This window comes from Sus scrofa, chromosome 8 (genome assembly GCF_000003025.6).
Source record: "Sus scrofa isolate TJ Tabasco breed Duroc chromosome 8, Sscrofa11.1, whole genome shotgun sequence".
NCBI classification, from domain to species: domain Eukaryota; kingdom Metazoa; phylum Chordata; class Mammalia; order Artiodactyla; family Suidae; genus Sus; species Sus scrofa.
The window spans coordinates 1,574,288-1,809,448 of NC_010450.4; the positions used below are offsets into that span (position 1 = coordinate 1,574,288).

Below are 235,161 nucleotides of genomic sequence, written 5' to 3' on the forward strand. Positions count from 1 at the left end.
TGGACATTTGGCAGAACTTGCAGCTGAATGCGTATTGAGAAATAAGCAACATAAAAAAGATGACAGGAACTCCGGGGGAAACAAGAGGTTGAGCAAGAAAGGAAAAGTCATCAGGATACATTAGGTGGTTCAGACACGAACAGCGTTTGCGGGGATCGGTCAGGGTGACGTCAGCCGTGAGCGGACGGAAACAAGGCGAAGGTGTGATCAGCCCGCAGGTCAGCAAGTCGCAATCGCAGCGTGCGGTTTGGGGGAGACCGAGGTGAAACAAACAGAGTGAGTTGCAAGTTGCCATGGAAAATGCTGGAAAACGAGGGACGGGGAACCACTGTGTTTTGTAAGAAGGCCTGTAAAACGAACTCCTTAAATCATAAGCATACCGGGCTCTGAGGGAAGGAGAAACTAAATGCAAAACACAAAGGAGTTACATCCCCAGTGTTACTTGGTTGGCAAATCAGCAGGATGTGAACCCGTGCCTCAGGGTCAACTCAGCTTTCTGCAGCCCTGGAAAGAGTGAGTGGCCCTCCTTCCAAGAGGAACAAAGCGCTGCTTCTTCCTGCTGTTGGATATTGATGTGCCATGTGAGAGTTTTAGCTTCAAAAAGCAAAAAAATGCCGTATCATTGTTCCGATTGGTATTTATTTAATTACTGTGAGGTAGAACATGTGTAAACTTGTCTGATGGGTCACAGAGAGTTCTTAGGAATTGCTATTGGTGCCTTTTTTTTTTTTTTTTTTTTTTTTTGCTTTTTAGGGCCCCGCCAGCGGCATATAGAGGTTCAGGCCAGGGGTCCAATTGGAGCTACAGCTGCTGGCCTACACCACAGCCACAGCCACGCCAGATCCAAGCCCACGTCTGTGACCTACACCTTCGCTCACAGTAACACTGGATCCTTAATCCACCGAGCAAGGCCAGGGATCAAACCCACAACCTCATGGTTCCTCGTCAGATTTGTTTCCGCTGAGCCATGGCAGGAACTCCTGTGCCTATTTTCAAATAAAGGTAGAAACTTGTGACTAGCCTGTGAAGTTGCTGTTTGTATCTAGCACTGGTTAAGGCGTGCACTTTGCAGGGTCTTCCTTCCCAGTTTGTAGTCTCCTTTCTGTTTTGCTTACAGTGGTTTTGACATGCGCCTTTTAGGAGTGACTTTTATGTTACTGTATCTACTGGCTCTTTCCTTTATATACTCAGAAAACCCTGGTCATTTTCCCTTCAGTATTGTACCTGGAAATCCTGCCCCATCTCCATAGTATCTAAACTAATCATCTAAACTTTTTTTTTTTTTTTTTAAAGAGCCGCATTTGCAGCATATGGAAGTTCCCATCTAGGGGTTGAACAAGAGCTGCGGCTGCCGGCCTGCACCCCAGCTCACATCAACACCAGAACCTTAACCCACTGAGTGAGGCCAGGGATCGACCCTATAACCTCATGGATCCTAGTCGGATTCATTAACTGCTTAGCTACAAAGAGAACTCCCATCTAAACTTTCTTTTATTTATTTACGTATTTATTTTTTAATTTATATAATGATTTTTATTTTTTTCCATTATAGCTGGTTGACAGTCTTCTGTCAATTTTCTCCTGTACAGCATGGTGACCCAGTTACATATACATGCATAGATTCTTTTTTCTCACATTATCATGCTCCATCATAAGTGACTAGACATAGTTCCCAGTGCTACACAGCAGGATAAACTTTAATTTTTTTTTTTTTTTAATGGCTGCAATGACAGCATATGGAAGTTCCCAGGCTAGGAGTCGAATTAGAGCTGGAGCTGCCGCCCTACACCACAGCCACAGCAATGCTAGATCGAGCCACATCTGCAGTCTACACTGCAACTTGTGGCAACACCGGACCCTTAACCCACCGAACAAGGCCAGGGATCAAACCCACATCCTCAGGGACATGAAGCCAAGTTCTTAACCTGCTGAGTCACAACGGGAACTCCCGGGTTTTTTTTTAATTTTTGTTTTTTTCATATTTTAAGCCTTTGATCTGGCTGAAACTTCTGTGGACCAAAGACATGAGGTAGGGTCTCTTTCTCCATTTAATGATCACCCAGGCATTCCAACACTATTTCCAAATGAGTCGAGACAAACAAACAACACCTCGCCCTTAATTTTTTGCAGTATGAAACAGGAAAAAAAAAAAAAAAAAGAAGGCAACCTCGTCTCTCTGGTTCCATGGGCGCCCAAGGCAGGCTCTGCGGCCAGCCTTCCTGGGCTTGGAGCCCAGCCCCCACTGGGGGCGTCCCTTCGGAGTCCAGGGAAGGGTAGGGCTTCGCCCCTCCGATTGGGCCCAGTTCCGCTTCCCAGGAGCCCCCGGCCCCGCTCCTCCCCCTCCGGAGCTGATTCCGGCTTCCTGGTGGGGCCGAAACCTGTCTGCTCTTGGAGTCCTCGTCAGGCTGCCCCTGCCCCCGCCCCGCACACACCCACGTGCCGTGTCTGCCCCTGTCCTCCAGGCCCGCAGTGCCCGGAAGTTCTCTGTGGGCGGACCCGTTCGTCTTTCCCAGCCCCGCCCACTGTCAGAGGAGGGGCGGAAGGGCAGTGCCGCAGGGCGCAGAAGCAGGGCACCCTGGACCCGAGCCATCCCGAGTTACTGCGGGGGGCGCCCATCTGGGATCCGAGCCTGGGTGGAGATGGGAGCTCAGGAGGCCACATGGTGTCAGCGTTCGGACCAGATGGTGGCACATGCCATGGGGAAGTGACCCAGGACAGCAGCTGGGGACCTTCCAGCAGCCCTCCCTGGTTTGGAAACCCACAGGAGTGGGGCTCAAAGCCAAAATCCACTCTTGAGGGTGGACGTGGAGGTGGGAATAGAGTGTCCCCTGGGACTCTGGGCTGGGCAGGTGGCCGACTGTCTGGCAAGACCCACCCAGGACCTGAGAGAGGCCCAGCCAGGGGTAGAGTTCTGGGAGTTCTGGCAACTCCGTCATTCGCTCCTGCCTAGAGGGCAGGCTTGGGGGAGCCGAGTGCCTCCTGGGGTCCCCCCCCCCCCCCGGCGCCCCCCAGGCTTACCCTCCTTCCTCCCACCTCTAGTCCAGGAGCACCTGGCAGCCACACAGCCCACCGCAGCCCCCTCATCTCAGGCACCTCATCCTGTGTCCAGTGCTGGTCAGGGTAGGGCTGGCTGCCCCCAACCCCGGGCTGCGGTGGCAGTTGGGTGCTGCTGGCGGTGACATGAGGCCACCAAGTCCTGAGGGCCTCAGCTTTCCCTTCCCGAACCCAGCGCCTTCCTGGAGGTCACGTGGCCTGCAGGGTGGGGGGGCACCTAGGGGCGGGAGCCCACTCTGTGTGTACAAACACCCCCCTCCTCGCCACCAGAAGGGCGGAAGCGGGACCCAGAATAGAATGGTTGCTTTCAAGTTCCAAATCGGTCCGGGGGCTGAGAGCAAGGGTGTTTGGGTGTAAAAATAGAAACACGAGTGTGTGCGTGGGCCCTGCATCCTCCACCCACGCGGTTGGTGTTTCAAAATAGAACTTACTAGTGGGGCCTGCCTGACACTGTTGGGTAGAAAATTCACCCAAACAGACCTCTCAGAGGGCAGAAGCAGCAACTGATCCCGGCTTGGGGTGCCGACCGGGGCCCCCAGTCAGGGCGCAGCCCATGGGGAAGAGGGGACCAGGGGTGGGGGGCGCTGCTGGCCCTGGTGTTGGCCTCACAGCCCCATGACTCTTTCCCTCCTCCCCCAGGGCTTTGTACAGGCTGTGCCCCTGCTGGGAGAGCCCTCCCCGGTCATGGGGGGGGGAGTGTCCCATCATCCCCAGAAAGGCTCCTCTGACTTGTCAGCCTGCACCCTCTCAAGCTGGCCGGGAGGGGACTGTGTGGCCAGAGCCCCTGGAGGAGCTGGAGTGCGATGGGAACCTGTTCCTGGCTGTCCAGGCAAGCTGCCAGGGGGTACAGTGGTGTAGCCCGCAGCCACGGCCCTGCCCAGGAGCAGCTGCCGCAGTGTTCCGAGCCCCCCCCCCCTGCCCAGGTGGCCTGATGAGGAGGTGCTTGGTACAGCCAGGGGGCAACTCGGGGGGTGGGGATGGGTGAGGAGGCTGAAGCTTCCAAGGTCCTTGGACAGGGATCCCAGCTGGGCAGCGCTGCCTAAACCCTTTCCGTCAGGCTGCCCCTTGAGGCCTTCATGTATTCATTCATCAAACACTTGTTGCATACCTCCTCTGTGCCAGGAGGGCACTGAGGCCCTGGAGACGCAGCACGGTCCTGACCTTGGGAGATGACACTCCAGACAGTGCCAACCATAACAACACAAAACACGGGGGCTCGAGGTGGGGAGGGAACAGGAGGGCCGCGGACAGCTTTGAAAAGGAATTGAGGAGAGAAGCGTCCCGTAGGTGACACCCAGGCAGAGACAGCGAAGTGAGGCAGCGGCCCCGCAGGAATCTGGAGCAAGGGTGACCCCGGAGGAGGGACAGCAGGCACGAAGGTCCTGAGGTGGGCTGTCCCTGGCGTGGGAACCAGAGCGAGAGGAGCCAGAGAGGGAACAGCAGGTCTGCACAGGCGTGTGCTGCAGGGAGGACTCAGGGTACAGAGTGGGGAAGTGACACAATCAGATATTGTGATTAGACCCCTCTGTGTGACAAGGACACCTCCAGGCAGGGACAGGAGCTGGAGAGCAGACGAGGCCAGGCAGGGCGGGGAGGGGCGGGATTCCGGGTACTTTACAGACAGAGCCTCTGGGACCTCAGGCTGTGGTTCGAGGGGAGGCGGCGGCGGCGGCGGCAGGAGAGGCTCCCAGAGAAGGCTGGAAAAATGAGGTGCTGACTTCCAGATGTGTTAAGCTATGATGTTTTGTTAGTTTTTTGTAGGGTTTTGTTTTTTCGTTTTTTGTCTTTTTCAGGCTGCCCCTGTGACATACGGAGGTTCCCAGGCTAGGGGTTGAGCTGCAGCTGCCGGCCTACGCCACAGGCACAGCAATGCCAGATCCTTTAGCCCAGAGCGAGGCCAGGATCCTAGGTCCTCATGGATCCTAGTCAGGTTTGCTTCCGCTAAGTCACGCTGGGAACTCCGAGCTATGATGTTTCCTCCCTTCCTCCCTCCCTTCCCTCCTCTCTCCCTTCCTTTCCTTTCTTTCTTGCTTGCTTGCTTGCTTGCTTTCAGGGCTGTACCCATGGCATGTGGAAGTTCCCGGGCTAGTGGGCAATTCAGAGCTGCTGCTGCCAGCCTATGCCACAGCCAAGCCTGTGATGTTTATTTTTTTCTCACTGTGCCTGTGGTGCATGTAAGTTCCTGGGCCAGGGATTGAACCGGAGACACCATAGCTGTAACCAAGGCCACAGGAGTGACAGTACCAGCTCCACCAGGGAGCTCCAAGCCTGTGATGTTTGAAGACATCCGGGGAGAGCCCCTGAGTGGGCCTTGAGTCATCAGCCTGACACAGTCACCACAGTGGCTGGCGGTGACTTTGGGCACAGTCAGGGCTCACGCAGGTGCTGCTTAAAGCCGGAGGCAATGCCCTGAGTTGGCAGCAGATCTTGCCCTCCCCATCCTGATCTTAGCAGGGCCCTGCCCCCACCCACAGACTGCAGCTGCCTCTGAATGCTCTGGGCCCTGGCACAATCCATCAAATCTGCAGCCACGGCTATCCCAGCAGAGTGCATGGCAGCGGGGACAGGTCCTGCTCTCTGGTTATTGTCCCAAGAATATAGTTCAGGTGTCACCTGTGTGCTTTTTTTTTTTTTTTTTTTAGGGTCTCACCTGCAGCATATGGAAGTTCCCAGGCTAGGGGTCACCACAGCCACAGCACCAGGCTGGCCTACACCACAGCCACAGCACCATCAAATCTGAGCCACGTCTGCGACCTACACCACAGCTCATAGCAATGCTGGATCCTTGACCCACTGAGTGAGACCAGGGACTGAACCCCCATACTCATGGATACTAGTCAGGTTCATTACCACTGAGCCACAAGGGGAACTCCCCACCTGTGTACTTAAAACATGGACATGCGCTTCGGAGGTCCTCCACACCTCCCCCTGCCCAGCCAGGGGGCCTCCCCCCAACCCAGCCCCGCTCCGCTGCAGCACTGGCCTGCCACCCTCCCTGAGGCAAGATCCTCCTCACCCACACGGGTCCTACCAGCTCCACTGGCCTCTGCCTCCTGTAGTTCCTGGCTGGGCAGGCTGCTCCAAGCTGCCCTGAGGTCCTCCAGGGTCCCCTCCCCCTGGCCGGCTGGGGCTGGACGGGGAGGAAGGACAGGGACAATGTACGTGGGTGGTCGGAATCTGTCCACAGTAGAGGCTGTCTGGAGGTGGATTTGTACTCCTGGGGGACAATTCTCTGGGCCACCTTGTCTGTCCAAACTGTCTGCAGTGACCCTGACGGTGAGGCCTCTCCTGGCTTCTGTCACCTCGAGTTTGGCATCTAAAGCCAGCCCCTGCCCGCCCTGCCCTTCCACGAGCCACAGGATGCGGATTTCCCCGCATCGGCTCAGGGTGCCCAGGGTCCCAGTGCGGGGGCTGCTGAGCCAGGCCTCGGGGAGCACGCGTGTCCAGCCTGGAGGTAATGAGCCTGTCAGGGGCTCCAGCCGGTGGAGCCAGCACTGAGCTCCTCCACGTGGAGTCCTGTTTCAGGAGTAGGGTGACCAGGGGGTGCCGATGGTGGCTGAGTCTGCTCACCTCCATGATGGCCTCTTGGGGCCGGGAGAGGGAGATTTCAGGACCTCTGGGGTCCAAGTTGAGCCCTGAGAGGGGGCTGTGCTGTGGGTGGGTGCAGTTACAGGGCAAGGGGTGGCCCTGGGCCCGGCAGGGTGAGCATCTTAGGGCTGAAGGGCTGGGGTGCTGGGCACTCTGCTTGTTCCCATCCTCCATCAAATTCTCCTGCCACCCTAGCAGATGGCCCCCCTAGTTTCATAGTTGAGGAAACTGGGGCCCTGTTGTCTGAATACTCTCCCATAGCCTCGCCTGCCTCTGGGTGCCCCTCTCTGGTTTGGCTCTCTCTCGACTGTGGTCCCGCCTTGGTCCCGGTCTCCTTCCAGGGGGCGCAGGCATCTCCCCCAGGCCTGCGCTCATGGCCTGGTCCCCTGGCTCTGGCCTTTCCCACTTGCCCCCACGCTCAATGTCTCTGACTCCATGTGTGCTGCTGCGCCCAGGCCTCCTCTTTCTGGGGCCTGGGACCCACACCTGGGCAGCTCTGGACAGGTGGACATGGCCCATGTTCAGCTACAACTCTGGGCACCCCCACAGCCTGGGACTCTCGGACTCAGCCTAACCCAGTTCTAGCCCCTGGCTGCTCCCCATCCTGCCTGTTCAGAGCGGCTGGTCCAGCGCCTGCTGTGGCTGCCCTGCTGGACTTCCGCCCTTCATGCCCAGTGCCACACAGAGGGGCAGACCTTGGCCTCCCACCTGGACAATCCAGCCTCGGTGCGCTGGCCTTCTGCCCTCCCCATAGCCTCTTCAGCCGCCAGCCAGATCCTATCCTTCCCCTGTTTACTGCTTCCTGGGCTCTGGGACCAAGGATCCCAGCCCCCTCCTCAGGCCTTTCTCTGGAAGCTCCAGTCCCCTACAAACGTGCCCGCCGTACTGCTTCTCCCTGGGACACCTCCTCCCTATCTCCACCACTCACACCGCCCTTTAGGACGCCCCTCCAGGAAGCCAGTTCCTCCCAGGAAGCCCTTTCTGCAAGATCTGACAAGCTCCCTTTCCCCCAGGGCCCTGCCCCTTAAACAGAGTGATCTGCGTCTAAAGCTGGACTCATGTTCCCCATCCCCCCACAACTTCTGGGAAGGACCTTGGTTGGGAGCCTCCCAGGAGGCAAAATTAATTTATTTACTTGTTTATTTTTGGTCTTTTTAGGGCCACACCTGGGGCATATGGCAATTCCTAAACTAGGGGTCTAACTGGAGCTACAGCTGCAGGCCTACATCACAGCGACAGCAACGCCAGACTTGAGCTGTATCTTCGATCTACGCTACAGCTCAATGCAATGCCAGATCCTTAACCCACTGAGCGAGGCCAGGGAACAAACCTGCAACCTCATGGTTCCTAGTCGGATTAGTTTCCCCTGCACCACAAAGGGAACTCCCAGAGGCAAAATTTAAAGTACCCTGTTTTCTGGGCCTCCCAGTGTTGGAATCAGACCCCTGGGCCAAGAGAGTCCAGACCTGGTACAAGGACTGTGTCCTGGCTTCAAAGTGGCGGAAAAATGCCCTAGAGACTCTTCTGAAATAAGGGCCAGGTTCCGAAGTTTGGGTTCCCAGCAAGACTTCTTCCTGGGGCAGGGGAGGGGTCATCCCATGCCCCTGTCCCTCCCTTCCAGACCTGAGACCAAGGAGGCAGGGATGGGGTCCGCGAGGGACATGGCCTCCTCCTACAGGATCAGGATCAGCGGGTTGGAGGACGACACCCCCTCCGGTGGGGCCACCGGCTGTCATTGAGCAGGACACGCACTTGCATTTACTGAACCCTAGAGGGTGCCTGTGCAGGGATGGTGGGTCCACACGTGCAGCCAACTCCTGCCTTCTCCTCCTGGGGAGCAGGAGTGTGGAAAGGTGGGAGACCCCCAGACTCTGAGGTCCTGATCCCCACCCTGCGCCCAAACCTCGAACCCCGAGGACTGCGGGCTGCATCGCGTCCTTCAGATCGCAAAAGGAGTCGGCGAGGTGGGCCCCGGGGGCCAGAGGACTCGGGCCGGGTGCGTGGGGGTGGGGGAGGGGAGGAGACTAAAGGGGCAGGGTCGTTTCGAAGGGGCGGGGCCCGGAGCCGGGCAACGCGGCGCCGGGCGGGAGTGGGCGGGACCAGGTCGAAGGGGCGGGCCGGGAGGGTGGGGGCGAGGCGCGGAGGCGGGGGTGGGCGGGGCCCGACGCGCTGGGGGACTGAGGGAGCCGGGCCGGGGGGGCGGGGCGGGGCAGGAGCCTGTGGGGGGCGGGGCCAGCCAGGAGGGGCGGGCCCAGCTCCGGGAGGGATCCAGCTCCTGGCTACCTCCCGGCGGGCGCGAACGCCGGGCCGCCGAGGCGGGATCCGCTGCCGGACGCAGGGCCCTGACGCGGGCTGGGAGCAGAGCCTCGGCAGGTAAGGCTGGGCGGCGGGCATGGACGGGAGGGGCGCGATCGCGTCCGGAATCCCAGGGGCCAGGGTCCTCGCTGTAGGACGCGCGGGGCGGTCAGTTCTAGCGCCCGCCCAGACTCGGAGCACCACTGCCTGAAATGAGCGGGTTCGAGGTGTGCCTGGGGTGCACCCTGGAGGCCTAGGGGCGGGGGGCGGTGGCGTTGTATCTGTTCCGCACCCCCACCCCGTCCCTCTAGCCCCCACTTCCCTAGCCCCCTGGGGCTGGCCGACGGCCGCAGGCCCCATTACACGTACGCGACCGGCCTCTGAAGGCCCAGGCCCGGAATTTGCCTCCACCTCCTCCCGGTAATGCAAACTTTCCTTCCCTCAGCCTGTGTGCCGCGGAGGGTGGAGAAAAGCCGCCTGTTGGAGAATTCACACCGAAGTGTGAGTGACTGATAGCCCCATGGCCTAGGGGTGTCTGCGACTCTTATTCTGGGGAACAGTGAGTGTCTGGGGGTTGGGGACAGCCTTCCTTCCACATGTACCCGGCCCTCCCAGCAGCCCAGCTCTTTCCCTGCTGCTCCTGGCCTCTGCTTCCCCTGGTGAAGTGTTGATAGTCGCTGTGGCTGGGGTTCTGAGCTGGCCTGTTGGAGCAGCGTTCAGCCAGAGCCCGCTCCCTTTGCCACCCTGCGGGACCCTGACTGCCTCACATCTTCCCTGAGTGCCTCACTTTGCCCGTATGTCAGCTTTGGTGACTTCTATACTTGCTGGTCAGGTGGCCATGCTGAGTAAAGTGCCCCTTATAAATGCCCTTGGCCTGGGTTGGGGGGTCTGTGTGGGACCTCTGGGATTGCATGTTATCTGACGATGACACGTGAAACGAGGCTCCAGCACCGAAGGGGCTCAGGAAATGTTGCTTTGCCATAATGATGAGAAAATGTGAGAATATTTTGAGCACAGTCTGATGACCAGGGGGCACGGCAAGTCCTGGAGTAGGGGTAGGTTTCCAGGTTTAAGTCTAGCCCAGCACTGATGCAGTGTGGCCCTGGGGCAGCCCCCTGGCCCCGGCTCTGTGGGACCAGAGGAGGGGACTGGGCTCTGTTACCCGCTGGCCCTCCTCCACTGTGACTTGTACCCAGGACACCCCTGCAGAGGGCCCTCCAGGAGCCAGGGCTCCACTCTGGGTGGGCCAGGGGGCCAGGATGGAGGCGCCAAGGGGTAGGGACCCCGTCAAATTCCACTTCCTTGCACCCCGACTCTGCCACTTGGCTGTGTGTGGGGCACACCCTAGCCAGGGGGACAGGCAGAACAGATGGGTAGATGGCCGAGTCTAGTCCCCTTTGGCTGTTTGGAGAGAGGGGTGCTGATACAGCCTAGCCTTTTTGGGGGGCGTCCCCCAGGCCTACAGGCTCAGGGAGGAACCCGACGAGGAGGCCAGCCTGGGAAAAGTAGGAGGATGGGTGACTCCAGGCTGCCCTTGGCCCTTCTTGTTCACGTGGACAGAGGAAAGTGAGGTGCTGAGTCAGCCCCCATCGCCCCCCCAACATGGATGCACACAAGCTTGCAGGCCTCCATGTGGGAAGGCTGAAGGGGTGCAGAGAGACAGTGGCCCAGCCTTTGTCACAGAGGGGCTGGGTTCTGACTTTGAATCTGGCAGCCACCATTTACCAGCCGGGTGATCTTAGATGGCTGTGACTGTCCAGGGGCTGGTGGTGGCACATGGTTAGTGTTCAGTGACAGTGAGCTGCTGCTGGGGGTGATTTTCCTGGCCCCGAGGGCTTGAGGACAGGGATGGTTGGGCCTCCTGGGCTTGGGAGTGGGGGTGGGGCTGGGCCTGGAGAGGCCTGGGGCAAAGGTAGGCTCCCAGGTCCCTGCCTGCTTGGGTCTCACGGCAAAGGCCCAAGCCTCTCAGGAGTGGCCAGGCCCAGGGAGGTACCTGGGTCCTCCTGGCTTCTGTCCTTGACGCCCTATTATGGGACACCTGCCCTCTTCTCACTGGCTGGCTAGAAGGTGGCCTCAGGAGTTCCTGTTGTGGCTGAGCGGGTAATGAATCTGACTCGTGTCCGTGAAGATGCCAGTTTGATTCCTGGCTTCGTTCAGTGGGTTGGGGATCCCGTGTTGTCATGAGCTGCGGTGTAGGTCACAGACGCAGCTTGGGTCCCATGTTGCTGTGGCTGTGGCATAGGCTGGCAGCTGTAGGTCCGATTTGACCCCTAGCCTGGGAACTTCCATAGGCCACAGGTACGGCCCTAAAAAGCCAAAAAAAAAAAAAAAAAAGTAGGTGGCCCCAGTAAGAACCACTCAGTATGTGGTTCTTTAATTACCCCAGGGAACATGGCCAGCACTAGGTCACCTGACCAAGGGAGGTGGGCTACGGGTGGCCAGTGCATGAGGGCTTGCAGTCCGGAGGAGAGCTGTCTGAGCCGTGTGGACGGCCGCGAAGGCGGGAACAGACTGAACCAAAGGCTGGCAGGGGGAGGGTAGCAGACCAGTTTGACCAGAGTGACCTGGTGTGCACAGGATGTGGTGAGGGGGTGGACGGGCCAGTGGATGAAAGTGCAGAGGGGCCTGGGAGGCAGGGCGAGGGGGGCTGTCAGGAGGCTGAAACCCTCCCCCACATAGGTGACCTGTCTCTGAAAGGCCTCTAGTGGCCCTGCAGTCATCCAAGGGCTGGGGATGGTCACACATGTGGGGACCTAAGTCCCAGAAGTGGGGGGCACGGAAGCATTCTGGGCTCTGTAGCCTCAGGCACGCAGGTCCAACAGCACCTGCCACTTGGTCACCCTCTTTACTGTCCCTGGGCCTGGGCACTGGAAAGCGGCCAGGGCGATGCCCGGAGACATGGCGCTGCCTCTCAGGGAGACCTGAGCCTCCTCAGCGAATTGCCCTTCCCGACTATCAGGCGATGAAAGCCTGCGGCCCTGGGCCATGGGGCAGATGTGGGCTCGGGAGCCTGTCTCCTGAGCTGCACCTGAACTCCAGGAGCCATCTAAGTGAAGTGCAAGCCCAGGCTGGGCCCTGGTGAGGAAGGGGGTCTCACGGTGCTTGAAGTGGCGCGGGCTCCCAGGCGATGCCTAGGTCCGCCCACCTCCCTCTCCTGAAGCAGCAGGACTTCTGAGAGTCCCGCCTGCAGGTGAGCCCCTGCCCCACTGGTCATGATCCGCACTGGAACCTGCTGGCAGGACTGGAGCTTCTGTCACCCATGACCCCAAGGTCCAGAGATGACTGACCCTCGGCCCACGTGGCTAGCTAGCCATGGCCTTGCCAGCTGGCCTCCTGGAAGGGTGTGGTCTCAGTCGCCTGAGGCAATGCCCTGGGGAGGTCAGCGGGGCCTGGGGGGATGGCAGGCCACCCTGGTGGTATCCGTACCCTGTTCCCTGCAGCTGTGCTCTGATTCCGAGAAGTGCCCTCTGCTTCCTTGTGAATCAGATGTTTATTGTGTGCTGGCTGAGCCCAGGGTTGGGGCGGCCTACTGCCAAGCTTGCTCGTTCCAGGCCACTGGGTAGGGTGTGGGGCGTCTGCCTGCTGGAGCCTGCAGAGAGGGGAGGTCCCTACGCCCAGGGTGCGCCAAGATGACGGGTGACAGCCCTGAGGTGGCGCCACACATGCTGGGACAAGGGTGGGCTCCTGGTGGCTGACAGCTGAGCCAGCCTGGGGAAGGCTTCCAGGGGCTTCTGGGCGCCAGCACAGAGGCCCTCCCAGGAAACAGAGGGAGCCGCGTTTCCTCGCTGGAGCAGCCTGGACCCCTTCATGTCCAGCGACTCTCCGGACGTCAGGTCCCTCCCGTGAAATGAGGTAAAAGCTGTTCTAACTCACAGTATCCTCGGGAGAGCTAAGTGAGATGCGGAAAAACCCGCACTGTGGATTCTCCAGCCCTGTGGGGGCCCCGTCAAGGCCACACCCTCAGACCCAAGCTGGGGCCTCCTTGCACTTGACCCTGCACTTAACCCTGCACAGACCCCGCACAGACCCCTCACAGACCCCGGCACTTAACCCCGCACAGAGCCCAAAGCTCCATTTGGCAGGTTTCCTATAGCCTTGCCCGAGGGCGTGTTGTAACCCCAGAGCCTGTTCCATGGCCTTAGAGAGCTGGGTGTCCTCACCCCCTGGGCTGCCTCTGTGGCCCCACCCACAGCCCTGGGCCCGGAGCAGCCCGCCTGGCCCCCACCCTGCACTGCTGGCTGCCCCTGGCAAGATGAGGAGAGGTCTGGGATCAACATAGGGCCTGGAATGGCAGAGGAAGCCGTGGCTTGGCGCCAGAGACTTGGGGGCCAGGGGCGATATCCACAGCCCACTTAGGGCCCCGGCTCGGGCCCTGGCCTTTGCCCCTCCACCCGACCCTTGCCCCTGGGGCGGTGGTGGATCCCCTTCCAGAAGCTGCTGCCCCCCAGGCCTCCGCTCCTCTCGTCATGCTGGGTGCCCTTTGTACCAGACCCTGGGCCAGGCATGGATAGGTGGCAGCTCAGCTCTCTGCCTCAGAGACAGTTTAATAAAAGGCATGGGTGTCTGTCCTGCTCGGTGCTCAGGGACCTCGCTGGGCCCTGTCCCCGGCCTCCCAGAGCTAAGTGCTCCCTTTAAGCCCCCAACCTGTGCCCTGTCACCATGTTCCTCTGTCTGCTTCTCCCTGCCCAACTGGGGGCTCATGAAAGACAGGGCCGCCCCTGAGCACCTGTGCCCAAAGTGCCCATGGGCACCTGGCCCCCAGGAGGGAGGGCCCCCTGCTGAGCATCCCAAGAGCTCCTGGAACCCAGAAGCCCTGCCAGCTGCAGGCGGGCGCGTTCAACTCCCGCTCAGCATCAGAGACGGAGGTGCCATTGGGCAGGCCTCTGCTGCCCGCCTGGTGGGCGAAATTTCTGATCAGATCCCAGTGGGTGGTTGTGCTGCGGCCTCACTCGAACCTCTGCAGGTTGCCATCAGGCTGCCCCTTTCCCTGGTCCTGGGGTCCAGCTGCTGCCACCCTCAGCAGTCCCCACTCCAACCATGTGGTCTCAGGGGCCCCTGAATGGTTCAGACAGGGAGACGGAGGTAGGGAGTCTGCGGCGCCCCACTCTCGGGCCCATTCCTTTCTCGGTGGCTGTTCCTTCCTAGAGACCCATGCTGGGGCCTCGACTGGGGTCATCCTGGGCTCCCCCTGAGCCACTGGCCACAGTGGGGACCTCGTCTTTGGGTCCCAGAGAGCCAGTTCTGGAGGCGGGGCCTGTGAGGTTAGAGGTGCAGCCAGCAGGAGAGCAGTGGGAAGGATGCTGACGAGTGGGGCTGGGAGCCCTGTGTGGACAAGTGGGAGGAGCAGCCCCCGGGCTGGAGCAGGGCAAGACTCTCAGGACGCAGCCCTTGCCTTGTCCCTCGAGGACTGCCCGCCCCAGCCCCAGCCGCTTCCCTTCTACCTGAGGCCAGAGAAGGAAGGCCCTTCCCCAGCAGGCCCTGAACCACGGGGTGCCCTCTGGCTGGTCATGAGCTGGGTTTGAGGATGGAGTGGCTGACTCTCTGCCCCTCAGTGTAAGATGAGTGGTGGCTTCCCACATGGCCCTAAACCTCTAGGAGTGCAGCGTGGCCAGCAGGGGCTGGGGGTGGGGGCAGGATCCCCGAGAGCAACTCGGCTGTGAGCTGGATGTGGCAGAGGGCTCCAGCCCTTGAGGTCAGTGCCAGGCCACTGCGGCCCCCTGCTCACCTCCAAGAGCTGATGGTGCTTGGGGATGGAGCTGTCACCCCACTCTGTCTTAGGACCTTACTGGTACTGTGCTGCACCCACCCAGCCACCCTAACCCCACAAGGCCCTCCCCCCACCTCCCGACTTCTCTGGAATCCCACCCAGGAAAAGGACATGCCGCTCTAGGGGACCCCGCCCCCCCCACTCTGCTGCCTGGCATGGACCAGGGCCGAGGCGCCCAGGGCTGGCTCCTTGCCACCCAGGGTAGCTGCTCAGGAGAGGCCATAGGGCAGGAGACTCTGGAATAACGTCCCTTTGGGGCCTTGCCAGGACCGGCCTGACAGAGGAGAGTGTCAGGAGAGCCCCACACTGGGCACAGGCCTGGGTTCTGGCCCGGTTCAGTGTCCCTGGTGTCCACTTGCTATAAAATGGAGCAAGGGTGGACTCTCTCTGACCACCGCCATCCCGGGGTCCCTGGGCCCCAGCCTGGGTTTGCCACCTGGGATGGGAGCTCTCTCAGATCAGCCTTCCCCCTGAGGTGACCAGGAGGATGAAGTACTGTGGTCAGTGGTGGCTGTGCCAGCTCCGGGGGCAGGAAGTCTCTGGGGAAGGAAGAGGGTTGAGGAAGTTACCCCGCTGCCACCACCTCCGCGGATCTAGGAGGCCCTGCCTCCAGCCCAAGATTCCTGCCAGCCGAGTGCCCAGGGCCAGCTGTTCCAGGGTTGAGGCCATGGAAGCAGGAAGGGGCAGCCCACCCCAGGGGCCTCCCTGTCGACTCCCCCACCACCTGCAGGACCTGCAGCCCCCCACCCCACCCTGGGACTGGGCCAGGGCTGGGTGTGGGGACGGGTGCAGGCAGTGAGGCAGCAGGCGCCGTGCTAGCCCTTCCAGCGGCCAGAGTAGTGTAGGAGGTGCTGTTTGGGACACCCAAGGTGGGCCTTTTTGGGGTGGGAACAGGGAGGGGCCAGGTTGAGGGGTTTGGCTGGGTGCTGGCCTGGAGGCTCTGAAAGGGTGGCCGCGAGAAGGCAGAGGGGCCCTAGGAGAGGTGGGGCCTGAGGACATGGAGGGGTTTCTGAGCAGGGTCTAGTTTGTGCTTTCAAAGCTCACTCTGGGGTGTTGAGATCACCTCCCAAATACCCCTGCACCAGCGGCTGTGAAGCGGCTAGGGTGAAAGCAGGGGTCTGGGACCTGCCGGAGGGCCGGGTGTGGTGGGGGCGGGGGTTTAGCGGGCCCGGTGGAGTCGAAGGCAGGCCTGCTGAAGCTGGGGTCTGGCTCTGGCACTGACTCTGCCCGCCGACACCCCACCCCACCCCATCCTCTTGCTGGCTTTTCTGGCTGACGGTGGTGTGACCCTGTGTCTGGCTTCCTGAGCAGGGGAGGGTGTCTTTGCGGTACCGCCGAGCCTAGGGTCTCCCCACCCCACTCCCTGCCTCGGTACTGGCGGCCGCAGCCAGTCAGCAGGTCCCCAGCCGGGAGAAGGCCTTAGGACTGGCACTCGGGAACTTGGTCCCCGGCTCTGCTGACCATCAGAAGCCACCTTGCCTCGGGGAGCCTGTTTGGCCGAGGTTAGATGAGTGTTTGCTTCGTCCTACGGGGCAGATGGCAGGGTCAGACAGGCACTCTCCGGTGGGGATCCGGTGAGGCTTGCTGAGGCTGCTGTGGTTGGCGGGGTAAGAGCTCAGGCTCTGGTGGCAGGGGGCCCTGACTGGAGCCGTCCACCCTCGAAGGGCCGGGCCTGGAGTCCCCAGGGCCCTCCTGCCCTGACTGTGGCATCAGTGTGTCTCCAGGTGACCCGAGCTTGCCGAATGGGGACAGTGGGAGGCGGTCAGGGAGGGGGTGAGGTGGTCGAACGCCAGGGGGTGAGGCCTTGAACCTGAAGCTAAGCGCAGTTGCGTTTGAGGGTCACCTTAGCTGTGGCTGGAACAGCGGCTCTGTGGGGGGTGGGGTGCAGGGTCCCCCAGGGCCACTGACCTTGGGCAGGGGACAGTGTGCAGGATGGCAGGGGGGCTGGAGGGAGACCCCTCCTGCCCCCTGTCCTGTCGGTCAAGGTTGCCCAGGAGGGCAGGGGAGCCCGGCGCTGGGCCCACCGCCAGCCCCTTCTCCCCACTGGGCCTCCGAACAATAGGGCAGTGTGAGGGCGTCTGGGAATGGTGAAGCCAGCCAGGCCCCCCGAGGCCCATGCTGGGGGGCTCGGACAGGAGCCAGCGGCCATGAGTCATCGGTCCAGCCTGGACCCGGGCTTCCCAGGCCAAGGAGGAACAGCCACTCTCAGTTCCCCAGCCCTGGGGCCTGGTCTGCTCCTCCTTCTCTTGGCCCTCTGTCCATGCCTCCTCCTGCCGCCTCTCTCTGGCCTCCTCCCTTCTGGGCCTGTCTCTAACTCCCGGCCTCTGCCCAGGCACAGACCCAGGCCCCAGCCACGGGAGCTGGGCAGAGGGGCTGACCTGTCACGTGGTGCCCCCCTCTCCCAGCCTGTGGGGGACCCCAGGACATAGCCAGCGAGTGGGCAAGACCAGGCCCAAACATGAGCTCTCCTGAGGTCTCAACTTTATCAAGGAATAAAAGGTGACCAAAAGCAGAAAACTACACAATAGAATTAAAAACTCGGAGAGTGAAAATTAATTGACAGCATCAAAAAAAATGTTGGAAAACTGCTTAAAAATATTAATGTTAGGGATAAAAGGATAAAAACAAATGGGTTAAAACTGACGAGAGACTGGAGTTCCCGTCGTGGCTCAGTGCAGACAAATCTGACAAACATCCATGAGGACGCAGGTTCAATCCCTGGCCTCGCTCCATGGGTTAAGGCTCTAGCATTGCTGTGAGCTGTGGTGTAGGTCGCAGATGTGGCTCTGATCCTGCATTGCTGTGGCTGTGGTGTCGGCCAGAGGCTGCAGCTCCGATTTGACCCCTAGCCTGGGAACCTCCATATGCCACGGGTGTGGCCCTAAAAAAAAAAGAACTGACAAGAGACCAAACCCTAAAATACTGAAGTGAAAAGAAGGCGGGAAGGGCCTTGTGGTATAGACTTGGCCTTGACAGGTTCTGGCCTGTGGCAGGGTGGGCAGATGGTAAGCCAGGTTCCTGGACAAATGATAGTCCAGGGACCCCCCCCCCAGAGGTATATTCTATAAGGAGCCCAGCTTGGGGGCACACCTCATGCCCCTGGGCTCTGGTGCCCTTTGGCCTAACCCCAGAGCCCTGACCTGGTGAATGCTGTAAGGGACCCAAAGGCTTTATGGTTCCTGTGGTCTGAGGGAGGCCACCATGGCACGAAAGGTCCTAAAGAGATGAGTAATGGAACAGATGCTACTGCGGTCAAGGCCAGGGTCCCTGGTGGCCCACCCTGGGGTGTTCTGGCAGGTGGTTGTCTGTGCGCAGGGCTCATACAGCTGTCCTGACCTGACCCTGGCAGACAGCAAGTGTCCCTGCAGTGTGCCTGTCAGGGTCACCCTCTGGTCTCCACTCTGGCTCCTTCAAGGAGCCGTGGGGGCTGGATCTCCCTGGCTGCCTCCTCTATTCTGACGCCAGTGTGATTTTGAATCCCCACTGTGTTCCCCTGTTGTCATCTTGCCCTGGTGTTGGGATCTGGGCTGGGTGCCCTCCACCCACAGAGGCCCTGAGACCCAGTGCTGGGGCGGCTGTCTGTGGTGGGGTTCCTGGGACCTGCCTTCTTTGGGCCTCAGGGTGCTCTGACCAATGAGCCCAATGAGGGATGTGTGAAGTGCGGTTTTTTTTGCCTTTTCTAGGGCCGCACCCATGGCACATGGAGGTTCCCAGGCTAGGGGTTGAATCAGAACTGTAGCCGCCGGCCTACACCACAGCCACAGCAACTCAGGATCCAAGCCGCATCTGCAACCTACACCACAGCTCACGTCATCGCCGGATCCTTAAACCACTGAGCGAGGCCGGGGATCAAACCTGCATCCTCATGGATCCTAGTTGGGTTCGTTAACCGCTGAGCCACGAAGGGAACTCCCGAGTGAAGTGATTGGTACCCGGTCCCCAATGCAAAGATGCGAAGCTGGGACTGAAGTCCAGGCCTGACTGATGCCGTCCACGCCCAGCTGGGCGCGTGGCCCTGACAAGTGGTTCTGGACCAGACCTGCCTCTGTCGCTTCTGTCTGGAAGTGTGTGCCTCCTCTCGGCCCAGCCCCAGGCCCTTTGCACAGACTCTTTCCTGTCCAGGACACTTCCCATATGGTCTTGCTTGGCTCCGGCATGTGGTGCAGGCTGATGTGTCACCATGTCTGGGTGGAAGTGTTGTCACGGGGATGTGAGTCACAGGTGGCTGCCTCCCCAGCACGTTGGGAGCCCCGGATGGAGGGCAAGGCCAGCTTGGGTCGGTGGTAAAGGGTACAGTGTTTGCCGGCAGGACTGCCCCCCGCCCCATGCCCCAATACTGGGGAACTGGCAGCGGTGAGCAGGGCTCTGGATGGGGCTTGCGGCTGGGAGAGTCTCCTGACCCAACTTCCCCTGGGCTCTGGATACAAATCAAAGCAGACCGAGTTCACAAGCACAGGCTGGCCAGTTCCTGCGTCCCCCACGTGGTGTGACCCGCCCTGGGGCCCTGGCCTTCTGCCCAGAGCCCAGGGCCCTCCTTCAGCTACCTGCTGGGCTGGTGGCTTCTCCACCAGGTGGGAGCCAGCATCTTCCCCAAGGGCGGGTCCTGAGGCTTCTTCCCCGTAAGGGCCTCCCTCAGAGCAGGCGTGGGAATGCCGGGGTTCCTGCTGTGGGTGCAGTGGCCCCACTCTGGGCCACACAGGCGGTGCTGGCTGGGTGGCTGCTGCTGCAGCCCACTCAGCCTCACTTCCTCATTGGGAGAGCAGGGGCCATGGAGCTGACGCCTTGGCACTGCGTAGGCATTCCTGGAGGGGGCTCTCTGCCCCTGACCTGGCCTGTTGCCTTGGCCCTCCTGTCACAAGGGGTTGACTGTAGGCAGGAGAGTGGCCCCCCAGCCTCGACGACCCCCTGGCTTAGTTTCAGCAAGTGGGGAGTCGGTCCCATATGCAGTGCAGGAAGGGCCGGGCAGCAGAAGCCTGTGCTCTGAGGAAGCCATGGTGACGTGACCCAAGGGGCCTGTAGCAGCCGCTGGGAAGGGGTGGAGCAGGCTGGATTCGGGGAAGTCCTGCCCTCTGTGGGTTCATCGTCTGCCGGGAGTCAGCCTGACTCTGACCTCAGAGGAGACGGTCTCTGTCCTTCTGGGCAGCCTGACCAAGGGGCTCGGCGGATTCCCGCCCAGCCACACCCCTTGGCGTGGAGGGTGGGCAGCAGTGTGGAGCAGCCTGGTCTGCCTGGGGATGCGCCCCCCTGGGCGCACAGGATATGAGATGGCATTTTCCGCGCCCCACACCTGCTCCGCCGATGGTGGTTGCTGGCCTTGTTTGTGGACAAGGACACTGAGGCCGGGAGAGGTCAAGTGGCTGGCTGAGGTCACTCCGGGAATGCCCAGGCCTTGCTCAGTGGGTGCTGGAGCCCCCGCACTAGGCATCCATCTCTGCAGCCGGAGGCCCCGAGGGACGGAGACGTGGGGCTGATGGGGCAAGAGGAGAGGTTTAATTCAGCAAGTGAGCTCCATTGGTTGGTCCCATGCAGAGCAGGGGGTGTCTAGCTAATAGGGTGGGATCTGTTCTTGCTGCAGGAGGTACCCAGTGCCAGTTTCATGCTTGGCCTACTGCAGGGACAGAGACCTGGATGGCTGTCCCCGGGAGCTATGTGGCGTGGAGGGGCAGTCAGCAAACTGAAAATGCGGTACCAGTCAGCATGCAGGAGGGGCATGAGCGGGTGGAGCCAGCCTCTCTGTGGAGCTGGGGGGGGGGGTCCCCGCATGTGGGCGGAGCCTGTGTTGGCAAAGGGCAGGGCTGCGGGCGGCGGTGGGTCTGGGGGGGCCGGAGGGGCAGGAGGGGGAGATGTTGCTCCAGGCCGCACACACTGCCAGGGAAAGACGTCGGTCGCCTGGGCGTGGAATTTCCAACCCCGGGGATGCGGCTTGGAATAGGGCCAGCGGTGGGCAGGGAGGCCGGGAAGCTCGGGGTCCAGACCCGCAGGGGCAGGGTGGGCAAGTGTGGCCTGGCTTTGAGCAGGGGCGGTTTAGGAGGTGGTCCCCTTGACATGACCTGGATGGCCGTGGCCGCCAGGACCCCACGGGAGCTGGGAGTCCGGAGTTCACGTGAGGAAACAGGCTCAGCGTGGACCAGGACCGAGTCTGTCCTGTCCCCACGGAAGCCTGTACTGGAAGCACTGCTGTACTGTCACTGCGCCGTGTTGCCCGCCAAGGTCAGGTGGGCAGGAGCATCTGAAGGGGAGCCGGGGTTGGGGGGGCAGCGCCCTGTGCCCCGTGCAGGGCCCGCGGCCTCGGGGTGCCCATGCTGGCGGCCGTGAGCCTCTCCGGGCCAGGCGGGGTGGGGCTGGCAGAAGGGCAGGCTGCCTTGGTGGGCAAGGGACCAGGAACATGGGGGTGGACGTGCCCACACGTCACACTCTGGAGCGTTTTTTCTCGAGCAGTTAAAAGGTGGAAACTTGTCAGTGTCATGATGAACTGAAGTGTGAATCCTGAAACGCCTCTGCTGGCTTGTGGTTGAAGACGAGAGTGGTGATGCCAACCTGTGCTTCCCCCAGACCCGCCCACCCCTCACCAGGGCCCATCACGGACCCTGCCCCCCAGGACGCTGGCCCCGGGCCTGGAGTCCCCCACCCAGCTATCCTCCCAGGAGCCCTGCCCTCTCCAGGGCTGCGTGCCTGACGCCTGGCGCCTGGCGCAGGCCCCTGGGTGGCCTTTCTGAGCCCCGCCGTGCTCCGCATGCTGATCCAGCCCCCAGCCCCGGCCCCTGAGAGATGCTGCCCAAATTGGGAAGGTCTGCTGGAGGCCGATGCCAGGCCTGGGGAAGAAGGCCCTGCGGTGCTGTGGGGCTGGGGGCCTCCAGGGATGTGTGTGCTTTGTGAGTTCCCCACGGGGACCCAGTGTTCCAGATGGAACCCGCACCTCTGCCCCTTGGCCGTCCCCTCAGATGGCCCCGCGTGTGCCCCTTTCTGCACCTCCTCTCACGCCCTCACGCCTCCACCCCAGGCAGCCCTGAGAAGCACCTGGTGCTCTCTCCTGGGCCCCAGCACACTGCCGTCTTCTGGGGACGCTGGTCTGGCCTGTTTCGCAATGAGCAGACCCCAGTGCTTACCCAGAGCCGCCAGCACTGGTGGACCGTGCCAGGCAGGGGTCCTGGGGCGACAGGACGTTGCCGCAGCTGCTGGACATCAGTTCTTGTTGGGGGTCGGACTAGCTCCGCATCACAGTCCTTCACGCTGGCTCTGCGGGACGTCCAGGCGTGGGCTGGTACAGCCGTGTCAGGGTACAGCCTTGGGTGTAGATGTGATGCTGAACCCACCTGTCTCTGGGCCCCTCCTGTGGGCCGGGCACTGACATGGGCTCTGGGGATTCATGGGGCCCAGGCCCAGGGGGTGCTGGGGGGACACAGGTGACAGGCTCGAGGGCAAGGCTGTGCCACTGACTTGGAGATTTCAGAGAAGGGGTGAGGTTCTGGGGGTTCTGTTCTCCAAGGATGAGGGGGCCCTTCTCGGAGAGGGTACAGGTGGAGGTGGAGGAGGCTGGCAGCTCCTGGGAAGGGGGCACGGTGGGGCGGGGGCACAGGCCCAGAGTCGAGGGCCCAGGGCAGTGAGCAGGGGCCACACCCCACGCCCTCAGCCAGGGAACCAACCTGGCCTCTGCTTCCTGATGGAAAGGGCTTGCCAGGGGCCAGGAGTGGACCCAGCAAGTCTGGCGGGTATGGGCCAGGTATGGCCTCTGCCCTGCCCACCCTAGGGGGCGGGTGGTGAGCCAGGCCCGCGGGAGGCCGTGGATGGTCAGGGAGGCCAGCTCAGATCCAGCCTGTCCGGCCAGATGCACACCAGGGCCTCACACAGAGCCAGCCTCACCCTGCAGGACTTGACACGGAGGGCAGCGGTCTGGGGAAGGATCCCGGCCCTCCACGGAAAGGTTCCCGTGGCTGCCCTGACGAAGTACCATGCTGGGGACTGAAAAATCAGAGATGTAGTCTCCCAGTCCTGGGGGCCAGACTCCAGAATCGAGGCGGCCCAGAGGCTCTGCGGGAGGCTCCTTTCTGCTTCCTTGCCTCATCTAGCTTCCGGTCAATGCCAGCAGCCCCAGGCTTCCTGGTTTATGGCCACCCCACTCCAATCTCTGTCTTCACCCGTCCTCTCTCTCTCTTTCAATTTTTAAGTTTAAAGCATATGGCACGACGGCTTGATGTGCGTGCATCGTGAAATGATTGACAGAATGGGATCAGCTCTCGCCGTCTTTCACGCAGATACGATAAAAAGAAAAGAGGTGCTCCCGTCGTGGCTCAGGGGAGACGAATCTGACCGGTGTCCATGAGGACGCAGACTCGATCCCTGGCCTCACTCAGTGGGTGAAGGATCCGGTGTTGCCGTGAGCTGGGGTGTAGGTCGCAGACGAGGCTTGGATCTGGTGTGGCTGTGGCTGTGGCGCAGGCTGGCGGCTACAGCTCTGATTCCATCCCTGGCCTGGGAACCTCCATATGCCATGGGTGTGGCCCTCAAAATATTAAAAAAAAAAGACAAGGAGGAAAATGTTGCTTCTGATTCCTCTCTTTACAGCCTCCCTGTGGCCACACAGCAGGTTACCTGTCACCACGTTGTGGGTCCTATCCCTAGGACGTTACCTCCTAACTGGAAGTGTGGGCCTTTGATCCCTTCCTCCAATTCCCCCGCCTTCCACCCTCTGCCTCTAGCAACCATAAGTCTGACCTCTTTTTCTGCGAGTTTTTCCTTCTCTTTTGCCTCTTACAAGGAGGCTTGTGGAATTCCCGTCCTGGCTCAGCAATAATGAACCCCACTAGCATCAGGAGGATGCAGGTTCCATCCCTGGCTTCGCTCGGTGGCTTAAGGATCTGGCGTTGCCGTGAGCTGTGGTGTAGGTGGCAGAGCAGCTCAGATCCCACGTGGCTGTGGCTGTGGTGTAGGCCGGCAGCTGCAGCTCTGATTCGACCCCTCGTCTGGGAACCTCCATATGCCATGGTGGGGCCCTAAGAAGACAAAACAGAACAAGTCAGAAAACAAACAAAAAGGACGCTTGTTGGATTCAGGGCCCATGTTGTGGTCCTTCACTCCACAGGCAAAGCCCCCTTTCCCAGTGAGGCCGTGACCGTAGTTCCCGGGGACTAGGACTCAGACATCCGTCTCTGGGGCCCCCATTCAGCCCACTGCCCTGGGCGGGACCCTGCCTCTGTGCCACCCGCTCCCTTGGCCCAGCTGGATGGTGCCCAGGACTCAGCTCCCAGACTCCTCACAGCCCTGTGCAGGAAGAAGGCAGGGAGAGAGGCTCAAAGAGGGGAGGGGCTGGGGCCTGGGAGGGTGGGGACTGAGTAGGTGGGTCCGGGCTGCCTGGTGGCCCTAGCCCTTTGTGAGGGACTGATGCAAAGTGCCTTATTTTGAGACCTTGAGGTTTTCACCAGTGGAGGTGCCAGTCACCCTTCCTTGGGCCCAGGGCCCTCCCTGAGCCTGGCAGGCCCTCCTTGGCACCGAGGCGCCAGGCAGGAACCAGGCTGGACCCTGGAGCCCTGGGTGACTGTGGAGGGACCAGGTCTGGGTTCCTGGGAGTGTGCTTCCAGCCCCCACACCTCTGTTCCTTGGTCACCAGCCTGGTCAGTTCCCTCTTTGAACCCTGGTGTCTCTGTGGCCGCTGCACACGTGGCATCTGCCTCACTCCAGAGCAGGCTGAGGACCCCAGGAACCCAGAAGTCTCTCCCTCCCTCTTTTTCAGGAGGACTTTCGGCCCCTGCCCCGCCCTGCTGGCTCGCTCCACCCACCCTGGTAAGTGTCCTGTATCTGGCATGATGGGTGGACCCTAGGCCTGGAATTTGAGGCAGCCACCCTGGGAGCTAGGGGTGAGTGGGGTGGAAGACCCCAGCCCCAGCCCCGCCTACTGCTGGGACGCTGGTGTGGGGTCCCCTCTGCAGTTGTTCCCATCCCAGCGAGAAGTTCGGGGAGCTTTGGAGGAGAGAGGAGGGCCTAGACGTCCTCTTTCTGGAACAGCGTTCTTTGCTGCACAGATGAAATGTGGCCTTGGGAGATGGGAGGGCGCGGAGTGCAGGGACCCAGGGCTCGCCAAGCAGCCCAGGAAGCCGGACCTCAGTCTCCAGAGGGAAACGAGGGGCAGAGGTCAACGCGGGTCTGACTACCACGTAGTCCCCGTTCCTCTGCTTGGGGCCCTGACTCCGCCGTGGCATTGCCGTGCTGTGCCAGGGCTCCAGCGCCTGTGGCCCTCTGCCTGCTCCTGCCTCTACTGGGGTTACGTGCTCAGGGCTCTTTGGGGGCAGAGGCAGGGGCAGGGGAGGCGCAGACTTCGGCCTCTACCCCAGGCCTCCTCATCCATCCTTCCATCTGTCCCTCAAGTGGGGGACATCCCAGGGAGAGCTGGACGCTCCCGGTTCCTGGCAATCTCTTCATCTCCATGCCTGCAGCCCCCCCACCCCGCCGCCACTGCCCAGCCTCCCTGGGCTGGTGCCTTGCTGCTCTGCCTTGACTTCCTCATCCCACCCCCGTCCCAGTCAAACATGGCCCCCTCCTCTGATTTAGAGCCTGTTGGGCACCCCCTCTGGTCCCTCAGCCACTTGAAGCCCCAACCCCAGATCTGCTCTGCTGACCTGTCCCGGCTGGTCCCTGTCCCGGGGGCTCCTAACCTGCTGTTTTATCTCAACCGTCATCATCCATTTCCAGGTGAGATAACTAAGGCTCAGAGAGGCTCAGTCAGTATCCTGAGGCCCACAGCTGGCAAAGGGCAGAGGTGGGCTGGGTGCCAGGCTGGGTCTGACTAGTGGGTCTGCCCGTTCTGGGCAGCTGTGAAGGAGAAGGGGACAAGCCCCCACGTGACCTCCCCTTTGTCCATCTCCTTGGTCAGCTTTCAGCCACGGGGTTGGGGGGCACTGAGGTTGTCGCGGGCTGGGGAGGCCAGGGTCACTGGACCCACCTTGAGGAGAGCTTGGGCACAAAAGCCTGAACTCCCCGGGTTCCAGGGCACAGCGGGTGGCCTGAGACCCGGGCTGCCCCCAGGTGGCGTGGGGGCCTTGGCAGAAGCCTGGAGCTGTGTACTCTCTGGGAGATGGAGCCCCAGCCCCAGAATGCCTCCCTCAGTGCCCCGACACGCGTACGTGCGATGGCCAGGTGCTGGCACAGCTGGCTGTGGGGCTGTGCCCTGGGAAACCTGGTGGGCAGGGTGAGGCCTTTGCAACTCCCAAAGACCCTGTGGTCCACGGCCTCTGTCACCCTCACATCCTGCCGTGGCCCCAGAGCACTGCTTCCATCTTGGAGTGTTGTGACCTGGAGACCCAGGCTTGGGGAGAGGCAGGGGACCTGGGGCCTCAGCGCCAGAGCCTGGGCTTGAATCCCTGCTCCCTGCTTCCCGGCTGTGGAGCTGGGCAGGGGAGGAAGTGGGGCTTGGCGGGGCAGGGTAGGCCCAGGAGAGGGGCTGCATCCTGAGTGGAATGGGCCAGGGAGCAGGGAGTGATGGGGGCTGCTTTGCTACTCAGGCCAAAAGTGCTTTCTAGCAAGCCAGGTGTTTGCAGAGGCAGCAGACAGCCAGGTGTTTGCAGAGGCAGCAGAAAGTGGCGATCACCGGAGGCGTGTAAGCCCAGCCCGGTCACAGAGGCTGCGCCTGGCATGGGAGGCTGGTGGGGGGAGAGGGAGGGAAGGTGATGGGGAAATGCCTGGCGCAGGCTCGGAACTGGCCCCTTGGTCCCTTGGTATCAAGGGCTACCTTGAAACGCCAAAAGCTCCTGATGCAAGAGGCACAGCCCCTCTCTGTGGCCTCAGAAGGCGGAGTGGGTGGCTGTGTCCACGTTGGTGGCAGGAGCACGCCAGGGAGGTAGTGAGCTCCCTGTGTGGGGCACAAGCACTAGCTTCTTGTGGAGGTATCTCAGGGGCTGGGAAGCTGGGCTTCTGGGCCATCAGGTATTTGCTGGGAAGAAGCCAAGTACGCGGAGCTGGCCCTGGAGGGACTGCAGGGGCGCTTCCTCCCAGGGGACATGGCTGGCCTTGCCCCTGGGCCTGGAGAGCTGTGGTCTCTGGCCACAGTGGGCACGGCTAAAACCCAGCAGGCTAAACAGTGCTGACAGGGCACTGTACTGGGCCCCAACGGGCCTCAGGCCCTTGAAGGGTGGAAGGCAGGAAGTGCTGGCTACCGGGGGCTGCCCAGCAATCCAGCAACAGGAAGTCCTGGGCGGGGAGGAAGCCCTGGAGGCCGCAGGCCCCAGATGCAGCAGGCAGCTGCCAGCAGGAGGGATCGGCGGACGCAGCCAGCAGGCGGCATTCCGGGCAGTGCGGGGCATCGGGCCTCACCCGCCTGGAGGATGCGGGCTGAAGCCCCGCCCCATGGCCCCTGAGCCACATGGCCTTCCCGGGCCCCAGGACACCTGCCTCCAATCCAGTGCCAGGCAGGAAGAGAGCCATGTGCTGGGTCAGTGCCACCAGGTCAGTGGGCAGCCCTGGGGCTGGGGGTTCGGGAGGTGGTGTCAGCCCAGCACCCGTAGAACCGCTGAGGGAGGCTCCGCGTGGGAGCCAGGGCCCTCCTTGGGGCCGCGGTGGGCACCCGCAGGACGCTGGCCCCGGGCCCTTGAGAGGAGAGCCCTCAGGGATGGCCGGGGCAAACGGCGCCCAGAGAGACACCACTGCTGCCCCTGGGTCACGCGCCACTCAGCCAGCAGCTGGCAGGAGGGTGGGGCCTGGGTCGGGCGAGCCTTCCCACGGTACACCATGCCAGGGCAGCTTGGCCTTTGGGTTCTGTGTGCCTACATACTGCGTGATTGTGTGTGTGGTGTGAGTACGAGCATGTCCTGTGCCTGCAGGAGGGCAGAGCGAGCTGTGTGAGCCCCCCGGGAGTGCTGAGCTTGGGGGCCTGGTGGGGTGTCCAAGAGCCCCGGGGTCTCAGGGGCCCAGGTCGAGCCTCCCTCCCCTGGCACCGCTGGTCACGGGCCTTTGTAGGGATGTTTTGGTTTTCATTCTTTTATGGAGAAAGATTCTGGGAAGAGGAAGAAGGAGGAGAAACTGAAAGGGGAGCGAGAAGGAGCTGGGTGTCAGGCGCTGGGGCCCCGCGCCGCCTAGCGCCCGCTCTGGGCCAGGCGTGGGGGGCGCTCCATCATTGACTGGCTGTGTGACTTGACTTCTGAGTTCCTCAGCTTCTCTGACCCGTGGTGTCTTCATCAGTGACGTGGGGACGGTGCTGGCTCACTCTCAGGGGTGTTGTGGTGATGACGTGGGGTGACCTCTGAGAAGCACAGAGCCCGGCTCAGCCTCCTGGGCCGTGCGATGGGAGGGAAGCCTGGGGTGTGGCCAGCTGTCCGGTCAGACCTGGCGCTGGACCAGCGCGGGGCTGCGAGGCAGGGATGACGACCCGGACCTGGGCCCTGGCTGCCCGCCCAGGGCCCTGAGCCCGCCTGAGGGTCCTGTTAGCCCCTAGAGGTTGTGTGCGGGTGTGGATGTATGAGTGTGCGGGTGAGTACACATGCATGTTAGTGTGCGAGTGCACGTGTGGTTTACACAGGTGGGTGGGTGTGAACGTGTGCACTGGGGGACCTGGCCTCTTCTCCACTGGGGCTGGGACTCCCAGCCCCACCTCCCCTGCGGCTCTCACGAACAGGCCGGCCTGGTCACCACTGACAGGAACCCCCTGACACTGTGGTCACCCGAGGCGTCAGCTCCCTCACCACAGCTGGGGCTGAACCTGCAGGTGTCGTCCGCTCCCGGGCACAGGCTCACACGGGCACACAGGTGTGCGCACACACTGACGTGCACACACAGAGCCTTCTGCATTCAAGCTGTGCAGCTCATGCACATGTCCTATTTGGGGCGCCGTCAGTGACAATGACCGAGGGTGCAGACTACAGCTGCAGTGTGGCCCTGGGCTCACAGCCAGGCCGGAGGGGAGCTCAGCGGGGCTGTGGCTGTGTGACAGCGGTTTTCACCCTCCAGCTCTGTCCCCACCCGACAGCCTTAGGCCTTGGGTCCCACAGACCAGTCTCAACTCTGAGGGGAGGTGGGGGTGGGCACAGGAGCACAGCCGAGGCTCAGAGGTGCCTGCCTTCCCTAGTGGGTGTGCTGCTCACACGCAGGTACACACAATCGCATACCTCCTGGAAGGGCTCGCGCGGCCCGTCAGCCACCCTGACGCTGCCCTGTGCCTCCTGAGCCCTGCCCCCGGCGGCCCAAGCCTGGAACGTGAGTGCTGACCTGCTGCCGGCCCACTGGGTGGCCTCAGTCCCCTCCTGTGAGGGACAGATGTCCCCAGGGGAGGCCCCGTCACTGCTGCCGGACTGTGCCGGGCTGTGAGGATTGGGCTCTCCCAGGCCCCTTTTAACTGGAGGGAGGACAGGCCTGGCAGGACTGGAGCCCAGGGCTCTGGCACACTCCCTGCCAGCTCCCACCAGGGCTGCCCGGTGGGCACTGCCAGCAGCACAGGGAGGAGTCACCGTGGGGGTGTCTGCCCTGTGGCGGAGGGACGGAGGCTTCCTGCTGGTGAGGGGCCCCTGGGCCCTGAGGGAGAGAGCAGGGAGGCCAAGCTGGCCAGGAGCATGGGTGCCCCTTGGGGACTCCCCTGGACTTTCCTGGGCACCAGTGGCGTTGGAGCTGCGAACTGGGTGGAAATTCCCCCAGAGCTGTGTGGTCCGCATCAGCACGGCCCAGCGTCACCCTCGCCCTCAGCCACCACTTCCCCGTCCTGCTCCAGCTCGGCCTGGTTCTGGGCTCCGGGGAGGGTGCCAACCCAGCTCACCCAGAGGTGCAAGGCAAGGCTGGGGGGTTGCAGAGTGTTTGGGTATCAAGATGAGCTCCCACTTCGATGGCCCCTCTTCTGAGGCAGGGACATTCCCAGGGGAGGTGAGGGGGGAGCTCCAACCTGCCTTCCTCCGGCCACAGAGCACCTGCCTGGCCACTGAGCTGACCAGGTTTGGGGCCAGGAGGAGGCACCGGCGCCATGAGTCCTCTGTTCTGCCACCCCCCCTCCAGCACACCTGCCTGGAAAGGATGTGATATATGGGGGGCTGTTTCAGCTCCCTGTGCCTTCCAGGCAACTTGAGGTCCCTAACACCTAGCAGGGTCAACCTTCTGCATCCCCTTTGGAACTGCCTGGGCCCCCCCTCTGCTGGGCCTGAGCTGGTGATGGTAAAGAGAGTGACGCAGGACCAGCCAGAGGTCAGGGAGGACCACCTGAAAGAGGGGATCCTTGAGCGAACCCTTTCTTCATGTTGGGGTTGTTCGTTGCTGGCACAGAGAAATAGGATGGCTTTTTCTGTACTGATCTGGTGTCCTGCCACCTTGCCGAGCTCGTTTATTAGATCTGACCCTTATTTAGTGGATCCCTTAGAATTTTCTCCTATATAATCATCGGTGTAAGTAGTTTTACTTTTTCCTTTCCAATCTGAATAGCCTTTATTTCTTCTTGCCTCATTGTCCTGGCTAGAACCCCTAGTACAAAGTTGACTAGAAGCGGCAACAGGAGTTCCCGTGTGACTCAGCAGGTTAAGGATCCAGCGTTGTCACTGCTGTGGCTCAGGTTACATCTGTGGCTTGGGTTCGATCCCTGGCCTGGGAATGTTCATGTGCCTCAGGCTTGGCAAAAAAAAAAAAAAAAAAAAAAAAGTGGCAAGAGCAGATGTCCCTGCCTTGTCCTTGATTTTACGGGAAAGTGTTCAGTCACTCCCCATGGACTGGGATGCGGAGCGCTGGTTTTCCATAGATATCCTGTCCCAGGCTGAGGAAGGTTCCTCCGAGGCCTAGTTTGTTGATTGTTGTTCTTGTCAAATGCTTTTTCTGCATCTTATTGAGATAGTCATGTGGCTTCTCTTTATTCAATTGATGTGACGTATTGCATACTTTGACTTTTGCATAGCAAATCAACCTTGCATTCCTGGAATAAATTCCACTTGCACACGGTGTAGAAGCGGCACTCAGTTTGTTAGTGTTTGGTTGAGGAACTGCAGGTCTATGCTCATAAGGGATATTGGTGTGTGTCGTCTTCTTGGGAGCTCTTTGGTTTTGGTGATGTTGGGGACATGGCTCAGATCGCCAGTGTCAGAAAATGAGACACACGAACACGGGGAGATCTCGACAAGGCTCTTTCCTTCCGCAGAAGGGCGCGGGTCCGCAAGCACAAAGAAGAAGAGACCCTCCCTATTTATCCCTCGCGCTGGTGATGTGCCCGTCCCCTTCCCATGGGTCAGGTCAGGGTGCACATTCCTCTCCGTTGGCTAATTCGAAACAAATTGTTACTGGGAGAAGAGGGAAAGGGGAGGGTGGGGGTGGCAGGAAGGCGAAACCGGAGCAAAATGGAGTCACCAAGGTTTCCTTTGATAGAAAAGATGTTATGTTACTTTGTAGCATATCAAGGAAACGCTGCCCACTTAGAATGAGTGCCTTCCTCTTCTGTGTTTGGAAGAGTTTGTGAAGGACCCGTGTTCATTTGAACCAATGCTAGAGGGTTGAGTTAGCTCTGCTACCATCTCAGGCAGTGGAGACGGTGTGGACAGAGGCCTGGAAATAGGAGCTTGGGGGGTTTGAGTAACAGGAGCCCCAGGGCCCGGCTGGCACAGGCGCACAGGAGGTGGAGGGCAGGCGAGCTGGTGAGAAAGGTCCACAGGGGCTGGACCCAGAAGGGCCAGCTGGACAGGAGCAGGTCCTGGGATCTAGCACAAAGCAGTGCCGGGGGAATGGCATGTGTGTTGAGAATGTGTGGAGTGGGGGCTGGGGAGGGAGCTGAGGTGAGGAAGTGGTGGGGGGCTGCCCAGAGGTGGCGGCAGGGGGACAGGCAGGGGGGCCGGGAGGAGGGCCTAAAGGACCCGGATGGCTGGGTATGCTGCCGTGGAGGGTCTGGTAAGAGCACTGGAACAGAGGCACAGAGGCAGGGGAGGCTGCAGTGAGAGGCCAGGGTTGGCTGCAGAGGGAAGGGGCCAGAGAGCTGCCCCGAGGTTGGGGGCCAGGAAACCAGGGAGGGCACCCAGTACAGACAGCTGGACAGGAGCAGGGAGGAGGCTGTTAGAGGGACCCTCTGCCACACGGTCTTGGCGCAGGCAGCAGGCATGCAGGTGGGAGGCAGAAGAGGCAGAACGCTTGGGAAGCCTCCAGACCTCGCCAGTCTTCGCCAGCCTTTAGCCAGCCCAGGGCTGTCCTGGGAGAGGTGCCCACATATCTCCAGGCAGGCAGAGGGGCCAAGGACCAGCTCCCACGCCTGCAGGGGGCCCAGGGTCAGCTCAGCTGGTCAGAGACGCCAGGCGGCCCTGCCGGGAGGGGGCACGGGAAACAGCTGCCCCGCCTGGGAGTGCTTGAGTGCTTTCGGCCTGGTGGGGGCTCGCCAGCCAGACCCGGTTTAACCCCACCGCCCGGCAGGGCGGCCTCACCCCATGTACAGACGTGCGGACTGAGGCTCAGGAGGGAGAAGCCACTTTCTCAGGGGCCCGCCAGCCGGCAGCGGGGTGGGACCAGGTGGGACCCCAGCGCGCGCTGAGGCAGCGATGGGGCGGTGAAGCCGAGCCGCCGCGTTCGCGTCGTCGGCCTCCAGACTCGGGGCTGCGCCTCAGACGTCGCCCGCCCCACCCTCGGGGAAACCGAGGCCCCGCGGGCGCGACGGGCGGGCGGCGGCTCCTCACCTGCCCGGGGCCGCCCCGCCCGCGAGGGGCGGAGCCTGCGGGCCGGGGCGGGCCGGGGGCGGGGGGCGGCCTCCGGGCGCGGGGCCGGGGGCGCGGCGACGGCATGGCGGGCGCGGGGCTGCGGCCGCGGGGCTGGGGCCGGCGAGAGGTGGGCGCCGGGGGCGAGGCGGCGGCGGGGGCGCGCGGCCCGGAGCCCTGTCTGTGCGCGCAGGGGAGGAGGGCGCGGGCCGCCCCCCGGAACCCGGCCGTGCCCGCCGCGTGGACGCCGTGAGTACCCAGCCGGACTGAGCCGGCGCTTCCGGCGAGAACAAAGGCGGGCGTGGGCGGGCCCGGAGGGTCTGGGGGCTCCCGGGCCGGTGCAGGCCTGGCTCGGGGCTGCCACCTCCCGTGGGTGGGCGTGGCGCAGCCCTCTCCTCTCTGCGCCCCGCGGGGCTCTGTCCGTTGCTGGCCGGCGGAGGTGGCGCGTCTTTGTTGGAACCGCTGCTATTGGTGGGGGGCGCAGGCCGGAGGGGTTGGCTTTGTGTGCAGGTGGAGCTGGAGGGGGCAGCCCGAGCGACCGAGGCAGAGGCCAAGGCGGAGGAGCAGTCGTCCCGGGGACGGGGGAGGTGAACATTGGATGGCGAATGCCGATGTTCTCTGTGCGGGTTTGGGAAGGAGGCTTGTGACGGCGGGAGTTCTAGGAAAACTGGGCTTCTGGCTCCGACGCTAACTACTCCTCCAACTCTGCTGTGGCCCCAGAAGGGATCAGGCGCTGGATAAAGCAATGCAGGGTTGGGGGTGCTGTTCAGAAGAACCAGGGATATGGAAGAGCTTGAAGGTGATTGGGCATTGAGGTGCCTCACAGAAGAGAGGACTCTGAGTCTGGGTCTTGACGGATGAGTAGGAGTTCTCTATGTGAGGAAGGGGAGCAGTCATTCCAGGCAGGGGCGGGAAGCGGGAAACTGAAACCGCCTGGGAGGTTTCAGGGAGAGCAGCTGGAACAGGGCAGGCGGCCCAGAAGGGGCGGGGCCTGGAATGTAGGGTCCTGTGGGCCTGGGGTAACCTGGAGGCAGGCAGCCTGTCCCTGGTGACTGTGCTGTGTGGTCCTCGCCTGAGTGATGCCCCAGGCCGATGGGGAGACAGTGGATCCCAGTCAAGCCAAGAAACGGTTGTCATGGCCGCTGTTGACCAGGGTGCACTCCCGTTTTACAGCTTCAGCAGCTGAGGCCTAGGGATCCCCCAGAAAGTAAGTCAGGACGGGAACTGGGCCCACTTGGCTACCTGCTTTCCTGCTTCCTGGTCTCAGGGCCTTAAGAAAGGGATGGGGAGTTCCCGTCGTGGCGCAGTGGTTGGCGAATCCGACGAGGAACCATGAGGTTGCGGGTTCGGTCCCTGCCCTTGCTCAGTGGGTTAACGATCCAGCGTTGCCGGAGCTGTGGTGTAGGTTGCAGACGCGGCTCGGATCCCGCGTTGCTGTGGCTCTGGCGTAGGCCGGTGGCTACAGCTCCGATTGGACCCCTAGCCTGGGAACCTCCATATGCCACGGGAGTGGCCCAAGAAATGGCAAAAAAAAAAAAAAAAGAAAGAAAGGGGTGGACAGAAGTTGGCCAAGGGCAGGTGGGAGTGTAAGGCGGGACATCCGGAGCCATGAGTTAGATGTGCGCAGAATGAGCCGGTGACAATGAAGGAACACACTTAGCTCCCAGGGTCCTTGAAAGCCAAGTGTGCAGCAGAATGGACTGGGGGCTGACCAAGTGGACCAGTGGCTTTGTCCCTCCCTGGGGTCCCACCTAGACGCCCAGGGCCTTCAGAAAAGGGGTTGCATCGCCCTTTGCTGCCTTGAACCTTCCTGCTGTCTCCAGGAACTTGCAGTGTCCGGGCATGCTGCCGGCTAAGCCGTCTTCTGCCCCCAACCCCCGGCTGAGACACATCCCCTTCCCTTTTCACTGCAGCTTCATGGCGGCCGAGGAGATGCACTGGCCTGTCCCCATGAAGGCCATTGGTGCCCAGAACTTGCTAACCATGCCTGGGGGTGTGGCCAAGGCTGGCTACCTGCACAAGAAAGGTGGTACCCAACTGCAGCTGCTCAGATGTAAGTCCCCTGAGTGGTGGGAGCGCAGTGGGAGGATGTGGGTACGGGGCTGAGCCCTGGCCCTGTGCCCCCACTTCTCCACTGGACCTCTTTGGATGACTCTCAACTTCCTTCTTTACCTGGTGGGCCCCCTGGAGTTGCCCTTCTCTCCCTGGTGCTGGCATCCCCTAGCGAACCAGGGGTTGACCTCCCAGCCCCCAGGCCTGTGGGAGGTCTGGGGGTGGCACAGCTGAGTGGAGGTAGGATGGGCATTTGGTGCACAGTGCTGACCCATTGACCAAGGGGGCTTCAGCCTGCAGCCCCGGGCCGGGGCTCTTGTTGGCCTAGTTGGTCTGGCCCCTGGGTGGTGCCCTTGCCTTATCACATACTTGTTCAGTGAGTTGGGGGTCAGTCTTTCCATTATAACCCAAGTGCCAGGCTGAGACCCATCTGGGTCCTGGTCCTTCAGACCTTCGGGAGATGGGGGCTCTGGTCCCTGGAAAACAGACTGGGAGAGGGAGGGAGCCTCTAGGCCTGGGAGATGCCTAGCTTTTGGGACACCGAACACCCAAGAGTATCAGGGCCTTGCCTGTCCCTCTGACCAGCCACGAGCGCCCCATGCCTTTGCGCCAGCAGTGCCCTCCGCGGGGGCTCCCTGGCCCTGGTGCTGCCTGGTTGAAGTGCCCCAGGCTGATTGGTTTGGTTTCTGTGCAGGCTCTTTTTTTTTTTTTTTTTTTTTTTTTTTCCCCTCTTTCTTTCTTTCTTGGCCACCCAGTGGCATATGGAGTTCCTGGGCCAGGGATCAGACCCAGCCACAGCAGTGATCTATGCTGCAGCTGCAGCAATACCAGAACCTTTAACCCACTGTGCCCAGCCGGAATTGAACGTGTATCCTGGTGCAGATGTGCTGATCCATTGTGCTGCAGAGGGAACTCCTCTGTGCAGGCTCTGATTGATCCATTCTCTTAACCGGAGCCTTCTAGGAGGGGCTGTAGCTGAGATGCCCCCAGGTCTGGGAGGGGCTCTCACCATAACTGCCTGGGGTCAGCTCCTCACCAGTGGCTCTTGTTGGCAAGCTCTCTAGGCTTCTTTGCCCCTACCCTTGCCCGCCAGCCAGGGGTGGAGGGACCCCTGCAAGGCGGCTCTGGCCTCCGGGGCCTCTGGCCCTGGCTCTGCCCTCCCCTGAGCCAGCTTCAGTCCCTGTCCCTGGGGCCCCTGGTAGCTGCACACAGCCCCGTGAGTCTGCCCCTCCCCGGAGTGGCCAGTGCACTTCTTTGCTTGTCCACATCTGTTCCCACAGCAGGCGCTTGGGGAGAGGGCAGGAGGCCTGGCGAGTGGGGCCCCCTCAGTGGGGGTGCCCACCTCACCCCTGCCTCGCCGCACTGCCCACAGGGCCCCTGCGCTTTGTCATCATCCACAAGCGATGCATCTACTACTTCAAGAGCAGCACGTCTGCCTCCCCGCAGGGCGCCTTCTCCCTGAGTGGCTACAACCGGTGAGTGCCCCCTGCTTCTAGTCCAGGCCCCAGGGCCAGGGCTGCCACCCAGGGCAAGTCCAGGCTTTCCTGAGATGGCTCCCATCCCCTCCCCTTTGGACCGTGTCCAGCCTCTGCTGCCAGCCTCTGCCGCGCTGTCCTAGCTGCATCTCCTTGTGGTCTTCCCTCGGCTCTTTGCCAAGGGCCTGGGGGTGAGGCTGGGGCTCCAGGGGTGGAATAAGCTGTCTTCATTCAGTTACTTCCCAGTGACTGCTCTGTCCCTCCTTCGTCCCCACCTTGCCCCCATTCCCTGGCCCATAGCCTAGCCCACTACTCCAGCCCTGCCCCAGGCTCCCCAGCTCCAAGGGCCTCCCCGACTGGGGCCAGCTCCCGGCTTCATACGTGCTGTGAGCTGGTCCAGCCGTGGGGCCACGAGCCTGCCCTGGAGAGGCTCTCAGACTGATGGACAGGTGGGCAGTGGGCCAGACCCCCATGTAGGGTGGGACATGCTGGCATGCGAGGGCCCACTCAGGGCCTTGGGGGCCTGCACAGCAGGGGTCACGTGTGATTCCTGGCTCTAGGTCTTGGTGTCACATTGCCCAGCCCCGCACCCGAGGGCATTAGTCTGTGCCTTCTGCCCCACCCCTCCTGTGGGAACCTGAGGGTCTCCTGATATATCTAGCTAGACTGAGGCCCTGGGGAGCGACTCTAGGCTTTGGCTCACCCTGGCCCCGAGCTCAGTGGGGGAACCTCGCCCAAGCGCCAGAGCCAGACCCGCAGGGCGCTAGTGGGTCGGAGCTCCAGGGGGCGGTGGGGAGGGTCGTTTCCTTTCTCCAACACACCACTCGGCCTGAGGGGGTGCAGCCTTGATGGCCCAGATGGGCACACCCGCCCCAGTTGTCCAGCCCAGCAGTGCCCCTGCACAGTAGACTTGGGGATCTTAATGAGAGCCCCATGCTTGCTGTGAGTCACTTCCTTGCCAGGGCAGCCAGGGCAGCCAGGGCAGGGCCGAGGCTGACACGGAGCCCCACGAACACCCCCAGCAGGCAGGCCAGGGACCCAAGGCGTCACACAGAGTGGCATTGGTGGGCAGTGAGGGTGGCATGTCCTCGTCTCAGGGCCTTGCACGTGCTGCTCCCTGGCAGCCCCCTGGACCCGCACGCTCTGCTCGCTGTGCCCCCTTTGCCCACACGCCTTCCTTGGCCTGAGGCACCAGGCGCTCAGCCCTCAGCAGCAGATCTCCCCGTGTCCCTCGGGGCACTGCGCTGGGTGCCAAGAGCGGTGCAGAGGCAGGGGCTGTGCTTAGGCCGTCCCTGTGGGTGGGGACCGGAGGGTGACCGCCGGTCCCCTGCCCTCAGGGTGATGCGGGCGGCGGAGGAGACGACGTCCAGCAACGTCTTTCCCTTCAAGATCGTCCACATCAGCAAGAAGCACCGCACGTGGTTCTTCTCGGCCTCCTCCGAGGAGGAGCGCAAGGTGATGGGGGGCCCGGGTTGCTCCGGGTCCCGGTCCTCGTGCCCAGAGCCTGGGGGCAGTGCCCTCGGAACCCGCTGGCTCAGGAGGACCCGTCTTCCCCGACCTTGGTGCAGGGGGGGGGCGAGGTTGGGGTCCTGCCGGGGGGCCTCCTGTCCACTGAGGCCCTGACCCACCCACAGAGCTGGATGGCCATGCTGCGCAGGGAGATCGGCCACTTCCACGAGAAGAAGGAGCTGCCACTGGATGCCAGGTGGGCCTGGGGTGAGATGGTGGGCGGGGTGTCCCCTTGACAGCTGTGCTCACCTCCCTGTCCAGGGGGCTTGGCCCAGAATCTCCGCCTTGAGGGCTTTTGTGGAGGTGCCAACTGGGTGTGTGTGTGTGTGTAGAAACAGAGCATGCAAGCACGTATCCCGTCGGTAGTTCCTGTTTGGGGGTACACCGCTTTCACCTGCCCACCCAGGAAGCCAGGCATTTGCAGAAGCTGAGACCTCTGGGTTCCTAGCCCCCTGACGCCCACCCCAGCTCCCTGGGGAGTGAGGCCAGATTGGGTCCCCAGGGTGGTAGCTCAGCCTGTCCCAGCCTCGTGGTGAAGTGGCTCTGCAGGTAGCAGGGGCTCTCTGGGCGGGAAGAGCATCCATCCTGTCCTTTCAGAGATGCGGGAGCGGGGCCTGGGTAGGGCTGGCATGCTGAGCCTGCCTCACGTCCCTGGCCTCAGCCCTCTGGGCTGGGGCCAGTGGGGATGGCACCATCTGGGCAGTCAGAGGGCACACTTGTGGCAGGAACCTCAGTGGGGAGGCAGGCACCCCAGCCTCCAGCCCTCTTGTTTGTCCTTGTGTGTTTTCCTGCGTCTCGATCTTCACACGTCCACACATCTCCATGTGTTCTCGTGATTATCCGTGCGTTTGTTCACGTCGTGTGTCCAGTTGTCTGCGTGCTCGTGCCTGTGTCTGTCTGCGTCTGTGTGTCTGTGTGTCCGAGTGCTTGTGTCGTACGGGTGAGTGCTCGACGCCCCCCGCCCGGGGTTCACCGCGCCCCTCCCGCCCTCAGCGACTCCAGCTCCGACACAGACAGCTTCTACGGTGCGATCGAGCGGCCCGTGGACATCAGCCTCTCTCCACACCCCACGGACACGGAAGGTGGGCCCAGCGCACAGCCTCTGCCTCACGTCCCTCTGCACCTGGCCCTGGCGGGGGCCGGCCGGGTCCTCCCTGGGCACGACCGGCTGTCCTCCCTGCTCTGTCCCTTGGGCTTCCCCAGGCAGCCTGGGTCCTGGGGGCCCATCCTGCCCACCTCATCCTTGCCCCCTGCCTCCCGCGGGCCCTGAGTCCGGCCTCCGTCTGTCCCACAGACTACGAGCACGACGACGAGGACGACTCGTACCTGGAGCCCGACTCCCCCGAGCCCGTGCAGCCTGAGGGTAGGCAGGGGTAGGCGGGGCCAGCCACAGGCTTGGGGTAGAAGGTGGGAACCGGGGCCTGGGGCAGAGCCCCCCAGGCTGGGAGTGTCACCTGGGTGCTGCGCAGGGGGCCTCAGGTATCACCGACCCAGTTTTCCTCCTGTGGCCCGAGTCTTGGGAGGAGCAGAGCAGAAGAGGCTTAAGGCTGTGGCTCTGCTCACCTGCTCCTCTGACCTCCAGTTAGCCCAGCAGTAGCCCAGGGCGGGGGAGGGTTGCTGAGCTGGGGAGGGAGGATAGCTCTGAGTGCCTCTGGGCCGGACTGTCGCTTGGCACCCCGCCCCACCCCCACCTCCCAAAGCACTTGGCCTGGCGGGGGCCAGGCGTTGAGCGGGCATCTCATACTAATATTGGCGTGCCCTCTGTCTCGTCGCTCCCTACTCCTGCCATCCCCTCACGGTCCTGTCCCTTCCACCTCCCTGGTCCTCCTCCCCCAGCCCAGCCTCTCCTCCCTCGCCCCAGCTCCTCTCCTCCCCTCCAACCTCATATTTCCAGGGATTTCTGAATGTCCCTCCACCCTCGGCCTCCTCTCCAGTGACCTTGTCCTCCGCCCACCTCGACCCCCTCGTGGCCTCCTCTTAGCTCTGCCTCCCCTCTCGAGTCCACCCGGGGCCTCAGCTCCCACAGGCCTTCAGCCCGCCAGCCCAGCCCAGAGCCCACGCGGTGCCCTCGTCCTGGGGTCTCTGTGCCCTCACGCCCCGCTCCACCCCTTCATCTCTCTGGCCTGTGACCCCAGCCCTGGTGAAGCCCCATCTCCATCTGCCCCACCCCTCGCTGGAGGGAGCACACAGGGGCTGTCTTATCTCCGCCCTGAACCTTAGGGGCCTGGCGCTCCTGCCTGCCAGCCTGCCTGCTCCAGGCATTCGGGCTCCCCACCCAGAGTGGCTTGTTGGCGTTCCCACCTTGGTGCTCAGTGCCCGTGGGCGGCACTTGACCAGGTGCCCTCTCTCTGCCACCACCTGCCTCACCAGCACCAGGCACTGTGTGCTTCAGGTCCCCTCCCGCCTCCTGCCCAGGCCTGTGCCGCCCACGTGCCCACACACACGACCGAAGGTCCCCCTGGCTCAGGACCACAGCTAGTGTGGATGGGCTGTTGGCCCTGCTGACATTGCCAGCCGGGACCTCTCTGAGCCCTGGGCCTGGGCTTCTCCAGTCTACGCTTCCTCCCCTGGCTGGGAGGAACTTGTCACGAGCAAACCCAACTCCCATCCTCCCCGCAGCCTGCTCCGCCCCTCCTCCTCCCTCTGAGGGGACATCCAGCCTCCCCAGCGGAGGCCTGATCCTGGGGGAGCTCCTTGCCTCTTTGCTCCCTGCCTCCCGCTCCTCCCACTTGGGAGCCTGATGGCTTCGGGAAGTTCGCACAGGCTGCCGTGTGGAGGGATGGACGGGGTGGGCCAGGAAGAGGGGAAGCCGCATCCAGAGCACGGGGTATTGGGCTGTAGGGTGGCCAGGTTGCATACCCACCTGGCTCTGGCCTTCCATGGTGGGCGGAGGTGGTGCTGGCCCAGCCTCCAGCAGGTGGTGCTTGCTCACCGCATGGGTCTCTTTGCTCTCCAGATGCCCTGATCCACCCGCCGGCCTACCCCCCGCCTCCTGTGCCCACACCCAGGAAGCCAGTTTTCTCCGATGTGCCCCGTGCCCACTCCTTCACCTCCAAGGGTCCGAGCCCTCTGCTGCCACCCCCACCCCCTAAGCGCGGTCTCCCAGATGCTTGCCCGCCCCCTGAGGACTCCAAGAGGGACCTGCTGGGCCTGAGGCGGGCCGAGCCTGGCCCTAGGGTGCCCCCTGCCTCCCGGAGGATGAGTGACCCCCCGCCAGGCGCTCTGCCCATCATGCCCGGCCTACGGAAAACACCTTGCTTCCACGAGAATGCCAGCCTCAGCCCGGAGCCCCGGATCCCCAGCCACGGGGCCAGCCCTGCTTCCAGCTCTGCCAGCACAGTTTCCGCCGCTTCCAGGAACTGTGACAAGCTCAAGTCCTTCCACCTGTCCCCTCGGGGGCCACCCACGCCCGAGCCCCCTCCCGTGCCGGCCAACAAGCCCAAGTTCCTGAAGGTGGTTGAAGAGGTCCCCCTCAGGGAGGCAGCCAAGCCTGGACTTTATGTACCCCCGGTGGCCCCCAGGCCTCCTGTGCTGAAGCTGCCCACGCCCGAGACCACAGCCCGGCCCACGATCCTGCCCAAGCCAGAGAAGCCACACCTCCCCCACCTCCAGTGAGTCAGTGTGGCAGTGGTGCCACTGGAGCCCCTCCCCAACCTCCCTGCCCCCGGCACTCGACCCACAAAGGGTACTGGCGGCTCTGGCACGTGGAGGGAGGCCTGTTATGCCCACCTGTGGCCTCCCCTTCACCTGAGCCAGGGGCACAGGGGCCACCTTGCCCTTGACATCCAGCCCAGTGCGTGGTGAGCTGGGGTCTGTTGCTGCCTTGGGAGCAGGGAGCAAGGAGGGGCTTTGGGGACACAGGCCTCCCGGATTGACTGCTGTGCAGCCTGAGGGCCCTGCAGGGTCAGGGGAGGGGCCTGCGGGGCTGCTGTCCGGGCCTGGGACAGGTGGCCTGGGGCGATGTGTGACCGCGAGCCACTCTGAGCCCACGGGCCTCTGCAGGCCCTCCTGATCCAGAATTACCCTCCCAGCCCTGTCTGGGGCTCTGGATGTGTCCCTGGCTGTGAAGCTCCCAAGGCTGCCTTTGTGCCCTTCCTGACTGGGAACCCCCTCGACCCCCCGGGATGTCGACTGTCCCTGACTCGCCGCGAGGCCTGCTCAGAAGCCTTCTGCTTTAGTGCTGGGCGGCGCCAGGAGACCGGGCTCGTTCACGCCCAGTGCGTGGGGCCTCAGCAGGGGCGCCTCTGGGAGCCCCGGGGGCAAGCCTTGGGTGCACACGTGCCAACACAGTTCTCTCTGAGCACCCTTGACCATGGCGCCTTCTCCCCAGGGCTCTGTTAGCGCCGCTACCCCTGGGGAAGTGGCTGGGAGAACCGCTTGCCACACTTGTGTTGTTTTGCAAGGGGCTGTAGAGCTGCAGCCTGGGTCATGTTGTCAAGCACTGGGTTTGGACCCGAGGGTCACAGGCCTGCGCTGGCCCCCTGGCCCCGGGTGGCCTCCTTCCATCCTCCCGAGGCCCTGGAGGCTTAGGGCTTCCTGCCACGTGTGGGGGTGTGTCCCGCTGCTTGGCCTGGTTCCATCCGTCCGTCCTCTAGTCTGGGAGGAGCGTGACTTGGCTGAGGTTACAGAGCTCGTCGCTGGCGGAGCTGGGGCCGGGACTGCCCTCAGCCTGGGGCCTTTCCCGCAGCATCCGGAGCTATCGTCTGCCATGCGACAACGCTAGAGCCAGGACTTCCCTTGCCAGTGACCCTGGCTCAGGCTTCCAGGTCTCAGGCGACCTGCGCCACCCCACGGCGGTCAGCCTGAAGCCCTCCAGAGCTCTGGGGTCGTGAACCTTTGACCACCCCCAGGCCCAAGGCACCAGACCTCGTGGGTTCCAAGGCTTGGTGTGGCCACTCCAAGGTCCTGTGGGGTGAGCAGCATCCCGTTCCGTCCGTGACATGACCTTCCTCTCCTTGTCCCCTCTAGGCGCTCACCCCCCGATGGGCAGAGTTTCAGGAGCTTCTCCTTTGAAAAGCCCCGGCAGCCCTTGCCGGCCGACAGCTCCCTGGCGGACGCCGGCAGGGAGGACTCTGACGAGGACTATGAGAAGGCAAGGCCCCGCGGAGCACCCGGAGCTGCAGGCCAGGGTGGCCTCTCCCTGGTCCTCTCGAGCCAGGGGCCCCAGCCCTCTGCAGCTGAGGGGGTGGGACATGCGCAAAGCCGGGGACGGGCACAGGCTGGCATCCAGTGGCAGGGCGGGGGGTCCTGGGCACAGCCCCCTCCGGCCCGGACACTGACTGCCGTGGGCCTCCTTCCAGGTGCCGCTGCCCAGCTCGGTCTTTATCAACACCACGGAGTCCTGCGAGGTGGAAAGGTCAGCGCGAGGCTCCTTCTCCGAGGCCTTGTTTTGCAGACACGAGGTTCCCTGCCTGCCCCCCTCCCTAACCTGTCCTGCTGTTCCCCGCTTTTCTGTCCCCCTTGCGAGCCTTGGTGCCGGGCAGTTGCTGGCACAAGAACACGGCCGAGAGACCTGGCAAAAGAGCAGATCCCACCAGCTCCGTGCCTGCTGGCCGTCACCCTGGCTCTGCTCCGGCTGGCCCACGTGGCACCCAGTGCTCTTGGTGCCAGGGCAGCAGTACCGGGAGGACAGAGCCCCTGGGGGAGTGGGGCTGTGGGAGATGGGTCACCTGTTGTCACAACTGTCTTACTGCAGGCTGTTCAAAGCCACGAGCCCCCGGGGGGAGCCCCAGGATGGACTCTACTGCATCCGGAACTCCTCCACCAAGTCAGGGAAGGTAGGCAGCCAGGGACGGTGCCCTGGTGGTCACCCTGTCTGCAAAGACCCCCCCACCTCCGACCCCAGGACAGCTGCATTGGGGTGGGGTCTTCTGGCTCTCCACATACCCAAGCTGACAGGCGGGTACAGGACTCTACAGTTTGTTTGTAGGATACTTCCCTATACAGCCTCTTACTTGGCATTTCAGCTCAGTTCCATCCTCGAGGTCTCTGCCTGGCAGCCCCCCTCTCCATCTGTCTTTGGGGACTAAACACCAACTGCAGTGGTGCCCCCCTCCCCAGCGTGGGCACGAGGCAGGAAGGAAGGGTGGGGGGGCCCAGGATTCTGTGGGGGTGGGCTTCCTGTTCTTGCACTTTGAAGGGGAGGCTGCTTGGGGGCAGTGGGAATGCTGGGGGTCTGCTGGCCCTGCCTGTGCCCCTCCAAGGGCGAATCGTGTAACCTCACTGAGCCTCAGTTTCCCCACGTGGGTCAGAGATGCTCTTTGTGTGGGCCAGCACTTGCCACTGTCTTTCGAGTCTCGTCAGACTGTCCAAGGGTGGGAAGCCCCGTGGTCAGGGGCCGCCTGTCTCCACCTGGCTGTCCGCGTGCAGAGTGACCCTTCGCTAGGGACCCAGGCTCAGTGCTCTGTCTGCCCCTCGCCCTCGGAGGGCCACGTCTTCCCCAAGGTGAGCCGCTCTCAGTGAGCCCACCCTGCCCGCCTCTCCCTGCAGGTTCTGGTCGTGTGGGACGAAACCTCCAGCAAAGTGAGGAACTACCGCATCTTTGAGAAGGTGAGCAGCCGCCCTACCCCAGGGCCCCAGGCAGGAGCCTGCCTGGGACCGGGACACAGTCTCCCTGGTGGAGCAGCGGGCGGGCGGAGACCAGCACCTCCACACGCCACCTCACCCCTCCCCGCCTCAGTGCCCCCGCCACTGCCTCCCCAGCCTGGCTGTGTCCTCCACTGACCCTAGAGGAGATGGGGCGATCAGCCCTCCACCCCAGGCTTATTTGCAGCCCCCGCCTGCATCCCCTGGGCAGAGCCGGCCGCCCGCTGACCCGCCACCCTCCCCACCCAGGACTCGAAGTTCTACCTGGAGGGCGAGGTCCTGTTTGTGAGTGTGGGCAGCCTGGTGGAACACTACCACACCCACGTGCTGCCCGGCCACCAGAGCCTGCTGCTGCGCCACCCCTACGGCTACGCCAGGCCCAGGTGACACCGCCCCACCGGCTCCCGGCCACACAGGAGGAGACTGGCTTGCACGGGAGGATGAGCAGGAGCCAGCATGGTGCTTTGGCGTGGGGTCTCCCCGACGGACACTGCAGGGAAACTGCCAGGCCGGGCTCCACCCAGCAGGCTGGGTCCCCGGGGCCAGGCCAGACCCTGGGCTCCAGAGAATTGAGTGGGGCTCTCTGATCTCACCCCGCCCACCTTGCAGGAGCCCAGGAGCCCAGGACTGAGTCCAGCCAGGACGTCCCGGACAGGAATTCTGGCACAGCCACCCTGCACTGGGCTGGGAGCTGGGCAGGGCTGGGACATTTGGGGTGGGGACAGGGGCTGGCCCCAGGTTCCCCCAGGAACGCTACAATGCAGGCTCCAGAGGGGCCCTTGCTGCACAATAAAGCACAGATGACCTTTGCCCAGGCGGCCAGGGTGTCACTGGGAAGAGGGGGTGGCCGGCCTTACTGAGTTCCCGCACCACAGTGACTGCAGCAGTGGGTCCACTAAGAGGTGGACAGGTCCCTGGGCCACAGGTCACTAAACACTGTGTGCAGCTGGTAACAGACCAGGACCCAGAGTTGGGTAGTCCGCTCTCAGCCCAAATCCAGAGCGCCAGCTTCTGCTGCCACAAGTCAGGTCCAGGGCAGTGAGGCTGCAGAACTAAAAGGCCTAAGAGTTCCCTTGTGGCTCAGCGAATTAAGGATCCAGTGTTGTCACTGTAGTGGCTTGAATTGCTGCTGTTGTGCGGGTTTTACCCCTGGCCTGGGAACTTCCACATGCTGTAGATGTGGCAAAAAAAAAATCCTTCAAATATATAATTGGGGAGTTCCCATTGTGGCTCAGCAGGTTAAGAAGCTGACTAGTATCCATGAGGATGCAGGTTCTGATCCCTGACCCGGCTTATGGGCTAAGACCTGGCATTGCTGTGGCTGTGGCTTAGGGTGGTGGCTGCAGCTCCAACTTGACCCCCTAGCCTGGGAACCTCCATATGCCACAGGTGTGGCCCTAAATTGTGTGTGTGTGTGTGTGTGTGTATAACGTGTATGTATTGGGGTCATTTGCTGGATTAACCAATGTTTACTGGAAGACAGCTGGGCAGGAAGGGCTCCCAGCACCCACTGTCCGTGGCGGTTGCTGTGCAGGGGCTGGGAGCTTGGAACCCAGTGGGGGGCTCCAGGAAGACTTCCTAGAGGAAGCGCTGGCTGCCGTGCCACAGGAAGAGTAGGCCCTCAGTAGGCCGGGGATGGGTGGGGACCGTGGCCCCGGATGCCCACGTCCTCTGGTCGATACCCGGCCCAGGCCCAGCTGTGATTAACCCCTTGTTTCTCGCCGTGGAATTCCAGCCCCCTGCTTGCCCTGGCACAGCCGCTCAGGCTGAGAATTTATTTTCCCCTTAAAAACAGACTTAGCTGGGGGTCAGGGTGGCAGAGAACTTAGGGTCCTCGGTCCTCGCTGGACTTTTCCTCCGGGGAAGAGGAATTTGCTCTGTAAAACCCAAGCCATGAGATCCTTCGTGTCCACTTACTGTTGATGAACAGTCTCAGGAGAAGACCCCTTGTTTGGCGGTCCCCCCCCTGCCTGGGGCGTGTCCGGGTGGGGTGGTGGGTGGAAGCTGAAAGAGGATGTGGGTCGGGGGCATGGGGGGCTCCTTGCGGTGCGGCAGGGAAGACAGTGGCCACCTCTTCCAGGAGCCAAGTGTCCGGCACCGTCTCTGCAGGTGTTTCTGGCCGGGGTGGGGGGCGGCCAGTGCTGCTGGGCTTTTCCTGCCCCCAACGAGGCTGCAATTCTCTGCTCTCTCTCTTCCCGAATTCGCTGGGGAACCCGGTGAGGCACGCCGTTCCCCGCTGGCTACAGCTTCCCTTCCTCTGAAGAGTTTAAGCAGGGGCTTGGGGCAGAGACACAGTTTCCACCAGGGCCCAGGGTCTGCGGTGCCAGTGACGGCTGTAGGACGCCAGGTGTTGCTGCTTTTCGCTGGCATGCAGCCACTTTGGAGCCAGCTCATGGCAAGACCCCTGAGCTGGAAGGTTTTGGGGGTTCTAGGGTCCAGAGCCACGTGACAGGTCCTGCGGACTGCTTGGACAGGTGAGGCCTGTGGCTGCCAGAGGCCCACCCCAGACCCTGGCCGAGCCGCCCCCAGGCCCAGGGGCTCAGTTGTTAGTCTGAGGGTCAGGGGTAGTGGGCAGGGCCCCAGGCGTGGTCGTCCAGTGTGAAGGAGGGGCTGGAAGAGGCCCCATTCCCTCCCGAGACCTGCCGTGGGTGTTGTGTTACTCACATGGGGTAGGAGGGTGGTGCCACTTGCTGAGCGTTTCCTGTAGTCTAGGTGCTAAGCTCTGCGCGTAGTTTGTCTGGAGGGCAGCTGCTCTTGGACGTGGTTTACAGGTGACAGGCCTAGGTTCAAGTCTCAGGCATGTGATCTGCTTTCACTGCTCTGAGCCTCGACCCTGGCCCCTGCCTGGCGTCCTGCCACCCCTCTCGATCTCTGGTAGTCATTGTGGGGGTGTCTAGTTAGCCTGCCTCCCGAGGTTCTGGATGTACTTTCACCCAGCCAAGGGGGCAAGGCTGACCTGCCCCACTCTGCTCTCCTTGCCCCAGACTGTGGGGGGAAACCAACGGGAGGCTGGCCCAAGGTGCTACTGCTGCCTCATCTACAGATGGGGAAACTGAGGCTCAGAGAGGCCTCCCTGACCTGCCAGCCCGATGGTGAGTTCAGAGACGGGTTTGATTCCTGGGCTCAGGAAAAGGGCCCCAAACACTTTGGGAAGCCTCTCAAGCTGAGCAGTGAGCACAGGCTTACTTTTCCCGCTGTTGATCAGAAAGCGTGCATTTAGATTAAAAAGGATGCATTTAGAACCAGAAGAGACCCCACTAGACAAGCTGGAGTTGTCCCCCCAGCCCAACTCTAGGTCACGTTGCGTGGATGCCCCCTGCTGGTCCAAGGGGGAGCTTCCTGCACCCCAGAGGGCACCAAGGAAGACCAGGGGGCGGGCCTGGGGGCCAGGGGCTTCTTGTCCAGCACCAACTTGGCTGGCCTCTGAGGCAGCAAGGCCACCCAGGGGATATCGAACCAGATCCTGTGTCCCTAGAGGAGGGGCAGTGAGGGAAGGTCTCTGGCTGTGACCCAGCTGCATGGTGCCCCTCGCTGGGCAACCCAGTCACATCTCTGTGACTCCACCCAGGAAAGACTGCCCCCTGTCCTGGGGGGCAGTGACCCCGCCGAGGGTTGGCTGGCTGGGGCCGTCCCCTGTCAAACCACCTCCAGAAGGCCCCAGGGAGAGTCCGGGGACACAGCAGACCTGACCCCACCTGCCTCCTTCCGAACTTCCTTTGCTCCTCAGAAGCCTTAGAGGCTGCCTGACAGCTGCCCTTGCGTCGCCCTCTGGTGTATCCCTGCTCCTGCCCTGAGCTACTCAGACCTGAAGGACATCCTTTTTCCTTTCACTTCCTGTGGAAAAGTGAACAAAACACAAGCTTACTGTGCAACAAGTGCACAGTAAGCTTGTTAGGAAGTGAATGCCGAGAAGCAGCCTTTTGAGTTCCTGTTGTGGCACGGTGGAAATGAAACTGACTAGTATTCATGAGGTTCGATCCTTGGCCTTGCTCAGTGGGTTAAGGATCCGGCGTTGCTATGAGCTGTGGTATAGGTTGCAGACGTGGCTTGGATCTGGAGTTGCTGTGGCTGTGGTGTAGGCTGGCAGTTGCAGCTCCAATTGGACCCCTAGCCTGGGCACCTCCATATGCCGCAGGTGTGGCCCTAGAAAGAAAAAAAAGGAAGTAACCTTAGAGTTCCCGCTCTGGTGCAGTGGGTTAAGAATCTGACCGCAGCAGCTTGGGTTGCTGAGGGGTGCAGGTTCGATCACCAGCCAGGCGAGGTGGGTTGACGCACTGCTTTTCTTCCCCCCCCCCTTTTTTGGTCTTTTTGTCTCTTTAGGGTTGCACCCGCGGCATATGGAGGTTCTCAGGCTAAGGGTCCAATCAGAGCTACAGCTTCCGGCCTACACCACAGCCACAGCAACTTGGGATCTGAGCCGCATCTGTGACCCACAGCTCACAGCCATGCTAGATCCTTAACCCACTGAGCGAGGCCAGGGATCAAACCTGCAACCTCATGGTTCCTAGTCGGATTTGATAACCACTGAGCCATGACGGGAACTCCTGCTTTTCTAATTTTTAGTTGAATTTTTTTTTTTTTTTTTTTTGGGGTATTGAGTAGTGAAGAGTATTTCCTTTTTTTGGCTACCCTTGTGGCATATGCAAGTTCCAGGGCCAGGGATTGAATCTGAGCCACAGCTGCAACCTGTGCTACAGCTGTGGCAGTGTTAGATGCTTGACACACTGCATCACAGAAACTCCTATAGAGAGTATTTCTTATATACAGTTTTCTTAGATTGGGTTCTTTCGAAGCAAAACCTTGCAGTTCCCTAGTGGATTGGCCGGTTAAGGATCTGGCGTTGTTGCTACTGTGGCTCAGGTCACTGATGTGTGGGTTTGATCCCACTGCTTCTTCATGCTGTGGGCATGGCCAAAAAAAAAAAACAAAAACAAAAAAACAAAAACACAGTAGGATAACCTGGAGCAGGGCTCTTGGGCGAGTGATTTATGTTTATGGAGGGCACGTCCTCAGGGAAGCAGGAGGGCGCAAAGGAAAACAAAGGGCAGAAGTGGGCCCAGCCAGAGGCCAGCGTGGGCCTGATCCCACGGGGACTCTGGTGTGCCACTGGTCCCTAGAGTTGGTTTTGCTTTGCGGGGACCAGTCTTATGTGCCTCAGATCAGCCAGGGCACCAACGGCCACTCTGAGGTCCCCTCCCTGATGTGCTCAGATCCACTTGTTTCTCACATTACGTTCAGTCCATTCAGACCCAGACTCTTCAGGCTTCTGACTGGTCAGGAATCTGGAGGAACTTCCAAATGAGTAGAGGGGTGAACTCAGTGGCCCCCGCTGCTGCAGGTGGCTACAAAGCCACAACCAATACCCACCACCCATTCTAGATTTCTCTTCCTCATGGCTCGCCCTTTGGCTCTTCTGGATGGTTCACTCCTGAAGTCTGAGAACCCGGGAGCCTGCCCTTAGCAGGCCATGTGGCCATGCTTGTCTGCTTATGCCTGCTGGGTATGGGTGTATCCAGAGCTCACTGCTGCTCTGAATGCCTGAGTGCCAAACACACTCCTGCCTGCCCCCATCATGTGACTGGTAGCCCTGCATCCAGTAATGGGGGTTGGGATTTCTCATTGTGGCTCAGTGGGTTACAAATCCAACTAATATCCATGAGGATTCGGGTTTGATCCCTGGCGTCGCTCAGTGGGTTAAGGATCTGGTGTTGCCTTGAGCTGTGGTGTAGACTGGCAGCTGCAGCTCCAATTCGACCCCTACCCTGGGAACTTCCATATGCCCTGGATGCAGCCCTAAAAAGACAAAAAAAAAAAGAGGGGGGTCAATTACCCCTGAAAATGTGGGCATTCCTTTCTGTGCCAACAGATCTACTGACATAAGTTGTCCCAAATAACCAGGTGGCAGCTGTAGCTTCAACTTCGTTATGTCCTCTGGTGGGAGTGTGCTCTTTGGTAACCCACCCTCTGGACTCCCAGTACTTAATGGCTCACAAGGTAGTGCACCTGTTAGGGACAGTGCCTCGTGAGATGGTTACTTATTGGAATAGAGTATTTACCACTCCCTGGAGGGCAACACTCCGTCCTCCTAGCATGCCACCTCCAAGCTGGAGCCTCATTTGAGTCTTCATGTGGCTAGTCCATCTCGGCTAGAACAGCACCTTTCTGGAGGGCGCAGTGTGTGGTGGGAATGGTGGGTCCCTGGTCATGTGCCGCTGCCATATCTCCTTTGTCCTAAAGAAGGTCCTTCAGTCCTAGGCAGTTATGTGGGCTTTCATGTCCACAAACCAGACACCTTGTGAGCTCTTGACAGTGGTTCCGGCTTAAGTGTTGCAGGCAGAAAAGGCAAACCCACAGTCAGATACATGGTGGTCCATCTTGCTGAGCATGACTCATTCCTTTCTCCAGGACAGAAGGGATCCAGTGTAATCGACTTGCTGCCAAGAAGCTGGTTGGCTCCTTCAGGGGCCTTGGTTTCCAATGGTGATAGGTTAGATGCTGGCAAGGGCAATAGCTGGGTCTGCTTGGTTATAAGGAGCCCGTGCTGTTGGGCTCATGGATGGCCTCTGCCATGGCTACTTCATTGATGAGATGATTGCAGTGGCAGAGGACGGATCCTGTTGGCGGAGTCATTCCCTCTGCTTGGTTGTTTAGAGCCTCTGTTGTGGATGCCCACCAGTGGACATTAAGATGCAATGCAAAGATCTTCACCTTGTGCCGGTTCTCAGAGGTCCATCCACGTGTCTCTTCCTCACACCTCTTGGTCACTGAACCTCCAGACTTTGCCTTCCAGGCTCCTGACCAACTGTTTAAATTACTTCTCACTGCCCGTGGGTCCAGGCTACATCTTCCCCCACACAGTGAGTGGTCAAGTTCACCATCTGAAGCTTCGCCTTCTTTCAGGGTGACTGCTGAGTGGGATGTGATGCAGCAGTGGGCCATTTTCAGCTATTCCAACATATTGAGACAAACTTGCTGTGAGCCGGACATGTGGTTTTTCCTCCTCAGTGTCACAGGGAGTCCCCTGAGACCCCAGTGTGCGCCGAGGGAGCGGTATCAAAGCTACAGTAGCAGGGGTCTGGACCAGTGATGGATAGTGCTAGCCTCAGGTGTCCCTTAGAAACACTGCATTGCTGCCAGAGCTCAGAAGCAAGCCAGAAGTTACTTTTTGAGCTGCTTGGGTCTGTGCATTTGTAGTTTTCATGAAAATTTAAACACTCAGCCATTGTACATTCAAGTAGTATTTCTATTCTCCCAACCCCCACCATCTATTTTCAGGGACTCTTGATTACATATATACTAGGCTTCTCTTAGTTGCCCTGCAGCTCACTGGTGCTCTGTTCATTCTTTTCCAGGCTCCTTTTTTTTTTTTTTTTAAACATTTTTATTTTGTCTATTATAGTTGATTTATCCAGGCTCTTTTCTGTTTTATTTAATTTCTTCCTCCCTCCCTCCCTCCCTTCCTTTCTTTTTGTCATGGTGTGCAGTGGCTTGATGTGGGATCTCAGTCCTCAGACCAGGGATTGAACCTGGGCACCAGTGATGGAAGTGCCAAATCCTAGCTACTAGGCCACCAGGGAACTCCCTCATTTAGCTTTTCTTTTTTCATGTTTTCAAGTTCACTAATACTTTCTTCCACTGGATCTGATCTGCTGTTGATCTCACCCAATGTATTTTTCACAGAAGTTTGATTTGGGTCTTTTTTGTATCTTCTGTGTCCCTACTTAACATGCTCTGTCCTCTTCTACTTCTTCTTCCCTTCAGCAAGCCCCTGCTGACACCTCCTATGGCCAGCCCTTGTGGCCCGGTGCAAAGGAAATGGAAGTGAGTGATGTGTAATTGTGGAGTCTTGTCAGAAGTCTTCTGACAGAAGCCAACATCCAGGAGATCAGAGGTCACTGTCTCCTATCCATCTGCAGGGTCCCCCACCCTTTCCTGGACTAGACTAAAGAAGACTCTGCTGGGAGGGAAGGCCTGGATTCCACACTATTCTTTCACTTCCCAGCTCTGAGCCTCAACTCTTTATGGGTTAAAGGGAGCGAGAAGCTCTGCGCATGTCTCCCGGGGTTTTTTGGGGACTCAGATGAGACAACAGGAGGGGCAGTTCAGGGCAGGTGCTGATGTAGTCTCCAGAGTAGTCTTCAGGTCTACAGGTAGCCTGTTCTCACCAAGGCCCTAGCTGTGTGGAGGTGACTGGTGCTCATTCCTCCAGCATCAGCCCGCCAAGCTCTAGGCAGCAGGCCGCGGCCTTATCAGAATCCACAGGCCCAGGCAGTCCCGGCCCCACCCTGGCTGCCCGCCCAGCCCCAAACTCCGCCTGTGATTCCGGCCCCGCCCCTGCAGGAGCTTCTGCTCCCAGACCAGCAGAGGGCGGGGCACAGGGCAGGGTCCAGCTGAAGAAGTGGGAGAGGCGGACAGGGAGAAGCACGCCCTCCAGAGCATCCGGTGAACCAGGCCCGCAGGAGGCCTCCACGGACCAGACCGGCGACAATGCACGAGTGACCAGGCGGCTCCGGGTGAGCGGACGCCGTTGGCACATCCAGACCGGCCTGCTTCGATGAGGAGGCTGGCGGGGCTGCGACCCACCGACCCCACGCGCTAAAGCCTGTTTTGTCCGCAGCGGGAGGGCGGGGCCGGTGGGCGGAGCCGGCCGCAGGCCGACTTAAGCCGAAGGCGGCAACTGAGAGCGGCAACCCCGCCCGCCCAAGCCCCGCCCCTCACCGCCCCGGTCACGCCCCGCCGCGTCCACCAGCTTCAGGTAGCCAGCCAATCGTAGGACGTGTTGCTGGACGGTGCGGCAACAGCTGGACCTATGGGGTGGTGCGTTGTTGGGCTGCGGCGCCGCAGGCCGCACCCAGCTCCGGCAGCTGGGGCTGCGCTGAGGGCTGAGGGCTGAGGGGGCGGGAGGCCGGGCGGGCCGGGGCAGCGGGCTGGGGTTGCGCGCGGCGGACAGGGGGCGGAGCCCGAGCCGGAGCCGGAGCCGGAGCCGGAGCTGGAGCGGACGGGCGGCGGCCGCACTCGGACCTGGGAGCCCGCGCGCTGCTCGCGATTCGCCCCTGAGGTGAGGCCCGTGCGCAGGGCGGCGGCGGGCCCCGAGCGCGGCGGGGCGGCCCAGGGGCTCCAGCCTGGCGGCGGGGCCTGAGGAGGCGGTGGCGGCGCGGAGGGCGGGGGCCACGCCGGGAAGGGGCGCCTGGCCGTCCCGGGGGCGTCGCCGCCGTTCGGCCGTTGGCTTTGACGCGGCGCGGAGGGGCCGGCGCCCTGCTCGCCCTTCGCCCTCCGGGCTCGCCTGTGGGAGCGCCTGGGCAGTGGGTCTGCGGGCTGGTGGCGGGCTTCGCGCGTCCGTGCGCCGAAGGAGGGTCCGGGCCGGACGCTGGGTCCGCCTGCTGCTCGCCGAGGCCCGGCCGGTGGCTCGCAGCGCCGACGGCTCCGGGATTCGCGCACAGAAGCAGGCGGACACCGGTGTCCGAATGCTGCCCGTCTGCTCCCGTGTTTTAAAAAACGACAGCTTCTGCCGAGAGAGAAAGGCCGATCTGCCCCCGGATGGTGATCGGGTTGTCCTGCAACTTTATTAGGGGAGGCGCGGGTGGTCTTTTCCCTCCCTTCCTCCCTCCCTGCCTGCCTTTTTTGTTTATTTTGGGGGATGTCAGAGGGTCTTTGCCTTAAACGGTTGCTTTTATTTTCGCTCTTGCAGTTCATGGCTCAAGATATTTTGTAGGGTTTTGTGCTCACTTCATGCGTACCTACCTTGAAATAAATATTTTGGTTAACCTAAAACTGCTGGTGGTGTGACCATGTGATTTTATGCCTAAATGACATAAGCAATGTGTCATGTCCCCGGGAACCAAAAACATAGCTGATAGCTGTATCCAGTGCTATTACAATAAGACTTTTTGGGGGTGTGAAAAATTAATTAAATCCTGATGGGGATGGGAAACAGGCTGCTGAAAGGTCTACTCTGTCTTCGCAGAACACATCAGTAGAGGCGCCCAGTGAAAGCGAGTCTGAGTGGATGAGCAGGCGGTCCGCAGGCGCTAAAGGGGGAGGGCATCCCGGGCCGAGAGGCTGAATGGTCCCAGGGTGGGACTGACCTAACTGGAATCTTTAATTGAGGAGCAAATGCCAGCCCGTATGTAAATTGCTTTTAAAAATCCATAGTCTTAACACACCCTGTTGATTCTGACTGGCGGGGGAAACTAGAATAGTAAAGTTGTTTTTTGAGGAAGTTGATGGTTTTGGCAGCAGAGCTGCTTTTCAGAGTTTTGATGTGGTTTACGGCAGGACAAATGATTTGTTTTTACTGCTTGTGTGGTTTTAGTTACAGAGACTCACTGAATGACATGAATTTCAATTCTACCCGATCTCCAAAAGATGGGATAGTTTCCTCTCTCTATATAATTTATACAGCAAACCTTTTTCTCTTTTTTCCTTTCTTTTTTTTTAGTGAGTGAATTTTATTGCATTTATAGCTGTGCAGCAATCACCACAACCCAATTTTATAGCATTTCCATCCTCAACCCCCAGCCCATCCCCCATCCCCAGCCTGTCTCCTTTGGAAACCTTAAGTTTTTCAAAATCCAGCTCACCTTTTTAACTCTTTGATGTTATCTGATATGGTGAGGTTTTGCTTGGTGTTAAGTTTTGCGTTACTGATTTTACCATAAAAGCTGTTTTTGTAGGTGATTATTAGTTTTCAGTTCTTTCAAGTACTTGTTGCATTAAATCATAAAACACTGCTAGGCTTTAAAAGATTCATAAAAATGCCCCAAATTAAATATCCAACTAGTGTTAAAATTTTCTTGTCATAATTTTTTATTTTACTATTCAATTAAGGTTTATTGCAGAATATGAATGTAGTTCCCTGTGCTGTACAGTAGGACCTTGTTTATTCCTTTTACATGTAATTGTTTGCGTTGTCATAATTTTTTAACAGTTTGACAAGTTAATATAAAAAGACGTTTTTATTATGTGAAACTTAGTGTTTAATTGGACTTATTTATTTTTATGTGTTTAATTCTTCCCACATGTGTAGAGGCTAGTATAATAAGCCCTTCTTTACCCTCATCCAGCTTCAGCAATTATTAACTCATGGCCAGTTTAGCTTTATCTGTATCCCAAACTCAGAGGTCATATCATTTTATTTTATTTTATTTTATTTTATTTTTTTTTATTTTCCCACTGTACAGCAAGGGGGTCAGGTTATCCTTACATGTATACATTACAATTACATTTTTTCCCCTGTCATATCATTTTAAATATTTCAGTATGTATATCTTTATACATTTTTTTAAAAAGGTAAATAGAGGAGTTCCCATTGTGGCTCAGTGGGTTAAGAACCTGACATAGTGTCCGTGAGGATGTGGTTTCAATCCCTGGTCTTGCTTGGTGGGTTAAGTATCCCATGTTGCCACAAGTTGCGGCATAGTTTTGCAGATGCAGCTCGGATCTGGTGTTACTATGGCTGTGGCATAGGCTGGCAGTTAACAGCTCGGATTTTATCCCTAGCCTGGGAGCTTCCATATGCCACAGGTGCGGCCCTAAAAAGAAAAAAAAAAAAGTAAATACAAATACCGCTGTCACACAATTTCCTGTTACCTTCAAATATCCAACCAGTGTTAAAATTTTCTTGATTACTCGTAATTTTTTGGAATCAGGATCTCAATGCTATATTATACTGTGACTTGTTTTAAACTATAGGCTTCTCCATCTTTTGTTCTCTCTCTCTCTCTCTTTTTTTTTTTTGTCTTTTTGCCATTTCCTTGGGCCGCTCCCACGGCATATGGAGGTTCCAGGCTAGGGGTCGAATTGGAGCTGTAGCCACCGGCCTACGCCAGAGCCACAGCAACGCGGGATCCGAGCCACGTCTGCAACCTACACCACAGCTCACGGCAACGCCGGATCGTTAACCCACTGAGCAAGGGCAGGGACCAAACCCGCAACCTTGGGGTTCCTAGTCGGATTCATTAACCACTGCGCCACGACGGGAACTCCTGTTCTCTCTTCTAATTGTTGCTGAAATTGATGTTTTATCTTGTGGAATTACATAGTCTGCATTTTATTCTGTTTTGTAGCTTAACTACAAAGAATTTGCTGTAAATTTAATCTAATATAGCTAGAGCTAAAGACATAATCAGATTTAGGTTTTGTGTGTGTGTGTGGTTTTTTTTTTTTTTTTTTGCTTTTTAGGGCCATACCTGCAGCATATGGAAGTTCCCAGGCTAGGGGTCAAATTGAGGCTGCAGCTGCAGCTGCCACAGCCACAACCACAGCAAAGCCAGTTCTGAGCTGCATCTGTGAGCTACACCACAGCTCAAGGCAGCGCCAGATCCTTAACCCACTGAACAAGGCGAGGGATAACCCACTGAGCAAGGCCAGGGATTGAACCTGCGTCCTCATGGATACTAGTCAGCGTGTTTCCGCTGAACCACGACGGGAACTCCCTTTTCTTTTTTTAATTGAAGTGTAGTTGATTTAAGGTATTGAAGATGTACATCAAAGTGATTCTGTTTTACATATATGTGTACGTATAGGTACCTTTAGGCTTCTTTTCTATTATAGGTGTTATAAGATACTAAATTTAGTTTTCTGTGGTATACAGTAGGTCCTTGTTGTTTATCTGTTTTATATATATTAGTGTGTTTCTGTTAATCCTGAGTTCCCAATTTATCCTTCCCCCTTTCCCCTGTGGTAACCATAAGTTGTTTTCTATGTCTGTGAGACTGTTTCTGTTTTGTAAATAAGTTCATTTGTATCTTTTTTATAATTTCACTTATAAATGGTATCATATGGTATTTGTCTTCCTCTATCTGACTTCCCGTAGTGTGATAATCTCGGGGTCAGTCCCTGTTGTTGCAAGTAGCCTGTCTTGTTAGGAGCCCTTGATGCTCAATGTTTAGAGTCATGGTTTCCTTACGCATTAAAACATATTGATATTTTAAGTATATAGCTCCATCATTTATTAGCTGGGATAATTCCATAAAGATTAATTTCCCCTTCTTCGTAATTTTAATTATCTGAAAAATAGAGGAAAGAATAAAGAATAAAATAATTTGGAGTTCCCGTCGTGGCGCAGTGGTTAACGAATCCGACTAGGAACCATGAGGTTGCGGGTTCGGTCCCTGCCCTTGCTCAGTGGGTTAAGGATCTGGCGTTGCCGTGAGCTGTGGTGTAGGTTGCAGACGCAGCTCGGATCCTGCCTTGCTGTGGCTCTGGCGTAGGCCAGTGGCTACAGCTCCGATTCGACCCCTAGCCTGGGAACCTCCGTATACCGCGGGAGCGGCCCAAAGAAATAGCAAAAAAGACAAAAAGAAAAAAAAAAAAAAGGAATAAAAGAATTTAACTGCTCTCTTAAAGTACTTTTTCCCTGTTATTCACTAAATCAGACATTTCTCATGTCCTTTAATTATTTATCTCTACTTTTTTCTCTTCCATAAGAATCTTACTTCCTTAAGGCAGTGATTGTATTTATCTACCTTTTAAGCTGGCCTCTCTGTTCCTGCTGGAATGAGTTCTGTGTCATAGATTAGACCATGACACTTTCTGGTTTAGCATTTTCAGTGATTCTCTGTGGCCCCAAAATTCCAAGTTTTAGGACCAGGCTTTCAAGGTTTCTTGTCTTCCCATGTCTCCAGTCTTATCTGTTATAACACCTTGGTTTTGCTTCCTGCAATGTCTTTTTGTTTGTTTGTTTGTTTGGTCACAGAGGTGGTATGTGGAAGTTCCTTGGCCAGGGATTAAACCTGTGCCACACCAGTGACCTGAGCTGCTGCAGTGACAATCCTTTAACTTCTTTGCCACAAGGGAACTCCCTTCTACTGTGTTTTGAGCACTTAAGGAGATTCACAATCGGCACCCAATAAATAAATATTTGTGAAACGAATGAATGATTTAAGATCTCTTTAAGTCTGTGTAATTGACACACTTGAGAAAATGATAGTTAAAAAAGTAAAGTCATGGAGTTCCCATTGTGGTTCAGTGGTGACAAACCTGACTAGTATCAGTGAGGATGTGGGTTTGATCCCTGGGCTTGCTCAGTGGGTTAAAGGAGCAAGCTGTGGTGTAGATTCCAGATGTGGCTTGGATCTGACATTGCTGTGTCTGGGTAAAGAAAAAAAGTTGGCATTTTGAGAAGGAGAAATTTTTTTAGATTAAATTTTTTGTAGCCATATTTTATGGCAGTGGCGTAAGTAAACACACAGGGGTCCTACCTAGACCTGCTGGAATCCCAACCTTGGGCCAGGTGATTCAGATGCATTCCCTGAGTAACAGCCACTGCTTTATGGCCTTACTTTTGTCGCCTCTTTAACCAGTGTTGGCAGTGGACTCAGGATTACCGTGTTCATGACAGATTATTAAAACAGAGTACTCAAAACACAGTAGGAAGGAGTTCCCTTGTGGCAAAGCAGTTTAAGGATCTGATGTTGTCACTGCAGCAGCTCAGGTCACTGCCCATCTGTTCTCTTAAAGCAGAAGTAGACAAACTTTCTGTAAAGGGCCAGATAATACATGTTTTAGATTTGATATTATTTTATTTTTATTATTTTTTGGCCAAGCCCTCAACATGCAGAAGTTCCTAGGCCAGGGGTTGAACCAGAGCCATAGCAGCCGTAGATGATAATAAATAAATAACCTTATTCAAATAAATTTGAATTGATTTTCATGTCTATCATAAATTAAAATTTATGTTTCATATGTATTTTTTTTCAGCCTTTAGAAGTCGAGTTTAGATTGTGGCCTTTATAAAAACAGACATCAGGCTGGATTTAGCTTGGGGCAGGGCATCATTTACTATTTACTCCCAGAGTTTAAATTTTTTTTTTTTTTTTTTTTTTTTTGTCTTTTGTCTTTTTGTTGTTGTTGTTGTTGTTGTTGCTATTTCTTGGGCCGCTCCCGCGGCATATGGAGGTTCCCAGGCCAGGGGTCTAATCGGAGCTGTAGCTGCCGGCCTACACCAGAGCCACAGCAACAGGGTATCCGAGCAGAGTCTGCAACCTACACCACAGCTCACGGTAAGGCCGGATCGTTAACCCACTGAGCAAGGGCAGGGACCGAACCCGCAACCTCATGGTTCCTAGTCGGATTCGTTAACCACTGCGCCATGGCGGGAACTCCAGAGTTTAAATTTTATCATTAGATTAATCTAGGCATCAGCCTCCTGGACTTGTTTTTGTCTGCTGGTGGGCTTTCTTTGGTTGCATCCTGCTTTGGTCTGTAATAAGGAACTGTGTAGGAGAAATCCTGTCCTGAGATGCCACATGATGTTGGTTGCAGGGTGTTCACTGGGGGCTTGGCCATTAGAATAAATGGAATAATAACTATTCCTTCTTTTTCGTGTGTGTGTGTGTGTGTGTGTGTGTGTGTGTGTGTGTGTGTGTGTGTTTTGTCTTTTTAGGTCCGCACCTGAGGCACATGGAGGTTCCCAGGCTAGGGGTCGAATTGGAGTTACAGCCATAGCAACTTGGGATCCGAGCCATGTCTGTGACCTGTACCACAGCCCACGGCAATGCTGGATCCTTAACCCACTGAGTGAGGCCAGGGATCAAACTTATGTCCTCATGGATGCTAGGCAGGTTCGTTAACCACTGAGCTTCGACGGGAACGCCTTTATTTTCAAGAAGGCTGCTTTACTTCTCTTTGAGTAGAATTTTCAACTTCATTATTCTAGTGCTATCCCAGAATGAAATTTTATATCTTGTTTGTCCTTTAGTTTAATATATTTTAGTTGTGGTTTAATAGAAAGAGGTACTTGAAGTTAGAAAGACCTGGTTACACCAGGTTGTGTAATTTTCTTTGCCATTTTTTTTTTTTTTTCCCCTTTGCTACCCCTGTGGCATGTGAAAGTTCCTAGGCCAAGGCTTGAATCCAAAGTGCAGCAGTGATCTTGCCATACTGCAACAACACTGGATCTTAACCCATTTGCACCAGGCTGGGGACCAGACCCATGCCACCTCGGAGGCAATGCTGGATCCTTAGCCTTCTGCTTCATGGTGGGAACTCCTGCCAAATTAACCTTAAGCTAACATTATACCTGGCCCAGAGGAAGAATCTAAAAAATGGCAAGCTGGAGTTCCTGTTGTGGCTCAGCAGTAACAAACTTGACCATGAAGACGTGGGTTCGATCTCTGGCTTTGTTCAGTAAGTCAGAGGATCCAGTGTTGCCGTGAGCTGTGGTGTAGGCTGCAGATGCGGCTTGGGTCTGGCATTGCTGTGGCTGTGATCCAGCAGCTGCAGCTCCACTTCCACTCTTAGCCTGGGACCCTCCATATGCTGTGGGTGCAGCCCTAAAAGCAAAAATCAAAAAAAAAAAAAAGAAAGAAAAGAAATGGCAAGATATTTCCTCCCCTCACCTTTATCACTCCCTCCACCTCACATCCTTGGATAAATCACTTCCCTTTTTCTGAACTTCTGTTGCCCCATTTATGCAGTGGGTATGATAATACTTTCCTTAACTACTTCAGAGAATATGACAGTTGAAAAAGTACTTTGTACGCAATAGATGCTGCCCAAGGGTGTGATTGTTATCACATATTTAGAATATACTTGGGGAGTTCCCGTCGTGGCGCAGTGGTTAACGAATCCGACTAGGAACCATGAGGTTGCGGGTTCGGTCCCTGCCCTTGCTCAGTGGGTTAATGATCCGGCGTTGCCATGAGCTGTGGTGTAGGTTGCAGACACGGCTCGGATCCCGCATTGCTGTGGCTCTGGTGTAGGGCAGTGGCTACAGCTCCGATTCAACCCCTGGCCTGGAAACCTCCATATGCCTCGGGAGCGGCCCAAGAAATAGCAACAACGACAAAAAGAAAAAAAAAAAAAAAAAAAGAATATACTTGGGGGCAAAAATAAGAGAGGAACCAGTACTACTGGCATATTAACTTCTCTTAAATGCACCCCCAACAGTTATTTACCTTATGCCTTTTGGGTCTAACACATTGAAAAAGCAGATGCTGTATGTATGAGAGCTCATCTCGCCAAATGAGATGAGAGTTGAGAAAATGTAATGCTTGCAATTCAGAGGTACCATTGTTACAGAAGCTTGCTATACAAAATTACAGATTTAAACCAAAAGACTTGGAACTTAAAACCTTGGGGCTAAAATCTCTCAGTGTTTCCTTTAAAGATGTTGCTTCACTGTCTTCTTGCTTGTATCGCCTCCTACAGGGAGTCTGCTGTCATCCTTATCTTTATTCTTCTATATAACATGTCCTTTTTCTTTGGCTGCTTTTAGGATTTTTCCTCTCACTGATTTTGAGCAATTTTATTTTGGTGTGCTTTTATGTTCAGTAGTTTTTTTCATATTTCTTATGCTTGGGGTTCATTGAGCTCCTTTCTTGGATCTGTGGGTTTAAAGAGTTCATCAAACTTGAGAAAATTTTGGCCATTTAAAAAAAATTGCTCTGTCTTCATGTTCAGTACTTCTGTGTTTAATTTAACACTAATCTTGTTCAGGGTAGGTTTTCATTTTACGTGTTGTAGCTTTCGTCTTTAGAAGTTTAATTTGTATTGTTTTTGTATCTTCCATATCGTGAGGTGTTTTTTTTTTTTTTTTTTTTTTTTTTTTTTGCTGCACCTGCACACTTGGCAGCACGTGGAAGTTTCTGGGCCAGGGATCATTGCCATGCTGCAGTTGTGACCTGTGCCACAGCTGCAGCAATGCCGGATCCTTAATCCACTGAGCAAGGCCAGGGAGTGAACCTGCGTCCTCACCGGATACTAGTCAGGTTCCTTACGGCTGGACCAGACTGGGAATTCCTACGTGAGATTTTTAACAAGTGTAACACAGTTGTACTAACATTTTAGTGACCTTGTGCACTAATTTTAAACTTCTCTTTCAGTTCTGGTTGTTTTTTATTGATTTATCTCCCACATATGGGTCATCCTGCTTCTTTGCTGGGTAATTTTTTTTTTTAATTGGATTCCAGACATTGTAAATTTTACATTGTTTGGTTTTGAATCATTATTTCTTCCTATAAACATTCTTTTTTCTTTCAAATTTTATTTTATGGCTGCAGCCATGGCATATGAAGTTCCTGGGCCAGTGACTGAATCTGAGTTGCAGCTGTGACCTGTGTTAAATGTTGGATCCTTTAACCCACTCCGCTGGGCTGGGGATCCAGCCTGTACCTCTGCAGTGACCTAAGCCACTGTAGTCAGATTCTCTCTCTCTCTCTCTCTTTTTTTTTTTTTTTTTTTTGCTTTTTAGGGCAGCACCCGTGGCATGTGAAGGTTCCCAGGCTAGGGTTCAAATTGGAGCTATAGCTGCTGGCCTACGCCACAGCCACAGCAACGCGGGATCCAAGCTGCATCTTGTGACCTAAACCCCAGCTCACGGCAACACTGAATCCTTGACCTGCTGAACGAGGATCGAACCCGCAACCTCATGGTTCCTTGTCGGATTCATTAACCACTGAGCCACGACGGAAACTCCCTCAGTTGGATTCTTAACTCACTGTGCTGCAGTGGAAACTCCCCTGTAAATGTTCTTAAGCTTTGTTGTGTTATGTTAACAGTGGGACTTTAAGTCTTCCCAGTATTGGAGATGGTAAACGGCACCTTTTTCTGTTTCTTTTTCATAAATTAAATTTCTAGGCTCCTTGGGATCTGAAGTCACTAAAATAATGACAATAACACTTTATCTGTGAATCCTGTAAATTATTTTGTTTTTATTTTCCACTGTGCTTTGGGAGGTTATTCTGGCAAGTAAGAGGGATGTCCTTTCTTAAATTTCCTGTCTTCTAAGATTTTAAAAACTGAATCTAAGATTTGGTTAAGTAAGGCAGTAGACATGCTAATATCTGCTTAGTTTATTCAGTGCTTACTAGCTATCATGTGGCTCCTTAAAATATTTAGGAATCTTAACATAGCATAACATTAAACTTTAACAAAACTGTTTAATAGTTAACCCTTGTTCTGACCTTCTCCACGCAGAAGACTTGAGTTGGAAGGAATGAAGGGAAGCAAGTTTAATTCAGGTCGACCTTTGAGTTCTGTTTATTCCAGAGGTGCCTGTTAAAACAATGGTCATGACTAACGTATGGCATGTTTTTGATACCTGTTAGGTTAAAAGTGTTGAGCATATTTTGATGTGGTTTTATATGAATTTAAGCAATGTGGGGAAAAAAAGACATTTTTAGATAGAATAGGACTGGACTCTGTAGGACATTGAACATTTAACTGAACACTGTATTGAGAACCTGCTCTGCAGGATAAAATATCAACGGTAATTTAAAAATCTTACTTTGTAAATCGACTATAATAAAAAATTATTAAAAAAAAAATGGAGTTCCCGTCATGGCTCAGTGGTTAACAAATCCGACTAGGAACCACGAGGTTGCGGGTTCCATCCCTGGCCTTGCTCAGTGGGTTAAGGATCTGGCGTTGCCATGAGCTGTGGTGTAGGTCGAAGACGCGGCTCGGATCCTGTGTTGCTGTGGCTGTGGTATAGGCTGGTGGCTACAGCTCCGATTGGACCCTGACCTGGGATCCTCCACATGCCACGGGAGTGGCCCTAGAAAAGGCAAAAAGACAAAAGTACCACAAAAAAAAATTACTTTGTGAGAAAGTTTTCCATTCTGTAGCTATCTCTGCACACGTAGTTATTGAGCACCTACTATGCGTTGGGTACTACTCTAGGCGCAGTGGACAGAGCAGGGAACCAGACACAGTCATTCCCCTCTCTTGGATCCTATGTTCTAGAATGAGAGATTAGCTAAGAAATACTGTGGGAGTTCCTCTGTGGCTCAGCCTGTTAAGAATCTGACTAGTTGGAGTTCCCAGTGTGGCACAGTGGAAATGAATCTGACTAGTATCCATGAGGGTGCAGGTTGCAGGTTGGATCCTTGCCCTCACTCCGTTGGTCAGGGATCTGACATTGCCGTGAGTTGCAGTCTCAGATCCTGCGTTGCTGTGGCTGTGGTGTAGGCCGGCAGCCGTAGTTCCGATTCAACCCCTAGCCTGGGAACCTCCATATGCCGCAGGTTTGGCCCTAAAAAGCAAAAAAAAAGAATTGTTACATATAATGATATGATTTTGTTCCTCCTTGATACATCTTGGCAGATGCTCCATAGCAGCACACTAAATCTATTTCATCCTTTTTAATGGCCTATAGGTATGTTATCATTTAATCACTGCTACACTGATAGATATTTGTTTCCAGATTTTTACTGTTCAGACTTTTTTTCCCCCTATTCCTGCCGCATGTGGAAGTTCCTGGGCCAGGAATCAAACCCACATCAGCAGTAACCTGAACCAATGCAGTGACTATGCCAGATTCTTAACCCACTGTACCACAAGGGAACTCCCTGTTACAAACTTTTCCAGTTAATATTCTTGCATATTTGTCTTTGGGTCTTGTGAAATATATCTGTAGGCATATTCTCAGAAAAAAAATTTCCTTATCTGAGTATATATGTAGTTTTAGTTCCCATAGCTGTTTCCAAATGACCCTCCATAAGAAGTTATGCCAGTTTAGGAGTTCCCATTGTGGCGCAGCGCAAATGAATCCAACTAGGAACCATGAGGTTGTGGGTTTGATCCCTGGCCTTGCTCAGTGGGTTAAGGATCTGGTGTTGCCATGAGCTGTGGTGTAGGTTGCAGATGTGGCTCAGATCTGGCGTGGCTGTGGCTGTGGTGTAGACCAGCAGGTATAGCTCTGATTAGATCCCTAGCCTGGGAACTTCCATATCCACATGCTTCGGGTGCGGCCCTGAAAAGACAAAAGCCAAAAAAAAAAAAAAAAAAAAGACCAGTTTATACTCCCACCAACTGCATATTTTCCCCACATTCGAAAGTGTTTACATCAACATGAAGGCAGGCGTAGTACCTGTCTTACGCAGCTGGTGTGAGGATGAAATGAATTGAACGCATGAAAATACCTAGCAAGTGGCTGTTATATATTACAATATATGTTATTAGCCATATTTCTGAACTTTATTACCCAAAATATAAGCCTAGGAACTGTTTCAGGAGGTTGGAAAAGCGAGTTTATACAATTGACCATAGCAGTATATGCCCCCAAAGTATTGTCACCTATATTAAAACAGATTAGCTCTTCATCGAGGCATTGGGAGCTCCTGGGGCCTGGGAGCTTCAGGCTGATGCTGGGGATGGAGCCTGCAGGAATATGCGGACTAGGGCCAACCTGCCCTCAGAGACAGGGCGAGGTGGATGCTGACTCCAGCTGTGCCTCCTCAACACCCTGGAATAATAGCAGCTTTCAGTGTTTCATGGGGAGACGGGGCCATCACTTGGGAGGGATCTTTAGAATGTCCTGTCTGCAACACTTTGTTCCCCCCTCTCTTAATCTGATATGGCATAATTAATTAATTTTGGGGAGCTTTTTTTAGGGCTGCACCTGCGGCATATGGAAGTTCTAGGCTAGGGGTCAAATTGGAGCTGTAGCTGCCAGCTTATACCACAACCACAGCAGCTCTGGATCCGAGGTGCATTTTCAGCCTACACCACAGCTCACAGCAATGCTGGATCCTTAACTCAGTGAACAAGGCCAGGGATCGAACTCACAACCTCATGGTTCCTAGTTGGATTCGTTAACCATTGAGCCGCAATGGGAACTCCTCATTTTTTTCTTCTGTTGAAACAGAAGTAGTAATAATAATAGTCTTGTCTAAATGTTAGTGTTGTGGGGTCAGTGAGACAGCTTTGGAGCTTATGTAGCACATGTGTGCTGTCAGGGTGCATTTCCTCGCCTTTCTTCCTTTTCTAAGTTAGTGGGGGCAGCAGATGGTGGAGGAAAAGGCACAGAAAAGCAGTCAAGAGCCCTGTTTACCAGCTCCTCCCACTTTTAAAAAAAGTCTCTGTGCAGAGATATTTTTGTTTGTTACAGCTGTATTTGCATCTTAGCAGGAACTTTGTGGTTAAACCATGCTTTCCAAGATTTAAGAATATTTTGGTTAACAGGCCAGCCTCGTCCCAGGTGATACCCTTAATCAGGTTATTATTGCATAGAGCTTCAGGCAAGAAGGGAGGGCGGACATGGTGCTTGAGTCTCACGGGATGAACTCCCTTTGGACTGAGTGTCTGCTTCCGTAGGAGAGTTGTGGGGTTAGTCCACTCATCTTTAGGGGAACTAGATTTCTCCACCATTCCGATACTTTCTCTCTCAGTTTTTTCTGAGCATAGTCCCAATAACGGAGGCATGATGTACTGTGACAGTGCAGCCGCTGGAAATGTCACTGAGCTAGGATGTCTGGAATATTGAATGTGCTCTGTTTTCTGTATAGGTTGTTTGACTGTTTTGGAGAGCAGGTAATTTCTTCAGGGAAACATTTCTTTTGCAGCTTTTTTTGGTTGGGGGGGGTCTTTTTAGGGCTGAACCTGTGGCATACGGAGGTTCCCAGGCTAGGGGCTGAATTGGAGTTGGAGCTGCTTGCCTACAGCCACAGCCACAGCCACGCCAGATCTGAGCCTCATCTGCAACCTATACCACAGCTCACGGCAACGCTGGATCCTTAACCCACCGAGTGAGGCCAGGGATCGAACCCACGTCCTCATGGATACTAGTCAGATTCGTTTCTGCTGAGCCACAACGGGAACTCCTCTTTTCCAGCTTTTAGTCAAGTGATGATGGTATGAATTTTCTTTGTTTCTAGTTCATAAATGACAGTAGTCACATTTAGGCGACTTATTAATTCATTGAACTTTTAAAAAGACCTTCAGTGTGCCAAGGTCTTTTTTGCCCAGGACGTTGCACTGGGCATTGGGAATCAAACATAACAGGAATAGAGGTCGCACTTGGAGGGCTTGTGGCACTTCAGGTCAGGTAGAGAGGAAGCCTGTGACGATGACTACACAGGAACTGCTGCTAGGGCCTTCGCTGTAGGGACATAAGGGGATCCCTGTTAGAGCTGCCGAGATCACTAAGATGTTTCCTTCACTCACTCACAGTTATTTTCATCATTTCTGTTTTATAAAAATCGAGTTAGTAGTTCTAAAGTATGTTTTACTTTTTCTTGGTGGATGATTTCTATTTTGATTACTTCATAATGCACTTGGGGAAGTAGAATCCCTATGAAAATAGTGCAAATTTTTGCTGACTACAACTATGGAAAGTTGCCACTACCTTTTTCATAAAATGAGTTATTGCTATGTTATTTTGGCTCTTGACCCCAGATTTCATTGTGCTGTGAAAAGAGCCATGACATCACCTTTCTTCTCAGTAACATTCAAGGCTGAATGATAGTTGCAAGAATGGATACATGAGTTACATTTTATGTGAAGTACCTTTCTTTCCCCTGAAGGGGAATGTGTGTGCTTTTAAACAAATCAGGACATCTGTAGCTATATAATCTAACCTTCAGAGTATTTCAAGGATTAGAAATTATGTCTGTAAAGCATAGTGTGATTGCTCAGTGGCTTGGAGTTTATTCCATTATTTTTCTAACTTCTCATGAGTTAGACTTTTTTTTTTTTTGCTTTTTAGGGCCACACCCGAAACATATGGAGGTTCCCAGGCTAGGGGTCCAATCGGAGCTATAGCTGTTAGCTGTTAGCCTCCACCACAGCCACAGTAACGCCACATCTGAGCCATGTCTGCTACCTGCACCATAGCTCACAGCAACGCTGTATCCTTAACCCACTGAGCAAGACCAGGGATTGAACCCACAACCTTATGGTTCCTACTTGGATTTGTTTCCACTGCGCCACAACGGGAACTCCAGAATATGGATTTTTAAAGATTCATTTTGGAAAGCAGGGAAGTGCAAGGTTCTATACACATCTAATGATCTAACTTGATTACATTTTTTTTCTATTTACTGTTTACTTATTTTTGATTGCTTTGCCTATTAATAATTAAGCAATGTTTTGGTGTTATCTGCCTATTATGGGTTAATCTACTCATGATGGCAGATTTGTCAATTTCTTCCTTGCATTTTTGCTTCATGTGAGTTAATACCATCTTATTAGGCATATGTATATATATATTTCTTTTCCTCTTTCTGTTGAATTGAAATTTTTTTATCATTAATTTAGGATAGTTCTTCCATTCTAAAGAAATGATTTTATTTCCCATGGTCTTTTTTGTCACAAATTAATATAGATACTCCAGCTTTCTTTTGGTTGAAGAGAAACAACCGAAAAACACAAACACGTTGGCGTTTGCTTGGTATACCTATTTTGATCCATTTACTTTTTTTTTTTTTTTTGCTTTTTAGGGACACACCTGTGGCATATGGAGGCTCCCAGGCTAGGGGTCAAATTGAAGCTGTAGCCGCTGGTCTACACCACAGCCACAGCAATGCTGGGGGATCTGAGTCTCATCTGTGACCTACATCACAGCTCATGGCAACGCCAGATCTTTAACCCGCTGAGCTAGGCTAGGGATGGAACCCGCGTCTTCATGGATCCTAGTCGGGTTCCTTAACTGCTGAGCCACGAAGGGAACTCCGAGATGCAGATTTTTGGCATTTATCCTCTGGTAATGCCACTTTTTGTGAATGATTCCATTTCAGAGTTCTAGTTTCATTCTTAAGGTTTCAGCTGTTGTTGTTTAGCCTTTGGAGGTTTTATGTATTTCTTTTTTTTTTTTTTTTTTTTTTTTTTGTCTTTTTGTCTTTTTTTTTTGTTGTTGTTGTTGCTATTTCTTGGGCCGCTCCCGCGGCATATGGAGGTTCCCAGGCTAGGGGTTGAATCCGAGCTGTAGCCACCAGCCTACGCCAGAGCCACAGCAACACGGGATCCGAGCCGCGTCTGCAACCTACACCACAGCTCACGGCAACGCCGGATCGTTAACCCACTGAGCAAGAGCAGGGACCGAACCCGCCACCTCATGGTTCCTAGTCGGATTCGTTAACCACTGCGCCACGACGGGAACTCCGGTTTTATGTATTTCTTACATGCAAATAACATTTGTTTTTATGGAAAATCTTATTTGAGAGGTTCTCTAAAATACTTCCCTCACTTGAGATCTCCAGGTGGTATTTGTTAGTAAGGGAAGTAGTGGTTGTGTGTTGGTTGAAAACTTAAGAAAAGCATACCTAGTATGAGGTGATCCTGCAATGCACAGTTTGAGAGTCAGCGCAGTGAACAGGGTGTGTCGATGTTCTCGGTACAGGAAGGAGCCAGCTACGGCTTGGCCGGCATGTGAGACTTGCTTGGCTCAAGTTGTTGGCTGTTTTATCATCTGTAAAATGATGAGATGGCTTCCCAGACTCCTTCTGATGCTAAACATGTAAACTTCTAAAGTTTTGTCTCATTGCCCTTTATTTCTATTATGTTAATTTAGTAAGCATCAGTTTAGATCTGTGTTGAGAGCTTGTGTTGGGAATTTTGGAAGGTAAAGCATTGTAATAGCTCCTGCCTCAGTAAGCTTGCCGTCTAGCTGTTGTATTGAAAACTAACGGTACAGAGCTGCAATACAGTCTGTAGGAGGTGCTCTCAAAAGTGCTGCTGCCGTGTGTCCCTGTGCAGGTGTCACGAAAGACAGTCTGTCCGTGCCATCATGGACTGTTCTCCAGTGCTCTTTTTAAAGGGATTCAGTCAGTCTTTAAAGATACTGCTGCTTGTAATAATAATAGCTACCATTTATCCTGTTGGCTTACTGTGTGCCAGGCACTGTGTAAAACATTTGGCATAAATTAATGCATTTAATCTAAACCAAGGAAGTAGATATTAATGTCATTCCCATTGACAGGTGAAGAAACTGAGGCATAGAGAGAGATGAAGAAATGTGCCTAAGCTTATATAGTTGGTAAATGCTAAACTAGGATCACAACCCAGGTGGCTTGGCCCTAGGGTCTAAACGCCACAGACAATTGAGCACAGTTGTCAGTTGTTTAGCATTGAGAGGCTAATGGAGTTTCAGGGAAGACCCAAGCCAGTTTCTTTCTGTACCATTGTTATCTGACAGATAAATATTTGGAAATATCAACAGGATAAGGGTGCATTAAAGTTCACTTAAATTTTTTCGGTTAAACAGATGGTTGGCTTATCATTAGTGGCCTCACCCAGAGTGTGTTCAGAACCACACCCAAGTCTGTTTCGGTAAGCTCCGCTGCAGTGTTGGTTTAGGGATTGAGTTAGACTGAGAAACTTCACTTACTGATTTGTGCTACTTGTGTTACTAGTTAGAACACAATAATTTTATAGGATGTTATTTTTCATAAAATAATGTATTTTAAGTTTTGGTTGGTTAAACTTAATGTTCTAGAAGTTTTTGAAAGGAGCTTTTTAGCTATTACTTTTATCAGATGTTAGATAATTAAAATATTTCCTGTTTATGGGGTATCCACTAGTGCCAGACATTGTGCCAGGTATTTTACACTTATTATTTTTAATTGCCCCAACAACCTTGGAACATGATTTATATTTTATTGCAAATGAGACTGAGGTGGAAAAGACAGCATTGTAGATGATGAGGCAGTAGTGGGGTGCTGCTGGTGCAGAGTTGAAACATTCGTCAGTGAGGTCGGGCGGGGAGTGAAGAAGCACACGAAGCACACGCTGTATCTCCAGGGAGGAGGGGTGACTGGGAATGCAATAACTAGAAAACATTTATCAAAATAAATTCCAGATGGATTCAGGAGAAATGTTTAAAATATAGAGACCGTGGAGAAAAAGCAAAATAGTGTTTATCAGAGATAATGCCTAAAACTTTCTTGGAACATTTTTTTAGACATGTGCCTATGAAGGAATGATAACTTTCTCTTTAAAAGCAGAAGGATTCAGGAGTTCCCATCGTGGTTCAGCGATAACGAACCTGACTAGTGTCCATGAGGATGCGGGTTTGATCCCTGGCTTTGCTCAGTGGGTTAAGGATCCGGTGTTGCTGTGGCTGTGGCTTAGGCCGGCAGCTGCAGCTCCGATTTGACCCTTAGCCTGAGAGCCTCCATATGTTGCAGGCGAGGCCCTAAAATGTAAAAAAAACCAGCAACAACAACAACAACAAAAAAAAAAAAAAAAAAAGAAAAAAAAAAAGGCAGAAGAGTTCAAAAGAAGTTTTCCAGGTCTAAATATGTCAAATGTTAACATATTTGCTCATTGAAAACTAAAATTAAAGAATAGCCTGGGAATGTCAAATATGACAAAAAGGTCAGTGTAGGTATACTGTTTTTTCAAATTTGTAGGAATAAACACATCTAGACTTCAGTAGAGAAATTAATAGGTGGACAGACAAATTAATTGACCCTAATGGTGTCAATGAAAAATTAATCAGTCGATCTAAGAAAGAATTGGAAGATTTTATCTGTGCCAGATTTGAGGATAATATCTGGAAAGAGTGTCTCAGAAAGCTCTGAGAACTGTTCTGCCTGCTAGAAGTCAAGACAGTTTATATGAGTTTTTTGCGAAGAGGACTGTATATCAGATGATGTGTCATTACAGAGAGTTTGGCACAATCCAGATCTAAGCATTATCCTAGTGGGCCATGTGATCCCTTACAAAGTCAAGGCGGAATGTTACCTTTTTTTTTTTTTTTTTGTCTTTTTGCCTTTTCTAGGGCCGCACCCACAGCATATGGAGGTTCCCAGGCTAGGGGTCTAATCGGAGCTGTAGACGCCAGCCTGCGCCACAGCCACAGCAACGCGGGATCTGAGAGCCGCGTCTGCGACCTACACCACAGCTCACGGCAACGCTGGATCCTTAACCCACTGAGCAAGGCCAGGGATCGAACCCACAACCTCATGGTTCCTAGTCAGATTAACCACTGAGCCATCATGGGAACTCCAGGAATGTTATCTTTTAAGGACTAGTTTTGTTGGTGCTGACAGGATGTTGCTGTTTATGGTTGAGCAGGTTCTCCTGCTGATGGGGAAGTCTGGTCTGTGGGTAATGCAGATACACGGTGCACAGTGGGGGAAAGAGGAGGCCAAAGGGCAGAGAAGAATTTTTATGTTTAAATTTTTCTTGTCTTGCCATAAAATATGAATTTTATTTTTTAAATTTTTTAATTTTGTTTTTTAATTGAATTTTATTTCACAATGGAAATTTCAGATGTAAATAAACATGAAAAACATTCGTCCTTTCCTACTAATCAGAGAAATGTCAAATAAAGCAGCCATTTCCCATCCGTCAAAGAAGGGAAAATTTTTCTGATACCTCTGCTTCCTTTTAAGAGTATGTGAGCCAAAAGGAAGTGAAACTTCTTTTTTTCTCTTTTGGTCTTTTTGCCTTTTCTAGGTCTGCACCCTCGGTATGTGGAGGTTCCCAAGCTAGGGGTCCAATCGGAGCTACACCTGTCCTGTCAGCATCTTGGGATCCAAGCCACATCCTCCATACGTCCTCGACACCACAGCTCATGGCAACGCTGGATCCTTAAGCCACTGAGTGAGGCCAGGAATCGAACCTACAACCTCATGGTTGGATTCATTCATTAATGAATCCAACCTCATAGTTGGATTCATTAAACCACTGAGCCATGACGGGAACTCCAGGAGGTGAAACTTTATATGTAATCCCGTTCGAAGGGTTTCTTATACTGTTTACTTTCCTTGCCAGTGTTCTGCTGTTTCATTTAGCACCTGTTCTTTGAGCTCCTACTCTGGCAAGGTCCTGCAACTAGAATTTTCTAAAAGGGTCCCATTTGGGGGAAATGCTTATTTGTGCTGTTACAGGTATTTGAAAGTACTCTCCATTTTTATTGACTTGTTAAAATATGCTCTAGTTTTTCAGAAATGTTCTGAGCTCTTGTGCATAAATCATTTTGCAGTATGTCATGCTTTTGGGACTCGAGCAGCTTCGACTCCCTTAAGGAAACAGAGCATTACTGTTCATTTACGGCTTGGGAATGAACACTTGACTAGACCGTTCCTATCTATTTCTAGCCAGAACGTCAGGCTGCGAGGCCAAGGTACCAGGGTTTTCCTAGACACACAGTATAACATACTTGGGAAAGAATGAATTATTGGTTCATTTTATTTATTTTGTTTTATTTATTTTTTAAAATTTTTTGTCTTTTTGCCATTTCTTGGGCCGCTCCTGCGGCATATGGCAGTTCCCAGGCTAGGGGTCCAATCGGAGCTATAGCCGCCGGCCTACACCACAGCCACCGCAACGCCAGCTCCGAGCGAGTCTGCAACCTACACCACAGCTCACGGCAACGCCGGATCCTTAACCCACTGAGCAACGCCAGGAATCGAACTCACAACCTCATGGTTCCTAGTCAGATTTGTTAACCACTGAGCCACGACGGGAACTCCTATTGGTTCATTTTAAAACTGGGTTAAATTCTGTTTAAAAGTGATAGTATTACTTGGCTAAGTATTAATTTGAGGTAAAAACAGGCTAGTGTTGATAGACAGTCCTTCCTAATGTATTTAACTGGGTTGCAGAGTTTTTTTATTATCAAATCTACATATTCTAAGCTCACATGTCTTTGGTGAGACCTGATACCTCCACCCCCTGATTGGTGTGGGTAAGGACAGAGGACCCTTGCTTTGACTGGCAGCCTTCAGAGGTTTCACTTGTTCAGGGTCGTTAGTGATTTTCTCAGGACATTCTGGAATGATTTTTCCAGCCTCCATTTAAAAGAGTCAACCCGTGCCTCCTGACTTGCTCAGCCGGCTCCTCCTGCGGTCTTTCCGGTCCTCACGCTCAGGCCACAGGTCTCGTGTTCTCCTTTCTCACTTCCCCACCTTTGGGAGTGACGCTTGCTCGAGTCTCCAGAACCAGAGGGCTGGAGACATCCAGCTTTGGCTTTGTGTATCAACTTCGGGAATTGACGCAATTCTTAGACACATAATACTCAGGTAACTAGAAACACAAAACCCAATTTGATACACCGATTGTTCATTAGCAGTCTGGAACTTCCTTGTGAGGGGCGGACTGCGATTTGTGGAGTCTTATCTAGTTAGCTGCTTGTATCCCCAGAGTCTCCTTAGTCATACATCTGTTGTGATTAAATGAAGCAAAGTGATGGCTTTTCTTACAGTCAGATGCCTCTGGAATCCAGACCTAGATTCATTGCCAGTCCAAAATGTGAGACCTGGAAAAATAATATGAAAATTAAAATGTGAGCCCTGAATGTGTATTTGCTCCTCCGTATATATTCATCGAGGGCCTATTAGGTGTGATAGTCCTGTGAAAACAGTAGTGAGTGAGACAGATGAGTCTCCTGCCTTCTTGTGGGGGGGTTACATTCTAGTAGGACAGTCATTGAATTTCTGACAGTAGTGCTAATAATTAACACTTGTTAATTACTGTGTCAGACACTTGTTCTAAGTATTTTACATGCGTTAACTATATAAGGGGGTACGTTTGTTAACCTCACTATTTCGGATGTGGAAACTGACACCAGGGAACTTAAGAAAATTTCCCAAACCTACAGAGCCAATAAATGGCTGAGCTGCAGTTTGAACTCAGGCAGTCTGGCTCCAGAGTCTGTGTCTTTTGTCCTTTTTTTTTAGGGCCCCACCAGTGGCATATGGAGGTTCCCAGGCTAGGGGTCTAATCAGAGCTACAGCTGCCGGCCTACAGCACAGCTACAGCCACACCAGATCCAAGCTGCGTCTGCGACCTACACCACAGCTCACAGCAACGCTGGATCCTTAACCCACGGAGCGAGGCTAGGGACCGAACCCGAAACCTCATGGTTCCTAGTTGGATTTGTTTCTGCTGCACCTCGACAGGAACTCCCCAGAGTCTGTGCTTTGAAAGTGAGGGTAAGTGCCTGGAAGGGAAAGAAAACTCAGGGTGATTTGAGAGAATTGGGAATGAGGGTTACTCTACGGCGGTAAGGGGAACTAATTTCAAAAGTTGAATGTGTCTCAAAGTTTGGAACTGAAATTTGACCTGAAACCTGACTGATAAGGCGCTCAGAGTAGCTGGAGTGAGTTTGTTCTGGGCAGGGAGAGCGGTCTAAAGGCTCTGAGGCTGGAAGGAGCTGGGCGTGCTTGCAGACAGGAGGGAGCCTAGTGCATGTGGGACAGCATGGCAGAAAGATGGCTGGGGTCCAAACTGGGGTCCTGCTGGCTGTGAGAGAGGGTTCGCATATTATTCCAGGGACTGTGGGAAGCCATTGACGGAATTGAGCAGAGGCAGGAGCTCGTTTGATTATATTTTGTGGAGAATGAACTATAAGAGTCTAAGCAGGGGGACTAGGCTGGGGGAAGGGTTAAGCATTCTGTTTTGGGGAGTTCCTTTTGTGCTTCAGCAGGTTAAGAAACCGACTAGTATCAGTGAGGATGCAGGTTCGATCCCTGCCCCTGCTCAGTGGGTTAAAGGATCGGCATTGCTGGGAGCTGCGGTAAGTCACAGACATGGCTCAGATCCTGAGTGGCTGTGGCTATGGCGCAGGCTGGCAGCTGCAGCTCCAATTCAACCCCTAGGCTGGGAACTTTCATACGCTGCAGGTGCGGCCCTAAAAGGAAGGAAAAAAAAAAAAAAAAACCCATGAAAGAGTTCTGTTTTGGACATTAGGTATGAGTGGCATTCCTTGTATCTTTGTTTGCTTACTTACCAAAATACAGCTGAACTATTTCAGTGCCTAAAGAAGATGATAATAAGCACCTTCAGTTTTATCCCCTCTTCCAGTCCCAAACAAAAACCAGTCCTCCCTCCTGGCCTTGGCTCTAGCTGTCTGCTGCCTGGAGTGCCTGATGCCCTTCCTACCTGTGATGTCACCTCTGGGAACCCTTCCTAGTTCATGTTGCCACTGATCTCCCCACCCCTGTTCCCCAGTTCCCTACCCATGGCACCGTGTCTTGTAACCTACTGTGTGATTTACTTTTTTATCAGGCTTATTGCCTGGCCCCCTCTACTAGCATATGTATTTCGTGAAGGCAGAAATCTTTGTTTTGTGTGTGGAATCTCCAGGCCTCCCAGTTGAAGAGCGGTGCCTGGCCTGTATTAGCTTCCTTGTAGGAGCTCAGTAGGCTCTTTTTTTTTTTTTTTTTTTTTTTTGCTATTTCTTGGGCCACTCCCACGGCATATGGAGATTCCCAGGCTAGGGGTCTAATTGGAGCTGTAGCCACCGGCCTACACCAGAGCCACAGCAACGCGGGATCCGAGCTGCGTCTGCAACCTACACCACAGCTCACGGCAACGCCGGATCGCTAACCCACTGAGCAAGGGCAGGGACCGAACCCGCAACCTCATGGTTCCTAGTCGGATTCGTTAACCACTGCGCCACGACGGGAACTCCTCAGTAGGCTCTTGATGAGGTTATCCTTGCCTTCTACTTCAGTTGTATTTGGAAAGTTATAGGTCTGTTGCTTCTGTCCGTGCCCCAAGTGCAGGCAGAGCCTTTTAGAGTTTGAATTCTCCCCTCTACCTCAGTAGTGTCATGTCTGTTGAAATGGTACCGTTAAAAATTTTTTTATTAATTAAGCACCATAAGTAAAAAGTAATAAATAGATGTAATTTGAGACATAATTTTCCTTTGTCTTTTTATTTTTGGCTATTTTTTCATATGGTTTAAGACTTTTGCGATTTTTTTTTTAAACATCATTTGTTTTGTTTTGTTTTGTTTTTTTTTGTCTTTTTCTCCTTTTCTAGGGTCGCTCCCGCAGCATATGGAGGTTCCCAGGCTAGGGATCCAATCAGAGCTCTAGGCGCCGGCCTACGCCAGAGCCACAGCCACGTGGGATCCGAGCCGCGTCTGCGACCTACACCACCGTTTGTGGGAACGCCGGATCCTTAACCCACTGAGTAAGGCCAGGGATCGAACCCTCAACCTCATAGATCCTAGTCGGATTCGTTAACCACTGAGCCACGACGGAAACTCCTCATTTGGAATTTTTAAAGACTTAAGGAGTTTTTGGATATTAACAAAGGAAATTCCTCTGGTGCTAGTGATGATGGGGAATAAAATATATATACTAGGGAGTTCCTGTCGTGGTGCAGTGGAAATGAATCCAACTAGGAACCATGAGGTTGTGGGTTCGATCCCTGGCCTCCCTCAGTGGGTTAAGGATCTGGTGTTGCTGTGAGCTGTGGTGTAGGCCACAGATGTGGCTCGGTTCCCTCGGCTGTGGTGTAGGCTGGCAGCGGTAGCTCTGATTTGACCCCTACCCTGGAAACCTCCATATGCCATGGGGGTGGCCCTAAAAAGCGAAAAAAGTATATATACCAGAAAGTATTTTTAATGTGTTTTTGAAACCAGTTATAGTTGTGACAGAGATCAGAAATTTTCTGTTATTTGCCGTCAACAATTTGAGCAAGAAGCAGTTTGGTGCTGTGGAATGTCCATAGGCGTGGCCAGGACACTTTGGCTCTAGACTTGTCCAGTGATCACAGCCACCCTTTAATGTGTGTCCACTCTCTGCCAAACACTCTGTTAAATGTTCTCCAAGCAGCACTTCTGATCCTTACACTGTCTCTCAAGATGGCCATTACAAGCTCTGTTTATAGATGAGGGAGGTGAGCCCCAGGGGAAGCTAAGCATCTTGTCCAGGGTCACACAACAGTCAGCAGTACGTGGACCTCAGACTTGCCCTCAGCCTGACTCCAGACACACCAGGCCCCTGACTCCCTGCCTGCCCACGGCCATCTTCTCCTTTGTCTGAGCCTCAGTTTTCCTACATGTGTGTATGTATGTATGTGTCTTTTTAGGGCCACACCCATTGCATATGGAAGTTGCTAGGTTAGGGATCCAGTCAGAGACACAGCCACCAGCCTACACTGCAGCCGTAGCAACACCAGATCCAAGATGCATCTGCAACCTACGCCGCAGCTTGCAGCAACACTGGATCCATAAGGCACTAAGTGAGGCCAGGGATCGAACCTGCGTCCTCATGGATACTAGTCAGGGTCTTAACCCACTGAGCCACAATGGGAACTCCTCACTTTTCCTACTTTTAAAATGAAGGGGTTAGACTGTCATGGAGACCTTTATAGCACTGAGTCAGAAAGGCTCTAAAGGTCCTCAGGCTTGCTCACCGCCTGCAGCTCTTGGGTTCACCACACTTTTATTGAGCACCTCCTGTGTACCAGACAGCAGCGTAAGGCGCTTAGACTACGGAAGGGCATAAAACCTGGTCTGTCTTTCGGAGGGAGCAAGGTGAGTGGTTTCCCCCGATAAATAGCTTCAGACTTTAAGACCAGTGTGATAAGCGCCCTGCTCTTCAGCAGTAAACTTTGCCTGTCATTCCCTGGCATGAGGGGGGAGGCACATCCGAGGTCCTTGATTCCTTACGTGGTGAAATGCCCTGTTGTGCTTAGAGGCCAGGAGCTGCTTTTGGTAGGCTGGAAGTAGGTAGCGGCTACAAAATGGAGCTAAGTATTGATTTAAAGAAATACTTTTTTAATTAGCCAGTATTAATTTAAAGAAATATTCAGTCATAAATGACTCTAATGTGAACAGAATCATTTTGGAGGACCAGCTACGAGGGGCTCATTAACCCTATACCTTTGCAACTCAGTTCTCAGCTTGAGAGTTTGGTTATCTTGTTATCCCTAGCTTAGGGTAAGACAGTCTTTTAGAACCTACATTTTATCACCTATAAAATCAAGGTTGGGGCACTCTACTAACATTCTCAACAGAGTTCCTGTTGTGGCTCAGCAGGTTAAGAACCGAACTAGATCTATGAGGATGTGGGTTCCATCCCGGGCTTCGCTCAGTGGGTTAATGATCTGGCATTGCTGTGGCCATGAGGTAGGCCTGCAGCTGTGGCTCCCATTCAGTCCCTAGCTCAGGAACTTCCATATGCCACAAGTGCCAACCATTTAAAAACCTTAAAAAAAAAAATATATATATATAATAATAATATTTCATAGATATGCACCCAGAACCACTGGGGGGCTTGCCTGTGGACACCTCGGAGATTACAGTATGGATATACATGGCTCCAGACACTTGGTGGAAACAAGGGGAGAAAAACAATAAAAGCTATACAACTTTAAATATTCGATGTCATCACGCTGCTGGAATTATAAGCTGCTGTGTTCTCTGGTCATGTACACGTTCAGGAATGCTTGTGATTTTCCCGATGTTCATCATGTTTTTCATGCCGCACCTGCAGCATGTGGAACTTCCCAGGCCAGGGGTCAGATCAGAGCTGCAGCTGCCGGCCTGCACCGCAGCCACAGCAAGGCAGGATCTGGGCTGCTTCTCTGACCCACGCTGCAGCTTATGACAATGCCGGACACTTAACCCACTGAGCAAGGCCACGTATGGAGCCCGAATCCTCAGAGACAGTGCCGGACACTTAACCCACTGAACCACAGTGGCAGGTCTCTTGGTGGTTATTTTCACGTTTGTCTTTTTATAAATTGAAGTTAGTATATGTGTGAACAGTAAAGACTTTCCTGACTGTCTCTATCCTCTGTCCACCCAGATCCCTCTCGTAACTTACAAATATAAACCCCTTTTTAAATCGTGTTGTATATTCTTCCTACTTTTAAAAAATGTAAATATGAGTATTTTTCTTATCCCTTCTTTTTCCCCCGAGAGGTACTATAAATATATTATTCTCTGGGAGTTCTCATCGTGGTGCAGCGGAAACGAATCCAACTAGGAACCATGAGGTTGTGGGTTCGATCCCTGGCCTTGCTCAGTGGGTTAAGGATCTTCGGTTGTCGTGAGCTGTGGTGTAGGTCACAGACGCGGCTCGGATCCTGCCTTGGCTGTGGCTGTGGTGTAGGCTGGCAGCTGTAGCTCTGATTCGACCCCTAGCCTGGGAACCTGCATATGCTATGGGTGTGGCCCTAAAAAGCAAAAAAAAACAAAAAACAAAAAAAGTTCTGTGTCTTGCTTTTTTTAACTTGATAGTAGATCCTTATTTTTGTGAGAGAGACCACTAAAAACTTGTGTGCTCGTAGTTATTTCATAGCTAAAGGGTTTCCAGTCTCCATCAGTTGACATGCTTTTCAGAGACTATACCTTTGGCAGATTTTTACTTAGACTAATTGTTATGATTTTAAATACTTCCTGCCTAGCTCTAAAGAGGAAAACTTGGCACTGTTTCCAGAAGTCTCAGAGGTGGTAACGTAGCTCATGTTTCAGCCTTTGTGTGTATAGAATGTGTCTCTTCGCAAACTCAACGGTTTTGTTGTTCTCAGTTTATTAGCCCTGGCTGACTAATATCTTCGCAGCTTCCTTTTATCATTTGTCTTCCACAGAACCAATTACTTCACACATAGGAACATTTAGTTACTGACCATTAAGTTCTGAAAAAAACTGCTTGTTTGTTTTTGCAGTATTTTAATCTTCCTTATTTACAGCCCTGGCAAGCTTTCTCACCTTCTTCCTTCTTCCCAGAAAAATAAACAAAAATCCAACTCAGACCCTTCCATTAGCAAGCCACTCTCATGGAATGAAATTCAGGAAACGTTCTGTTTTAGTGAGACCGTAGCTTTTGAAAATCTTCATTACTTAAGCAAAAATGTAGTGAAAAAAGTAAAAATAGAGAGTTCCCTGGTGACCTAGTGCTTAATTAAGGATTTAGTGTGGTCACTGCTGTGGCTCGGGTTCGGTCCCTGGCCCAGGGAGTCCTGCATGCCATGGTCAAACAAAACAAAACAAAACAAAACAAAACAAAACAAAAATCTCCTAGATTCCTCACCTGAAATTCTTGTGTGGAATTTCTTCTTGAGAGCACTTGTTAAAGAGTATACTGATTGGGAAGTCCCATCGTGGCCCAGTGGAAACGAATCTGAGTAGCATCCATGAGGATGCAGGTTTGATCCCTGGCCACTCTCAGTGGGTTAAGGATCCAGCATTGCCGTGGGCTGTGGTGCAGTTCGCAGATGCGACTTGGATCCTGTGTTGCCGTGGCTGTGGTGTAGGCTGGTGGCTACAGCTCCGATTAGACCCCTAGCCTGGGAACCTCCATATGTCATGGGTACAGCCCTCAAAAGACCAAAAAAAAAAAAAAGTATACAGATTAATATTTACTCCCATGCTATCTGAAAGTAGTGGATGTCACTTCAAATATATTTTTTTGGATGAAAGCAGAATTTTGAGAAGTTGGTAATGGAGAATGACTTTGCACTTCTTTTCGCCACTCACCCATTTAGCAGATGAGTATCGAGGCCTCTCTGCGCTGACGGGTGAGGAGACGGTGCTGACTTAGAAGATCCCAGTGTGCCTGCCTGCTCTTGGCCAATATCCACATTTTGACTTCCTGCGTGGCTGTGGAAGACTGATCTTGGCATTTGGGGAATGGTGCTGGGCGCAGGCCCTGATTTGGCCGTTTATTTATTTTGCGGTCTGAGCAACTTGAACTCAGAGTTAGTTCTTCCTCTGTGTGGAAACATGGTGACCTGCTGTGGCCTGTGGCCCTGCCTTATGCAGTTCCTGCACTGGCCACTCTTCTGAGTCTCTGGCATTTTCTTTTCTTTTTTTTTTCCTTTTTAGGGCCGCACTCAAGGCATGTGGAGGTTCCCAGGCTAGGGTCTTGAATCGGAGCTACAGCTGCCGGCCTCCACCACAGCCACAGCAACACTGGATCCGAGCTGGTCTTGACCTACACCACAGCTCATGCAACACCAGATCTTTAACCCACTGAGCGAGGCCAGGGATCGATCCCGCAACCTCATGGTTTCTGGTCAGACTTGTTTCCACTGCACCGCAAGGGGAGCTCCTCCCTCGAATTTTCTGGTTGTGTTTTCCTCAGCTGGCTTTGGGGAGAGTTGGTGTGAGTTTGGGCGTCGTGGAGACGGTGACCGTCTCTCTCATTTTCTCTCTGAGCTGCTCTCAGATACACTGTCTCATTTGATCATTAGCTTAGGGAGATACTTTACAGATGAGGACTTCCTAAGTGTTGACGTTATACAGTGGAAGCAGTGGAACTATCCACAGATTTCTGGCCCTGTATTAGTGGCCTGTCCACTGTCCTCTACTGACCCTTGGGTTGGAGAACTCTTTTATCAGCACAAGAAGACCATTTAGTGAGAAGCAATTAAAAGTACAGTCTCTAGGCCTTGCTCAGTGATTGCCGTGAGCTGTGGTGTAGGTTGCAGACGAGGCTTGGATCATGTGTGGCTGTGGTGTAGACCAGCAGCTACAGCTCTGATTCTACCCCTAGTCTGGGAACTTCCATATGCCATGGGTGTGGCCTTAAAAAGAAAAAGAAAAAAAGGAAAAAAAAAAGGCACAGTCTAGGACTTCTCTCGTACAGTGTGTTAAGAATCTGGTGTTGTCACTGTACTGGCTTGGATCGCCTCTGTGGTGTGGGTTTGATCCTGGCCCAGGAACTTCCACTTATCACTGGAGAGGCCAAAAAAAAAAAAGGGCACTGTCTCTAAACCATAATCTTCATTTGAAATTCTTGCTTCTCTTCTTATCGCTATGTAACCTTAAGCCAAATAACAAGAGTCTCTTCCTACACCAGAAGATTGATTAAATGTTATAGTTAAAAGAAAAACGGCAGGTATATAACCATGTGAAAACTTAATAAAATGTGGAAGATTTAAGCTGGGAACCTGTGAACAAGCCATTCATCCTAAAGGCCAGAGGAAGCAGGAGGGCCTCCCAGGTGATTCCTCTTTGAAAGGAGCGGAAGCGCAGGCAGCAAGGCCAGGAAGCACTGCTTTGATTCCGTTTTACCTTTTTTCCTTTCTTTTCTAATTTGAGCTTGCAGGGATGCATGATGGTGAGAGGTAGAGTGTGGTAAATACTTAAGAGCAGGTGCTCTGGAGCAGGCAGCCTGGGTTCAGACCTTAGCAGCCCCACTGCAGGCTACCTAACTGCTTTGTCCCTCAGTTTCTTTGTCTGTAGGAAAGAGGAGTTGATGTGTGTAAAAATGAATTTTAAATCAGTAATTACCGCTTAGCAAGCAGCGCCTGTTCTAAAGGGAACTGTCGATTGGTTTCATCTGCAAGAGAACGTCTGGAGAGCAGGAATAGAAATGATCCGATCAGGAGTAATTAAAGGCTTTCCCTGAGCCTTGGGGTCCCGAGCAGGGCACATTCAGCCTGCAGCTGCCAAGAGGAATCCTAAACTCAAGGTGGGTGTTGCTGTGTCCTTCAGAGGGAATGGCGAGCTAGGCTTGTCTGTCGGCAGTAAGGAGTTGTGTTCTTATTTGGAGGAGGGCTCTGGGGTCGGGCTCCGTCCTGCCAGTAGGTATGGGAGCGTCCTCACCGACTGGCTCAGAACTCCTTCCAGAGCCACAGGGTTCTGAGAGTTTGTCTGGAATTTCTGGCTGGCCTCCCTGTCTCTTCTGTCTTCCCACCCAAGCTGCCTGATAGGGTCCGGACTGTCTCTGCAGCCGCGTTCCCAGCCCTTCACCTGAGCTTAGCCATCGGCCTGTTGAGAATATAGTCACTCACTCTTTGTAGCAAAGACTCCACTTTTTCTTTTAAGCTTTTTTTCTAGGAGTTCCTGTTGTAGCTCAGTAGTAACAAATCCAGTCAGTATGCATGAGGACGTGGGTTCATCTCTGGCCTCACTCAGTGGGCCCAGGATCTGGTGTTGCTGTGGCTGTGGTGCAGGCTGGCAGCTGCAGCTCAGATCTGACCCCTAGCCTGGGAGCTTCCCTATGTTGCATGTGTGGCCCTAAAAAGCGCAAAAAAAAAAAAAAAAAAAAAAAGCTTTATGGAGGTTTAGTTGACAAAATTGTAATTTTTTAGAGGGTACGAGATGATTCAGGACGCGTATACATTGTGAGGTGATTCCCACAATCCTGTTACTTAGCATATCCGTCACCTCACAGGAGCTGCCCCCCTCCTGTTTTGGTGAGATAACCTCCTGTGGAATCGAGTGTGTCCCAGTGACGCCATTTCATTCTGGGTGCAAACCCTGTGGAGCCTTCCCAGAGATGTTCCTTCGCCAGGTTACTGCCACCTGCCTCTGGCCAACCTGGAAGCGCCTGCTTAGCTCTAAGAGCATAGCGTCTCTTCTGTGGAGCTTTCCCGACAGCCCTCTCTGTGAGTGCCACGGGGCTGCTGTGACACAGGACCACAGACTGGGCAGCTTAAGCAGAAGTTTATTGTCTCAGTTCTGGAGACCAGAAGTGCAAGGTCAGGGTATTGACAGGCTGGTTTCTTCTTCTTTCTTTTTTTCTGCCTTTTTAGGGCTGCACCTGCGGCATATGGAGGTTCCCAGGAGGGGTCCAAACAGAGCTGTAGCTGCTGGCCACAGCCACAGCAATGCAGGATCCGAGCTGCGTCTGTGACCTACACCATAGCCCACGGCAACACCAGATCCTTAACCCACTGAGCGAGGCCAGGGATCGAACCTGTATCCTCATGGATACTGCTCAGATTCCTTTCCGCTGAGCCACGATGGGAACTCCCAGGGCTGGTTCCTTCTGAGGCTGGAAGAGCCTGTCCCCTGGCTGCTGATTTGCTGGCAGTCTTGCGGTTCCTTGGCTTGTGGAGGTGTCCCCTTGGCCGATCTCTGCCTTCACGCTGACGTGGTGTTCTCCCTGTGTTTGCGTCTGTGTCCAGGTCTCCCCTTTTTGTAGTCAGGTTACATTAGGGACTCACCCTGCTCCATTATGACATCATGTTAACTGATTACATCAGCGATGAGTGACCCCAGTTCTAAAGAAGGTGACATTCTGGGGTCCTGGGAGTTGAGGCTTTGCCATGAGTTTAGGGGCACAGAGTTGAACCCATAATACCCTCTCTGTGCTTCTCCTATCCGCCCCTTGGACACTGTCCGTCTACTGATATGTAAGATTTCCGTCGTGGTATCAAGCATATTTCATTACACTTGTCTGTCATCTCCCACTTATTTTGTAACTTCTTATGTTTGGTGTCTTTTTTTTTTTTTTTTTTTTTTTTTGTCTTTTTGCCATTTCTTGGGCCACTTCTGCGGCATATGGAGGTTCCCAGGCCAGGGGTCGAATTGGAGTGTAGCTGCCAGTCTACGCCAGAGCCACAGCAACACAGGATCCAAGCCACGTCTTCGACCTACACCACAACTCACTGAGCAAGGCCAGGGATAGAACCTGCAACCTCATGGTTCCTAGTGTCAGATTCGTTAACCACTGCGCCACGACGGGAACTCCCTCTTTGGTGTCTTGTATGTAATGTGGAGAGTAGCTCTGGGGGAGATAGATTAAGCATCAGGAGTAGGTAGGAACTAGGGAAGATGTGCAGAGGTCATCTCTTTTCTTGTTTTCCTCTGAGAGTCCCAAAGGCTGTCTGGAGTTGGGTGTGAGGTGGCCACGGACGCCAGCAGAGGCCTCCACTTGAGTAGCACGTGAGCGTTTTGACAGCTCCTGGTTTATCTTCCATGGAGTGATGTAATTCATTATCCCCTGTGCTTTCTGAGACATGTTTTAAGAACGTTTAGAAATTGACAAGATCAGAGTTCCCGTCGTGGCGCAGTGGTTAAGGAATCCGACTAGGAACCACGAGGTTGCGGGTTCGATCCCGGGCCTTACTCAGTGGGTTAAGGATCCGGCATTGCTGTGAGCTGTGGTGTAGGTTGCAGATGCGGCTCGGATCCCGAGTTGCTATGGCTCTGGCGTAGGCCGGTGGCTGCAGCTCCGATTTGACCCCTAGCCTGGGAACTTCCACATGCCGCTGCTGCGGCCCAAGAAATGATGGAAGGACAAAGAAAAAAAAAATAAATTGACAAGAGATCCTCTGGGTCTCCCAGAATATGCTTTACTCAGAGAACGCACTCTTGTTTCAGCCTTTGGTTTGAGTGTTCTGGTTTTAGGGATTCAAAAGTAAATTATGTGAGTGGTTGGAGTTAGCAAAATGTCTGTGCTAGAAGGGAGCTGCCAAGAAATAATTGAATCTGCCCCAGAGCTTTAAAACTAGTTCCTTTGGAATTCCCGTTGTGGCACAGTGGAAACGAATCCAACTGGGAACCATGAGGTTGCGGGTTTGATCCCTGGCCTCGCTCAGTGGGTTAAGGATCCAGTGTTGCCTTGAGCTGTGGTGTAGGTCGCAGACGCAGCTCGGATCTGGCATTGCTGTAGCTCTGGCGCAGGCTAGCAGCTGCAGCTCTGATCTGATCCCTAGCCTGGGAACCTCCACATAGTGTGGATACGGCCCTAAAAAGACCCCCCCCCAAAAAAAAATTCCAGGTGTCCTATTATCTCGTCCACAAATATTTCTGTATGTGTCTAATATAACCATAATAATATTACGCCTAAAAATTTTAGCAGTAATGCCCTAATGATATCCAAGTCCAGTTAGTGTTCAAATTTCTAATTGTCCTGAATGTCATTTTCAGGTTTTTAATTTTACAATTTATTTGGGTCAGGGTCTGGCTAAGGTCCTCCTGTTACCTGTCAGATTTTAAGCTGGGGAATGAATGACGTCTGATTTATATTTTATTTTATTTATTTATTTATTTGTCCTTCTAGGGCCATACTTGAGTCGTATGGGGGTTCCCAGGCTAGGGGCCTAATCAGAGCTGTTGCTGCCGGCCCACACCACAGGCACAGCAACGCCAGATCTGAGCCACGTCTGCAACCTACACCACAGCTCATGGCAATGCCGAACCTTTAACCCACTCAGTGAGGCCAGGTATTGAACCCACAACCTCATGGTTCCTCGTCAGATTCCTATCTGCTGCGCCACGATGGGAACTCCCTGATTTATATTTTCAAACTCTTGGACCTCCTGTGGGATGGATTGATGTGGAGGTTGTTAGGAGACTGGGGTAGAGACGCTTGTGAAGAGGCCGTTGTGTGTCCAGGTGAGTTGTGATCATCTGGATCAGAGAGACACGGTAGGGATGGGGAAGAGCGCGTGAATGCGCGATGTCACGCGGGCAGGCCGGGCTCTTTATCATGGTTCATCCAGACTTTTGGGTTCTGTTGGATGTGTGTGTTTATTTGAAAGTATTCTCAGGAGTTCCCGTCGTGGCGCAGTGGTTAACGAATCTGAGTAGGAACCATGAGGTTGCGGGTTCGGTCCCTGCCCTCGTTCAGTGGGTTGAGGGTCCGGCGTTGTCGAGAGCTGTGGTGTGGTTGCAGACGCGGCTCGGATCCTGCGTTGCTCTGGCTCTGGCGTAGGCCAGTGGCTACAGCTCCGATTCGACCCCTAGCCTGGGAACCTCCATATGCCGCGGGAGCGGCCCAAAGAAATAGCAAAAAGACAAAAAAAAAAAAAAAAAAAAGAAAGTATTCTCAGATTTCATTGATATCAACATCCTAAGATTGGTGGAATCTTAAATTTTTTTTTTACATTTTTTGTTTTTTCTTTTTTGTAATTAATGAATTTTGTTACATTTATAGGTGTAATTTTATTACAATTACAGGTATAACAATCATCACAACCAAATTTTACAATATTTCCAACTCACAACCTCATTGTATCCCCCATCCCCCAACCTGTCTCCTTTAGAAACCATAAATTTTTCCAAGTCTGTGAGTCAGTATCTGTTCTGTAAAGAAGTTCATTGTGTCCTTTTTTTAGATTCCACATGTCAGTGAAAGCATTTGATATTGCTGTTTCACTTAGCATGATAATTTCTGTGTCCATCCACGTTGCTGCAAATGCCGTTCTTTCTTTCCTTTTATTGGTTGAGTAATATTCCATTGTGTGTATGTACTACAGCTTCTTTATCCAGTCCTCTCTTGATGAACATTTAGGTTGTTTTCATGTCTTGGCTATTGCAAATAGTACTGCAATGAACACTGAAGTACATGTGTCTTTGCAAGTCATGGTTTTCTCTGGATAGATGCCCAGGAGCGGGACTGCTGGATCAAATGGTAGTTTTTTCTATGTTTAGTTTTCTGAGGAATCTCCATCCTGTTTTCCACAGTGCTTGCACCAAATTACATTCCCACCAACTGTGTAAGAGGGTTCCCTTTTTCTCCACACCCTGTCCAGCCCTTAACTGTTTATAGACTTTTTTTTTTTGTCTTTTTTTTTTTGCCATTTCTTGGGCTGCTGCCGTGGCATATGGGAGGTTCCCAGGCTAGGGGTCTAATTGGAGCTGTAGCCACTGGCCAGAGCCACAGCAACTCGGGATCTGAGCCGAGTCTGTGACGTACACCACAGCTCACGGCAACGCCGGATCGTTAACCCACTGAGCAAGGGCAGGGATCGAACCCGCCACCTCATGGTTCCTAGTCGGATTTGTTAACCACTGCGCCACAACAGGAACTCCCCTTTATAGACTTTTTGATGATAGCCATTCTGGCTGGTGTAAGATGGTACCTCATAGTGGTTTTGATGTGCATTTCTCTAATCATGAGTGATGTTGAACATCTTTTCATGAGTTTTTTGGCCATTTGTATGTCTTCTTTGGAGAAGTGTCTGTTTGGATCTTCTGCCCCCCCCCCTTTTTTTTGTCTTTTTGCCTTTTCTAGGGCTGCTCCTGCAGCATATGGAGGTTCCCAGGCTTGGGGTCGAATTGGAGCTATAGCCGCTGGCCTACGCCAGTGCCACAGCAATGCAGGATCCAAACCGTGTCTGCAACCTACACCACAGCTCACGGCAACGCCGGATCCTTAACCCACTGAGCAAGGGCAGGAATCGAACCCGCAACCTCATGGTTCCTAGTCGGATTCGTTAACCACTGCGCCACGATGGGAACTCCTTCTGCCCATTTTTTGATAGGGTTGTTTCTTTCTTTGGTATTGAGCTGTAGGAGGTGTTTATAAATTTTGAAGATTAATCCCTTGTCAGTCGATCCATTTGCAAATATTTTCTCCCATTCTGTGGGTTGTCTTTTCTTTTTGTTTAGGGTTTCCTTTGCAGAACCTTCAAAGTTTTGTTAAGTCCCATTTGTTTATTTTTGCTTTTATTGTCAGTACTCTAGGAGGTGGATCTGAGAAGATGTTGCTGTGGTTTATGTCGGAGAGTGTCTGGCCTATGTTTTCCTCTAAGAGTTTTATAGTGTCTGGTCTTATATCTAGATTTTGAATCCATTTCGAGTTTATTTTTGGGTATGGTGTTAGGGAGTGTTCTAATTTCATTCTTTTCCATGTGGCTGTCTAGTTTTCCCAGCACCACCTATTGAACAGGCTGTCTTTTCTCCATTGTATGTTCTCGTCTCCATTGTCATGGATCAGTTGACGGTAGGAATCTTGGCTAAATTTTAGCCACCTTATGGATATTGAGATAGAGGAACATTATCCCATACTTTCCTTTAATCAATTTACTCAACTTTGGTACAGCTTCTTTGCCATTATGTCATCGTGTCTTTGTGTGATTATAATATTGATGACTTTATATAATAAAATAGGAAATTAATAGTTTTTCGCTTAAACATGTTATAATCTCTTATACATTACGCTAAAGAGTCTTCATAGTTTTATAATATTGTATTGAGCAGATTATGTTACAACCATGTATTGTTGGATGTTGATCTTACTTTTTTTTTTGGTCTTTTTTTGTCTTTTCTAGGGTTGCATCAGCCACATATGGAGGTTCCCAGGCTAGGGGTCTAATCGGAGCTGCAGCTGCCAGCCTGTGCCAGAGCCACAGCAATGCTGGATCTGAGCCATGTCTGCGACCTACACCACAGCTCACAGCAACGCTGGATCCTTAACCCACTGAGCAAGGCCACGGATTGAACCCACAACCCCCATGCTTCCCAGTCGGATTCGTTAACCACTGCGCCATGACGGGAACTCCGATCTTACTTTTTTTTTTTTTTTTTTTTGTCTTTTTGTCTTTTTTGTTGTTGTTGTTGCTATTTCTTGGGCCGCTCCCGTGGCATATGGAGGTTCCCAGGCTAGGGGTCGAATCGGAGCTGTAGCTGCCAGCCTACACCACAGCCACAGCAACGCAGGATCCGAGCCGCGTCTGCAACCTACACCACAGCTCACGGCAACGCTGGATCGTTAACCCACTGAGCAAGGGCAGGGACCGAACCCGCAACCTCATGGTTCCTAGTCGGATTCGTTAACCACTGCGCCACGACGGGAACTCCCCGATCTTACTTTTTAAAGCCATTTTATTTTTAAATTACTTTATAATATTGCAGGATATTTTTTCTGTATTTTTCCATTTCTTTTTAAAAAGTTTAGATTAAGTAATAATTTCTTTGTAGAGATCCTACTAAAAAAAATTTGCTGTCTTAACACACACTTAAAAACTGCACATTAGGAGTGTCTGTTGTGGCGCAGAGGAAGGGAATCTGACTGGGAACCATGAGGTTGCAGGTTCGATCCCTGGCCTCACTCAGCAGGTTGAGGATCTGGTGTTGCCGTGAGCTGTGGTGTAGGTTGCAGATGCGGCTCGGATCTGGCGTTGCTGTGGCTCTGGTGTAGGCTGGCAGCTACAGCTCCGATTCGACCCCTCGGCTGGGAACCTCCATATGCTGCAGGTGCGGCCCTAAAAAGGCAAAAGAACAAAAGCAAACAAAACAAAACAAAAAAACTGCACATCAATGAACCCTGAAGCTGCAATTGACAAAAAACACGTACAGGTTTTGTACTTTAAAAGTAGAATTATGTTTATTTTTGGTTATTGGGCTCAGAATATGTATCCTTTTTTTTTTTTTTTGTCTTTTTTTTTTTTGTCTTTTTGCCTTTTCTAGGACTGCTCCCTCGGCATATGGCGATTCCTAGGCTAGGGGTCCAATTGGAGCTGTGGCCGCAGGCCTACGCCACAGCCACAGCAATGCGGGATCCAAGCTGCGTCTGCGACCTACACCACAGCTCACGGCAACACCAGATCCTCAACCCGCTGAGCGAGGCCAGGGATGGAACCTGAAACCTCATGGTTCCTAGTCGGATTCGTTTCCGCTGCGCCACGACCAGAACTCCTGTGTTGCCTTTTAGTCCCCGATTGTTTTCATACTTTGCCTTTAAGTCCTTGAAATAGTATCCCTTCAAACATGCTGTCCTTTCTATCATATCTTTAGATTTTAGAAAAGCAGTATCCAAATTGACCTTTTTCTTTAAAAGTTTTCTTCAACTGATTCTTTGGCTGTTGGTATCACAAAGTACATATTTTTAGTAAACAAACTATTCTTTAAAGGTTTGCTATTCAAATTGTGGTCCAAGTCCAGTGGCATGCTTAGCACTTGGGTGCTCAGGAGATGTGCACTGTGGGATCTCAGGTCCATCCCAGACCTGCTGGATATGAATTTGTATATTGTGTGGTTTTGGGTCTTTTGTTTTTTTTTTTTTTTTTTGCATTTTAGGGCCACACTCGTGGCATATGAGGTTCCCAGGCTAGGGGTCGGAGCTACAGCTGCTGAGCTACAGCTGCTGGCCTACACGGCAGTCACAGCAACATCAGATCCGAGCCACGTCTTTGACCTACACCACAGCCCACGGCAACGCCGGATCCTTAACCCACTGGGCGAGGCCAGGGATTGAACCCGCAACCTTACGGTTCCTAGTTGGATTTGTTTCCACTGTGCCACCACGGGAATTCCTGGATTTGTATACTAACAAGGTTGATTCACACACATTAAAAAGGTAATAGGGCTGGCCTGATTCCCAAGGTTGGGTCCTCCTGTTGCAGGCGTCTTTGCTCCTCTGCCCTCGTTTTGTCCTTCCCATCTCTTTGGGGACCTTGTTTCCCTCCCTGCCATTGTCATTGTCATCACTTGCAGTATAGCTGGGTGATGAAGAGCAAAACTCTGCAGTCAGAAGGCCTGCTTTGAAACCTCAGCCCTGTTAACTCCCTGGCTGCATGGCTCGAGCGCCTCCTCTGTGGAGAGGGGGAAACAGCAACAGTGTGTTGACAAGCAGGAGGTGAGGGGACAGAATGTGGTGGAGAGCAGTGTCTGCCCACTCTCCTGGCTGCCGTCCTTCGCCTTCCCTTATCACAGGTTTGGTTATCGCTGTGGTGTAACAAACCGCCCTGGGACTTGCAGCCTAGAAGAATTGTTTCATTATTCATATTTGAGGATTCTGTGCGTCAGGAATTTAGGCAGAGCTCAGCTGTGCAGTTTTGTTTCTGTGGCATCCACTGAGGTTGCTTGATGACTTTCAAGTTTTTAAATTGTTATCTTAATTTAATTAAAATGCATATTCTGGATGTAGATCTCTTCTCAGATATATGATCTGTAAATATTTTATTCTGTTTTATGTATTATCACTTTATCATGTATCCTTTTTTTTTTTGGTGTTTTTTAGGGCTGCACCCATGGCATATGGAAGTTCCCAGGCTAAGGGTCGAATCAGAGCTGTAGTTGCAGCACCAGATCCCTGACCCACTGAATCAGGCCAGGGATCTAATTTGCATCCTCATGGTTACTAGTTGGACTCGTTTCTGCTGCGCCACAATGGGAACTCTTAAAATTTTAATGTCTAATTCTTTTTCAGTTTGTCAGAGGGCATGCTAGGTCTGTCTGTTGAAGAACAGTGGCGAGGATAAAAAGTGCCCTCCCTGGGGGGAAGGGTGGGAGATGACGGATTAGCCACGTGCCTCAGAAGCCACAGAAGAGCGTCACATGTCATGGTTCTGACCCTTCAGTCAGCCTGGGTGTCCTCATGCTGCAGATTGTATTTATCGGGCTGGTGTGCTCATTATGAAATGGTACTGAGCACTGATGCAAAACAATACTTTCTTTTGATTCTGTAGGGACCAAGAAAGATTGTGCAATGAATGGTGATACTCGAGCTGCAGTGGTGACCTCACCACCCCCAACCACAGCCCCTCACAAAGAGAGGTATTTCGACAGGGTGGATGAGAACAATCCCGAGTACTTGCGGGAGAGGAACATGGCACCAGACCTTCGCCAGGACTTCAATATGATGGAACAGAAGAAGAGAGTGTCCATGATTCTGCAAAGTCCCGTAAGATGCTTTTTCTCTGACCAAGTGTCGTCCTCTTTCTTCCGCTGCGTCAGCTCCCGTGCTCTGCTGTACGTGTCGTAGTCAGCTGACCGCAGCACAGGAAGTCAGCACCTTGTGCATATGTGTGTGTGGCTGTTAAGAGAGTTCACTTTATCCTGGACAGCACTGAGAACTGTGGGCACTTATGCTGGAGCATGATGGAGGATAATGTGAGAAAAAGAATGTGTGGTGTAAGTGTGACTGGGTCACCTCGCTGTACGAGAGATAATTGACAGAACACTATAAACCAACTATATGGGGAAAAAAATAAAAATCATTTAAAAAAAAGAATTCAATTTAGTTCATTATCAGACCCAATCTTTATTTTATTTTATTTTTTGTCTTTTTGTCTTTTCAGGGCTGCGCTCGCAGCATACGGAGGTTCCCAGGTTAGGGGTCTAAATCGGAGCTGTAGGCGCTGGCCGATACCACAGCCACAGCAACACCAGATCTGAGCCTCATCTGCGACCTGCACCACAACTTATGGCAATGCCAGATACTTAACCCACTGAGCAAGGCCAGGGATCGAAGCCACAACCTCACGGTTCCTAGTCGGATTTGTTTCTGCTGTGCCATCATGGGAACTCCCAGACACAGTCATTGAAACTCTTCAGTATCATAAGGGGTAGGAGATGTAGGAGATGTTTATTTCTCCTTTTTACTACTCACTGCTGCTCTGGAGAGTTTTGGGGTTTTTTTTTTTTTTTGTTTTGTTTTGCCTTTTTTTTTTCAGGCCACACCTGGGGCATATGGAAGTTTCCAGGCTAGGCTTGAATCAGAGTTACACCACAGCCACAGCAGTGTGGGATCCGAGCCATTCCTGCGACCTACACCACAGTTCACAGCAGTCCGGATCCTTAACCCATTTAGCGAGGCCAGGGATTGAACCCACATCCTCATGGATACTAGTTGGGCTTGTTACCACTGAGCCACAATGGGAACTTCCTCTGGAGAGTGTTTATAAATTGGGACCATTTCAAAACTACTCTTTCCTCCAGTACCACCTAGCTTGCTGCTAGACACTTAGGAGATCTTAACAGTACCTGATTGTTGATTGATTTTACCTTTAAGTTATGGTTGGCATTTGAACCACAATCACACCCAACTAAGTGTCCTCTGTCTGCATCTTCAGGTAAAGCACTGCTGTTTTCATAGTTTACTCATGTTGATGCTGCTGCCTTTGTGCGTGCTTCATTCTTTTTATCCTTTTAATCTGTTTTTGTTTTATTTTGTTAACATTTTGGGGTGTCACTTGGCAGATAGCACATTGAATTAAAAAAAAATGTTGGTCATCTCCATTTTCAAGGAACTGGGCATTTAGCAGTAAACAAAGCATGTGAAGCTTATTTGTTTGGTTGTGAATGGTATTCATATGTTATTCCTCAATAATAGAACTTACCGTGAAGTACTCAAGTCTTAAGTACACAGCTTGATGAATTTTGATAAATACATGACAACTGTGTAAACACCCAGATGAGTCTCAGGCTGTGCAGTCTAGTTGAAGGAGATAACCAGTAAAGGACAAACAGCGCAGTCGGAGTGCAGCTGGATGATGAGATTGAGTACGACTGTGCTCAGACCAGGCCTCTCTGAATGAGGACGATTTAATCCGAGTGCCGAACGACAGTAGGGAGCCAGCCTTGCAGGCATCAGGGGGAGAGACATTCCGGATTGAGGGAGCAGCAGATGCGAAATTCCTGAGATAGGAATGAGCTTGAAAGAGTCAAAGGACAGCCAGTGTGGTCTGAGCACTCGCACAAGGAGGGGGGTGCAGTGGGTTGGAGGAGGGAGCAGGCGTGGAGGCTGGCGAGCTCAGCTTGGGAGTCTGTTTTGCACTGAGTACAATTGAGAGTCGTTGGAGAGCTGCAGTTGGGACCAGCACAGTTCTGTCTTTGAACAACTCACACTGGCTTTGGTAGAGAGAGAGCGTCACATGGGGCGAGAGAGAAAGCCGTCTTCCAAACAAGAGGTAATGGTAGCTTGGGACACTGGTGGTGGTGGATGTGGAGAGAGGTGGACTCGTTTAAGTTTCATTTTGAAGGTAGGATAAATAGCATTTGCTGATGGATGGGGAAGAAAGCGGTGAGAGGAAAAATCAGGTTAACATTGGCTTGAGCGGTTTTCGTGTGCAAAAGCAACAAGAAACCAAGTAAAAATCACAAAGGACAGAGTGAAGAAACTAAACCCAGCACACCTACTATGTGCCAGGCACTGGGCGTGCAGAGATCCAGGGAAGTCGCTCCCCTGTTGTTTAGAACACAGCGCCAGCATGTTGCTGACCTCAGTCGCTGTGGGAGCTTGGACAGAGAAAGGTCATTCGTGAAAAGACGATTAGAGTCTGGGGTTTACTTAATAGAACGTCCTGGTGTTGGTTTCTCGGTTTTAGGAGTGAGGCCCGTCCAACCACAGTTTGGAGTGGGGAGGCCCACTGTGTGGGCATGGACGCTGATGGGTGGGTGGGTGTCAGAGGGAGCCTGTGGAAGTTTCCTTCAGATCGATTCTCTGTTCTCAGCGGAACAGCAAGTGCGGTGGTCTGCCGACAGTGAGCCCGGGGAGCCGTGCAGAGACTGCGTGGGGCGTGGGCGAGGGGCTGGTCCCTGGTTTCATGCAAAGGGTGCGCTCAGCGCAGTGGTCATGCATTTACAGCGAGGCCGTGCAGCATGGCCCGGGTTTTCCCTCCAGCCCCTTTCAGCATCAGCAGCATGAGTAGAAACAGAGAAGAGTTGAACTTGGCGAGGGTGGGGATTTTGCGGGATGAGATGGCGGAGAGTTGAAGTTGTAAGCAAGGGAAGGGTCAGCCTGTTAAACCACGGGTCTGATGTGAGTGAGGGGAGTCGGGACACGGGGAGGGTGAGGGATGGTGAAGGTGAGGTCTTAGGATCACAACGGGCTTGAAGGGAGGCTGAGCTGGACACCAGGAAAGGCTGATGGAGAGCACACGCCTGGCTCTGAGATTGAAGAGGGCCCAGGTACTAGGAAAGGGGAGGTCTCTAGGGCGTGACCGTAGAAATAGAAGGCCAGGTGAGTTGAGTGACAGGGTCACTGGAGGGGAGGTGATCAGGAGGCTGAGAGGCGAAGGAGTGGACCTCAGGTTGAACCTCAGGAGTCAGGACCAAGCAGGCACGCAAGGTCATTGGTGGTGCCTGTTAGTCGGGGCCAGAATCTGGAACGGAGGTGGGCGACTCCAACCTCACAGGTCATTGCCAAGCTCAGCTCTCTACTGCGCGCACAGGTCATCTGAATGCTTTGGACGGATACAGAGGTCCCCTTGTACTGTGGATTTTCTTCTTTTTTGTGTCTTCCTTCTTGAGGTTTAAGTTCCTTGATGGCAAAGCTGTTCTTTTCTGTCTGTGTTCTCAGCGCCCAGAACAGTGTTATTTAATTTTTTTCAGCCTTTCATGTTGAACTGGTGCATAGAATTCCCCTGACTCATATTTATTCAGTCCTCTGCTTGTGAAATGTAGACTGCTTGCTGTTTTCCCTGTAGTAGTTGTACTGGGATGTATATCCTTGTGAATAAGTCTTTGAGCACATCTCTGATTAGTTCTAGAAAAGACACGGAGGAATAGGAAGTGCCTTTCCAAAGTGTTAAGCCTCTGTATTGTTAAATTCCTTTCCAGAGAGAATGTACTAATTTATGCGGCAAGAAGTGAGATGTATGAGAATATCCACTTCCTTTTCCAGCACTGGATGAAAACAAACAAAAAGACTGATCTTTGTAATGGTTAGCCCTGCCTTCCCAAGGAACAGAAAAGAAGTGGTGTCTCATTGTTCTGATCTGGCTTTTATTAGGCTTTCTGTGAAGAGTTGGAATCAATGATACAGGAACAGTTCAAAAAGGGGAAGAACCCCACAGGCCTGTTGGCGCTACAGCAGATAGCGGATTTTATGACGACAAACGTGCCGAATGTGTACCCAGCAGCTCCGCAAGGAGGGATGGCTGCCTTGAACATGAGTGAGTACTTCCTGACTGGGCATGGGCTCTGCCAGCCTCCAGGTGAAATTTCCTGATGCTTTTTTTTATGTCAGGTAGATGAGCACACAGTATGTAATACATAGAACTGAGTTTTTTTAAAAAATGTTTTATTATTCCCACTGTGACATGGTGGGTTCATGGTCCGGTTTGTCTCCGTGGCGCTGCTGGCTCAGTCCTGAGCCCAGCACAGTGTGTTAACACAGCTGTGGTCTAGGTCGCACATGCGGCTCAGATTCAGACCCTGGCCAGGCAACTTGATGTGCAGCAGGGGAAATGATAGGGCTGAGAATGGCTTGACCGTAGAGGGTTCCTTTTTCTATGAGCCAGTGAGACTCTTACTTCTTAGGCAGATGACTTTTATCAGACCCTTTGTGAGTTAAGAAAAACTAATCAGAAATAATGCTTGTGGGTAGTAATTTGATTTTGCCTGAACTTATTTCAGCCAGGTCAACTTTTATCTACCATTCCCTACTATTGCTTGTAAATGAGTAAGAAACAGAGAAATTCAAAAGAAAGCCGGAAGAAAAATGTTAGTTGTGCAGAGATGGAGCTTTGCCATGGCTGTTGAATTTGAAAGCATTAATGGGACCAGTGGAGCCCAGGGTAGATTGAGCATCAGCTAATCTGACCTTCTGTGTGCCGTGCCCTGGGTCAGTCTCTCATGGTTCTAGTTGGGTAATCAGCTTCTGATTGACTCACAGAAGGTACTGGTTTCTGTTAGAGCACCTGCCATTTGCTGTTTACCTGTCTGTTCTGTGGAATTCTTAGAAGTTGCTTGAGGGAGTTCCCATTGTGGCTGAGTGGTTAACGAATCCGACTAAGAACCATGAGGTTGCGGGTTCGATCCCTGGCCTTCCTCAGTGGGTTAAGGATCCAGTGTTGCTGTTAGCTGTGGTGTAGGTTGCAGACATGGCTTGGATCCCATGTTGCTGTGGCTGTGGTGTAGGCCGGCGGCTACAGCTCCGATTAGACCCCTAGCCTGGGAACCCTCACATGTCACGGGAACGGCCCTAGAAAAGGCAAAAAGACCGAGGGAAAAAAAAAAAAAGAGGTTGCTTGGCATTCACCAGAATGATAATGTCATTAATAGCTAGAGAGTAATAAGAATCACATTTAATTTACTGAAGTTGAATGGTAGCCACTAGGTTTTCATGTTTTCGCATGGATCCTGCATGGATTCTAGTGATATTTATATGAATTAGATGATAAAGAACAATGTAATATATTTACTTGTATATTGTCTTCCAATCAGATATAAGGAAACTTTATTGCAGTAGTGCCACATAAAAACAGAAAAGAAGGAAAAACAAAATCTAATTTGTTTTAATTATATCTAATAATTCGTTTAATTGTATCTAATAGTTTGTTTCTTAAATACAAAAATCTTTTTTTTTTTTTTTGTCTTTTAGCCATTTCTTGGTCTACTCCCGCAGCATATGGAGGTTCCCAGGCTAGGAGATGAATCAGAGCTGAAGCCGCAGGCCTACCTACACCACAACCACGGCAATGTGGGATCCGAGCCTCGTCCGAAACCTACACCACAGCCCATGGCAACGCCGGATCCTTAACCCACTGAGCAAGGCCAGGGATCGAACCCACAACATCATGGTTCCTAGTCGGATTCATTAACCACTGAGCCACGACGGGAACTCCTAAATACAAAACTCTTAGCCTTTGTTGTAGAATCTAACATATGTAGATGGCATGGGGCAAATGACACGGAACTTAGGGATGATTCTAAGGTGAAGGCCATTCCAGTCACCATCCTGGTGAAGAGCTCTGCAGCTTGTTTAGGAAAGGGAACCCTTCACAGTGAGAGGTTGGTTTCCTGCCATGCTCTGACATGAACAATCAGTAGCATTTCTTTCTTTTTCTTTTTTTCTTTCCTTTTTTTTTGCTTTTTAGTTCCACACTCGCAGCATATGGAGGTTTCCAGGCTAGGGGTCTAATCGGAGCTACAGCTGCCGGCCTGCACCACAGCCACAGCAACGCCAGATCCAAGCCGCGTCTGCGACCTACACCACAGCTAACGTCACACTGGATCCTCAACCCACTGAGTGAGGCCATGGATTGAACCCTCATTCTCATGGTTCCTAGTTGGATTCGTTTCTGCTGTGCCACAATGGGAACTCCCTTTTTTTTTTTCCCTGCTCCTGTGGCATGCAGAAGTTCCCAGGCCAGGGATCAAACCTGTGCTATAGCAGTGACAACACTGGATCCTTAACCTATTAGACTACTGGGGAACTCTCATCTGTCTTCTTTAACTTTCACTTTTTCTCAGATTCTTTTTATCACTTTATTTCTTTGTGATTTAAAAAGTTTTTCTTTTTCGGTTTTCTTTTAATTTAGAACTTATTTTTAAAATTATTAATTTATTCATATCTAATTCCTTTTACATTCTGGCCCTCATTTCTGAATTTTTCTAATGAAAATTGATTTGTACCATCCTTGTGAACCTGGTCTGAATCCCACTTGGTCGTGCTGTATGGTCTTTTTTATATGTTGTTGGATTCAGTCGGCCACAATTTTGTTGAGAATTTTTATCTCTATATTCATCAAAGATATGGGCTGTGATTTTCTCTTTTTGTGTGTGTGGAGGTTCTCAGGCTAGGGGTCCAATCAGAGCTGTAGCCACCGGCCTACACCACAGCTCACAGCAATGCTGGATCCTTAACCCACTGAGCAAGGCCAGAGATGGAACCTGCAACCTCATGGTTCCTAGTTGGATTCGTTAAACACTGAGCCACCTGGGAACTCCATAATTTTCCTTTTTGGTGGTATCTTTGGTTTTGGAATGCCTTTTTTTTTTTTTTTTTTTTTTTCCTGGTGTTTGCTTTTTTTTAATTTTTTTATTACTCAAATGAATTGATCACATCTGTAGTTGTATAATGATCATCACAATCTGATTTCACAGGATTTCCATCCCACAGCCCAGGCACATCCTCCCACCCCCCAAACTGTCTCCTCTGGAGACCATAAGTTTTTCAATGTCTGTGAGTCAGCATCTGTTCTGCAAAGAAGTTCCGTCTGTCCTTTTTTCAGATTCCACATGTCAGTGAAAGCGTTCGATGTTGGTGTTGGACTGTCTTTCTTTCTATGAAATAATAGGTTGTAATTTACATTTGTTTTCTGGACATGTCTGGTGTGCTTTTGTTATATGTAGGAATGGGATTCTGCCCTTTTACTTCTTTTAATAATTTTTGTGTGGTATTTGATCATGATGTTTTTCTGTTCGTTTTTACATGAAATTAATTTTCCCTTAGGAATTTGGTTCAGGAGTCCTGGCTCTAGAGCTCCCTCTTCTGCTGTTTTGGTGAAGTGCTAAAAACAGGCAGCTTATGTCTGTCATGAAATGGGTTCTGTTCTCCTCCCTTTTGCTTTTATCTGGATCTTTTCTTTTCTCTCCTCTCCACCCCTGCCCTCCCCTCCTCCATCCCCTCTTTTTTATCTTAGATAAAAAAAATTTTTTTAAGGGCTGCACCCATGGCATGTGGAAGTAAGTTCCCAGACTAGGGCCCAAATCAGCTACAGACGCCAGCCTACACCCCAGCCACAGCAACTCGGGATCCTTAACCCATGATCGACGCCAGGGATTGAACCCGTGTCCTCATGGAGGCTACTTGGGTTCATTAACCACTGAGCCACGATGGGAACTCCTTAACTTTAATCTTCTCAGGATTAGAGAGAAGCTTTTCTCTTTTTCTGTTTGATTGTTCTTTGCTTTTATCTTTTTTATTCCTTTTTTTCTCTTTCTTTTTGCATTTATTTTGCTCTTTTTCCAGTTTTGTAAGATAGAAACCTAGATCATTTTAAAACACCTCAGTATCAATGTCTAATGGTGTGAGCACTGCTTTACTGCATCACACAGGCTTGCTGCCTTTTTGTTAGTTTCCTAACTTAGTTGTACTGTTGGGGAACATGGTCTTTACGAATTAGTCTTCGATGGGATTTTTTTTTTTTTGGCTGTGCCTGTGGCATGTGGAAGTTCCTGGGCCAGGGATCAAACGTCCACCAGAGCAGCAGCTGGAGCCTCTGCAGTGACAGTGCTGGGTCCTTAACTTGCTGTGCCACAGTAGACCTCCTGGTCTTTGATGTTTCTGAGACTTACTTTATGGGCCTTTGTGGGCTGATTAATAACTGTTACTATTTGATTTACATTGGACAAGAAACCCTGAATCCTAGAGTCTTTTCTTTCTTTCAGGTCTTGGTATGGTGACTCCTGTGAATGACCTCAGAGGGTCTGATTCCATTGCCTATGACAAAGGGGAGAAGCTGCTGCGGTGTAAGCTGGCAGCGTTGTACCGACTGGCGGATCTGTTTGGGTGGTCTCACCTGATCTATAATCACATCACGGTGAGTGCTGAATGGACCAGTAGCTGAGTGACAAGTGGAGCATTATGTGTCTGGCACCGCTTCTTTTTTTGGTTTGTTTTTTTTGTTTTTTGTCTTTTTGCCTTTTCTAGGGCTACTCCCGCGGCATATGGAGGTTCCCAGGTTAGGGGTCGAATCGGAGCTGTAGCCCCCGGCCTACACCAGAGCCACAGCAATGCGGGATCCGAGCCGCGTCTGCAACCTACACCACAGCTCACGGCAACGCCGGATCGTTAACCCACTGAGCAAGGGCAGGGATCGAACCCGCAACCTCATGGTTCCTAGTCGGATTCGTTGACCACTGCGCCACGACGGGAACTCCTGGCACCGCTTCTTACCATTTAGGAGAAGAGAGTATCTGACTGAGCTGAAGTAAATCCTGAAACACCTTCCTTTTGATTCCTAACTGCAGAGTACAATAATGTGGGAATTAATTCAGTTGGAATTAAAAATTACGAGCACAGTGGTTCCTTAAAACTCCTTTCTTTCATGCTAACCTAATAAATCAGTGCTTACCAAATTATAGGCAGCTCCTAAAATGTGCTTTATGCCTTAAAAGCCAAGAATGAAGAGGCGTTCCCATCGTGGCTGGCTCAGCATTCATGAAGCCGACTAGGATCCATGAGGATTCGGGTTCTATCCCTGGCTTTGCTCAATGGGTTAAGGATTTGGCGTTGCTGTGGCTGTGGTGTATGGCGGCCTCTGTAGCTGTGATTGGACTCCTAGCCTGGGAACTTCCATATGCCACGGGTGTGGCCCTAAAAACCAAAAAAGCCAAGAATGAAAATGTTTTCTTTCCTATTTTGATCAAAGCCTTCTATCTCTCATACTTTTTTCTTTGGCTCCTACAGCGTTAGCTACTTTTCAGCATTATCAGGACTGGTTTCCTTCATTTCACTCTCGGAGTAAACTTTTCCTGGGTGTCGGCTGTGACTGTGGGTCTGCGCCAAGCGCGTCGTTCTAACTCTGGGGCTGTATCAGGGGAGGAGACAAGCCCTGCCTTTGTGGGTCTTCCCATCTGCTTCTCCGTCTGTCAGCCCATGCTCAGGTCCTGCTTTGTCCAGCCTGGATTTCATGGTCCATCACGTTAGTAACACTCTTTGCCAGCTGTATACCTCCTGGCAGCCAAGTAGCCAGATCCTGCTGCAGAGAGCCTCAGAGCAGAGCCTGCTGGCTTTCTCCATAGACTGACAACCTCAGGCTCAAGTGGGCCCACAGCACTGCCTTGCCTGGCAGTGGTGAATGTCTCCCTGACTGGGTCTCTCCTCTTCTCCACTGTCTGCTTTCTTCGCAAGTCCTGAGCCCTCCTCCGCGCACGTGGAGTCGCAGAGACGGTGGGAACCTTTACTGATGTTTGTACCCATTTTATAATCCTGACCCCCCGTTACAGCATCCCACCTCCTCCTACAGGCCACACTTGTTTTTCTGGCTCGGAATTCCATTCCCTCCTGCCTTTTTAGATTCCGAATGCATTGTCAGGTTTCTGGCTTCCTTTTCTTTTTTCTCTTCTCCCCTCTTCTCTCTTTTTTAGAGGTAGCCTCTTTCTTTGAACGGCTTCTTTCCTTTGACTTTAAAACTTGACCTCATCTCTGTTTTTTTGGATTTATTTTATTGGGTATTTTATTTTATTTTATTTTTTTGTCTTTTTGCTATTTCTTGGACCACTCCCGCGGCATATGGAGGTTCCCAGGCTAGGGGTTGAATCAGAGTTGCAGCCGCTGGCCTACGCCAGAGCCATAGCAACGCGGGATCCGAGCCGCGTCTGCAACCTACACCACAGCTCATGGCAACGCCGGATCGTTAACCCACTGAGCAAGGCCAGGGACTGAACCCGCAACCTCCTGGTTCCTAGTCGGATTCGTTAACCACTGCGCCACGACGGGAACTCCTTATTGGGTATCTTAAATTGTTAATGTCTGCTTATTGCGGCAAGTGTACCTTACACAGACGTCTAAACAAGTCACAGTCTCTGGGATGCTCCTACCCCTGAGGTACTGGCACACACAACCGCTTATGTTGTTTAACCCCGTGCTGCCCACTCAGCACACACGGTGCTGAGCACACACACAGGTGGTTTTCATGTAACCAGCGGTTAGTTCAGCTACACTCTTGGCTCCAGGGAATGCCAGCCTTGAGCTGGTCTGAGGCCACCTTGTGACCTGTGCGCTGTGCTTCTGGGACCCGATAGGGATCTTTCTCAGCCGCTCTGAGTGAGCCCTCCCCGCCTCTGTTTCACCTGGTTGCTGCAGTGCCCCCGCTGCAGCGGATACCTGACCCTGTCGTGCCCACGCTGTCAGGCTTGCAGAGCGTTTCCTCCACCCACAGGCCTGCGCTGTGTCCCTCAGAGCAGCGACGCCACCTGCGCTGTACGTGTGCTCGCCATCCATCTCTGTCCCTGTGTCGGCTCCAGGCAGGGAGCCTGTGGGTGTGTTCCCAGGCCCAGTTCCTGTGCTGGGCCGAGTCGGCACACAGTAGGCTCCTGGTGGAATGACGGGGTCGGATCGCTAGCTGAACTGAGATTCTTCCTCCGTGGGGCCTTTGATAGCTGCTCAGTGGGTCTGCTTAGCCTCTCTCCCTTGTGCCTGCATGGAATTGCCGATCTCTGTGGCTCATTGTACTTGATAGGGTTTTTTTTTGTTTTGTCTTTTTAAGGCTGCAGCTGCAGCATATGGAAGTTCCCAGGCTAGGGGTCGAATCAGAGCTGTAGCTGCCTGCCTACACCACAGCCACAGCCACATCAGATCTGAGCCACATCTGTGACCTACACCACAGCTCACGGCAATGCCAGATCTTTAATCCACTGAGTGAGGCCAGGGATCAAACCTGTGTCTCCTGGATGTTAGATTCATTTCTGCTGAGCCACGATGGGAACTCCTTGATGGGATGCTTTATGTAGAGATTGAATGCTAGATGGTTGCCTCAAAGTTAGTTCTGTGAAAATGTTACAGCTGTAATAGGAAACGCAGTCCTTGGCTTTAGTGACAGACGTACATTCTTTGAGGGTTTTATTTATTTATCTACTTATTTATTTATTTATTTTTCTTGTTCTCACTTATTTTTAATTTCTGGGACTCTCCAAAGTTCAGTGTCTACATTGGTCCCTCAGAATTGTCATGCAGAGCCCGAAGAGGGCCCCATAGAAAAGAGAGCATTGAAATGTCATGATTCCATTATAAACGCATCTCACCTGCTCCTCTGTCACAGCAGCAGACACAGGAGCACGCACGCGTACTGTTCAGGGTTGTCATGGTTATTCACGTTTCAGATCAGTTGGTGAAAGAAGATAAGAGGCGCAGATGAAGATTAAAACCTAGCATGCAGATGAAGAGATAAGACGGTACATAGGGAACGTTTTATGTGGTGCAAAAGGACATACAGTCCAATCCAAAGTGGGAGAATGATGCAATTTTTAAATAATTCTTAGAACATGACATCCATTGAATGCCCTAAGAAGTGATTCACCTAAAAGAGAAAGTATGAATTCTACATCTCCTTTAATTTAATTCATTTCTTTTCAGGGCGGCACCTGCGGCATATAGAAGTTCCCAGGCTAGGAGTTTGATTGAGAGATGCAGTGGAGGCCTACGCCACCGAAATGCCACATATGAGTTGCATCTGTAATCTATGCCACTGCTTGGCAACACTCAATCTGTAACCCAGTGACAAAGCCAGGGATTGATCCCTCATCTTCTTGGATGCTAGTCGGGTTCTGAACCCACTGAACCAAAGCAGGGTCTCATTCCTTTCATTTAAGGCTGAAGTAAAATGCCTGGTACACATCTAGTGCTTTTTTTTTTTTTTTTTTTTTTGTCTCTTTTGTTGTTGTTGTTGTTGTTGCTATTTCTTGGGCCGCTCCTGCGGCATATGGAGGTTCCCAGGCTAGGGGTCCAATCGGAGCTGTAGCCACCGGCCTACGCCAGAGCCACAGCAACGCGGGATCCGAGCCGCGTCTGCAACCTACACCACAGCTCACGGCAACGCCGGATCCTTAACCCACTGAGCAAGGGCAGGGACCGAACCCGCAACCTTATGGTTCCTAGTCGGATTCGTTAACCACTGCGCCACGACGGGAACTCCTAGTGCTTTTTTTTATCATGCTTTTGTCTCAAAAAAAACAACAAAAACTTTGAGGGTTTTAAAGTGCTGTTTATTACTTGTCCTATTATGAATGATCTTTAAATAAGTTTGAATTGCTTAAATTGCTCATTTTTCTGCTTTAATTACTTGGGGCTTGGCAGAATTAAAACAGTTAAGTGTTTACTTTTCTCTATGTGATCTGTTTGGGACTTAACCCTGAGTAAAAAAGAAACGCAAGTTACAAAAATATTTCTTGTATCTTGTGAACTAGAGAATCTTTGAGGAGGAGATTTTTTTTCTTTTTGACTGTTTACAGCATCTTTTTTTTGTTTGTTGGTTTCACAATCTAGGTGTTGTTATACAGGGATTTAGCAGGAAAGAAATGTTAACAGTATTTATCGGTGCAGCCAAACAGTGCGAGAAGGTCACTGTGCCCTTTCGTTGAAAGAGGGCGATAGGGATTTTCTGCTCAAGGGATTTGGAAGTGCTAACTGGCGTTAGAGGATTGGAGACGATTGTCTGAATTACATCTCTGTCTTAAGATGGCATTGGATTTAGAGAAGCTTTGGAAGCCGTCAAAAGACAGCGTGGCCCAGTTAGCACATGAGCTGGGCTTCTCTGGGTGGCCCAGAGCTGATGGCAGGACCTTTCCATCCCTGAGTGCCCCTTGGTGTCAGTGGAGTGCTAGTTTCCACTCCATTCTGGACCCCAGGGATTGCTGACCTTGGAGGCCTCGGGTCCACCACGTGCCCTGCTTCTGGGCACATGATAGGGACCTTTCTTTGCCAGAGAAATGTCCTCTCTGTTTTCATTGGTGTTTAGCACTTTCTCCTTTCTGCTTCAGGTTCCGAAAATGTATATTTTGAGCTTTTTCCATTAAAATATGTGGATCTGTTAATCTCACTCTTGGAAATAAATGTTAAGGAAATAAAGGAAACGATGTATAAATATATTTATTACAGCAGTATCTGTGATGACGAAAAAATTTAAGTCACTATCCAGCAGTAGGTGGAAAATGGCTCAGTTATTCAACATCAATTTGAGAGGATGTTATATATTATGGAAAATAATTATAAAGAGCATGTGGAAACATGAATAATTATCATGAAAGAAAATATAAAATGTATACTGTTTGTAACTACGAATTATGTGTCTTATACACACACAGACACAGAAGTGACTAAAACTAGCTGTGTAGCGGCGCCCCCTCCGGCGCAGTAGGAGCAGTGTCTTGGGAGCACCAGATGAAAGTTCGACCCCCAGCCTGGCACAGTGGGTCAAGGATTTGGTGTTGCCACAGCCGCGGCTTGGTCGCAACTGTGGCTTTGATCTGATCCCTGGCCCAAGAACTCCATATGCCTTGGAGCAGCCAAAAAAGAGAGAGAGAGAAAAAAAACAACTAGCTATGTATGTAGTATTTTTTTAATGTGGGACCTTATAGCATGCTTCTAAAATTTATGTGATAAGATGCTCCTAAGAACTAGGTAAGGTGATATTTTTTTTCTATCAAATGGCAAACTTATAAAATGATGGTAATTAAAATAGTGTACTTTGGGCAGAGGAAGAGACAAACAGACCAGCGGGACGGACAGAGCCCAGAACCAGATCTGCTTCAGTGAAATTGGATGTATAAGAGTGGCCATTTCAGATTAGCAGGGGAAAATGGACCAGGCTGTGATCGGTGCTGGCACAAGTGGATTGAAAAATCAGAACTGGAAAATTGTATTGGATTCCTACCTTAGGTAGACTCATAAAGCAATTCCAATGAATTAAAGATTAAATACGAAACGTAATACTTGAAGAAGTTTAGGATCAATATTAGTGAAAAATCATTGACCCTTAACCTCTGACTTAAGGAATGTTGTCTTATAAAAGCACCTATCATCAAAGAAAAGATGGATACATCTGACTATATTAAAATAAACAAATTTCTTATCATCAAAAGACACCATAAAGAGAGTGAAAATAAAAGCTTACAACTTAGAAGATTTTGTCTCATGAGGAGTTCCCGTCGCGGCACAGGGGAAACGAATCCGACTAGGAACGATGAGGTTTTGGGTTCGATTCCTGGCCTCGCTCAGTGGGCTAAGGATCCCGCGTCCTGTGAGCTGTGGTGTAGCTCGTAGACACGGCTCGGAGCTGGCATTGCTGTGGCTGTGGTGTAGGCCGGCGGCAGTAGCTCCTATTCGACCCCTAGCCTGGGAACCTCCATACGCTGCAGGTGTAGCCCTAAAAAGCCAACCAAAAAAAAAAAAAGAAGAAGATTTTGCCTCATGGATAGCCAACAAAAAATTAATATCCAGAGTAAAGAACTATCAATAAGAAAAGGGCAAGCCAGTAGAAAAAAGAGGAGAAAAGACAAGTCAGGTTACAGGAATTTCACAGAAGAAGAAATAAAAATGGCTCATAAAAAGTGTGAAGTGTTTACCTCATCAGTAACTGGGCAATTATACATTAAAGCCACAGTGGAATACCGTTTCACAGACATCAGGTTGATATTTTCGGGAAGGATGATCACAGAGGCACAGAAGTGTCGGGCACGACTGGCTGGAGTGCACACTCACTCAGGCTCTTTGGAAACTAATGTGGCTTTTTCGCTCCCTGGAGAAAGCTGCACCTGCACACCAGGAGACAGGTGCCAGGATGGCGATAGCATTGTTTTAATAGCAGCATGGAAACCACGTCCATTGACAGGAAGGTGCATACAGGATCTAACAGATGCTGTACAGCAGTGAGAATGAGTGAGCCGTCCCCACGTCTGTCGTCTGGGGGAGTCTCAGAGTAGCGTTGAAAAAGTCACTGTGAGGTGCAGTGCGTCCCCCCGTCGTGTGAAGTTCACGGACGGGGGAGAATCGCAGAGCCAGTCAGGAGATGCCGAGTGCTGAGTGCCTCGGGGTGAGTGCAGGCCCTCGTGAGGAGGGGACGGGGTGAAGGCGAGGAGCTCGGGGTCCCTGGAGCAGCGCCGAGCTACAGGCCCAGGATTTTAGCTCCGGTCTTACCTGGCCGTGGGTCCGTGTGACCGTGTACCGAGGAAGTGGGGTGAGTGTCGCCTGAAGATGACCTGGAGATAGGACACTCCGCCGAGCGCGGGGAGGAGAGCTTGTTCTGGGCAGCACACCGCAGACAGTTCTCCCTCAGCGGGAGAGGGCGTCTCAGTGCCTGGGTCTCTGCAGCTTCTGTCGATGTGCCTGTTTATGTGCCGCTGCGGCCCTGCGCCCAGAGCTCGCAGGCCTCGGGACGGTTTGCTGAGTGAGGAGGGGGGCCGTGCGAGGCCCTCACAGCTGTCCCAGCAGACCCCGTGTGCTGCTGTCAGGGCGCCACAGAAGAGGTCACCGTGCAGGTTGGGGAGTTGGACTCGGCACCGTAAGCCTTTTCAACAGATGCTGAGTTCTGTCCACCTGAACCCTCGTTGGAATTCTTGGCCCAGTGGTAAATGTACTCCATCCTAATAGCTTTGGGAAGTCTGCCGAGTCTATCCCCAAATCATAAAAATCGGACTGGACTTTTTGTGAAGGCAGGACTTTTCATTTTTTTATTATACAATCGCATTTAGCACAGACGCCTCACATGCGCCACATCTGTAGAGTGAATGTGGAAGGGAACAGCTGTGGAGGAGAAACGAAGCGGGAGTGCGGCTGTGCGGTGCAGAGACTTCGGACCAGGCGGGAAGGAAGCACTCTCTCGTTTGTGATTTTGTAAAAATAAAAAAATTTTTATGGTCTCACCGAGGCCTAGGGACGTTCCTGGGCCAGGGATTGAGTCGGAGCCGCAGCTGTGACCTATACCACAGAGCAATGGCAGATCCTTTAACCCATTGCGCCAGGCTGGGGATTTTTTTTTTTTGTCTTTTGTCTTTTTTTTGTTGTTGCTCTTGTTGTTGTTGCTATTTCTTGGGCCGCTCCCGAGGCATATGGAGGTTCCCAGGCTAGGGGTTGAATCGGAGCTGTAGCCACCGGCCTACGCCAGAGCCACAGCAACGCGGGATCCGAGCCGCGTCTGCAACCTACACCACAGCTCACGGCAACGCCGGATCCTTGACCCACTGAGCGAGGGCAGGGACCTAACCCACGACCTCATGGTTTCTAGTCGGATTCGTTAACCACTGCGCCACGACGGGAACTCCAGGCTGGGGATTTGAACCCTTGTATTTGCAGCAACCCAAGCCACTGCAGTCAGATTTTTAATCCACGGTGCCATAGCAGGAACTCCCTTGTTTGTGTTTTTTGATTGTTCACTATCCTACATGTTTTTGAGTACTTAAAAAACTCTTTTGACTTTTAAAAAGTGAGTTTTGGTTTTCTTTGCTACACCCTGACAAGTGACACCTTTTTGCACGTGGTGCTGCTTTGGTAGCCAGAAGAAGGCCTTTCTTTATAAAGTTGAGTACCATGGATGTGGCCAAGATGCATGTTACATACCTGCTGAGTTACTACAGCATAGTAAGAGGACTTCCCATCATGGCTCAGTGGTTAACGAACCCAACTAGTGTCCATGAGGATGTAGGTTTGATCCCTGGCCTCACTCAGTGGGTTAAGGATCCAGCATTGTTGTGAGCTGTGGTGGAGGTTGTAGACATGGCTTGGATCCCACGTTGCTCTGGCTGTGGCTGGCAGCTATGACTCTGATTTGACCCCTAGCCTGGGAACCTACATATGCCACGGGTATGGCCATAAAAGGACAAAAGACCCCCCCCAAAAAAAAAAACCAAAAACCAATAAGAGAAAGCTTCCAGAGCTCCCTGGTGGCACAGCAGGTTAAGGATCTGGTGTTGTCACTGCTGTGGCTTGGGTTTGATCCCTGACCTGGGAACTTCCGCATGTCGTGGGTGCAGCCAAAAACAGTACAAGAACAAAACAAACAATGATAGAGAGCTTTCGGAGTCCCCATTGTGGCGCAGTGGAAACAAATCTGACTAGCATCTGCGAGGACGCAGCTTCGGTCCCTGGCCTAGCTCAGTGAGTTAAGGAACCATCTTTGAGCTGTGGTGCAGGCCGGCAGCTGCAGCTCCAATTTGACCCCTAGCCTGGGAACTTCCTTTTTAGAGCTGCAAGTGTGGCTCTAAAAAGCCAAAAAAAAAAAAAAAAGAGAAAAGAAATCTTTCACTACCCCAGCTTTGTGTTCTGTGTCGCTCACCTAACACTTACAGGAAGCCATGAGTTTGTGGGCTGAACGAGAGGCAGAGAACTTCAGTAGGACTTTGGAACTAACTGGGTGATTCTCCCCACAGACCAGGGTGAGCTCCGAGCAGGAGCACTTCCTCATTGTTCCTTTTGGACTTCTCTACAGCGAAGTGACCGCGTCCAGCTTGGTGAGAATGTCCTTCTCTTCTTGGGCATCATGTATGTGTAGATCATGTTAGATAAGTAAATATCATCTAGTCCTGTTAGACATATAAAACCCAGGAAAGAGGAAAAAGTCTGTATTTTGTGTCAACTTTGGTTTAAATAATTTCTGCTTGGGGTAGCTGGACATCCTCTTGAGGTTGGAAGATTGTGCTTTCTTATCGCAGGTCAAGATCAATCTACAAGGAGACGTGGTAGATCGCGGAAGTACTAACCTAGGAGTAAATCAAGCCGGCTTCACCTTACACTCTGCGGTCTATGCTGCTCGGCCGGATGTCAAGTGCGTCGTGCACATTCACACACCAGCAGGGGCTGCGGTGAGTGTGCGGCCCTGAGTGGGCTGGCTCAGGGAGGGTTAGGAGGACGCTCACGTGCTGGGGGCCATGGGGAGCGCCGTGGGGGGAGCCACGCACTGCAATGCAGAGGTCGAGGTCTGGAGGCAAACCTGGCCATCTTCTCCCAGATGACCTGCCTGGAGTTAGCCTAACCCAGCTAGGTGGCGATGGGGCACAGCCAGTGCAGCCTATTAGGAGACCTGGCCTCTGAGCCCACAGCTTGCCAGGACTTGCCCCATCCTGGTCACCAAGCCTGGGCTCTTCCGATGCAAATGGGCCACCCCGACAAAGTTCTCAGGATGAAAATGGACTTTCTGGAGTCCATTATGGCTCAGTGGGTTAAGAACCCGACTAGTAGCCATGAGGATGCAGGTTTGATCCCTGGCCTCGCTCAGTGGGTTAAGGATCTAGTGTTGCTGCAAGCTGTGGTGTAAGTCACAGATGTGGTTTGGATCTGGCATTGCTATGGCTGTGGTGTAGGCTGGCAGGTGCAGCTCCGATTTGACCTGCAGCCTGGGAACTTCCATATGCCACAGGTGTAGCCTAAGAAGACAAAAAAAGTGTACTTTCTGGTTGTTGGTATAGTCTTGTGAAAGTGAAACACTAAAGCTATCTAGAATTGGCTTTTTTTTTTTTTTTGTGGCCGTAACTGTGGCATAAGGGTTTCCAGGCCAGGTATTGAATCTGAGCTGCAATTGTGGCACTGCCAGATCCTTCAACCCCCTGTACCGGGCCAGGGGATCAAACCAAAGCCTCCTCAGTGACCCAAGCCACAGCAGTTGGGTACTTAACCCACTGCACCATGGCGGGAACTCCTGGAATTGGCTTTTTATCATCAATTTTATATTTTAATCATTTTCTGGGCTTATTTGTTTGACAGATGACCTCATTGATTAATACTGAATTTTATTCTATCTTGATGTTTTAATGTCATCCTTAGATCTTTTTGGTTGTTTGGATAAATGTTAGATCTGGTCTGTTTTACTTTCAAGTTATGGTTCTTGATGTCAGCATCAATTCTATTAGATGTATCATTCTTCAAATAATGTAATTTTTTCCTAAAATAATGCCTGCTATTTCAACCCCAAAAAAGTCCATGTCAAAAAAAAAAAAAAAAAAAACCCCAATAAAGAAGTACCTTTGAGAATATGGTTATAACAAATACCTAGCATGTTGTGTATTTTGTTTTTATTTTTTTATTTAGTTGTTTTTTAGGGCTGCCCATATGGCATATGGAAGTTCCCAGGCTAGGGGTCTTCAAATTGGAGCTGCAGCTGCCAGCCTATGCCACTGCCACAGCAGCACAGGATCTGGGCTGTGTCTGAGACCTACGCCACAGCTCACATCAGTGCCAGATACTTAACCCACTGACTGAAGTCAGGGTTTGAACCCACATTCTCATGGATACTAGTTGTGTTTGTTACCACTGAGCCACAACAGGAAATCCCTGTATTTTGTTTTTAAAACTATCAAAATTACTTTGTAAGAAGATACCTTCTTATAGAAAGGCTGAGTACTTTGAAAGGAATTGAATATGGTATTGCTTTGTTTTGTGGTATTACCTTTTTAGATTAGATTTTCTATATGGAATTGTTACACTTACCATATGTATTATTTGAAGATGTGGAGCCGGTTAGTCTAGGTGGAAGACCTTCAAAATTAGCATATTCTATGAGTTTCCCAGTGGCTCAGTGGGTTAAGGATCTGGCATTGTCACTGCTGTGGCTTGGGTTTGATCCCTAGCCTGGGAACTTCTATATGCTGTGGGTATGTCCAAAAAAAAGAAAACAATTCTTAAGTCAGTTTGGGTCACTTAAAGAAATTAAAGGGCTATGTGGACACTTAGATTTTTCACCTAAATAAATATAGAGGGATTATTCACTATAATTATCCTAAACCTTTATAAATTTCCTTTTATCTGATTTTTACCTACAATTAAGAAAAGTACAGAAAAACCTTTCAGCGCTGTAAAAATCTCACTTTGCAGTGTTGTGACTCATTGTGAGGAAGCCATTGTCCCTCCCTGGAGTAGATCCAGGGCTCATCTTATTAAATCTGAGCTCACTTGGTATTTACCATCAGTGCAGGAGAAATCCAGAGAGATGTGGCATTTCTTTTGAAGCCCTCCTTGATAGTAATAGCTTTGATTTTTAAAGTAGATTGGTGATAGGCCCCAGAAGTAAGGTTTATCTTAGCTTCATGGGTTCATTTACCTTTTTTTTTTTCCTGTCTTTTTAGGGACACACACCCACGGCACATGGAGGTTCCCAGGCTAGGGGTCCAATCAGAGCTGTAGCCGCTGGCCCATGCCAGAGCCACAGCAACGCTGGATCTGAATTGCGTCTGTGACCTACCCCACTGCTCACGGCAATGCCGGATCCTTAACCCACTGAATGAGGCCAGGGATCAAACCCACGTCCTCATGGATGCTAGTCGGGTTTGTTAACCACTGAGCCACGACGGGAACTCCTTGTTTTGTTTTTTTTAACTCAGTGAAATTTTATTACATTTAGAGTTGTTCAACAATCATCACAACCCAATTTTATAGCATTTCCATCCCAAACCCCCCAGCCCATCCCCCCACCCCCAACCTATCTCATTTGGAAACCATAAGTTTCTCGAAGTCTGAGTCAGTATTTGTTCTGCAAAGAAGTTCGTTGAGTGCTTTTTTTAGATGCCACTTGTAAGTGAAAGCGTATGAAGTTGGTGTCTCACTGTCTGACTGACTTCACTTAGCATGATAATTTCTACCTCCATCCATGTTGCTGCAAATGCTGTTATTTCTTTCCTTTTAATGGCTGAGTCGTATTCCATTGCGTGTATGTACACAGCTTCTTCATCCAGTCCTCTGTCGATGGACATTGAGGTTGTCTCCATGTCTTGGCTATTGCAAATAGTGCTGCAGTGAGCACTGGAGTACAGGTGTCTTTTTAAGTCATGGTTTTCTCTGGATAGATGCCCAGGAGTGGGACTGCTGGGTCAAGGGTCCATTTACCTTTGTAAGGAACGAAATAAGTATGTCCCCCCTTACGTCTCTGAGGAGAGCGTCTCCTACGTCTCGTCACACCACGCGTGGTTCCTGATTGATCTTCACTCATGGTGTCGCTTTTCCCTAGGTCTCTGCCATGAAATGTGGCCTCTTGCCCATCTCCCCAGAGGCGCTTTCCCTTGGAGAAGTGGCGTATCATGATTATCACGGGATTCTGGTTGATGAGGAAGAAAAAGTTTTAATTCAGAAAAATTTGGGGCCTAAAAGCAAGGTCAGTAGGTATCTCATCTGCTCTTTCAGCGATAGAGGCAGGAAGGACACGAAGCCGTCTTCTTGCCTAGGTCCACAGCGCCTCCTGCTTCCTCCTCCAGGTGCTCATTCTGCGGAACCACGGGCTCGTGTCCGTTGGAGAGAGTGTTGAGGAAGCTTTCTACTACATCCACAACCTTGTGGTCGCCTGCGAGATCCAGGTGGGTGATGGCAGGCCATGTTGTCTGCAGTCTCCTCAGCTGTTTGTGAAGTTCCCGTAGATTCTTTGTCCTTTGGACTTCCCCCAGCACGCTGCAGTTGCAGGCCAGGCATGGAACCCATGCCGTAAGAGTGACCCAAGCCACAGCAGGGACAAGGCCGGATCCTTCACCACAAGGCAGCCAGGGAACCCCTCCCCTGGATTTTTGACACTGTTTTTGCAGACATGAGTCTTTGTGCAATCTCTTTGCTAAAGATGGTTCGTGGATTTGGAAAATGACTGGGCAGAATGCTGTTTCACGGATGAAAGTCGTTAAACGATTATTGGGCTTTTCATTTTTCAAACACGTGTGTCACTGCCATTTTTGGAGCACTGGCTTGTACCAGCGCTGCTCTCAGGTGCTTCGCCTGTGTTACTCCTTTCCGTTTTATTTTAACGCCATGCTCTCCCTTTGAAAAAGCACGTGCAGAGGTGGAGACGTGCCCGCAGTCTCACGGCTGCGGGTGCTCCTCATGCCAGGTCTGCTCAGGCCCAGGTTCACGTGCCCTCACTGCTCCCCCCACGTAGGTCTGGAGGGATGCAGTCGCAGTCTCCTTCATGTGATCTTGAAAGGGGCTTTGTTTCCCCATTCGTCCTCCAAGTATGAGGACTTCCTCTGAGTATACGCGCCCAGTGGTTTTCATGCCACGAAAACCTTCTGAATAACCTCGTGATGCGTCTGGCACCGTTCATCGGCCGTGTTTTAATCTGGGGCTGGCGGCTGGGCGTCCGAAACGTTCATTTCTGTGCCAGTGACCTCTGTAGCCCTCTGACCTGCTTGCTCAGTAGGGAACTCCACCTCCACTGTCTGCTTGTTTTGGAAAAGGTTCGAACTCTGGCCAGTGCAGGAGGGCCGGACAATTTAGTCCTCCTGGATCCTGGGAAGTACAAAGCCAAGTCTCGTCCCCCCACGTCTCCGGCTGGGGAGGGCAGCGGATCACCTCCCGCGTGGCAGATTGGAGAGCAGGAGTTTGAAGCCCTCATGCGGATGCTCGATAATCTGGTAAGAATGTGGCCACCGCTTCATGGTAAAGCTTTCATATTACAGCATGAGTGTTGTTTTCATTTTTTAAATTTTTTCCCCTTTTTACGGCTGCACCCATAGCATGTGGAAATTCCCAGGCCAGGGGTCAAATTGGAGCTACAGCTGCCGGCCTACACCACAGCCATAGCAACACTGGATCCGAGCCGCAGCAGTGACCTATATACCACAGCTCACAGTAACGCCAGATCCTTAACCCAGTGAGTGAGGCCAGGGATCGAACGCGAAACCTCATGGTTCCTAGTTGGATTCGTTTTCCGCTGCGCCATGATGGGAGCTACTTGTTTGTTCCTTTTTTTTTTGGCTGTACATGCAGCATGTGGGAATCCCCAGGCCAGGGATGGAACCTGAATCACAGCAGTGACGATGCTGGGTTCTTAACCCACAGTGCCACAGGGAACTCCGCAGGTACTCTTGTTTGGACTGTGTGGAGACAGGAGCACAGAGAATGGTCCCCTCTGCTGGGTGACTAACACCTCAAGTTGCGCAAGCCCTGTGTCCCGCAAGCATGCCGTGAAGGGGGGCTTCTTAAATCAGTCAGCTGTGGGTTTTCTTTTTTTGTTTAACAGGAAGTTCTAGCTATTTGAGGCATGACTGCTGTGTTCCACAGACTTGGCTGCTGACTTGCTGTGTGGGAGATGCTGTGCGGCTTTCTGCAGCGACCTGAGCCCGTGCGGTGCAGGAGCTGTGATTGTGCATAACGGGAGTGTTACAGCAACACGGGGCAGGAGGTGGTCTGATTGGTGGCTGCAGGGAGGGTTTCATCCTTCTGTGAGGATTGAGAAGGAGGTTTATGTAGAGGGTGGCACTTGGTAGTGACCTTGAAGCACCGATGGAAGCGTGACAGGCTGAGCGGGGGGAGGCCACCTGCAGCAGAGGCGGGCGCCACTGAGACGGCACAGCGGGACCCGCCCGTCAGGCCTCCTGACCTTACCCGCTTCTCTGCGTGCTCACAGCTGGGCTCCTGGGGTAAAAGACAGCTCTGTAACGCTTTAGTCCTCCTGGATCCTGGGAAGTACAAAGCCAAGTCTTTCCTGCTGCAGCGTCGGTCCTCTCCCTGGGGTTCAGGAGAGCCTGTCCTGCTGCCAGGAGATGTGATGTGGTGGAGAAAAAGGCACTGGTCCTGGGCGTATGGGGCAGAGAAGCCTTTGGAAGGGCTGGTGTCCTCTTGAATTGCTCCCGATTATTAGACCAGGTCACAGGTGGCATGGGTGGCTTCAGAAGATCAGCAAGCTTAACTTTCCTAAACATCTTGAAACCAAAAGAATTCATGGGTCTGGAGTTCCTGGCCAGGAAAATGGACCAACAAATCCCAGCGCCTGTGGTCCATGTGCTCACAAGGCATGTTGAAGCTCCAGGCGTGGAGATGGCCATGAGCCAGGATAGGTCAAGGGAAGCAGGGAGAGGAGCAGAGCTCTCTAAGAAGATAGACAAAGGGGGAGAGTGCACATCTCGGGACAATCGCCTGGGGAAGGCTTGAGAGAGGGCAGCTGGGAGCCGAGGCTTCTGCCTCAGGAGTCCGAGACCCTGCGGGGCTGGCAGGGTGGGGCTCGCTGGGTGACCCGGTCTTAGAGCCCAGCCCCCCACCTCTTGGCAAGCACTCTGGCGTTTCACTGCTCTCCTCCCTGGAAGCCAAGCGGGGAACGGGAGGGAGGAATACAAATCAAGAGCATCAGCCCGTGCCATGTCTGGTGCGCTCAGCATGTTCTGGAAGGTGGTGAGAGAGCATTAAAATTAGTGACTCTGATTTGCCGGCGAGGAAGAGAAAGGGTGAAAGATGAATAAGTGGGTGTTCATTACAGCAGGGACCTCTTATTCAGTGCCCTTAGTATGCACACATCCTTTTTATTATTATTTTTGTCTTTTTAGGGCTGTACCTGCAGCATGTGGAGGTTCCCAGGCTAGGGGTCCAGTTGGAGCTGTAGCTGTCTGCCTCCACAACAGCCACAGCAGCGCGGGACCCAAGCCACATCTGCGACCTACACCACAGCTCACGGCAACGCTGGATCCGTAACTCACTGATTGAGGCCAGGGACCGAACCCGCCACCTCATGGTTCCCGGTTGGATTCCTTTCTGCTGCGTGACGACAGAACTCCATGCGCACGTTATTTTTAATGTTAGAGGCCGCGTGGCTTATACGAAATAAACTTGGACAGCAGTCCCTGACCGTGATCCATGTTTTAATTTAGCTTTCTGACCAGCGGTGTGTGTTCCTCATTGAGTAGGTAGCGTTGAAGATTCTCACACCAGAAGAGATGTTTCATGTTAACACAAAGTCAGCAGAAACACTAAATTGTTTCTCTAACAAGATATAATTCCAGCTTTTCACAGGAGGAATAAATCCTTTTTTTCTTCTTTTTGGAGCCGCTCCTGCAGTGTATGGAAGTTCCTGGGCTAGGGGTTGAATTGGAGCTGCAGCTGCCAGCCTGCACCACAGCTACAGCCATAGCATCTGCGACCCACGGCAGAGCTCACAACACCACCGGATCCTTAACGCATTGAGCAAGGCCAGAGGTCGAACCCACATCCTCACATAGACCGTGTCAAGTTCTTAACCTGCTGAGCCACAGTGGGAACTCCCATATTTTTAACTGTAAGCCATATGGTCGGTCTGAGGTCTGAGTGTCACCTCTGATTTTGGTTTGGCATTTAAAGGGGGAGAGTAAGAGAAGCCCTTACCCTCTTAGGATAAAATTTTGTGACGTCCTGGATGGTTTATCTTGAAGTCCTGAAGATTGCTCGAGAGTCCTGGTGAGAGCAAGAATAAACTTGAATTAATAATAAGAACCATATTTTTCTGAAGACAGTCTTTTTATGGATGAGTCGTTATTTCTTTTATTATTCTTCAGAGCATGCTCATAAATGGAAAGGTTGCCAGTGCAGACTCGCACCTGTCTTCTGAAGGTAGTTATGAAACAAAACAAAACAGCAAACAACAATCACCTCCTTTCAGGGACTGTTACCACCGTTTTTGAATTTTTGGTCATGGAGGTGGCCCCCAGCGGGGAGAGAGAATTCCCAAATTGACGGGACCGTTTTTCAACTGCTTCGGCACCTCGGGTGCGTCACTGACTGCTCCTGTGTGACTGGCCCGCAGTCACCCTTCAGAGCTTCATTCTCTTGTCTTCAACGTGAAGGCCCCATCGGTGACCTGGGCCACGTCCGAAACCCGGTCAGGAGTCCAGGCACTGCTGAGCTTGGTCCTTGGCTCAGGGTCTTTCGGGCTGCGGGCAGGGCCCTGGCCTGGGCGGGGCTCTGAGCAGAAGGGTCAGTGGTGGAGGACCCCGTTCCGGACGCCGTCCGCTTGGGGGCAGAGGTCACCTTCTTACAGCTCTAGGAGTCATGGCTGCCTGCTGCTTCAGGGCCAGCACTGGACGGGCAGGCCCTCTTTGGACGACACGCCGCTCATGTAACTCCTCCCATCCCCTTTGCCAAATTCTGCTCGTTTGAAGCAGGTCACTGGTCCTGCTCACACGGTGTGGGGAAGGGCCTCGGGGGGCCGCAACCTCCAGATGCTCAGCTCTGGGGAGGAGGCGGGAGTGCGACAGCATCCTTGGCTCGGAGCTGCTGTCTGGGGCCAACACCGTGGGCCCAGTGCTGCCACCGAGGCCCGAGTCAGTGGGGCCCGCGCTTTAAAGCAGGGTCAGTGGGCACGGGGCAGAGCCGAGGGCCACGGCGGACACCGTCACAGTCAAAGGTAAAGTGGTTTGCCAGGAACCAGCTGTTAAGAGGTGTTCCAGTTTGGTCTTCCCGAAAGATGATCTAGACTTGAAAGGCTTAAAAAAAGTTCTAGGTTGATGAAAATAACTCATACTGTAGCCAGCAACAAGGAAACCCTGGTTGTTTTTTAAATTTTAACTTTTTGTTGCGATGTATCTCAAAGGAGCACGTACCTGTTTAAGCGTTCCGTTTATTAATTTTAAAAAAAGAAACTGGCTGTATACCCAGCGCTGAGATAGAAAACAGGACCAGCGCCCCAGAACGTTCGGTACCCCCTCATCCCGAGCATGACCCCTCTCCCGTCTTCTAACACCAAAGATTGATTTTGCCGCTTTTGCACTTTTTTTTCTTTTTTAATTTTTTGGCTGCACGCACGGCGTATGGAAGTTCCTGGGCCAGGGACTGAACCCGAGCCACGGCAGTGACAGTGATGGATGCTTCACCTGCTGTGCCGCACGGGAGCTCCTCTTTGTACTTGTAAATGGACTCGTGCAGTGTCCTCTTTCCTCTTGGTTTCTTTCCCTCGGTGTCGTGTGTGTGAGGAGTCGTCCGCATGTTGCCCCCAAGGATCGAGTGTTCTCAGGGCGGTGTCGTCCCCTGACCAGGCCGCAGGGCGGCCATTCCGCTGGTGTGGACCTCTTGGGGTTTCCTGGTTTAGGGCTCTGGGAATAGCCGGTGTCTGTTTCAGCACCGGTCTTTTGGCGAACGTGTCTGCGTTTCTCTGGGCACGTCCGGAGGCGTGGAATTGCTGGGTTGTAGGGTGTGCACGGCTTCAGGTTTGTAGATTCTTCCACGCAGTTTTCCAGAGTGAAACTCTGTTTCGAGATCTGGAATGTTGACTGTCTCTCTCCCTCTCTCTCTCTCTCTCTCTGGACCCTAGGGCTACAGAACTGGCTACCCTTATCGATACCCTGCTCTGAGAGAGAAATCTAAAAAGTACAGCGATGTGGAGGTTCCTGCCAGTGTCACGGGTTACTCCGTTGCTAGTGACGGTGATTCGGGCACTGGCTCCCCTCTCAGACACAGTTTTCAGAAGCAGCAACGAGAGAAGACAAGATGGCTGAACTCTGGCCGGGGTGACGACGCTTCTGAGGAAGGGCAGGCGGGAAGCAGCCCCAAGTCGAAGACTAAGGTGTGGACGAACATTACACACGATCACGTGAAACCCTTGCTGCAGTCTCTCTCGTCCGGTGTCTGCGTGCCAAGCTGTATTACCAACTGCTTGGTCTGTGCCTACTTACTGTTCATAGTTAGATGATTAGAGCAAGTTGGGTAGCTGGGGCCTCGGAGGCTTTGGGAACCCCGCCCTTCTGACCCACGTTCAAAGCCGGCCTTCCTTGTTCACCTCTAGCCCGAACCCACATCCACTTTCTTATCAGCTGTAATTCACGTAATTCTGTCTGCTTGAAACTGCTTAAGATATATTGCACCTGTTCAGTAATTCCCGCGTTACCTACACTACAAAGATACTAAATAACTTACAGGGATTAACCTAAACGTAGGAGCTGTCGTCCAATTCAAATTGTATCTGAAGAATCTTAAACTCAGTTGTCGCTTTAGGTCATGAACTCAGGTCTGTTCTTTAATCTTCCGTGTTCTTAAGCAGTTTCCCCCTGTGGCATCTTCTCAGCTGACTGTCCTTTCCCGTTACTGCCCCCCCGACCCCTGCTTGCTGTCCCAAAGCCTCCGAACGCTCTCAGCCAGCTACCTTCTGCATGGACTGTTGCATGTGAGCAGACGGCCCCAGTGGCGAGTCCCCTGACCCCTGCTGGGTGCGGCATGACCCAGGTGTGGCACAGGCCATCTGCAGGCACAGCGACAGACCGCGGCCAGCTTCCTTTCTGGAGTCACGCCGCCCCGAAAGATACCCCGCTGTCCTGGTGCTCACACGCCCCTGGGCAGCCCCGGTCGGTCCCCTGGCCCCTGCGTCAGAGTAGTGGAGGCCCCAGGGCCATCTCGTGGGGAGGCCGAGGCCGGGCCGGACGCGTCTCTGCATGACTAATTCTGTAGGAGCCGAGCTGTCGTAAAACAGGGTACCACATAAGCAACGTGGGGCCTTCCTGCTTCCCTTGTAACAGTGCTTTTACTTTATAGATTGACTTAAAAGAAAGAAGTGCTGTCTTCCCCGGGTGGTTCTGGTGTTTTCCTGGCGCACAGTTGGTGAGAGAGCCTCTGTGCTCCGGAGGAAACGCGTCCTGTGGCCGAGACGGCGTGAACGAGGCCGGGCCGGTGTTTGAGCCCGTCTCTCCTCTTTCCTGCTCCCCTCCGCCCCCCGAACCTTGTTTTCTTTTTTCATTTTCACTTGTTTAGGTTTTCCTTTCCTTTCCTTGTTAAGGGGAGTGGGTCTAAAACCACCTTCTGCTGACCTGCACCCACGTAGCGCTCCGTTGCCGTGGTGACATTTCCCAGCGCGTGTGCAGCGGCAGCTTGAGCCTTATCCACCCTCAGCTTGAAAAAATGTTAAATCGCTTTAGGTATTTCAGTCACCATGTACGTGGGGAGACTTTGTTCAGCTTTCAAATTGTTTTTTGCTATTCTGGAGTAATACAAATTGCGTGCAGTGTTCCCAGGTTGGTATGTTAATTTATAATAATTGTTCTTAAGTTGCTGAACATGCTCAAGCTTCTGAGGTGGTTGTTTTAATGGTTCGACAAACATTATTTTTAATAAAAAGCTGGCGTTACTAGTATCTGAGAAGCTATGTGCCAGCGGGTATCTCGCAGCTCATGCCCATTCCACGCTGCCTGCACAGCGGCCCGACACGTGCCAGTTTTGCTGCTTTCTTAAGTCTCTGTTTATGGCTCTTTTATTGCCTCTTGAAAACATGCCGAAAGGCATAGCGTTTGCTCTCTAAGATGGGCTTGTTTTAGCGTTCAGTGCCGACTCACGCCTGAGAATTCGAATCTGATTGAAAATCTCACATTCGGCTGGAGATGCAAAACCCAGCACGGCGAGAGGTGCTGAGGGCCGATTACCCGCGCTGATACCTAAAACAGCCTCCAGGGAGGGCTCACGAGCACTTCCAATCGTTTGGGACACTTTTGTAATGCTCGGTAATATTAAGTCATATAAAATCTTTGGCATCACCACACTCTTCCACCAGGCAGGGGCTCCATAAGTCTTTGTACAGTCACTTTCTTGGGTTGAAATAGCTTCACAGACGGCCCATCTGGATGCTACAGTTGACTTTAACGTGAAGCTTTGGTGATGCCCACTCTTGCCTCCCTGGGCAGCAGCGTCTCACCGCTTCTCATGATCCGGTCATCTCATGCTTCAGCTGGCTTTGGTGTTGATGACTCCGGGAGCAGTGAACCAATGTGCTCTGAGGGGTTCCCCCCGCCCCCGCGCCCCCGCCATCCAGAGAATCCCGGGGTGTGGCTCTGTGGTCAGCCCGTGTCGGGCCCCAGATTTCAGCTGGGCTTCCCAACTGGCACCTGCCGGTCAGTCACGACTCTGGCCTACACCATTGCTGGTTTTCCACCACTGCACTGATGCAGACGCTGTGGTCATTGGTTCATTCTCTGTGGTGGTCCGTGCATGACCAGATGTGAGATACGCTGGACAGATTGGACGCTGCGATGTCGCTTCCTGTCACAATTCTGACTTTTCACCTGTTCTTCACTTTGCAGTGGACTAAAGAGGATGGGCATAGAGCTTCCGCCTCTGCCGTCCCCAACCTGTTTGTCCCGTTGAACACGAACCCAAAAGAGGTGCAGGAGATGCGGAACAAGGTCTGTACCGGCTCCACCAGCCGGCGGGGGGAGCGGCGTGCGGTTGGCTGGGCGCCTGCCCCGGAGGCCCTGTGCTTGCTGCTGGGCCAGCAGTGTGGTGTGTGAGCCGCAGGCAGGGTCCGTGCAGCAGGCAGAGCTGGAAGGAAGGTGCAGAGCCTGTTCCTGGCAAGAACAGCCTTTGCCCCAGCCTCGCAGGTTTCTTTGAAGAGTTATGAGTGTTTGGTGTGTTGGAACGTGAGCTCCACCAGCGCTCACAATGGCACCAAAAGCTGGGCACGTGAGGAGTGTTTCCCCTCAAGTCAGCGAGTTTGGCCAGAGATCTGCGCCGGCCAGAGTCATCTGGAAGGTGCAGAAAGTCAGGAATGCCTCCCCCGCCCCGACCCCCGCACCCCTGAGACGCATGAAGTACTCAGTGGGCTGCACCAGCACCGCCAAGCAGGGATGGTATCACCCGGGACCCAGTGGGTACAGGGCAGAACGGAAGAGCAGCGCGTGCATGGCTGTGGCGCCCAAGCACACCGGCTGTGGCCTGCAGGCCCAACGAGGTTTCTCTGTACCGCTGATGTGTGTTCCCTCCTTGCCGTCCGCAGATTCGAGAGCAGAACCTACAGGACATTAAGACGGCGGGCCCCCAGTCCCAGGTTTTGTGTGGTGTGGTGATGGACAGGAGCCTGGTTCAGGTGAGAGCTCAGAATGTCTCTGCCCTTACTGGGTGGCGGCTGCAGTGGTGGTCTGTCTGCTCCCAGACGGGTCTTCAGGTGGGGAGAATGACGGTGAGGTAAGTGCTCTAGGCAGCCAGTTATCCCTGCCAAGTCCTCATGATAAGAGAGAACCGGGCCCCTTTTCCATGCCCGAGGCCCCGCCCCGCGAGTGCATGCCTGCGGGAGGCAGCGCACCTGCCTGCTTGGGGCTTGGGGCCCGGGGCGCCTTTGTTCGCGGGGCGCTGTGTACAGTGCTGGCAGCGGGTGGGTTTAATGGACCTGGGTTCCTGTACCCATTGCCGTCGGGAACCGAGTGCTGCTTGGGGAAGCGTGGTTGCAGGGCGTTCCTGTGAGTGCCCACATTCACACACCTTCCTGCACGAGGACTGTGCCTCGTGGCATGTCGACGATAACCGCGTAAGTAGTTGTCTCTGAAAACCAGGGCGCCGCCTGATGCTCTCCACACGACTTGCACAGTAGGTGGCTATTGCCTGCTCCGGGCCTGGCCAGCCGTGGCCCTCGTCCTGTGGTCCCTGTCTGCACGTGGCACTGCCATCACCGCTGCATCCGCTGTGGACGGCTGTCTCTGCTGCATGCTCTCAGCTGGCTCCATCCTGTGCTCTGTGGGTGTCTCACAGCCGGGCCTGGTGGGCTCTGACCACTCAGTTTACTGTTGCAGGACGTGCCCCTCTCTGACTGTACGGAAACAATCGAAGGGCTCGAGCGTACAGAGCAGACCTTTAGTCCCGCTAAGTCTCTCTCTTTTAGAAAGGTACTCGCCGCCCCTCCGGCACACCCTGCTCTTGCACCTGCCCCGCCCTCCCTGTCTGCTCTGCTGGGTGTGGTCTCAGGGCCTGAGGGAGCTGGAAGGGGCTCTCTGCAGTATTTGTGAGGTCGTACAGAAGGTTCTGTTCTGCCTGCTCTAGTCTCCAGTTAACGCATTTTGTAAGAGGTTATTATTTTGTTTTAATTTAAGGCATTTCTGTATTGTGCTGGGAAATGGCTGATCTTAGTGCTGTTTCTGCAGTTCTGCATGTGACTGTGGTTAGTGCATGTTCTGGGGTTTCTAGGGTGCCAGTTGCGAAAGGCTCAGGGGTGTAGACTGCGAGCAGCGTGGCAGCTGTCCCGTGAGGCCACCTACCTTCCCTTGCCCAGCTGTGACAGGAGATGTGATGAGTGTGGCAGTGGGAGGTGGCATGATTGAAAGACGTCATTGCAGGGGTCTGGGAAATACAATGAGACAGTCTTTGCCAGCCCTTAGCGTGACATGTTTTTGCCTTAAAAAAAAAAGAAAAAAGATGACATGAAGATTTGAAACTCCAAATTGTCATTTCTCTGTGTCCACGCATACCTCATATGTACCCGAGGTGGAAATGGATCTGGTGTAGCTCGCCCCGGGTAGGAGGAGGCTGCCTCTAAGCTCAGGCTGCTAGTGTGCTGAGCTTGGCACCGGGGGCAGGAAGGGGTGGCCACACCCTGGGGAGTCTTAGTTATGTGAACCCCGTGTTCAAGGGAAATTTTCAGGGTCTGTCTCTTTCATTTAATACACCTCCAGTGAGATGCATGTATCATTTTATCAATATTCCAGTTGCCAGAGAAGAGATTTTTACCAGTGATTTATATACTTCTCTGGAATCCCCAATGATGAAGTTATTTTGTGTATTTATCGGTCAATTCCGTGGGCCCCATTTTCTCCTTGTCCTTAGAATGTACTTCCAGCGACTGTTGTTGGCGGGAGGAACCTCTCAGAGATGGGAGACAGGTGGGTCCTTACTGTGGCAGCGTGCTCTTCCTGTTAGGGAACCTGGGCCAGCTCTGCTGATGTGCTAGTTCTGTATCTCCATGCGTCCAAGTGTGTGGAGTCCATGGGCCCGGGGGGCTTGCCGTGAAAGCCCCAAACCACCTCTGGCTTGGTGCGCTCAAGCCCACTCGTAGTCCTTGAGGGGCCTGTCCGGCAGCTGGCGGGCTCTGGTGTGCCGGGAGCGGTAGTAAGGATGCTCTCGTGGCCAGCTCCCCATCCGGTGCCGGCTGGGCCCTTGCTCTGTGGGGCGGTGCTCAGACTGGGGAGTGGGTGTGTCGTGAAATGAACCTGTCACCCCCCCGCCCATGCTTAGAGTCTGCAGGAGGGGATTGCTGCCCATTCCAGCATCCTCCCCCCGGCTGAGCTTCGTGCTTGCCTCGAGTGCTCTGTCTAGGTGGGCTTAGCCCAGGACACGCCTCTTGGTTGGGATCTTGACACCCCTGAACACAGATTTTTGTTCCAGCTTTCCCCCCGCTATTCTCTTTCTGGGGCTCACACTTGCACCCTTGGTCATTTTCCTACTGGCTCGGCTTGTTTACTTATTTATTTAGTCTTTTTAGGGCTGCACCTGCAGCATATGGAGGGTTCCAGGCGAGGGCCTGAATCAGAGCTGTAGCCACCCACCTACACCCCAGCCATAGCAACGCCAGATCCGAGCCATGTCTGACCTACACCACAGCTCACAGCAACACCGGATCCTTAACCCACTGAGCGAGGCCAGGGATCGAGCCTGCGTCCTCGTTTCCTAGTCGGGTTTATTTCTGCTGCGCCACGGCGGGAACTCCGCTTATTTGATTTGAATGGCACCGATGTGCTTTGACTCCACCAGTGTCCTTGTCTGGGGCTGTCCCCACATCCTTTAGTGTGGACCCCAAGAGGAGGGCGGCCTTCCTGCTGGGAGATGGCACTGCTTGCTGGCAAGTGGAGTTTCTCTGTGCTCGTGTGAAGAGGACCGAGGTGGTCAAATGCTCTAAACGTCCTCTTCCCTGTAAGGCCGGTGTGCGGCCCCTTGCTTCCTGTGGGAGCAGGTGTTTGGGACATAGGAGTTGGGGCTCTTTGGAAGGATTCTGCTCTGCTTCCGTCGTTCCCTCTCTGGCGTTGGCTGTTCACACAGGGCGGGGTTGTCTTCTAACGAGAAGGGCCGGTGAGTCACCAGCCGCACCCTGACGCCCCAGTTCTGAAAGCCAAAGGCGCTTTCCATGCGAGCACGCTGCCTTGTGGATTTTATTACAAGGGAATCGAGTTGTTAGAGGCTAGGGTGCAAAGGTCTACGCTGACAGCTGTCGAGTGCGCAGAAGAGCTATTGTGCCATTTGTGTGGCCCGAGCTTCCCTGTGCGTGTGCACCGAGTGCACCGGGGCCGCAACCCCTCGCCTTCCTGCGGCACAGCGGACACTCCGGGGGGCCTGGCACCCACCTGCGGACTCAGCCGGTGCACTTGGCCTTGAGCACCCAGAGTGTGTGTGGCCCAGCACCTAGCGTGTTATTTCAACTCTGAGGAGCGTTTCCGGATGGAAACCTGATGCTCAGAGAGGTCAGGCCACTGGACCAGGTTCGCACAGCTTCAGGGTTGGCGCTCTCGTCCCACTCAAGCCGCGTCTATCAGGTGCAGAGGTCGCCGCTGGGTGTCTGTTTTGCCGAGAGCTGTGGCGGTGGCTCTAAGGGCCAGAAGTGGCCCGCACCTCCGCGGGGCCAGCCAGAGGCCAGCCCTTCCTCCCCAGTTCTCAGCTGGGTTGCTGGGCCGCACGCCCGTTTCCCTCTGCACCCCAAGCGGCTCCTCGGTCCCCGGTCTGTTCAGAGCTGGTCTTGAGGAGGCCGGGAGCAGTGGCGCTGCACCTCGGCGGCCAGGCGTGCGGCTCCGGAGGCCCCGCTTGAGCGCAGGCCATCTCTCTGGCAGCCCACTCTTGATGCTTTACTCCTTACCCATTTTGAACGTTGGATTTAAACGGATGTAAGCACTTCTCAGACCTCACATCACCGTGTCCTTTATTGGCGGTGACACCAGGATGCAGATGCAGCGCCGTAGTGGTCAGAGAGCCTAGAATGTCAGGGTCCGTCAGCCCAGCAACCCGAGGACCGTGAAACCGAGAGGCCGTGGCCAGGAGGGGGCTTGTCCAGGGCCTCCCAGCCAAGGAGGCCGAGGATTTGGGGGCAGGACTTCAGAGTGAAAAGCCATTAGACCTGAGGTCAGGCCTGCTCCCCGCCAGCTTCTCTGGACTCTTGGGGCCCCTGAGCACAGGCTGCCCATGCCAGCCTTTTCCTTCCCTCACCTGGTGTCCATTTCACTAGCTAGTGACTGCCCAGCTTTGTGGAGTGGGTGGCCCATGAGCCCATGAGCCGCGTTTCCCGGGGCGGGTCTGGCTCTGTCCTCGTGCATGGTGGTCGCTCGCCCTCTGCCCCGGCGCCCGCAGACCCACCGCTCTCACTTGCTTTGGGCACTTCTCGCTGCGTAATGGGCATATGCTTGGGGGCTGGTTAACCCTCTCATCCAGGAGCCTCAGAGCACTTGAGGCCACCCAGGCGAGCTGTGCTGGGCCTGGCGAGAGAGGGGTGGGGACAGCCCCTGAGGCCTGTCCGCCTGGCTCCCTCCTGCTCGAAGGCGGCCACTTGCATGCTCTGCTAGCTTGCTTTTTTTTTTTTTTTTTTTTTTTTGTCTTTTTGCTATTTCTTGGGCCGCTCCCGCGGCATATGGAGGTTCCCAGGCTAGGGGTTGAATCGGAGCTGTAGCCACCGGCCTACGCCAGAGCCACAGCAACGCGGGATCCGAGCTGCGTCTGCAACCTACACCACAGCTCACGGCAACGCCGGATCGTTAACCCACTGAGCAAGGGCAGGGACCGAACCCGCAACCTCATGGTTCCTAGTCGGATTCGTTAACCACTGCGCCACGACGGGAACTCCTCCGCTAGCTTTCTTTTTGCTTCTTTATAAATTCTCATTGTTTTCCAAATTCCTCAGACAAGTGCTGATGTTTTGGGGACAGTTCGTTATCTCTCAGTGTTTTAGGAGACTTTCCAAAGGCTGGTTACAAACCAAACGCAAAGTCAAAAGAACAGAACTTTTCTGTGCTCTTTAGAACGTAGGCCAGTCTCTGAGCAGCCTCACCCGAGTGCCGTGGTGCGAGAGGCGGGTACGGACTTGAAAGCCCCTCTTCCGTCCGTCCGCGGGCTTTTCTCTCCTGGCGCCTTTGTTTTGTAGCATCAAGGCCAAGGTTTTCCGTCTTTCCTGCAGGCTGCAGGCTGCCGCTCGGCCTAAGCCTCAGGCCTCGGGGGATGCCCAGGCTGCCTCTCAGGGATGTGTGTGCTTCCAGAAAGCCGCCCGCCCCGCCCCGCCCCGCCCCGCCCCGCCCGCAGCCCTGCCTGGGAGGAGGGAGAGGCCTCCGGCAGGGCTCTTGCAGACGGACCGTCCCTTTCTCTCCACAGGGGGAGCTGGTGACGGCCTCCAAGGCCATCATTGAGAAGGAGTACCAGCCCCACGTCGTCGTGAGCACCACGGGCCCCAACCCCTTCAACACGCTCACCGACCGCGAGCTGGAGGAGTACCGCAGGGAGGTGGAGCGGAAGCAGAAGGGCCCTGAAGGTGAGCACGCGGGCTCTGGGGCACCAGGGCCCAGACACGTCCCCGAGGCGGAGAGAAGCTCTGCTGGCTCCTCTGTCCTGGGTTGACCGTGGTTGGCGATGAGCAGAGGGTGACCGTGGTTGGCCATGGAGCGGTCAAGGCCAGGATGCTTTCGCCGCACCTTTTGCTCTGCTCCCTCAGGCTGGCTCCCCAGGAACTAGAGGGTTCAGCCCCCCGGCAAGCGGTCCACTTAGGAGCAACCCAGAGTCCTTGTGTGAGACATCCCATGCCGTCAGATGCAGGGGGTGGCACCCGGCTGTCCTCCGTGCCCCCACCTGCACAAAGCTGGGCCTGTGAAGCCGCAAGCAAAAGGCAGGAAGGGCAGGCGTGCGTGGGCCTCTGGTGGCCTTGGCAGCACTCACGGGCGCTCTGCCCTCCTGAGAGTCCTGGGGGTGCCAGGCAGTGCTCTTCTAGCTGGATTGCTGAGGGCTCTGTGCTGAGGGTCAGGCCGACACCCAGGAACTCAGTAGCCTGGAGTAGTTAGTGGGGAAGCCCGTGTGAATGTCCTTTTTAAGATACACGTAGCCTCTGACGTGAGTGGTACTTCCTCTGTTCAGTTCACTGAGGAGATGCCTCCTCTGAGCGTCTGTTCTCGTCGATGCTCTAGTCCCACCGGAGCCGAGCGCCGTGCGCACACCTTTCCTCCAGTTGTCAGACGAGCCCTGAGAGCCGGGCTTGCCCTCACTGCTCGGAGCAGAGACCTGTCCCCAGAACAAGGCTGCGTGTGGCAGAGGCCGGCTGCCCGGGTCTGTGAGCCACGCCCTGCGCTCTGTCCCCTCCTGCCGTCCTCTCAGCTGCCGTCGGCCTGTAGTTTCCTGACTTCCTCCCGGCCGGGCCTGGTCACGGCCAAGGGCTGGCGTGTCGGGCGCTCGGCTCGTCCCCAGACCCCATGAAGAGGGCGGCCAGGCTGGGGCAGTCTTTGTGCCTCCTGGTCGCTCAGCCACACGGGAGGTCGTGTGTTTGTAAGACATGCGGAGACCGTTTGACAGCGAAGGAAGATAAATGGCTCTGAGAGCCAGAACCCTTGGAACATTGATTTCAAACTTCAGGTTTTAGAAGTAGATCCAGACATTTTTAGATCTATGGAGAGAAGTCTGCCTCCCGCTGCCTCTGACATGAAGGCTCAATGGGGCTGCATCACTGTCCTTGAGTGCCCTTTGGCTGGCCACCATGTGGACCCCGGGGCAGCACGTGCCCCCCAGGAGGTTTGTGCGGCTGTCCCAGGGCCGTAGGGCCACACGTCTTCCTCCTGGCAGCCACCCCTCCCGGCACGGGGTCCTACAGGGCCGATGGGGGACTGTGCTGGGAAGCGCGTCCTGCCTCAGAGACAGCCTCTGGTTGGCTCTGTGTTAACTTTTTTTTTAGTTTTGTTTTAGGCCAATTACACAATGCATCATCTAGTTACTGTTGACATTTGAGTTGTGAAAAAGAACCACTGCTGAATTGTTCTCCGGTGTGTTAGACCGTCACTGCCTGCCGCTTTCTGTCAGGTGTGCATCAGAACTAAGCCTCATCGTGCATAGATTCAGAGGGAGCCTGACCTTCCCGTCAGTCACTGACAGTCCTGATGCCGATCGGCTCCTGCGTGGCGCACACCGCCCTGCAGGGAGCTCTGTTTTGGCCGTGGCGGGGACTCCTTGCCTTGGAGGAAGAGCGGGGGTGCTGAGTTATTGGTCCTGGGGCCCGGTCCCAGTTCCTTGCACACATCTGTGTGACTGCCCTCTGGGCTCTTCCAGGGTCTGAGAAGCTGGGATTTTGTGTTTGAGGGGCGGGGTTTGAGTTAAACCACAAGACTCAAGTGTTTGCTCTGCACACAAGGCTCTGTCAGGAGGGATGTCACAGCAGGTGAGGGACGTGGGCAGGACCATGTGTGATCGCAGAGCTGTCAGCAGTGGGCGTGGCGGCGGGGCGCTGCTGGAAGGGACCCCCGCCCAGAACTGGCCCTGCCTGTGACAGCTAATAACCTCGAGCTGTCAGAGGTCAACAGGTGCCAGGAGGAAAGCCTCTCTCTGGGCTCTGGCTTCTCTTCCTGTCAAGGGATTCGTTCACTCAGGCAGGAGATGGGAGGCCTTGGTTTGGAAACACCTGTCTTCAGAATGGGAGTTCAGGCTTGGGGCGGGGGTGAGGGTGGGGGGGGGGCGGTGGTTGTTCAAAAATGTGGGACCTACTAGTCCTAAGCTAGTAACATAAAAAGTTTAAACAAGAGGAGGAGATTTGAAGAATTCAGATAATACTGGTGTGTGTCTTACCCTAAATGAGATGCAGACTTGGAATTTTCTCTTTTTTCTTTCCTTTTTTTGAATGTCTTTTTATGGCCACACCCGTGGCATATAGAGGTTCCCAGGCTAGGGGTCCAGTCGGAGCTCTAGCCGCTGGCCTACGCCACAGCCACAGCAACGCCAGATCCAAGCCATGTCTGCGACCTACATTGCAGCTCACAGTAATGCCGGATCCTTAACCCACTGAGTGAGGCCAGGGATCGAACCCGCAACCTCACGGTTCCTAGTCGGATTTGTTTCTTCCACTGCGCCGTGACGGGAACTCCTAGACTTGAAATTTTCTGAATCCTGGGTCCTGGTTCATGCAGTTTTTCCTCTGATGTTCATCAGTATATTTCACTTTAGAAGATAAAAATATACCTTACAACTTGCGAAGTTTATTTATTTTTTTGCTTTTTCGGGCTGCACCTGCAGCTTATGAAAGTTCCCAGGCTATGGGTTGAATCAGAGCTGCCGGCCTACACCACAGCCACAGCCACGCCAGATCTGAGCCGCATCTGTGATCTGCACCGCAGCTCATGGCAACACCGGATCCTTAACCCACTGAGCGAGGCCAGGGATTGAACACGTGTCTTCATGGATACTAGTCAGGTTTGTTACTGCTGAGCCATGACAGGAACTCCAGCAGCTGCCCAGTTGAAGTTATTTGGGGAGGAGTTCCTATCGTGGTGCATCAGAAATGAACCCGACTAGTGTCATGAGGGCAGGCTCAACCCCTGGTTCCCTGGATCCTCAGATTGGACCCCTGGCCTTGCTCCGATTCGACCCCTAGCCTGGGGATCTCCATATGCCGCAGGTGTGGCCCTAAAGAGACAAAAAAATAAATAAATAAAATAATAATAATTATTATTATTGGCAGAAAATGCTCTAAATAAAAAATTAAACCAGGATCATGCTCACATGCTGTCCCTTGAGGCAGCTGGGCAGGGTGAGGGTGGGTGGGTCTTGGGTGCTTGCCCCACCTGGGAGGACAGGAGGGGACAGGCTGCGGTCAGCAGTCACAGCCTGTCGCAGAGGCAGCTCTGGCAGGTTGGGCCCACGCCCCAGTCCTAACCGGCTTCCTTGGCCTGCTGCCGGGTGGGGACGAGGAAGAGGCGGCAAGCCCTTCCCTTCCGGGCTCTTGCAGGCGCCCCGAGAGGCCCCAGCTGCCCTCCCCGCCCCCGAAGGGCAGCGTTGGGCAGACCCCTCTCCCTTGGAGGAGGGCCGAGGTCTAAAGCCCTTGGCCGTGTTCTCTCTCTCCGTCCTCCGCAGAGACCCTGGACGAGAGGAGCGACCAGAAAGAAGACAGTCCTCCCGAGCCCCCTGCCGCCCCCCACACTCCCCCAGCACCCCCGTCAAGCTGGAGGAAGGTGAGCTCTGGGTGCGGGCTGGTGCGGAGCTGCCTGGGTGCTGGGGTGTGCGGCCTCCTGCGGGCCCCCCTCGCCGCGAGGGGCCCCGCGTGGTTCTGTCCGGAGAGGAAGAGCCGCGGCGCAGTTGCGCCGACGCTGATGCAGAGCCTGGAGACCAGCACGGGCCCTCTGCTGAGCTCGCCTGGCCGCCTCCGCTCCCGTGTGGGTTCTCTCCTGGGTCCAGTGAGGCCACACCGCTGCCTTAGGGACGTGTCACGACCCGGAGGGAGGACAGACCTGGGGGCTGGAACCCGCGTTTGTCGATGGTGTCGGTCTCGCCCACTGCTCGCATCCCCCCAGCCTCCCTGTGCTCAGACCCCGGCCTGTCTCCGTGCGCCTGGGCTCCGGGGCCGCCTTGACTTGCCGTGTTCATCAGTCCGCGGGGGGGGGCCGGCCTCCCGGCCCGCAGAGCCCCCGCCCTGTGTCTGTGGCCAGTGGCCTGTGCGTCTGTCCCTCGGTCTCGTGTGTGGTGCTTCCCGTGCCTGCAGGGGCGTGAGGCTCCCCTTCCTCCCCCCCTGTGTCCACCAGAATGGCTCGGCCATTCTCCTTCCGTGACCCGATGGCTGTGACTGAATATGCCTAGATCTCTCCCTGTGCTTTTCTCTCCCTGTGGCTGCGTCCCACGCAGGAGGCGGATGTGCTAGAGAGTACCTGTTGCCATAGTAAGTACCGCCGGCCGCCGGCCTCCGCTGCCCTGCTACCCCCGCCCCGCTGTGCCTCCCTCTCCTGCTTCTCTGTTGCTTATTAAGTTTTGTTTCGTTTCTTCAAAGTAAAAACAACGGCCACCTGTTTGTGTACCCAGTGCCACCATTCTGGGCAGTGGCCTTCCTGGAGGGGGCTGGGTCACCTGGGCTGGTCGGAGGACAGCCTGTCCTCGAGTCCCCTGGACTGAGGTGGCTCCCAAGCTCCAGAGGGACCACGCTGTCCTGTTCAGCCTTCGAGACACGTGACTGCTCGGTGGGAGGGTGTTGCTGTATCAGTTCAGACATAAATCCAGGCCAGGTTCCCACAGGCTGCGATCTTGCCGCCTGCTGCATGGGGGTCGCATGTGTTTGGGTCTTTGCTTAAGCTGGGTGCTTAAGCTTAACTTGACGGGGGTGCAAGAGTGGCATTTGGTGCCATGTTTGAAATGTGACATTTGGTTAAATTTAAAAAGTCCCCCTGCGGCTCCTTGGACCGCCTCTGCCTGCTCTGCAGAGGGAGTCCGAACTGCCTCCGACCCAGCTGAGCGAGGGCCTTTCTCGTCCCGGGGCGGGCGCCACCTCACCACCCCCACCCCGCCTCCTCCTGCCGCTGCCCCTCTCCTGAGCTCAGCTCAGCTTCCTGTCACCTCCTAGGTTTGCCTAGATCTCCAGGTACTAAACAGTTGGGGTTCCTGACCCACCGTTGGTTTGTAACTTTGTAGACCATTTTTTAAAAATCTACAAAACTGGTTTCCTCCCACTGGTCAGGGTAGAGACAGGCCTTTAGGCCGTTTCTTTAGAACAAATTCCTCTTGGCTCTTTTATGCTTCCATGTTCAAGTTTTTAAGATGGCTGGCCATTTCTGCCTGTGCCTTATTTTCCCCTTCATCTCGTTTCTTTCTCTTTCTTTCTTTCTTTTTTTTTTTTTTTTTGCTTTTTACAGCTACACCTGCAGCATATGGAGATTCCCAGGCTAGGGGTCAAATTGGAGCAATAGCTCCCAGCCACGGCAGCGCAGGATCCTTAACCCACTGAGCGAGGCCAGGGATCGAACCTGCAACCTCATGGTTACCAGTCAGATTCGTTTCCGCTGCGCCACGACGGGAACTCCAGGGTTCATCTCTCTTCGTGTGATTAATTTTCCGGCCTGAAATGGCTTTGGCTTTTGGTGTTGGTGGGGGTCCGGGCGTGAGCCTGTGGCTTTCTGCTAGCTGCCACGGTTTGACGAGGCTTTCTCCTTGGGGGAGGCCAGTGTTGCAGAGGCAGGCTTAGGCTTCATTTCAGGACTGCTCACATGTGCCTAAGGGGCCCGTGTTGGACGCAGAGGGTGGCGGTTCCGAGCTCCTCCCCGCTTGCCTTCCTCGCTCTCCGCGCCTGGGGCCCAAAGCCCTGTGCCGGCTGGTTTTGTCAGCGTGCTGTCCCCGCCGGGAGCTCAGGACCGCCGCCCTGGGACCGAGGCCACGTTTCGCTCGAGGAGCCACAGGCAGCCTTCTTGTCCCGAGTCACAGTCGGCGGCAGCTTCTGTGCAGGGCCAGGCAGAGCCCCTTTGCGGGCTGGGCAGTCGCCCTTTAACCCCGTCTCCCCCCACCCCCAGACCTGCCGCAGGAGCCGCTTTCTGGAGACGACAGTGAGGCCGCCACCTTCAGGCCGACTCTCCCTGACCTGCCCCCTGATGAGCCTTCAGAAGTGCTCGGCTTCCCGACGTTGGAGGAGGAGGAGGAGGAGGAGGAGGTGGGGGCGCTTTGCGAAGCCGGGCGCCCCCCAAGCCCCGCCAGGCCCGCCGCGGAGGCCAGCCCCGAGCCGGCCGCAGCCCAGGCGGCGGAGGAGCCTGCCTCCCCGGCTGCCGAGGAGGGGGCCGCTGCGGACCCCGGCAGCGACGGGTCTCCGGGCAAGTCCCCGTCCAAAAAGAAGAAGAAATTCCGCACCCCCTCCTTCCTGAAGAAGAGCAAGAAGAGGAGCGACTCCTGAAGGCCCGTCCTGCACAAACCGATGCCACCAGACTGTCCCCGACCGAGTCTCGTGTCTGCCCTCCCGTGTAACGGAATGCAAAAGCCCGCCCCTCGTGTAGCTAGCGCTCCCCTCACGCGTGACCGTGACCGGATCCCCACCTAGACCGGTGCTAACCTCGTGCGCGCGGCAGCCCGGCCCGGCCCGCAGCCTCGGGCTCTGCGTCCAGCTCCGAGTCCTGCCCTGCAGGGACCAGCACCTCAGCCCACCGCCTGAGCTCCCCGCGGGGTGGTAGGTAAGTCATGGTTCTGGCTGGGTCCCCCCTCCCCTGTGAAGTGGCCCGCACCCCAGCCTTGCCAGGTTCCCTTCCCCCAGGGTCTCAGGTGACCGACCCGGTCACCCCGGAGCTTCCTGCTGGCATCACCTGCCCAGTGACCTCCCTTCGAGACACGGAGCCGTGGTCCTGCTGGATCACGGCCCAGGCCACTGTGGCCTTTGAGGGGCGGGTGTGGCGGACGGGCCTGCGCGCACCCACCACAGTCTGCACGTGTCTCGGCGCGTCCCCCGCAGCAGCGGGGAGCCAGACCCGGGGCTCTGTTCCGTACACCCTGGGGTCTCTTGGTCCGTGTCCTGGGTAAGGCGTGTCAGGAGGAAGGTCCTCTCAGTAGGTTTGCAGCTCCCCCCGCAGCCTCGTTCCCCCTCCTGGGCCCGCCGGCGAGCTGCAGCGCCCTCGCAGCCCTGGGGGAGGTTTCCAAACGGAGGGGGTCTGCCTTCGCCCTCCGCCGCAGCTCAGCCCAGAGGCTGTGCTCGCTTTGGGGGAAGGGCGCGGAGGCAGGAGGTGGGAGTTGGCCTGGAGCCCGACGTGCCCTCCAGCACCGCGGGGACCGCTGCCCTCAGATCCCTGGCAAACAGCACGAGGCTGCTGAGTGGGGCCCAGTGGGTGGCCAGCACCTGCTGGACAGTGACGCGTTCCAGGAACTTCAGCGCCAGCCCCAGGCAGGCCTCCGGAGTGGGGAGGGGCCCTTGGTGGACCTGGCGCCACACACTGGACACCCAGGCAGGACCTGAGGCCGGCTGCATGGCACTGACCTCTGCTTGAAGCTTACTGGTGAGCGAGCCGCTTCTCTGCTGTGTGCAGTCCTGTGGCCCAGGTGGGGGCAGCGTCCCCCCCCACACCCTGTATTGAGTGAACCGCAGGCTCTTTCTCTTATCCTTTCCTCCGACCCCATGTATGCAATGACTGTAATCTCAGTTTTGTAGTTTAACTTTGTATTACAACACGAAGTGTAGCTGCGTGTATGGACACAGGCTTGGGAGGACAGGCCCTATGGCCTTTCCTCACTGTAACATTTTACTCACAATAAAATTCTTTACGCAGTTTCCGTGTCTAAACGTGTGAGTGAGGCAGTCCTGGACTTGTCTTTGGTTCTTTTAAAGCAGGGCTTCCAGAGGTTTGTCTGACGCTGCAGGACAAGATCCTGAAGCGTTTCTTTCTGGATCAAATGCCGTTTGTCACTCAGGACAGCAGGAGACGCTCTGACCCAGGAGGGCGCTGCCCCAGTGCCTGCTGGTTCTTCCACAGGGGACTGCAGCGGGTGCTGGGGGCTGCAGCGCCTGGATGGGGGCAGCCCAGCAGAGGGCCCTCCTCCCAGTGTCACCCTCTAGGCGCTGACCCCCAGCCCTCGGGCCTTCCCTGACTTTCCACCCCGACCGCTGTGCGCGTGGGCAGCAGGCCTGGCGCGCTTTGCTCCGTGGGGCTGCGAGGGGTGTTCGGCTCCTGTTCAGCTCCGGCTGCTGAGTGTGGAGGCAGAGCCTGCCCTGGGGGAGGCACTTGGGGTGAAACAGCTGCTTTATTTTGTCGTTCAGAGGCCTGGCTCACACCCTGCGTGGCTGAGGGTAAAAGACAAGCGAACAGAAAGCCTGGGCGGTTTCGGAGTCTGGTCCTGAGGGTCCACGCGGGAGTGTCGCAGGCGCCCTGGGACGGTGGGTCCTGGGCCTCCTGGGAGGGCCAGTCCGGGGGCAGCAGGGAGTGGTCCCGGCGCAGGCCCCCACGTGGGGCGGCAGCGGCGGGGCTACTCGGCCTTGGGCGTCTGTGCTGGAGGCCTCAGGCCCCGCAGGAGGGCGAAGGGGAGCAGGAAGAGCACCGCGCACACGCTGAAGCAGCCCCGGGCCCCGGCCAGCCAGTACCCTGCGGAGAGAGCCCGGCCGTGACCCTGCGGTCCCCCGGGGGCAGGGCGGGGGTGGCTGGAACTGGGGAGGCCTTGGAGGGGGCGGGTGTGAGTGCTGTCCCGTGACCCTCACCTGCAGCTGCCACCATGGGCCCCGCAGCCCTGGCCAGAGCGCCCAGACTCCGCAGCGTGCCCATGACCACGCCCTTCTGCCCCGGGGAGCCTGCGGAGGAAGGGGGCCGTCAGGTGCCGCAGGCCTCCTCCCCCCACCCCGTCCCAGGGCGGCTTCGGGCAAAGGAAGGGCCTCTCACCGTAGCCCGCGACCACGGAGGACAGGCAGGGCACCACGACAGCAGCGGCTGGTGGGGGACATCAGGGAGGCGCCCTTCAGCCGGAGAAGGGGCCGGCAGGGGCGAGGTCCAGGACTCCCGCTCCGGGCCACACACGAACCCTGGTCGCCCCCACCCCCCGCAGGGCCACTCACCAAAGGAGTAGAGCAGCAGCCCCAGGCCCAGCACGGGCAGCGTGTGCCCCCAGCCGATGAGGAGGAAGGCGGGGACAAGCAGCAAGATGGCCTGCGGGCGGCACAGCAGGTCTCAGAACCACTGGTGGTGGCTGCTTCCGGCAGCGCTCGGGACTCCCCCCTTCCCACTTCCAGGGGCGCCCCCATACCCGCTTCACAGCGGCCATCTCCTGGCCAGGGCGGATCCGCCGGGCGTAGGTGCCCTGGATGGTGGCCATGGTGAGGCCAATGAAGAAAAACATCTTCCCCTGCTGCAGGCTGCGGGGTAGAGCTTTCAGCGCCCTTGCCCCCTCCCCCGCGAGCTGGGTGCTGGCCCGCTGTCACCTGGGCTTGGAGCGAGCCCCCACCCACCCCACGATCCACGCCCAGAAGCCGCAGCGGTGTTGGGACGGGGAGACAGCAGGGCGTCCCCAGAAGGGGTCCCACCTGCTGAACTGGAAGCGCTGGTGGGCGAGGAAGCTCAGCGTGTACTCCAGGCCGGAGAAGAGGAAGAGGTAGAGGAAGTAGACCAGGCCCAGGCGGCGCAGGCTGCCAAGCCCTGGGGAGCGGCGGGAAGGCGCCGTCAGGGGCCCACAGCCCGGAGGGCAGCCGGGGAGCCACAGCCCCACCCTCCCGAGGGGCCTGCTCCTTACTGACGCCGGTGGGCGGGTCTGGGCCCCGTGCCACGGCTGAGAAGCGGAGCAGGGCCAGGGGGCTAAGCAGGTCAGCAGCACCTCGGAACCCCAGGGTGAAAGAGGGAGCCTGGAAGGGACAGAGCTGCGGGGCTGCCAGGAGGCTGGGGATGTCCCCCGTTCTGGCAGCTGGGAAGGGGCTTGATCACACCCTTCCAGCAGGCGCGGCCCCCAGTCCACCTGCCAGGCCTTGGCGGCAGGGGCTCGGGGGAGTGCCGTGGGCCCAAGTTGACACCAGGAGAGGGCCCGTGCCCTAGGGACTGCCACCTGCGGACTTCCCCACCGGCCCCTGGAAGCCAACCTTCAGCCCCGCCCCCACCCCAGCCCCGCCCCTCAGCCCCAGCCCCAGCCCCCACCTGGCCTCCACCTTACCCGCTTCTCTGGGGGCAGCGTCTCCGGCAGGAAACAGAAAATGAAGAGCAGATCGGAGAGGGCGAAGAGCAGGGCCAGCCAGGGTGCCATCTCCACAGGCAGGGAGGCCCCAAGCATGGGGCCCAGCGTGAAGCCCAGAGAGAAGGCCACCCCGATGACTGCCTGGGGAGAAGGCTGCCTGAGCCACAGGGAGACCCAGGCTCCAGGAGCCCTGCCGTCCCGCAGCCCCCAGCGGGTGCACTCACCATGCCCCTGCTGCGGGCGGGAGGCGAGCCCAGGTCTGCGACGATGGCGGTGGAGAGGCTGACGTTCCCCTTGCTGATGCCGCCGATCACCCTGGAGGCCAGGAAGGCCGCAAAGCTCCTCGAGGCCGCCCACACGGCGTAGGAAGAGGCCAGACCTGCCTGCCTCAGGGCAGGGGCCAAGGGCAGGGACGGTCACCGGAGGCCAGCAGGGCCCACAGTGGGCTGGCAAGCCCGAGCAACACCCCTGGACCCTGCCCTGCTCTGGAGCAACTGTGTCCCCAGTGTCCCCATGGCAGGAGCAGCTCTGGGACAGCCTGGCTTAGCCACAGGGTCTGACATCCCTCAAACACCACCCCGGGGGCCACGAGGGCCAACGAGGCCCCATGACGGGTTCACAGCGTCTCCCCGCACGGCTGCTGGGCCAGTGGGAGGAGGCTCCATCCGTGGGCAACCGTACCAGGGACAGCAGCATCACTGGGCGCCTCCCCAGGCGGTCAGAGACGGCCCCTGTGAGTGGTGCCGACAGGAACTGCAGGAGGGAGAAAACCGAGCCGATCAGACCTGCAAGAGACAGAGGTCACAGTCACCACGTTGCCCCATCCCCAAGGGTCTGATCGTGTCTGGCCCTGCAATCCCAGGTCCCAAGACTTGAGTGGAGATGGCCCCAGTGGCAAGTGGACACGCAGAGAGGGAGCAGACAATGCACAGGGGAGGACTAGGACCTGCGACTCGGGGACTGAGGAGGGGACCGGCCAGGAAGTCGGGCCGGGGAGGCCCCGCCCAGCGGCAGCACCTTACCTCCGAACAGGACGCTGTTGTACCTCTTCTCTGCTGGCATCCCAATGGCCGCCGCAAACCAGTCCACCCCTCGCTGCCACGAGTCATAGAGGGAGTCCTGGGGGACAAAGATGTGGGACCCGCTGGGGAGTCTCTGAGGGGCTTGGAGCAATGGGAGTGAAGGGTCGGGTTGGGCGGGGAGGGGAGGTGGCTCACGTGGGCACGGGCATGGCTCTCGAGCAGCCCGGGCAACAGGGGCAGCAGCAGAGTAAAGGCCAGGAGGTCCAGCAGGAGGCCCAGGAAGACCACGGTGATCACACGGGTTTCGGGCGCCGGCTGCGGGCGGATGGGTGGGCGCGGGGTGCAGCTCCCGCCGGCTCCCCAGCCCATGATGGGAGCCGCTCCGATTCGGCCTGGCTATCCCGCCTGGCTGAGCGAGAAGCAGTTCTGCAAGAGCGCGGGTTTCAGGAGGGCGCGTCTGGGTCCTTTTGCCCGGATGCTCACCTACCGTGGGTGGGCGGGGCGGGGCGGGGCGGGGAAAATGAGCCCCTAGCTCCTGCCGCGCCACCGGCCCACTAACAACCAGTGCGCACCGAAAGGGACTGCCTGCCCGGCTACCCAGCACAAGGGTCCCTCGCTGCGCCCTGCCCGGACCCTGGGCAGCAGGAAACGCAGGCTGCGGGGGTTGCGCAAGGAAACCGCAGCCCCGGAGACCAACCGTCCCAGGGGCCTGGGCAGGGGCATCGAGGCCAGGGACACCTCCCAGCTCCTGATGCCGCCCCACGTTCCCGGCAGGAGCGGCCAGGGAAACAGGCCCGGGCGGGCACGGGAGCGCCCTCGCGCGCGGGAGAACACAACCCCCGCCCGCCGGGACCGCGCCGCCGCGCCCCCGCCCCGCACCTGCGCCGGCCGCGCGCTCAGGACGGACGGACTGACGGAAGTGGAGTGGACGGCAGGAGCGCGCCCACCGCCGGAAGTGGGCGTGGCTACTCCGGGAAGTGGCCGCCGCTGCGCTTCCCGTTCCAGCCGCCGGGCGAGGCCGCGCTGCTTCAGGCCCTGCGCGAGGGGGGCGGCTGTGTCCCGGCGGGGAGGGGTCCGAGCGGAGGCGCTCGCTAGGCCTCGGTTCCATCTGCCCCCAGACTGCGCCCGAGGAGCCTCGCCCGCCGAGGATCCCGAGGCTTTGGTCGCCCCGTCCGGAAGGCGGGGTCCGGCCCGGCCAGACCCTCGACGCACCGTCCACTTGGGCTAGAGGCCTCGCGCGCACTCGTGCCGCGCATGGTTGAGACCCTGGACGAGCTGGCGAGGAGAGGGCGCGGTCGGGGCTGTCCCGCGACCCGCCTGCCTTGGGGTCTCCCGGAAGGGCAGGGGCTCCCCCCGACCCCCGCTCCCGGGCGCACTCGGGCCTGGCCCCCGGCCCCCGCAGCTGGAGGAACTCCGGGCTGCTGGACCCGGCCTGCACCCACCGTCCTGCTTCCCTCCCGTATCTTAAAAGATTCTGTGGCCACACCAGGAAGAGTTCTGGGCACTGGAGGTTCAGCTTCTCTGGTGCAGCCAAAGGCCCACAGTCCCTGCCAGGTCGAGCGGCGCTCACCCCAATTTCCACGCTTCTGCCTCACACGCCATTGCTGCTCCAACGACCAAAAAGAGCACCGGCTATAGCTCTTTCCCCGAGGACACGCGCCTTCACCCAGGCTCGGGACGTCCACCTCTTCCAGTCGAGCTGCGCTCCCCTTTAGAAGCCTGCGCAGGGCAGTGGACCGAAGCGGCCACTTCTCTCAGGTGGCCGGGAAGGGCAGAGCTCCAGAGGAGGAGGATGCGACACTGGCAACAGCCCCCACCTCTCCCGGCCAGGTGGTCCCCGCCGGTTTCACAGCCCCCGAGCTAACCCCGCCCTCCCCTTCCCCCGGCCCGCAAGGAGGTGGCGGGGCTGGGACGGCCTTGTTGACATTTCCAAGAATTAAGTCGAGTGGGGTGGGGAGGGGCCAGGGTGGACAGAGGTGGGCGTTCTCAGGTTGATACATGAGGCAGAAAGCTAGAGCTTTTCAAGCTTGGCAGCCTGTCGCTGGCACACTGTCCTTAGAACTCACTAGCAAGTCTTGCCCAAGTGCCAGCAGCTCGGCGAGTTAACAGAAACAGCTGCTTGACTCGAACAGGTGGACCCAACCTGAGGCTGGAACAGCAGCCAGGCCTGCCAGGCCTTGCAGAACTGTGGAGCCACACCGCACTTGGCAAACACCTACTCGTGAACACCCCAGGAGGTGGCAGATGCCAACACCTCGCCCACCGTGGCCTCTTCACCTGTCCCTGTCACATCCAAGGCAATCCTGGCAGGAGCCTGGCCAGCACCAGGAGCTGCTCTGGCCCCGTCCTCTGCAGTCCGAGCGCCAGCACCGCCCGGTGCACCTTAAATCTAACTGGGGTTCTCCCAGCAACCTCCCTGCTGGGAGCCAGGATCGACTATCCTCTTCCCCGCCTCCCATGTGTCCCGTCTGGCTACTGTCCCCATGGTCACTGCAGTGCGACGGACTTCTTGGGCCACTTTGCATGGCTGCCTCAACCATGTGTCCTCTTTGTCACCTAAGGAATGAGGACTCAGTGCCTTGGCTCTAGGAGACTGGGGCAGGGCTTGGGAGTGGGGGCCTGTCCCCCTCACCCGCTCAGGGGAGCAGCATTCTGGGGTGGCTGTGCAGGCCACGGCCTGGGGCCGCAAGGGTAGGCAGTGGGCTCCCGGGGCCTTGCCAACCGCACTCCCGTTAGTGCAGTGGGAAAAGACAGCCCTTTGTTAACTAACAAGTTGCAGCCTCGACCACAGGCCCTGCGTCTTCCCATTTCATCTGGCGCAAAACCAGACTTCGTTCTGGGCCACAGCAGCCTGGCACCCCAGAGCGTCAAGCGACACTGCCCTAGGACAGCGCCAGTCCTGGCTGTCAGGGCACTGGGATGATGGGCGACTTTCCTCCTTCTGATTTCTCAACTGTTTGCAGACTTGTCTCATTTGTAACAGATTTTAGGTAACATTAAGTAACATTCTAAATTCCATACATGAAGGCAATCGTGCTCGGCCCACCACCGGCGCTGACCAGAAGCCTGACCAGGACGGCTTGTGATTAACGGGGGTTTGTCTGGGGTGACGAACAAAGGTCATTCCCAGTTCACCGGCTCTCGCAGAGGCTGGGTCTCCACCGGGACAGTGCACCTGTCCCGAGAGTTCCGACAGGAACCAAGACAGGAGAACGCCCCCTGACCTCACGGCACAGTCAGCAGCTCCTTGTCTGATTTATTTTTGGAACTTCTTCCTCTTCAGAGCCTTCCACTCGCCCTCCTGTGTGGCCAGGCTGTTAAAAAGCTGCTTCACCTTCCGCTTTCTTTCCGCGTCCCTTAAAGAGAAAAGGCCCATTTTTAGATGAGTTTTGGAAGACGTGCCGCCTCTTTTCCTCTGACCCACAGCGGTTCAGAACCCAGGCGCCTGCAGCTCCGTGCAGGACAGGTGGGGACGAGCGCCGGGAAGGGGGCGCCAGCGCCCGGGGGTGGGAGGGCGACCCCGGGCCTCACCGTTCCCGGATCTCGGCGAGCTGCATCCGGGCCAGGAACTGGTTGTCCCTGCGGATCTCGCGGACGGCGCCCTTGAACTCTCGCTTGTGTTTGTGGATCAGTCTCCTCCGCTCCTGCTCCTCCCTGCTGCTCCCCTGCTTCCTCCCAAACTCCAGGCTGGAAGCAGAGGCCGGCGCTGAGGCAGCGAGTCCCGCTCCACGGCCTCCGGGCCTCGGCTCAGGGCTGCGCACGCCTGACCGCCCAGCCCTTGCACTCACGCTGTTCTTCGCTCTTTTTGTCCTTCTAGGGCCGCACCTGCGCCTCATGGAGGTTCCCAGGCCAGGGGGCGGATCGGAGCTGCAGCTGCTGGTCTACACCCCAGCCACAGCCACGCCAGGTCCGAGCTGCGCCTGCGACCTACACCGCGGGTCTCGGCAACGCCGGACGCTTAACCTGAGGAGGCCGGGGCCCAGCCTCGTGCTCCTGGACACCAGTGGGGCCTTAGCGCGGCGCCGCAGCGGGAGCTCGGTACTCACACTCTGACCAGCCGGGGGGTGAACAGCTTCAGCGGCACGGGCTTGCTCTTCTCGCAGACCAGCGGCCGGCAGCGCGTCGGCTGCTTCTCCATGTCCGTCAGGACGCCTCGGGTCAGCTCCTGAAACGCCAAGATGCACAGGCTGCGGGCCGCCCGCCCCGGGGAGCAGCCGGGCAGCCCCGGCGCGACGGCCCCCGCACCCACCGCGACGCGGGGGCAGCCAGGGCCGACCCGTTGAGCCTTGCGGGAGCCGCCAGGCAAGCCGCGGGCACCCTTCCTGGCTTCCTGCCTCCTTGCTCAGGACGGTGGGGCCTCCTCGGAGCCCAGAGCCGCTGCCCAGGCCCTGGCGGGCAGGGCGGGCTGAGGGGCCGGGCCCTCCTGGGTGTCTAGGGCCCTCGGCCCAAGGACGCAAAGCTGCGCACCCGCTCCCCAGCCAGGGCCTGAGGGCAGCCTCACCTGGATCTCGAGGGGGCGGCTGCAGTCGGCCAGGTGTTGGGCGAGGAGGGCTTTCAGGGGCCTCACGATGTCGTGGAAGGCTGGCAGCGCGCCGTACAGGAGCACACAGCGCTTCACCAGGGCCAGACACACGGCCAGGCAGGACAGTCTGCAAGGCGACATCCAGCCTCAGGACCAGAGGAAGGCAGCAGCCACCTCCTTCCAGTCAGCAACAAACCAAGACGAGACCCTTCCACACACAGCTCGGAACAAGCCACCAGGGCCGCGGGCCGCTGGGGCCCAGCATCTGCCAGGGGCAGCGCTGGCAGCGGCCCAGGGCCCGCGGTGTCAGGAATGAAAGAAAACAGCACGTCGGCCTGAACAGGAAGGAGTGTTCTGAGAAATGCAAGTGGCTCCGTTTCAGCTTGTTTTTGTTTTTTTAAACAGGAGAAAATCAAAGTTTAATAACAAATACACACGTGGGAGAGACCCAGGAAAACAGACTCAGTTGCCAAAATGGCCACAGAGGCCCTTAGCTCAATAAGACCAGTTTCAGAGTTTTTTGTCTTCTTTTTAGGGCCACACCCATAACATATGCAGGTTCCCAGGCTAGGGGTCCAATTGGAGCTACAGCTGCCGGCCTGCACCACAGCCACAGCAACGCAGGATCCAAGCTGTCTCTGCGACCTACACCCCAGCTCACAGCAACGGCGGATCCGTCCTTAACCCCCTGAGCGAGGACAGGGATCGAACTGCAACCTCGAGGCTCCTGGTCGGATTTGTTAACCACTGATCCACAATGGTAACTCCCAGTTCTAGCTTTGTGTGTTTTTTTTTTTTTTTTTGGCTTTTTGCTATTTCTTGGGCCGCTCCCGAGGCATATGGAGGTTCCCAGGCTAGGGGTCGAATCGGAGCTGTAGCCACCGGCCTACGCCAGAGCCACAGCAACGCGGGATCCGAGCCGCGTCTGCAACCTACACCACAGCTCACGGCAACGCCGGATCGTTAACCCACTGAGCAAGGGCAGGGACCGAACCCGCAACCTCATGGTTCCTAGTTGGAGTCGTTAACCACTGCGCCACGACAGGAACTCCCCAGTTTTAGTTTTTAAACCACTAAAAGTACTTGTAAAATCAAGCAGATTTGTTTCGAAAGTAACACATTCTAGGCAAGCTGTTCATTTTCTCCCGGGAAGGAACCGCCACCAGAACTCGAAGAGCCCTTTCTCCAAGGATCACGAGCGGCCAGTGGGCGCGTGAAAAGACGGCCGTGGCGGATGGCACCTCAGAGCCGCAGGGAGACACGGCCCCTCCCGAGGAGGGCTGCCAGCACAGCCAGAAAATGCTGGAGGTCCCGTCACTGCTCAGTGGTAATGAGCCCGACTCGTATCCACGAGGACACTCCCTGGCCTCGCCCAGTGGGTTAAGGATCTGCCGCTGCCGTGAACGGTGGCGTAGGTCGCAGACGCGGCTCCGATCTGGCGTTTCTGTGCCATGGTGAAGGCCAGCAGCTGTAGCTCTGATTCGACCCCCAGCCTGGGAACCTCCATGTGCCACACGTGCCACCCTAAAACCAAAAAACCCCAGCACATACTAAGTGTTGACAAGGATGTGGAGAACTTGGAACCCTTGCGTTAGGTTGCTGTGAACGCAAAATGGTGTAGGTGCTGTGGAAGAGAATGGTGTTTCCTCACAAAGTCAGAATCAGAACTACACAGGCCGCAGCAACTGCCTTTCTGCGTATAAACCCAAGAAACTGAAAGCAGAAACTGGAATGGATACTTGACACCCATGCCCACGGCAGCATGATTCAGAATAACCAAAAAGGGCCCATCCACACAATGGAGTATTACTCAGCCTTTAAAAAGGAAGTGAACACACACCCAACGTGGATGAACCTCGAGCTCGTCATGCCGAGTGAGATAAGGCAGTCCCCAAAGCCAAATTCAGCAGGCCGCCACTGGCAAGAGGTCCCCAGGAGTCGAATCCAGACACAGGATGGAGACAGTGGGGCCAGAGGCTGGGGGAGGCCAGGGAGCGGCAGTGTCACGGGGCCAGAGGTTCGGTTTGGAAAGGTGGGTTCTGGAGACAATTGCGTACCGATGTGAAAGTACTTGATGCCACCGAACTGTACGTTCAGAAACGGATAAAGCGGTAAATTCTGTGTCGTCTGCGTCGGGTAACTCCACCGAAACCACCATGATCTCACGTCACCGTGACTTTGAAAACTCGGAGTGGAAGGACTGACAACAGGAGGTCCAGCCCCTCCTCATTCTGCCCCTCCTTCTCCAGACTGGGACTGGGACCCCACCCGAGCCCTCTGCTGAAGCCTGACCCCCACGACGACATCTGGAGGTGACTGAGGGTCCCCATCCGTGGACACACGCGGCTCATCTTACTTATGCCTCCGTTGCCTTTGTCAGTGGCGTTCTGCGGTTTTCACCGTCCTGGTCTGCCACCTCCCTGGATAAGCTAATTCTTAAATTTTTCATTCCTTCTGATGCTTTTGCAGAAGGAATTGTTTTTGTAACCCCCTCCTTCGGTTGTTCATTGTGTGTGGACATATAACCGACGTGCTGCGTTCCTTTATTAGCTCTAGCAGCTCCCACGCACCTGGTGTGGTTGGCCTCCGTCCTCGTCTGCGCCTTCCAGCTCCCTGCCCAACGGAGCGAGAGGCTCCTCCTCTGCCACGTGGCCACGTCCTCTGCGTCGGAAACCCAGAGCAGCCCGGCGTTCTTCCCGAGGGCTCTGAACGGGGGCACCAGGCTGTAACCTGAATTCCCAGGGCGACAGGAACAGAGACGGCCTGAGGGGTACTGGGCTTGCACAGCAGGCTCGACGGGGCGAGGCCTTCGGAAGCTCACCCTTAACAAGCACCGCGTCCCCACCAGCGACAAGGGACAGCTTAGGCGGGGTGCCCAGGCCTAGTCCAAGAACGGCCCCCCCGTAACACAAAAGTGAGCTGGACTGAGCATCAGAAATGAAGGCCAAGAAAGAGAAGGGGGAGTGGGGGGGTCGGGGGGGGGAAGCCCACGTGGGTGTGACCCGGGTCAGGGACGGCCGGCCCCAGAGCTGTCCCTCTGAGAGCAGTGGAGGCAGAGGAATGGCCCGCCGGGTGTGGGCACAGGGCCTGGCAAGGTTCTGGCGCAGCAAAGTGGGCGGTGGCTGGGCCAAGTGCGAGACGCTTGTGGGGGACGCCAGTCTGGGGACCACAGTCCTCCGCCCTGCCTGACAAGGGCATCCAGTGCGTCCACGGCAGCCCCTCACCCGTGGCTGCAACTGTCTTCTCGTGGGTCTCTCTGGGGCACGGCCGTGCCTCCCCTGCGCCCACCTTGCACCTGGGAGAGAGCAGGGGGGGCTCGGTGCCACTGGGGCAGCAGCCGCATGCAGGGAGGATGCGATACGAGGTTGGGGGGTGGGGAGCAAAAGGACGGCCACCCTGAGTGCTGAACTGCGGGGACTGCTGGTCCCCAGCTTGCGGCCCCGCCCGGCATCTACGAGATGCTGCGGCCCGAGAGCCAGGTCTTGTCCTTGAGACACGACAGAGCGAGGGGACAAAGGGTGAGCGGCCGGGAGGAAGGTGGGAGGGGCTCAGCATCCCGGCGCCACCGAGGGACAGAGGGAAGCCAGGGCGACGGGGCTCTCGGTGCACCGCCTCTGACCGCCGCCCTCTCCTTCCAACCTCGGAAGATCTGCAAGCGGCGGAGGCAGCTGCAGACCAGAGACGGGACGGCAGCGACCGGAGGGCAGCGCCCGCACCCGCGGAAAACGGAGGCGGCGCGTCCTGCTGCCTGGGGTCACGGTTGACACTTCCTCAGCGCAGAACGGACACGGAGAAAGCAGCCTCGGCGTCTCTGCCCTTCCGCACAGAGGCGAAAAGGCGCCACCCCGGGGTCGGACTTCAGATGTGTTGTCTTCTTTCCACCTCCCACACGGCAGGCCTTCTGCGATGAAGCCGCGTCTCTTTGCAAAGCACAGCCCACCGGGAAGCGCCCTCGGATGAACTCACCCTGGCCTGGCCTCCCTGGAGCTGCGATGTAAAGGATCCCAAGGAGGAAATTAAGCAGCTCAGGTATGAATCTCTGGGACAGGGACACGTAGTCCAGGAACAAGCAGCACACGAAGAGACCCTTCACCACGTCCGGGAGCGACAGCACCGGGCACTGCGGATGGAGGGGGCACCGTGGGGAGCGGCCGGGACCCGCCGGGCCAGCAGTGCCCCCCAGCACCGCAAGGAGAGACCAGCACGGCTCATCAGGCTTCCCGGTCCCCCGTCCTGAGTGGAGTGGCGGCTGCCCTGCGGGAAGCGTGTCCAGCGAAGGAAGAGGGACAGCCTGGACCCTCGTCCACGAGCCCTGGAGGGAGCGAGGCCGCTTCTAAACTCAGACCTGCGGCTTGTCGCCATCGCAGGCCCGTGGAGACGAGCGTTTCTCCCTCCCGACCCCGATGCCAGTGTCCCCAGCCCTGGCTCGGTCCCCGCAGAGGTGCTGCCAGCATGGGGCGGGCCTGACATACCTTGGTGAGCAGCTGGCTGAGACACAGCAGCGCAGGAGTGACGACCGGGTGCCAGAAGTCAGAGGTCGGGAACAGCAGCCCAGCAACTTTCAGGTAAACGAGCTGCCAAGGAAGGGTCAGCAGGCAAGTTAAAGACGGCAACCGAGGGTCACGATACGGCCTTGGGAGGGCGCCCGCGAGCAGAGAGGGCTCTGAGGCTGCAGGTGGAGCACAGCCGAATGCGGCCAAGGTCAGGCTGGGACTGCTTCTGGCGGCCGGCTCCCCTCCCTGCCGCACTGCTGCTCTCCCACACGAGGCCAGACCCTTCCAGAGTGTGCCGGCTTCCCTGGTGAACTGGACAACAGAAATGGGACCCCATGCACCTGGCAGGACTCATGACCCAGTCCCCACCCGCCGTCCTGGGGCCTTCGCGCTCAGGTGGCCAGGGCAGGGGTCACCCGCCAAGCTCAGGAAGGGGCGGCCCGAGGCTCTGGCCCCAGCCCCACCGGTTCTGCTCTGAGCTGCGAGCGCAGAAGGGCAGGGGTTTCAAGGTCTCTGGCCTCCCGAACCCTGGGCTCCACAGCACGGAGTCGAGGCAGAGCTGCTCTGGGCGTGGCCGCAACGGCACGAGCACAAGAGCCCGAGTCTTGGCCTAGAAGCTCGTCTTCCTCTACCTCTACCTCCACCAAGAGCTGGGCCAGGGCCCCATCACATGAGCTGGGCACAGAGGCTGCAACTCTCTCAACCTAAGAAAAACGGCAGCAATTTTCCTGCAGTTCAGCAGGTGGCCGCGAGCTGTTGGGTCAAGTCCTGGCGACCCGCTGGCTCGATTTCCTCATCTGTGTGCGGGGCACACTGTCCTCACACCCTGCGGGTCCCCACGAGGACGAGATGAAGTCTTTTGTCCCAGGCCTGCCTCCACCACCTGCCACTTGCCCTGCCTAGAAACGCCTTCCAGATGGAGAGGGGGCCCCGCGAGGGCAGACGGGAGTCTCTGCAGAGCCGTTCCCGAGGCCGATCCGGAGGCCGGAGGGAAATCTCTGCATCGGCACGTGAGACGCCCCCAGCCCCACAAATCACAGGATCTCACTGGTTCGCTTTGGTCACGTGGCAAAACCTGCCATGAGCGACATCACAGGAAAGCCAGCCCGGGACGTCTCTGAAGGCTGAAGGCGTTCAGCACACGGAGCTGCTTTGAGTGTCCGAGCGTCCGAGCAAACCGGGCCGAGTCCTTAGGCCGCCCCCCACGCCCAGGAGCCAAACAGGCCGGGACGTGGGACGTCTGCGCGGAAAGTGGTGCGCGCTGGCGGGCGAGTCGGCCACCTCCGACCTCGACCCAACCATGACACCGGGTCCCCCCGCTGGGGCTACGCCAGCCTTCTTCCCTCCCCGTCCCACCCGGTTCCCCTCAGCACTACGGAGCATCAGGGCGATGGGGGGGGGCTGAATCCGAGCAGGAGCCCCCGTCCCTGCTTGTGGGGCCTCCTGAGGTCCAAAGAGCAGACTCAAGCAGTTAGTGACAGAGGAGGGACACGCAGAAGTCACAGAGCCCCCGAGCCAGGAGAGTAATAAAGGCTGAACAAGAGACCCCTGGACAGACACACAGCAAACACACACCTGACGCGCTCTCTCGGTGGTTCGGCAGAAACTAAGCACCCCGCCCGCTGGGGACCGTGACACACGCTGACCAGACTGGCCGGAACCAGAGGCCAATGACAGGCCTGAAGCCACGGTTACCACAACCAGCCCATCAGAGGAGTCCACGAGCTGACCGCACCCCCAGCACTGCCCGGCAAAGCCCCCGAAGACCCCTGGGTCTTCCGAGCACAAGCTCTCCTGCTGGGAGTGGACCCACGTCTGCTCGGGAAGCCTCCACAGGCCTGCGGGTGGTCGCGGCAGCCTCACCCCCACGAGCAGACAGGAAAGAGGAGGACCTGGGCTGAAGCTCAGGGGCCACCCCAGCCCGGCCACACGGCCGCCCACCTCCCCCAGGTCACGCACCGACGGGCCGTGCTCAGAATCAGGGGCGTGGACGCGGGCCCAGGCCCTGGCCTGGGGCGCCTGCTCAAGCCATCAGTATAAACCCTGCCTCTTCAGTTTCCGCTGCTCAGGGTAACTCGGTCCAACTTAAGACCTGAGACAGAGCAGACGGAACGAGGACTCCTTCAGTTCCCGGAGCTGACGGCACACCCACGGCCACTCGGAAGCGGGCAGAGGTCTCAGGGTGAACAGGTCACTGTCACGACCACACGGAGGGAGACCAGCCCACAGGCTGGGTCCTTAGAAAACGCGCCCCTGGGTTCGCCCCACAACCTCTCTGCGGGGAGACTCAACGGCACCGCGCACGGGAGTCAAGACGGAATCGGTCCTCAGGCGCCGGGGAGCCGACGGTCAGAGGAGGAGCAGTCCTTCCAGGCCTGGTCCCAGTGGACCCCCCAGGCGGTCTGGGGGCACCACGGCAGACCCCTCTCAAAGACACCAGCCCTGCCCTGTGACGTCGGCACCTGGCCGCGGGCGGCTGCAGGCCAGCGACTGGATGAAACACGCCCCCGCTCACCACGTCCAGGCCGGGGAAGGCCGCCCGGCCGGTGGTCTCAACCATTCCTTCCATCTCATGCATGGCGTCTCGAAGGACGAATTTCATGGAGTAGCTTGCAGACTCAGGAAACATCTGGCAGAGATTATACAACTGCCTGTTGATCAAAAACATAAGTCAGGGCAGGACGTCTTCAGGAGCAGACACAGAAAAGCCCCGCACCTCCCGCGGTTACTCTGTTCCCGTGAGGTCACCTGCCGACTTGGAACTGGGAGCCCCTTACTGACACCTGGCTGGCCCATCTAGCTGACAGACGATTTTTCAAGACGCCTTTTTGCCCTTTCCTAAACACCCGCTCCGTCTCTTCAGGTGGGGTGCCAGAAGGAGCTGTGCGTGTGGCAGTACCAGCACAGGGACCACTCCTCCTGCAGACGTGGCCGGCAGTCCTGAGGTGCCTCACCCAGGAGCCAGAGGCTCCCCACACGCACGCCTGGGACAGAAGCTGGCACTGAGGGCGAGTGTGAGCAGCACGCAGCAGGCGGCTGGCCCGCGGGCACCACTAGGCCACTTGCTCTCAATGACCACCTGGCACTCTGCCCTCCCCGCCACATGGCTCTGCTCTCATGGGCCTAGTGTGGCAGGTACAGAGCACGCGGGCGAGAGGGCCCACAGGCAGTGAGTGCGGAGTGAGCCTGCTGGGGCCCACTGAGGCACGGAGCAGATGGGGTGGGTTTGGAGCGACCACTGGCACTGCCTACGAGCTCCAATCCCTCGCAGCCCACCCAACCGGAGCCTGAAACGTCGCTGGTGAATGAAACAGAAACCGAGCCATCAAATACCATCAACAAGTCTTACAGTTCATTCATTTGCGGTTAAAAACACGTCCCGTCTCTAGGGTGACAGGAACAGCATGTTAACAGGACTTAAGAGTGGGTGGTGGAGAGCCCGTTGTAACTCAGTGGGTCAAGAACCTGACATAATGTCTGTGTGGACGCGGGTTCGATCCCTGGCCTCGCTCAGCGGGTTAAGGATCTGACATTGCCGCAAGCTGCTGCAGAGGTCGCAGATGTGGCTCGGATCTAGTGGTGCTGTGGCTCTGGTGTAGGCTGGCAGCTGCGGCTCCGATTCCAGCTGTAAACGTGGGTCGTTGCTGAATCACCGCAGCCGTGTATGCTATGGGCCATTTTCAAGGCTGATCGTAGCAACCTCAAAATGTATTTTCCTGACTTTATAAACAGCACAAAATTTGTTCAACTCAAAGCCGCATGTTCCAGACAACCCACTTCACTCACACAACCAGCTTATCAATGACGCCGAGGTCTGGTGGATCTTTCGTAGCCAGATCCCCGACGTACTCCAGGAGGAAGCCGAACAGCTTCTGCAGGAACAAGGGCGGGAGCAGAGCTCAGTGCGGCAGGCAGACGAGCCCCCTCACACGGCCACCGCTGGGGGGCACGCCACGTTCCACGATCCTGGTCAGGCCCAGGTCTGGCGTGGCTGTTGGAGGCCGTGAGGCCAAGCGTGGGCCCGCTGCCTGCCGCGGCCTGGCTCTCCGCCCATGCCCACCCCACGCCCGCCCCGCGCTGCAGACCAGGGCCCCGCCCCCCACTCCCGGTGCAAACCACTCCGACTTACTTCTAATTTTGCCTTGTTTCCCACCGCAAGACTCGGGTGATTGCATTTCTGAATTCTCTCCACAACTAAAAGCTGCTCTTCCACTGGTTTTCCTGATAACAGAGACTTCAGTTCCTTGTAGGACTCCGGAGCTACGAAAACCACAAAACACACCCCACACTTAACCTGTAAAATGAGAACCACCCTTACTTCGGATAACACAGAGGTAAAACTAAACACACGCTAAGTAACAGCAGTTCCTTTACCCCAAGAGACAATTTACTCTCTTTTCTAGAAACACCCATTTTCCTTCGCATGCAGTGACGACAAACACCTCTGACGAAGGCCCCGCGTACACCACCTGCGAGTCACGGGGTGCCCGAGACCGACCTCAAGCCAGAGACCTGCGGCCTTCCCTGCAGGAGAAATGTGCTTCCTACTGGGCAGGTGGGCAGCCGAGGCGGCGTGGGCCGAAGCACCCAGACCTCTCAGAGCAGGCCAGCAGGAGCCCCTTGAGCAGAGCACTGTCCCCGCTCGAGGCGCCCACGGTCCCGGCCACTCCCTCGAGGTGAGAACGCAGGCTCGCCCACCAGCTTGTCCCCTCTGCAAACATCCTGAAGTCACACGACAGTTTAGGACTGGACCCGTGTCTCTGCACACGCGACAAAGCAGTCCGCTAGGGTCTCGGAGAGTCGCCGGGAGGCCCAGCAAGGGTGCCCGGGCCTGGGCACAGGTGACTCCGGAGCGCCTGGCCGGGGCCAGTGGATAAGGCAGTGCGAGGACACCCGGAGGACACGCTGCCGTGGCCCGCGGAGCCGCCGCAGCCACGGGACACGCAGGCCTGGAGGACGCGGGTCAGTCGGGGGGCGGGGGGCACATCGCCATCAGGGGTGAGCGTGCCCATGCGAGAGCAGAGAGGGCACGGACAGGGACATGGCCACAGGCCCAGCCGCACCCCGTCCCGTGAGGCAGACGTCCCAGGTCACGGAGGTTGTGCCCAGACGAGAGAAGCCCAGCTCTGTCTACCTGCGAACGTGTAGGGCAGCTCGGCCCGGGCAGCCTCCTGGACGTCCTGACCGCCGGTTGACGACCTCTTCACGGGCGTCAGACGCTGCTCCTCCGCCGGCCTCTCGTGTCCCGCGTCGCTCCCCGCGTCAGAGCCCAGGTCCGAGTGGCTGTCTGGGCCATCGCTCTCCTCTGAGCCCCCCGCGCTCGAGCCTTCGCCCCCTCCGTCTCCGCTCTCATCATCACTGGCTTCCGGACGGGGCTCGTCCTCCACGTGCATCCTCCCGTCCTAGGACAGAGCGCGGCACCCGTGACCACACGGGCGCTGCGCCTCCCTCCTCGCGAGAAGCACAAATCTGTCTGCCTGCGTTGGGCCTCTCTGCCAGCCACGTGCATGTGCTCGTAGGCCTGGGCCGCTACGGGCCTGGGAACCGTGCTCCCCAAATCCCTGCTGCCAGGATGCTGGGCAAGGCCTCCCTTCTGCCAGGGAGCAGCTGCGAGGGTCTGCCACTTCCTGCCCCCACTGTGGGGCAAGGGACAGCCGGCTCAGCAGGGGCTTCGGACCCCTCACGAACCCCCATCACCCAGCTTCCTGCCCTGGGTCCCTTTCTGCCCAAGATGCCAGCCTCTGCTTTCCTGCCCCGGCCCTGACCGACACTCGGAAGGGGATGCGGGCAGAGGCCTTCGGGGACCAGTCTGAGAGAGGCCATTATTTTACTCAAGAACAACCAGACACTTAATACACGGAGGGGCTGCCGCAGCGACGGCGTGAACCCCGGTGGGAGGCACGTGCTCGCCCCGCAGAGGCGAAGACCACCGGTCCAGGCCGCTCTCCCACGTGAGCACCAAATAAAGGACCACAGGGAGGCTGTTCCTACAAAGACTACAATCTCCATCTGCGAGAAACTTAAGTGAAACACCAGAAAACGTTCTTTCTGAAATTAAAAAGGAACACCAGGAGACGAAGGCAAACACCCTACTTTGTAGGAGAGCGTGCGCCTGTCGTCTTTGTCCAGCACGAAGCCGTCGCTTAGGTCATCCGCCGACGTGTGCTCTGGTCTCCTGGGCACGCCGTCTTCCTTCCCGAGCATCCTCCGGCGTCTCTCAGCCTGCGCGGGGGAGGAAAAGCCTCGGCTGTGCCCACAGGCGCCACGAGGAAGCGTGCTCTCCGGGCGCTGCGCCAGGCCGGCCTCTGCTTTCAGCCCTCGATGACACAGGCAAACCCTTGGTAAGCATCGTATGGAGACATTTAACAAAAATGAATACACAAACACTGTGGCAGGAGGCTCTTCCAGTCACGAGTAAGGAACACCTGTTTGTCTGAGGTCTTTCTGGCCAAATGATTCCGGCCAACCGTGAACTTCACTCACCACCAGCTATGGAAGAGCAACAGGACACCTTCCTGTCTCCGTGCGATTTGAAAACACGCAACGGGGAGTTCCCATTGTGGTACAGAGGAAACCAATCCAACTAGTGTCCATGAGAACGCGGGTTTGATCCCTGGCCCCGCTCAGTGGGTTAAGGATCCCGCGTTGCTGTGGCTGTGGGGTAGGGCAGCTGTAGCTCCGATTCCACCCCTAGCCTGGGAACTTTCATATGCCCCGAGTGTGGCCCTGAAAAAGAAAAAAAGAAAAAAAGAAAAAAAAAAAAGGCAAAAAGAAGAAAACACGCCAGGGGCACAGGGAGGGGCCCATGATGAACGGATGCCCGGAGAAGACCAGACAGGGCACACTGTGCTGCTGTTCGCTTCTGTTCTGTGTCGTACTGACGTTGTAAGACCACGGAGGGAGTTCCCAGTGTAGCGCAGTGGGATCTGCGGCATCTCCGCAGCGCCAGGGTGCAGGTTAGACGGCCAGCTCGGCACAGTGCGTTAAGGATCCGGCGCTGCCGCAGCTGTGGCTTAGGTTGAGACTGTGGCTCAGATGCGATCGCTGACCAGGGAACTCCAGGTGCCGCGGGGCGGCCAAAAACACACATCAAGGGACAGTAACAAGGGACAGTGTGCTGTGTCTTGCTAGCAGCTGTTTTGAGGTAAAGGAACTAGAAAAAAACGTTATTTTAAAATTTGTTATAGGAGTTCCTGTCGTGGCTCAGAGGAAACGAATCTGACTAGCATCCATGAGGATGCAGGTTCGATCCCTGGCCTAGCTGAGAGGGTTAAGGATCCAGCGCTGCTGTGGCTGTGGTGGAGGCCGGCAGCTTAGCTCCGATCCGACCCCTAGCCTGGGTATTTCCATGTGCCATGGGTGAGGCCCTAAAAAAATAAAGTAAAACAAAATTTGCTGCAGAGTATTACCTGCATTCTTCTTGCTTTCATAGTAATTATGTATATAATATGTATATTATATATTTCATAAAACACCATAAACTTTAAACAGGATAAAAACACTCCACCGATAAAACCAGCACACTTTCAGCCCATCTTACAGAACAAATCAGAAAGGGCCTTAAAGGAAGGCACGAGGGTCTCCCAAAAGGGCGCTGGCCCCCACCGCCCCCCGTACCTCCAAACGCTTGAGCCGCTCCTGTTCCTCCTTTGCTAACTCCTCCTCCGTTTTCAACCTGTTGGAGGGCTGTGCCTTCATTTCAAAGCCAAGCTCACGAACCATTATGTCATACGTGTCAGGCTAGGGCAGAAAGAAGAAATTTTTTAAAAAAAAATCTGCATAATTAGCTAGCTTCCTGCACACTCTAGTACTGGCTGGGCACCATTACAGAAGAAGCTAAACCCTATCCTAAGTCTTTCCTTCCTTGGAAAGAGTTGTTCTAATCTGTCTCGAGGACACTTTTAGGTCATAGGTGACTTTTCGCTCCTAGAAAATTCTCAAAATATATCGGCTTTAGGAGTTCCTGTTGTGGCACAGCAGAAATGAGTCCAACTAGGAACCATGAGGTTGCGGGTTCGATCCCTGCCCTTGCTCAGTGGGTTAAGGATCCGGCGTTGGGGTGAGCTGTGGTGTAGGTCGCAGACAGGGCTTGGATCTGGTGTTGCTGTGGCTGTGGTGTGGGCCAGCGGCTACAGCACTGGTTCGACTCCTAGCCCTGGGAACCTCCACATACCTGGGGTGCAGCCTGACCGAAAAAAAAATATATATATAACAAACCCAAACATTGCTCACTGAGGTGACAAGTCCCCTCGGTGGGATCTGGGGTAAAGGTGACAGCAACAGGAAGGGTGACACACAGATGTGCACATGGCCAGGGAACCCAGTGAGATGCCACCATTTCCTAGAAACCAGCTATCAGAACCAATGCAGCTTTTCCAACATCTCAGACTGAAAACAGTGAGGCAGGAGCCACACTGTTTAGAGGGAAAGGTAAGTGAACGGCTCTACGGACACACAAGGGAGTCACTGGAAAGCCGGACACCAACCGAAGGGCTCCCGGAAGCGTCCCTCCTACCTGGACACGACCGCCTCTTTTATCCTGAGAAGATACTGAAGCCACTTTGTCTATTCCCATCCCCACACGACACACCAGAAAACTTAACAGAAAAGCTTAACAGAAAACGCAGGTCCTGGGAGAAGCGGAGAAGAGACGTCTGGCCTCCCCTTCTCCGCAGAGAAAGGCCACGAGGACAGCGGGAGCCCAGGCTTTGCTGGGCCGCGCACCCACCCTGCGTTTCTCCTGTTCACGTCCGCTCTCTGGCTTGGCTGTTCTGAGCGCCAGGAGAGTCTGGATTTCTTTCCAGTCTTGGTCCAGCTTCTCTGTGAGTTCAAGGGCATCTTCTCGTTGAGCCTGTCTCTCTCTCTGGAGGAAAAGGACAGACAGAAGGCACCCGCTTACAGCCGGACTCCAGCCAGGCGTCCAGGCCTCGCCGCCGACACCTAACAGGAAGGCTCAGCCTGGCAGAGGGAACCTCCTGCTACAGAGCGAGTCCCTGAGAGGCCCTGAGTAGTTCGCTGTCAGCAAAAAAGCCATGTTTTGTGACACCTGATAGACTCCCAAACAAACAAAAGCCCTTCGACCCTCCCCAACCCCCCCACCAAAACCACAAGAAACCACCGGGAGCACCAGCTTGACGAAACTTCAAAGGCGCTTGGCATTCCCATTCAAAGCGGATGCCTTCATGAAATCCAGACGTCAACGACGGCCGAAAAACGCACGGGGAGGAAACGTCTCGAGACAGCGGAGCCGCGCGTCTCGGGCGGCGTCTCCGACGCACCTTCTCCTGCTTGGACCTGGCGATGAGCTCCTCGATCAGCTCCCTGCGGGATTTTGGCTTCTCCGCCTCCTGGCCTTGCTGCTGAGCCTTCTTAGGAAGGAGCCCACCTCCACCACCAAAATGGGCCGCGGTCAACTCAGCTGGAGGGAAAGGGCAGAGAACGCCTCCGTGAGGCCCAGGCCCGGCCGGGGCGCAGGTTGTGCAGCGAGCGCTCGGCCAGCGTCCCCCACGCTCGGCCCTGAGAACGACGTCCACCTCGAAGAGAAAGTTCTCTCACACAACGGCTGGCAGGAGCCCCCGGGCACAGCGGCAGCTGAACACCCAGGATGAGCCGCTCCAAGGAAACCCGGAGACATAAAAAGGCCAAATGGCTTGATTCAAGTGGACATACCAAGAACCCTTTTGAACTGAATTCAAATCTCATGAAAGATGGGCAAACAAGCAAAACAAGCTGGAACCTGAGGCTTAAAAGGCAGCCCAGGATCAGGCCACTTTGGACCCTCCCACACCTCACCAGCCCTGACTGCAGGAGCTGGAGGCAGCCACTCAGTTGGGCATTTTACTTTTTTTTTTTTGGTCTTTTTTGGGCTGCACTCATGGAAAGTGGTAGTTCCCAGGCTAGGGGCTGAATTAGAGCTGCGGCTGCTGGCTTACACCACAGCCACAGCCATGCCAGATCTGAGCCACATCTGCAACCTACACTGCAGCTCATGGCAACACCAGATCCTTAACCCACTGAGTGGGGCTGAGGCATCCTCATGGAAACTAGTTGGGTTCATTTCCACTGAGCCATGACAGGAAGTCTACCAATAATTTTTTCTTTTAAATCTCTTTTTAGGGCCACACCCGTGACATGTGGAGGTTCCCAGGCTAGGGGCCCAATCGGAGCTACAGCTGCTGGCCTACCCACAGCCACAGCAATGCGGGATCCAAGCCGCATCTGCGACCTACAACACAGCTTAAGGCAACACCGAATCCTTAACCCACTGAGTGAGGCTAGGGATCGAACCCACAACCTCACAGTTCCTAGTTGGATTCATTTCCACTGTGTCATGACGGGAACTCATCTACCAATAATTTAAACTTGGCAGCTGTAAAATATGCTTTTATTTTTGGCATCGCTGGATCCTTAACCCACTGTGCCAGGCCAGGAATCGAACCTGTGTCCCAGAGCTCTCAGGATACGGCCAACCCCACTGTGCCACAGTGGGAACTCTGAGGGCTGGCTTTTAAGATGAAATTCTCGGAGTTCCCGTCATGGCGCAGTGGTTAACAAATCCGACTAGGAACCATGAGGTTGCGGGTTTGATCCCTGGCCTTGCTCAGTGGGTTAAGGATCCGGTGTTGCTGTGAGCTGTGGTATAGGTTGCAGACGCGGCTCGGATCCTGTGTTGCTGTGGCTCTGGCGTAGGCTGGCAGCTGCAGCTCTGATTCGACCCCTGGCCTGGGAACTTTCATATGCCGCTGGAGCGGCCCAAGAAATGGCAAAAAAGACAAAAAAAAAAAAAAAAAAAAAGATGAAATTCTCCTATCTGTGTTGTGTCATTGAACAAAAGAATGGCTCCTAATGACTCATTTAAAAAGTTACAGTAGGGAGTTCCCATCTTGGCGCAGTGGAAATGAATCTGACTAGGAACTATGAGGTCACGGGTTTGATCCCTGGCCTTGCTCAGTGGGTTGAGGATCGGGCGTTGCTGTGAGCTGTGGTGTAGGTCACAGATGCAGCTCGGATCTGGCGTGGCTGTGGCTGTGGCGTAGGCCAGCAACTGTAGCTCCGATTAGACCCCTACCCTGGGAACTTCTATATGCCATGCAGGCGGTCCTTAAAAAAGGACAAAAAGTCAAAAAAAAAAGTTATAGTAAATGTATTTACTTTCAAATGTAAAAGGCTTTTCCTTTATAAGTTGCCTGGATTTTGATAAGCTCCTAACACAAATCAAAGGAGAGGAGGTCCTGTTGTGGCTCACTGGGTTAAGAGCCCAACACAGTGTCTGTCCGTGAAGATGCAGGTTCGATCCCTGGCCTCACTCATCAGGTTAAGGATCCAGTGTTGTCTCTGGCAGCGTGGTTTCAATCCCTGGCTGAGGGCAGTGGGTTAAGGATCCAGACTGCCACAGCTGTGGCACAGGCTACAGCTGTGGCCCAGGCTGCAGCTGCGCTTGGATTCGATCTCAGGCCGGGGAACTTCCATGTGCTGCAAGTACAGCCAAGAAAGAAAAAGAGAGAGAAAAAAGGAAGGGATACCAAGGAGCTTTCTCAGCCTAGCCAGTCTCTGCCTATCAACCCACACACCCTCATCAAGAGCGAATCCGCGCTTCTAGGTCTCTGAGCAGGGCAAGAAGAACCCTGAGCAGTGAGCAGACGGGCCCCCGTTCCCAGCCCTCACCTGACAGCACTCCGCGGTCCTCGGCGTCGCTGTCACTGTCCACAATGTCATTATGCTTTTCTATGTCTGCCAGAGACTGGCCGTAATGAGTTAATTCTTCATCTTCATTTAGGTTGTAGATGCTTTTTTTCTCGTGTTGTCGCTAACAGAATAGAGGAAAAAACCCTCAAATTTCCACATCCATTTAAACATCAAAAAACAATGCTTTTCCCATGTCTGTGCAATTGACAATGAAGATTATTCTGGGTCATTTGAGCAACAATTTGGATATAAACAGAACCCACAGAAGGTAAATCAATCGACGGGCTCACGGAGGCACTGGGAAATCACGCAGCCCTGCCCACCAGGAAAGCTCCATAGTCCACTCGCCCTGGCTGAAGGCACTTCAGTCCAAACCTCCAGGACGCATCAGTGCCATACACTCTGGTTAAGCTATTTAGCCACCCAACTGGTATTTGCACAAAGCTGCCTCCCTTTGGCCTTGCCAGACAAGGCACAGCATTCGAGGCCCATGCCCACAAAACCAGAGGTGAACAACGGGAGGCAGCCTTCTCCGTGCGTGACTTCTGTGTAAAAACTTCTACTGCAAAAGATCCTTCGGTCGTTTCCGTACCTGCTGCTCCAGGGCAAACCTCTTCAGCATCTTCTCCTCAGGACTTAAGTTGCTGTCATATTCCCCAAAGCGTTTATCTGTAAATACATTGGACTTATCCCTTTCTTTGTATTCCTTTAGTAACGTCTGGGTGCGCTGAAAAACAGATCACAGAATAATCTCTCACTGGCCCCAGCGACGAACTCTGAGCATCAAGGGGATGCTTCAAGGAGACACGATGATGGGTCTAAGGACCTGGAAGATGCCACCGAAACAAACAGTCCAAAAAAGCCGATGCGTTGGCTGGAAAGCCTGATCTCAATTAACGAGGGGAAAGTGGGTCCCTGCCACTCAACGAGGCAAAGGGGACTAGGCCTGGGACCCAGGGAACTCTCATGCTGTGTTCCTACTTCCTTGTACTTCCATGCCTAACACCAAAGGCTACAATGAAACAAACAAACAAAAAAGAAACGATGGAGCACTCAGTGGTCACTCCACCCTGTGAAGAAACCAGAGGCCTGAGACTATAGCTGAGAGAAGGGCAAACACAGAACACGGAGCAGAGCAGCAAGCCGTTTATGGCAACTATGACGTCGCTATCCCTTGCAAAGAATGTAGTGGCGCTGCCTTTCTCTTTGCTACATATGTGCAATTACTTCTACGCACAGTCTCTGCTACTCGCAGATTCCACACTGTCATGTTTGTCTACTGCTGAGTTCGTCTGTAACCCTAACCAACCCTTGCACCTTCTGGGTCATTCACAGACAAGCACATGACATCCAGGAGCTGTAGTCAAGCACGAGGACAGCCCCATCGCTTCCCAGCAAGGACTCTGGGGAACACCTATAGTACCTGTAAAGGGAGATACAGGTAGTTCCCACCTCAGGCAGCTAAGCAGAAACGAGGGCAATGAGGCTTCAGTAATGAAGACAGACGAGTCCACTGTGGAGTCCATGCTATTGCCACCCCCACGCCTGCCTTGGGGCGTGTGACAGGGGACACACTCGAGTCAGCTCTAAGCTTGTCTCGTCTACCTCTATTGCCCGCTCCTTGCAAAAGATGACACCTGATTTAATTCAAAGATCATCTGGACCCCAAGCCGTGTGAGAATACAGACTCTGAGCCCCTGAAGCTGGGGCCGACGGCTTCTTTACCTTTTCCCCTCCACCTGCTAGAACAGAGCTGAAACACAAGTGCCCAGTGGCGCATAAAGGCTTCAGAGAGGTTTAAACCCAGTGCAAGCCCCAGCCCTTACCAGTCGTGCCACCCTAGGAAAGCTACTTGTCCTCTGTGCTTCTGCCTACTAATTCATTAGCCTACTGATACCTCTTCCTCAGAGTAATAATAAACATTGTTTTGCTTTTTAGGGCGGCACCTGTGGCAGATGGAAGTTCCCAGGCCAGGGGTTGAATCAGAGATGCAGCTGCCAGCCCACACCGCAGTCACAGCAATGCTAGAGACAAGCCTTATCTGTGACCTACACCACAGCCTGTGGCAATGCCAAATGGTTAAGCCACTGAGCAAAGCCAGGGATCCTCCTGGATACTAGTCCAGTTCACAACCTGCGGAGCCACAGCGGAACTCCCAATGTTGTTCCGCCAACCAAGGAGCGTGTCTCAGAAGCTGCATGGAGAATGCCACCTGAACTGAACCCTAAAGCACAGAATGCTCTGAGACCACAGCACAGAAAACGTGAAAGCACTCAGCATCCAGGAGGGTAGCATTTCAGCTACCCTGCAAGGGACAGGGTTGTGTGCTGCAAAGGAGAGATGCACTCTTCCTCAAACATCCAGGAGCACCCCTATGCAGCCCCCATTCTGTGCAGAAAAGGCCCAGGATCCCTAACCCAGCAGCGTTCAGAGTCTCCAGGAGAACAGGCTGAAAGAGATCCGCACAGGGGACACGGCAGCAGAGAAGTGACTAACTGCCCGAGGCGCCTGCAAAGGAGCCACAAGGAAACACACGTGTGCTGGGTCTCCAAGGAGGGACAATAAATTTCCAAGGACTGTCATTCCAGCCCACCCAAAGCCAGAGGCATGACACGGGGCATACACGACACACGACGTCCAACTGTGCCAAGCGCTGGTCCGAGGACTCTAAGTGACAACTGCCCTCCCTCACCGCAGCCCCGGGACGCGGGTCCTCCCATCATCTCAATTTACAGACGAGGAAACAGGCGCAGAAAGGTTCCCACGCCTCCGGGCCACCGCGCGGCACACACCCCGCGGTAGGGCTCGCGAGTCTGCGCCGTGCCGCGGAGGTTCAAGGGTAGGGCCGCGGGCCCGGGGGGCGCGCTCCCACCCCCCCGTTTACCTTCTGGAGCGCTCGCGCGCGGGACACCCCGGGCATCCCCACATCGTGGCGCGTTTTCCTGCCCAGGACCTGGAACTTCTGCCGGTTGACTTTCACCTCGAATGGGTTGGGGTTGGGTCTCGCTCGGCCGCTCCGCGCGCCCGCCGGGGCCCCGAGGGCCTTCCCGCGCGCCCCGGCGGACCTGGCCTTCCCCATCGCGACACTCGCCGGACTTCAGAACCACTCAGAAGACACGTGCACCTCCGCAGCCCGGGGCGGCCCTCCGGTTCTCGCGAGAACTGAGCCCGTGCGAAGGGGAACGCCGGGAGAAACTCCGTCTCGCCCAGGCCCCGCCTACTCGCCCGCGGCGGAGCGACTACAATTCCCAGCAGCCTTCGCCGCGCGCGGCCTCCTGGGAGCGGTCGCGGCCCTCGCGGCGCCGGCCCGCCTCCGCACGCCAGCGGGAGAGCGCTCGGGCTCCCTCTCCCGGGGAGCCGTTGGCGGGAGTCGGCGCTGTGCCAGGAGGCGGCGGCGGCGGCGGCGCCCCTGCCGGAGAGCCCCTCCCGGGCCATGGGGCCGCCAGCCTGGGCCACCGCGCGGCGGCAGTGACCGCGGGAACCCGCGGCGGCCGGGCTGTCAGAGCCCCCCGGCCCGCCCACGCCCCGGACCCCGAGGGTCGGGCGGGAGGCCGGCGCCGGGAACGTCCGAAGCAGCGGCGGCGCGGCTGGTGGCCGTGGCAGCGGCGGCGGCGGCAGAAGCGGGCGGTGGAGGGGCTGCAGCCCAGTGTGGCACCCGGCCCGGCGCCCGGCGAACCATGCGCGGAGGACGCGCCGCCGCCGCCCCCTCGAGTCCGCAAACCCCGGTCGCGGCGGCTGCAGAGGCGGCGGAGGCGGCGGCGGCGGCGGCGGCGGCGGTCGTCCATGGAGCTCGAGAACATCTTGGCCAACTCGCTGCTACTGAAAGCGCGCCAAGGTGGGTGCACAGCGGCGCCCCAACCAGCCCTGGAACCCCGATCCCCGGGGGACCCTGCTGCGGGACCCAGATCTTCCGCAGAATCCCGAGCCGGTCCGCGCAGCCTCGCTCTCGGGCGCGGTCGGCTGGCGAGGGGTCAGTTTGGGCCCCCCTAAGGCTTAAGCTGCTTGGTCCCCTTTCAGCACCGCCTGACCCAAGTGAAGGTAGCCCGCGCTCTGCTCTGGTCCGTCTGAAGTCGCAGGGTCGCAGCGTTGCTTCAGCACCAGGCGACCCGTGTCCTACTGACCTGAGAGGGAGGAAGCCAGGCCAGCGAGTGAAGCCAGCAGAAGAGAACCATGTCTTGGTGGGATCTAAAGGACAAGAGGAGAATCCTGTAATCTACCCTGGCGAGGCCCTTCCAAGGGTGTTTAGCCTGTTAATTTTGACATAGCTTCTTGGCCTTTAGGTGTGAGAAGGTGTCTCAGACTTGACGGTGACAAGAGTGGATTTTAGCCCCACTAACGTGTTGAGTGAACAAGTCAGTAAGACTTAAGTGTGAAAACAGCAGTTGGCTCCGCCCTGCTCGAGACTCCAGGAGTAGAATCTCTGTCGAGGACCAGGTGTCTTCTCTCCTGCCTCTGGAGAGATGGGAGAGCAGGCAGCAGCGTCTGCCCGTGGTTCTTCCGTCCCTTCCCTCTTGCGCAGTCAGAGTCAGAGAACAGAAAGTACCTGCAGAAGGCTGCATAGTTAAGACAATTTGAAGGAGCGTTTTCTGCTCCATCTCCCAGGGCTTCCGTCCTGGGTGCAGAGTGCAAAGAGGTGCTCCAGGGGACTTGGGGATGCTGTTGAAAAGCGTCAGTAAGTTCATCTTGTGATTGGGGTAGTGAATACTGTGCTGTGTGAGAAATGAACCTGGCACACAGATGTTTCAGACTTGGGTTGTTTTTTTTTAAGTACCCCCCCTTTCCCATTTTGTCCTAAGTGCCTTTCTCTCAACACCCTGGAGATTCCGAATCAGAAATTCTTTTTTCTTTTCTTTTTTTTTTTTTTTGTCTTTTTAGGGCTGCACTGGCGGCATATGGAGGTTCCCAGGCTAGGGGTCCAATTGGAGCTGTAGCCACCAGTCTACAACAGAGCCACAGCATCGTGGGATCTGAGCCTCGTCTGTGATCTACACCACAGCTCATGGCAATCCTTCATCTACTGAGTCAAACCCGTGTCCTCATGGATGCTAGTTGGGTTCACTAACCGCAGCGCCATAACAGGAACTCAGGTTTTTTGTTTGTTTGTTTGTTTTGCTTTTTAGAGCCGCACCCGCTGCATTTGGAGATTCCCAGGATAGGGATCGAATTGAAGCTGTAGCTGCCAGCCTATGCCATAGCCACAGCAATGTGAAGCAGAAATTCTTGAAGTAACAGGGAGTGATAGAATTAGCTACTAAGTTTGGGGTTTAAATGGAAGGACTTTGAGTTAAGAAGTAGTGAGCTTTTATTATTATTATTATTATTTTTTATTTTTTATTATTTTCACACTGTACAGCAAGGGGGTCAGGTCATCCTTAGATGTATACATTGCAGTTACAGTTTTTTCCCCCATATTATTTATTTTTAATTTTTTTTTTTTCCAGACAGCAATCCAAGAGCGCAACAGCAGTGACCCAAGCCGCTACAGTGATAAAGCCAGATCTTTAACTCACTGTGCCACCAGGGAACTCTAGAAGTAGTGAACTTGAATTTTGTAGCGTGCTTTTTATATTGAGAGTTGTAGGAGTTCCTGCTGTGGCTCAGCAGTTAACAAAACTGACTAGGATCCGTGAGGATGCGAGTTCGATCCCTGGCCTCGCTTAGCGGGTTAGGGATCCAGCGTTGCTGTAAACTGAGACTTTATGGTGTGAAGAGAGGGTTTTAGCCCAACTTATGGTTTGATTGAACAAGTTAGCAAGACTTCAGTGTAAAAGCAGAAGTTGGCTCAGGCCTGCTCGGGGACCCCAGGTGTGGTGTAGGTCGCAGACTCAGCTCGGATCGGGCGTGGCTGTGGCTGTGGTGGAGGCCGGCAGCTGTAGCTCCGATTAGACCCCTGGCCTGGGAACCTCCATATGCCACGGGTGCGGCCCGAAGAAAAAAAGAGTTGGAAGAGAGACCTCACTGTCCGTGTGCCAACCTGAATTATCATGAGTAGAAGAGCTGCGGCGGCGGGGAGTCCTCAGAGCGTGTGGCTCCGGCAGCACTTGACTGGGGCTGGCGCCGCTCACTCTGAACTCCGCGTTGGTCAGAGACGGGAAGCGTCCTCCGACTGAGGCTAAAACGGCTTTCTTTCCCCTCTGCCTTCGTATGTGGGTATAATGTACCACCAGGGAATAGTGTACCAAGCAGGCTTCCTTATAACGCTGTAGAGCTTAGACAGCGAGGTGAGGATAAGTGGCCTAGAAACGCTGATGAAAATGGAAGCACGGCTTTCTGCCTAGAGCCTAGGACGGCGGTGATAGTCTCCCAAGAGTTAGCTTTCCTTTTCGTTCCCTACAGTATTATGGTGTCGAGACTCATGGGGCCTGTCCCCAGGCAGTGTTGAAAGAGCTGTTGGCGCTCCCTGGTGGCTCGGCGGGTCCAGGATCTGGCATTGACGTGCTGTGCTGTGGGTTCAGTCCCCGGGCCAGGGACTTGCGGGCCTCAGGCACAGCAGAGAGCGAGCGAGCGGGAGTTAGGATGCCAGTGTGGTCACTGTTTAGAGAAGTAGAATTCGGAATACCAGAAAGATGGGGCGTTCCCGTTGTGGCGCAGCGGAAACGAATCCAGCTAGAAACCATGAGGTTGTGGGTTCGATCCCTGGCGTCGATCAGTGGGTTAAGGATCCGGCGTTGCCATGAGCTGTGGTGTAGGTCACAGACGCGGCTCGGATCCCGAGTGGCTGTGGCTGTGGTGTAGGCCGGCGAGTACAGCTCCGATTAGACCCCTAACCTGGGAACTTCCGTATGCCAGGGGTGCGGCCCTAGAAGAGAAAAAAAAGGAAAGAAATATTAGAAAGATGTGAATACTAAGTGCCAAGCGTTGGTTATGATTTAGGGCTGTTTTCCCAAGATGTAAACTGTGTTTACTTGCTTTAGAAGCTTATAGACTATTTCTCAGGAAATGTCCTCCTGGACTTGTGTCTGTTTGTGGTTAGTCCCTCATTTGGTCTCTCTGGTTCACATGTTAGGAAGTTATCATCCAAAACACAGCACGACATGAAGTTCCCGTCGTGGGGCAGCAGAAGCCAATCCGACTAGCACCCCTGAGGTTGCAGGTTCAGTCCCTGGCCTCGGTGAGTAGGTTAAGGATCTGGCGTTGCCGTGAGCTGTGATGTAGGTCGCAGACACAACTCCAATCCCATGTTGCTGTGACTGTGGTGTAGGTCGCAGACGTGGCTCGGATCCCGCATGGCTGTGGCTGTGGTGTAGGCCAGAAACTGTAGCTCTGATTAGACCCCTAGCCTGGGAACCTCCGTATGCCGAGGGCACGGCCCTAAAAAGACAAAAGACAAAAAAACACCAAAACACAGCACGGCGGTTATTTGTCGGTCCTGGGAATCACTGTTTTGGTTTAACGTTTTTATTAGTGAGTCCAGTCCTTTTTTAGATTTGTTTCAGGTAACATCAGCGTCGTTCTCTTTTTGGTCTCAGATAGGTTTGTTAGCAGGTGGCACTCAATTGGAGAAGTCGCGTGTGTGTCCTGGTGCCTGGAGCACTCTAAGGACGTGTGAAGTGATCCTTTTGTTAGTAAAGTGAAACACAAAAATCACTCTTCTTTTGAGAGTTGGGATTTTTTCTTCCCCTTGCAATACACTTGTTAAGCAATTTATGACCATTAATCGCTTTAAATAAGCTGAGGCTTTTTCCCATCATACTTCTGAGGAGACTGGAATTCCATTTTACCTCGTAGAGCAAGTGCCGCATCAGCGCAGACAGGGCCCGTGTGACCTGGGTACCTTGAGTACGGGTTTTGATCTTGTATTTGGCAGTTCCGTTCTGATTTCAGCTTGTGTGAGACCGCGCGTTTCTTTCCGCTCCACGCCTGCAGCTAGTTGGTGTGCCTGTGGCGTTAATGCTTTCTTGCTGAGCCTCCTCCCAGGATCTTTAGTTGCAAGGAGCTGCTGGAAGGAGCTTGTAAGCCTTTTGATCCCAAAGGTGTGATGGCCCACAGTTTCGTTCCTTGCTTGCACTTCATTTGTTTCTACACCCGAGAGGGAGGGAAGGCGTTTTCGTTGCGTAGATGAGCAACTTTTTGTGTTCCTTTGAACACATGTTCCTGTAAGTTTTGGCCCTTCTTGCTTTTTCTCTTGTTTGCTTCTTTCCGCCTTTCAGGGCCCAGTTCGCCTTCATCCTCCTCATAGTCTCTGTTCTTCCAGCCCAGAGGCACTCTGCTGTCTGGGAATTTGGAACTTGAGGTTCAGAGCACAGGGTTGTCAGTGGTGCTTTCTCGGGCTGAGCTGGAGTCTGTGTAAGGGCAGGACGTAGCTCTCCCCTTTTTTAGCCTTACGGGCTGGCCTGTGATTGATGCGTAGTCAGCAATTGGAGATGAAGGGGCAATTGGTTATTTTCTAAACTCGAGAATGAGAAGGGGAAATGGATGCTGAAAACCGAAGAGTTGAATTGCTAAGGAAGAGGTAAAGCGTGCTGCGGGCTTGGCCGCAGCGCCCGGTGGCCGGCAGGAACCGCTGGCTCTGTCCGGGCAGCGTGCGAGTGCTTCTTGCGCATCCCCACCCCCACCTCTGGCTGCTCCTGTGCCTCCTGGACTCTTGGCAGTTCTCCTTCGCCGTGCTGAGGAGAGGCTGCTTGGAGCCACGCGGGACTGCGCTTGGCGCTTAGGAAGCGTGGCGGCTGTGGCTGTAGGTTTGTCTTGTCCGGAGTCGGGGTGAGGAGCCGGCAGGCTAACATCGCAGTTGTGATCCTGACTGCTTGTCTCTGGCCTGTTCTCATTCTTAGGGTTTCCAAAGGCAGAGCTTCTCTCTTCCTGAATCCCCAGGTCTTTGAATCGCATTTACCCTTGAGCTTTGTTAAGCTCATTGCGGCACACCAGCCCGCTCTCCTCTCCTTGTCCCCTGCAGCAGAGTGTGCCTGCCCCTTCTTGCCTCCAGGCTGTGCCCTTGTGCCTGGCACAGCCTTGTTCTCCTCCACAGTCTGGCTCTGGGGAAGGTCCACCTTCCTCCAAGGTGTCCTCACCGCGCCCCTCGAGCCACTACCAGCCCAGCAGGAGCTGCCGATGCTCTGGGCACCCTCGGGGCAGCTTTGAGTCTCCCTTTGGGTGTCACCAGCCTACAGCACTGTGCTGGCCCCAGCCTGGTCTCTGCAAGTGCCCAGTGATGGCTGAAGGACAAGAGAGCACGTCTCTGGAAGACGTTACTGGGGGTAACCAGGAATTACGTTTGCAGAATAAACTGTGCTTCTAGACCTGCAGTCTGGAAATGGGCAGCAAGATCTGAGGTTTTATTCAACTTTGGGATATCAGTCGGCTCCGTACTTGTAAATGCTAAGTGCTTTTTATTTCATTTTGAAGGAATATTTTCATCGTTGTGTTAAATCGGCGTTAAAATGATGATTGTATCTGCAGCGCCACCTGCGGGCCCCTCTCCTTTGATGTTCATCGCCAGCAGAGGGCAGAGCCAACCCGAGCGAGTTACAGGGTTAGCAGAAGGCCGGGCACAGGTGTTTTCTTTTCAGAGGGTAAAGCTCTGTTTCCATCGAGTTGAAGGAGAGCTCCTAGTTCAGGGGACCCAGGGCGAGTTACCTTTGCAGCCCTTTTCCGCTGTGCTGACCCCCTCACTCCCTGGCAGGACGCTGTGCCTGACTGAGCATTGGCGTCGTAGCCCCTTTTATGAGTGGTGTTCTGGAAACCGATGCTGGCACATCCTCAGGCCCTGGATGTGTGAGGCTGACCGGCTGCCGAAGGGGGGTGTCTTCCCTGAATGGGCTTATTCCTCCCTTTGGTAGTGAAGTGACTTGCCCAAGGCCGTGTTGCTAGCAGGTGGCAGCGTCGGGGTTCAAACCCAGTCTGTCTGGCCCCAAGTTCACGTGCTAACCCACCGTGCGATGCGTCTGTTGAAAGGCTTCCCCTGCTTACTGCACTTAGTGGAAATGGGTTGACATTTTGTCTTTAGCGTCTGGCAGGACACCAGCTTCCTGAAGGTGGGAAGCTGGCTCTCTGCCTGTGGGAGACACAGGTGACAAAAGGTGGGATGGGGCAGGGAAGGTGGGGCCTTGAGTCTTCATCTCTGTCCCAGCATCCGGAGCTCAAGAGCCAAGGCTGTGGCTCAGGGTCACGGGCGCTGCCGCGGGGGCGGAAGTGGGGGTGGGGCTCCCGGGATGGGTCGGGGCCTGACCTGGAGCCCCTCTGCTGGTGTGTCTTTAGGAGGTTTGCCGGCAGGCTGGCCGTGGGGCCCAACCCCGGGGTTCTTGAAGGAACGCCCTTTCCTAGAGCTGAGAATGCAGTCGTCCCCACTGCTTCTGTTCTGCTTCCTTAAAGATAACCAACACTTTAAATTTGTATTTGTTTTCTTACTTTACGGCCACACCCACACGTCCTGGGGATGGGGCCCACGTCAGTGCCATGAGTGCCCTCATAAGCCAGCCCCCGGGGGCTCGCCCATCCCCCGTGCCCCGTGAGGACGCCACCTGTGAACCAGGACGCAGGCTCTCCTCGCCAGCGCCCTGGCCGCAGACCTCAGCTCCGGAGCGTCGAGGCGCAGGTGTCTGTGGTGTTGGGTTCCAGCCGCCCAGACGCACTGCCACCTCTCCAGGGCCGACACACTGATTCTTTGCGTGGTTCCTGCTGTAGTCGTCCTGGTGGCTTTTCTGGAGCAGAGTCCTGATGGTTTCAGACTCCAGGAGCTTCCTGCTGTTTGACGAGGAGACGAGAGTCACTTGAACCGAGTCCTCCGTCTCCTCGTCCCTGTCCGTGTGGTGATGTCACTGTTCGTAATTCTCACGTCAGTTTTCTCTAGACCTTCAGTTAAGCTTAGAGCACTCATTCTCGGTTTCTTCTGATGGTATTTGAGCCAAAATATTTCCAATAAAAAAGAAAAAGCGTTTTCGTTTTTGGTGATTGGAACATTGATAAACGCTTGTCAGGAGCTCTTGTTGTGGCTCAGTGGGTTATGAACCTGGGTGGTATCCATGAGGATGCACTTTCGATCCCTGGCATTGCCCAGTGGGTTAAGGATCGGCGTTAGGTGTGACCCTAAAAAGAAAAAAAAATTGTTGCAATAGCCTTTCCTTTTTTGGCTGCACCTCTTGCACTTCCTGGGCCAGGGATCAAACGCACAGCGCAGCAGCGACCTGAGCCACTGCCGCGACAACGCCGGATCCGAGTGCTCACTGCCCAACAGACCTTAACACTGTACCGTACGTCCTTTCTTTCAAGAAATAAACGTTACGGGTATATTTGAAACACCTGTGTATCTCTCCAAGGTCCCAGGCCCTTCCCTCATTCCCCAGAGATAACCAGGGTCTCTGTGAACTTGAGTTTTGGGGGTTTTTTGGTTTTGCTTTTTAGGGCCACACCCGCAGCACATGAGGTTCCCAGGCTAAGGGTTGAATCAGAGCCACAGCCTACACCACAGCCACAGCAACATGGGATCCGAGCTGTGTCTGCAACCTACACCATAGCCACAGCACGGTACCGCCGGATCCTTAACCCACTGAGTGAGACCAGGGATTGAACCCACATCCTCATGGTTATTAGTTGGGTTTGTTTCTGCTGAGCCACAATGGGAACTCTCAGGAAGCCCATTTGTATTGAAATAGTTCTAAAATTTTTAATGGAATTCGTGTTCTAGCACATGGTATGTTATTAGAGTATAAATGACAAGGCATGTAAAACACAGGCTAATTAAGTGCATCTTTTAAAGATCTGTGAGTGTGAGGCTCTCGTTACTCTGTTGGAGTAGGGCTTTTAAGCCGAGGGCTGGCCTTGGGCTCACCTGCCCCTGTGTGTTGACCAGTACAGCTATAGAGAAGGGATGGCTGGCCTCCTGGTGTGAGAGCTCAGGGCTGGGCCGTCTGGTGTCTGAACGACTGACCACCAGGCACAGAGCTGCCTACAAGGGGGTCTCCGAAGCACCTGCAGACAGTCTGGCAGCTGGTCTGGCACCTGTATCGTAATTTCAGAGTAGTGATTGTGGAGTCTCTTGGTGATGAACCCGCAGGTCCTGCTAATGTGATTGTATGCTTGCCTACCTTTATGGTGGAGGGGAATGATGGATTTTAGTGGGCAATTTGTGAAAATAAAAGATTACTTTCTCAGAGTTCCTGTTGTGGTGCTGCAGAAACGAATCCAGCGACTATCCATGAGGCTGTGGTGTGGTGGCTGTGGTGTAGTCCGGCAGCTGCAGCTCCTATTTGACCCCTAGCCTGGGAACCTCCATATGCCACGAGTGTGGCCCTAAAAAGCAAAAAAAAAAAAAAAAAAAAAAAAAGATTTTCTTTTCATCTGAATTCACGGACACTCTGATATCTGCTGTGGTTCCCAGGTTAAGAATCTTGTTCCAGGAGTTCCTTGGTGCCTCATCAGGTTAAGAATCTGGCGTTGTCACTGCTGTGACTCTGGTTTGATCCCTGGCCTGGGAACTTCTGCATGCTGCGGCTGCAGCAAAAACAACTTTTAAAGAATCTTGTTCTAAAATAGTAATATATTGGAGTTCCCCTTGTGGCTTAGTGGAAATGAATCTGAGTAGTATCCATGAGGATGCGGGTTCGATCCCTGGCCTCACTCAGTGGATTAAGGATCTGGCGTTGCCGTGAGCTGTGGCCTAGGTCGCAGACATGGCTTGGAGCCCAAGTTGGCTATGACTGTGGGGTAGGCTGGCAGCTCTAGCTCTAATTTGAACCCTAGCTTAGGAACTTCCATATGCCAGAGGTGCGGCCCTAAAAAGCAGAAAAAATGAAATAAAATAAAATAGCAGTATATTGTTCATAGCTACACAAACACACACACACGCAAATATTTACAGATGGATGGGAATAATACATATTAAATTCATGATTGTGACTGACGGTATATGTCACAAAATTATAAAAGTGATTACGATTGGCACAACGTGGTAAATCATCTGTAATTCAAAAAGTAGTTGTGGCACATTCATGGTAGAGACGAAGTCAGAAACCTCTCACTCTCCAGCAGGCTTCACAGACCAGGAGCCACTGGGTCGAGGTCTTCTTCACGGGGTACGGTGGGTATCTTGGCCGTCCTGGTTGTCGATGAAGGCACAGCCCTGTGACAAAGGCGATGTCCTCATTGGTCCAGAAGGGTCACTTGAGTTCGGAGCCCAGCCTGCCCGCGGACCGGCTCTAAGGCCTTGGGCAGATGACCCCACGTTCCTGCCTTGTTTCCACGCCTGTGAGGTCAGGGCTACAGCAGGGGCTCTCCACCAGCGCCGGCCCCGAGGGGCGGGCTCGGAGAGCAACCCGTGAGCTTCCGCAAGGGGGGCTGGCTCGCGGGCAACTTGCTGTAAGAGCCGCTTGGTGCCTTGCCCAGCGCCACCTGGCTCTTGCCCTGCTCCCCCTCAGCCCTCTGAGCCTCTCCCATCTCCAGTTTTTCCGTCCACTCGGTTCTCGAACCCTCTCTGCTGTCTGCTCCGGGGGATTCTCACACACGGTCAGGCCGCCTTCCGGATGGCTCATCGCAGGCGTCCCCGCGGCTTAGCCAGGGCACACTGGTGGACGCAGCCACTGGAAACGGCCTCTCTGACGGTTAAAAATGCCTCTTGTTTCGGAATTTAGGAGGACGTAGCAAGAAAAGCGGTCGTAGCAAGAAATGGAGGGAGATGCTGAGGCTGCCCCCGGTCAGCCAGTGCAGCGAGCTCCGGCAGTCCCTCGGTGAGTGAGCAGGCCGGCCCGCCCGGGTCCCGAGGTCGTGTCCGGCGTTGTACCGAGCCTCTGGGAGACGTCACTCTTTCTTGCGTCCGTGTTGGCTTCAGATGTCGCATTATGGGCGCTCCTCACGTCTCGGTGACTCCTCCTAGGAAAACCCTGTCGATTTCCTGGAGTTCCCACTGTGGCGCAGTGGTTTCATGATCTGGCTTTTTTCTGTGGTGCTGCAGGTTCAACCCCTGCCCAGCACAGTGAGTTAGGGATCTGGCGTTGCTGCAGCTGTGGCATAGGTTTGTGGCCGCAGCTCAGGTTTGACCCCTGGCCTGGGAACTTTCACATGTCGCAGGGGTGGCTGGGGAAACACCCAACTCTCAACTTTTAAAAAATACCACTTTTTGACTACCTTGTGTCCTTTGTTTTAAATTTTTAATTTTTTTGTCTGTGCCCTCAGTGTGCAGAAGTTCCCAGGCCAAGGGTCAAACCTTTGTCACACCACACCAGTGGCAATGCTGGATCCTTAACTGCGAGGCCACCGAGGAACGCCTGTTTTTAAAATACAGTTAGTGACTATCCCTAAAATGAAATGTGGTAGCAAACTCGGGCAAAGAGGGTTGTAGGATTTCTGCAGTACCGTTGCTGACAGTTGTTGAAACAAGCAGTTGTGCCCTGGCAACCAAAGTTTATATCCTTGTGTGTATTTTCCACATGCAAATCCAGGCATACGAAGTGGGACTTAGAGTCCTTGATATACCTGGCATCAGTAAACCCTTTAGTTGAGAAATTTGTTGTGGCTTGCTTGCTTTTCATGAATTTCATTCAGTTCTTCACCGTTAGAGCTGCTCTAGGAGGACCTCGACATCAGTGTGTTCAAGTTCGGCGCCACTGCCGAAAGAGCAGCTGATTTTTCTTGCTGAAGTTGAACTGAACCTAAAATTTTGCGTCACATCTCTCGCAGTACTTTGAGCAAATATTAGCGCCTTATTCTCAAAACAGTATCCGTATTTGGGGTAAAGTAAGTTATACAACATATTATCGCACTGAAAAGGAAAAAAAAAACAGTTAAAAAAATCATTAGGCGTTCCCATTGTGGCTCAGCAGTAATGAACCCGACCAGGATCCATGGAGTGTGGGTTCCACCCTGGCCTCGCTCAGTGGGTTAAGGATCAGCGTTGCCGTGAGCGGTGGTGTAGTTCTCAGATGCAGCTCGGATCCCAGTTGCTGTGGTGGAGGCTGGTGGCTACAATTCCAATTTGACCCTAGCGTGGGAACTTCCATATGCTGAAGATGTGGCCCTAAAAAAAAAAAAAAGTCACTAAAGCAGAGTTCCCGCCATGGCACAGTAGGTTAAGAGTCGACTGCAGCTGCTCTGGTTGCTGTGGAGGCACAGGTTCAGTCCCCAGCCTGGCGCAGTGGGTTAAAAGGATATAGCACAGCTATGGCTTGGATTCAGTCCCTGGTCCGGGAACTTCCATATGCTGTAGGTGAGGCCATAAAATTAAAAAAAGAAAAGAAAAACTCCCTAAGCCTGTGCAGTGTGTGTTACTAGTGAAAGAATGGGAAGGGAGGGATCAAAATGAAAAAGAGCTTTTAAAAAAATCTAATTTAGGAGTTCCTGTCGTGGCTCAGTGGTTAATGAACCCGACTAGGAACCACGAGGTTGCGGGTTTGATCCCTGGCCTCCCTCAGTGAGTTAAGGATCCGGCTTTGCCGTGAGCTGTGGTGTAGGTCGCAGACATGGCTCATATCCTTTGTTGCTGTGGCTCTGGCGTAGGCCGGTGGCTACAGCTCCAATTCGACCCCTAGCCTGGGAACCTCCATATGCCACGGGTGCGGCCCTAAAGAGACAAAAGACAAAAAAAATAAAATAAAAAACCTAACTTAGTGCATTTCCTGTGGTGTTATTTCCCATGCATGTAATTTGTGCCAAACACATGGAGTGAGTGGCGCAGTGGAAGGCCAGACCCAGACCTCTTTCCTGCCTCTTTGTTCCCCGAGGAATGCCCCCTGTACCCCCACCTCAAGTCGTTCTTCTGGAAGGGGAGCTATGGCTTTCTTTTATTTTTTAATTAAAAAATTTTTTCCTTCTTTTTGTCTTTTTAGGGGCACACCCACAGCATATGGAGGTTCCCAGGCGAGGGGTCGAATCGGAGCTGTAGCCACCAGCCTCCAACACAGCCACAGCAACTCGGGATCTGAGCCACAACAGCGACCTACACCACAGCTCACAGCAACGCCGGATCGTTCACCCACTGAGCAAGGGCAGGGACCGAACCCGCAACCTCATGGTTCCTAGTCGGATTCGTTAACCACTGCGCCACGATGGGAACTCCCATGTGCCTTTCTTTATCAGTTCTTCCAGCTGCCTTTGGCTCTGCCCAGCAGGTACTTTGATTTTAAGTATTCCTGCTAGGCCAGTATAAATCGTAGGTAAAACAGTGGTTTGGAAGATAATCCTGCAGGTACTCCTCTTGACTTTTAGAGAGTCGGGTGAAAGCGGTCAGGTTCAGAAAAGCGTGTGTTTGTTTCCTGTCCCTCTTCACCCAGAGAAGGAGTACAGCAGTCTGTGTGACAAGCAGCCCATCGGAAGACTCCTCTTCAGGCAGTTCTGTGCGACCAGGCCTGCGCTGGGGAGGTGCGTCGAGTTCCTGGATGCCGTGGTAAGGCCGTCGCTCAGGCTCAGCCACCCGGTCATGTGCTTCTGCAAACGAAAAGCCAGGCTGAGCTCTCGGAGGGGACACCTCGGGCGGGGCCTTGGTGCCACGTTGCTTTTTTGGGTTAAAGCGCGGGAAGAGGCAGTTTGTGTCTCTCCCTCTCCAGGTGTCTGGTGAGTGACTTTGAAACCTGCCACTTCAGCCTGAAGGAGGTGGGAGCCGCTGATGAAGACAGCACGCCCGCCGTCTAACTTCCTCTAGCGCTGCCGTGGGCCTAAACCGCTCTAACCGGAGGGGCCACGGAGGGAAGGGAGCCGCTCTAAGGAGGAGGGCCACGCTGCGCGGAACTCGCTGTGGTTTATGAGTTCTCCAGCGTTCCCATGTGTCCAGTCTGATACTTGCTGTGATTCCCCTTAGGTAAAGAAATTCTATGCTTCTAAACCCTTAGAGCTATCACTGGCAAGCCCAGAAATTCCAAAAGTACAAGGTTGAGAAGCAGCTTAACAAGAGGTTGGTAGGACTTAATAGAAAAGCCCTCTTCTGTAGTTCCCGTCGTGGCGCAGTGGTTAACGAACCCGACTAGAAACCATGAGGTTGCGGGTTCGGTCCCTGGCCTTTCTCAGTGGGTTAATGATCTGGCGTTGCCGTGAGCTGTGGTGTAGGTTGCAGACGCGGCTCGGATCCCGCGTTGCTGTGGCTCTGGCGTAGGCTGGCGGCTACAGGTCCGATTCGACCCCTAGCCTGGGAACCTCCATGTGCCAAGGGAGCGGCCCAAGAAATAGCAAAAAGACAGACCAAAAAAAAAAAAAAAGAAAAAAGAAAAGCCCTCTTCCTCTTGGAGTTCCTGTTGTGGAGCATCGGCAGCGAACCCCACCAGGAACCACGAGGGTGTGGCTTTGATCCCCGGCCTCACTCAGTAGCTAAGGATCCAGTGTTGCTGTGGCTGTGGTGTAGGCCGGCCGCTGTAGCTCTGATTTGACCCCTACCTGGGGACCTTCGTATGCCGTGGATGCGGCCCTAAAAAGCAAAAATATAAATAATGAAAAATTTTTAAATTTAAAAAACAAATTTATTTTAAAAAAAGAAAAGTCCTCTTCGTTATTTGTACCAAGAACGTGGCACTTTCTTTCTCTGCTTTGGCCTGTCCTGGTTACACCAGTGACTGTCGGCTAATGATTGTGTGCGGGGTACTGTCCTATATCATTGAGTTTTTCTCCTTTTTTTTCCCTCTGACAAAGCTTTAAAAATAATGTATTTCTTCAGGAAAACACTTGAGGCGTTCCTGTTGTGGCTCAGCAGAAACGAATCTGACTAGCATCCGTGAGGACACAGGTTTGATCCCCGCCCTTGCTCAGTGGGTCAGGGATCCTGCGTTGCCGTGAGCTGTGGTGCAGGCCAGCAGCTACCGCTCCAATTCAGTCCCTGGCCTGGGAACCTCCATTTGCCTCGGGTTCGGCCCTTAAAAAAAGAAGAAGAAAGGAAAACATTCGAGGCTCTCGCCTATTTTGTTTGCTTCCCGGTCCCTGGGCCCCCAGCCCTTTCCTTCCCGGTGCCTGTGTCCTGGCGGAAAGAAGGCATCGTTTGGCTCAAGTCTGGACCTGTGAGCTCGGGAGTAGAATGTGGTGTCTCTGCGTGTGGGCGCTGTTTGCTGAGCTACTGTATTTGAAGAACCTACAATTCTTCTTTTTCTCCAAAATGGCTGAACTGCTTTGTTAAAATTCTTTTTGGATCAAATCTTCAGCTGGTTGCTAGGTGCCCGGGAGCCGTCTGAGCCGTTTGACGGCGAGCTGTCCGAGGCGGCGGGTTTTGGGTTCTGGTGGTGGCTGTGTGGGGGACTGAATGGCGCCTGCTGTGCCGTCCCAGTGTTGTTGGCACCGCAGGTTCTCTGAGCTCCTTGAGTTGGAAAAATGGCTTCTCACCTGATCCCCCTCACGGCACCTGACAGGGTTGTTTGCTCTGTTCCCTGCTTAGTGTTTGTTGAATGAATGAATGACATCTTTTTATTTTTTTTAATTTATTTGTGGGGTTTTTTTAATGAATGACATCTTGACTGCAGTGTCAGTCAGCTTCCAATGAGAGAAACAGAAGCACTAAGAGGTATATATTGAGAGATTTATTGCAAGGAGTTGGCCTACATGATGACACGGTCTGGCTGAGCAAGCCTGAAAGCTGTAGGGCAGACCGTCAGAAAGGGCAGGACTGCTCTCTCCAGAACCAGGGTGAAGCTGCTGTCCTAGAGCAGAATTTCTTCGAGGAAGCCTCAGCTCTGTTTGTGAGGCCTTTCAAGTGATTCCATCAGGCCAACCCAGATTGCCCCCGACACGCTTCCTGACTTGAGGCCCACTGGCGGAGACTCTGTCCTCGTGTAACCGCTGCGTCGGTGTTTGGATTTCTGGAGGTTGTGGCTTGTGTGGTTGGCACATCAGCAGATCACAGAGTCACCACCCTGCCTTTGCTGCTGATTGCCTGCCCTGTGGTGTCCAGAGCCGTATGATCTGGGAGAGAGGTGTGCCCGTCCCTGCTGCTGATGAGCGTGACAGCCTCGCAAACGGAGCGTGAAGCTGGCTCTGATGGTCATGGCTGGGGAGGGTCACAATGAAGGGTGACGGAGGGTTCCGAGCCACGGGGGCTCGTCTGGGGCGCTCTTAGTGTGCGTGCGACACCCGCTTCCTCGGGGCTGGTCTCCTCGCCTCTCTCTTCGCTCCACCTGCCTTTTCACTCACTGCGCTCCTGAGGCCCCAGGCCTGCGCCTCCGTGTCATCGGCATCGTTGAGTGGCTTCTGTGAGTGCTCTCATCTGGGCCTTTGTCGTCGCTCTGTTTGCGTTTTTGTTTTGGTTGAGCCCGTGGCGTGTGGAAGTTTCCAGACCAAGGATGGAACCCGTGCTGCAGCAGGGATAATGCCAGATCCTTAACCTGCTGCGCCACCGGGAACCTCTCTCCTCTTTGCTTTCTCTCTTCTCTTTCTCTTCCACGTCTTGTTCCTGGAGTTTCCCTTATGGATGTTTAGCTGTTGAGCAGGTTCTGCTTTTGACGGCTCCTGTTTTCTGGCCTGTGTGGCGTCACCCCCACCTGAGTGTGGATGTCTCCCACCCAGGAATCGCCGGCCTCGACCGTCCTGGGACCTCTGCCTGCCGGTGTCCCCGCACCTCTTGGACTTGTCGTTCTTTCCTTTTTTTAAGAGTCGCACCTGCGGCCTTTGCGAAGTCGCAGTCTAGGGGTTGAATTGGAGCTGCAGCTGCTGGCCTACACCTCCGCCACAGCCATGCCAGATCCGAGCTGCCCCAGGTCAAGGCAACCCCGGACCCTTAACCCACTGCGAGGCCAGGGATCAAACCCAGATCCTCCTGGATACCAGTCGGGCTGGTTTCCGCTGCGCTGCCGCGGGAACTCCCCTCTCGGACTTTCCTAAAATTGCGTTGCCTAGAAAAGCCCAAGTGTGTTTTATTCCATTTTGCTTGGCCACGTCCATAGGCTGAAGACAGAAGGTGACGCGGAGAGTGTCGGGGAGTGTGTTGCTGTGCGACATTGTTAATCCTTTAAAAACATGGTTTTCCCCTCGTGGCTGTGAGTTTCCCGAGGAAGAGCTGCAGATACGTGATCAGTAGGCTGCTCTCTCCGGCTCTTAGGCGCCAGGTCAATTCCGCAAGTTAGAGACTCTTTGAAACATTACGAAGTCCGCTCAGGAGCTTAACTGACATTCTTCTGCTCTCTTGTCCCCACAACCAGGCAGAGTATGAAGTGGCTGCTGACGAGGACCAGGGAGCTTGTGGGCTCTCCGTCTTAGACACCTTCTTCGGGGACGAGGTGTGTGTCCGCTTCCGCGTGGAGGCGCCTGGATAACTGACCTCGGTAGTTGGGCTTCGGGTGCCAGCAAGTGTGTGAATGTCTGTGCTGCCTTGTAAGTGTTCTTGGTCTGTATTTTCCTTTGACTCACGGAGGAAGTGAGCAATGAAATCTCCTAAAAAGAACTTTTAGTTTCTCTGTTTCCTCAAACAGAATATAGAATTAGAGAATGTTATTTGCCGTTTTTCTCCTGAAAGCTTTAATGGGTCTTAGTTGTTATACTTTTTGACTCACCCGATTCCTGCAGTTTACTGTGTCCCTGAAATTAGAGTCCCTGCCTCCCTTCGTATGGCTTGCTTTTTGTAGGCCTCCAGGAGTCCTGAACCCGGGGCGGGCGCGCTGTCGTGGGCTGGCGGAGCTCCGCAGCAGCAGTGGCGGCTGCCAGGGGAACCCTGCCCTCAGCTCGGGCGTGTGTGAAGGTACCCAATGCTCGCCACAGCCTAGGAGGCCGGTGTGCTTTCCTGTCCGTCTTCAGATGACGAGGCCGAAATCAGAATGGGTGAACAGCTCACCCAAGGTCACACAGCTCGTTAGTGCCCAGTTAGTCCCGAGCTGGGAATCAAACAGGCAGAGACTGCAGCTGGAGAGCAGTGGTGACAACAGTGAAGCTGGAGAGCTGTTAGGTGGGGGCTCACTGCACAAAAGGCCAAAGGCCGGAGGGAAGGGCCGACGAACTAGGTGGTGGGCACAACGGTACAGCCACAGCCTGTGGGTGGCAGAGAGGGGATTCAGACCCTAACAGGCTTTGGCCCCAAAGCTTGGGCCACCCCAGCCTCAATCATTCTTTTCAAACGCAGCTGTTAACACCATCTACATATTTGTAGTTATGCCCAGGACACTGACACGGGGTGGGGAAGAGGTTTCATTTATCTAGTTTTTAATTTCTTCTTAGGGCAATACATGGAAGTTTCCAGGCTGTGGGTTGAGTCGGAGCTACAGCTGCCAGCCACAGCCACAGCCACGCAGGATCCGAGCTGCATCTGCGACCTACACTGCAGCTCATGGCAAGGCCAGATCCTCAACCCACTGAGCGAGGCCAGCGATTGAACCCGTGTCCTCATGTATGCTAGTAGGGTTTGTTTCTGCTGAGCCATGATGGGAACTCTGAAATCTTTTTTATTTACTTGTTTTTCCTTCTCCTTTCTTGAAGAGGTACTCACACAGCAGGGAAGGTTGTCAAGAAGAAAGACATAATTTGAGAAGTTACCCTGCAGATGTAGACGGGGCGTGGCCCACAGGCCCCTGTGCCTCCGCAGCTGGGAGCCTTGGGTGTGGCTGCCTGGAGAAGGCCTGGCTCCACGGCCTTTTCTGTTGACGTCGGCGGGGGAGCTCTGCTCGTGCTTTCCTCCCAAACGAGGAACAGCGGGTCACGGCACTGTTGTGCCTACTCTTGTTTCTTCTCTTTAAAAGCAGCAACAGTCTCTTTCTTGGCTTGTGTCCAAAGGGGAGCTCCATCACCCACATTGGATTACCCGGAACACCTAAAGCACCGAAGCAAGACTGTGCGTGTTCAGCCTTAAGTGTCTTTATCCTTTCACTCATTCTTAGTAATCTTTTCAAGATTCCCAAATATTAAAATTCACTCAAATTTGATTTAGAGTTTTTAAAAAAATCGTGACTGGAATTCCCGTCGTGGCGCAGTGGTTCACGAATCTGACTAGGAACCATGAGGTTGCGGGTTCGATCCCTGGCCTTGCTCAGTGGGTTAAGGATCCGGTGTTGCCGTGAGCTGTGGTGTAGGTCGCAGGCGCGGCTCGGATCCCACGTTGCTGTGGCTCTGGCGTAGGCCGGTGGCTACAGCTCCAATTGGACCCCTAGCCTGGGAACCTCCATATGCTGTGAGAGCAGCCCAATAAATCGCAAAAAAAAAAAAAAAAAAAAAAAAATCATGACCAAAACAAGTGGGAGGGAGTTCCCATCATGGCACAGCAGCAACAAATCCAGCTGGTATCCATGAGGATGCGGGTTTGATCCCTGACCTCGCTCAGTGGGTTGGGGATCAGGCATTACTGTCAGCTGTGGTGTAGGTGGTGTAGGTCGAAGATGCAGCTCAGATCCCGTGTTGCTGTGGCTGTGGTGCAGGCCAGCAGCTGTAGCTCCGATTAGACCCCTAGCCTGGGGAGCTTCCTGTGCTGCAGGTGCAGCCCTAAAAAGAAAAAAAAAAGTGACATTTATCCCAGGAATGTAAAATTAGTTCAACGTCTGATAATTAATAGAGGGTTTGGGATGGAAATGCTATAAAATTGGGTTGTGATGATCATTGTACAACTATAAATGTAATAAAATTCATTGAGATAAAAAATAAATAAATGAAAGAACATCTATCCCCCCAAATAAAATTTCAGAACTTTTCTCAAAAAAAATGTGATAATTAGTACATCATATTAAGTACAAAAACCTCACATGATTGTCTTAGTAGAGACAGAAAAAGCATTTGACTGAATCCAAAGACTCCTTTATAGTAAAAGCAGCAAATTGGGGACGGAATGGAACTTCCTCGACCTGGTAAAGGACATGTAGGAAATACAGCTAAAACCATACTTAAACATGAAAGGTCCGATGCTGTCCCCCTAAGATCGGGGACAAAATGATGTGCTTGCTTTCATCAGTTCTGCTTGATGCTGTACTGGACGTCCTAACGAGAGCAATTAGGCGAGAAAAATAGAAGATGCACAGGCTGAAGAGGAAGAAGTGAAGCTGTCTGTTTGCAGATGACATGATCTCGTTGCCCTAGTCCGTTCAAGATGCTGGAGCAGAACGCCGCAGGCTGGACGGCTTGTAAACAACCACGGTTTATTGCCTACAGGTCTGGAGGCTGGAAGGCCAAGGTCAGGGGGCCACCTCGGTCACCTTCTGCTGAAGGCTCTCTTCCCGGTCAAGAGCCGGCACTTCTCACCGTGTCCACACGTGGGAGAAGAGGCGTGGGATCTCCCGGGGCCTTTGTTACGAGGGCACCGATCCCACTCGTGAGAGCTCCATCCTTGACCTAAGCTCCTCCCAAAGGCCACCTCCTACTACCGTCGCTTCGGGGCTAGGCCTTCAGCCCGCAGATGGGCACACGTTCAGGTCATAGCACTGTGTGGAGAAAATCCTGAGGGATCCACCCACGTGGGGTGAGTTCAGCAGTGTTGCAGGATACTAGCTCTCCCTAGGAAATTTCATTGTATTTCCATACACTACCAATTAAAATCCCAAAATGAAACTGAAGCACTTCCATTTATAACATAAAAGAGGACTGAGTATGACAAAGGAAGTGCAACCCAGTACCCTTCAAAACATCATCGAAAGAAATCAAAGAACTGCAGTAAAGTGGAAATGGCCCCTGTTCCTGGACGAGATGTCCTCGTGTTCACCTGTGGAGTCAGCATAATCCCCATCGGAAGTTCCCTCTTCTGCAGACGTTAGCAAGCTGACCTTAGAATTCGTCCACATGCTAAAAGGATCCAGAACAGTTATAACAGTGTTGAAAACAAAGAACAGGAGTTCCTGCTGTGGCGCTGCAGCTGTGTCTCCGAATCAGTCCCCGGCCCGGGAACGTCCATGTGCCGTGAGCACAGCCATGGAATGAAAAGGGAAGAACAAAGGCAAGGACTCGTCAACTTCAGGACTTGCGGCAGAGCCACAGCAAGCCAGACGGCGTGGTACTGGCCTGGGCAGCAGATCAGTGGAAAGAATCCGGAGTCCAGGAGCATCATGTGACATGGGATAAGCTGCCGCGACAGTGCCGTGGGGGAAGAATAAAAGGTGCTGGGACAGCTGGGTGTCTGCATGCAGAGGTATCTGACCTCACACCACAGACAGAAGTTAACTTCGGATGGATCAAAGGTCTGATAGGAAGAGCTAGCACGCACCGTTCGGCTCGTAGGAAATCTCTAAGGTGAAAAACTCTAGGCGTGGATCTTTGTGACCTGGATTCAGATAGTGGTTCCTAGGCATGACATCAAAAGGACAGCAACAAGAGAAAAAACAGGTAGATTAGATTTCGTCAATATATGGTGCTTCAGAGAGCACTACGAAGGAAGAAAAACACAGGAGTTTCCGTCGTGGCGCAGTGGAAATGAATCCGACCAGGAGCCCTGAGGTTGCGGGTTCGATCCCTGGCCTTGCTCAGTGGGTTAAGGGTTCAGCATTGCCGTGAGCTGTGGTGTAGGTTGCAGAAGTGGTTCGGATCCTGCGTGGCTGTGGCTGTGGTGTGGGCTGGCAGCTATAGCTCCCATTAGACCCCTAGCCTGGGCACCTCCATATGCCGCAGGTGTGGCCCTAAAAAGACAAAAGACAAAAAAAAGAAGAAGGAAAAACACAGTCTATGGAATTGGAGAATATACTTGCAAATTCAGTTTCTGGTTAGGGGCTAGTGTCCAGAATATATACAGAGAGAACTAACAATTCAACAATAAAAGGCCCAACTAAAAACAATGCGGGTGTTTCATGTACTGTTTTAACGTAGACAAATAAACAGACATCTGCAAATCCTGCCCGCCTTTTCTTTCCCACCAGTGGACTTTCCTATCGGAGTTCTTTTTGTTTTTTTGCTTTTTAGGGCCACATGCAGCTATGGAAGTTCCCAGGCTAGGAGTCAAATCGGAGCTGCAGCTGCCGGCCTACAGCACAGCTGCAGCCGTGCTGCATCCGAGCCGCATCAGCGACCTATGCCACAACTGTCAGCAACACCAGATCCTTAACCCACTGAGTGGGGCCAGAGGTCGAACCTCTGTCCTCATGAACCCTGGTCAGGTTCATTACCACTGAGCCACAACGGGAACTCCATCTATCAGAGCTCTTAGTGTCCAAAACTTGAAAAAGCAAGGCACTGAGTCATGTGGTCAGTTTTCCCTGGCAACTACCTTTTCTGAAAAAGAATCCTTGCTCCTTAATTTAAAGCCCCAGAAGGAATCTCTGTTCCATTTTCTTGTGTTTGGCATCTGGCCAGTTGCCATGCCTAAGCCTGCCCTATGTTAGCCCCACTTCCTGCTCATGGAGGATTAGAAGTATTTTTCCTTTAGGTGGAAAATACTAAATTTCCATCAATGTAAGTTTTTTCTAAGATACCGAAAAAGGAGAGTTCCTATTGTGGCTCAGTGGTAATGAACCCAGCTAGTATCCATGAGGACAAGAGTTTGATCCCCGGCCTTGCTCAGTGGGTTAAGGATCTGGCATTGCCATGAGCTGTGGTGTAGGTAGAAGATGTGGCTCAGATCTGGTGTCGCTGTGGCTGTAGCTCCAGTTTCACCTCTAGCCTGGGAACCTCCATATGCCACAGGTGAGGCTCTAAAAAGAAAAAAAAAAATCTCTATTTGAAGTAAATCATTAAATAGTCCAGGGTGGGTGTGGGGGGGAGGTTAAGGCCACACGTGCGGCATATAGAAGTTCCCATGCTAAGGGTCGAATCAGAGCTGCAGTTGCAGTCCTACACCACAACTCTCGGGATCCTAGCCACGTCTGCGACCTGCACCACAGCTCACGGCAATGCCGGATCCTTAACCCACTGAGTGAGGCCAGGGATCGAACCCGCCACCTTATGGTTCCTAGTTGGATTTGTTTCCCCTGAGCCACAACAGGAACTCCAGTTAAGTCTTAATGGAGTGAACGTGCTCTTTAATTTAGCTTCAGGAAATTGAGGGGAAATAATACTATAGAAAATACTGAGAGTTATATCTTTAAAACATGTATTTTTGAGACAAGTGCTGGAATTTCATGGCTTTGTCTTCTGTGAAAATTTTATCTTGTTTTCTGTTTTGTCCTGTGCCTGGAACAATGCGTATTTGTGGCATAAATGAATGAACAAACTTCTTTTCTGAAATGGGAGAGGGGACGCACACCCTCATCCTTGCCTCGTAGGCTGGTCTGGGAAGGGCGTGGTTCAGACTTGGCTCCCCGCTGTTGGCTCTGAGTGTACCAGAACGTTCTGCAGCTTCTGGAGCCTCTCCCACGGGGTTGTTGGGAGGCTGAATGACATGATGCCACACTTGGAGTATGCAGCCAAAGTGGCAGCTGTGAACCGTTGTTAATTATAACAGTGCTGTTGGGTTTGGGGGGAAAGGTGAGTTTTCTTGTATATTTCTATCACTACTGCAGTATCTTTTTTTGTTGTTTTGTCTTTTCTAGAGCCGCTTCCTTGGCATGTGGAGGTTCCCAGGCTAGGGGTCTAATCGGAACTATAGCCACCAGCCTACACCACAGCCACAGCAGCACAGGATCCGAGCTGCGTCTGCAACCTCTACACCACAGCTCACGGCAATGCCAGATCCTTAACCCACTGAGCAAGGCCAGGGATCGCACGCACGTCCTCATGGATACTAGTTGGGGTCTTATCCTGATGAGCCGCAGTGGGAACTCCCTAGAAAACAAAGTTTTACCGTGATCAGCGTGGCTAGAGTTTGGTGTAGAATGCTCTTCTCATTTCCAACAACAGATGTACAATTGAACAGGATCTGTGTATTTTTTTCAGTAGATCTGGAAAGCAGTTTTCTATGTTTTCTCTTTCCAGAATTCTCTGGATGAGGGTTAAGAGGATGGGAAACTTGTAAAAGGAGACATATCAGTGAAAATGTGGAATTTTTGAGGGCAGTTTTGCAACAAATAGAAATGTGGAAAATGTGTGCCCTTTGAAGCAGTAATTCTCCTTCCGGGAACCTAAACTGTAAGCTGCACTTGTACAAAGGTGTTCACAGCAGCGGCGTTTGCAGTGGAGAAGAGTGGCAACTACCGTGGTGCAGAGGGCGGAAACCCACCCTCTGGAAACCCACGCGGTCTCGCAAGAAAACCCGGTGGCCCCGCGGGTGTCAGCACGCACTGACAAAACTGCACGTGCTGTTTCCATGAGGGGAGACGTGTGCGTGGCTGAGTGTGGGGTTTAAAAAGCCCCAAACGGAAGATGCCCCAGTGTAGCCGCTTCTGGGGTGCGGTTGAGCAGGTTAAGTGCACACACACGGCTGTGCAGCCAGCCCCACGGCCCAGCTCCTGGCCTCTCTCCACCCGACAAAGCTGGACCCGGCTGTCCCGCTGAGCTCCGGCTCCCGGCCCTGGCAGCTGCCATCCTGCCTTCTGTCTCTGCATCGGACTGGTCTAGGGACCTCACATAATGCAGTCGTACAGTGAAACTTGTCCTTTTGGGACTGGTTTATGTCCCTTAGCGCAGTGTCCTCAGGGTTCATCCAGGTGGTAGCAGGTGTGAGAACCCCCTCGCCGTCTGGATGGACCACGTTGTGTTTGTCCAGCCGGCCATCGATGGGCACAGGTTGTGCGGGTCCTTCAGGTTTGTGGCTGGTGCTGCTGTGCGCGTGGGTGTCGGGTGTGTCCTGGGCCCTGCTCTCCGCACTGCTCGGCGATGTGTGGGGAAGGCCCCCAAGGCAGGCAGCGCCCTCACCTGGGAGGCCGGGCTCCGACTTGGTACCCCGCACATTTTGTGGGGTAATTTGCTTACGAGGGGCATTAGGCTCTCTTTCCCGTGGGTGGATTGCGAACCCCTAATCGCCATGGTCTGGTTTTGCCTCCTTAGGACCTGGCAGCCCCTTTCGCGGAGGTGCCCGCCCAAGCCGTGCAGGAGTGCAGACTGAGGCTGCAGGAGGCCCCTTCCAAGGATGCCTTCGAGGAGTGCACGAGGTGTGTGGGGCTGGGGACTCTGCAGCCTTCTCCGTGGGGGACAAGCTCTTGTCAGCGTCCTTTCCAAATTAAAATGGTGCCCTTTGCTAGCATAGCTGCCGAAGAGGCCCAGGTCCCAAGATGGGCGCAGTGCAGCCAGTCCCGGCTGTGGCCGGGCTGCTCAGCCATCCAGAATGCCTGTTCTAGGACGAGAGGAGTCCTATAAAATGTGTTTTTCAGACCTCGGCACTTGGTGGAAATATTTTTCCTGCAGATCTTTGCAGTATGACAGGCCGGCTCTCAGTCAGAGCCCTGTGGCTGAATTCAGCTTCCTTCTGCACTCAGGAAGGCAGAGTGGTTTCTGCAGTGACCTGGCCCAAGATGCAGTCATTTGCACACTAATGTGGACATTCGCGTGTAGCTGATTCATTCAGCAAACATTCATTGGGTGTCTGCTCTGCCAGGAACTGTCGGATTCCCAGGGCTGCCATAACAAAGTGCCAGCTGGGTGGCTGAAAACAAGAGGAACTAGTTGCCTCGCAGTTCTGGAGCCAGAAGACTGGGATCGAGGTGTCAGCAGGGTTACAACACCGTGAATTCTAGAGAGGGTCCTTCTTTCCTCGAGCAGCTCCCACTGGTGGCCGGTGTCCTGGGCGCTCCAGGGCATGCAGCTGCAGTCCTGCAGCCTCTGCCGCTGTCGCTCTCCCCCCGCCCGGGCTTCTGTCGCTGTGTTCTCACCTCTTCAGACGACGGCAGCCCCGGTGGGTGAGGGCTGGCCCTGCTTCAGTGTCACCTCCTCTCTACCACCTGCATCTGCCACAAATGCAGGTCACGCTTACCGGGGGCAGCCTTAGAACGTCAGCTTATGCCTTTGGCGGAACACGTTTCAGCCCCTGATGGTCGCCTTCCAGTGGGTTGGGGTTAATAGAGAACAAAAGGAGACAAAGCCCCAGTGACTTGAGTCTCCATCCTGAGACACCTCGATGTCAGCTCCAGAGCCTTGGTGTGTTAGTTACTCTTTGGAAAACTTTTTTTTTGGCTGCGCCCACAGCATGTGGAAGTTCCCAGGCCAGGGAATGTACCTGTGCTACAGCAGCGACCAGGGCCACTGCAGTGACAGTGCTGAGTCCTTAACCACTGGGCCACCAGGGGACTCCTTAGAAAACACTCACTCAGCTCCTACTATCTGCCTGTCTTTGATGTAGGTTCTGGGAACAAAATGAAAAGCAGGAGTGACTCGGTCCATTACCCTTGGGAGCTTTTAACCAAGTGGAATCACCGAGAAGCCGGTATTAGTTTCTACTGCTGCTGCAGCAAATTGCCACCAACTTGGTGTCTAAAACAGCGCTCACTTGTTCTCTTACATTTCTGGAGGTCGGAAGTCACTGGGGAGAAACCAGGGTGTCAGCAGGGCCGTGCTCCCTTGAGGCTTCAGGGAACAAGCCTGGCCTTTCCAGCTTCTGGAGCCGCACCTCTTGGCTCCCTTCCTCCCCCTTCCAGACGGGCAGTGCGGCCCCTCAAGTCTCTCAGCATCTGACGCTGTGTCCCTTTCTTAGCCCGTGTGTGTCCAGACCCCCCTCAGCCTCCCTCTCGTACAGGACACTTGCGGTTGCACAGAGGGCTGCCCGGTCACCCAGGACGAGCTCATCTCAGCACCCTGCCGTCAGCCACAACGGCCACACTCGCGGGTGGCAGGGATTAGGGCCTGGGTGTCCTGGGGTCACTCTCCAGCCCACCGCAGTGCCGAGGGCTTGGCAGGGAGGGGCGGGACCCTCCAGCGCCTCCCCCACTGGGGGGGGGAGGGGGTCTCAGGGAGACAGACTGCTGCATGCCCGCCGGCCAGAGCCGGGGGAGGCACGAATGCCTAGGCACCTGGGAGAGCCCGGCGAGGCGGGCCAGGGAGCGGTTCCGACGGGGCGACGGGCACCCGAGCCCGGGTCCTTCTGCGCACTGTGCGCTGCACGTGGCCTCCGTCAGCTTCCCCATCCCCGCTCACCAGACTCCCGGGCCCTTCTGGAGGCCAGTGCGCACCCACACTCGGGAGCTGCGACTCGGGGCCAGGAGAAGTGTGGCTCCAGCAGTCAGTGTTTTTAAAGATTGCTCTGCTGCAGATGAGAGGGTGTCGTGGGAGAGGGACCAGGCTGGAGGCCGTGGCAGTTCAGAGAAACATGATGGTGGCCTGGACTGGAGGGCGACGGCGACAATGGGGAGAGGCGAAGGGATTTCAGAGAGGCTTAGAGGCCGTGGGGCGCAGGCAACTTGTCTGTTGGGGAACATTGAGTCTGGGGTACGTCTCGGTCATCAAGCAGAGCTGGGAGGAGACAGCTGAACCCCGTGTCCACCTGAGGCCCGAGGCCAGCTTTGGGGTCCTGCCTGCGTCTAGCTGTGGTGCAGGCTGTGGGAGTAGAGGCCAGGCCCAGGGCGTGACCGAGCCACCGAGGACAGCCTGCAGCCCACCTCCATCCCGGTCCACAGCTCTCTGGCTCCACGGCCTCTCTGTCCCCTCCCTCCCTCCACCATGGGGCTGAGCCAGGTTGAGCAGGGGGCGCAGATGCCAGACCGTGTGAGTTAAGGAGTGAGGGGTGAAAGTGGCTGTGGGCGGGGGCTTGGGGGGCTGGCTGCTCTAGGCACCGGGAGAGGCCCATTCAGGAAACAGCAGGAACTGCACTTTGGCTCGGGCGCTAGTACTTCTAAAGCCCTTTTTGATGCATTTGTAATGCCCAAAGAGGTTTTAAATCAGCTGGCCTCATCTTGATGTTTTTACGGGGACACTCGGCCACAGAGTCAAATTCATTCATTCAGTGAATAATTTCCCAAGGGCCTGTTATGTTCTAAGCACTGACCTGGGCCGGGCAAGGCAGTGCTAACGGGCACTTCAGTGTAACACTGTGCAGAGTCGCGGGGCTCAGGTGTTTCTGTTACCCCGTCTTGCTTCTGTATTGGTACGCCTTTATCTCCCTCACACCTTCTCAGTTCGGATCCCAGAGCGCGGGTGCTGCACACTGAACATAAATGGCTCCTTTATGCCACCTTTTTCCCGGTGGGCAGGTGACAGTCAGCAGGACGCGGTGGCTGGGGGGTTGTCAGGATAAGTATATCAAAAACCAGTGTTGAGGGAGTTCCTTTCGTGGCTGAGCGGAAACAAATCCGACTAGGAACCATGAGGATGCAGGTTCGATCCCTGGCCTCGCTCAGTGAATTAAGGATCTGGCGTGGCTGTGGCACAAGCCAGCAGCTGTAGCTCCGATTTGACCCCTAGGAACCTCCATATGCCTCGGGTGCGGCCCTAACAAGACAAAAAAACAAACAAAAAAACCCCAAACAGTATTGAACTGATGCACGGTTTTAAATGGCATAATTTTAAAAATTGTCTGCAGTAGATTTATCTGGCAGACTAGGTCAGTGAAACAGAGTCTGTTGTTTCTGAGGTTGAAGAGTATTGGGAAGTGAAGTTTAGATACACTGGGAAGCTGACTAGAGTCATTAATTTATATAGACTGTAAAATATGAGATATGTGAGAATAGCGAGTTCCCGTTGTGGCTCAGTGGGTTAAGAACCCTACATAGTCTCCATGAGGATACGGGTTCGATCCCTGGCCTCGTTCAGTGGGTTGAGGGCCTGGTGTTGCTGCAAGCTGCTGTGTAGGTCACTGATGTGGCTTGGATCTTGTGTTGCTGTGGTTGTAGCAGAGGCTCAGCTGCCTCTGATTCGACCCGTAGCCCAGGAACTTCATATGTCGCAGGTGCGGTCGTTAAAAAAAAAAAAGGAAAAAGGTGGAGTTCCTGTCCTGGCTCAGTGGTAACAAACCCAAGTAGTGTCCATGAGGATGTGGGTTTGATCCCTGGCCTCGCTCAGCGGGCTAAGGATCCGGCATTACCGTGAGCTGTGGTGTAGGTTGTAGATGTGGCTCTGATCCCGCATGGCTGTGACTGTGGTGTAGGCCAGTGGCTGCATCTCCGATTGGACCCCTGGCTTGGGTACCTCCATATGCCGCGGGTGCGGCCCTAAAAAGACAGACAAACAAAAAGATTGTCGAATTGTTGTGACTGTCCACTCTCCCGTATCTGGTGCTCATTAACGCACGAAAAGACAGTTGTTTCTCATTTTGTAATGCAACAGCTGCACATGACTGCATGTAATCTTTTTCTAGAGCTATCCATCACTATTTAAGTGGAGAACCATTTGGAGAATACCAAGAAAGCTCCTATTTTTCTCGGTTTTTACAGTGGAAATGGCTGGAAAGGTATGTTCTAATTTAAAATTCAGTGAGAACAAGTGGTAACTTATTCTGCGTACCAGTTGCTTTGTACTTTTCTTCCTGTCGCGTGCTCTTGGATCTCTTGGGCACGGGGTATTTTTGTCCAGAAATTATTACACGGTTTCTGGTTTGGTTGACTGTTTTAAGGTGGCAGTTCGCCTGTCGGTGCAGTAGTTAGGAAATCAGATGTGTCCTAGACGCCGACGGGTACCCGGATATAGGGCTTGGGCCTTGGCGGCCTCAGCCCCTGCTCAGCCTCGTCTTCACGGCGTGTCTCCAGGCCTGTCCGGGCCCGTCCGGCCTCAGGTCCTCCTGTGAAGGAGAGGTGTCAGAGGATCCGCCCCGCTGGACTGCTGGGGTCGCCTGAGGGGCGTGTGTGACGACGTGGTCGGCTCGTCGAATGAGTGCTCAGACAGCATCGTTACCGCTGTTGTGACTGGCTTGCCCCACGTCCAGTTCTGGTTCTTGCGGGTTTCTTGGGAGACTTGCTGTAAACATCACTTGGAGGTTCTCTTTTCAGAAGGCGGCCCACCGAGGACGTCAGCTCCCTTCCGCGCTGTCGGGCAGGCCCGGGGAGCCGCGCCCAAGAACCTACTCCCTGCTGCGGGCTGCTGGGCGGCAGGCTCGTGTTTGCCAGGGAGGATCCCCAGGCCCTTCTGCGTCAACTGCCAGTGCCTCCGGGCGGTTGGGAGCGTTCCCGTGCCTGTCTTGAGAGCCGCCCTGCGGGGGCCGCAGGCCCTGGGCACAGGCACCCCGTCCTGGCCGCGTGGTTCCCTAAAAAGCCCGGGACAAGCGCTAGGCCGGCTCTTCTCTCTCAAAGTAACAATGTGATGTGAGACCTGACCCTTTTTTTAAATCGATTAGGCAACCAGTAACAAAGAAGACATTCAGACACTACAGAGTTCTAGGAAAAGGCGGATTCGGAGAGGTAAGCCATAGAGAGTGGTCACGAGCCGTGTCTTCTGGAAAAGCTGATGGCAAGATGCCTGAAAGGCGTCGTGTCAGGTCGTGGGTCAGCTGTGCCAAGGCACTTATCCCTGCCTGCATTTGGGAAATAATTTTAGCAACCCTGAGAATTAAGATTGAATGAAGGTACTTTGCCTCAGGCTTTGAAAAAATTCAGAGAGCTGGAAAAACCTTTGACTGTCTCTGTGCTTTTACCTTTGCACTTTATGTATCTTAAGAAATTGTTTTCCCATATTCAGTCTTCAAACTCGGTAAGTTTGTCCTGGTTAAAAAGATTATTCTGTTCCCATACCATGGGATTTCTGTTACTCCTTTTTCTTTCTTTCTTTTTTCTTTCTTTTTTTTTTTTGTCTTTTTAGGGCCACACCCGTGGCACATGGAGGTTCCCAGGCCAGGTCTTGAATCAGAGCTGTAGCCGCCGGCCTACACCACAGCTGCAGCCACGCCAGATCCAAGCTGTGTCTGCAACCTACATTACAGCTCACGGCAGCACCGGATCCTTAACCCACTAAGCAAGGCCAGGGATCGAACCCACATCCTCATGAATACTAGTCAGGTTCTTAATCCACTGAGCCACGATGGGAACTCCTTTTGCTCCATTTTTATAACTAGGACTAGCCTCAAAGTTGATGGAATAGAGTGTATTGTTAAATATGCTTCTTCAGCTTAACTCTGTTTGGACATATAGGTACCTTGTACCTACACTGAAATGTGCTAGAAAATGTGTACATTTGGGAAAGTCCTGGAGATACAACCCCCACGTTCATGAGAGACGGTCTTGAAACGTGACGGCTGTCCTCTCCTCGATGGGGACCACTGCGCTGGGCGGACAGGGACCACCTGCACTTCTGTCTGGGTGACGTGGGAGCTGCTGCCTGTCCCTCAGTCCTCTGGAGTGACCCTGCTCGGTCTCCAGGGCCAGGCGGGCCCCGGAACTGAGCCGGTACGTCGAGCCGGCAGCAGGCCACAGGGCTCGTGTGTGATCGAAGTCACGTGTGCCCCAAGATCCAGGCGAAGGCCACAGCCGCAGCCACAGCCACCCGAGCTCCCTTAGCATGACTTAGAGCGCTGGCTCCAGAGCAAAGCGCACCAGTGAGACCTGTCATCCGCTGGCAGTGCCACCTGGGAGGACCTTGGTCCCGTAGCTGTTGCTTCGGGAGAACCCGAGGGGTGCGCCTCTGTGGGGGGGTCTGGAGACCGTGGAGGATATTTTGCATAATCCGGCCAAAGGCCTGTTGTGAGCCTTCGTAACAGAAGCTCCCGTGAGGAGCCCTTCCTCTGTCCACGTGCCTCCTGGAGCAGGACATTATCTGCTCCCTGCAGTTCACGCGTTCTGCCTCTCGCGACGTCCAGGCCCAGAGCGCGGAGCAGAGGAGAGAGGTCTGTGTTTACAAGGGATGAGGTCTCCCTAGAGCCACATATTTGGTTTGTAGAGGAGGTGCCCCTGCTGGGAAAGGACTTGACTCACGTGATGTATGACTTCAGAGATTACTTTTTTTTTTTTTTTTTTTTTTTTTGGTCTTTTTGCTATTTCTTTGGGCCGCTCCAGCGGCATATGGAGGTTCCCAGGCTAGGGGTCGAATCGGAGCTGAAGCCTCTGGCCTACACCACAGCCACAGCAACGCGGGATCCGAGCCACGTCTGCAACCTACACCACAGCTCACGGCAACGCCGGATCGTTAACCCACTGAGCAAGGGCAGGGACCGAACCCGCAACCTCATGGTTCCTAGTCGGATTCGTTAACCATTGCACCACGACGGGAACTCCTCAGAGATTACTTTTTAACACGTTTCCTTGTACTTCCAAACAAGCGTGTGTGTGGACAGAGGAACCACTGGTTGTTCACAGATGAGTTCTGGGTCCGCGCGCCTTGTCCAGAGGGGGCGCAGAGTCCGTTCTGGCCAGAAGCCGGTGGGACGCTGGGACCGATGCAGACGCCTGTGCCCTTTCCACCCAGATTCCAGCAGCGCCTTCACTTTTCCCAGGCACCTGCCCTTCTCGCAGTGGGTTTGAAAGGCAAACATGGGGCCTTACTCTGTCCACAGCCTCGTGTTCCCTTATGCAGACCTAGTCCCAGTGCGGGGGAAAGGGCGTTGGTGGGCATCTCTGCTCGTGGCTTTAGAGGCGCGGAGCATGGGGGATGTGCAGTCACTGGGAGGCGGGCAGGCCTGACATCAGGTCCCATGCCATCGCCCAGCTGTGCGACCTTGGGTTCACCACCTGGGCCTCGTCCTCAGGAGGGGTGACGACCCGGCCTCCCTGGCGGGGAGGAGGAGGCAGCGGCTGGCCCGTTTCCTCTCGCTCCCGCCTTAGGCGTTTACCTGCAGTTAGAGGTGGCGCTGGCAGGTGCTTAGGGGCCAGGCCCCAACGGAAGGGAGGTGGTTACCTCAGCGCCGTCATAGTCACGCTCTGAAGGAGCGTTTAATGAGGAAACAGTCACCCCGTAAGGTAAAAAGAGTTACGGGAGCTCCCGTCTGGCTCAGCGGAGACAAACCCGACGGGTACCCGTCTGGGTGCTCAGTGGGTTAAGGACCCCGCGTTGCAGTGGCCGTGACAAAGGCGGGCGGCTACAGCTCCGATTGGACCCCTAGCCTGGGAACCTCCACATGCCGCGGCTGCGGCTCTAAAAAGACAAAGCGGAGGTTATAAAATACTGTCTCTTGTATGTTATAAGCCCAGTTTCCCCAGTGGCCAGAGGTGGGGGCAGAGCAAGGTGCGTGTTCTGGCACATACACGTTCAAGGGGGCCTTGGAAGCTGATGCCGTTAATGAGAGCTGGCTTGGTGTCCGGGGCTGAGGTCCTGGCCCGGCAGACTCCGGCTGCTCCTTACCAGCGGGAACTGTCTTCGAGAAAACCGTTTCTTTTGTAGCCCCAGAGCTCTCAGGTACCTAGAAACCCTTTTTTCTTCTTTTAACCTAGGTTTGTGCCTGTCAAGTGCGAGCTACAGGAAAAATGTATGCCTGTAAAAAGCTGGAAAAGAAAAGAATAAAGAGGAGGAAAGGGGAAGCCATGGCCCTCAATGAAAAAACACTCCTAGAAAAAGTGCACAGCAGGTTTGTGGTAGGTGCCTGCTCCTGTCCCCGCGCCGTCTCAGCGGGCCTGCCGCTGGCTCGCCCTCGTGCGGGCCCTGGTGTCTGAGTTGAGTGTGGGCGGCCTCCTGCTGTCCTGGCTCCTCTTCCCGGTTGTGTGAAGCCTCGACCGAACCCAGGGGGGCCTGGCTCTTGGCTGGGCGCTGGGCAGTGCGGTTCTCATCTCCCGGTCCGGTTTCTCCCCACCTAATGACGTGTTTCCTGTAACATCCTCTGCGGTTTGAAGGGAGAGAGTGAAAGACAGTTTATAAAATGATTTGTAGGAGTTCCCCGGTGGCTCAGTGGGCTAAGGATCGAGCGTCGTCACTGCTGTGGCTCTGGTTACTGCTGTGGTGCAGGTTTGATCCCTGGCCCCGGAACCTCTGTATGCCACAGCAGCAGCAGCCAAAAAAATAAATAAAATCAAGTGAAATAGTTCGTAGTGTCATTGATTTCCAAGTCCTTTGTTTCTTAGCGCTGAGCTCAGCTGCTTTGTGCTAGGGGACAAATATTCCAGAACAGGGGCCTTCAGAACCGTCGTCTCCACTTAACAGCACGAGTTGATGTGCATGGTGCGTCGGTCTCGCGTGCCGTCCGTGAAGGTCTTAATAAGATGGGCTCTTCTTGGAACTGTTGTGAACGTGTTTGCGTAACTGCCTCGGGACACCAGCAGCTACAGTCTGGCTTCATGAGAGGGACAGAAGTGGTTATGGCTTGTTCTGTATTCTTGGCCTCCCACAGGGAACCTAGAAGTGTTTCCTTTGCCCTTAATTCTGTGTTGTGCCTCTCTGCTCATGGTCGATCAGCAGGTGCAGGTCCTGACTCTGTTGAGCTCACCTCTTCCTCCTCCCACCCCCGCCCCGACCGCAGCGTGAGCGTGTGTGTAGGCCCTCTAGATGACCGGGTGATGAGTGGGCCACCTTATTAAATATGACACCAGTTGAGTATGAAGTAATTAGAAGATGAAAACATTTTTAGGAGCTCCCCCTATGACACAACAGGGTCAATGGTGTCTGCCGCCCCAGGATGCAGGTTCGATCCCCGGCTCAGGACAGTGAGTTAAAGGATCCGGTGTTGGAGTTCCCATCGTGGCTCAGTGGTTAACGAATCCGACTAGGAACCATGAGGTTTTGGGTTCAATCCCTGGCCTTGCTCAGTGGGTTAAGGATCCGGCGTTGCCGTGAGCTGTGGTGTAGGTTGCAGACACAGCTCGGATCTGCATTGCTGTGGCTCTGGCGTAGGCTGGGGGCTACAGCTCCGATTAGACCCCTGGCCTGGGATCCTCCATATGCCACAGGAGTGGCCCAAGAAATGGCAAAAAGATAAAAAAAAAAAAAAAAAAAGATCCGGTATTGCCACAGCTGCAGGGTAGGTCATAACTGGCTCAGCTCTGATCCCCGGCTGGGGATCTCCACATACTGTGGGGCGCCCAAAAGGGAGGGGGAATAAAATAAAAATTTGGAGGAGGCAGGATGAAGGTGGAGGAGTAGACGGGGCGCTCACCTCTCCACAGACACAGGCAAACCCACCGACGCGGGGGGCGGTTTGCACAGGCACCTGCTGAGCGCTGGAAGGAGACCTCAGCCCTCCAAAGGGGAGGAAACCCTCCACATGACGGCTGCAACAAAAGAGCGCGGGCGATGAGGACGGGACCAGCATCCCGAGAGGGAGCTGAGCCGGGAAGGAGCCCCGGAGAAAAGCGCGGCAGTTCCCCAAAACCCCCCCGGGCCGCGTGCACCACCGCCCGGACTCGGGAGCCCGAGATGCTCGGGCGGGGACTGGGCGCTGAGACTAAGGCCCCAGGGGTTGGTTCCGGGGAGAGGACTAGGGGTGGCCCTGTGGGCACAGCCTGAGGGGCGAGGGCGCCGTGTGGCACAGCTCAGAGCAGGAGAAGCAAGGCGCCACTGGGGCGGGGGGGCGGGGAACGAGAGGAGGAGGGTGGGACCCCGGGAGGAACAGCTTTCTCTGTGCAGGCTCCCGGGCCGTGCAGAATGCCGCAGCCACTCGGACTCCGGAGCTGGACTCGGCCCGCACCACCTGTGGCCCCAGCCAAGCTCAGGGGTCGCCACAGAGGAGGGCCCTGCAGCCAAGCACCACCCGTTGCCCTCGACCCCCCGGGAACACAAACGCCTCACCATCGCCACTGCCGAAGGCTCTGGGCACCGCCTCCACCTCCCTGAGGTCACTGCCACTACCCAGGGCGCTGCAACCAGGCCTGCATGCCCACCTGCCCGTGGGTCCTCTCCACTGCCAAGGGCCTGGCAACCAGGCACCGCCTCCAGGCCCTGCCCATCGCCTCCATCTCCCTGGAAGCCTGCACAGGCCGAACACGGGCACACTCCCTGTTGGGGGATGACAGCCTGCACACACTAAGGAAAGAGGCAGCAGGCATCCAAACCAAGAGCAGCCCTCATGCCAAAAAACCCAGTAGGAAGCCCTCACAAGCTTCCCAGGGACAGTCCCACGTTTAAATCCTCTCCAAGACCACAGCAGATAATTATTTTCTGTAACCTCACAGAATAGGAAAAGTATAAGCAAAAGGAAGAAGCTCAGGAACCATTCCCAGGTAAGTGAACAGGAGAATCCCCCTGAAGGATCAGCAGTGAAGCAGGACTTTGCAAACTAACAGACACGGAGTCTAAAAAGGAGGTAATGAAGCCCTGGAGGACGAGTTCCTGTTGGCTCAGTGGTAATGAACCTGACTGGTATCCATCAGGATGCAGGTTCGATCCCTGGCCTCCCTCAGTGGGTTAAGGAACGGGCATTGCTGTGGCTGCGGTGTAGGCTGGCAGCTGCAGCTCCAATCTGACCCCTAGCCTGGGAGCGTCCATGTGCCGCAGGTGCGGCCCTAAAAAGACAACAACAGAAATATACTGAAGGAATTAAGAACAGATGTGAACAGTGGTGCAGATTACTTTAGAAAGGAACCAGAAACTATGAGGAGGAGCCAACAAAATTGGAACGTTCACTTGCAGAGATGAAAGCTGAGTCAAAGGCATTGAACAGCAGAGTGACTAGTGCAGAGGAATGAATAAGTGACCTGGAAGACAGAGTAATGGAAAACACCCGTCAGGACAGCAGACAGAAAACCCGATGGACAAACATGAAAGCGGTATAAAGAGATCTGTGGGATAAGACAAAGCCTGCCAATCTATGCATAATAGGGATTCCAGGAGAAGCAAAAGAAAAGGAGATGGAAATACATGTGAGGAACTGATAAGCTTCCCAGATCTAAAGGCAACGGATAGCAAGATGTAAGAGGCACAGACGGCCCCAGACAGATTGAACCCAGACAGAACTAAGCCAAGACACGTTATAATGAAAATGGCAGAAGTTAGAAGATTCTAAAGGCAGCAAGAAAAAAAAAAGTTAATCACACGGGGTAATTTCTCAGCTGTTCCCTCTGCAGAAGCACTGCAGATCAGAAGAGCAGGGTAAGATGTATCCGTAGCTCTAAAAGGGCCAATTGCAGCCAGGGGACTCTGCCCAGCAAGATTACCATTCAGAATAGGAGAAATAATGTGTCCAACAAACAAAAAACTGAAAGAATAGAGCAATACCAGACCCATGTTAAAAGAAGTACTGAGAGGTCACCTCTAAACAGGAAAGAAATAAGAAGATACAGGATGGAGGAAATCACAGTTGGAAAGTAATCGCTTAAATAAGCCAACACACAGATCAAAAAGGGAAAAACCCTATTCGTGAAAGTGATGATAAACCCAAGGAACAGCAAAAGGGTAAACATGAAAATGTTAAAAAGGACATCAGAGTCTTAAGATGGGGGCGTTCCCGCTGTGGCTCAGTGGTAGTGAACCTGACCAGCAGCCATGAGGATGCAGGTTCAGTCCTGGCCTGGCCCAGTGGGTTGAGGATCCGGCGTTCCCCTGAGCTGTGGTGTACGTCACAGACATGACTCAGATCTGGTGCAGCCGTGAGCTGTGGTGTTGGCTGCAGAGGCGGCTCGGATCCCGCATGGCTGTGGCTCTGGCGAAGGCCGGTGGCGACAGCCCCAATTGAACCCCTAGCCTGGGAACCTCCGTGTGCCGCGGGAGCAGCCCTTAAAAAAGAAAAAAAATGTTCAACATCACTAATTATTAGAGAAATGCAAATCAAAACTATAATGAGGTACTACCTCACGCTGGTCAAAATGGCCATGATGAATGAGTCTAGAAATAGCACATGCTGGAGGGGGTGTGGAGAAGCGGGAAGCCTCCTGCACTGCTGGCGGGAATGGAAACTGGTGCAGCCACTGTGCAGAGCCGTATGGAGGCACCTCAGAAACTACGTATAGAACTACCACGTGACCCAGCAGTCCCACTCCTGAATGTGTATTTGTGGACAAAACCATAATCAAAACACATATGCACCCGTATGTTCGTGGCACTTAGGTATGTGCCAGACATGGAGACAACCTCAGTGTCTGTCGACAGAGAGACGGATTAAGAAGATGTGATGCACACACAGTGGAATCCGCTCAGCTATAAAAAGGACGAAATAATGCCATTTGCAGCAACATGCCCGCAAGTAGAGACTCTCGTACTCCGTGAAGTAGGTCGGAAAGAGAAAGACAAATACCATAGGAGAGCCCTTGTATGTGGAATCGACTCGCCACAAATGAACCTATCTATAGAACAGAAACAGACTCTCAGACGTGGAAAACAGACTCGTGGTTGCCGCAGGGGAGGGGAGGGAGGGGACGGACGGGGAGTTCGGGGTTGGTGGGTGCAAACTATTCCATCTGGATGGGGTGGCTCAGCGGGAGCGAATCTGACAGGAACCATGAGGGCCCTGCTGCGCAGCACAGGGAACTGCATCCAGTCCCTTGTGCTCGAACACGATGGAGGCTAGTGTGAGCAAGTGTGTGTGTGTGTATACATAGGTGCATATGACCGGGTGGGTCACTTTGCTGTACAACAGAAACTGGCAGAACATTGTAAATCAACTATACTTTTTAAAAAACGAAGGCAAAGAAAGAAAATTTTCATTGAAACCATTTACAGTAGCATCAGAAACCTCAAAATCTAGGCAGAAACCAGGGAGCCAGGGAGTTCCCTTGTGGTTCAGCGGGTTAGGGAGCATTGTTAATGCAGTGGCTTGGGTCACTGCTGTGGCCCGGGTTCAGTCCCTGGTCTGGGAACTTCCACATTCTGCAAGTGTGGCCAAAAAAAATCTAGGGAAAAATCGAATGAAATACGTAAGACTTCTGCACTGGAAACTACAAAATGCTACTACAAAAAATTAGTAAATGGTGGGTGCCATGTTCATGGGTTTCGAACTCTGTGCTGTGAAGGTGTAGGTTAGAGAAATTAAATGCAATCCCAAACAAAATCGAGAGAAGTGTGTGTGTGTGTGTGTGTGTGTGTGTAAATTGACGTACAGAGCAATAGAAAGTAGGCAAAAACTTGAACAGGCACTTCACAGAAGAGAGTCCAAATGGAAAATAAGTACATTAAAATGTTTGACATATTCCTATGTTTGCGTGTGCAGAGGAATTCAAATTAAAAACATCATAAGAGGCGTTCCCGCTGTGGTGCACGGAGTTAAGGACCTGGCGTTGTGTCTGCCACCATGCGGGTGTGAGCCCTGCCCAGTGCGGTGGGTGAAGGATCCAGAGTTGCGGCAGCCATGCCTCAGAGTCGATCCCTGTCCCAGGCGTTTCCACACGCTGCAGGCGCGGCTGGAAGAGGCAGAAGCCCCGCAGGAAGCCCACTGCGCCTCCACCAGTGCTGGAGGCGTGTGCAGCACAGGGCCTGCGCTGCTGGCGGTGTGTCTTGCGGGCTCCAGGTGGGCTTCTGCAAGGGCCGTAGCGCTTTGAACGACCTGGCTTTGACAGTCAAGATCCTCGGGGACTTGGTGAAGTGCTGCCGTCACCCCGTTAGACACGGGACGTCCTCTCCTTCCAGCGTCTGGTCCGGACCAGCCGTAAGGTCTTCGGCAGGCAGAGGCTCAGCTGATGCCCTGTGCCCTTTCCTGAGGCGTGTGGTACTGCTGTCCTCGGGACAAATCTAGCATGGATGTTTTTTGTTTTTGTTTTTGTTTTGTTTTTGTTTTTGCATTTTTTTGGCTGCACCTGTGGCATATGGAGCTTCCCAGGATGGAAGCTGCAGGCCTACACCACGGCCACAGCAACTGGGGATTTGAGCCGCGTCTGTGACCTACACCACAGCTCCCGGCAACACTGGATCCGTAACCCCCTGAGCAAGGCCAGGGATCGAACCCTCATCCTCATGGACACTAGTCGGGTTCCTTTTTGCTGAGCCACAATGGGAACTCCGGATCATGTGCATGTCGTTAGCAAATACAGTAAATGCCCCGTGAATGAGCAGGTTTTTGTATTCTGGCTTTGGACGCTGCTGTGTTTAGGTCAGCTTGTGCTACACCTACGAAACGCGAGCGGCCCTGTGCTTGGTGCTGACCATCATGAACGGAGGCGACTTGAAGTTTCACATCTACAACCTGGGCGAGCCCGGCTTCGAGGAGCGGAGGGCGGTTTTCTACGCCGCGGAGCTGTGCTGCGGCCTCGGGGACTTGCACAGGGAGAGGATCGTGTACAGGTGAGGGCGCAGCGTGCGGGGCGCCTCGGGGCTCCTGCTGGCGCTCAGGGCCTGGGCGGGAGGGCCGCCGGGAAGCCCTGGCAGCGATTCTCACGTGCTCGGAAACCAGAGGCGGGCCGTGGTTTTCCGCTTAACCCTCTCATGTCTCTAGTAAGTCGTGTGTAACTTGTCACGTGGACCACATGTGCTCCTGCTACTCTCCGAAGCCTGAGAAGACCCCATTTCCAAGATTCGTAGACATTTTGCTAAGGATTGTGAAATATGTTCTAACAAAATAACATGTCTTTAATATTTTAATCCTTTTCCATCTTAGAATTCAGTGAAGACTATTAAACATCGTAGCTGGGATTAGTTGAGCGTGATCACGGTTTAGTTTTAGGGACAGTGGCCCCTCGCCCACCCTTGAGAGGCTGGAGTCTGGGCTCTGAGCTCTGCCCGCCAGCCCTTCCCGCCCCCACGTCTGTCACGGTCCCTGGCGGGCATGTCCGGCCTGGCGCTTCCCCTTGGTCCCCCGGGGTCTCTCTCTCCTCTGCCCTCTTCCTCCCCATCTAGTTCCAGTCCTCCCCGGATTTGGTCACCAGACGCCTCCTGAATATTTCTCAGCTGACTCTTTTCTAGGGTCAGTGGCTTAGATCTTGTCTTCCTTGGGACAGCTTGCAGGCGGAACCCTGAACTGTCTCCCTGCTGCCAGTCAGGCCCGAGTCCCCACCGCCAGGCTGATGACAACACTTTCTGTGGCGCGGGTCTGCCGTGGTCATGCCATCTTGTCATCGCTGGTCCGGGACCCTGGGGGCCAGGCAGGCCTTTCCTCCCCGCGGCCCCTCCCACCTCATTCTGAGAATCCCCTGCTCAGGGTTCAGAGTTAGTGCCATGTCCTTCCCCGAAGGCCCCTCCCTGACAGCACCCCCGCACCCGCTTGGCAACACCCGGGGGCTGGTCACCCTGGGTAAGCTTCTGAGACGTCTTCTGTCTTACTCAGTCCACTTCGGACCAGCTTCTCGCTTTTCCTGTCCACGTGGCCTGGAGCCTTGTAGGGACGGCTGGGTCAGGGGCTTTCTCCCCCCCCCCGCCCCCCGCTGCAGCGTGAGTTGTTGATGGAGGCTGGTGGCTCTCTGGCTGGGCAGGGGGAACGTGGGTCAGCCCACATGCAAGGGGAACCGGACCCAGGCTGTCTTGTCCCCACTGTGTCTACAACACCGGCCCCTAGGAGGTGCCCACTGAGTGTCTGTTGAATGAATGACCAGTGGCTTTCAGGCTCTAATGGTCTGTCCCTTCCCCCTTTTATTTCTTTATGTTTTGGCCACAGTGTGAGGCCAGGGTTGAATCTGTGTCCTGGCGCTGCAGAGACACCGCAGATCCCGTCGCACCACAGGAGGGCCTGCTTGCGGCCTCTGGGAAAGGTTTTTGTGTCCTCTTCCTTGTTTCCAGAGACAGCCGCTCGACGGCCTTTCTCAGACCAGGTGCTGGAACGGCGGTCCTCCTTTTTGCACAGAGACTGCAGTACAATCGGTTTACTCTCGGAGCTCCCTTCATGGCTCAGCAGTAACCACACCGACTAATGTCCATGAGCATTCGGGTCCAGTCCCTGGCCCCACTCAACGGGTTAAGGATCCGGCGTTGCGTGAGCTGTGGTGTAGGTTGCACACGCAGCTCGGAGCCCGTGTTGCTGTGGCTGTGGTGTGGGCCGGCAGCTGTAGGTCCGATTCGACCTGAACCTGGGAACTTCCACATGCCATCGGGGCGGCCCTGAAAAAAAGGAAAATAAATCAGTGCTTTACCGTTGCAACAGAGTCTGAAGGCAAGAGGAGAGCCTCAGGCTGAGCTTGCAGCTTCCTTGGGGCAGAGCGTGTTACACTCAGAGTGGAGAGACTCCTGCCTGCGGTGCTGCCTTGAGAGCGGAGTTGGAGGCGGGGGCAGGCGTGGGCTTTCAAGGGGCCTCCATGGAAGCACCAAGGCCAATGCCCCAGCACAGCCAAGGACTCCCCCCTGCCACCAAAGAGCCCCATACATTTCGTGAGCAGTTAAATGTTATGGGCGCCTAGAAGTCTCTCCAGCACGAGTGCTTCAAATTCGGCCCAGGCCTGGAGCTCCCGCTGTGGTACACTGGGTTAGGAATCCAACTGTAGTGGCTCCAGTCGCTGGGGAGACGCAGGTTCGACCTGGTGCAGGTGCAGTGGGTTAAAGGATCCAGCATTGCCCAGGCCTGGGAACTTCCTTTTGCCATGGGTATGGCCATAGAATAAAAACATTAGGCCCAGGCCTGGTGGGGGAGGCTTGCTGGAACTCAGGCTGCAGCCTGGGATGTGGCTGAGCAGACCCCAGCAGGGAGGAGGGTGGTGCTTCCTGGGGAGACGAGAGCTGTGTTTGCATCCTGGAGAAAGTGAGCAGAGCATTTGTAGAGAGTGGGAAGGAAGGGGCAAGCCTGCCCTGGCTTTCTGTCGCCTGCCAGGCCCTCGGCTGTGCCTGCATCTGTTATTTGTTTGGAGAGAAGCTTAAGAAGTTAGTCAAAGCCATAGCGTCCTAGAGGGCTTTTATTCCAGACGTAATTTTTCTGGAGTGTTTCATTTCTGTTTGCTCTTCTCCTCTGTGGTTCACTCAGCGAGACGGCGACCAGCCACCAAGGAGGGCTCCCAGCCGGGCTGGTGGGCAGCTCCCTGGGCATGGCAGGGCTTGCTGTCTGTTATTTTGATAGTGTGAGTTCTTCTAAATTGTAAGGCATTTGCATAGCAATGTATGCTAAATATACAGGTGGATAGGACAAAAAGACTGAAAATTTTAGAGTTGGCTTCTGAAAATGTTTTCCATTTTGCCACCGTGGAAAAACCGCTTGCCACCAGTATAGAGGTTCCTCAAAAAATTAAAAATTCGGAGTTCCCTTCGTGGCTCAGTGGTAATGAACCCGACTAGGATCCATGAGGATGCCTTGCTCAGTGGGCATCGTCAGTGGGTTAAGGATCTGGCGTTGCCGTGAGCTGTGATGTTGGGCAGACGTATGGCCCAGATCTGGCGTGGCTGTGGCTGTGGGGTAGGCTGGCAGCTGTAGCTCCGATTTGACCCCTAGCCTGGGACCCTCCATATGCCGCAGGTGCGGCCCTAAAAAGCAAAAAAATAAAAATAAAAATAGAACCACCATATGATCCACCAGTCCCCCTCTGGGTGTACATCTAAAGGAACCAGAGATATCAAAAAAAAAAAAAAAAAAAAAAGTCAGACACATAGAAATAGGGTTGAAAGGTGGTTGCCAGGGGCTGGAGCTCCACAGGGGGCAGGGTGCCTTCTGCGCCCTGAGCTCTCTCCCGTTGGTCTGTGCCCCTCCCAGCTCCAAGGGGTCTTGATTACTGTACATCGGGAATAAGTTTGGAAGTGGGGAAGTATGAAGCCTCTGACTTTGTTCTTTATTTTCAAGATATTTTGGCTATTCTGGGTCCTTTGAATTTCCATGTAAATGTTAGGATCAGCTTGACTGTTTCTGAAAAAGTGTGTGTATTGCCTGCTAAAGAGTAAATTGGATCATTAGGTCAATTTGGGGATGAGGGACATGTCGACTGCCCTGCCGCGCACCTTCTAAGCTCTGAGCACAGGCTGTCTCTGCTTTAGATGTGCCTTAACTTCTCCCAGCAGCGTCGGGTACTTTCCAGTGTGTAAGTCTTGTACTTTTTGGGTTAAGTTTATTCTTTTTTTTTTTTTTTTCTTTTTGCCATTTCTTGGGCTGCTCCCTCGGCATATGGAGGTTCCCAGGCTAGGGGTCTAATCGGAGCTGTAGCCACCGGCCTACGCCAGAGCCACAGCAACGTGGGATCCGAGCCGCATCTGCAGTCTACACCACAGCTCACGGCAACGCCGGATCGTTAACCCCCTGAGCAAGGCCAGGGACCGAACCTGAAACCTTATGGTTCCCAGTGTCAGATTCGTTAACCACTGCGCCACGACGGGAACTCCATGGGTTAAGTTTATTCTTAAGTGTTTGATTCTTTTTGTTGTTGTTTCAAATGCAGTTGTTTTCTTAGTCTCATTGTGGATTATTTTTTGCTAGGATATAGAAATTCCATTGATTTCTGTTTAATGAATTTGTGTCCTTGCCTAACTCTTATTAGTTTTAGAAGTTTTGGGGTTTTTTTGGTTTTTGTTTTTTGCTTTTTAGGGCCCGACCTGCAGCATATGGAGGTTCTCAGACTAAGGGTCCAATCGGAGCTGTAGCCAGGGATGGAACCCGCGTCTGGGTGGATGCTAGTCGGGTTCGTTACCGCTGAGCCACGACGGGAACTCCAGCCTTAGAAGTTTTAATGTGAATCCCTTAGGGTTTTCTGCAGGGAGAGTCGTGTCATCTGTGAAGAAAGCCAGGGGAACCGAGTTCGTTGTTCTTCCCCAGCTGGAATCTGCTGCTTCTGTTGGCGCTTCACGTGGGGGGAGATTTTGGGTGGGGGTACAGGAGCGTGAATCAGTGCCCCCTCTTCTTTCTCCTGAAACAGACGGGAAGGTCGGTGGCTGCAGAGCAGCCTGATAAATGCTCTTGGTATTTGTGGGTGGTGGCCTGCAGCCTGCTGTCGCGGAGGCCGCTCGCCCGCCAGCGGCTCAGAGGCAGAGCCTGGCGTCTGCGGGCTGCAGGGTCCACCCTGACCTGACGTTTATCCCCGGAGCCTGGAGGTGTCTTTGGGTCCCCCTGCTGGGAGCTCACGAACCCCAGTGCCGAGTAACTGACCTTTTTCTGCTGTCGTCCTTCTTTTGCAGGGACCTGAAGCCCGAGAACATTCTCCTCGATGACCGCGGTGAGTGGGGAGCGTCTCCTGTCGCGAGCGCAGGCTTTGCCAGGAGGGACAGGGCAGAAAGTTCATGTGGGCTCAGCCAGTTAGTGCAGAATGGAAACAACAGCAAGAGACACGCCCTGGCGTGTGTTCTTGTGAAAATAAAACAGCGGCATCTCCGTCCCTCCTCTGCGCACGGGAAGAAGAGAGGCCGTGATGTGCCGTAGCTGAGTCCTAGGAGCGCGTTAAAGCAAAAGCAAGCGCACTGCCCCCCCCCACCCCCGCACTTCTTGCTCTGCACCCACATTTTGCTTTATTCTCTCTTGGAGGTTGGCTGCCCTTGGTGGTGTCCCTTTGGCACACCTTGGAGCCCAGGCGGCCTTGTCCCTGGCAACGGGAGTGCCCTGTGGTCCTGGGCAGGGAGCGACCCCATTCTCGGGGTAACAAACGCCTGTCTGGAAGTTCCCGTTGTGGCTCAGCGGAAATGAACCTGACTCGCGTCCGTGAAGACGGAGGTTTGATCCTTGGCCTTGCTCAGCAAGTTAAGGATCAGCATTGCCATGAGCTGTGGTATAGGTTGCAGATGAGGCTCGGATCCCGTGTTGATGTGGCTGTGGTGTAGACCGGCCGCTACAGCTCTGATTTGACCCCTAGCCTGGGAATCTCCATATGCCTTGGGTGAGGCCCTCAACATAAAGACCAAAAAAATCCTTTTTTGTTTTTTTTTCTTTTTTTTAATGACTGCTGTGGTGCATGAAAGTTCCCGGGTCAGGGATCCAACCTGAGATGCAGCGGTGACCTATGCCAGGCTGCAACACCTGATCCTCTAACCCACTGCACTGGACCAGGGATCAAACCTAAGCCTCTGCAGTGACCTGAGCCGCTGCAGTCGGATTCTTAACCCACTGCGCCACAGCAGGAACTCCTAGCCGTCCCTTTGTGAAAAGAGGACTCAAGGGAAGTCAGTGCAGGTCTCCCGGACCTCCCTCTGCAGGACTTTCCCCACCGACGGGCTGGCCGGCGTCTTCCTGGCAGCCGCCTGCTCCTCCTGGGCCCCCCCACCCCGTGCCGGGCCCCCCCCCACCCCGTGCCGGGCCCCCCCACCCCGTGCCCGGGCCCCCCCCACCCCGTGCCGGGCCCCCCCCCCCCCCGGCCCCCCACCCCTGCCGGGCCCCCCCCACCCCCTGCCGGGCCCTGAAGATGGCTCGCGGGGAGCATGCGCGGGAGGAGGCGGCCCCGGCTCCCGGTCTCTCTGCTCTCGCATCATGCTCCTCCGCCGCCGTGGCCTCCGTGTCCAACCGTGTGTTGTGACCGTGTTTTGAACTATTTTCAGCGGAAGAGCGGGTTCTGTTTCTCCCCCTTGGTTGGAAGAAGAGATTCCACTTATTCTTAATTTTAGTACTTTCCGGTTTAGGAATTATTTTCCTGCTATATTTAGTGCTTTTTGTGTTCTGCTTAAGGAACTCTGGCCTATACTACAAAATATTCATTCTATGTTTTATTCTAAAAACATTACTGGGTTTTTTGGGGTTTTGTTTTTTTGGTTTTTTTTGTTTGTTTTTTTGACCAGGCCCACTGCCTGCAGAAGTTCCCAGGCCAGGGATAGAACTCGAGCCACAGAAGCCACCTGAGCCACCACAGCAGTGACAACACCAGGGCCTTAACCACTAGGTCATCAGGGAGCTCCCCTTCGTGTTTTCATATTGACTGTCCAGTGACGTCCTTGTTACTTTTGGGTGATTTCTTGTTGGGTCTTTTTTTAACTTCATCGGTTCCTCCTCCCTTCCTTTGCCTGCTGGCGAAGCAGGTGTTGTGTGTCGAGCTGTGTCCTTCCGAAATTCGTGTGGTGCAGACCTGACCCCCAGCCCCTCAGGATGGCGCACGTGTTTAAGGGTCTGATACATGTTAGACGAGGGCTTGACGGTGGGCTGCAAGCCCGTTTGGCAGGTGCCCTGACAGGAACAGGAGATGAGGACGCCGACACGCAGAGCGAAAACAGGCCTGAAAACCCACGGAGAGGGTGCCCATCTGCGGGCAAGGAGAGAGGCCAGCCCTGCCCGCGCCCTCGCCCACACCCTGATCTCGGATGTCCAGCCTCCGAGGAAATAAATGTCCGTTGTTTAAGGCCCCTGGCATGTGCTTTTGGCAGCCCCGACGGTCTAGCGCACAGACATTTGTTCTGGGTTTGGCTGGACTTAGCGTCTTCGCAGCCCCGGGTTTTCCTGTAAGCCAGTCATCAGGTGGAGGCTGGGGTGGTCCAGGTGTGCTTGTGGGTGAGCAGCCTTGGGGTGTCCTCCTGTACTGTCGCATCAGGAGGCGTGGGGTGGCCGAGTGTGTTCAGGCTGGGCCGTGGTTTTGAGTGTTCCGACCAGGCTTCGCGTCCGCACCCCCGCCTCTCACTGCATGATCGGGGTGTCGAGACTTCCTTTCCGGGGGTTATAAAATGAGGATATTCTCCTGCTGTCATTCCTTTTGGACTTTTTCGTTGGAGTTCATTCGTAAAAAGGAACTTTGCTCCATCCGCATTTGCTCACCGGCTTGTTCAGGGGAAGCAGGTGAGACACTGGAAGGCGTGCACTCCTGTCAGAGGCCTGAGTTAGTTCCCCATCGCTCTCTGAGGTGGCGGGGAGGTTTCCCGTCTCTGTTGTGGTATCACCATGAACTTGAGGATGGAAGCACTGAGATGTTTCAGGCCTTTGGGGTCGTTATTCTTTTTCATGTTCACACTGTCCCACCTCTGGCCAGCGGGCGTGATGGGGGGTTCCGGGATTACCTCGTCCTGGGCCGACCGAGGCCTGGGATCACCCACTGCTCCCGAGGCCTGGGTCCTGTGTGGGAAGTGGCGTTGGGAGGCCACGGTGTGGGTGCTGAGGGCGCGTGGTGGCCCTGTTTCCGTTCTTCCTGGACCTGTTCAGCAGACAGAGGAAAAGTCTCTTGTTCCTTTTTGTAATGTTTTTCTTGTTCTGTCAGAATCTTGAGGTCTGTTGTCAGTTTTTCACCAATTTCCTGCGCAGAGTCCCACGTGTAGTTGCATTTTCAGTGTATTTGTGGGAGTAGATGAGCCTCACTCAGGATCCTGCTGTCTGCCATCCTGTCATCGTCTGTTGCTGCTTTTTAAAGAAAATACTCATCATGGATTCATAGCGATATTTCCATTTCCCATTAACTTTTCTTTTTCTCCTAATGACAGTAACATAATGACGCTATGTTTTTTTCACGTTGCTCTTTTTGTTTTGTTTTGTTTTACAGGCCTTCACCCACAGCATGTGGAAGTTCCCAGGCTGGGGGTTGAATTGGAGCTGTAGCTGCCGGTCTATACCACAGCCATAGCACCGCCGGATGTGAGCCACGTCTGCGACCTACATCGGAGCTCATGGCAATGCCAGATCCTTAACCCACTGAGCAAGTCCAGGAATGGAACCTGCGTCCTCAGGGATGCTAGTCAGGTTCCCAACTGCTGAGCCACGAGGGGAATGCTTTTTTTCAGCAGCGCTCCCTCTCAGCACGAGGTGGAGCTCTTCCGGGGTTTTGTGTCTGGCTGCCTGCGGGAGACCCACCTAGATCTGCCTGCTCCCCACCGAGGGGTGGTTGGCTGTCCCCAGGCCTTTGCTGAAGCACACAGCCCTGTGCACGTGTCACCTCCTCTGTCTTGTTGTTTTCCTTGGGATGGATTCCAAGGCTCGATACACGCGCACTCTTGCCAGATGTCTCCAGTTCCTTGCCAAGGTGCCACACCTGCGTGCGCCCCTGCTCGCAAGCTTTGAGTCTTCGTCAGTTTGTCAGTACTTTTACTTTTCACCTCAAAGTCTTAAAAAAAAAAAATCACTTTTTTATATTAAAAAAAAATACTAGGAGTTCCCGTCGTGGCGCAGTGGTTAGGGAATCCGACTAGGAACCATGAGGTTGCGGGTTCGGTCCCTGCCCTTGCTTAGTGGGTCAACGATCCGGCATTGCCATGAGCTGTGGTGTAGGTTGCAGACGCGGCTCGGATCCCGCGTTGCTGTGGCTCTGTTGTAGGCCGGTGGCTACAGCTCCGATTCGACCCCTAGCCTGGGAACCTCCATATGCCGTGGGAGCGGCCCAAAGAAATAGCAAAAAGACAAAAAAAAAAAAAAAAATACTAAGGATGCATAAAATCTCACCACATGCACCTACTTAGACATAAGTACATAAAAGCTGCATAACTGGAGTTCCCTAGTGGCCTAGCAGTTAAAGCTCTGCATTGTCATTGCAGCTGCTCAGGTCACTTCTTTGGCGAGGGTTCTGTCCCTGGCGCAGAAACTTCTGCATGCTGCAAATGTGACCAAAAAAAAGAAAAAAAGAAAAACAAAAACAAAAAAACCCTCTCTGTGCCTTGGAGGGTGTGGTAGAGGTTTTGAATGTTCCTCAAATATTTATTGGTTATTCATTCATTTCCTCCTGGGACACAATGGGGCGTAAGTGGGACACTGTCTTTCTTTGAACAGGTTGCTTCATCTTTCCAGACACGCAAAAGAATGTTTTCTATGATTTGTTATTTTCACAAGGAATTTACTATTAAACTTCCTCCATAAAAGTATTCACACATAGCACAGTTGTTTAATCCAAGTTCCTTCATTTTATTTCTGATTTTCCTGATTCCATTACCATTTGTTCATCCGAGAAAAACTCCATATAACTGATTAGTTGTTGTCCCCGTATGTAAGCCTACCGGTGGTGGGGCAGGAAGGGCTTGTTGTGAAGTTGATTTGTATTCCATTATAGTTTTCTCTATGTGTCTGGTGGTTATAGGGAAGCCAAATAATAAACGTAATGCTCTGTCTTATCCAGTGTTTGTGGGGTTAAAAGCCTCCTGATCAGTAGCGGGGCTGGTGGTAGAACTGAGTGCACTGTGTGGGGTTTTACTAAATGTGTAAAAGTCACATGTAACTTTAGATTTAAATGTTTCTAAGTAGGAATTGCTGTCATTTCCACCCAGAGTTTTTTCCCATTTTTTTGTCGTTAAAGTGGCGGGCCCCCCCGTGACTGTGTAATGTGTTTGACCGCCTGCAGGCCACATCCGGATTTCAGATCTTGGCTTAGCCGTGCAGATCCCGGAAGACAAGACGGTTCACGGAAGAGTCGGAACCTTGGGGTACATGGGTAGGTAGAAGGCCTCTCCAGCGAGCCTCCACCCCGGCCTCAGGCCACAGAGAAACAACGGGTGAAGGTACCTGGAGGCCAGTCCCGACCCGCTGCCGGGAAGCACAGGCCTTGGAGGTCGTGCCCCGGGCTGCCCGTCTTGCCGGCACACTGGCCTCTCACCCCTTATGCAACCATCCAAGATGCACTCAAGCCTTGCTGAAGGGGTCGAGGCCTGCAGTCAGCTCCAGAGGGAGGACCTCGCGGCTCTGGGCCAGCCCCACCAGAGAGAGCCCGAGGGCCTGTGCTGAGCCCTGCACGCACACCCCGCGGCCACTTTGCTGCTGTCCCCGCCACTGGGGGTCGTGGCTCTGCCGGGAATAGGTGGCCAGTGTCCCTGGACGGTTCTCAGGCTTTCGGTCTACTCAGAGGTGACTCAGAAACAACACTGTCATCACCTCAGAAAAGAGCCCCGCGCCCGTCAGCGGTCACCCAACTCGTCCCCCCACCCGCAGCCCCGAGTCTGCCCTCTGCCTCCGTGGACCTGTCCATTCTGACTTTTCCATGTCAACGGAGTCACACACTGTTTGGCCTTTTGTGTCTGCCTTCTTTCGCTTTAGATCTGTCCAGGGTTCAGCCGTGTCGTAGCAAATATCAAATGTGAGGTGTTATTTGGAAGTAAGTCTAAGGAAATTTAAAACCAAAATTTAACTTAATTTAAATTTCCTGTCTTTGTCCTGTAGCTCCAGAAGTTCTCAATAATGAAAACTATACCTTCAGCCCGGATTGGTGGGGACTTGGCTGCCTCATCTATGAGATGATCCAGGGACATTCTCCCTTCAAAAAGTTCAAGGAGAAGGTGAGACGGGACGAAGTGGAGCGGAGAGTGAGGAAGGAGGCGGAGAAGTACTCGGAGAAGTTCTCGCAGGAGGCCAAGGCCATCTGCAGCCTGGTGGGTCGCGGCTGGCGGCGGGGCGGGGCTTGGCGGGGGCGGGGCCTCTGCTGGGGGCGGGGCGGGCGGGCAGGGGCGGGGGCTCAGTTTCTAGCTGCCCGCTTCTGACCCGCCACCGAGAGGGCCTCTCCCAACACGAAGGCCAGCGCGTCCCCTCGGGTTTCGGACGTCGCCGCGTGCTCTCTCCAGAGGCGCCGCTGCCAGGGGAGGGGGCTGGGTCCTTGTTCGGAGCTGGCCGACTCCACGGGAAACTCAGCGGGAGACGACCTGCATGCAGCCCCCCTTTGCAGCAGAGAGGCTTTCCTCTCTGCCCTGTGATCCCTGCCTCCTGGTCACTGCTGCTCTTAAGCCAGTACAGGGTTTTCTGAGCACGTTTTCAGACTCGTTGGCGTTCAGCAAGGATTTATTGAGCTTCCCCACGGGACGGGCTCTGTCCTAAGCCCCTTGGGCAGCTGCGAGGCAGAGGACAACGACCCCGCCCCTTCTACCGCCAACCCCAGTGCTCTCAGAGTTGACAGGAAGCAAAACAGTCGAGGGGGTGGGAGACGGCTCCGCAGGGCGCAGGGCGGGGAGGCGGGTCCGGGTGGGACAGACGTGCAGGAGAGGGCCAGGGCTTTGCAGCGAGTCAGGTGGGACCCTCAGGCCTGGTGTGGCAGAGCAGGTAAGAAGAAGCCGGAGTCCCCTCCGGGCGGGAGGCGGCGCCTGCTGGGTTGCTTCGTGGTGGGTAATTGTGGAGGAAGACCCCATTTGAATTTTTGGCAGCTCAGTTTTACCGCGCTCTGCAGATGGTGTGTTTTTTACAACTTAAAGGTTTGTGACACCTTGTGTCAGGCAAATCTGTTGTCGCTTTTTTTTTCCCCAGCAGCGTTATTTTAAAGTGAAGTGTGCACATTTTTAGACCTAATGCTGTGGCACACTTAATAGACTGTGCTATAGTGTAAACATGACATATACGTCCGGACCAAAACGTCGGAAACTTGCTTCACTGCAGGGCTCGCTCGGCTGCTGCGGGGTCTGGGGCCGCCCATGTGAACACATAAGGAAGGAATACTTTTGAAAGAAATGCTTCCTGTTAATTTAAAGAATATTCAATTTTTAGAACTAGGTTTGCTAAATTTTTGTCTCATCTGAGGTCCTTAGTGATCTTTTAAATTAATAGGTGGTTTCTAATTAGCAGTGTAACCTGCCTTGAGAGCAGTGTCTCTGAAGTCCCAAACTGTTTCTTTAAAAAATTCCCCTGATTTTTACATCATCAAACTTTTCTTAAGGGTTTACTTAGCCAACTCCTTATTTATTGATAGCTCAAAGGCAAAATTTTAGTTTTCAAACTCCTTTTTGAAGCATAACATATTCTGAGTCTGTAAAATCTGAAGTAATGAAGTTTGGTCGATGCATTGACATTCAAGTGACTTTGCTGGTGTCGATGGAACTGCTCTTTGCGCGCACACACACACACACACACACACACACACACACCCCGTTCTGTGACTATGGTTATGGAAGTTTTTTATTTTATTTTATTTTTTTGGTCTTTTTGACTTTTTAGGGCCTAACCTGTGGCATACAGAGGTTCCCAGGCTAGGGGTCCAATCAGCTGTAGCCGCTGGCCTACGCCACAGCCATAGCAATGTGGGATCCAAGCCGCATCTATAACCCCACACCATAGCTCATGGCAATGCAGGATCCTTAACCCACTGAGTGAGCCCGGAGATCGAACCTGTGTCCTCATGGATGCTAGTCGGGTTCGCGAACCACTGAGCCATGACGGGAATTCCTGGTTATGGAGATTTTTATCCTTGGAGCTCAAATCGACTTATATCTGGTCTTCCACAGTTACTCACCAAGGACCCCAAGCAGCGTCTGGGCTGCAAGGGAGAAGGTGTGGCTGAAGTCAAGCGTCACCCCGTGTTCAAGGACATCAACTTCAGGAGGCTGGAGGCCACCATGTTAGAGCCCCCTTTCTGCCCTGATGTAAGTCTGTCGCCAAGGAGCAGCCGGGCACCCATGCCAGCACATCCCCGAAACAGTTTTTCAGGCAGATGCAGGACCACGTGGTCCTGGTTCCCAGCACGCCCCCCCATCTTCCCACACTACCTCTTGCGGCCCGGCCGTCCCTTGGCTTCCATTTCACTTTCTGTGGTGACAGGCAGCCGATGACAGCTGCTCTCTGACCCGTGGCCTGGGGACTGACAGTGTTGTGCACTAGCTCTGGCACTCGGAGCATGTACAGTCCCGCCCCAGAGGTGGCCCAGATTGGACACACCCACCTGCTGGCCCGACTCCTGGCCCCTGAGCGGGGCAGTACCAGCCGGGGCTGCAGGCACAGGCTTTGTCCAGCGCAGGGGCGGCAGGTTGGCCACCAGAGGAGCGCAGATGCGGGGGAGCAGGGGGCAGGTGCTGCGGGGAAGGGCCGAGGGTTGGAGGCAGGGTGGTGGTCCGCAGCCCATGGCCCCACCTTCTCTGCGCCGTTTCCAGAGAGCACCCAGCCGCCGCTCTACCCCCGCCTCTGCCGTGGCCATTGCCCTGCAGGGAGAAGGAGGCTGGGGGTCCCAGGAGGCTTGTGGGCAGGAGGGGGTGCGCTGGAGCAGACGGGCAGGGCCTGCTGCTCTGAGGGTCCCTGAGCAGCCGTTAGAAGCGTCTGGCCAAGAGGGGGGCCGTGGAGGTGCTCGGGCATCAGCTGCTGCTTCAGGACGTGCAGGGCCTCCTCTCAGCTGGCTCTCTGTTCCTGGTGACAGCCGCAGGCCGTTTATTGTAAGAACGTCTTTGACATTGAGCAGTTCTCCTCGGTGAAAGGCGTCTACCTGGACAGCACGGACGCCGCCTTCTACCGAGAGTTTGTCACGGGCTGTGTCTCCATCCCCTGGCAGAATGAGGTACTGCCCTTGGCAGGTAACACAGCAGGGCAGCTGGTTAGGACCAAAGGACACCTTGTGTGTAGAACGGACAGTTTCCGCTTTAAAACATCTTCCGAGCCGTTTTACACACATCTGTGTGTGTGTGTGCATGCACGTGTGTGTGTGTGCATGTGTGTGGCATGTGCCATGCAGGCCCATGGTTGGAGGTAGGATTGCGTGGCAGTGGCCCCTGGTCCCATCTCAGGAGGTGGGAGGAGGTGGCCCTCTGGGCCCTGACGCATGCCTGCTGCCAGAGTCCTGCCCCTGAGCAGGGCCGGCTGGCGCCAGGGCTCCCCTGGGAGTTACCTGCTATGGGGCTTAGGCGTGGAGGCCAAGTGACTTACCCCCAGCAGAGGCGAGGAAGCAGGAGACGAGGGTGGGCACTGGGGTGGCCTCTCTGCCACTTGTGTGTCCACTTGTGTGTGGCTTCAGATGATCGAGTCAGAATGTTTCAAGGACATCAACGAAAGTGAGATCGAGGAGGCAGAGGCGGAAGACCCGGAAGAGGACGCTCACCTGCCAGTCCCCAGACGAAGGAGAAGCCTGTTCCACCGGCTCCTCACTCGGGGGGTAAGGGCAGAGATCGCCTTGTCATCCTTGCTGCCTCTGTGTTTCGGGGCCGCACCCTCTGCACGTGGAGGTTCCCAGGCTAGGGAACCACAGCCACAGCAGCCTGGGATCCGAGCCACATCCGTGACCTACACCACCGCTCAAGGCAACACTGGATTCTTAACCCACGAGCCCAGGGATGGAACCTGTATCTTCTCGGATAGTAGCCTACTAGCCGGATTCGTTTCCCCTGAGCCACGATGGCAACTCCTGTCCGCTAAATTCTCATCCCTCTTTTTCAGTATAATCCCAAGCCTTAGGTGGTGGCAGCTCTCAGAGTGTGTGACCACATGTCCTCTGAGAGCTGGCCGTGGTCCCCAGCCCACCCCACCGCGTGCACAGGCGCCCTCCCGCAGGGAGCCCAGAGTCGGGCTGGAGCATGGGGACACAGCACCCCTGGGCTGTACCTGTGCTCCTGTGAAGCGCACAGAGGAACCATTTAAGGGTTTTGCCTGCCTTCAAGGGGGCACCCCAGCCCCTGCGTGCACTTGGGCAGACAAGCACCTGGCGTCCGAAAGGCTACTGACCGCCTCTCGCTTGTGTTGCAGGGCTGCATCAGCACGGGCCCCAGCGACAATGAAGAGCAGCTCTCCAGACTGTGACCCCTGGCCAGGCAGCACCAGGGAGCACGTGTGCCAGGGAGCGTGCACCCCAAGGGCGCCGTGCACCTCTCGGGAGCCCTGCGCCTCCAGAGAACACGTGCTCGGGGCCTCACCCTGCCTGTGAATTGCAATAAACACCTATGACACCTCGCGTAACACGTGCCTTATGAATGTGTAGATTTTTCTCCATTCGTACCTAAATTGTCTTTGCACTAAAGCTGGCTTGAAGAGGAGGCCGCTCGGGGCTTGTGACTCCCAGAAACCTTTGTGTGGACGCCAGGTGGGAAGCCGGAGCCCTCCGTGAGCTGCGGAGAGGGCAGGAGAGTGGGCCTGGGCAGCGGCCAGCAGTGTCTGCACCCAGGGCCCTGCTTCTGGCCTGGGAGGCCTCCTCCTGTGCTCCTCTGCTCCTGGGGTGGGGCGCAGCTGGGCGTCCCTTAGACCCCCGTGGGTTAGAGGGTCGGACCTGTTTACATCGGCTTGACGGCTCCCAGGCCTCTGACTACGATTCTGCCTGCCTACTGGGCGACCGTCCGTCCCAAGAGACCCGAGGTCAGCGGGGGCTCACCCAGACTCAGTGTGCGGACAGCGGCCTGTGAGTGGGACTCTGCGCGCCCAGGGCGGGGGCGGACGCTGGGCGGGGCCCGGGGCGGGGCGGACGCCGGGAGGGGCGGGCACCGCCTCGTGAGAGGCGTGGCCTTCAAGCTGCGGCGCCCTGCCGGAGTGAGAACCGGTTGAGAGAGGAGCAGGGTGTTCCCCCGCCACCCCTTGCCGCGACCTGTGACCCTGCCTCCGCTGGCTGGCTGGCTGGGGAATCTCTTGCCACCTACGCGGTGGGAACCTCGGTGACTTTAGCCGACCGGCAAGCACTTGGTCTCGGGGCGGTGACGCCGTCGCTGGCCGGGTGCGGGACCTCGCCGCCAGCGCCTGGCTCCGCGGTGCTCTCGCGAGGGCCGCGTGTCCCCCAAAGCCCCCTGCCCCAGACGTGCTTCCCGAGGTGCGGGTTGCGTCAGGGCTGAAGAAGTTGCTTTTCCCACGTGCTCGCTGCAGTCTGGGGCGCGGCAGCCCGGAGCCGGCGTCCGGAGGACGGCCCCACCCCAGGCCGTGCACCCGGTTGTCTCGGGTCTGGGGCCTTGAGTTCAGCGGGATGGAAACGGCAGGAGTTCCCAGCTCCTGGGGACTGAAGGGCAAATTTTGGGCCCGGGCCCTGCTCCCTGCTCAGTAAATAGGTTACCAGGTGTGGAAAGCACTGGCGCTCCTGGTAAAACACAGGAGCCACCGCCTGTTGACGTTCCGAGTCCTTCCAGGCGGCCTCCTCTCCGCGCACACAGGGCCACCGCTGCCCCTGCCGTGGACGATCTGGGGGACGTGGGGAGGACCTGGCCAGTCCCCGGTGGGGAGCCGGCCGCTGGGAGGAAGAGGGCCCGCAGAGAGGGCCAGGGCGGGAGGGGTGGGCTGCACCCCAGGGGAGCAGCTGCGGGAACCGGTAACCCGCTTCTCTTGCTTTTCCTTTTTCTCTTCTCTTTTTCTGCGTAAGCTTGCCTGCGTTGAGCGTCTCCACGACCAGTGAGAGAGCCTTGCCTGAGGCAAATCTAGGTAAGGATTTTTGTAAAAATCTGCGTGGTAATTTAACAGATTGAACATTTCTGATTTTAAGCAAATGTATATTTGTTAAGGAGAATTTTGAAATGGGGAGTTCCCCTTGTGGCTCAGTGGTAACGAGCTCGACTAGTGTCCGTGAGGAGTGGATTTGATCCCCAGCCTCACTCAGTGGGTTAAGGATCTGGCACTGCCGTGAGCTGTGGTGTAGCTCACAGACTCAGCTCGGATCTGGCGTTGCTGTGGCTGTGGGTGGTGTAGGCCAGCAGCTATCGCTCCAATTCAGCCCCTACCTGGCAACCTCCAAGTGTGGCCCTGAAAAAGCAAAAGAAAAGAAGAGAACCCACTGAAAAATTTGCCTTTAATATCAGTCACTGTCCAAATATAATCTCTCTCAGCGTTTTATTCTCTCCCTCTATATATATGTGTGTGTATATATATATATATATATTTTTTTTTTTTTTAGGGCTGCAACCATGGCATGTGGAAGTTACCTCGTTACCTCAGAGCCATGACGGGAATGCCAGCCTTTTATTCTGTAATTTCCGTAAGGTGTGTTAACTTATGTCTTGCCGTGTTGTTTCAATATATCTGGCTGCTTAAGCTCTGCTTGCACACCGGTGCCTTCATTTACTCAGAAGCCCTAATAGACGTCACATCCCGTGCTCTTGTAACTATAAACACCAGTGGGGTGGACGCCTCTGGCTGCATCTTTGTCCACAGGACTGATCCTATTTCTGTGGTGGATTCTTTCATGGCTGCACCATGGCACATGGAGGTTCCTGGGTCAGGGGTCACATCTGATCTGCAGCTTCCACCTACACCACAGCTGCAGCAACACCAGATCCTTAACCTGCTGGGCCACAGTGGGAACTCCTAGGGTGGACGCTTATCACAGATCCCTTGGTAAAAAGCGTGTAAGTAATTGACATAAATACTACAACAAAGAGCTGAGATGTTTTGTCCAGAAAACAGGGATGGGCAGAAATGGAGCAGAGGAACACTTGTCTTTGTAAGGACTACACTTCTACGTTTTCTGTGGGCCACGCTGATGTATTATTAAGATAAAAGTGAACATACTGTGCTGCTTCTCTGTGAAAACACCCAATGGTGGACGATGCCGGTTCCCCAAAGGCCCTGGGGCCCTGGGGTGGGAGGCTGAGGTGGCTTCCACAGAGGCTTGGCAGCGGTGTCCAGGGCTGAGGTCACGGCTGGGGTCGGGGGCACGCTCCCGGTCACCAAGCCCGGCCTTCGGGCCAAACACGAAGATCGGGTCCTCGGAGGAGCTCCGTCTCTTCTCTCTGCCCATCAGGGAATCTGAGGTCATTGACTTTTTCCCGGGGGGCACCCCTCAAGGGCGGGATTTTGAAGCTCATGCTGTGCAAGAGTGGACCCGTGCGGGTCGGCGGGCCAGGTTCAAGGCGTCTGTCGCCAGTGAGGATGACAACGGACCTGTCGGTTTGGGTGTCGCCGTCTCTGATGAGTTGCCACTGCCATTCGTGGGGCCGTGATTCCGGCCAAGCCCTCCATGGTCCCCGTGCGGCGAGGCCACGGGGGGGACAGGACCGGTAAGTCTCACATGGCCCCCACAGGGGAGCGGCCGCTGCGGCTCTGAGCTGGCCTCTCACCCCTGCCCCCGGCACGGGCGTCGGCTCAGGCCCTGTCCCCCGAAGCTGCTGATGACGGCAGGGACTGACGACCGCCCGCCTCTGCCGGGGCTGCACTGCCACCCTGGGCAGCTTCGCCCAGGCCCCCTGTGCGGCCACGTCCAAGGCCTACAGTCACTCTCTCTGGTCTCTGGAGGGGACCGTGTTCGCCGCGTCCTCAGGAGCCATTTGCTGACCGTCCTGTGAGACACACGCGGTTTCCACGCGAGGACCCAGGCCCCGCGGTGGCTGCCGTGGGCTTTTGTATGTGAGAAAGATAAAGTGAACGCAGCTGGGAAAACTTTTAAAAATAACTGAACATATTGTAAGATTTATTTACTTTTCCCCCAGAAACGAGAAATGAGGTGGTATTTTCTTTCCTTTTTTTTTTTTTTGGACAGTGAACATTTCAGTTTATCTTGATGGGTTCAAAGAGGTGATCTGGAGGGTGTAAAAGTTCATTACAGCAGCCAAGGGACTGGAAAGTTCTTTGTACAAACGAAGAGCTCGGGCAGTGATCCCCCTGGGGAACCTGCCGAGGTGCAGCTCCCCGGCTCCCACCCCCAGATCCTGATTCTGCAGTGAAGCTGAGGAAACGACGTTTTCACCAGGTGATCCAGATGCAGGTGGTTCCTAAACTAGGTCTGAGAAGCGGGTTTATGCCCAGTGCTCCTGTTGGGCTTGCAGCTGGGAATGGTGCTCCGCCGGAATCCCGCGCCGCACAGGTGTAGCCCGTTTACACACCCTTGGCGCTGTGGTGGGTCTGCAGCCTGGGCTGACTCAGATGCTCTCGTCATTGGCTTCTTTGGGGGGATGGGCAGCAATTCAATGTCAGGTCCCGTCTTCCTCCCCTCCCCAGCTCATCCTAACCATCTCAGTAAAACCCACCTGGCTGGAAAGTCGGCCCCTGAAAGCAGCTGCCACCAGCCGTGACCAGTCCGTGACCTCGAACTATCTGGGCCTATCCAATCAGCTGCTGCTTAGAGCAGACCTTGGGGAAGGTCAAGGACTAGGACTTAGGGGCCAGTTCCTGCCAAGAGTGGGTGACTAACGAAACAAGCTTGAAAGGTCACCGCCAGCCTCTCTCACCTGCTCTCCCGTGTGCTGTCGAGGCTTCACCCATCTTTACTTATGCAGAGGCTCCACTTAGCCAAATCCCATCCTTTTCCAAGGGCGGGCAGCTCAGCAGGTTCTGACCCCTTCGGCCACGCCGAGCCCATGGGAAGTGATTCCGGAAAAGGCTGCAGCCAGGAGTGACCTTTCTCCCCTGTTCGCCCAAAGTGCGTCTGCAGCTCTCCTGTAAGAGTGCTTCTCACGTTATCTGCATGCGTGTTGTCCTCTCTCCTGGATCACAGACCCCTCTTAGCAGTTTTGTCTTCAGACGGAACTTACTGTGCATGAGGAACGGGAAGATACGGACTTAGACATGCTTAAACTGAGGAAGTTTCCAGGTAGCTGCATTTTCCTCTGTGGGCTTAGTTTTGTCTTCGGTTACCGTTTTCCGAGCCCTTTCCAATAGCTTATTCCTCATTGTCCAGTGTGCTCGTAAGTTCACGGGGAAAGAGAGACCTGGAATCTTCGTAAAGATTCGACTGGGTCTGAAGATTCTGACCCGCTGACACTTCATACTGGAAACAAACCCTTGTTCTTGGAATAACAGGGTCCTCGCTCACATCAGTACAGCCGCCAAATCTGTGTAGCTTGACCATCCTCTCAGGTTCTGAGATGACTTCTCTTCTGTGAATCTATTAAACTTATTGTGTTGAATTTTTTTTTTTTTTTTTGTCTTTTTAGGGCTGCATTCGAGGCATATGGAGGTTCCCAGGCTAGGAGTCGAATTGGAGCCACAGCTGCCGGCCTACACCACAGCCACAGCAATGCAGGATCTGAACCACATCTGTGACCTACACCACCGCTCATGGCAACGCCAGATCCTTAACCCACCAAGCAAGGCCAGGGATCGAAGCCGCATCCTCATGGATACTAGTCAGGTTCGTTAACTGCTGAGCCATGACGGGAACTCCTGTGTTGAAATATTTCTAATGCCACTTTTGCTTCAAATGCAAAATCTTATATATTAAAGTAGGAGCATCTTTCGGGATGGAGGGTAGGTTCTCTTTCGTTGGCATCCACTCGTCAAGTCTCTTACCCCAAACGACATCAGAGCAGAAGGCGCCAGCAACTCCTGAACGCCCTGTGTCACACGGCTCGTCATCGTGGCCCAGCGACGCCCATGAGCCTTCTTTTCTCCTCCAGGATCATCATCTTTGAAAGTGAGAAATTTAATTTCACAGGACTTGGTCCAAGGGTTATACGTGTCCCCAGGCTGTCCACCTCCAAGAGCCAGGATGGACTTCCTGCAGTACCACTCACTTAAATCGTGGCACAGCTTAAGGAGCTGAAACGCTTTTATTCATCACGAAGGTAGGGCCGGGGTCCGTCTTCCCGGTGTGTTTCACTTCAGTCTCCTTCACGCTTCTGGGAGTTAAGGACAGCTGCCTGTTTCTCCTCTGTGAAAAGGGTCATTCCGCACCTCTATCCGTTTGGTCAATGACAGCCGAGAAGGGGGCGACGTGGCCATTGATCTCAGCCAGCCCCGCCTCGGCGGGCGGCCCACCAGAGCCACAGGTCCCAGGCCCCCATGGCTGTTGCCTCCTTCCCAGGCTTGCTTTCCTTTTTCAGTGGTGAAATGCATATAAAATGTCCTGCTTTTAAGGGTCCAGTTCAGTGGCATCAAGTACACTCCCGAGGTCGTGTGAGCGTCCCTGCCATCCATCCACAGAACTCTTCCTGCAAAACTGGAGCTGCACCCATTAGGCACTGACCCCCTCCCGCCCTGGCCCCTCACAGCCACCCTCCTACTCTCTGTCTCTGTGACTTTGGCTCCTCTAGGGACCTCATATTACTGGAATCGCACTGTGTGTGTCATTTGTGACTGGCCTGTTTTACTGGCTTCATGTCCTCAAGGTTCATTCACCACGAGCAGGTGTCTGAACTTCTTTACTGTTTTTTTTTCCTTCTTAGGGCCGAACCCACGGCAGATGGAGGTTCCCCGGCTAGGGGTCGAATCAGAGCTGTAGCTGCCAGCCTACACCACAGCCACAGCCACGCCAGATCAAGCCACGTCTGTGCCCTACACCACAGCTCACGGCAACGCCAGATCCTTAACCCACTGAGCGAGGCCAGGGATGGACCCTGCATCCTCATGGATACGAGTCGGATTCATTTCTGCTGCGCCACGAGGGGAACTCCTGGAATGTCTGCTTCTTAGGGCCAAGCATTAGTCCATTCTGCTCACCCACCCAGCCACGCCGGACCCCGGATTGCTTCAGTGTTTTAGCTGTTGCCAATACGCTGCTGAGAACATGGGGCACAATTTCTTGCTGAAACCTTGCTTTCAGTCCTTCTGGGTATCTGTCATACAACCCAGAAGTGGAACCACTGGGCTGTGTGATAATTCTTGGCTTAATTTTGTGAGGAGCCACTGTACTGTTTCCACAGCAGTGGCACCATTTTTCGTGTCCATCCACAGAGCACAAGGGTTCCAGTTTCTCCACATGCTTTTAAATGGCTTTTGGGCATTATTCCAATATTTCAAGTATTACTGTTTATACAAACTCCCTATTGTTGGACATTTATGTTGTTTCTTCTTTTTGATATTTGCTTTTATTTTTGTTAATCCTACGGCCACACCTGAGGCATATGGAAGTTCCTGGGCCAGGAACCGAATCCAAGCTGCAGCTGCAAACTATGCTGCAAGTGCAGCAACACTGGCTCCAGCCTGCGTCTCTGCGGCAAACTGGAGAGACCTACTGTGCCACAGTGGGAATTCTTCCAATAAAAAAATGTTTTAGGAGTTCCCGTCGTGGCGCAGTGGTTAACGAATCCGACTAGGAACCATGAGGTTGCGGGTTCGATCCCTGCCCTTGCTCAGTGGGTTAAGGATCCGGCGTTGCCGTGAGCTGTGGTGTAGGTTGCAGACGCGGCTCGGATCCCGCGTTGCTGTGGCTCTGGCGTAGGCTGGTGGCTACAGCTCCGATTCGACCCCTAGCCTGGGAACCTCCATATGCCGCGGGAGCGGCCCAAGAAATAGCAACAATAACAACAACAACAACAACAACAAAGACAAAAAGACAAAAAAACAAAAAAACAAACAAAAAAAAATGTTTTAGGAGTTCCTACCATGGCACAGCAGAAATGAATCCTACTAGGAACCATGAGGTTGTGGGTTCGATCCCTGGCCTCGCTCAGTGGGTTAAGGATCTGGCGTTGCTGTGAGCCGTGGTGTAGGTCGCAGACGTGGCTTGATCTGACGTTGCTGTAACTGTGGTGTAGACTGGCGGCTACAGCTCCAATGTGACCCCTAGCCTGGGAGCCACTGGTGCGGCTCTAAAAAAAACAAAAGACAAAAATTAAAAAAAAAAAAATTAAAGCCAAAAAAAGGAGTTCCTGCAGTGCAGTGTCTTGGAAGTGCTGGGACCCAGGGCACTCCGTCATGTGAAAATGTGGTCTCCTGCCTTCTCAGTCATTCTCAACATTGCCTCGAACAGAGTGGAGATGGGGTAGAGACAGAGCCCCAGGACACCCCACGGAGCTGCACCTGCCGACACTGGCCACTTGGTGCACAGCTGCTCCATGACTTACCAACTCCAGCTAACTGGATACATTTCTCCCCCTTTCCAGTGACAGATGCTGTTGAAATGATTTTCGTTCTTAAAAATCAAAATAAATAAATCAATATCTAACCTAAGCAAGAGAAACGAAGGACAAAAATTCAAATATACCAAGACATTTACGAGGGGAGAAAATCACAGAGATGTAATTAAAGATACAGAATGCTTTGCACAGTTTTATGAAAATAAATATGCATTATGCATTATGGAAAGAATGTGAGCTGTAGTTGAGAGGCGTTCTGTATGTGTAGCCGTAATATAAAATAATTTGACACAAGTAAGACTAAACATATCATACAATACAGTAAATGGTCTTAATGCAGTCATTAAGGGAGATTTTGTTTTTCCAATTGGGTCACAAGGCAAAGCCCAACTTTGTGCTGTATCCAAGGGACACAACAAAGTGAGAAAGGTTAAAATGTAACCATAGAGAAAGTGTATCAGGAAAATGCAAACAAAAAATAAAAGCAGCGGTCACAATCTTAATATCAGACAAGACAGAGTCCAGACCAAAACACATTAGCCAAGCAGAAAGGGCGCTTTGCAATGGAAGGTACAATTCTCAAACAAGATAAAATAGCCAGGAGTTCCCGTTGTGGCTCAGCAGTTATCAACCCGCCTGGCATCCAGGAGGTTGCAGGTTCGAACCCTTACCTTGCTCAGTGCGTGAAGGATCTGGCATTGCCATGAGCTGTGGTGTAGGTTGCAGACGCAGCTCGGATCCTGCACTCCCGCGGCTGTGGTGTAGGCCAGCAGCTAGAGCTCCAATTGCACCCCTAGCCTGGGAACCTCCATGTGCTTTGGGCGTGGCCCTAAAAAGACAAAAAGACCAAAAAAAGAGATAAAACAGCCAGAAATAACTATCCACCAAATGACAACCATAGCTTTCCCAGCGCAGAGCTGAGGTGTTTAATCCAGCTCTCAGACCTGGAGAGGGCAGAACTAAGGCACCTGGGAAAGGTGCATCTTCTGAGCAGGTGTGTCTGTGGACAGAGAGATGATACGACATATGGACAGTGGATAATAACACACAGGTGACAGAGACTGTATCTCATCTCCAGCGCCCACTCATAAAAAGGGACTATATATTATGTCACAAAGAAAATCATAATAAAAATTCAAAGGTATAAATATAGCTGAGTATGAGATTACAAATGCAATAAGCCTACAGGTTAATAACAAAAAGGCCACGGCACCTGGAAATTTAATAACCTCTATACAACGCTCTTGGGCCAAGAGGATATAAAATGCAAAACTGCAGAACTCACAGAAAATGAAAACAACAAGACTCATATATCTGATGCTGGATACAACCAAAATAATACTCAAGGAGAAAATGTATACTTTTAATTATATCAACAAAAATAAGTGCCTGAAAATAAATGAATTGAACCTCTAATTCAAAAGGATTGAAAAATACATTAAAAACATATATTTAAGAAAAGCAGAAGGAAGTAAGAGGGACAAAAGAGAAACTAATGGCTACCAAAGAGAAAAACTACAGCTCAAGTAATAAAGACATTCGTTCTTAAAAATCAAAATAAATAAATCAATATCTAACCTAAGCAAGAGAAACGAAGGACAAAAATTCAAATGTACCAAGACATTTACGAGGGGAGAAAATCACAGAGATGTAATTAAAGATACAGAATGCTTTGCACAGTTTTATGAAAATAAATATAAAACCTGGATTAAATGCATTTCTAGGAGAACATAATTTACCAAAATGAACCACATGTAGAGTAGACAATCTACACAGACCAATTTCAAAAGAAGTAATAAAGTTGCTAAAGAGCTACCCTTCAAAAAACACCGGGCTTGGGTGATTGACAGAGAATGTTAGCAGACCTCGGAGGAGCAGATATTTCCAGTTGCACTTAAATGCTCCAGAGCATAGCAAAAGAAGAAAACTTCCCAATTCTTTTTATAAAGCAAGTATAAATTGACACCAAAATCTTATAAAGACTTTTTATAAAAAGTTTAGGCGTTCCCGTTGTGGCACAGTGGTTAACGAACCCCACTGGTATCCATGAGGATGTGGGTTCGATCCCTGGCCTTGCTCAGTGGGTTAAGGATCCGGCTTTGCTGTGAGCTGCGGTGTAGGTCACAGACGCAACTTGGATCTGCTATTGCTGTGGCTGTAGTGAAGGCCGGCGGCTACAGCTCTGAATCGACCCCTAGCCTGGGAACCTCCATGTGCCGCGGGTGTGGCCCTAAAAAGACAAAAAAAAGTTTATACCAGTTTCTCTTATGAATATTAATGCAAAAGCCCTTAAAATATTGTCAAGGAGAATCCAACAACACATTAAAAATCATTACATTATTTTAGTGGATTTATTTTATTTTATTATTATTATTTTTTTATGTCCACACTGTGGCGTGTGAAAGTCCCTAGACCAGGGATTGAATCTGAGCTGCAGCTGCAGCAACGCCAGAGCCTTTAACCCACTGCTCCAGGCCAGTGATCAAACTTGCATCTCCACAGAGACCTGAGCCGCTGCAGTCTGACTCTTAACCTGCTGTACCACAGTGGGAACTCCTTCGTGAGTTTATTTTAATAATGCACGGATGGTTCAATATCAGGAAATCCAGTAACATAATAAATCATGTTAATAGATCCAAAGGAAAAATAAAGGATCATTTTCATAAAAGGCATTTGACCAAATTCAACCCACTTTTTTATACGGTCAATAAAATACAGTTGACTCTTGAACAACACAGGGTGTGGGGTGCTAACCCCTGTACAGCTGAAAATTCACATACAACTTCAGAGTTGGCCCTTGGTGTCTGTGGTTCTCCATCTCTGGATTCAACCAACCGTGTACTGTAATATTTACTGAAAAAAATCCACATGTAAGTGGACTGTGTGCAGTTCAAATCCACATCATTCAAGGGTAATCTAGAAATCAATACTGCTTTAGCGTAATGAAATATATTTATTAGCCCAGAAGGCAGCATCTTAGCTATGAGGGTTTTCATCCTGGAGGCATTCATGTTAAAATCAGGAACAAGAGAATGACGGACCACTCTCAGTAGCATCCTACTCGATGTTTCCAGGAGGAACTTCCATGGACAGACAGCAAGGATGGGCTAGAGCAGAGGGATGTACCCTCCTGCTGAAGATCGCTAACGAAGCCAGACAGATGCGAAGATCAAGGGAGTCAGGGACTGCAGGGCTTGCTGGCAGCCAGCAGAGGGTGGGACCCAGAGAGCAGCCAAGCACTAGGTCTGCTCCTGCTTCGGGGTGGGAAGTCCTGAGACACCTGGGAGGCTGGGCCCAGCCTGAAGCTAGGAGAACCCAAATCCAATCCAGGGCATGCCAGCATGGGGGTCCCAGGCAGTTCACACTCCACTCTGGGCTCCAGCTCACGCAGGAAGAAGGGTGACCTGGAGGTAAACCAGCTCTCTAAAATGCGCGGCCCAGGAGGCTCCGAAACTGGAGTTTGGATTAAGATGACCTAGGATTTCTGGTGCCCAGCCAACAAAAGCCTTGGCTGGAAGGAGAAAACACATTAAGCCGCAAGTTGCTTCTAGAATAATTTTGAATACGATGTCTAGCACACAATCAGTGTCTAGTACGTACACAGCCACATGAGAAGAGGCGAATGAATGAGAACTGGCAGAAACTTCAAACATGAAAAGCATCCCCTCAGAAGCTCTAGAAAATGGAAGCATATGCGACACAGACTCAAACTACTCTGCTCATCACGTCCAATGAGAAAACACACAACACTTGACAGAAAACTGGAAGCTATAAAAATTATACAGCATACTTTATTTTTTTGCTTTTTAGGGCTGCACCCACGGCACATGGAAGTTCCCAGGCTAGGGGTTGAATCGGAGCTGCAGCTGCCGGCCTCCACCCCAGCTAGATCCAAGTCACATCTGAGACCTACGCCACAGCTCTCGGCAATGCTGGATCCTTAACCCACTGATCGAGGCCAGGGACTGAACCCGTGTCTTCATGGAATCTAGTCGGGTTCATTACCAGTGAGCCACAACGGGAACTCCAGACATGGCATACTTTAGAAGGAGTTTGATATAAATTCTAGTATTAAAAACTACAAAATTCCAGAGCTGGAGAGTTAACATCAAGGGTTTAACAGTAGAATAGAAACAGGAGTTCCCGTCGTGGCTCAGAGGTTAACAAAGCCAAATAGTAACCATGAGGTTTTGGGTTCCATCCCTGGCCTCACTCATTGGGTTAAGGATCCGGTGTTGCCATGAGCTGTGGTGCAGGTCGCAGACGTGGCCTGGATCCTGCGTTGCTGTGGCTGGAGGCTACAGCTCCTATTAAGACCCCTAGCCTGGAAACCTCCGTATGCCGCGGGTGCGGCCCTAAAAAGACCAAAAAACCCCCAAACAAGCCATGTTATGATAAACACATAACACAGGGGGCGGACGTGAACTGGAGCTAAAGGGGGAGACTTAGGGGCAGAAAGTGATCAGAACTAGGGCTGGTCTCCCAAGGGCCCTGCACCCTGTCATTCTGTGTATCCGGAGGGGGATTGGAGGGGACCAGGGAGCACCAGGCCTCTCATGCAGCCGTGGCAGATTTCAGGCTGTGCAGAATGGCTCTGCTGGCAAAGGGAAAGCCCTGATCCCAGACCTCTCTCACCAGGGGAACTTGCACCCAGAACTTCCAGAACTGGTCCTGGCCAGCCTGGAGCCCTTCCAGCTGAGAGCCCATGGCCAGATCACTCAGCAGGGTCCCCGGGGCGTTTGTCTCTCCTCACACAGCCACACATGGCACAGCGAGACTCCAGAGGCCGAAGACACAGAAAATCTTAAGGCGAGCCGGAGGCAAAAAGCGCTTAGCTCCCAGGGAGCACGCCTCTCAACAGCGAGCAGGAAAGGAGACGAAGCCCATCCAGCCTAATCTGCCGGCAGGAGCCGTCTGCCAACCCTGACTTCTGTACCCTCCCCGCTCTACTGAGAGTGAAGAGAAATAAGGACGTTTTCAGATAAGCTGAAACTGAGCGACTTCACCCTAAGAGTCTTTGGGTTGTTTTTTTTGTTTTTTGTTTTGGTCTTTTTTTAGGGCTGCTCATGCGGCATATGGAGGTTCCCAGGCGAGGGGTCGAATTGGAGCTACAGCTGCCAGCCTACACCACAGCCACAGCCACACGGGATCCTTAACCCCACTGAGTGAGGCCAGGGTTTGAACCTGCATCTTCATGGATACTAGTCAGGTTCATTTCCTCTGAGCTGCCATGAGAATTCCTGTAAGAGAAATTCTGAAGGGTGTTTTCCAGGTGGAAAAAAAATGATCCTGGAAAGATCAGAAATGCAGGGACAAATGAAGAGTAACGAAAATGGTCCAGGTGGGAGTCAAACAGACACTGACGGTTGAAAAGGACGATTACCGTGGGTGTAGTTGGCAGGAGGCGTATTTATGCGGAATTAAAACACATGGCGGTCATACCCTCGGGAGTGGGAGGTGCTCTCGGGGCACAGGTGGGAGTTCACCAAATGCCCTCTGGAGCTGCCCATCCGCTCAGCTTGTTCCTCATGGCTCTGCTTCACGTTTCCTCTTCCTGGCCCAAGCCTCAGCCCTGAGATCTTCCAGCTGGTTCTGGGTTTAGGGCAGGTGCCAGCCCCCCAGCTGGAGTGCACCCATTTGTGGGTGAGGGTGTCGGGTTGCTTTAAATACCTCCCTCTTTTCCTGGGCAGAATCGGTCACAAGCGTGCTGCGAGGCTTTCAGTTATAGTTCTCCACCCAAACTTCCTCTTTTACATTTTCCTCCCGGAAGAGTGCACACGCATTGCTGAAGACCTGAAAAATACAGAAAATCACCCAGAAGAAGAGACAGATCTCCTGTAACTGCCCTGTGCAGAGAAAGTCACTGTTACAGACTTGGTGACCAGATCTCTGAGTGTGTGTGTGTGTGTGTGTGTGTGTGTGGTTTTTATTTAAAAAAAAGGGGTGCTGTGCTAGACTTCATAGTGTTACCTGCTAATGCATTGCACACCTTCGTCCGTGCTACAAATGCTCTCCTAAAACAGGATCTGCGTAACTGCAGTTTTGCCATGCGGATGTATCTCGCTTCTTTCAGCCAGTCTCCTTCTTTCCAGCATTTATGTTTCTATGACGAATGGCCATTGTGACACATTGTTTTCCAAGGGTAAGTGACCGGGAGTGTACTGCCTGTGCAGGGCTGAGGTCCGTTTTAAGGGTTTGGAGACAATAGGCCAAACCACCTACCCAGCTGTGAAATCTTTCATTAGTGTGGGACTAGGTCAGATTTTTCTCTGAATTGAAAACATCTGCCTTCTTTTTTTTCTTTTCTCTTTTTGGCTACCGCTGTGGTGGGCTGGGGATTGAGCCTGTGTCCCAGCACTCCCAAGACACTGCCAATCCCATGGCACCACAGTGGGAACTCCAAAAACTGCCTTCTTGACAGTCTTTCAACAGCCTTGCTTAGAAGGTTTCTTGCCAGGATCACAGCGAGTTCTAGGCAGACAACTTTCCTCCTGCTCTGGCAAAGGCCGCCTGATTGGTTATGGCCACGTGAGGTCTCAGTGACTCACACTCTTTCTGGACTGGTCCGAATTTGGCTTAGGAGCCTATAAATAGAATAATCCAAAATAAAAGTGGCCTAAAGGAAACGGAATCACATTTCTCCCTTAGGGATTTCCATCTGTGAGACGTCCGGAGATGGTATGGCCAGGCTGGACTGGTATCCCCACCGAGTCCCACCAGCTCCAGCATTCCAGGATGGGGCTTTCATCTTCATGGACAAAATGACTCCTCCAATGCCAACCAATACACCCCTCTTCCAGGCAGCAGGAAGACAGGCGTACCCCTTCCTTTTAAGGAGATTTTCCAGAACAAGTGCACATCATTTCTGCCTACATCTCATCAGCCAGAACGTAGTCACATGGCTGCAGCCAGCTGAGAGGAAGGGGGAAATGCAGTGTTTTTACTAAGGGGAAAAGTGCCCAGATAAAAACCGAGGCCCTGTTATCGAAGAAGGTCAGAGGGGCTGTTAGGAGACAACTGAACTGCTTAATGTTATGGGCTGAACCATGTCCTCAAAACTCTTAAGTTGAGTCCTAACCCCTAGGACCTCAGAATGGGACCATGTTTGGAGAAAGGGTCTTTAATGATGTAATTAAGATAAAATGAGGAGTTCCCGTCGTGGCGCAGTGGTTAACGAATCCGACTAGGACCCATGAGGTTGAGGGTTCGGTCCCTGGCCTTGCTCAGTGGGTTAAGGATCCAGCGTTGCCGTGAGCTGTGGTGTAGGTCGCAGACGCGGCTCAGATTCCACGTTGCTGTGGCTGTGGTGGAGGCTGGCAGCTACAGCTCCGATTCGACCCCTAGCCTGGGAACCTCCATATGCCGTGGGTACGGCCCTAGAAATGGCAAAAAGACAAAAAGACAAAAAATAAATAAATAAAAATAAAACGAGGTCACAAGAGTGGGTCCTAATCCAGTATGACCACTATCCTTGGGAGGAAGGAGGACGAGGACCCAGGCTGCATGGAGGGAAGCCCATGTGAGGACACAGCGGGAGAGAGCCGTCCTCACAGCGGGCGGGAGAGCCCCCAAAGAACCAGCCTGCTCCCGCCTCGCTCTCGGACGTGCAGCCTCCAGGTCTGTGACAAGATCAACTCCTGGGGCTTGAGCCTCCCGGTCCGTGGTCCCTTGCTACCGCGGCCCCAGTGAATGAATACACTTGTCTACTGCTGTGCAAACCACCACGTGGTGGTTTAACGTCCCCGTTAGGATCGCACAGTTGTTGTGGTTCAGGAATCTGGGCACAGCTTCAATGAACGAGGTCCTTCACTCCTTGGTGTCTGGAATGCCTTCATTCAAGTACCAGCTGCCTTTCACCTGCAAGCTTGACTGGGCAAGGATCCGCTTCCAAGCTCATGTGGTGCTGGCATGATTCAGTTCTTGCTGGGCTGTTGGCCTGAGAGCCTCCGTTTCTCACTGACTGTTGGCCTCTCCAACAGGGCAGCCGGCTTAAAGAACCTGTGCACACCTAGGAGATGGACAGCAAGTCAGAGGCCCCATCTCTTGTCATGTAATCCCAGGAGCTCCGGCTTTGCCTACGATAGTGTTAGAGGAGTCAGCGAAAATTCAGTTAACAATCAAGAAGAAAAAAGAGCATTTCATTCAAGCCAAGCTGAGGATGACGACCCAGGAGACAGACTCTCGGAAGCTCGGAGGGCTGATCCACCTGTGAGGAGTCCAAGGCATGATCATGCACATTTCTGAGACTAAGGATCACACATCACGATGCCACCCAGACCTTCTGCATAGAGGTCACCAAAGATACAAAGCCCAGGTAAACAGGTACCAGGAGAGCAGTGAGTCATTACGATCCCTGGAGAGCTGGGAGAGAATGCCAGTGTGACAGTCGAGCGGGCGTGCCCATCTTCAGCCCCGGGGTAAGGCAGACACACCCTCCACGTGAGGGGGCGATGGAGGAGGCCAAATGACAGAGAACTTTATGTTTCCATTTTTGGGCCCCACCCTAAAATATAAATTTTACTTAATCGCAAGCGAACCACCAGTGACAGCCCACACTCAAGGGAGGGGGCTCTTTCTTCAAGGCAGTGAGCAGCAGGAGGGGGTCACTGGGCCATCTGAGAAGTCTGCCAATCACAGTACCTGACAGCCTGGAGTTCAGCCACTGTGGCCTGTGCTGCATGAAGGCTGGCATGCAGCCTCGCCAGTGAACAAGGGCCTTTATTAACACCAGGGAACAGGGACCTCAAGGCTGGCAGCACGTTTCTCTGAGATCCTTCCCTTGAAGGGAGGCCCCCATTGCTGTCCCCTTGGGGACAACGCTTCCTGTGGGGATGCTGGGTTTCTGTTCACCTGACTGCTTTGGGACAACAGGCTCTGAAATCAGGTGAAGACTTCTGGAGGCTTCCTACTGCTTGCCCCAGAGGGCTTTCCTGAGGCCGTGTGCTCCGTGCTGCCCCTGGCTTGCCCACTGTCTCCCCTCCAGGTGATGAGGCTCTGGAGCCCTAGACCGGACCTTTGCACACCGGTCGGCCTCCGCCCTGGGAGTGGACAGCCGTGGGCTGGGCAGTCTCCTGTGGGGGCATCTCCGGGGTCAAAGCGGCTTCTCGCTGCACCAGCCACAGCCTCTCTGGGGAGCAGGGCCTTGACCAGGCAGGTTTTTTTTACCCCGAAGCCTTCAGCTCCCCCTTGGGCTACTGACTCTCCTTCCAGGGCCCAGCTCCTCTCCGAGGGGTCACACCTGGCCTCCCGCCCGGAGGGTCTTCTAGCTCCACTTCCCCCTTCCTCCTCTGCAGGGCTGTCCCAAGGACCTTCCCTCCTCCACGGCCG

At 54.2% G+C, this 235,161-nt stretch overlaps 5 protein-coding genes, 1 long non-coding RNA gene and 1 pseudogene across 26 annotated transcripts; 3 read left to right on the forward strand and 4 right to left on the reverse strand.

Moving 5' to 3' along the window:
- SH3BP2 (SH3 domain binding protein 2) lies at positions 8,882-44,751 on the forward strand. 15 transcript variants are annotated; one of them, XM_021100938.1, is made up of 15 exons: positions 8,932-9,015; positions 9,383-9,438; positions 24,432-24,481; positions 34,233-34,372; positions 35,744-35,846; positions 37,184-37,301; positions 37,481-37,551; positions 38,349-38,437; positions 38,650-38,718; positions 40,312-40,966; positions 42,324-42,447; positions 42,656-42,711; positions 43,051-43,132; positions 43,845-43,904; positions 44,190-44,746. In XM_021100938.1, the coding sequence occupies exons 4-15, from the start codon at positions 34,237-34,239 to the stop codon at positions 44,325-44,327; spliced, it is 1,701 nt and encodes a 566-aa protein (XP_020956597.1). In that variant the 5' UTR covers positions 8,932-9,015; positions 9,383-9,438; positions 24,432-24,481; positions 34,233-34,236; the 3' UTR covers positions 44,328-44,746. The 15 variants fall into 15 exon arrangements, 6 of the variants coding, with proteins under 6 accessions (XP_005666545.1, XP_005666548.1, XP_020956597.1 ...); XR_002346533.1 differs by adding an exon at positions 25,247-25,387 and having other exon boundaries at positions 8,882-9,015; positions 9,383-9,496; positions 42,656-43,904; positions 44,190-44,750; XR_002346532.1 differs by adding an exon at positions 25,247-25,387 and having other exon boundaries at positions 8,882-9,015; positions 42,656-43,904; positions 44,190-44,750.
- ADD1 (adducin 1) lies at positions 52,859-136,366 on the forward strand. The gene is given in 17 exon segments (XM_013978492.2): positions 52,859-52,998; positions 53,905-54,063; positions 92,223-92,437; positions 96,269-96,431; positions 100,654-100,805; positions 110,128-110,208; positions 110,410-110,559; positions 113,694-113,837; positions 113,938-114,036; positions 114,901-115,077; positions 119,718-119,969; positions 122,467-122,568; positions 123,159-123,248; positions 128,492-128,648; positions 132,218-132,289; positions 132,292-132,315; positions 134,632-136,366. Coding segments are annotated over 16 exon segments (2,262 nt in total). The 5' UTR covers positions 52,859-52,998; positions 53,905-54,053; the 3' UTR covers positions 135,006-136,366.
- On the reverse strand, positions 89,949-92,089 carry LOC110262043. Its single transcript, XR_002346536.1, has 3 exons — positions 92,079-92,089; positions 90,357-90,362; positions 89,949-90,157 (listed from the first exon to the last, which is right to left on the reverse strand). It is a non-coding gene; the product is annotated as an uncharacterized LOC110262043 (long non-coding RNA).
- Positions 136,237-140,728, reverse strand: MFSD10 (major facilitator superfamily domain containing 10). Its single transcript, XM_003356833.5, has 13 exons — positions 140,641-140,728; positions 139,957-140,187; positions 139,762-139,858; positions 139,421-139,524; positions 138,964-139,122; positions 138,719-138,880; positions 138,308-138,416; positions 138,102-138,213; positions 137,825-137,933; positions 137,637-137,727; positions 137,464-137,511; positions 137,286-137,375; positions 136,237-137,172 (listed from the first exon to the last, which is right to left on the reverse strand). Exons 2-13 carry the CDS (start codon positions 140,128-140,130, stop codon positions 137,057-137,059), a joined length of 1,371 nt encoding a protein of 456 aa, XP_003356881.2. The 5' UTR covers positions 140,131-140,187; positions 140,641-140,728; the 3' UTR covers positions 136,237-137,056.
- Positions 142,732-163,684, reverse strand: NOP14 (NOP14 nucleolar protein). Its single transcript, XM_005666511.3, has 18 exons — positions 163,346-163,684; positions 161,054-161,188; positions 160,441-160,582; positions 158,055-158,194; positions 157,505-157,639; positions 156,394-156,516; positions 154,870-154,998; positions 153,911-154,178; positions 152,906-153,036; positions 152,563-152,648; positions 151,292-151,427; positions 148,756-148,857; positions 148,250-148,403; positions 146,854-147,013; positions 144,263-144,410; positions 143,808-143,926; positions 143,293-143,448; positions 142,732-143,117 (listed from the first exon to the last, which is right to left on the reverse strand). The coding sequence occupies exons 1-18, from the start codon at positions 163,538-163,540 to the stop codon at positions 143,018-143,020; spliced, it is 2,559 nt and encodes an 852-aa protein (XP_005666568.2). The 5' UTR covers positions 163,541-163,684; the 3' UTR covers positions 142,732-143,017.
- GRK4 (G protein-coupled receptor kinase 4) lies at positions 163,673-218,103 on the forward strand. 7 transcript variants are annotated; one of them, XM_005666504.3, is made up of 16 exons: positions 163,758-164,296; positions 174,024-174,119; positions 176,658-176,770; positions 180,492-180,569; positions 188,107-188,210; positions 192,341-192,433; positions 193,313-193,376; positions 196,335-196,475; positions 202,847-203,037; positions 207,766-207,803; positions 212,811-212,900; positions 213,623-213,831; positions 215,665-215,802; positions 216,567-216,704; positions 217,158-217,295; positions 217,883-218,103. In XM_005666504.3, the coding sequence occupies exons 1-16, from the start codon at positions 164,245-164,247 to the stop codon at positions 217,934-217,936; spliced, it is 1,737 nt and encodes a 578-aa protein (XP_005666561.1). In that variant the 5' UTR covers positions 163,758-164,244; the 3' UTR covers positions 217,937-218,103. The 7 variants fall into 7 exon arrangements, with proteins under 7 accessions (XP_020956602.1, XP_005666561.1, XP_020956599.1 ...); XM_021100940.1 differs by having other exon boundaries at positions 216,609-216,704; XM_005666506.3 differs by lacking the exon at positions 216,567-216,704.
- On the reverse strand, positions 221,560-224,278 carry LOC110262025 (annotated as a pseudogene).

Coding starts and splice junctions, on each gene's coding strand:
- SH3BP2 (XM_021100936.1), top strand. CDS start 27,054: ATGGCCTTCCCGGGCCCCAGGACACCTGCCTCCAATCCAGTGCCAGGC. Junction 35,847..37,183: donor TCCCTGAGTGGCTACAACCG/GTGAGTGCCCCC, acceptor CCCTGCCCTCAG/GGTGATGCGGGCGGCGGAGG. Junction 38,438..38,649: donor ACACCCCACGGACACGGAAG/GTGGGCCCAGCG, acceptor TCTGTCCCACAG/ACTACGAGCACGACGACGAG.
- NOP14 (XM_005666511.3), bottom strand. CDS start 163,540: ATGGGGAAGGCCAGGTCCGCCGGGGCGCGCGGGAAGGCCCTCGGGGCC. Junction 160,583..161,053: donor GGTTTGCCCTGGAGCAGCAG/GTACGGAAACGA, acceptor CTATTCTGTTAG/CGACAACACGAGAAAAAAAG. Junction 143,449..143,807: donor ACCCCCCGGCTGGTCAGAGT/GTGAGTACCGAG, acceptor CTCTGCTTCCAG/CCTGGAGTTTGGGAGGAAGC.
- MFSD10 (XM_003356833.5), bottom strand. CDS start 140,130: ATGGGCTGGGGAGCCGGCGGGAGCTGCACCCCGCGCCCACCCATCCGC. Junction 137,376..137,463: donor CTCCGTGGTCGCGGGCTACG/GTGAGAGGCCCT, acceptor CTTCCTCCGCAG/GCTCCCCGGGGCAGAAGGGC. Junction 137,173..137,285: donor GCCCATGGTGGCAGCTGCAG/GTGAGGGTCACG, acceptor CTCTCTCCGCAG/GGTACTGGCTGGCCGGGGCC.
- GRK4 (XM_005666504.3), top strand. CDS start 164,245: ATGGAGCTCGAGAACATCTTGGCCAACTCGCTGCTACTGAAAGCGCGC. Junction 192,434..193,312: donor CAGTGGAAATGGCTGGAAAG/GTATGTTCTAAT, acceptor TAAATCGATTAG/GCAACCAGTAACAAAGAAGA. Junction 216,705..217,157: donor CCATCCCCTGGCAGAATGAG/GTACTGCCCTTG, acceptor GTGTGGCTTCAG/ATGATCGAGTCAGAATGTTT.